General features: G+C 37.5%; 6 protein-coding genes across 11 annotated transcripts; 4 read left to right on the forward strand and 2 right to left on the reverse strand.

Moving 5' to 3' along the window:
- Nucleotides 1-13,596: 13,596 nt before the first annotated feature.
- LOC115412386 (activin receptor type-1) lies at nt 13,597-44,167 on the reverse strand. Of its 2 annotated transcripts, none has more exons than XM_030124884.1 (12): nt 43,833-44,167; nt 30,273-30,346; nt 29,510-29,764; nt 28,450-28,722; nt 26,270-26,536; nt 23,685-23,890; nt 20,310-20,409; nt 19,416-19,562; nt 17,265-17,540; nt 16,212-16,409; nt 14,801-14,931; nt 13,597-14,676 (listed from the first exon to the last, which is right to left on the reverse strand). In XM_030124884.1, exons 2-12 carry the CDS (start codon nt 30,337-30,339, stop codon nt 14,542-14,544), a joined length of 2,055 nt encoding a protein of 684 aa, XP_029980744.1. In that variant the 5' UTR covers nt 30,340-30,346; nt 43,833-44,167; the 3' UTR covers nt 13,597-14,541. The 2 variants fall into 2 exon arrangements, with proteins under 2 accessions (XP_029980744.1, XP_029980743.1); XM_030124883.1 differs by lacking the exon at nt 43,833-44,167 and adding an exon at nt 41,618-41,622.
- A 5,044-nt stretch (nt 44,168-49,211) lies between these two features.
- Nucleotides 49,212-63,742, forward strand: LOC115412462 (uncharacterized protein C7orf57 homolog). The gene is made up of 8 exons (XM_030124991.1): nt 49,212-49,275; nt 49,478-49,524; nt 49,695-49,856; nt 51,433-51,529; nt 51,707-51,824; nt 53,001-53,080; nt 61,983-62,083; nt 63,445-63,742. The coding sequence occupies exons 1-8, from the start codon at nt 49,262-49,264 to the stop codon at nt 63,450-63,452; spliced, it is 627 nt and encodes a 208-aa protein (XP_029980851.1). The 5' UTR covers nt 49,212-49,261; the 3' UTR covers nt 63,453-63,742.
- Nucleotides 63,743-64,271: 529 nt separating this feature from the next.
- Nucleotides 64,272-66,945, forward strand: upp2 (uridine phosphorylase 2). The gene is made up of 7 exons (XM_030124990.1): nt 64,272-64,327; nt 64,419-64,533; nt 64,627-64,785; nt 64,879-64,993; nt 65,897-66,106; nt 66,208-66,354; nt 66,649-66,945. The coding sequence occupies exons 1-7, from the start codon at nt 64,272-64,274 to the stop codon at nt 66,789-66,791; spliced, it is 945 nt and encodes a 314-aa protein (XP_029980850.1). The 3' UTR covers nt 66,792-66,945.
- A 756-nt stretch (nt 66,946-67,701) lies between these two features.
- LOC115412463 (coiled-coil domain-containing protein 148-like) lies at nt 67,702-108,004 on the reverse strand. The gene is made up of 14 exons (XM_030124992.1): nt 107,908-108,004; nt 107,376-107,497; nt 104,837-104,940; nt 102,938-103,029; nt 102,688-102,839; nt 97,950-98,045; nt 97,628-97,809; nt 95,846-95,984; nt 92,430-92,636; nt 77,522-77,662; nt 74,484-74,602; nt 71,238-71,355; nt 70,334-70,468; nt 67,702-68,142 (listed from the first exon to the last, which is right to left on the reverse strand). The coding sequence occupies exons 1-14, from the start codon at nt 107,960-107,962 to the stop codon at nt 67,999-68,001; spliced, it is 1,806 nt and encodes a 601-aa protein (XP_029980852.1). The 5' UTR covers nt 107,963-108,004; the 3' UTR covers nt 67,702-67,998.
- Nucleotides 108,005-108,986: 982 nt separating this feature from the next.
- pkp4 (plakophilin 4) lies at nt 108,987-200,714 on the forward strand. Of its 5 annotated transcripts, none has more exons than XM_030124870.1 (23): nt 108,987-109,154; nt 132,993-133,126; nt 149,449-149,561; nt 155,765-155,799; nt 162,058-162,189; nt 162,577-162,776; nt 163,302-163,881; nt 164,729-164,755; nt 170,343-170,513; nt 173,975-174,185; nt 175,668-175,800; nt 176,478-176,691; nt 186,505-186,688; nt 187,372-187,489; nt 188,366-188,557; nt 188,755-188,928; nt 189,204-189,354; nt 190,823-191,015; nt 191,466-191,550; nt 193,052-193,169; nt 193,267-193,407; nt 194,191-194,255; nt 199,597-200,714. In XM_030124870.1, the coding sequence occupies exons 2-23, from the start codon at nt 132,998-133,000 to the stop codon at nt 199,840-199,842; spliced, it is 3,612 nt and encodes a 1,203-aa protein (XP_029980730.1). In that variant the 5' UTR covers nt 108,987-109,154; nt 132,993-132,997; the 3' UTR covers nt 199,843-200,714. The 5 variants fall into 5 exon arrangements, with proteins under 5 accessions (XP_029980730.1, XP_029980728.1, XP_029980729.1 ...); XM_030124868.1 differs by lacking the exon at nt 108,987-109,154 and adding an exon at nt 130,549-130,688; XM_030124869.1 differs by lacking the exon at nt 108,987-109,154 and adding an exon at nt 130,549-130,688 and having other exon boundaries at nt 162,058-162,183.
- A 3,828-nt stretch (nt 200,715-204,542) lies between these two features.
- Nucleotides 204,543-213,552, forward strand: dap1b (death associated protein 1b). The gene is made up of 5 exons (XM_030125487.1): nt 204,543-204,699; nt 206,031-206,127; nt 210,458-210,521; nt 210,603-211,176; nt 213,073-213,552. Exons 1-4 carry the CDS (start codon nt 204,630-204,632, stop codon nt 210,717-210,719), a joined length of 348 nt encoding a protein of 115 aa, XP_029981347.1. The 5' UTR covers nt 204,543-204,629; the 3' UTR covers nt 210,720-211,176; nt 213,073-213,552.
- Nucleotides 213,553-222,714: the final 9,162 nt, after the last annotated feature.

Below are 222,714 nucleotides of genomic sequence, written 5' to 3' on the forward strand. Positions count from 1 at the left end.
TGAATGATAAACTGAGGCAGAATATTGTTAAAATTGCACTTGTTTTTCTTAAGACAATTGAAGTTGTTCATATTATTCAGATTTTTAAGGAAACTTTGTAGATGTAAACCTGATCATAATATCATAATATAATTTTGTGTGTGTGTGTGCATCCATTTAACTACTGCAGCTCCGGGGAAGAAAAAAATAACATTCCTCCTCCTCTCAGTCCGGTGGATATTAGAATTACATAAGTATTATAATAATAATTTTTTTTTTTTAAAAAGGTTAAATGTCAGAGGGGGTCCAGCGGCTCCACACCATGATCACTGCACTACATGTAAAAAGGAAAATAAGTGATTTGATTAAAAATAAAAAACATAAAAAGCACACAAATCTAAACTAGAAAAAAGGAAAGTATGTGCAAACTGGCAATGGGAAAAAAAAAAACATAAAAAGACTTAGTGGGGAAAAAAAAAAAAAAAACATAAAAAGACTTAGTGGGGAAAAAAAACAGGAAAAAAAATGAGTGGGGAAAAAAACAGACCAGAAAAAAAGTTAGTAGGGGGAAAACCAGGAAAAAAAATAGTGGGGAAAAAAATACCAGGAAAAAAATTAGTGGGGAAAAAAAGACCAGAAAAAAATTTTGTAGGGGGAAAAACAGGAAAAAAAATTAGTGGGGAAAAATGCCAGGAAAAAATTTAGTGGGATAAAAAATACCAGAAAAAATTTTAGTGGGGAAAAAAATACCAGGAAAAAAAAGTGGGGAAAAATACCAGGAAAAAAATCATTGGGGAAAAAATACCAGGAAAAAAATTTAGTGGGGAAAAAATAACAGAAAAAGAATTTTGTGGGCAAATATACAGGGGGAAAAATTTAGTGGGCAAAAATACCAGAAAAAGAAAATTAGTGGGTAAAAATACCAGGAAAAAAATTTAGTGGGAAAAAATACCAGGAAAAACATTTAGTGGGAAAAAAACAGGAAAAAATTCGGTGGGGAAAAAATACTGAGAAAAAAATTTACTGTGGAAAAAATACTAGGAAAAATTTGGTGGTGAAAAAAATACCAAGAAAAACAAGTAGAGGGAAAAAAAAATTCCAGGAAAAATTTTAGTGGGAAAAAAATACCAGGAAAAAAAATTGTGAAAAAAAAACACCAGGAAAACTTTTAGTGGGGAAAAAATACCAGGAAAAAAAATTTAGTGGGAAATATTATTCAGATTTTTAAGGAATCTTCGTAGATGTAAACCTGATCATAATATAATTTTCCTTTTTTCAGTGTTATTATTTTACTGCTCTGGCCCACTGGAGATCAAACTGGGGTGAATGTGGAACTGAACTAAAATGAGTTTGACGCCCCTGCTCTAAAACATAGAGAAAAGTTTGGAGTTGACATTATTTATAGGTTAAGGTGTTATTATTTTACTGGTTTGACCCACTATCTGGGGGTATGTGGCCCCTGAACTTGTGGGCAAATATACAGGGGGAAAAATTTAGTGGGCAAAAATACCAGAAAAAGAAAATTAGTGGGTAAAAATACCAGGAAAAAAATTTAGTGGGAAAAAATACCAGGAAAAAAATTTAGTGGGAAAAAAAACAGGAAAAAATTCGGTGGGGAAAAAATACTGAGAAAAAAATTTACTGTGGAAAAAATACTAGGAAAAATTTGGTGGTGAAAAAAATACCAAGAAAAACAAGTAGAGGGAAAAAAAAATTCCAGGAAAAATTTTAGTGGGAAAAAAATACCAGGAAAAAAAATTGTGAAAAAAAAAACACCAGGAAAACTTTTAGTGGGGAAAAAATACCAGGAAAAAAATTTAGTGGGAAATATTATTCAGATTTTTAAGGAATCTTCGTAGATGTAAACCTGATCATAATATAATTTTCCTTTTTTCAGTGTTATTATTTTACTGCTCTGGCCCACTGGAGATCAAACTGGGGTGAATGTGGAACTGAACTAAAATGAGTTTGACGCCCCTGCTCTAAAACATAGAGAAAAGTTTGGAGTTGACATTATTTATAGGTTAAGGTGTTATTATTTTACTGGTTTGACCCACTATCTGGGGGTATGTGGCCCCTGAACTAAATGAATGTGACCCCCCAGTTCTACACCAGAATGCTGCTGGAGTTGCTGACCTGTGTGCAGAGGTCACTGAGGTCACATGATCTGCAGAATCCAGGACGGGCAGACACCACGGGCAAACCTTCCATCCTCAAACGCAAAAAGTAAACACTGAGAAGTGGACATTAAATGACCGAGTGAGTCTTCGTTCCGTGCAAAGTTCCATCTCAAACAGTTTTACAGCAAGCCATGTGTGACCGGGTCCTGTTTCTGCAGCTTAGGCTCCATGGCAACAACAGGTGCCAGTGTCACCAAGGAGCCGACGCAGACCCACAAACAGATGCACAAACTGGAATCTGTCGTGCATTCACAGCAAAGTCAAGGCGATCAGCGTGTTCAAACACCACGGCTTCCAAAACAACACGGGGACACAGATGTTGATGGGAGTTCTGAAGAAAAAACTGGTTCTGCTGTGGACTCTCCACGCTCAAAACCTCAACCTCTGGTCCTCATGTGACTACTGGAAGGTAAAATGTAAGCTATTTAAAAAATGTTTTACCAATCTCAGGCCAAAGACCGAAAAAAATAATATGTTCAGAAACGCATTATATGGAAAATCATATGAGCAGGGTTCATACACATTTTTTAAGGTCAAATTCAAGCCCTTTTAACCCATAAAGACCCAAACAGCCCCCAAAGACCTAAACCATCTACTGATCTAAACTGTTTAATACCTGTTGATCCACTAATCCTATCAATACATGTCAATAACTGGTGTAAAATACAGTTTGTCATCTTTTCATAGTCATCAGATATGACCCATTTGGACGTTCAGAGGCTCCGTAGTTACCGTGGAAACACCGTCATCTTCTACAACATTGATTCACCAGTAAAACCCATAAAGTTTGAGAAATGACAGTGAAAAACACTGACAGTAAAATAATAACACATTGACCTAGAAATATTGTCGACTCCAAACTTTTCTCTGTGTTTTAGTGTAAAAAAAAAAAAAAGTACAATTATATTATGGAAACTATCCTTTAAAAAATGTGAACAACCAACCTGAAATTTAACCCATAAAGATCCAGTGCTAGTTTTTTTTTCAATATTTAACTTTTCTTATGTGATTTAACACCATTTACCCTAATATACTCTGTGTTTTGCATTTTTAAGTGAAAATCATGCATTTTCCTGTATTTAATTTAGTGAGTATGTAGATGTTCATTGAAGCTCACATTAACCCATGGTATTTTTCCCCACAATTTTTTTCCTGGTATTTTTCCCCACTACAGTTTTTTCTGTTATTTTTTTCCCCACTACATTTTTTTCCTGGTATTTTTTCCCTAATAATTTTTTTTTTCGTGGTATTTTTCCCCACAATTTTTTCCTGGTATTTTTTTCCCCACTTCCTGTTTTTTCCTGTATTTAATTTAGTGATCGTGTAGATGTTCATTGAAGCTCATATTAACCCATAAAGACCCAAACCACAACTGGCAACCAAAAGCATCTACTGATCTGTTGATCCACTAATCCTATTAATACATGTAAATAATTGGTGTAAAATACATTTGTCATCTTTTCATGGTCATCACATATGACACATTTGGACATTCAGAGGGTTCGTAGTTACCATGGAAACACCATCATCTTCTACAACATTGATTCACCAGTAAAACCCATAAAGTTTGAGAAATGACAGTGGATGGACACACTGGGTTTATGTTCAGTTAATGGTAAATTTCCTGAAAAAGTCACATTTTCTTCAGTTTTCTCTGTTTTTGATGTGATAACCCTCAACTTTAATCTGACCTTGTATGAACGTCTACACTATATTGCCAAAAGTATTCACTCACCCATCCAAATAATCAGAATCAGGTGCTCCAGTCACTTCCATGGCCACAGGTGTATAAAATCCAGCACCTAGGCATGCAGACTGTTTTTACAAACATTTATGAAAGAATGGGTCGCTCTCAGGAGCTCAGTGAATTCCAGCGTGGAACTGTGATAGGATGCCACCTGTGCAACAAATCCAGTTGTGAAATTTCCTCGCTCCTAAATATTCCACAGTCACCTGTCAGCTGTATTATAAGAAAGTGGAAGTGTTTGGGAACGACAGCAACTCAGCCACGAAGTGGTAGGCCACGTAAACTGACGGAGCAGTGGATGCTGAGGCGCATAGTGCGAAGAGGTGGCCAACCTTCTGCAGAGTCAATCGCTACAGACCTCCAAACTTCATGTGGCCTTCAGATTAGCTCTAGAACAGTGCGCAGAGAGCTTCATGGAATGGGTTTCCATGGCCAAGCAGCTGCATCCAAGCCATACATCACTAAGTGCAATGCAAAGCGCCGGATGCAGTGGTGTAAAGCACGCCGCCACTGGACTCTAGAGCAGTGGAGGCGCCTTCTCTGGAGTGACCAATCGCGCTTCTCCATCTGCCAATCTGATGGACGGGTCTGGGTTTGGCGGTCACCAGGAGAACGATACTTGTGGGACCGCATTGTGCCAAGTGTAAAGTTTGGTGGAGGGGGGATTATGGTGTGGGGTTGTTTTTCAGGAGCTGGGCTTGGCCCCTTAGTTCCAGTGAAAGGAACTGGGAATGCTTCAGCATACCAAGACAATTCCATGCTCCCAACTTTGTGGGAACAGTTTGGAGCTGGCCCCTTCCTCTTCCAACATGACTGTGCACCAGTGCACAAAGCAAGGTCCATAAAGACATGGATGACAGATTCTGGTGTGGATGAACTGGACTGGCCTGCACAGAGTCCTGACCTCAACCCCATAGAACACCTTTGGGATGAATTAGAGCGGAGACTGAGAGCCAGGCCTTCTGTCCAACATCAGTGTGTGACCTCACAAATGTGCTTCTGGAAGAATGGTCAAAAATTCTCATGAACACACTCCTAAACCTTGTGGACAGCCTTCCCAGAAGAGTTGAAGCTGTTATAGCTGCAAAGGGTGGACCCACGTCATATTGAACCCCATAGACTAGGAATGGGATGGCACTGAAATTCATATGTGAGTCAAGGCAGGTGAGCACATACTTTTGGCAGTATAGTGTATATAATTAGTTAATTAAATGCATGAAAATACCTGATTTTCACTGAAAAAACACAAAATACAGAAGATAATATTACAATAAATGGTGATAAATCACTTAAGGAAGGTTAAATATAGAGAAAAATTAATTTGGGAACTGCCACTAATGGGTTAAGGTCATTTTCATTTTTTTTCGAGCCCAGCACCTTATCACTGGGGTATAATACATATCTACAGAAATACATATACTCATGATTACTTTTTTCACTTTTTATCACAATGATGTACATTTTATTATGCTATAAACATCTAAAAGGATGTTTTTTAATGGCAAAAACTTTAGAAATTAAAGGAGCACACAAAGTTTTAATCCCAAAAAAAGGGATGCCACTTTGTGTTCTTGAGGTGGTGTCACACTGAGACAAAAATTAAGATAAAAATTTACCTGGAATCGACCTGAGAACACCTGGTAATTTTCTTTTTTGACATAAAGTTTTATTTTTCAAAATTGATCACCTTTCTGTAAGTAGCTCTGGCTTGGCCATCTAACTTGGTAAAGTTAGTATTAAAAATAAATAAATTAAAAATAAATACATAAATTATAAATAAACCACATCACAGAGTTATAATTGCAACCACGTTCAAGCACTTAAACTAAAATTCAAGCACTTTTCAGACCTGGAAAACACAACATTGAAATTCAGGCATTTTCAAGGATTTCAAGCACCTGCACAAACCCTGTATGAGTCAAGGCTGGTACTTTTGTTTTTAGCCACTTTGCCTAAATTTCATTTATAACTGCACAAATAACTGGTAACTTATGTGAAACTGTCCATTATAAGAAGAAGAGGAGGAGGAGGAGGAGGAGGAGGAGGAGGAGGAGGAGGAGGAGGAGGAGAAGAACAGGAATCATCATGTTGTTCATTTTCATGGGTGAAAAAGCCACAGACTCATTAGTTGCACTTTTTTAAATATTAAGTATGGATGCATTTCTTTGTCATACGTTGCCGTGCAGTAAATATATTCGGGTTTTGAGCTGTTAATAAGATGGTTATGCATTATTTATGACTCCTTTGCTTTGCTTATACACTGCCCGGCCAAAAAAAAAAAGTTGCCCATGCGATATTTGACTGCACCACCTTTGGTTTGGATTACAGGAGGTATTCACTGTGATGTCTTTTTTGCCACATAATGAAATGCTAATATAGTGTCACAATAAGGTTCATCATACTTTTTCCATCCATAGTTACATTGATTTTTGATTAGTGACGATGGAGAATCGGACCGCTGCATCAAGTCTTCATCACATCCCAAATTAGAGTGTGAACTTTATGGTGGCTAATCCATGTGTGAAAATGATGTCTCATTCTCCCTGAACTGTTCTGTCATAAGCCTGATGATCCTGATACTGTCCAATCTTTTTGACATTAAAGACATGAGAAGCTACTTCCTGCAGTTAGAGTTAAATAAACAGCCTAGACAAAAAAAAAAGGAACTGCCTGGATTTATCTAAGCAGATAGTTCAGATCCTTTCATGGGTAAATACTGCAGTGGTGCCAGAAGCAACAAGCCCCGCCCCTCACAGGTATTGTACAGGGTGGGGAAGCAAAATTTACAATGAACATTTAGTTGTTTTTTCTCAACAGGCACTACATCAATCGTTTTGAAACCAAACATATATTGATGTCATAATCATACCTAACACTATTATCCATACCTTTTCAGAAACTTTTGCCCAAATGAGTAATCAGGAAAGCAAACGTCAAAGAGTGTGTGATTTGCTGAATGCACTCGTCACACCAAAGGAGATTTCAAAAAAAGTTGGAGTGTCCATAAAGACTGTTTATAATGGAAAGAAGAGAATGACTATGAGCAAAACTATTACGAGAAAGTCTGGAAGATACTATTAAAGAAGAATGGGAGAAGTTGTCACCCGAATATTTGAGGAACACTCGCACAAGTTTCAGTAAGCGTGTGAAGGCAGTTATTGAGAAAGAAGGAGGACACATAGAATAAAAAGATTTTCTATTATGTCAATTTTCTTGTGGCAAATAAATTCTCATGACTTTCAATAAACTAATTGGTCATACACTGTCTTTCAATCCCTGCTTCAAAATATTGTAAATTTTGCTTCCCCACCCTGTAGCTTATTTTGGCATCGATCCAGCTGATGTCATCATGTCTATGCATGTGCTGATGTCTGTATATCAGTTGCCTCTATATATGTGGCAAGTTTGACGTAAATTGAAACAAAATTGATGTTTTTGTAGACATTTGAAATTTTGCCCATTATAAGTAAATGGGAGGAGTAAAAAGATTTTAACAATTCGTTTAAAAAAATTTGAACTTTGACCTACTTTTCCCAAAATGTAACCACATCTATTCTGGGTCACTGGCAATCTATAAACCCAATTTGGTCTGAATTCAACCAATAGTTTTGCTGCTACAGACATGTGAAATTTTGCCAATTATAAATAAATGGAAAAAAAAAAAAAGTTTAAAAATTCATTTAAAAAATTGAACTTTGACCTACTTTTCTATTTAGATCTATTCTGGGTCACTGGCAATCTATAAACTAAATCTGGCATGAATTCAACTGGTAGTTTTGCTGTTAGAGTGTTAACAAACAAACAAGCAAACAAACAAACAAACAAACAAACAAGTGGTGACAAGCACAACAAACCCCACCCCTCACACGTATTGTAGCTTATTTCGGTATCAGTCCAGCTGATGTCATCATGTCTATGCATGTGCTGATGTCAACATATCAGTTGCCTCTATATACATGCCAAGTTTGAAGTAAATTGAAACAAAATTGATGTTTTTGTAGACATTTGAAATGTTGCCCATTATAAGTAAAAGAGGGAAAAAATATTTTAAAAATATATAACATTTTTTACTTTGACCTACTTTTCCCAAAATGTAACCAGATCTATTCTGGGTCACTGGCAGTCTATAAACCCAATTTGGTAGGAATTCAACCAATAGTTTTGCTGCTACAGACATTTGAAATTTTGCCCATTATAAGTAAATGGGGGAAAAAAAAAAAAAAAAATTAAAATTTATTCAAAAAAAAAAAAAAAAAAGTTACTTTGACCTACTGTTCCCAAAATGTAATCAGATCTATTCTGGGTCACTGACAATATACAAACCCAATCTGGTATGAATTCAACCAATAGTTTTGCTGCTAGAGTGTTAACAAACAAACTAAAGAAAAGTGGTGCCAGGCACAACAAACCCCGCCCCTCGCATTTATTGTAGCTTATTTTGGCATCGATCCAACTGATGTCAATATATCAGTTGCGTCTGTAAATGTGCCAAGTTTGAAGTAAACTGAAACTAAATTGATGTTTTCATAGACATTTTAAATTGTGCCCATTATAAGTAAATGAGGAAAAAAAAAATGATTTAAAAAATTCATAAAAAATGTGAACTTTGACCTACTTTTCCCAAAATGTAACCACATCTATTCTGGGTCACTTGCAATCTATAAACCCAATTTGGTATGAATTCAACCAATAGTTTTGCTGCTAGAGTGTTAACAATCAAACAAACAAACCGAACCAAAACAACAGCCCTTGCCTCCCCTTTGGGGGGCGGGGTCATGACGTTTTGGCTCTAACAGCTTATTTAACTCTAACTGCAGGAAGTAGCTTCTCATGTCTTTAATGTCAAAAAGATTGGACAGTATCAGGATCATCAGGCTTATGACAGAACAGTTCAGGGAGAATGAGACATCATTTTCACACATGGATTAGCCACCATAAAGTTCACACTCTAATTTGGGATGTGATGAAGACTTGATGCAGCGGTCCGATTCTCCGTCATCACTCATCAAAAATTAATGCAACTACAGATGGAAAAAATATGATGAACCTTATTGTGACACTATATTTGCATTATGTGGCAAAAAAAGACTTCACAGTGAATGTCTCCTGTAATCCAAACCAAAGGTGGTGCAGTCAAATAATGTATGTGCGACTTATTTTTTGGCCAGGCAGCGTATGTTATAATGTACATACAGTCATGAAAAATATTATTAGACCATCAAAAGTCATCAAAAACAATGGTTATGTAATCAAGTACTAACTCCTGTGTGTATCATGTGACTGAAACAGACAGAAAACATGGAATGCCTAAAAGCACTGTTTTTGTCAGTACAATGCCATAGATATTAATGTAAGAACGGAAGTGGTTTTGGTTACTATTTGAATAGAGTTTTTATTCTTTTAAGCTTAAAGTTTTTATCTGTTTTATCTGCTTATCTGTTTTTGTTTTGTTTCTCTCATGCCTATACTTTTTATTGCTTCTGCTGTAATGCTTTTAATGTTTTATGTAAAGCACTTTGAATTGTCTTGTGCATGAAATGTGCTATAGAAATAAACCTGCCTTGCCTTACTATCAAGAAAACATGGAATATGACCAGATATCAGCTCTGAAATTAAACTCTTATGAGCTATTTTTGTTGTTATCATTATATTTGTCCAAACAAATGTACCTTCAGTTGTACCAGGCATTAAAATGAACAAGAAATTGAAGAAAACAAGGGATGGTTTAATAATTTTTTCTGCGACTGTATAGTGTCTGAAAAAAGACAAACTGACTTTTCAACTGGTTTGGGTCAAACCACATGAGCTTGTTCTGCAGGATAAATCAAATTGCACTTAATATTAACAAAGACAAAATAAATAAATAAATCAGTGTGACAGCTGCTGACATATGCGAGCGGGTCGTCTCGACAGTCAGACGTCCGTTGTCGTGTCTCTATCATCTGGCCTGTTACTCTTTCAGCATATTAATCAGTCTGTGAACTATCATGCACCCAGTTTGTGTGGAATTTCTGCCAAAATATCTGCTGTGTGGCCGTTTCAGTTTACAGTCGGCAGGGGAATCGCCTGAGCCTTTGGCCTTTTCCTGATAAATAAAAATGATTTTGTTGCATTAGGAGTCCCGATGTGTTTTTTAGAGCACGGAAACCTATTATTTAGAACATACAGAACACAGAGGAAATAAAGCAGGGGCAGAAAATAATCTAACATCTGTAAACGACAGCAGAGTGGTTAAAACAGGAGGGGAAACGGGCTGAGATTTGACACCAGTGGTGGTACTGAATTAAAAAAGTCATGATTAGAATGACTGGACCTTTAACCCTTTCATGCATGAATTATGAGACCCTTAATCAAGAGTTTTTTCCTGAGTGTTTTTATTCTTCTGTAATTCATTTCTCAGACAGGGGTAGTTGTTTGTTTACCTGCTTTACTAGTTTGTCTGATAAATGAATTATCTACAAAAATTCTTTGTGGAAGACAGTATGTACATTTTTAATGCTACTAATCTGAAGTTCTGTCACATTTTAACATGCAAATACCAGTCATTACTCACTTCAAGGAGATAATATGCAAAAAAAAAAAAAAAAAGGTGGTTTTTGACTCATTTTTGGGTGGTTTTGGGGTCATTTTGGAGTGATTTTTAGGTGGTTTTTGGGTAATTTTTGGGTGATTTTTAGGTGGGTTTTTAGGTGGTTTTTGGGTAATTTTTAGGTGGGTCTTTATGGGGTTTTTGGGTGGTTTTTTGTGTGTTTTTTGGGTAATTTTTGGGTGATTTTTAGGTGGGTTTTTTTGGGTGATTTTTAGGTGGTTTTTAGGTGGTTTTTGGGTAATTTCTGGGTGGTTTTGGGGGGATTTTTAGGTGGTTTTTGGGTAATTTTTGGGTGGTTTTTGGATGATTTTTAGGTGGTTTTTGGGTAATTTTTGGGTGGTTTTTGAGTAATTTTTAAGTGGTTTTAGGTTCATTTTTGGGTGATTTTTAGGTGTTTTTTCATGATTTTTAGGTGGTGTTTACATGGTTTTTAGGTGTTTTTTGGGTAATTTTTGGGTGGTTTTTAGGTGGTTTTTGAGTAATTTTTAAGTGGTTTTAGGTTCATTTTTGGGTGATTTTTAGGTGTTTTTTCATGATTTTTAGGTGGTGTTTACATGGTTTTTAGGTGTTTTTTGGGTAATTTTTGGGTGGTTTTTAGGTGGTTTTTGAGTAATTTTTAGGTGGTTTTGGGGTCATTTTTGGGTGATTTTTAGGTGGGTTTTACGTGGTTTTTAGGTGGTTTTTCGGTAATTTTTGGGTGGTTTTGGGGGGATTTTTAGGTGGTTTTTGGGTAATTTTTGGGTGGTTTTTGGATGATTTTTAGGTGGTTTTTGGGTCATTTTTGAGTGGTTTTTGAGGAATTTTTAAGTGGTTTTAGGTTCATTTTTGGGTGATTTTTAGGTGTTTTTTCATGATTTTTAGGTGGTGTTTATGTGGTTTTTAGGTGTTTTTTGGGTAATTTTTGGGTGGTTTTTAGGTGGTTTTTGAGTAATTTTTAGGTGGTTTTGGGGTCATTTTTGGGTGATTTTTAGGTGGGTTTTACGTGGTTTTTAGGTAATTTTTGGGTGAGTTTTAGGTGGTTTTTAGATAATTTTTGGGTGGTTTTGGGTAATTTTTAGGTGGTTTTTTGATGATTTTTAGGTGGTTTTAGGGTAATTTTTGGGTGATTTTTAGGTGGTTTTTAGGTAATTTTGGGGTGATTTTTAGGTGGTTTTTAGGTAATTTTTGGGTGATTTTAAGGTGTTTTTTAGGTAATTTTTGGGTGGTTATGGGGGGATTTTTTTAGGTGGTTTTGGGGGGATTTTTTAGGTGGTTTTTGGGTAATTTTTAGGTGGTTTTTGGATGATTTTTAGGTGGTTTTTGGGTAATTTTTGGGTGGTTTTTGAGTAATTTTTAGGTGGTTTTGGGGTCATTTTTGGGTGATTTTTAGGTGGGTTTTTTTGCATGATTTTTAGGTGGTGTTTAGGTGTTTTTTGGGTGGTTTTTGAGTAATTTTTAGGCGGTTTTGGGGTCATTTTTGGGTGATTTTTAGGTGGTTTTTGAATAATTTTTAGTTGGTTTTAGGGTAATTTTTGGGTGAATTTGGTGATTTTTGAGCAGCAACTTATCATTTCTACATGTAAACAAAAAAATGACAACTTTAAAAAAAAACAAAAAAACAAAACCCTGTTAATTACAGACTTATAACAATAACAAGCACTTGATTTACACTTAAACATGTTACTCTAGATCAGGTTTATCTAGAACAGTAAAGTTACAGTAATGGTATGAATTGCAGTGTATGGGATGGTGCATAACCTTCCACTGTGTTGGCTGATATGGAACTAAAACAACAAAGCCCATGAATATATAAGAGAACAGCTGGAGAAGAACTGTCCACTGGAGTGACCACTATGCATGAAAGGGTTAAAATGCTGAATTATTAAGAGTTTCACCCTAGGTCATGACTGTAATAATACTGTAGATCTGTGTGAGCTCAGTGATAATCTGATAGTGTTTCAGGACAAATGACACAGTAAAACATTTCTATTGAATTCCTATTTGATATAAATGCAATGAAATTTAAGCTTGTTTTAACATTGAATTTTTTTTTTTTGGCTTTCTAGTACCTCGACATCTGTTTTCCAAGATTTCTGGAGACATTCACGTAACATCATGTACCTTTGTGAGTCTTGGTATAACAGGGTTTCTGCAGGTGTCAGCAAATCTAATTTAATGCTTTTTAATGCCACTTTAAATAAATTTAATGCCCACGTCCAGCTGCAGATAGTTTTATATATAGTTTTATGACAGTTTACCGTCCACAGGCTTTAACCAGGTTCCAATCACTTCTGCTGAAACTTGCATCTTCCCATTTTTCTGACATTTGCTAATATTCCCTCTGCTCTTTCACCACAGCATGAGCACGCTCACAGCATGTTGCATTCCAAGCTTCCAGTGTTGTGACTTTGTGTATCAGACATAAACAATAGCCAATTAAAGGGTTCAGCCTGTCAATCATCACACTATACTTCTGATCAAAATTATTAAATGTTTATATAATCAAAATAAATCGTGAACAATGTTTTTTTCCATCAAGTTTATTTAATTTTTTAATGCCTCTGGATTTTGAATTTAAGGCTTTTTAATGCCATTTAAGGCCTTAATTTTCACAAAATCTATACGACTTAATGCTTTTAATGACCCGCAGAAACCCTGTATAAACCTTCTATATGAAATAGATAAGGATGCCTTATATAGTTTGTTTTTATGACTGCTATGTAACCTGATTTTACATTAGTACTGGGTCTACTTCCTTTTTTACATTAATTTTCTTTTTCTACATATTTTTGTAATACTGTACGCGAGGATTCATTTTTTTTGACCTTATACGCATTATGAAAAAAAGCAATTCCTTTTTTCCTAAAACCATTTCCTCCATTTGCATTTTTGCAACATGATTGATCACATGATGTAACACCAGGGGATTTTGGGTATTTAAGATGCTTTCTCTGCTCGAAAAATTACAGGAGGAATAAATCTTTGCACGGAAGCTGCACTGGCATGTTGGTTTTTTTCGTGTTCTACTTCTGTAATGACACTGTCACAAAAATAAATCCCAAAGATCAGCCGTGTGCTCAGTAACACACAGTTTAAAAAAAAAATAGCATCAAGACAAATGAGACAGATAAAACACATTTTTCTATTTAATTAATAGAAATCACTATTTGATATAAAATGTTAAAGAAATTAAAAAAAGGCAGAAGTTTGACTTCATTTACTTGACAATGCACGCATTAAGACAACAATGCACGCGTTAAGACAGTTTACAGGCTTTACAGGCTTTACTTACAGGCCTCTGGAGGAATAGAGTTCAGCGTTACTTAGCAGATATTTTATTTGTTCTTTTAGCATTTGTCTCCGTAAAGCTGAAGAAACAAAAACATAGACCCGGTACATAATTCAATGTAAAATGCACGGTGATATACAAAAGGTTTGCCACAAAGTATCTCAGGAAAAGAACAGTGACACTGACGCAGCTGCACGACTAAATGTTACAGGATCGACGGAATCCCAAGAAACGCCCGACAGCTGTTGTAAACAGAGGTACATGAGACGCAGTCAAAGTAAAACACAGCACTCCTCCTTCTTTAGTGGAGTACTCGGAGTAAATTGGCAAGCTTCTTTTTCCTATGTTCACTATAATGCAAATGAACAATGTAGTATAATTAAAGAGATAAATTGCTAAACGTAACATGTTCGGACAGTTTTACGACTAAAAATGTGTCAAACTAAATCTGCAGCGCTAACAAAAGCAAGCCTACTCAAATGCCCAGGTAACAGCTTCTTCCTTAAAGAGCGTTGCTAACAGTCCAGCTCCTATGTAATAAGATGAAAAGAGATTCTCCTTTTTTTCTAAGACTATCTGCAGTCTCAGAAATGCCCAGTAAGCCATCTTTGGATGCCAAAATGTTTCCCGCCACGTGTTTTAAAATAAATACAGGTCTGTGCCGCTATAAGGGCACTTGACCCATCGAGTCTTTTGTCCTCAGGTTTTCCTAAATGCTCCACCCTCTGGATGTCCTCAAAGGCCTTTAGTAAACATCTGCCTGTTCTTCTTCAGACACTCAAATGTCCGTTTTGATTTTGTCCAGAGAGTTGTCGATCTTTGTGAGAGTCTTTTTGATGCGTAATGCTGTTAATCTGGCTGATGGGTTCTGGTACCAGCACTCCTTCATGAGTTTGGCCATGGAGGTTAAAGTCTGGAAATGAATCCGAAAAATAAAACATCGGTGTCAGTCGAAAACACATATACTCATTAAAACATCTTAAAGCAGAGGCGTTTTGGCTTGAATTAAAATGATCGACCATTTCAGCTGTACTCACAGGATCTGAGAACCATCTGTTTGGGATGTTGGGCCTTTGCTGGTCGACACACACTACCTTCTTCATATCCTCGAAGCTCGGGTCGCTCGGAACCACATCATGGAAAGGCGGCTTGTAGTCTTCTACGATGCCTAAAAACAGAACAGAATAAATGATTTTAATTATATCGATTTTATGTTTCCTTTATTTATCCAGGAGGGCTACATTTATATATAAAACATTAAAGAGATAAACATAAAAAAGACAGATATATTGAAAACAGAGTAAATATTCTCTGAGTTTATCATGCAGAGATGGATAAAAATGCGATGGTTTTTCTTTCACTTCCTTTCAAGTGCAGAAATGATGACGCAAGTTTAGTCTGAACTGGAGATCAATAAACTAAATGTTTCCATAAATGCACTTCTCCACTATAAAGTAATAAAAGTGTTTGCTAGTAGGGTTTATTTCACTTTAGATGTGTCAGGATATGGTGTAGATCAGACAGTGAATCTGACTCTTAATTCAACAGCAAATTTACAGCCACATTAGTGTTGATTATGAAGAAAAACAAGTAAATGAACAACTGGTTTCATCGCCTAAAAAATACTCATTTTATTAAGGAAATGTACAGCAAATGAACCTGACAGATGACCTGGTTTGTATACTGACAGTCAATAGAAACTTTGAGGTAGAAATGTCTGCATATTTCTACTTGTAGGGGGGTTGTAATTATTCATTGTGGATTTATTGATGACTTAGTGCTCGTGTAGTTGAGATAATGATGAGTTGTCATGTCGTCACGGTTCATTGCACATGGGTTGGTCTCTTTGCAAAAGTGGACCAAATACACATTGAGCAATACTCAGTGGGTATCTGCACAATTTGAGGATTGGTTTTGAAGGCCTATATAAAGGCCCAAAAAAGGCCACCATTGTTAGTTCAGTGAACGGCATCATGCCGCATCTATCACATGAACAACGTCTCCGGACTCTGGGTATGGTGGAGGCCGGTTTGAGCTACAGTGATACAGCCAGGCCTATGTATGGGCTGTTCCCAACCCACAATCAGAAACCTGGTTGAACGCCACAACACCACAGGCTCTGTTGACCATAGACCGCCTGCATCGAAGCAAATGGAGGCCATACCCGGTATTGACTGTTGTGACTTTGTGTTTGGCAGGTGCCATTTTCTTTTAAGTTTTTTGTTTTGAAATTATTGTTGAAACTTTAGATTTTTGTTTCTGTATGCCAATATCCTAAACAAATGATTTATATGAAAAAAAATCCAGTTTAGGGTTTCAAAATAAAAATTATGTAAAAAAATATGGTCTCAAAAGTTTTCATTGACTGCGAGTGTATAAATGACAGAAATAAAAGATACAGAGGAGTCGTGTCTGTATAAGGTTGATGTGGGTTAACCGGGGACCCACCGTTGCTGACTGTTCTCCTGGCGATTTCCCACAGGACGAGACCCAGGGCCCAGATGTCCACTCTCTTGTAGGACTCGAAGCAGTCCATCTGAATAGAGTCATCAAGAACTTCTGGAGCCATGTAGCGCTTCGTGCCCACTTTAGGGTTGTTCCCCACGTCTAACTCGTTGGTGTCTTGGAAATGCATGACAGCCAGACCTAGCATAAAATCAGAGACGCACATTAAGTTTCCTGTTTCAAACGAGCATAATGAGGAAGATGGCCTGTCCTGGAGTCGACCGTTTAATATCGGACATGTTCCTCATTCATGATAAACAGTGCTGTTTGTCTATACAGGATGTTCTCCTAAATAGGAACAACTCAATTGGGAAATAAACAACTGATAACATGTTTGTCAGGACGGTGAAACACGTCACCTGGAGCTGAACTTAATACACCACAACCCTGTAAACATTAGAGCCTGTTGCCTGGTTAGGGCTTGTACCTGAATTAGATTTTATTCAAGCATGTGTAAATGGAACACTGGTATATTAGACAAAGTGGTCCGAGTGGTTCCAAATGTATTTTTGGTTAAGGCCTGTTAGAAGTATTAAAGAGCGGTTAAGCAGAAAGAAGCAGCTGGGCAACATTTACTGTTTCATTAAGCCTTAATATTATATTAAGCCTTTAGTTGTTTTCAAGTTGGTCAAAATCTTCTCTTGTTCTAGTTCTTTATTAAAACTTCAGGTCACGATGTTCCAAACAGAAATATGTAAATAATGCACTCCCTTCAGTTTCATCAGATGGATATATTTTATGTTTTGTGCATAATTTTCCCCAAATTCAGGCTGCCATATTTCGATATGAGCCCTCTACTTGAATTTATAAAACATTTCTGTGTGTCTGAACCATAATTGGCTGCACGGCACGACTGAAATGTAATCACAGATTCCTTGGCTGGCCGCTGCTTAAAAAGGGACTGATTTGCATTAGACTGGAACAAGCTAGAATCCCCTAAATACAAACAGAAACTCCAGCCATTAAATGTGTATTTTTATGCATTTGTATACTCACCGAGGTCAGCGATGCAGCACTGTCCGTTCTTTTTAACCAGGATATTTTTGCTCTTAAGGTCTCGATGGGCGATGGCTGGTTTGCCCTGAGTGCCAAAGATCTCCACGTGGAGATGAACCAGGCCGCTAGCAATGGAGAGGGCCATGCGGAGGCAGCTGGATGCATCAAGGGTGGTGAGCTGAAGGTAGTCGTATAAGGAGCCCATCTCGTGGAAGTGAGTGATCAGCCACAGCTGAGTACTGGAGTTCCTCGAAGTCATGTCTGACGCTATGAAACCTACATGGAGAAAAATACATTTAAAGTATTTGTTTAATTTTTACAATAAGACCCAAATCACGCTGAACAAATAAACATTTTAGCGCATAAAGAAAACAGCACCAGCAATTTTAGTCTAGTCTTATGGTGCGTCCTCTCAGCTTATCGACCACAACTCCGTTAAATAGGCCATATGCTGTATGTATACATGTGTATAAGAATTGTGGAGGTGCTGGGGGTCTCAGCTGCCTTTTTAAGTTGGTGGTTGTTTTGTTTTTTGTTTTCCTTTTTGTCTTTTTTTTTTCCTTTAAGTAAATGACTGAAAATATGATAAAACCAATTAAAGCTTAAATGACTATATATATATATATATATATATATATATATATATATGTATATGCCATACGCAAGTGCTGTCATATTACAATAAATAATAATGATGCATTGATTAAAAAGAATGTAGGGAGCTTCATGTTTTTTTTCTAAAATGTGTTTTTGTTTGTAACTTACATATTTCCAGTGTCTCTCAGTTGTACATAAAGTTCAACCAGGACAGAAATGTATATGTGTGGTCATGCTTTGCAGGAAAAAATATGAATATTCTAAAACCTATACAGGATCATCTGGACAGAGAAAAGGATAAACGACCATGAAAGCCTCTGGGACATTCTGAAAGTGTAGAATATAGCATAAGAATATTTAAGAAAACATCCAGTCAGTCGACCCAAGAGAGTTAAAGATGTATTGAATCCAAATGGAGGTCACATTAATTACTGACTTTAACTGCAGAAGCGGTTTAGTTCTTATCTTTTTTCTTTGTGTGTGTGTGTGTGTGTCAATACTGTGCACATATTTCCTGTATATTTCTTGTTAGAAATAAAGATAAACCCATTAAAACCCTGCAAAAACAACAAAGGTAAAGACTGCTTAAGATGTCCACACAGTACTGTATGTAGTATGTGCAGGCACTTATATTTTTTTTCCAACTATAGTGTGATGATGAAACCTTGCTCCAGCTCTCCACACTCTTCTCATCTTTATTGAATTTGTTGGATTCAGTTACTTCAGTGATCTTGTATTCATGTTGCTACATGTTAACTCTGTCCAATATGTATTTATGCGTTTAACTAAACCATTTGGGGTTTGTTACTTCTACTCTACTCTTTCTACTCTTTTTCTTTGCATTGTCTGTTGTAGCTTTATTTTCTCTTCCTCTCTGTAATTCTCTGTAAATTCCATTTCATTTAGTCAGCTTTTCTGCATTTTAAATCATAACAAAATGATATCAAACAAGTGGTGCCAGGCACAACAAACCCCACCCCTCGCACATATTGTAGCTTATTTTGGCATCGATCCAGCCGATGTCATCATCTTTATGCATGTGGTGATGTCAGCATATCAATTGCCTCTATATTTGTGCCAAGTCTGAAGTAAATAGAAACAAAATTGATGTTTTTATAGACATTTGAAATTTTGCCCATTATAAGTAAATGAGAGAAGAAAAAAAAATTGGAAAAATTCATAAAAATTTTTTAACCTTGACCTACTTTACCCACAATGTAATCACATCTATTCTGGGTCACTGGCAGTCTATAAACCCAATTTGGTACAAATTCAACCAATAGTTTTGCTGTTATAGACATGTGAAATTTCACCCATTATAAGTAAATGGGAAAAAAAGATTTTAAAAATTCATTAAAAATTTGAACTTTGACCTACTGTTCCCAAAATATAATGAGATCTATTCTGGGTCACTGGCAATCTATAAACCCAATCTGGTATGAATTCAACCAATAGTTTTGCTGCTAGAGTGTTAAAAACAAACAAACAAACCAAACCAAAAACAATACCCCTTGCCTCTGCTTCAGGAGGCGGGGTAATAAACACACCACATACCTAAGATGTTCTCATGTCTCAGGAGTACTGTGTTGTAGATCTCTGTCTCTCTGAACCAGGACTTCTCATCACGGGAGGAAAATATTTTGACAGCAACACTTTCTCCTTGCCATTGACCCCTCCACACTTCACCGTATCGGCCTTTACCTGGTGGAGAGAAGCAAGAGAGAAATGACCACAACAGTTCACACCGGTGGCTCCTTTCACTATGAAAACGGAGGCTGGTTAGAATCTGTAGAATCTGTCAACTAGAAATATAACAAAATTAAAACATGACATTTTCAAGATGAGCTTCTTAACATTCAACACTGACAGCTGTGTCAAAGTGCCTGTCAGTATAAAAGCATGTTTGCTGTAAGTCGTCATTTTTCACTGACACTTAACATACAACAGATCTCAGAAAAAAACAAAACAAAACTGTGCAATCTTTAGAACTCTCGAGACTTGAATGCTGAAACTGTGGAGCATTCCTTTGGCTCATTTTCAAGATATATTCAGAGCAAAAGCCTCTTTTGCAATCTGGATATCTGTTTCAAAATGCTGTTTTATAAGTGCAAAAACATGCAGAAAGATCCCTTCTTGCAAATGAGGGCAGAAAAATATGTCTATGTATGAGCTGAAGTCTAGCTTGAGCCTTAGCACACACCCAGGCATATCTTACTCTGAAATGCATATATATCTGTTTTGTGATCATACAAATATTGCTGCGCTGGGGCTTAAACTGAGCTGTGACTGCTTTTTAACACTAAACTTCAGTGCAGTTTTTGTCGTCGCCTTCTGTGTTAACTATCCCGCTGTGTTGCGACAGAGTCTGCATTGAAATGAATGAGGAGGCTGGGTTTTTTGAGGCGGTGCTCTGGTGAATATGAAAACAGCCTTTAACAGGACACTTACCCACGCACTCATTGAGTGTGATTTGTCGAGCAACAGTTCTCTGAACAAGGAACGGCAGTCCTGAGCCGCTTCCTGAAGTGCAAGAATGATCCAGCAGATCCTGGAAAAGGGAGCAACAGATACAAAGAGTGAGGGGCTTGTATATTTGCAAGTGAGCTGTGTGAATGGAGCCATTTTCAAAGGAATCCTATAGCTGCAGCATGAAAATGATGAAATAAGAAGCATCTGGGACACCAATGGAGGCCATACGAGCTGTCTCCCTTTGATGTGGCACCCACAAGGAATGGCGGGGGCAAGCTGTGTGCACCGTGATATTGTGCCTTTGTGGTTGTGTGTCTGTACTGGAGGTGTAGGTTGCCCCCTGCTGAGTAAACAACACAATTGCCACCCCCTCCCTGGTGACTGGTGTGGGCGCTGGAGATTTTATCTAATCCCAGGGCTAGACTCCAAAACAGGCGCAATGCTGCTAAGCCCTTTATTTTTATCTCTGTTATAAGACATGCAGCGTCCCGTTGCTGACACAGGAGGGCAGTGCACTGCAACACAGTCGGCAGCTACAGAGAAAAACAAACCGCTGAGCTGGGAGGGGAGCATGAGGGTTGGAAACAACAGACAAGAGTGATGCCTCAGATAAACAGATGCATAATGGAGGAGCTGCCTGAAAGACAATTTGGAATCACAACATAGAAAGGCAAGGGGCCATAAAATGAATGATGAGTTATTCTGCAGAGAGTTTAAATCCCTCTCTTTGGTACGGGAGGATTGTTTTATGAAGGTAGATTTGGGCCAGGCAGCAGAAGGCAATCAGAGTGCGGCAATATCATTATAATCAGAGCCGACTTTTGGGCAGCAGGCTGCAGAGGGGTAAGCACATGTGTTGCAGGCCGATTTGCTTTTTCAAAGCCACACCACTGTTCCTAATAACCTTTCTCATGGTGCTGCCAAACACTTTTTAATTATGCTGAAACAAACATTCTGTGGCTCCATATCTGGGTGTTTCATTGCCAAGTGAATTTATATGGACTTTGAAAATAGCTTGAAAGAGATCCAAAATCAGCTATTTCTCTCTCACTTATTAACACACTCACACATACCAGTTGGGCATGTCATTTTCAAGCCCCGTGATTATAGATAAATGTGATAATCTAGGATATTAAGTGATTAGAAATGTTTACAAAAGGATTTAACTACACATGTGAAATACAGAAAATGTATGTTAATCTTATCTGCGGATGTTCAAGAATCACAAACTGGATGGGAAGTATTTTTGAGAGCACAAGCCAGACTGTGTGGAGTTTCTGACGAACATGATTACACAGTGTGCGAGCCAGTGAATGTGCTGGGTTGTCTTTGAGACTAAACCCCAACCACAGGACTCCACCTAAACTCTGGATCAGTTTAGCCGGCCTCAAACACAAACCGCTCTGCACAAAACTTAGAGGCCATGGTTGAGTGGACAGAAGATTAATAAAGAAGAGAAAAAAAATGATTGTTTTGGTTTTTATAAGCTGCTACGCATTATACCAACATAAACCATCACTGGCTGGTAGTAACTCAGTTATTTTATCTTCTGCTACTGAGAAAGAAAATGCCTCCATGTTGTCTTCAGCAGTTTTATCCCATGTTTATTCATAAACATTTAAAGCTACTGGTCTTGGATAAAAACTCTTATTACAGTGCTCCACCATGACAACCTTAATCACCCCTTGAGAAAAAAAGAAACAACGCTTATACCAATTATCAGGTTTCCAACATATTGCAGCTTGAGGTAAATGTGTGCAGAATAGAAGGGGAAGTTTCTCTAATCCCCTAAAGTGTTCCTCAGCTGAATCCCTTAAGTTAATGAAACACATCATTTTGGAAGGGGTTTTCCATTTCTGTCGTTAGTGCACACATCAGCACTAGAGCATGGCATTAAAAGCCCCATCTGTGACCCAGGTGTAGAGGGAAGAGTCACCCTGACACCTGAAATCAAATTTTACGCTTCTAAAAGAACTGCATTTTTCAAAGTAGTTGAAAATCGACTATAATTGGACATTAAAACTCTCAGCAGTAAATATGAAGTACTTAAAAAGTTTAACTTCTCCGCTGGTTCTGGTCAAAGCCATTTAATATTACATAATCAGTTACTGAGACATCAGCTGATTTGTAATTTCTTATATAACACAGTAAGACACACAGTGCATATTTTGAATACTTTAGGATAATAAAGCCAAATATAATCACATATTCATTCATTCCATCCATTTCTTAAATAGCTATTATTCAAAGTAAAGACACAGCTGTGGATATTGTTTAGTTTATTGTTGAACTTTTTACTGATATTCCAAGTAACATCAGAAAATCATCTTTTTGAAGCTCCCTCCCTATGCAAGATACACTATTCAGCACGAGGCCTTCCACAAGTACCACATAATCCTCTTACCATAATTATTTGAGATGATTTTGCTTATTTTATATAATGGTGATAATTGCCTCCATTCAGAAGTATGAAAACAGTTGGAGAAGGTGCAAGTGTTTACAATCATCTTGTGTTTTATTCTTTTCCTGTTCACCAAGAACTACTGCTACAGTTTTTACATTTCTGCGATGGGCAATGGGCGGGGTTTGAACACATTTTTCAAGGTCAAATTCAAGCACTTTTAAGGGTCATTTTTGAATTTTCCCAGTACAGCACTTTATCGCTGGGGTAAAATACATATGTACAGGAATACATGTACTTATGATTATTTCTTTCACTTTTCTCACAATGATGTAGAATGTACTATGCTATAACCATCTAAAAAAATATGTTTCATAATAGCAAAAAGTTTAGAAATTAAAAGAGAACACAAAGTTTTATCCATAAATAGGGACACCACTTGGCGTTCTTCAGGCACACTCGCACTGAGCCAAAGATAAAAATGTACCTGGAGTCAACCTGAGAGCACCCACTAATTTTCCTTTTTGACATTATGTTTTAGTTTTCAAAATGTATCACCTCTCTGTAAGTCATGTTTGCTTGCCATCTAGCCTGGCAGAGTTAATGTTAAAAAATAAATAAATAAATCACATCACAGAGTTATAATTACAAGCACTTTCAAGCACTTAAACTAAAACTCAAGCACTTTTCAGACCTTGAAAACACAACATTGAATTCAAGTATTTTCAAGGATTTCAAGCACCCATACAAACTCTAAATGGGTGTGTTTTGGTTAGTTTGATACATAAAAAGGCAAACAAATACAATGGCTCTTTGTCTTATAGTGTATGCGTATAATTAAACAATTATCAGACAGTGGTGGTATAAAGTTAACAGAGGGGACAGTAATAACTTTAACTGTGAGGACAATTAGTCATCACCTCTAATTTCAATATTGTGACAGTTCTACTCACCGCCAGAGTGCTCTCCCCCACATTGGATGCTATAAGGCCATCAATAGTTCCATACTCAGCATCCCTTGAGGTTAATCTTTCCATCTGGTTGTGGTGAATGCATCTAAACACCAGGATGGCGATGACAGAGAGGATGATCAGGAAGATGACGGGTGCCACGATGACTATCGCCAGTGTGGTCACGTTGTAGTTGGAGTGCTCATCAGCTGGAAAAAGCACCGAAAATATACTGTGAGGTTTTTTTTTTCCTCTCAAGTAAAACAACACGGTCCTTATTTTTAGTATCTTTTAGAACACAAAACAAGTATTTTTTTTTAAAGGTTAAATGGTGATTTCATGCCCGGAGGATGATTACAGCATCAACTTCAACTTGTGATTCAAACAGTGATTCAAGCTTGTTCTATTAGCCATGTTTCCATACAACTGTAAAGTGGAAAAAAAAAATAAAAAAATACAGCAACATGTTTGGAACAAATAAACTAGGCTGTGTAGTGTCATCAGGTGGCATTACAGGCTGATTTACTCATGTGGAAGTGGAGGGTTTAGAGCTGTTTTCTATCTAGGAGTGAACTACAAGGCTACTCCATCTTCTCTACAAGTGGAAACAGCTTAAATGTTTGCTACACCCGAAAAATTTAGGAGCATTAAAAGAAGTATATTAAATATTTCTACATTAAAAGATCCCAGGATCTAAAAGTATGTGTTTAGGGAAACAATATGACAATATGTGAAAGATGTGGAGGTATTGCATTACAAGGATATGGACTGAATGCATTAACAGCCATGGGCCAATGTGCTACAGTGAAAGTTTATGACCACTAGAGGGAGTAATGAGTCATTCTGCAGGTCTGCCATTGTGAGGAAAACTAACACACACATGCCGAGTTGAAAATGTGAACTGCAAGGGACAACTTTCAGACTGAAAAGATGTGATTAAAATAGAAGGAAATAGAAAATATGAATAGAAGCATGGCCACTTTTCTCCACTGGACGCAGCCCTAAAATGATAAAGGTATGACATTATTATGTGATGTTATTTTTTTTTTGATAAGTTGAGCATTTACTGATCCACGGCTCAGACTAAACTGAGATAGACCTGACCTTGTTTGGACAATCTTCAGTGCAGCTACTGACAACACAAACTAGAAAATGGATTTGATTTGTGGTTTTACAGTGGCTGTTTTCTGTCTGAGAACAGAGCTAAGAGCAAATAATGTGAACAGCATGTGAGGATTGTAAGACTGCAGCGTTATTTTCACCGACTAAGGTTTGGTTGAAGGAGGAAACTTGATGTGACCATAATACAGATGTGTGTGTTAACAATAAGCATTACATTTTATTCACTGAACGATACAATTTGTGGAAATGTAGCGTTAATTCATTGGTAGTTTTCGTAGCTGTAAGTGCGTTCTGGTACATGACTTGCCCCTCCTGTTGAGAGTTTAGAATATCAAAACTACATAGAGCCTCTTTAACACATTCATAAAAAACATCTCATGCAAGAAACATCAACCTTTTCTAATGTAACACCTGAAAATTTGCATGAAAATACTAAATAGAACACAGTTAAGCGGGAAAAACATGTCTTTTCCTGTGACTGGACCACACATACCGTGGCCAGGTCTTACCCAAATCACAGGTCTGTAGCACCATGCAGACTTTCTTTCAAATCCCCCCCAAAAAATAAATGAAGGGCATCAAGGGAGGGGGTGCACACACAGACACACAGAGTAGATCTCATCAAGTCAGCAGAGGCCGGCCTGAAGAACTGACCACTATTCACACTTTCCAAACATTCCAAGGGAAAGACTGCACAGCTCTGCCTGCAGCACAGACAATGTTCCCCTTTTCTAAACTTGCATAATGAAGTCTTTCTCCCAAATACACATAACTGGCAACACATTCTTGGAACTCACTCTGCTTGAACAAAACGCATAAGTGAAGATACATTGAGACAGATAAAAAGAGTGGAACTTTGCAGATCAGGCAGTTTTGGAATATTTTAATTTTAGTCACTTCGTTATGTGAAATATTAGGTTTAATGAGGTTAGCACAAATAATAACCATCTCCAGATAATATCAAAGTCCAATATTATAGAAATATTTACCCATAAAGTAAACAACTACTATCAGGGGAAACGAGGGGAAAAAAGGGCAACAACAACCCTGTGTATAGATGCTTCTCCTTCATTCCCAGGTGGCTTCACCCTCTAGGCTCTTGTCAGACAGCTCTGACAGCCTCTGAGAGGACAGAAAGGAAGTGGACCATGACTAAATAATATTCAAAACCTCCCTGTGGTTGCCCGCTGTCTCCCCCATTTCTATTTCATAAGGTGCCAGGAGTGTGACCACACTGACCTGAAGCTCGGGCCAACAGAAACCATCCAGAACAGCTGGGGCAGAAAATTTCACAGCCGACAGTGTAGCCCAGTCAGTAGAAAATGTTCAAGAGGAATGAATGCGTGTTGCTTTGCGGAAATTAGTTTGTTAACTTGGCTACCAGACATCACGATTACATTCTGAATCACCTTTACAGACTTTGAGGCGTGTACATGTAATGCATTGTGGGTAGTGGAGTTCTGTACCTTTGACAGGCAGCTGCACGGTGCTGTTCATGTTACAGAGGTGCCCGTGGCAGCACTCCACAATCTGGTCTCTGGAAGGCGGAGTCTTGCAGGTCATCGTGCTCTGTTCGTAGACCTTAAAACAGCCTTTCTGATACACCAGGGAGCCACCGGTGACTGTCAAAGAAGAGAAGCACTGGTGGCCCTTACAGCGATTCCCCGTTTCACATGGGCTGCCCTCGCACACACATTCGTGCTCTTCTCTGACCAGAGGCTTCACTCCCTCCTCTGCAAAACAAAATAAAAAAAAGTGACTTGGATGACAAATCTGGGGTTTTAATGAGTTCAATTTATGACTTTTTGAGGCTGTAATGGACACAATTTAAGAGCTATGCGACGTCCAAATGGGCAGTACAAAGGCTGGATATCAGTTTTCCTTATGTGAATATATTGTATATACAATCTAAAAAAGTGCCAGCTGGCTTTTTAAAGATAGAGTTTAAACAGAAAGCTTGGAAATCATCAAAGGAGTATGCACTGTGTTACGGCAAAACCTTATAGAAACGAAGGTCTCATCAACACATTTTATTCCACTAATCATGAAAAAAAAAAAAGTGTTGAGATTCACATCTGATTTGGCGATTGACCAGTTGACCCAGTCGTAGTTGATCAGCGACAGTTCCAAATGCATTAAAACGTTACTAGCTACGTATAATAGTGGAATGACTGGCATTCAGCTTTCTGTATCCAGTTCTCAGCTGTGACCAGAGTGAAGCAGACCGATGGTCATGTTTGTCTGTGGCTGTGTCAGCCGTGGCATCTTTCCTGACAGTGATGTGGATATCATTTTGTGATCTTCTTAAACAAAGGGACCAGATGCTACTCGAGGATGACTGGAAAGGATTGTCAGCTCATATGATGAGTTTGAAATTTCAGGTCAGACGTCAAGCTGTATTTTGCATTGAGCATAAAACCACTGAAACAGAACAGACCCAAAAGTTTGACATTTTAAAGATTTTCATCCTGGCTAATGCGCCTAAACCCCGATTTGAATATATCTGGTCTAGGACAGTCTTTATCTGCAGAATACACAGGTTGCATTTTATCCTCTGAGTCTAAAACAATAATGGGTGATGGCGAGTGTTTGCTGGTGGCTTTTTACAGCTACTTTCTAACTTCTCATCCAAGGCTGATATAGAGCCTAGACATCTGACAGTGGAATTTTAGTATTGATATAATAACTATAACTTGGAACAAGAAAAGCAGATAAGTGATTGATCAGATGACATCAATCCTGCCTGTACTATCAAATATTTTGACACTGAAAACACGTTTTGCAGAAACCAGATAACTGTTGAAGTGAGCATCTAAACTAATGTGATAAATGTCATAATGTCATAATAATACATTGTTTTATAAATAAATCTGAATCCCTGAACATTAAATTCTAAGTAATTAAGCAGTAAATGCATAACTGAACATTACATAAAAAAATTAAAAAGGTGCCATTTTTTATTTTTATTTATTTTTTAACGAGCCGTTATTGCTCAAAGTCTGTATTTCATTGAGCCATCAGCTACGATTAGCTACTACTACCAATACTATCATGTAAAACCATCAAATTAATCATCCAAAACTAATCGGTTTACTTCTACTTTATACATCTTAAGCCTTTATAAGGTCCAGTGGACTTCAGACTCATTATTCAACACACTTAAACTAAGCACTCAAATGTTCGTCATATCACATATTGCATAACATTAACAGAAATAATTTTAATTTATTATTTTTAGAAGCTGGTGTTTTTTTGATTAGAGGGTATACTGCATTAGGCCACACAGCACTGGGGTGAACTGTAACTCAGCTGCAAGAAAGACAGTTTTTTACTTTTACAAAGTTCCACTAACTTCATGTTCTACTCACTTGTCAAGATCTTTCAAACATATCAAACACCTACATTTCAGATTATAAGGATTTTAGATTTTTCAATGGCCTACATTTAGTCAGTAAATAAGTAAACAAAAGACGACACCATTCTGAAAAATCTATTAGCACAATTAATGATTTCTGTGGTATTTTAAAAAAGCAGAATATGAACAAAATTGGTATGAATTACAGATCTAAAGAGCAACTTCTGCCTGATCTTATTCAACATAAGGTCTATACTGAACGGCAGCCAAAAGAAATGTGTACAAAGTCACCTTTTCCTGGAGCTTGCACAGTGACGTTCATGTTACACAGATGGCCCTGGCAGCACTTGACAACATGGGCCGATGAGGGTGGCATGGCACAGGTGGCTCTGCCCTCCTCGTCGTCCCTCAGGCAGCCCTTCTGTTGGACAGCCACCCCATCAATCATCTTGAGAGAGGAGAAACACTGCTGGCCTGTACAGCGATGGTCACGCTCACACACTCCGCCCTCGCACACACACTCCTGGTCTCTTAGGACTGGTCTGCCAGCAGACAGTTCTACATCTGATAAGGGGAGATATGGGTAAATCCATTACAGCAATACCATTAGTGTCCATTAAATTAAATGGCATTCACTTAGATTAGAAAACATGCAAGATGAACATGAGAGTGAAACAGATATTCACTGTTGGCTAAAAGTAAGCAATATTACACGTACCAAGAGTTGTGTCTAATGTGACACTTAACAACAGAGTAGGGTTTACTACAAATAGATTAGATAATCTTATGTACAGGCTTTGCTTTCATTAGTTATACACTGATAAGTATGGGAATTGCGGATGGGAGAACAAGTAGAATATATTACCACAGCGTTTTTTCCAAATTGATCTTTACAGATATTTATCACAACATATGATTTAATGTTACCAGTTTCGTTAATTAAAAAAAACTTTATTATTTTATGTTATATTTTCACAGAACCATTTTTTCATTATGTCACTGAACGAGAAATGAAGCCTAAGTATTTAAACACCTTCAGAGACATTCAAAAATAGTGTTATGTTAGCGGTTTCAATGTGCACCTGAATGCACCATGAACTAATTACTATTACTAAAAGACTATTTAAGTGTGGCCATGGCCTTCAGTGGAAAAAAGATACATTTTATCCTTCTTTCAAGATTGCTTTATCACCTAGATACAACTGGAATTGATAACCGGTCTATAGAAAACCACTACTGTAATGTTTTCTCATAGTGGTACATGACTTAAAAAAGTGTTTCTTCATCCCTGACCTGTCATAAACTTTACAAAACTATGTGACTCTCACTCTCTGCAATCCAAACTGCTCACCTTTTACCGGAGGCTGCAAAGAAATGTTCATGTTGCACAAATCGCTGTTGCAGCACTCCACTACCAGCTCAGAAGTTGGAGGGTTTCTGCACCGCAAGGACTCCTCCTCATTGCCCACAATGCAGCCCTTCTGAAGGACTGATGTCCCGTTCAGCGTGGAGAGTGAAGCAAAGCACTGCTGACCGAAACACCTGTCCCCTGTGCTGCAAGACGATCCATCACACACACATTCAGTGTTTCTCACACTGCCATCACCTACAAATGGAAAAAAAAACAGTTGGTAAAAGGTCAGTTAGAAATAAATGAAGCGAAAAAATAGCCCTAAAGAGTTTGTGACATTAGTCTATGCATTCAGAATACAAGTATAGCAGCATTCACATCTGCATTAGCTGAATTTCACATGACACTGCAGTTGTTTAAAATAAAGGTGACAGCAGTTTATAGGGAGACAGCCTGGGGAGGGGGGGCAGGAGGTAAAGAAATTGTGTGAATTTTCAGCTATCTGACTTGGGGTGGGGTTGAAAGATTAGGGGTACATGAACATGGGTCACACCTTTCAGCTAGGGTACACAGAAGACCTCAGATGACAATGCATGACTTGCAGCAATTTTGTTCTTTTGCAATAACTAGATTATAGTAGTATGAAAGAGCTGCAGTCTTTATGTATGTTTTACATGTGCATTAACAGTCTTCCTTTAGGTCCATATTGAAGGTGCGTTATGTGGACAGTGTGCTAAAAATCCAAGGAGAGACTGAAACTTACCTTCCAAGCTACAGCAAGGAACGACAAGGCTGATCAAAACCAAAAGAAACATGCCCGGAGCCTTCATTTTAGACCTAGTAGGTGGAAAGAAAAAAAGAAAAACAAAATCAGGTCTGCACTGCAGTAAACTAAGCCTGGGTATTTCAGATTCATACGTGAGATCAAAACTGAATTTACCACCAAAAAAATGTCAAGTCCTATATTGATGTTTGAGACATAACCTTTGACATAACTAAAGCATGGGATACGTTCCAGCGAGACTGCAGACAGAGTTACAGGCAGATAACGTCAGGATTTGCTGTTGATCTAAGAGTATTAGTGAGAGCAATTTTATAGAAGGAAACCTTTTCTTGTTTTCAGAAAAAGAGTCAACACCAAGTTTAAAATGCTCAAGTAAAGTGGGTCTCATGCCTTCCTGTTGTCCTGGCAACAAGGCATTGAGTGGCAAGCAATGGGGAGACTGGTGCTCTCCTATTGGCTGCTTTTTGTGCGTGCGCGAGGGGTGTGTGTTGATGTCTGTGCGAGGCTCTGTATGTGTGTGTGTGTGTGTGTTACAGGGACAGGCTGCTTGGCAGTGAGAGGAGAGGAGCAGACAGACGTGAGAGGAGGAGGAGGAGGAGGAAGAAGAGAGGAGCACAGCAGGGGGAACGAGTGTGGGTGCCCAAATACTATCGTTTAGAGACCTAGAGACACTTTAATCCTTCAATATTTAATGCGTCTGTGCTGGGGACGTCCACATAGAGCACGTAGTTATGTTTGTTTGTTTTCCACAGTGGCAGATTTTGACAGACCACCAGTTTAACCCACACTGTAAACTCAAGGGGAAAAGAAAAAAAAAATCCCCCCAGACTACCCATTTTATAAAGATGATATGTGAGTTTTGTGCAGACATCATAGCCCGGAGCATGCCCCGTTTGTGCCACACTAAACACCGGGGCCGTTATCTTGGCAGCATGTGTGTGTACGCCTGAGTGCATCTGTGCCACTGATAAATACCCCAGTGCACCCCCCCACCCCATCCCCTCAAAGCCATTGTGCCCGTCTCCCAGACATAAATGATTAAGCACGTAATGTTAGCATTAGCCCAACGGCGGCGTCTGCATGGGCCGCTCACACACAGACCACATGCTGCTCCTTTAATCAGAGCACAAAATAGCGGCTGCCACACAGAGATAATCAGGAGCTCTGTCTGCTCCTTTTGGGCCAGGGGAGCTACAGTGGGTGCAAAGAGTAGGCAGGAGGGTGGGTGGGGGGTTGAGGAGGCAAGGGAGGTATAACCAGGGGGCAACCGGGGGACAGTGGGTCAGAGAAGGGCAGAGAATGGGGCCAATATGTGAGAGACATGTGGGCCGTGGTGGGCTGCGAGAGCCAGGGTTGCTAAAGGGAGGGAAGTGGGACAAGGAGGTGTCTGGTGTCAGAGCCCTGGGGAGACGGAGCAGATGCTATAAAAGAAGTGGACGCATCCACCGTGACGTCACCCACTGGTTTGTGGACAGCTGATTTGAAGGCTCAAGTTGGGGGGCACCTGGGCTCTTTGGCAATAGAAGCGACCATATTTGGACAATGGGGTGGAGCTCAGGAAGGAAAGTAATGCCAACACCACCTCGCGAAGGAAAAGCTAAAACCTGCTACTTTCTATATATCGAAATATACAAGAGATAGACCTATTCATTGGCACAGATAGGATGTACAGGGGTTGGACAAAATAATGGAAACACCTTCACCTCAAGATGATAATGCCCCAATCCATACAGCTAGAATTGTTAAAGAATGGCATGAGGAACATTCTAATGAAGTTGAGCATCTCGTATGGCCGGCACAGTCCCCAGACCTTATTGAGCATTGGACATTATTGAGCATTTATGGTCAGTTTTAGAGATTCAAGTAAGACGTCGATTTCCACCGCCATCGTCTCTAAAAGAGTTGGAGGGTATTCTAAATGAAGAATGGCTTAAAATTCCTTTGGAAACAATTCACAAGTTGTATGAATCAATACGTCGGAGAACTGAGGCTGTAACTGCCGCAAAAGGCGGACCTACACCATATTAAATTATATTTTGTTGATTTTTTAAGGTGTTTCCATTATTTTGTCCAACCCCTGTACATGGTTTTGGCACAAGAAATAACGGCTGAAAAGATAAACAGCACCTACATTTTAATTACTGTGATGTTCAGTTCTGTACTTATTAACCCTTTCATGCATGAATTATGAGAGCCTTAATTAAGTTTTTTTTTTTTTTTTCTGAGTGTTTTTATTCCTCTAGGCATTAAAAAGAAAAATGCGACTGACATTTTTTATGAACCTATTTTTCATGGAGTTGCAAAAATATCCATTCAGCTGGACACCACGCATTTAATTTTTGAAGCACAGAAACGTATTTACTGATATATTGTGTGAAAACTATGAAATAAAAACATTTTTAATGCAGCTAATCTGATGTTTTCTCACATTTTAACATACACTAATGCAGGTCAATTCTCACTTCATGGAGATAATATGCAAAAAAGAAACCATTTTGTTTAAAAAAAAAAAAAAAAAAACCTGTTAATTACAGTCTAATAACAAGAACAAGCACTTGATTTACTCCCAAACATGTTAGTGCAGATCAGGTTTATCAAGAACAGCAAAGTTACTGTAATGGTATGAATTGCAGTGTATGGGATGATGCATAAGTGTCCACTGTGTTGGCTGATATGGAACTAAAACAACAAAATCCATGAATATACAAGAGAACAGCTGTAGAATAACTGTCCACTGTGGTGACCACTATGCTTGAAACGGTTAAATACTCTTGACCTTCAGTGACTGATATGATTTAGTATTTATAACCATGACTCAGATATCCAGTTCAACATTTATCCAGTTCCTTAAAGTCAAATTTCATTTCAGACATTCAGACAACATTCTTGGGAGAAGATGTGTAATATAGTAATATCTGCCAACTAATCACCTATCATGTTTTAATCTTTTCTAAACTATTATCAATCTCTAAACTAAGGAGATTAATATGAAAGTAATGTCACCTTCACCATGCTATATAAAAGTGCACTAATTTGCCAGCTATAATGCTGTGCACTGAAAACTACTATAAACTAATGCAGCAGTAATGCTACCAATTAAGTTACTGTGATTATACACCAATAAGCTTTATGAAACATTTGTATACCCATTTTGTGACAGTGTACATGGTTAGCGACACCGCGAATCAAGTAGAGCTGTCGGTCAGGAAAAATTACACTTAATTTGACAAATAAAATGTCTGTCTCAGTGCACTGATGAATCACAGATGTCATTGAAAGTATGAGCAACAGGCGTCAAATCATTAGTCCTAAAATCTCATTAGCAGAGCAAGGACTACCAGGACACCTAATACAGGGTCGGAAGGAAGCAGATGGGATCAGAGTAAGTCCTACAAAAAAATCCTTGACTTCGAGATGGAATTTGACACTTTTGAGTCAACTGGGGCCAGGGTCTAGCATCGGTCCACGGTAAAGCACTTCAGATCACTTCCGCATTGGCTTCAGTTTCAAGTCCATGGTTGTTGCCCCTTGGGAGACAGTGAGAAGATGGGCGCCATGCTTGGAGTCGGCCCGCAAAGAAGCCAAAGGGCCGGAAGAAATGAAACAAACAGACACGCAGAGGAGTAAAAAGACACTCGTCTGGAGCACAGCACTGCCGAGTACAAGAGCCAAGAAAAAGTGATTTAGTTATCCTGATAATGACTCATATATCACTCATGTACAGAGACAACAAAGAGCACAATATCCTGACTTGCACAGTGCTGACAGATCAATAACTCATCTCAATTAACTAAGCAGAGCATGCCATGAGTCGCCACTTAATGGCCGCAATTTGCGTAGGTAAATGATTTGCTGCATTTTTGTTTACATTTACAGCTGAGAGACCCTCGACGGGGCCCTGAAATGATCTCCATTCCCTTCTCCCACGCACACACTTTCTGTCTTAAGTAAGCTATGCAAAGCATCGGCTCTAAGCAGCCAAGCAGTCGGGTATGCTGGTCTCCAACATGTGTGTGCATGAATGTGTTTGCACAAATGCAAGATATACTGTGTGTAATTTTATCTACACAGTTTACTTTGTATAGGGGCGGTAAATAGAAGCTTCTCTTCTTCTGTTCACACATAAGGAATGCATGGGTACGTGGTAGCTTACAGTATATCAAGCTGTCTAATAGCTTTGTGTATGACTACACAGCCAGAACTAGTCCTGATACTGGAAACCTCTGAAGGGATTCTTAGGAAGGAGAGAGGCAGGGCTAGCATCTGCAGAACCGATTGCGATCTGAGCAGACAACTTTATGGTGCTGTGTGTGTGTGTGTTGCACCCTTCTATCTCTGCGTATTGAATTCTCTGGCAGTGTTCTGCAGTGTGTGTTCACAGAGCTGACATCCTGCCAAGGGTGTGCTCTCATTTCTCCCCTCTATCTGTCTCAACCCCCCATCTTTCCTTTTATTCCCTCTGCTTATATCTTCTGATGTGGTGTTACAACAGTAAACCAGCTTCAGTACCACACAGTAATAATGACTAAAGACATACTTCTTACCTTCTTTCCGAAACAATGAGTAAAGTGTTTATTTTAAAACCCATTATGAGTGTCTTTGCTTTAACTCTACTTATTTCCCTTCTCCTCAGTGTAACATGTCAGACACACTAGTTGTTATTGGGTTGAACTCTGAGCCAATATAAAGCCTTGGTCGAGTAACATGATACTGATGATTATTAACCAAGGAAACCAACAACCAGTATCTGCCACTGAAAAATTAAAATACCAACGTCAAATTTTAGTATGACTTTAGAACTACTTATAATTTTACACTAACGAGACTTTTTCGTGAACTGTATGGCATCCCCAGTTTAAAGGCTATCTGCCTCATTAAGGAGTCAATAATAATACAATATAATGTTATTATACTGTATAAGTATTAGAGTGCTTTTAAGGTCCTATATGGATGATTCGTGAGGGCTTGTATGCTTACAGGAAGTTTGTATTAGTCTGTTTTGTGTCAGGAGCAGGACATTTTTTAATATTAGCTATTTTACCAAGATGACAACTATCACCAAATCAATGGTAATAGTTCAATGGGCAGATTTACATCCACATGTTTCACAAATTATTAAACTGAATTTTGAGAAAACTGCCAAAATAAAACACAAGTTTAACACCAGTTATAGTACTTCATTCAATAACATACTACCTTGAGCTGTTGACTGAACAGACGATTTGGACAAGAACCTGAAGCTAGGTTTAGCTTTTGCTTCCTGAACAAAACAACAGGGGATCACAAAATGTATCCATCCTTTTACATAAATTGCCAAAGCCTTTGTTGAACTCTTCATTCTACTACCTTTTCATTGCTCTTCATAGAAATTTTTTATTAGCTTCTTCTTTGATTCAGTTAATGCTGCAGTCTCCTTACCTGTCCATGCATGCAATTAGTCACTGTATCCGTCTCCATTGCACTTATTTACATTTACCTTTTATTGATACACAAACTTCTCCACCTCTCCCAGGCAATGTGTCAGATTTCAGTATTTCAACTTGGGCTTTTTGTTGCACAAATTGACAATACAAATCAAAAACAGCTTGGCTCCAAAAGTAGCTTCCATTAGCTTAGCAATATAGTCAGCTAACACCACAAACCAGCATAAGACAGATTACTTCACCTAAATAAAGAGGCACGCACAAATCTTCCATTTTTAACCTTTAATACATAAGGGGCAATTCTACATGATGTGTACTATTACTGCTGCATATGCTTCAGTACAGCCAATTTCTGTACTTTTACCCCCTACAAGATTTTATACAAATAACTACATTAACTCAGCCTTTTTATTTACACGTTTTCTGCTACTGCTGGCGATTTAAATCATGGAAAAAGTGCTTCCTAAGTGTGAAAGCTCTGAGTCCAAAACAAGGCCACTCATGTGTGGATGACCCAAGAGAAAAAGCTGGGACAGACTCGGCCCAGTGAGGAGCATCTGAGGGTGACTCCTGCAGAGAGTTGCTGGAGAGACTTGAAAGTGATCTTCTATCAGTGCTCCCATTTTATGACGCCATGTTTTCCTCCCAGACTCTTTCCAGTGATCCCACTCCAGAGGGCTATCTTGATAAGCACTTCTCTAAGAAGTTGAGCAGAGCTTAAAGTGATTAGATGGAGATGATTAAACATGCCACTCAAATGCAGCGATTGGTAGAATTGTATACAAAAAACGGAAACTGAAATCTAAGCATTTACTCTGATTTCAATACACGTTACATTTCCTTTTAAAGACATCTTCAAATGTCACAGTAAAGCTAGCCTAATATTTTATTACCATTTGATATTTTAAGTGACATTTTAAAGCTCTCAACAGCAAACAACTCAGGGTAGCCTAGTCAGATAGTTTATTATTTTGGTCTGTTTTGCATTCAGGTCAGAGTGAAGGGGAGAATGACAAAACACTACTTTGTCTGATGAGCATGGTGTATCACTGAGGTTGAGGAGGGAGGAGGCTGGAAGCCCTGCAGGAGCTGCTGAGTCATCATGCTGGCAAAGAGGGAGACGAGAGGTGGAATCTGTGTCTGAGCTGGCAGGCTGGCACAGTTACCATGGCACAAATAGCCCGGGCACCGAGGAAACTGCAGCAAACTGCGGGGCGGTGAGGGAAGAAACAGGCAGAGACTGGGGCAATGCAGAGCCTGCTGTTTGTGTCCCTGTCCCCGTCCCCAACCCAGACCCAGACAGCCAAAGTGCCAGCATGCCATCAGGGACACACAGATGGTTCGCTCATAGGTGGATGTGGGTGTAATGCAGACCTGAGGGCGAAAGTCGTCCTCTTTGCAGCAGCCCACATTCATATTCACACTACAGCTCAGCAGATCCACACATTCACCTCAGACTAAAAGCCCTTCACTGCCTACAGTCAAATATAACACTCTGGATGACTAAGACTTAACTAAAAGAACCCAAAGTTTTTTTGGTAGGTTATGGGGGATACACACAAACACAAAGCATTGCTAACAAAATAAGCAGAATGCGAAATGACAATTAACGTCACCTTAAAAAGCCAAGGCACAGTATCAATTTAATCATCAGTTTTGAGATCGAGCTGCCTCTTTAGTGCACGTAAACCACACTGATTTCTCCCTCAGTTCACTTTGTAGAAAGGAATCATGGTTGAATTTCAGAAGTCATTAGCATCAGTTATGCTGGCACATACCAAACTCAGATTGTGTCATCTCTAAAATACCTTGAAGCATATTAATTTAGGACAGATCTGATGAGCCCTGTCATCCAGTGAGAGCCCTGTAAAGTAGTCATCATTTGGCTTAAGGCCCATACACACTGTGATATCAGCAATCTTGTAGGTTCATTGAAAGTCATAGTGAAAGATGGGTCTAATAAAAATTTGGTCAGGCTCTAAGATATCAATTTTGTCAGATTATATGCTATCCTCAGTGAGTTGCTGGGCTGTGATATTGATAGAGAGACTAGGACTTTTTTACCTGTTGAAATACAGGCCATAAAAGGTAAGATATGAGTAACGAGAACTTAGTCCTTAAAGGTGCGGGAAACTTTTATGATCAATTTTTAATCAAATCTGTAAAACTTCAGTCAAGGCCTAAGTATCATGAATCTGTAAGTCTTTCTGTGATTACTCACCTGAATCTCTTTCATTACAGTGAACAATTTCAAAGTGCCATCCACCATAAACAAACCATGTGTTTACAATCAGAGCCGGGAGGTAACTCAGGCATCTTTGGAATTTTGTCGCGACGTGCATTGTGGGAAACAGAGGCTCGCGCAGGCAACTGACAGCAGCAGCTGCTACAGACACGACGCGGAAACGGCAGGAGCTCCCTTCCCTCTATGCATATTCCTCCAGCCATTTCTGCATTTCAGATGTTTCTGCGTCGTGTTTGTTTCATCCATATAATACCATATGGTTGTGCTGCCGCTGCAGGCGGCTGCATGAACCTCCCTTCCCACAATGCACGTCGTGACAAAATTCTGAAAATGCCTAAGTTACCTCCCAGCTCTGTTTGTAAACACATGGTTTGTTAAGGGTGGATGGCACTTCGAAATTGTTCACCGTAATGCAAGAGATTCAGGTGAGTAATCACAGAAAGACTTACAGATTCGTGATACTTAGGCTGTGACTGGGGTTTTATAGATATTATGAAAAATTGGTCAGGAAAGTCTCTCGCACCTTTAATTTTAAGCACAGCATTTTAATGTAGGCTGTGTTTAAACACCAAAGCTCTAACTACACAGTGAACACATCTCAGTGTGAAGGAGAAAGATGACAACATAAGATTCCCCCGCATTTCCTCAAAATGATAATTTGCGACAGCAAACAATGGCAAAGGGAACACAGAAGTCAACAAGATGTCACCCACGTTTACAGAATCTGCAGGTCGCTGTATCAGCAGATATTAGGACAGATATTGTGCTGAATTATGTTAAATATTCTGACAAGTCCCTTCTAGTGATGATGACTATAGCTACTGAGCATTCATCTAAGTTTCACATCAGTCCAAGTAGACTTCAACCTATGTGTGCACCGCATCAGACAAGAACTAATCTGAGCTGCCTCAAATACAAAATACAGCTCTTTAAGCGATGAAATATACTTGAAGCATTTTGGCCTTTTCACTAATGGGGTCAGGTAAGACCCAGCAGGGCGTGGAGTCAGAAAATAATAAGGCATTATGTTGGCACCAGTATGGAAATGTACGCATCACAGTTTTGTGGCCTAGTCTGAAATAACAGAGCAAAGCAGGCTGACCTATACTATTTGATATCCAGTTGCATACACTTGGGTTGCTGACTGGAAAGAAAAGCTCATTAACCTTTGGAAACACACCTCTCTGGCCAAGGGCCTCATCAAATGAGAGATGAAAGCAGGACATGTGTGGCCCCCCTGGAAAAGCCTGTGGAATCCACAGTGCCCCATCAGGTTGAGGCCTCCATCTCTCAGGGCCCTATCACAGCAGCCACCTCCTTTCACAATGTGAGGAAAGTAATCAAATGCAAATGCCCCCCTGCTTATGTTTAATTCTCCCTCCCATGCTCACTGTAGTAGGCAACTGCATAGCAGGATTTTGCTCCTTGGATACAGTGCAGCCCAGAGTGTGCACACACAAAGCTGTTACATGACTTTAGGGAACTCTGAATTCACTTAGTTATTTCCTGGAGACCAATAACCACAGCATGCCTTACCTAAACCTTTAATTTAATCTTAACTAACCGTAACATTAAAAGGTTGTGCCTTAATGTGCACACAGATGTATTTCCACACACAATCTCAAAAAAATGTTGTTCAAATTCCAAAACAAAGATGTTAGAGTTGTTTTCAGGCAAGACACAGGACAGGAGTGGCACTCTCTTTGACCCTGACAAGATTTTATTGTGGCGTTCAGTCTCATGAGACAGAACTTGCAAAGTTTTACAGCACTGCGAAGACACTTGACAAGTGTCCTACGCAATGGTCACCATAGCAATTAGACATTCATTTTAACAGAGCCATCAAAACATTAGAAACGGCCAATTCAAACACTTGTCTTTATAGTGCCCCACAATGTTTGCCAATAGAGGAATGCACAAACACCCTCCCTCCACACGGCCATCTCACAAAGTTCACTGCTCTGGGGTGATAGTTTTCTCGAAAGGACACCTTGATTTGTATCACAGTACACCTTTTCAACATGTATTCTTCCTTGTGAAACCAAAATCTAGGAAAAAAGACCAACAAACAGTATGAGCAGACAGAAATTTAGTGATTCATTTGGTGGTCCGACTGGCTGAGACTGAGTGACAGGAGTCAGGGGGAGCAAACATGATAGCTTTCCCTGTGTGACCCACCGCCATCAACCAAACCATTCACCGCTGTGATGATAATCACTCAGCAAACAGCTCGCCACCAAACAATGAATGCATAACAGCCCTGCTCTCTTTAGCACGACTGACGTGGGCTGTTACATCCTGCTGACAACTGACTCTTTATGGTTCAGAGTTTCCTGAGTTTTCTCGAGAGGATAAACTTCTAAAGAAGTAGGACCAGCAGTAAAGGTTTCTAACAAACCGTCAAGGGTTAGTGAATGTCAGTGAGATAATTCACTGTTTCTCTTTTTAATCAAATCTGTCTGGTGGTTCATGGTTCACTCCATTTAACAACATTACTTTTAAGGATGATTCTGCTTGATTCTTCTAATTTCAGTCACGCTGCCTTGCTCTCCCTGCATCTCACAACCACTACAAGGCCAAAACTTCCCAAAAGTTCTGCTCAGTTTGAACACTGAAGCTACAAGAATCTGAACTACCACCATAACTGAAATATTTTACTTTACAACCTCGCTACAGTGAAGAGGGATGAAATGCACATTTTCAATTCAGAGACAAAATGCTTTTATCAAATGTGAGCCCGAGACTGGGCCTGGGAATGAGATCAGAAAGGGGCAGCATCTGAAACAAAGCCATAACTTTCCCCCTAACAGCTGAGCGATAAGACAAGAGCAGTGAACCGAGTGAAGGGCTCATAAAATGTGTATTGCAGACTGTCTCCAGTGCAGTCTGGGGTTAGTGTGGAGAGAGAAGACGAGGAGCCACGAGCACTGCAGATCTATGTGCGTGTGCATCTGTGCAGACAGCGGCGTCTCGTCTCCCCTTCCCTCTGTCTCCACTGGTCCTCATCCACATTTGAACACAGAAGAGGGGAAATCAATAAGTCTGTGCCGAGCCACCCGACAAAGACAAGAGCAAGCTTGCAAACTGCAAACAGTAAAAGAAGACTAAAATTCTGGCAAGTCTTTTATCTCATTCCCTTTTTCCTCCCTCTTAACTTCCCGTGTCCTGCTGAGACTGCAGTGCCCGCAAGTCCCAGACAGCTCCTCTCATCGTGATATGTTTGGGCTACATAAGGCGGATGATTATTAAAAGGCTCAAGGATTTTTTGACTAAAAATAACACTGCAGACAGAGGGCCCCTTTCTAAAACGCTGGACATGAACATAGACAGACGCAAATTCAACCCACATGCTGTGTTCTTCTGAAGCCTGCTGCATCATCCGAGGTCTGTTGCTAGTCAAACTTTATACATACACTCAAACGTAATGTAGTGCATACACATGGTCAAAAGATGCTGGATTCATATAACGTTAGTCAACCTGAAGCCTTGTCCAGCCCTTTTTCTATCCATCAGACACCTCCTTAAACCCGCATTTACACACACATACACACACACACACACACACACACACACACACACACACACACACACACACACAGACAGTATCTCACTCTCCACCCCCTCCCCCTTTCTTCCCTGACTCGAGAGCCACCTACATGGAAGAGCAATGAGCCTCAGACTCTTGCTCAGACTTGAAGCAGTCTATCTTGGTCTCATAACTGCAGCCCTCTTGTTAATGACAGACTGTGTAACCTGATTCCACACACACACACACACACACACACACATATATGCATATGCACACACATCCCACCCCCCAACACTCTGCTAGGGTTTTTGGAGCTAGTGCTGTTCCCTTTCCCTCCACTTGCACATTGTTCCAACACAAACTGCCAGCTGCTTCTGACAGCCAAATTACTGTGCACAGAGAAATGATTGCTATCGGAGGTTTATCCCCCCGCTCCGTAACCCCCCTCACCTCATGCTTTCTGAAATACTCAGACGTCTGTGGGAAAATTATACACTTTATGGCCATCAGAAAGAACAGCTACAGCAGTGTTCTGATGGAGAGGCCAAGAAATCTGCTGCCAAACAGGGAGGAAATGTGGAAAAGGAAACCTGAATAACAAAATCAAGTTCAGATGAGTTTGTGATCTGTAAATGCCATCACATTTCTTAGGGCGAAGAGAATCCAAATTAAGCAAGCCCTTTTTAATTTTAAAGCAAGACATTGGTTGAGGGATGGGTTACAACAGATAGTGTTAAACAATGACACCGCCCTAAAACCAAACAATAACATTGTTGTTGAGCAGAGGAGAGGGCTAATCACAAAGCCACTGAGAGCGACCACAATCTGACTGGTGCCCTTTGCATTCAGAATCCCCCAAGATCCCCTGCTGCTAAACCATATCTCAGCCCAGACTGACTGACGTCCTCTTATCTGGCCACTATCAGGAAGACTCCGGTATGCAACTAAGTAAAAAGCACCCACAAAGAAGCTCAGTGACTGGTCAGCGATGGGGTGACGTGCTTCAGATTACTGAACAAACCAGACAGCCACTTAGTGCTACCACTAACCATGACCTACAGTCTTAGCCATGAATAGTAAATACATATGCCTGCTAAAAAACAAGAAATCCTTTATATTACGCACAGCTATGTACCTATAATTCACTCTGAAAGCCTAGAGTTCATCTTTATAGTAAATCAATTCTAATTAAGCAGTCTCTGGTGCTTTATTTTCCATGTATCTGTTTGACTGTCTGATGGTCAAGCATACATTACAGTACAGTAAAAAAAAAAATGTTAATGTAGGAGGCTGTGGTCTCAATCAAACAGGCTACAGCAGCAAAAGACTATAGAGTACAGTCTGAGCTGTTAAGTGAAGAGAACCCTGATTAATATGTGGGAATATAATTTGGTGGGAGCCAAGATTTGGAACAATGTCTGGTTGATTCTGAGGAAGAACACTTGAGTGCGAGACATTCCCATTCGCACGTCTTTTAATCGGCACAATTATCTCTTAACGTTTTCAGCAAGCATTTACACCTCAGTAATGAAGTTTGCACCCTCTCATCAGCAGCTCCACTGGCTTTTACATTTGATTGCCCCTGGAATCTTATCACACTCCATTTCCTGTCTGGCTCCACACCTGAAAAAAAAGAATGTCAACAAACACTTGTGCATCTTGTCTTGGGAGCATTTAAAGCATCTCCTTGTCAGAACTAGTAATAAAGGTACACCCTCAGATTACTGCAAACCCTGATGTGTGTTCAACACTGTTTTTCAGGGGCCTCTCCTCCTCTTCCTCCATCCCCACAACTGCAAAGCTGCAATTGTCATGCAAAAAAATGCTCAGCATGGGATGATGAGACACACGATCAAGCAGGAACGACCCTCCTAGACTGTTTGCCTGATGGAAAAAAAAAAAAAAAAACTCCTGTGAAGTCAGAACTAGTTGTAATGTTGTGAACATGATGGGATGGCGAAATTAAAATTACAGCCACGAAAAGTCGCAGTGGTACACCCAAAGACTTTTATTTTCCAGTCCTCTGGCCTAAAGCTTTTTCTTTTAATCACGTTTCTGTGAGGCGTTCAGGCAAAAAAAGAAATCACAATTATTTCGATATGGTCTTGAAAGAGCCTACGCTGGAGACGGAAAATACATTATATGTGGCTGGAATGATTAAAAAAAAAAAAAAAAAAAAACAGGCCGAGATTTACGAAGGAAAGCTCAGAGGGAGACTGGATTTGATTCTTTTTTCAGAAAATCAGCAAAGTTCTGCCCACGTCCACGAAAATGTCCACATTCAACACTTAACGGGGACTACACGCCTGTTGGTGTTCATTTTACGACAGGGTTAAACTTACCTTGTTGGTTATTTTTTTCTCGAAGTGCTTTATGAGGATATGGGTCGAACTACTCTGCCATCTCCCGAGAATTCACCGACAAAACCCGATTTGTTTTCCAAACTCTGAAAAAGACCCTACATGACGCCAACATTATCGTCCGACTGTCGCGCGCTTGGGAAAAAAAAAAAGTACCAAATTCACTCGTTTTTCATCCTCAAGGCAGAAAAAAAATGAAGATACATTGTGTTGCGTTGTGTACTAGCACACCTTAGCGCTGCCTGGGCTTCTCAACTCACACTCCGGCGACGGCGCTATGAAGGCAAAAAGCCAGGATTTGAGGAGGAAGTTACCAACGTAAACTCACCAGGATTAACCACGTTAAGGCACGTAGACGCACGCGCACACTTCCGGTATGACGTTTCAAAATAATCACATAGAGCAGGGGTGTCAAACTCATTTTAGTTCAGGGGCCACATTTAGCTAAATTTGATCTGAAGTGGGCCTAGCTAGTAAAATAATAACATAATAATATATAAATAATCTCAACTCCAAACTTTCCTTTATGTGTTGGTGTGAAAAAAGTAAGATTACATTATTAAAATGTTTACATCTACAAACTATCCTTCAAAACCATGTCAATAACATGAACAAACTGAATAAATAAGTGCAATTTTAACAATATTATGCTTCAGTTTATTATTTAACCCTCCGGTATCCAGGTGCGCCTTTTAGGTACACTTTGCACTTCCTGTTAAAAAACTTCATATTATTTTTCACAATTTAAATAAGGTTAGAATTCAAAAGTTGTTCATTTTTGCATTATCTTTAAATTTCTGGTCACCAACTAAAATGTGCACATTGTAAACAGAAGAAAATTACAAGACTAGCATCTGTCTCCCAAGTGTGCCTAAAACGCACTATTTCCTCCATTTGATATGTATGATTAGGGCTGACCTTGATTTACAAAAATAAAATCAAATTAGAGCAGAAAAATAAATCAATATATACCATATTTAATAGTTTGAGTTATAGGTGTGCCTTTTACGCACACTTGGGGACAGATGCTAGTATTTTTGAACATTTGACCTAGCGCCAAAAATAATAATGCAAATTAACCGATGTTGGAGTTAATCATTGACATATGCCAGGCTGCAAAAATCAAATAATATGTGATCCAATTTTTATGTAGTATATTGAAAAGATTTTTTTTGTGTGTGTGTTTTTTGCATCCAAAAAATGATTTGTTTACTTTACAAACACGGCATTTAAAGGGTTAAAAAATGTGACAATTATTGAGTATTTGGTATTTTTATTTACGGCTCAAGTTGATGAAACAGAAAAAAGTCTAAAAGAATTAAAAACAAACTGTATGAAAAAAAATTTTTGACATTATTCCACAAGTGTGCCAAAAAGGCACACTTGGTGCTTAGTTAGGGCCTTGCTGGATGGGATACCCGAGGGTTAAAGACATAATATTGTTAAAATTGCACTTACTTCTCTTAAGATATTTCAGGTTGTTCATATTTGTTCAGGTTATTCACATTTTTTGCGAAATTATACTTTGTTTTAGTGTAAATACATGAAAATGTTTACATTTACAACGAGAAAAATTTGGAGTTATGAGTATTTATAGGTTATTACCATAGTATTTTAGTGATTCAACCCACTTTAGAGCATATTGGTCTGAGAGGGAAAAACTGAACTAAAACTATTGTTAATATCTTAGTGTAATTTTGCGTTTCGCACATTCATCCAAAGGGCCAGACTAAACCCTATGGTGGGCTGGATTTGGCCCCCGGGGAGCATGTTTGACACCTGTGACATAGAGGTTACTACTCATTAAATAAAATATGAAAAGGTGCAAAACAAAAGTAGCTTTTTGTCAGCTGAATAAAAGAGATTCTGATGAACTTTGCTGATCTACAGGGGCAAATTCACAATTTTAATTAGCTTTATAAAAAAAGACAGAGATTAAACAGAATGAATAAACAACCAATCAGCAGTTAATGTTGTACACTCTGATGGCAGTGGGCGTTTCACTACACATTTTAATTTTACTCCAATATGTACAAAAATATGGCAACATTTTGAACACAAAAGTAAAAAAAACAATAATTATCATCATCATAAGCTGTTGCCCATAAAGTTGGAATAATTTTGTTTTTAGACACAGTCCTATTTTCATACCTATTTCTACACATCACTAATCACCTTTGACCACGGGTGCCCAAACCTGGTCCTCGAGAGCTACTATCATGCATGTTTTAGATGTTTCCCTCCTCCAGCACACCTGATGGTCATTATCAGGCTTCTGCAGAGATTAATGATAGGCTTATCATTTGAATTAAGTGTGTTGGAAAAGGGATACATCTAAAACATGCAGGATAGTAACTCTCGAGGACCAGGTTTGGGCACCCCTGCCTTTGACCAAGTTACTCTTTATCTATCAAGAAGAAATCACATTTTCACAATCAGTTCATGAGGTAAAAAATATTTGATTACAACTTTATGGGCAACAGTGTGACAATAGTAATACTACAAATAAAAATAAAATAATTAAAAAATAAGAAATAGATTAGATCACTGAGATTAGACCAAAAATGTGTTTTAAAAAACAATGTACACTGAAAATAATAATAATAATAATAATAATAATAATAATAATAATAATAATAATAATAATAATAATAATAATAATAATAATAATTTTGTACATCTCCAACTTCTTACTCTATGACAGCATTGCCATCATTTAATGGCAAGAATTGTGTAATAATGAAATCATTCCCAAGATTAAATTATGCTATATGTTGTTTGCATTTGTATTTTCCAAAACACAGTTGTTGTTGTTATTATTATTATTATTATTATTATTATTGTTATTATTGTTGTTGTTGTTGTTGTTGTTGTATTTTAAACATAGACCCCCCTAATCTTCTGCACATATTTTAATTTTATAATTGTTTTATTCTTGACAACTACTATATTCTTCAACGGCACATAGTTGCTCTTATTCTGAAGGTATAACATGCATTTCCTGTCATATAATGTTTTCTGCCTGACTTGACGAGGCTCCATAATTAAAGGACCATTACCATTAATTTGTTCCCAATGAAGGCGATGAAGGCTTCACGCTGTCATATTATAAGCAAAACAAAACAAAACAAAAAAAAAAATAATAATAATAATAATAATAAAAATCAGTGAACATATGAGGCTTTTTACTGTAGAATAGTAATTGTATTTTTTTTTTAACCTTTGTATGGCAGGCTAATCATTCCTAAAAAGGTTTACATTCCTTTTTCTACAACTTCTCCATTGTCAAAATATGGTTAAAAATTACATATCAGGGATGCACCAATTGAAAAATTATTGACTGGAATTTTAAGAAATTACTTTTACAATACTGATGGTACTTACTTTTTTCCCTGTTTTTATGCTCTTTTTATGAATTTATTTCTTATTTATCCCCCTAGACTTTCAAATATTGATTATATATATATATATATATAATTGTACTATTACTAAGGTCTTTATCACATTATAGGCCTATTTGAATGAGAATAGATTCAAACTGTATTTATTTGTAGTTTGCATACATTTTTATTCATATCAAATACATTCTATTGTATGATTGACATCTTGGACAGTTTGGATCATCCTCTTCGCCACAGTCTAACCAAACAGAGAAGCAGTCACAGTAGGATGACTCACATCACGATGACGGAGGAGTGAACATTACAGAAGATCCTTCATTCCACAGCCATCAGACTGTACATACAACACCTAAGTCAAAAGACGACAAATCTGAATAGAGACGGAATATTTAGAGGTCATTTACTCATTTTCATTTTTTATTTTCCCTAGCCAAGGGACACTAAAAGTACATCTAAATATAAAATTATATATATGTATTAAAATATACATTTAACCCATATGGGCCCAGTGTGACTTTTGTGGCCATTCCCAAATGAATTATTCTCTCAATTTAACCTTTCCAAAGTGATTTATCACCATTTATTACACAACTGTCCTCTGAATTTTGCATTTTTTCCAGTGAAAATCATCTTTTTTCCTGTGTTTAATTGATTGATCATGTAGCTCACAGGTGTCAAACATGCGGCCCGGGGGCCAAATCCGACCTGCCAAACAGTCCTGTTCGGCCCTCGGGATGAATTTGTGAAATGTAAAAATTACACTAAGATATTAACAATCCTTTTAGTTCAGGTTCCACTTTCAGACCAATTCAATTTCAAGTGGCTAGGACCAGTAAAATACTATCATAATAACATAGAAATAATGACAACTTCAAATGTTTCTCTTTGTAAATGTAAATATTTTCATGTATTTACACTAAAACAAAGTATGATTTTGCAAAAAAATATGAATAACCTGAAATGTCTTAAGAGTAGGAAGTACAATTTTAACAAGATTCTGCCTGTTACTAAATGTTGTGTGTATTTGTAGATCCACTGTGATCTGTAAGTTATAATAAACATGTGTAAATGATAAACTGAAGCAGAATAGTGTTAAAATTGCACTTATTTTTTCAGTTTGTTCATGTTATTGATATCTTGTGAAAGGGTAGTTTGTAAACCTTTTCATAATGTAAATTTACTTTTTTCGCTCTAAGACATAGAGAAAAGTTTGGAGTTGACATTATTTATATATTATTATGTTAATATTTCACTGGTTCGGCCCACTTCAGATCAAATTTAGCTGATTCTGGCCCGTGAACTAAAATGAGTTTGACACCCCTGATGTAGATGTTCATAAAAGCTCAGGATAAACTCAAAGGTTATTGCATCAAAACAGAAAAAAAACTTAAGAAAAGATGACGTTTTCAATGAAATATGTCATTAACTGAACATAAACCCAGTGTGTCCATCCACTGTCTTTGATCCAACTCCATGGGTTTTACTGGTGAATCACTGTTGTAGAAGATGACAGTGTTTCCATGGTAACTATGGAGCCTCTGAACATCCAAATGGGTCATATCTGATGACCATGAAAAGATGAATAACTGTATTTTACACCAATTATGTGAAAAATGATTAGATTAGTGGATCACCAGTTTAGATCAGTAGATGCTTTTGGTGGACGGTGGGCGTTTGGGTCTTTATGGGTTAAAACAGTATATATGTACAATAATTTTAGGGTTTTACACTCAGTTCACATACAAAATAAAAGTGATAAAAGTTGATTAAAGTGCTGATGGTAATTTAGATTCAAGAAAAAGTATAGGCTTTCACAATAACGGCTAGTGTGAGTGCAAGTCCACACAGAAACTAATCTACCGAATAGCTAATATAACTTATTAACCAACCAACTAGGTGGAGCAGCTGTTCTCCTGGGGAATGAAGCAACGCCGTTTCCATGGTAACGACGTCACAACTTCCAAACAGAGTCGGCGCTCCGAACCCTGCAGCCTCTCACTCTGCTGTAAAATGAGTAATTCTGAGTAAGTAAGACTACTTTTCACGCTACATAACCGCGATTAATCGAAGCTAAGTTCATGATCTGTTCTAATTTACGCCTTTTGGTTTCGTATTTGTGTCAGAACTGAGTTGAACCTTTAGTTTTGTTGGCGCTAATGTCTCGATCATAACCGCTATAGTGGGAGAGGTTGACGTTACATCGGATTTTGTTTTTCTTTCCTGTAGACAATCGTCAGTTCTCACCGATAATGAACCTCTTACGACAAAACCTGGTAAGTATAGTTGTTCACCATGCATTCCCACTGGTTTCTTGGAGCAGCCTGTGTTTTCATGATCAGGAGGGATGCTCTGCAGGATCAGGATGGGGGGATGTGATGTAGGAGCTCATGTAAAGTACAGTTTACAGCTTTTTGTCTTTTATTTTTCACTTTTATTGTTACAGATATAAAGATAGAGCCTAAAATTATCAATGGCCACATCTCCCAGATACCAGGACTGTCCCCTGTGGTGTCCCCCTCTGATGAGAGGGTCAAAGGTCGAAGAGTCGGAGTCCTAGACAGTGACTCTGAGTATGTCAAACTTGCAAAACAAGGCGGACATAAGGGTAGAGCCATCCTGTTACTATACACAGTACACACACACACACACACACACACACACAGTAAGCCCGGATAAGTTGAGTTTACTTTCAAAATTTGAGAAAAGTTGCCTCAAAAAAATAAGTAATGATAAATTAACTTTATAAGTACATTTAACTTAAAGTCTTTTGTAATATCAACTGCTTTGCATAGTTATTACACAAATAATTAAGTTCAGTGCACTAAATTCCAAGTTGATTTAACAAAAAAATACTAAAAGATTTTTAATATAAATTTGGAAAAAATTATGTGCACCTTAAATAACTCTGTCAATAAATTTAACAAAATACGGGAGTCTGTTTTCCAATTAGTGAATATGTTACCTGGCCTGGAACTGTAAATATATTTGAGTTGTTTATATTGTGATTGACCTGATTGATTGATTGACTGATTCTTTCTTTCTTTCTTTCTTTCTTTCTTTCTTTCTTTCTTTCTTTCTTTCTTTCTTTCTTTCTTTCTTTCTTTCTTTCTTTCTTTCTTTCTTTCTTTCTTTCTTTCTTTCTTTCTTTCTTTCTTTCTTTCTTTCTTTCTTTCTTTCCTTAAATGTACCAGAATTGCGAAATCTTGACTGTCTTGTTATGCATGTTTTGTTTGAATTACCTTTTTTTTTTTTAATGGGTTCTGCTTGTTTATCATGTGCTGTGTCAATCTTTGTATTATGAACTCATTACTTGAAATTATAAGTGTTATATTTGTTAAATTTTGAAAAGTTCTATAAATGTTGAAAAGCTCTATAAAGTTAATATATATATATATATATATATATATATATATATATATATATATATATATATATATATATATATACATATATTAAAAGATTTTAAGTCAAATGTACATAAAAAGTTCATTAATCATTACTTGGTTTTTTAAAGAACATTTAACTTAAAATCTTTTGTAATATCAACTGCTTTGCACAGTTATTACACAAATAATTAAGTTTAGTGCACTAAATTCCAAGTTGATTTAACTAAAAATATTAAAAGATTTTTAATATAAAGTTGGAAAAAAAATAGGTGCACCCTAAATAACTCTGTCAACAAATTTAACAAACTATGGGACCCTGTTTTACAATTAGTGAATTTGTTACCTGGCCTGGAACTGTAAATATATTTCAGTTGTTTATATTGTGATTGACCTGATTATTTATTTATTTATTTATTTACTTTCCTTAAATGTACCAGAATTGTGAAATCTTGACTGTCTTTTTTTTTTTTTTAATGGGTTCTGTTTGTTTATCATGTGCTGTGTCAATCTTTGTATTATGAACTCATTACTTGAAATTATAAATGTTAAATTTGTTAAATTTTGAAAAGTTGTATAAATGTTGAAAAGCTCTATAAAGTTAAAAAATGTATATATTAAAAGATTTTAAGTTAAATATACCCTAAAAAGTTCATTAATCATTACTCAGTTTTTTTCAAGGCAAGCAGTTTTCTCAATTTTTTAACGTAAACTCAACTTATCTGGCCTTACAGTGCACATCTGTACCAGTTGCATGCATTTATTTTGGTCTGTTTTTTTTTTCTTATTTTCGTTCAGGACTTTTGTGGCACGATGAATCCGTTACCTCCAAACCTATCTCCTATAAACCTCCAGCCTGGTTCTGTACGGCTTCAGAAGACATAAATAACCCAAGGTAACTTTTCTATCACTTATTTATCATAATGCAAACACCTGTGTGCTCCTACTACGCTCATATTTTCTCATCTCTTTAAAACCACTCACTACCTTTTTAACTTCTGCAACATTCATTTCCATTGTTATTATTTGCATTAAGTTAGTTTTCACAGCCTACATTCTGTTTTTCCAACAGTCTAATTAACAGTGAAGAGAAGAAAACCCCTCGAGCTTTTCAACGGCAAGAGCCCCCCTTTGGGAGTGATAATATGTCTGCTTGGGAGAGGGGTGGTAGCAGCAATGGCAAAGAGAAGGTAAACAAAACTGCCAAAGTCATGATGTTGTCAAGTATTTTAGCCACATTAACAACTTACTCCATTTAACCCTTTCATGCATAGTGGTCACTACAGTGGACAGTCGTTCAAAGGTGTTCTCTTGTATATTCATGGATTTTGTTGTTTCAGTTCCATATCAGCCAACACAGTGGACACTTCTCCATCATCACATACACTGCAATTCATACCATTACTGTAACTTTGCTGTTCTGGATAAACTTGATCTGCAGTAACATGTTTGAGTGTAAAAAAAAAAAACCTCTGCTAATTGTTATTAGACTGTAATTAACAGGGTTTTTTTTTTTTGTTGTTGTTGTTGCTTTTTTAAACAAAATGTTGTTGTTTTTTTCTCCATATTTTCTCCATGAAGTGAGTAATAACTAGTATTAGAGTGTGTTAAAATGTGAGAAAACATCAGATTAGCAGCATTAAACATGTTTTTATTTCATAGTTTTCACACAGTATATTAGTAAATACATGTTTTTTTGTTTCTAAAATTAAGCACATGGTATCCAGGTGAGCAGACATTTTTGTAACTCCATGAAAAATACATTCATAAAAAAAAGTCAATCGCATTGTTTTGTTTTTCGTTTTTTTTGTTTTTTTGTTTTTTTTTTTTTTGGGGGGGGGGCATGCCCTAAGAGGAATGAAAATCACTCAGGGAAAAAAATCTTGATTAAGATTCTCATAATTCATGCATGAAAGGGTTAATGTTCTTTATTAAAAAATGATTATGTGGTGATTCTGCAGTTTTAAGTTATTACATGTTTAAGTAGATTTAATTTGTGGTTTGTGTTCATCAAAATCAGAAGATGTAAGGGTGCAAAAATATTTTAATCTCCTGAGACCCAGCAATGCATTTTTGTCCTCTGTAGGGGACACGAGTTTCACAGCTTTACTTAAAAAAAAAAAAAAAGAAAAAAAAAAGAAAAAAGCTGTCCACTGCAGAGGACATTCCATAAAAAATGTATCTGAAAAAACTGTTGCATCATGCTGTTTCCAGTCAAGCCAATTATTTCATGTAAAAAAAAGCCAAACGTTTTACTTACTGGTTAAAGAAATTACTGGAAAAAGTCCAACTGAATTTGTGCGCATAAACACACAACATAACATCAGTACATATGACAACATGTGACTTTGTTTTGCTCCCTGCAGAACAACAATCTCCCTAACAGCGAGATGGAGAAGTTACAGACATCAGACCACTGTCGTGAGACCGGCAAATTCAGGAGGATGTAAGTCCTTTGGGTCACAAGATGGTGCTGTTGTTCTGTTACACACTCACTGAAGTTGGGTCGTAGTCTCAAGATGCCATTTGTGTCAAGACTCAGACAGTAAATTCCCAAAAGAACTGTGTATTTTTAGACAGGTTGTATTTATATTTCTTATATCGGTCATTCTGATATTTTCCTGTTTTTCCTATTTTATATATACTACTATACCATACATACTTGACCTTTAAAATCCCACAGGTCTCTCCATGATTCCATTCACACAAGATCAGAGTATTTTAACACATAAAGACCCAGTGGTACTTTTGTGGCAGTTCTTAAATGAATTTTGTTCTACATTTAACCTTTATGAAGCGATTTATCATCATTTATTATAATATTTGGTTTTTAATTATTGTTTGTATTTATTTTGAATCACAAAAAAACAAAAATAACATGTAAAAAAAGTTTTAAAAAGAAAGAAAGAAAGAAAGAAAGAAAGAAAGAAAGAAAGAAAGAAAGAAAGAAAGAAAGAAAGAAAAACAACCAAAAAGTATAAACTAAAAACTAAAAACATTTGAAAAGAGCAGGATGAAGTACAACTTGTGTAGTCTTGCCCCCTTACCCCATCTTTTTCTACTGATCACAAAATCCCATCTCAGTTCCTCAAAGTACAAATCTTACACATGTCAAAATAAATTGTAAACGATCCTGCACAAAACACAAAAAATATTCCACATATGAAAAATAAACTCTGTTCATTTCATACCAGTGTTTGACAAATCAAAATAAACTCTGTCCATTTCATAACTGCATTTCCTAACAGTGTTTGACATATCAAAATAAACTGCATTCATTTCATAGCCACATTACACATATAGATAGACTTCACTTCAAACATAAGTCGGCAAAAGAAATTCCAGATCCAAAAGGACACTCCAATATATGGAAATAAATCAACCAAAAAAGAAAACAAATATCACACAAATGTGCAGCAGTTTCACTGTGACTCCTCCACAACGCTCAGTGTCTGAAAAGGAACAGGAAGAAGTCGAGCCCACATTGTCCCGCCCCAATTCCACATGAGCTGGTCAGTCAGCCAATGGATACAGTCCATATTATCCTCTGTATTTTGAGTTTTGTTTAGTGTAAATCATGTATTTTCCTATATTTCATTTAAATGTTCATTAAACTTCACGGTAAATTCAAAGGTTATTATATAAAAACAGAGAAAATTGATGAAAAAACAACTTTTTTTTTTTTTTAGCAAAGATATCAATAACTGAACATATCCACTGTCATTGATCCAACTCCATGGGTTTTACTGTTGAATCAATGTTATAGAAGATGACGGTGTTTCCACAGTAACTACAGAGCCTCTGAATGTCCAAATGGGTCATATCTGACGACCATGAAAAGATGACAAAACACTAATTTTACTATCATATTTACATGTATTGATAGGATTTTAGATCAGTAGATGTTTTTGGTCAATGGTGGGCGTTTGGATCTTCATGCGTTAAAAGAAAAATCATTGAAACAAAAGAAAGATTTCCAGTTTTTCCATTAAAATCTGTCTAAAGAGAAAAAGTCAGTGGTCACATCATGTATGTTTCCTGGACTATTTCTTCCCATTCAGTGGCTTTTGGAGTCTAAACCCTAGTTAGTTACTTTTCTACTCCCTGATTATATAATTACCTCCACCAAGGAGGTTATGTTTTTGCCGGCGTTGGTTGGTCTGTTTGTCTGTGTGTCTGTGTGTCTGTGTGTCTGTCTGTGTGTCTGTGTGTCTGTCTGTTTGTCTGTTTGTCTGTCTGTGTGCAAGATAACTCAGAAAGTTATGGACGGATTTGGATGAAAATTTCAGGAAATGTTGATACTGGCACAAGGAACAAATGATTAAATTTTGGTGGTGATCGGGGGCAGGGGGCCCACGGGGGGGCCCACTGATCTGCCTTGGTGGAGGTCTGTGCTCTCCAAGTGCTTTTCTAGTTTGTAATAAGTAACATTTTCTCCAGGCCAGGTGGCACATTTCCTAAGTAAAGCACACTGTAACCAAATCCAACTCTCTGCCGATTAGCAATCTGGTCTCTTGCCACATCTATTCATTGCAAAAGAATTTTAGTGTGCCCCACCCCCCCAAAAAAATAAATAAATAACCTGCAGACATGTTGCCACACATTCTCCAACACTTACTACAGTCATGTTTCGGAGTTCTAACGAATCTTAGATGCAGATGTTCCCTCTGCAAACCACAACCTGAAATGTGACTAAACCTTTGTTGGAGGATATTTTGCAGTAGGATGCTTAATATTATCCAGTGCTTGATTTTATAATCCACTTCTGCAGGAAATTCTTTGCAATTTCAGTTACATGTGCTAAATATGTATAATAATCTACATATTATAATCTAAGCATTTCTATAGAAGATGTTTTCTCCTGGTATAGATTGCAGAGGTATTTTTTTATTTGACTTGATCTGAATCTCTCCATTTTGCATCATATTTATAATCACACCAGCAAACAAGGAAACACAACTCAACAAGTGGTGCCAAGCACAACAAACCCTGCCCCTCGCACATACAGTCGCAGAAAAAATTAATAGACCATCAAAAGTCATCATAAACAATGGTTATACAATCAAGTACTAACTCCTGTGTGTATCATGTGACTAAAACAGACAGAAAAGAAAACATGGAATCTCTAAAAGCACTGTTTTTGTCAGTACAATGCCATAGCTATTGATGTAAGAACTGAAGTGATTTTGGTTATTATCAAGAAAACCATGGAAAATGGATAGATCACAGGTGTGAAACATGCGGCCAGGGGGCCAAATCCGGCCCGCCAAAGGGTCCAGTGTGGCTCTTCGGATGAATTTGTGATATGCAAAAATGACACTGAAGATATTAACAATCAAGAATGTTAAAATCATTTTAGGTCAGTTCAATCTAAAGTGGGTCAGACCAGTAAAATACTATCATAATAGCCTATAAATAATGAAAACCATTTTTTTCTCTTTTGTTTTTGTGTAAAAACAGTAAAATTACACAAATGTTGACATTTACAGACTAGCCTTTTACAAAAAATGTGAATAACCTGAACAAAAATGTCTTAAGTATGTGGAATTTTAACAATATTCTGCCTGTTATTCAATGTTGTGTGTATTTGTAGATCCACTGTGATCTGTAAGTTGTCATTCACATGTATAAATGATAAACTAAGGCGTAATATTGTTAAAACTGCAATTATTTTTCTTAAGAACTTCCAGGTTGTTCATGTTTCTTCATGTTATGTTCAGCTGCAGTTCGTACATGTAAACATTTTCATTAAGGAATTTTACTTTTTTCACTCAAAAACAGAGAAAACATTGGAGTTGACATTATATGTCAGTTCTTATCCTGTGATTTATATTATTTTACTGGTCCGGCCCACTTCAGATCATATTAGGCTGCATGTGGCCCCTGAACTAAAATGAGTTTGACCCCCCTGGCCTAGATATCAGCTCTGAAATTAAACTCTTATGAGCTATTTTTGTTGTTATCATTATATTTGTCCAAACAAATGTACCTTTAGTTGAACCAAGCATTTTAAAATGAACAAGAAACTGAAGAAAACAAGGGTGGTCTAATTATTTTTTCCGTGATGACTTTTGTTATGATTTGGTGCTATATAAATAATATTTGGTTTGATTTGATTTGACTGTATTTGCCCATTATAAGTAAATGGGAAGATTTTAAAAATTCATTAAAAAAAAAAAAAAATTAACTTTGACCTACTGTTCCCAAAATGTAATGAAATCTATTCTGGGTAACTTGCAATCCATAAAGTCAATTTGGTACAAATATAACCAATAGTTTTGCTGTTACAGACATGTGAAATTTCACCCATTATAAATAAATGGGGAAAAAAACATTTTAAAAATTCATAAAAAATGTAAACTCTGACCTACTTTCCCCAAAATGTAATGACATCTATTCTGGGTCACTGGCAATCTATAAACCAAATTTGGTATGAATTCAACAAAAAATTTGCTGCTAGAGAGTTAATAACAAAGAAACAAACACACCGAACCAAAACCGATACCCCTTGCCTCCCCTTTGGTGGATGGGGTAATAATCTTCCTGGATTCATTCAGATAAAAAAAAAAGAAGAAGAAACTATGTTCTTTGGAATAACACAATCTCTACTAATAAATATGCAACAGTTTTTTTAGTTAATAATGCATAGATTTGTTCTTATTGAGTCTGTGCTGTTGTTTTCCGTTTCGACTGTGAATATATGTCAGACTGTTAGCATTTGCACTGCTGACTAATGTCTGAATTTGTAGCCACGTGCACAACAAACAGCTGTCCAGTGTTTGAACAGGTATAAGATGATGTTGTCTGACTTTTGAACATTAAACTTGTAGTTTATGTCTGTGTTTTGACGTTTAAGCTCAGATCTCCACCTGTCAGGGTCAGATGAACCAGCACACCCAGGGCGTTGGGTTCTGGACACTGGTGGACGTTCACCTGTTTGATTTGGCTCACAGCTGGTCTGCGCTGTCTGTTCCCTGCGTTGGGGAAAATGTCAAAAACCTCAAATGACTCAAGGACAGACGATTTAGATTAAAACGAGTCAACAGTTACTTCTGCACTTAGTGTTCCTGGTCTGTCAGAGTGACTACATACAGACAGTGACTTGTGCTTTTGTTCATCTCCTGACCCTTTTTTGGGGGGATATTATCTCTCAGATGTCAGGACAGCTATCGGCAAAACTTGTTTTTCATCATACTGAATAAAATTTATCACATGTTGTCATTGTTTCAGGAGACAAAAATAATATTAGTGTCTTTTACCACTGTTAAGAACATCACTGAGAAATGTGTATAAGCATAAACACTGACTGTAAGAGAACTTGGCTATTTTTTAAATAGACTTGCCTTCTTGAAAGATATGCTCTCATAATAAATAGGACAGAACTTAACACTTTTGTTAAAGCAATAAGTTCAATTATGTATAATACTATGTGCCTTACCAGCCACATTATTTTTTCCTGCCATGCACCGAGGTCATGGAATAATTGCCAAAAAGTTCTTAAACTAAAAACATTCCTATCCATTCAGGATTTTAACCCATAAAGATCCAGTGCTACTTTTGTGGCACTTCCCACATGAATTTTCCTCTAGATGTAACTTTTTTTTTAAATGATTTATTACCATCTTTTATAATATAGGCTAATCCTCTGTATTTTGCTTTTTTTCCCGTAAAAATCATATATTTTCTTGTATTTAATTTCCTGATCATGTACATGTTCATGGAAGCTCAGATTAAAGTTGAGGGCTGTTAAAAAAAAGAAAAAAACTGAAAAAAGTGACTTTTTAAACAAATATATCAATAACTGAACATTACTAGAAAAACACTCAGAGAGTGCAGACCTCCACCAAGGCAGATCAGTGGCCCCACCACCACCACCCCACCCCCGATCACCACCAAAATTTAATCATTTGGTCCTTGTGCCAGTATCAGCATTTCCTGAAATTTTTATCTAAATCCATCCATAACTTTTTGAGTTATCTTGCACACAGACAGACAGACAGACAGACAGACAAACAGACAGACAAACCAACGCTGGCAAAAACATAACCTCCTTGGCGGAGGTAAAAATAAGCATCTACAACCACTGTCAATGATCAAACTCCATAGGTTTTACTGGTGAACTAATTTTGTAGAAGATGACGGTGTTTCCATGGTAACTACAGAGCCTCTGAACATCCAAATGGGTCATATCTGATGACCATGAAAAGATGAGAAACAGCGTTTTACACCAATTATTGACATGGATTGATAATATTAGTGGATCAGAAGTTATTAAACATTTTAGATCAGTAGATGATTTGATCGCCAGTTGCTGTCTGGGTCTTTATGGGTTAAATGGGTTAAAGGAAAGTCAATGTTTTACTTGAAAGGCCATTGCGCTTGAATAACAGTTATTCTGTGTTAATGTTGATTTTGTACGGCTGCTACTTTGACCAGGTCCCCCTTGCAAAAGAGATTTCTGATCTCAGTGGGACTTCCTAGTTAAATAAAGGTAAATAAAACATTTATTAGGTACATCTGTTCAACCACACTTTATTGCAAGTATCTAATCCACCGGTCAAATGGTTGTAACTGAATGCATTTAGTCATGTAAACACAGTCGAGACAATCTTCTGAAGTTCAACCTGAGCATCAGAATGGGGAAGGAAGGTGATTTATGAGTGGTCTGAGTATTTCAGATTTTATGCACTACCATCTCTAGGGTTTACAGAGAATAGTCAGAGGGAGAGAAAATACACAGGGAGCAGAAGTTCTCAGAATGATAATGCCTTGTTGATGCCAGAGGTCAGAGGAGAGTGGTGAGACTGGTTTGATAGACAGGAAACAGCAACTCAATTTACCACTTGTTACAGCTGAGGTATGGAGAGGAGAATCAATAAATGCACAACATGTCAGACCTTAAAGCAGATGAGCTACAGCGGCAGCATTTAGACTCACTGGCCACTTTATTAGGTACACCCAGCGTCAATTAAGGTGTACCTAATAAAGCGGCCAGTGTACCTAATAAAGTGGCCACACAGCACCGATTAAGGTGTACCTAATAAAGTGGCCAGTGAAAGTAAATGCACATGTCAGACCTTAAAGCAGATGAGCTACAGCGGCGGCATTTAGACTCACTGGCCACTTCATTAGGTACACTCAGCGTCGATTAAGGTGTACCTAATAAAGTGGCCAGTGTACCTAATAAAGTGACCACGCAGCACCGATTAAGGTGTACCTAATAAAGTGGCCAGTGAAAGTAAATACAGCATATCATCGAAAGTTGAAAGTTTCACGATCAAAATTACCATCAGAGATTTAGAAAGAAAGAGAGAGAGAACAAAATACATGGTAAAAATAAAATGTTAATTACTCAGAAACTACTTATATGCATGCAAAGTTAAGAGGACAAGGACAAACATACTCTGTGCAGAAACAGAACTAAAACTCAAGCTGCAATGATAGCAGCTCCTACAAAAATACAACACAGTTTGTGTTAATTCTAATATTCCTGCATATCATCACTGTCGGGTGGAAACCTGTAAGTCCTTTTTTTTTATTTTGCCATAAAATGATTCTATTGGTCAGCCTTCACATTGGCCTGATGGTTTAATTAATATTTAACCCATGAAAAGTGTTGAAAACGACTTGTGACTACATCCATTCATTTATTTACAACACAGGTGTCAAACATGTGGCCTGGGGGCCAAAACCGGCCCACCAAAGGTTCCAACCCGGCCCACAGGATAAATTTGCAAAGTGCAGAAGATATTAACAGTCAAGGGCGTCGAACTCGAAAATAACAGCCTAATAATCTAGAAATTAGGACTCCAAATTTCCTTCTTGGTTTAATGTGAAAAAAAAAAATGACATTATGCCTTTAAAGAATGGCAACACCATTTTTTCCTCGTTGATTTATTGCAAAGAACATTAAATTCTGATATCCTTTAACAATAAAACATCAATAACCTGAACAAATATGAACAACCTGAAATGTCTAAAGAAAAATAAGTGATATTTAAACAATATTCTGCGTTCTTTTGCCTTGGTAGATCTGATCTGTAATGCACATGTAGAAATCATAAGTTGAGGCATAATATTGATCAAATTTCTCTTATTATTTCTTCTTATTTTCCTTCAGAAATTTCAGTTTTTTCAGGTTATTCACATCATTTTTGTTTGGAAAGTTTGTAAAATGTAAATGTTTTTCATTATTTAATGCTATTTTTTGCATTAAAAAATTTTGGATTTGTCATTATGTATAGGTTTTTATGCCATTATTTTACTGGTCCAGCCCACTGGAGATCAAATTGGGCAAGGCAAGTTTATTTGTATAGCACATTTCAGCAACAAGGCAATTCAAGGTACTTCACACAGGACACTGAAATACAACGACAGGGAAAAAGAAACACATGTAAAACATTATAAAAGAAACATGTAAAAGGTGATTAAAAACAGCAAGTAAGAAACAACACATAAAATCTAAAAATATAAAAACACACATGTATTAAAGCAAGAGTTGCAGTGCAGAGTTTCGGAAGAGAATATGAAATTTATAAAGTAAAGTCTTTTAGTCAAAGGCAGCAGTGAACAGGTGAGCCTTTAACCTGGACTTAAAAGAACTCAGACTCTCAGCAGACCTGATATTTTCTGGTAGTTTGTTCCAGATATACGGAGCATAGAAACTGAACGCTGATTCTCCATGTTCAGTTCTGAATGTTTAGGGCTGAATGTGGCCCCTGAAAGAAAATGAGTTTGACACCCCTGATTTAGAACATACATCGTTTTCCCAGTTTCCCAGTATGAGGTTTCCGCCCGACAGCGATAATATACAGGAATATTAGAATTAACACAAACTGTGTTTTGTATTTTTGCAGTAGCTGCTATCATTGCAGCTCAAGTTTTAGTTCTGTTTCTGCACTGAGTATGTTTGTCCTTGTCCTCTTAACTCTTTTCATGCATATAAGTAGTTTCTGAGTAATTAACATTTTATTTCTACTATGTTTTTTTTCTCTCTCTCTTTCTTTCTAAATCTCTGATGATAATTTCAATCATGAAACTTTCAATATGAATCTGTCAATCTATGATACTGTTTACTGTTATGTCACTGGAATATAGAGTTAAATATTATATTTGGTTGAAGGGGGATGATTTTGCAATTTCATGAGAAAACATGAGGAAGCCAATTGTTGACTCTGTGAGCTTGAAGTTTGTTTTAGAACACTTTGTTGGAAGGATTAAGGTTCACACTGAGTGGTTTAACTGTTTGCGCTGGTTAAACATAACTTCCATACAAAAACAACGTTTATAATTCCGGTAAAGATTTAGCAAAAAGCATAGAAACATCTTAACTTTGTATTTTCTTCCAGAGTTTTTGACAAGAAACCTGCTCCTGTGGACATGTCCAAGCTGCTGAGGTTCGGTTATGCAGAACAAGACGACAAACACACATCCACCGCTGATGTGTCCAGTACGTAGCTTTGTGTTTCCTACAGCAGTTTGATTTCTAATCTTCCAGGTCATCATAAATCATGTCCTTCATTGATTTTTCATTACACTCTCAAAATTCACCTCAAGAGTATTAAAAGGAAATGAAGCCAAGCTGTTGAGTGGTGTATCGATTTTAGGTGACTCAATATGTGGATGTATATAACGAGATGATGGCCACAAAATATGAGGAGCGAATATGTTACTGATCTATTCTGCGTCTTGACAATGAAAATTATGTGTGCCTAATAAAGTGGCCATCCAGCACCATTTAAGGTGAACCTAATAAAGTGGCCAGTGAAAGTAAATGCAGCATATCGTCACCGTTAGGCAGAAATCTGTAAGTTAATTGTTTATCTTTTTCTTTTTTTTTTTGGCCGTAAAACAATCCTAATGGTCAGCCTTCATACTGGCCTGACAGTTTTAGAAATATTTAACCAGTGAAAAGTGTTGAAAACGGCTTGTGACTATACTGTAAAAAATGAGTGTAGAATTAACACCAAAAAGTTGTAAAATTGCAACATAAAAAAACTGGAAGTGACAATACAATGCAAAGTTCTTTATTTGAAAAAATTTTTGTGTTAACGATTAAATCAAATATAGCTGTAGTTTTTACAGGAAGAGTATGTGAACAAAACCAGATTTGTATGTAGGAATTATGTATTTCTATTGTTTTATTGTTGAAATAATGGCATATTTGCTTTTTTGCTTTTTAGTAAAAAAAAGTTATAAAAAAGTAAACCTTTAACAATGTAACATTTTAAATTTGTAGATTAATGGGTTGGTAGAGCGGTTCGTTCAATAACCAAAGGGTTGGTGGTTCGAATCCTGGCTCTGACTGTCCATATGTCAGAGTGTCCATGGAAGACACTGAAGCTTAAATTGCTCCCAGTAGGACCTGGTGGTTTTGGAAAGCCCTTTGGACACCATGAAGGTGTACAAAATGTGCTAAATAAATATGGTCCATTTAAATCCAGAGTTAAATCTACATGTTTAAAATGTTAAATCTACATGTTACTCCGTAAATATGTTTACAGTTGGATGTGTTTTTTACAGTATTGTTCTGGTAACCACAGCTGCCAGTTTTTTGCTGTAAAAACAACAGGATTTTTTTAACAGTGTACATCTCTTCACTCCATTCATTTATTTAGAATATACATAGTTTTAATGAGATGATGGCCACAAAATATGAAGAGTGACTATGTCACTGATTTATTCTGCGTCTCGACAATGAAAATGCTGAACAATTCACAATTCTTAAGAATGATACATCAGCAAGCGATTAAATAAATAAATTCCTTGTTTTTTTGTTGACTGATGTTGGCTTTGCTTGTTCTATTTCAGCGGATTAGAAGACTGGGAAATGGAGCCAGGTGTACAAACTGAAATTCTTAGAACGGCGTCTGACGTTTTCAGCGATTTTCTTTACCCATTCATGCTGAGCACATCGACCCTGTTGTGTTATCAAGTCAAATACGCTACAGTACCATAGACAAGTGAAGCTGCTTCCCTGAATTAAAGCCGGGATATTTTATTTATTGCTAGAGATCCACTGTTAACTGCATTCTGCACTGTAAATGAAGAGACGCTGGTTATGTCTTATGTTTTTTTTTTGCTTTTTTTGTGACTGTATCTCTTCAAAAGGTGGCTCTCCGGATGGAAGTGTGATGGTGCAAATAAATGAAAGTGACTCAAAGTTTTTCATCAGTGGTTTTTCTTTTATCTTACAGTGCGGTGGTCTGTCATGACACACCAGCTAGAGGTTATCTCCGTGTCATTGGAAACAGCTGTACAGTATGTCATAATACATGACTCAGATTAGTTATTGTTCAGATGAACTGCAGCTCCAGGTTTACTCATTACAGGAGTCTACGTCACATGGCTTGTTTTGATTGCTTTAGATATGGTTTTCTTTTAGCGGGTACACTTGACACGTTGTTCATTCATCCTGACGTGACCGACGCTGCTCTGTTTATTTATTATTTTTTTTCTTTCGTGAGAGCAAAAGACAGACAGTACTCCTCTCTTTGGAACCAATGAGAAGCGAGGTCAGAGGTCAACACGATATAAGCTCTGCTGTAAGACACATCGCTTAGTCGAACAACTGAAACAAGCGTTTGGAACTTTTGTAACGAATCAGCTTTTTAAAGACTTGATTTTCTATAGCAGCCATGGCTCCTATTCTACTAAACTGTATGGGAAATGACAGAAATACTGAGTACATCAAGTAAGTAAAAAGCTAATTCTTTTGGGTCACATATACTGTACTTATGGTTTTTTAATCAGTGCATTAACATCCTGCTTTTAATCCTTCTTAGAGAACAAGTCCAGGTGAAAAACCCCTACTTGGATACCATGGAGGAGGACATTCTATATCACTTCAGCTTGAGTACCAAGACTCACAACCTCCCAGAAATGTTTGGAGATATTAAGGTTTGTGAAATAAGACGAGATTAAATCAAATGGATTAGTGGGCCATAAATCCAGAAACCTAATTCAACGGTCTTTCTTCTGTGTTTTCTTTAGTTTGTGTGCGTTGGCGGCAGTGCAAATCGTATGAAGGCTTTTGCACAGTTCATGCACAATGAACTGGAACTGCCCGGAAACCCAGAGGACATTAGAGATATCTGTGAAGGAACCGACCGCTACTGTATGTTCAAAGTGGGACCAGTGCTCTCTATAAGTGTAAGCGTTCAATCATGATATTTATGTGTTTTTCTAACCCAGGCTTTGGTTATTTCGCATTTCGATAATTTCCATTCATTGTGTGCGTTGCAGCATGGTATGGGCGTCCCTTCCATCTCCATCATGCTGCATGAGCTCATTAAACTGCTGCACCACGCACAGTGTCGTGACGTGGTCCTCTTCCGCCTTGGAACATCCGGTGGAGTGGGTAAGAACATTAATATTATTCTTTTTTTTTTTTTATTCAAATGTTTATTGTGAACAGTCTTATAAGATATACAAGACATCAACTATACAAAGTACACTGTTCTCTTTTTTTTTTTAAAGAAGAGAAAAGAAAGGGGTATCAATAATGATCATTAAAAGGAGGAGAGAAAGAGAGAGAGTGAAAAAAAGGGCAGTATAAGTAAATTTAAAAAGTATGTAAAAATGGATGGTAACAATTATATTAACAAGCCTGTACATTTGGCCAACCACACTTTCAGGAAACAAGACAAAAAACAGAAAAAAAAAGGGGGATGCATAAATACATTTATATGTCTATACACAAACCAAGGCATCATTCATAGTCATAATACAAAGAGAGAAGACGAAAGGAAAAAAAAAAAAAAAAAGAGCCTAACAGTGCACATGTACATTTAATATTAAGATATTCAGGTACAAAAGGCAACCATGAACATAAGAGTAGCACAGAAAAAAAAAAAAAAATCCTTGAGGGGAGAGAGTTAGTACCATCTTCTGTGTTCAGTCAAAGTCAGGTTTGCTAAGGTTAAATATGTAATCCAAGGCGCCCAACATTTTATAAATTTCTCTTGTTCGAGCCGTAAAGAAAATGTGAGTTTTTCCATCACAAAAGTTTCGTGGATCACGGTTATCCAGTTTTTGAGTGTAGAAGCTTCAGTAGACATCCATCTCTCGCTTTCTTACTTGCTAAACAATACTGTAGGACATTAAATATATATTTGCGAGACGAACCCAAAACATCTGGTCTCAAGCCCAAATATACAGTTTCAAATTTGAATAGGAAAACATTAATAATATTCTAATGTTTTTAGGAGAAACTTTAAGGCCTTTAAGTCATGTTTAAATCCGTACTTGGTGTCGTCTCCAGGTCTGGCTCCAGGGACTGTGGTAGTCACGGATAAGGCAGTGGACTACTCCTTCCAGCCCCAGTTTGAGCAGGTGGTTCTGGGTAAAGTCATCACCAGGAGTACTGAGCTGGATGAGGGAGTGGCCAGTGAGCTCCTACAGTGCTCCTCTGAACTTCCAAATCTGCCAGCGGTGATCGGAAACACAATGTGCACCCATGATTTCTACGAAGGTATCAAAAAAAACCAGCATCTAAACCTCACATTTGTCATTCACTTAGACTTACTTTACATAGATCCATGTCCTGACAAATCCTGGGTTTGGTCCACATAGGTCAGGGCCGCCTTGACGGGGCTCTGTGCTCCTTCTCTCATGAAGAAAAGCTGGAGTATCTGAGGAAAGCTTACGAGGCCGGAGTGAGGAACATTGAAATGGAGTCCACTGTTTTTGCCGCTATGTGCCGAGTCTGTGGCCTTAAAGGTATTATTTATCACACAATGCATTACGTAACCTTCTGTCCCTGATACACCTGCATCACCTATTTTTCTATCTATTCTTGTATTTTATTCCTTTATTTTGTTTTTATTTATTCTTCTGTACAGCACTTTGGTCCACTGCGGTTGTTTTCAAGTGCTTTACAAATAAAGTTGGATTGGATATAATGCTTAGATAATAAACTAACAAAATAACCCAAGAACAAGCTCCATCTACTATACAGAATAAGCTTTTGAATGAGCTTTATTAAACAACTGGTGATTTTTTTTGTCTCTGCAGCGGCTGTGATTTGCGTTACATTGCTGAACCGCTTTGACGGAGACCAGATCACTGCTCCTCATGATGTTCTGGTTGAGTACCAGCAAAGACCTCAAGTCCTCGTGTCCCACTTCATTAAGAAACGTCTGGGACAGATCGTCTAAGACCCCCTACCGCTCCCACCACAACCTCAACCTCCCTAAATAACTGTGGATATGTATATATATATACTGTACTTACCATGTCGATATGTGTATTAGAGAGTTATTTAAAACATTTTTCAGATTTGTATGATTTCTTTGATCAGAGTAAACTATTATGTAGCATATATACTGTATATTAAAGTATTGTATATTGTAATATTTAACACTTCAGTGCTTGTGTGTTGTAAAGGTAATTGTCAAAATAAAGTTTTCTGTATGTTTCTATACATTTTTGCTTTCTGAATATCTGATGGTCTGACTGTTTGTCTGCATTGAGGAGATAATGAACCTCTATATTCTGACTGTAATCCAAGCTGACATCTTCAAATAATTATCATTTCGGTTTAATGATGTTTCCAGTTGCAGAAGTGTGGGACTTATATGTCAGATGTACAACTTGTGTATGCCTTCTTGTTTTTATAGTTTTTACTTTTGTGATGAGAAAGATATTATTTCTTTCCACTTGCTTGTTGCAATGTATTTTAGTGATAAATGTGCTGTTACATACAAATAAACATAAATTACATTAAGTATCTGCTTATAGAAGCTTGTTTATGTAAATGCAAACACAAGAACAGTAATATAAACAGGCAATAAATAAGAAAATATGCAAAGAGGTAATTTCGGTTGACATATGCGTTCATTAAATCTGATACTGTGCTTGTTATGAGGTTCTGTGTGTGTTATGAGTTTGAAACTAACAATAAAGGTTAATAATTGTAAATACAGTATCACTTTTATCACTTTGTGCTTTATACTGTTTTGTGTCAAACAGTAAAAACTGTCCAACTGTGATTATTACATATTCAGGTCAGGATCATTTATATGCAGAGAAAAAAAAAAGATAACAACATTATACTTCATGTTTTTATCACAGAGTAGACAACAAATACTGTATTTATTTGTTATTAGTCAATTACATTACTGCTTTCTTTAAAAATAGAGCTGTGTGCAATGGCTGTGTGTTATGAAACTGCCCTTAAGCATCTGTTGGTACACCAGAGTGAACTTAGGAGTTCCCATCAGAGGAGTTACTTATTAACAAATACATTACTTAAGAATTACACTTGCTTCAGAGTTTTTGGTTGTTTTTTACAATGCACATAAATGCTCCACAGGAGGCTTGAAGTAAACTGTTAACATAAAATGTAATGTTAGGTGAACATAATCAGAATTTAAGTATGGATTTGGTATCTCGCCGTGGAGACTTAGGGGGTTTAATAACAGACAGAACCTCTTTGGCGTACTGGCTCTGGTGTAAACCGGCTTCCCGCAGAGCCTGCTCAACCCGAACTCTGGGATCAGACACAATCTGGGAAACAAATGCAGAAAATTCCACTGTAAATAATACATTTGCAAGTGCACACACTCCAGATTATCATTGTTTATTTTTTTTACAAGACTAACGTCTACTCCTTCCAGGTTTGGTATTTGAGGAGGACATTTACATAGACAATCATCAGACATGGCCTGTGTTACACAACAACCCAGGACTGACTTTTCTACAGATATGACCAAACATCAAACACACACCCAAGCACATCAGGACACCAACCTGTGAGATCAAGGCTATGGGTAAAGGTCTCTAAAACAAGAACAAACAATATTTGACCAGCCAACCCACTTGCATAATTCCTTTCTGTCAAATGTCACTGGTCACTCTCACATAAGTTAGATAAGAGGTTGAGGAGGCCTCGTAGGTCCATAATATGTAGAGCAGGGGTGTCAAATATACGTGGGCCAAAACAGGCCAGACAAAAGGGTCCAATCCAGTATGAGGGAGGAATTTGTGAAATGCATTAATTACACTGAAGATATTAACAGTCAAAGGTGTCGAAGTCATTTTAGTTCAGGAACACATACTGCCCAATTCAACCTCAAGTGGATCAGACCAGTAACGTACTGTCACTAGCACGATGAACTGTGAGGATCCACGGGTTCTAGATGTGGTAGGACTGATGCTGTTGTGGATTTGTGCATGCTGTAGCGCACAGGTGTCAAACATGCGGCCCGGGGGCCAAATCCGGCCCGCCAAAGGGTCTGGTCCGGCCCTTGGGATGAATTTGTTAAATGCAAAAATTACACTGAAGATATTAACAATCCTTCTAGTTCAGGTTCCACATTCAGACCAATTCAATCTCAAGTGGGTCAAACCAGTAAAAGGCTTTCATAATAACATATAAATAATGACAACTCCAAATTTTCCCTTTGTAAATGTAAATATTTTCATGTATTTACACTAAAACAAAGTATAATTTCGCAAAAAGTGTGAATAACCTGAACAAATATGAACAACCTGAAATGTCTTAAGAGAAGTAAGTACAATTTTAACAATGTTCTGCCTGTTACTAAATGTTTTGTGTGTTTGTAGATCCACTGTGATCTGTAAGTTATAATATACGTGTGTAAATGATAAACTGAGGCAGAATATTGTTAAAATACACTTATTTTTTCAGTTTGTTCATTGTCATTCATACTGTTTGAAAAGAGAGTTTGTAGATGTAAACCTTTTCCTAATGTAAATTTACTTTTTTCACTCTTAAACATAGAGAAAAATTTGGTGTTGACATTATTTGTATATTGTTATTTTATTGGTTCAGCCCACTTCAGATCAAATTTGGCTGAATGTGGCCCCTGAACTAGAATGAGTTTGACACCCCTGCTGTAGCGCATTTGTCCAGCGGTCACCACCAAAGCGTTCTGGCCATAGCAACATGACTGTAAGGCTACTGTATTCCAAAATTACTAATATCTCCAAAAATATTGATCCTATCAACTTCACATTTTCGCTACTGTCTTCTGTGACCAAAAATACATTAATATGCCAAACTGCAGCAGTCAGCTCTTTCTGGATTTTGTGTGATTTCCAAGACACACACCCACACACATGCATGCACACAGAGGCCACTTGGCTTTTATAATACAGAATAATAATAATAATAATCTATAAATAATAACAACTCCAATTTTTTCTCTTTGTTGTAGTGTCAAAAAAATCACATGAAAATATTTGCATTTGCAATCTATTCTTTCACAAAAAAAAATGCGACCAACATGAAATGTCTGAAGAGCACTTTTAACAATATTCTGCCTATTCCTAAATGTTTTGTGTCTTTGTAGATTCACTGTGATCTGTATGTTGTTATGCACATGTGTAAATGATCAGCTGAGACATAACATTATTAAAATTGTGATAATTCTTCTTAAGGAATTTTAGGTTGTTTGTGGTTTTCCATGTTATTCACATTTTTTAAAGGATACTTTGTCAATGTAAACATTTTCATAATATAATTTTACTTTTTTTACTCTAAGACATATAGAAAAGTTTGGAGTTGTTATTATTTATAGGTTATTATTTTACTGGTTTGGCCCATTTGAGATCATTTTTGGCTGTATTTGATACACATAGGAAGAGGGTCGTAGCCAAATGACCATACATGATGATCAGCAGTGTTTTTGTAATCAAACAAACATATTGAAGGCTTGTAGATATTAAACCTCACCTGTGTGTCAGTGTATGTGTTTATACTGTACAGAGGCTTTTGGAGATCCAAATCTTCCATATTCACATGTCGACTCCTCCAAGCCTCGGTGTCTGCCATCACCCTCTGTGGGTCAGCATCCACCACCACCTTAACCTACAACCAAGGTTGTTATCGTTAACGAAAACTAACGAAATGACGAAAACTAGAATTGTAAAAACATTTTCGTTAACTGAAATAAATAAAACTATAATTAAAAGAAGAAAAAAAAACATAATTAACTGAAACTGTATTGTGTGTTTACAAAACTAAAACGTATAAAAATTAAGGATAAAATTCCCTTCGTTTTCATCTTTGTCAATGTTGGACTGATATGAAATTGATTTATTTCCCTCAAGCAATTTTATCTGCTGGCACCATATGATATTTAACAGTCCGTCACTTGTGGTTTCCAGTCGTCTTCTGGTCCCCACTCTACCTGGAAACATGGAGACTAAAGTTGGGAGAAAGCAGCAGAGTCCTGTCTGGGATTTATTTGAATACGACAGAGAAGAAGAGAAAAATATTTTTAAAAAAATAAAACTAAATTAAAACTAAACAATTAGAAAAAAGCGAAAACTAATAAAAACTAGCAAACTTGCTCTAAAAACTAATTAAAACTAACTGAATTGGAGGAAAAAAAGTCAAAATTAAATAAAACTAAACTATAATGAAACATCCAAAACTATTAGAACCTTGCCTACAATAACAGAAAAATAGTTCATACAGTGATAAAACATAACTTTTAGCTTTTCGCTTATTGCCAAAAGGTGGCAGTGATAGCCTTTGCTCATAATTTTGGATCTTCTCTTCCCTCATGGGTCATTTCAGACTGACAGAGCAAATCGGTGTGTCTGATTGAGTTAAGAGCAATTAACCGATCCACCTGGTTTCTGAGCGCTTCCAGACGTTTCTGTCTCTCTTCTTCATCTCTCTGACGCTCGACCTCTCGCGCCTCTCTCTCCTCCCTGCGTCGCTGTAACATCTCTGCCCGAAACATCACCCTAGGGGGAGCAGAGAAGGTGAGGAGGCATCACACCTTAACAGCCCCTCTCTTCCTCTGCCATGACCAGCATTACCTATCGCTCCACACACAGCGGGCCTTCAGGCTTCGGAGGGATTTATGGAGCTTTTATGGAGAGTGTAGCTCTTCTGCCATCATCTGTTTTTTTTTTATTATTATTATCTCCTCTGCAGCCCCTCATGATACCTGCCCCCATCCCCGCCGGAGTTCATTCCCACGGCCAGTGTCAGCACCATTATGCTGATAATGATAGCGGCCTGTGTGAGTGTGTTCCGGCGTATCACACCACAGAGAACCTGCACCGTGTCCAAGTGCACAAAATAGGTCAAGAAGAAGATGTCAATTACGGAGGCTCAGACAATACTAATGTTCTAATAAATGACTTTTTGTTCAGTTCATGATGTAACCTTAAGTTGCCTCGTTTTCTAAATGCACCAGAACGTTGCAATACAAATAAGTTATGTTTTGTGTGATTGCTGTTGTTGTTTACTTTGTTGTGGATTCATTTGTGTTGCCTTCAAGGATTTATGTATGTATGTACTTATGTATGTATTTACCTTTGTGGTATGTCAATATGGGTGTGTATGTGTGTGTATGTGAGGATAATAAGTGAGGTTAATTATTCACAAAAGATCCAAGGGACTGGATTTTTCATATATTCTGCTGATAGGAAGCTAAAGGATAGACTGTTGTGTGGAGAAGGGGTGGGATTAAATAAGTTACACTTCCTCCCACTCCTTTTCAAATGTGCAAATGAAGTCATACTTTGTTTTCATATACAGGGTGACCCAAAAAAATGGGAATTTTTGAAGTGCGTATTGGCAGACATGAGCAAGTGGCAGCACTGCGAGACAGTGACCTTGAGCAACTAAACACACCCCCATTTTAGTTACCATGGATCAGTGGAACGGGCAACAGCGTGCGTTAGCCATAAAAATGTTTTATAAAAACAGTGATTTTTCTTGTGGGGCTATCTCAAGAGTAAAGTGTACACGACTCGACCAAGAACTCTGGATGAGTTAAAACAGAGAATTCAGGATGAAATTCACAGTATCCCAGCTGAGATGTTGCAGCGGTCCATGAGGAATCTCAACAGCAGATTTCAAGAATGCATTCGTACAGGAGGGCGCCATCTACAGGAAGTAATTTTTAAAAAATGAAAATTCCATCATTGTTTCTTAAATGGCATGTTTTAAGGTTTCAATTACTATGAATAAAATATTTTTCTTCCATCACTCTTGGTTTTATTGGATTGTTAAAAAGTTCCCGTTTTTTTGAGTCACCCTGTTTAGCTTGGGTTTTTTTCTGTGATTCTTACTACCTGTTTTATTTCGAAGGACGAAATAAGATTACTTTGTTTTGTCACATATTCGAAATAAACTAAACCAAGCCAATATTGTACCTGTCTTTTAAAGCTAAATTGAAAACGTATCTATTTAAGGAAGGTTATAATTGTTGATGATTTGATATTTTAAAAATCTGTCCATTTCTGCTGCAGCGGTCTGAGATTCTCTGAATGAAAAGTGCATTATAAATAAAGTCTATTATTATTATTATTATTTTTATTATTATTATTAACTGTAATTTTAAGTCATCTAGAGCTTAACAGCCACCAGCAACTAAAAGCATCTGCTGATATAAAATGTTTCATAACTTTTGCACCACTAATCTCATCAATACGCTTAAATAACTCAGGTAAAATGCAGTTTCTCAGCTTTTCAGCAGCATTGCGCATGACTTATTTGAACATTCAGAGGCTCAGAATCAGAATTTCCTTTTTTCGTCATGTATCTTCAAATAATACAAGGAATTTTACTTTGTTTTTTAAAAACTATGCTCCCTCTGCACAACGCAGTAAAGTAAAACACCATAGTGAACATGGAAACTGTCATCTTCTGCAACACTGATTCATTAATAAAACCCCTGCAGTTTAGAAAAGACAGTGGTTGTAGATATTTATCTTTGATATATTAAGTTAATGATATATTTTGCAGAAAAAGTCCCTTTTTTCAGTTTTCTCTGTTCTGATATAGTGAATGAATGCAGAATATACTCTGAGGTTTTATGAACATCTACATGATCAAGTAACTGAATACAGGAAAATACCTGATTTTCTTTTTTTCTAACTTATATTTTATTAATTTTAAAAGAACAGCAACAAAATGAAAACATGACAACATGAACATGTGTGGGTAGCACAGTCTTACCAATTATTTTGCTTATATAATGTCCATTTTTTCCCTCTTTTTGTTCATTTGTGGTTCTTTTAAGTCTCAATCTGTGTTAGTTTTTCCATTAGAAATATGTCCTCGATCGTAGTTACCCATTGATCCTTTGATGGCACGTTCATCTTCCCCCATTTCCTTGTTATACTTTTTTTTTTGCAGCTATCAACATCACCTTTACCAAATGTTTATCGTATTCACGTATAGTGCCACCACCAAAGTTGCACAAATAAAGAATTTCAGGTTTCTTTAGAATTGTGTACCCTAATACTTGACATAAGACATTGTAGATCATTTCCCAATATTCTGAAAGTTTTGAACATTTCCAGAAAACATGAGAATGGTCAACATCCATCTCCCCGTATTCTCTCCGACATTCCTGATCCCTCTGTAACTGTTTACTTTTAAACTTGGGTGTAATAAAAAAATCTTACAAGGTTTTTCCACACAAATTCCCTCCATGTCCGAGAGCTGGCAGTTGTATGATGTAATTTTCACATGTTTAGCCAATCTATATCATCAATTTCTACGTCAAATTCTCTTTCCCATTTTACTTTTACATAGTAAGTTGTTTGCTTATCAAGATTTATTAAGGCTTTATATAATGCTGAGATTATCTTAATATTGCTGTCTTTATATGCTAGGAAAATACTTGATTTTCACTGAAAAAATGCAAAATGCAGTGTATAATATTACACTAAATGGACACAAATCACTTAGGAAAGGTCAAATGTAGAGAAAAAATGATTTGGAAGTCGCCATAAATATAGTTCTACATCTTTAATTTAATGAATATGATTGGATGTACTGTACTTGCTAACAGAAAAATGTGCTCCAAAACGGTTCAGTGTTACATCTGAACGTCCCATGATGCAACACTCACCTGTCCTTATCCCGCCTCGCCTGTTTTTCCATGATGCTCCTCAGTTTAGCGAGTCTCTCCTGATCCCTCTGCTCCGTCTCCTCCCTCCTCTTCTTCTGCTTTAAATAAAACTGCCTCACCTGGGGGAAATCAATTTACAAAGAACAACAACAACAAAAAAGTTAACAACAGCGAGAACACTAGCCCCTATACTCGCACTAATTTGACTGCAGCCGAACTCTTAAGGATCCTCGTGTCCTATTGACTGAGACAGAGCAGGAATCAGATAAGTGTAAATAGAGAGAATGAGCTGATATTTCAATGTCTGACAGCCCATTGTACTAAATTATATGGAATCCAATGCAAGCTAAATGCTCTCATTAATCAGAGTGTCTCACGTTGCCCATGCTCTCCTAGCAGACCCCTGAGGAGAGAGTTAATTAAACAGTCAGACACGTTTCGCTATTGTTGCACCTGCGAGGACAGTAACTACAATGAATAATCAAAATACCCGTGTAATTGTACCACTGCGCTTTCAGTTTGATCTCTAATTTAGAAACAGCAGCCAAAACTCTTTAGCAACTTTAAGCAGAGTCTTTGTGCGTTTTTGCATTTGGACACTGTATTTTTGTACCAAAGTGTCACAATTATCCATATAGTCCTTCACAAACACGTTAAAAACTTAAAACAAGAGTGTATATACATGCAAAAGTGGTTTACAAACGTTCCAGTGAGCACGCATATGCATTTCTCAGTTTCTGTATTAAGACGCAATCTCCATTTATGTGAAGTACGTACAGCAGTAAATACAAAAATTAACTAACCCTAACCCCTAACCCTACTAACCCTAACCCACTACTACAACTACTACTACTACCACCACCACTACTACTACTACTACTACTACTACTACCACCGCTACTACTACTACTACTACTACTACTACTATTACTACGACTACTACTACTTCTACCACTACTACTACTACCACTACCACTACTACTACCACCACTACTACTACTACTACTACTACTACTACGACTACCACCACCACCACTACTACTACTAATACTACTACTACTACTACTACTACTACGACTACTACTACGACTACTTCTACCACTACTACTACTACCACTACCACCACTACTACTACTACTTCTACCACTACTACTACTACCACTACCACTACTACTACCACCACTACTACTACTACTACTACTACTACTACGACTACCACCACCACTACTACTACTACTACTACTACTACGACTACCACCACCACTACTACTACTACTACTACTACTACTACGACTACCACCACCACTACTACTACTACTACTACTACTACGACTACTACTACGACTACCACCACCACCACTACTACTACTACTACCACCACTACTACTACTACTACTACTACTACTACTACTACTACTACTACTACTACTACGACTACCACCACCACCACTACTACTACTACTACCACTACTACTACTACTACTACTACTACTATGACTACTACTACGACTACCACCACCACCACCACCACTACTACTACTACTACTACTACTACTACTTCTACCACTACTACTACTACCACTACCACTACTACTACCACCACTACTACTACTACTACTACTACTACTACTACTACTACGACTACCACCACCACTACTACTACTACGACTACTACTACGACTACCACCACCACCACTACTACTACTACTACTACTTCTACCACTACTACTACTACCACTACTACTACTACTACCACCACTACTACTACTACTTCTACCACTACTACTACTACCGCTACTACTACCACCACTACTACTACTACTACTACTACGACTACCACCACCACTACTACTACTACTACTACTACTACTACTACTACTACTACTACGACTACCACCACCACCACTACTACTACTACTACCACCACTACTACTACTACTACTACTACTACTACTACTACTACGACTACCACCACCACTACTACTACTACTACTACCACTACTACTACTACTATGACTACTACTACGACTACCACCACCACCACTACTACTACTACTACCACCACTACTACTACTACTACTACTACTACTACTACTACTACGACTACCACCACCACTACTACTACTACTACTACCACTACTACTACTACTACTATGACTACTACTACGACTACCACCACCACCACCACTACTACTACTACTACCACCACCACCACCACTACTACTACTACTACTACTACAAACACTACTACTACCACTACTACTACTACTACTACTACTACAACCACCGCTACTACTACTACTAGGTTAGAGCTGCAGAGCACGTCTGTGACTGCTGTCTGCCCTGCATCCAAGACCTGTACACCAGCAGGTGCAGGAAAAAAGTCCAAAGCATCATGGATGATACCATCCACCCTGCACATGGATTTTTTAGCCTTCTCCCATCAGGCAGGAGACTACAGCACATCCAAGCCCAGACCACCAGACTCCAAAACTGTTTTTATCCAGAGGCAGTTAGAATGATGAACTCCAGCTGAACTTTGAGCCCAGAAAGCACTTTTAAATTGGCACTTTACTGCTGTGCACTTTATAAATAAAACTTTTTTTTAAGTTATTTATAAGTAATTTTTAGGGGGGGGTGTTATTGTTATTGTTATTGCTATTTTTTTATATCAGTATTTTATTATTTTTATTACTTTATCAGTAACTTACACTATTTTTACTAAATGCTGCTGACAGTCGGGGACCTGAGTACAATATTTTGTTTCTGTGTATTTTTACATGCTGAAATGACAAATAAACTTGTATCTGAATCTAAATACTACTACTACTACTACTACTACTACTACTACCACTACTACTACTATTACAAATACTACTACTTATAATAATAATAATAATAATAATAATAATAATAATAATAATAATAATGTCCAAATTCAGGTTCTGTCTGTTATAAAGAACATTTATATGTATATCACGCGCTGCAGGAGGGAACCAGTCTATTCATTGTGATAGCTGTGATGAAGATGTGCTTACTTTTTCCTTCTGCTGTGACCTGACAGCCTCCTCCCTCTCCCGTTCCCTCCTCAGCCTCGCTTCTTCTGCCTCCTGTCGTCTCACAGCTATAGCTGCTTCCAGCTTTGCCACCTCCTCCTGCTGGGCCCGCCACTGCTGCAGCTACGTACACACACAACCACGAAACACATGCAAATGCACACCAGGGAGAAACAAAAAGCAGGTTATTGTCCATCAGCAGCTGTCTTGAAATAAAAAACACCCAAAACACTCCAGCTGAGTGCGACCGCCATGGTGCCAAGACGTGGCAGGAACTTTTGAAAAGGTGTCAAGGCTTCCTTTCACACTTTGCGTTAGATCACCTCAGGACATGTCTAGGCAATGAATGATAAAGACAAGGCTTTTATTTGAACCCTGTGGGATCGTGAGGACAGAACCATATCTATGTAGCAGCTCATGTCAGGTGTTAAACACACAAGAAAAACACACTGTACCAGTAGAAGCAGCTCCAGACATATATGTAAATTCCACACATCTATGAATAAAAACAGTTTGATATGCCTTCCTGTTACTGTCTGACTGAAGTCACCCGACAAGACATCTGGAAATAGACCATCTGAATATTCACACACACACATGTAGGAACACACGACTTCAGCATGTTCTATGGAGTGAGTGAGTGACAGGTTCGTTGTGCAGCAGCCTCCCTGCGGCATGCCGGGTATTTAAAGTGTTGCATTCCGGCCGGGAAAAAAGATTCACAGATCTGTCAGTGGAGAGCTTAGGGATCCCCCTGGGAATTAACTGCAAATTAGCATGGCTTCACACACATTAGCAACAGTGGTATCATGAAGTCAGTCATACTTGATGTGTGCATAGAAAAAAGGAGCAGCTGTGCATGTGTGTGTGTGTGTGTGTGTGTGTGTGTGTGTGTGTGTGACAGAGGATTTAGAAGAAATCCAACCTCTAATCCAGTCCTGTTTGATGGTTTTAAAGTTAGAGATGCAACAGGAATATTTTTAAGGAATCAATGTGCTCTGATATGCAGACATTGATCAGACTTTGTTGTCAATATTTATGTTACTGTGTGGTATGAATAGTTAAACACTCTCCTTAGTACTGCCTTTAGGCCAAATGTCTAAAATAAACCATGGGATTTGTCTCAACAAATTCCATCTCCAGTCTCAACAGGAGAAATGCTATTACAGTACATGATTGTTTAATACTTGTGGTTAATTTTCCTCTTTATTGCTTAATGTGTCCTGCGGTAATCAAGTGTTACATTTTATATAAATAATGTACAGTACATGTGGCAGGATGCCAAGACTGAGATTTTCTCCCATTTACTGAAGATAAAAAAAAGGGTTCAATCCATTTTAAATCAGCCACAGTGAAGTCATTCTGTTGGCCTTGAGGTCTAGATTTTCCTGGTGTTAGGGGACCTTTACTTACTGCCCCCTCTGCTCTCTCCCCCCACTCACTTCCTGCCACATCTCCTCTGTCATACAGCAGAAAAAACAGCCTATTTAAATAGTAGAAAAATACAGTTTCCAGAAAGAAATGTCCCATAACTTCACTAGTCAGTGCATAATTGAATCTCTTTAACCCAGGGGTGTCAAACTCATTTTAGTTCAGGGGCCACATTCAGCCTAATTTGATCTCAAGCGGGCCAAACCATTAAAATAATAGCATAAAAACCTATAAATAATGACAACTCCAAGTTTTTCTCTTCATTTTTCGTCCAATAAAAAACATTAAATTATGAAAATATTTACATTTACAAACTATCTTTTCACAAAAAAGATGTGAATAATCACAAAAAATGTTAATTTCTTAAGAAAAATCAAATAAATTTTAACAATATTATGCCTCAACTAATCACTTGTACATGTGCATTACACACAATGTTACACAAACATAATATTGTTGAAATTTTGAAGTTTGGAATGTGTAACTAAAATAAGAATGTCTACAATATTATGTATCAACTTATTAACACAACTCACAAATCAAACATTTAGTAACAGACAGAATATTGTTAAAATTGTACTTAATTTTCAGGTTGGTCACATTTTATTGAAAGGGTTATTAGACTATGATTTCACTTTAGATCACATTGGGCTAAAACCAGTTCAACACCCTTGACTGTTAATCTCTTCAGTGTAATTTTTGCACTCCATAAAATCATGCCGCAGGCCAGATTGGACCCTTTGGCAGGCCGGTTTTGGCCCCCAGGCTGAATGTTTGACACCTATGCTTTAACCCATAAAGACCCAAAAAGCCACCAACGACCTAAACCATCTGCTGATTTAAAACGTTTAATACCTGTTGCTCCACTAATCCTATCAATACATGTAAATAATTGGTGTAAAATACACTTATTACTCTTTTCATGGTCATCAGATATGACCAATTTGGATGATCAGAGGCTCTATAGTTACCGTGGAAACACCGTCATCTTCTACAACATTGATTCACCAGTAAAACCCATGGAAGTTGGATCAATGACAGTGGATGGACACACTTATTTTTATGTTTGGTTAATGATATTTTTGCTGAAAAAGTCATGTTTTTTTAAAATTAGTTTTTCTCTGTTTTGATCTAATAACTTTTGAATTTACTCTGAGCTTTAATGAACATATACATGCTCAGTGAATTAAATATAGGAAAATACATGTTTTATGCTGAAAAAACTTCACATAAAGAAGATACTATTACAATAAATTATAATAAATTGCTTAAGAAAGGTTAAATGTAGAGAAAAATTCATTTGGGAACTGCACTGCAAAAATCAAAATCTTACCAAGCGTATTTTTCTCATTTCTAGTCAAAACATCTCATCACACTTAAAATAAGACATAACTGAAAAATAGAGAAAAATTTGTTTGGGAACTGCACTGCAAAAATCTAAATCTTACCAAGTGTATTTTTCTCATTTCTAGTCAAAATATCACATTACACTTAAAATAAGACATCATCACCTAAAGAGTGACTTTTCAGTGAGGTATAAGACCTTATTTTTAGACAATAGATCTTGAAAATCTTATTTCAAGAAATTTTACCGAGATAATTTTCACTTGTTCCATTGGCAGATTTTTTTGCTTGAATTATGCAAAAAAAAAAAAAAAAAAAAAATTGAAATAAGCAAAAAATCTGCCAATGGAACAAGTGAAAATTATCTTGGCAAGATTTCTTGAAATAAAATTTTCAAGATCTATTGTCTAAAAATAAGTTCTTATACCTCACTGAAAAGTCACTCTTTAGGTGATGATGTCTTATTTTAAGTGTAATGTGATATTTTGACTAGAAATGAGAAAAATACACTTGGTAAGATTTAGATTTTTGCAGTGCAGTTCCCAAATGAATTTTTCTCTACATTTAACCTTTCTTAAGCAATTCATCATCATTTATTGTAATATTATCTTCTTTATTTGAAGGTTTTTCAGCATAAACCATGTATTTTCCTATATTTAATTCACTGAGCATGTATATGTTCATTAAAGCTCAGAGTAAATTCAAAAGTTATTAGATCAAAACAGAGAAAAATTAATTGTAAAAAAAAAAAAAAATTTCCAGTGTGCCACATAAGTACCACTGGGTCTTTATGGGTTAAATGTATAAACATAAGTAGAAACGGTCATGAGTTGCTACTGTTCTGTTTGGTAATTAGCTAAAAAGGCCTCGTACTTATTAAATTAATTTAGTAATTCAGCTGCAGTCTATGTTGTACTTAACCACTTACTTACCAGTACTAATTGCCCTTTATCTACTGGGTAAATACCTAACTAGGGATGGTAAAAGTAAAGAAAATATTTCGTATAGAGTACAGACGAGTGAATCATCCACGGTCTGGCCTAAGATAACATACCTGCATATTTCTTGCCTATAACCTTGACACTCAAGTTGAATAAACAAACAGGTGTGTGAACTCCTAATGCCTTTTTTTTTTAGAATATATAAACCAACACCTAATAAGACACACCATGACCATACAAAACAGTCTAAAGTTCAGTCATAAAAACACATAATCTCAAAGGTCATTTAAGGTCATAGAATATACATTTACCACTTCGTCCTCTGTGAGAACCGTGAGAGCTATAGCTGAGCGTATATTGGGATGTCTTTCTTGTTATGACGGGATGAAAAGGCTTTTTGAGGAGCACAAAGAGAATAAAATGGTCATTATGTACAGTCTACAGTAATTTGTCATTGGGATCTCATTTTCTGTGGATTCAAAAAGGAAATGGGACGCCATCCCTTTTGGCAGTGCAGAAAGAAAAAAAAAAAGACTACAGAGATGTCAGAATAACAAAAGAATGACAGCCTTTTTATCTTCACGCTGCAGCCTGCTCAAAGCTTTTGTTAATATAACTGCACAGTCTAAATGATGTCTTTTGTCAGGGACTGTTACAGCAGTTATCGCAGGTTTCTGTTGCAGGTCAGACTTTAGTCGTGTAACAGATAAATGAAAGATTAGGAATAAACTAATGCAAAAAACACACAGACTTTGCTGCTAAATCAAGCTGCAATATAGAAAGAGTGAGGTGTATTTATGAGAACAGTACCACTTCTCCATATGTGGTATCCTCTCTTGAGTGACATTAATGACATATTACATTTATACACATTTTGAAGGGGCAAAACTGGTGTCCATTAATAGCTAAGAAAAATGAAACCATGTAATTATCTTTTTACAGCAAGGTTTTGATGAATTTTCCTCATGCATCGATCATTTTACAGTAGGAAAAAACAGATATGAGCGATGAATTCTACATTTATCTGCCTTTAAACCACGCACCGCTTCCATATCCACCTCCATCTGGTTTCTGCTATGTCCATCCTGCCCCCAAAGGGATGAAAAGTTCCATATATTGGCACTGACACTCAGTAACAGGGGATCAGCTAATACACAGCATCTAGAGAATACACCGATTACCGCAGGAAGGGCGTACAGATTGTCTGAGCGAAAGTTAATCTGTAACTGCGCTGGGTAAATTTGCAGAATACTCCAGAGATCAGACAGTGAAAAATAAGCTCTAGCAATAAAGGAGAATTTCGTGTCTTATGAAAATCTTTCTTCTCTTGGATGTCGCGCTGCCTGTTGGTACGCTCATCCTTTTTCCCACCTGAGCATGTTGTAACAATCTGCCATGCCCCCCCCCAGGCTGTATTTACTTGTGTGGAAAACACAATCACTCATCAAAGATGCCTGGGAGTGAGATATAAGTGGGAGGAAAATGAAAGCAAGGACAGAATAAAAGGCTGAAATGAACAGTAAAACCAAGAACAAAGGCGGCTAATTACAGCAGCCAGAGGAGAACTGAACAAACAGCTGATGGTAGAGGAGAAGAGTCTGCCTTTCAGTGATAAATACCACTGAAACAAGTCAGATCGAATGCATGAAATGTTAACTCTATCATCCACTTCGCTTTATTCAATACACTGATTCCACCTGGTGTTGTATATGGTCACATGTGTCACACCTGGAGCTCCTTCTTATGTAAGTGGTTGATGGAGAAGAAGCACAGAAGTACTTTATATTCAATTGTCTAACCAAGGACACCAGACACAGTAGCTATAAAAAAAAGTATTCATGTATTTTCCTCCTCTTACTGCTTAACACAGGGGTGTCAAATTCATTTTCTTTCAGGGGCCACATTCAGCTCAATTTGATCTCCAGTGGGCCGGACCAGTAAAATAATAACAGAATAACCTATAAATAATGACAACTCCAAATTTTTAATGTCCAAAAAATAACATTACATTATGAAAACATTTACATTTTAGAAAACTATCCAAACAAAAAAAGATGTGAATAACCTGAAAAAACTGAAATTTCTGAAGAAAAAAAAGAAGAAAAAATAATAATAAGAAGAAAAATTTGATCAATATTCTGCCTCAACTTATGATTTCTACATGTGCATTACAGATCAGATCTACCAAGACACAAAACAGGCAAAATATTGTTAAAATTGCACTTATTTTTCTTTAGACATTGCAGGTTGTTCATATTGGTTCAGGTTATTGATGTTTTATTATTAAAGGATATCAAAATTTAATGTTCTTTGCAGTAAATCAAAGAGAAAAAATTGGTGTTGCCATTATTTATAGGCATGATGTCATATTATTTTTTTCTCATTAAACCAAGAGGAACATTTGGAGTCATTATTTCTAGGTTATTATGCTATTATTTTCGAGTTTGACGCCCTTGACTGTTAATATCTTCTGCACTTTGTAAATTCATCCCGCGGGCCGGATTGGAGCCTTTGGTGGGCCTTTTTTGGCCCCCGGGCCGCATGTTTGACACCTGTGGCTTAACACATAAAGACCCAAACAGCCACTGGCAACCAAAATCATCTACTGATCTAAAATGTGTAATAACCTCAGAGCCACTAAACCTACAATCATGGAAAAAATGAATAAAACCACCCTTGTTTTTTTTCAATTTCTTGTTTATTTTAATGCCTGGTACAACTAAAGCTGCATTTGTTTCCACAAATATAAGGATAACAACAAAAAATAGCTCATAAGAGTCTAATTTCAGAGCTGATATCTAGCTGTTTTCCGTATTTTCTTGATAATAACCAAAATCATTTAAGTATTTATATCAATATCTATGGCATTGTACTGCCAAAACAGTGCTTTTAGACATTGCATGTTTTCTTTTCTGTCTGTTTTAGTCACATGATACACACAGGAGTTAGTACGTGATTGCATAACCATTGTTTTTGATGACTTTTGATAAGATAAGAATAATTTTTTCTGCCACTGTATTAATACATGTAAATAACTGGTGTAAAATGCAGTTTATCATCTTTTCATGGTCATCAGATATGACCCATTTGGACGTTGAGAGGTTCTGTAGTGAACGTGGAAACTCTGTCATCTTCTACAACATTGATTCACCAGTAAAACCAGTGGAGTTTGATAAATGACAGTGGATGGAGACACTTGTATGTACATTCAGTTATTGATATCTTTGCTGAAAAAGTCCCTTTTTCATCAGTTTTCTCTGTTTTGGATATAATAAACCTCAACTTTAAACTGAACTTTTTTTTTTTTTAATATCTACATGATCAGTAAATTAAATAAAGGAAAATACATGATTTTCATTGAAAACCTGTAAAATACAGAGGATAATATAATACATGGTGATAAATCACTTAACCCATAAAGACCCAGTGCTACTTTTGTGACTTTTCTCTCTATTTAACCTTTCTTAAGGGATTAATCACTATTCATTATAATGTTATCCTCTGTATTTTGTGTTTCTTCAAAAAAAATCTGGTATTTTCCCATATTTAATTTACTAATCATGTAAATGTTTATAGAAGCTTAGATTAAAGTTAACTGTCATAATAGTACAAACAGAGAAAAATTAAGAAAAAGTTACTTTTTCAGCAAATATATCATGAACTGAACATAAAACAAGTGTGTTCATCCACTGTCATTGATCCAACTCCATGGGTTTTACTGGTGAATCAATGTTGTAGAAGATGACAGAGTTTCCACGGCAACCATGGAGCTTCTGAATGTCCAAATGGGTCATATCTGATGATGATGAAAAGATGAAAAACTGTATTTTACACCAATTATTTACATGGATTGATAGGATTAATGGATCAGAAGTTATTAAACATCGTTTATCGTTAGATCATTTTGGTCACCAGTGGTTATTTGGGGTTTTATAGGTTAAGAAAGAGCTCGTAAGGAGAAAAAATAATTTGGGAAGTGCCATAAAAGTAGCACTGGGTCTTTATGGGTTAGATAAATGGAATCATGGTTGGTATAATTTGTATTTTTAAATGTCAAAATGAATTCCAAATTCTACAAATTAATGTAAATTAATTAAAAACATACACAGCCTGGCAAAAAAAGTCCCCACCTTGATTTGACAAAGCAAATAGTTCTGATTGTTGTACTGGATAATCACTGCAGAGATTAATGTTTCAGCTACAACAACTTCTTTAACCCTAAGTGATGCAGTCAGTAGTTTCTCATAACTTAGGCAACCATCAGTTTTTTGAAAATTGGACAATTTATAGAATCTTTGGGCTCATCAGAAAGAGTAAGTATGAGACATCATTCCCAGTCCAGACTTGAACCCCATCGAGAATCCTTGGAATACGCTGAAGAAGACTTTACGCATTGATCCAGTTCTCCCATCATCAATATCATAAGATCTTGGTGAAAAAATAATGCAACTATGGAGGTAAAAATGTTTATTGTGACACAGTTTAAGCATTTAAACTATAACTAAAGGTGGTTCAACAAAATACTGCATGTGGGACTTTTTGTTGTATTGGCCAGGCAATATATAATGAAAAATAAGTCACTACATAAAGTCTGCATTTAATCGATGCTCCTTTGACTTCAATCCCAGCATTTACCGTAGTCTGTATGGATAGGTCTCACTCCACTTTTGCTCCATTCTTCTTTGCAGATTTGTTCAAGCTCTGTCAGGCTGCACAGAGATGGATAGACGTGAACAACCTTTTTCAAGTCCCGCTAAATTCTCTATCTAAGTCAGATAAGATTGTCCTTCAGAATTTTCCTCTATTTTTGCTGCATTCATTGTCACCTCTACCTTTAAAAGCCTTCCTGGGCCTTTAGGGGATTCATGTCAAAAAAGCAAAATTACATTGACCATGATTCCATTTATATAAGGGGAAAACATCTAAGGGGGTGAATACTTTTTACAGGCACAGTGTGTGTGTGTGTGTGTGTGTGTGTGTGTGTGTGTGTGTGTGTGAGTGTTCACCATCACGGTTCTGATGCTTTAAGTCTGTTTTCAGTTGGACTTTTTTCTCTATTCTTTTATTTTTGTTGACATATTGGAAAGTTTGATCATTTAATAACCCTGACTGCATACTACTTATTGTGAGATGTGACAGGCCAAAGACATTGGAACCCACTGGTTTAAACTTCAACAAAGTGTTGTCCAGCCCCACAAAGGGGAGGCAAGGGGTATTGTTTTTGATTCGGTTTGTTTGTTTGTTTGTTAACACTCTAGCAGCAAAAGTATTAGTTGAATTCATACCAAATTGAGTTTATAGATTGCCAGTGACCAAGAATAGATCTGATTACATGTTGGAACACTTAGTCAAAGTTAAATTTTTTTTATGAATTTTTAAAATCTTTTTTTTCCCCATTTATTTATAATGGGCGACATTTCAAATGTCTGTAGCAGCAAAACTCTTGGTTGAATTCATACCAAATTGGGTTTATAGATTGCTAGTGATTCAGAATAGATGTGATTACATTTTGGGAAAAGTAGATCCAAGTTTAAATATTTTTATGAATTTTTAAAATCTTTTTTTTTTTTCCATTTATTTATAATAGGCAAAATTTTACATATCTGTAGCAGCAAAACTATTGGAGGAACTCGTATCAAATTGGGTTTATAAATTGCCAGTGACCCAGAATAGATGTGGCTACATTTTGGGAAAAGTAGGTCAAAGTTCAAATTTTTTATGCATCCATCCATCCATTCTCTTCCGCTTATCCGGGGCCGGGTCGCGGGGGTAACAGTCTAAGCAGGGATGCCCAGACTTCCCTCTCCCCAGACACCTTTTTTTTTTTTTTTTTTTTTTTTTTTTTTTTTAATTACCTTTGCCAAGGACAGTGGAGGTTATGTTTTCATCAAGGTTTGTCTGTCTGTCCGTCTGTTAGCAAGATAACTCAAAAAGTTATGGAAGGATTTTGATGACATTTTCAGGAAATGCTGATACTGGCACAAGGAACAAATTATTAAGTTTTGGTGGTGATCGGTGACCTGCCTTGGCAGAGGTCTGCGCTCTCCGAATGCTTTTCTAGTTCATTCTTTTTTTTTTCCCATTTACTCATAATGGGTGAAATTTCAAATAACTATAAAAACATCAATTTAGTTTCAGTTTATTTCAAACTTGGCACATACTGTATATAGAGGCAATTGATATGCTGACATCAGCACACACATAGACATTATCACATCAACTGGATTCATGCCAAAATAAACTACAACACATACGAGGGGCGGGGTTTGTTGTGGCTGGCACTACTTGCTATTAAAGACGTTAAATAAGTGTGACCAAGAACGAAAATATAGTAGAGTGGAAATATAAAGGAGCATCAAATGAGCTATGAAGAAAACACAAGTACTTATAAACTGTGGTCCTAAAACGTAAGCAAGATTTGATGTGGTCTGCAGCACTACCCTTTCCAAAAAGAAAAAAAAAAACAAGAAAATGAAAAAAAAAACAAAACAAGCAGGGATACAGGCTTACTCTAATCAATTACACTGGGTTTCTACCCACACATCCCTCAGAGGAGATCTGAGTGGGCTGGCAACACACTGCTGTGCTCCTAATGAGGTCAGACCACCAAAGATCACTCAATATTTTCACTCAAATGAGACGTCAGAGGTAGATACAAGATGAGAATTTTTTTTAGCGTTGGTAAATATCATCTATTCTAGGATGTACAAAGGAAAATACACACTGAGCAACAGGTAACCGTGCCTGTGAATGAGGACTGTTTGTCTTTATAAACAACCTGGCTGCTACTCCGCAAGTCATTTTAGTCTAAGTCATATTCTAATATACTCATTAAACTGAAATAAAAAATGTAGTGTGTCGAAAAGGAGTCGATCTCAAGAGAAGTGAATGAGTCACCGCAGAGTCAGGAGAGTAGCTTGGGTCAGAGGGAGCAGCTGCAGAAAATAAAGTGTTAGAGAAGCAGATGCAACGGGAGGAGAATCCATCATGTCTCGCCGCTGTGTCGCTGTGCTAGCATGATAAAGGCAGTGGGAAGAAAAATTGGATGCAAACAGGCGTCCATCTGAGCCTCTACACACAAGCCCAAAATGTGCAAAGAGATTGCACAAACAAAAACATGAATAGAGAAAAGTCCGAGAAGTAAAAAGGTCTCTGTTTGATTTTTTTTTTTTTATATTTATTTTTTATTACCGTGACGAGCCAGAGCGACAAAAGTTATTTCATTGTTCCAGTGCAGGTTTACTGAAATTACCTAAAGTGAAAGGCTGATGTTGAGCTGTTGTCATGAAGAGAACATTTTAGCTGTGAAACTGTGTCTGTGTGTGTGAATATTTTTTCTATTGGGTTGCAGATGTATCAACTGAATGGATTCTGTGAAATATATCATGATCATTGCCCGTGAATTTGCCTCTGTCTTTTTTTAAAATCAGCTACAATTGCACGAGAAAGTGAAAGACTGTACAATCTAAAATAATCCACTGCATTTTTAAAAGCTTGAAAAGTAAACAGAACAGGACATTTTTTTTGTGTTTAAAAGGAAATATGCATGCTGTGATGATTTATTTTGTCAGACAGACTGAAAAACACCTGCGAGCTGTTTGCGGTTTCACGAAATGAGTGAATGAGTGCAACAAAAATAAAACAGCTGTGGCAAATCACTGGTGGGTTTATTCTTTTCATGGATATAAATGGCAAAGACGAGAAATGAAAACTACTAAGGGAAAGGTTACAGAGCGAATATGTGAAATAATGTCTATTGTATAAGGCAAACACTGCGCCCCCTCACTGAGAAAAACAATCTCTTGTCGTTTTTTATTATTATGTTTGCAATATCCCATTAAGGAACCCAAGAAAAGATTCCACAATCCTTTTCATGTATCGATTAATGTGTGTGTTTAAAGCTATGACTGCACATTACAAACTCTCAGAATCTTCTGATTTGTAAAAGCTAGGCTCAAAAGATTTAATTTGAGCCTGAGGTTGGAAAAGGTTGGAAATGACAGATTGTTGAACGATAAAAAAGGAAGCAAGAATGATTGAACTCAAGCACATTGTGAAGTAAAACCAAGGTCCTGTAATATAATAATTCAAAACACCATCATTTTGCTGGTGTATAAAAAATATAAAGTATAAAAAGTCCCTTCAGTAGAACAAAAAGCTGCATAAAAATAACCTTACATCAACACAGTGTAATAATATATTAAGAAAAACTTAACCACCTTTTTCTTAGAGTGAAGCAAACATACTTTAAAAAAGATACAAAAAATTATCATAAAAATATACGTACACTAAAATATAACAAAAATCTACTATAGTTTTATCAAGTACCACTCAAGACTACTTCTCGGGGAAGTTCTACAAAAAAAAAATCTACAAAATTATCCAAAGAATATACTTAGGTTATTATCTTTTTCGTTTATTTGATATGGAGAATACACAGTTTTTTAGCAGGACCAGAGTTTGTGACGAGCTCATTTTTTACATCTGTAGTTCCCAGACAGGAGACTACAGATGTAATAATATATCTGGAGACTAAAAAACAATGACAAGACAATATATAAACATTAATCACAAATACTCAAGCGACTTCAACAAAAAAAGAGTCGCTGAGAGGCTGAGGTCGGGGCTTTCCTTTGTCTGACAAACTTAACGGAGAAAAATCACTGCAATACGAAAAATAAGTTTAACTTTTTACTAATGACAAAAGAACAATCAACTCATGATACTGTGCACAAACTCATAATTAAAGTGATCACAATGATCAAAGAAAATAGCAGTCAACAAAAAATACGGCATCCCCGTTCACCTCCCCCTCCATCTACACAGGTGAGCGAGTGCCTATATTAACAACTCCGCCCATATCTGTGTGACCTACTTATTCCCTCATCAACCTGATCACACAAAACCCTAAAATAATATCAGAAACAATAACAAATCCCAATATTTCAACCATCATACCTCCACAAAATACATCTAAATTCATTTATGGCTCCTACAAATACGATTAAAAAAGACAATTACATTAAAAACCAGATTTCAACTGACTATTTCAACTGACTATTTATATTTATGCGTGATGAGAACATGCGTGATGAGAACATGATTTCTCTAAAGAATAATGTTAGCCTCATAGCATAATTTCCTCACATTTTTGGCCAAATTGTGATATCTGTGTAACTTTGTTCTCCTGATACTACTGTTCATTTTGCATCATTGGCTATGTCCTGAAAAAAAGAAATATGACTCAGACAATTATGCTATGAGGTTAACGATAATTTTCTATATATTAACAAGTGGTGCCAGGCACAACAAACCCCGCCCCTGACACATATTGTATCTTATTTTGGCATGGATCCAGCTGATGTCATCATGTCTTTGTGTGTGCTGATGTCAGCATATCAACTGCCTCTATATACGTGTCAAGTTTGTAGTAAATTGAAAGAAAATTGATGTTCTTAGAGACATTTGAAATTCCGTCCATTATAAGTGAAGGGGAGGGAAAAAAACGATTTTAAAAATTAATAAAAAATGTGAATTTTGACCTACTTTTCACAAAATGTAATGAGATCTATTCTGGGTCACTGGCAATCTATAAACCCAATTTAGTATGAATTCAACCAGTAGTTCTGATGCTAGAGTGTTAACACCAAACAAACAAAACCAGAAACAATACCCCTTGCCTCCCCTTCAAGGGGGCAGGGTAATTACACAAGTACTGAATGTGTAAAGTTCTGTGAATATTGTGGAATGTATGTTCGTAAATCAAAATACACTACATGAATTTCCAGTGTGTTAATAATTGAATTAAGTGCACTTGTCTTGGAGTTGCGTATCTCTGTACATTACACTGTCTTATTATCTAATCTGCCACAGGACAAATTGGAAAGCAGAGCAAATTCAATTTGTCCGTACTGCATTAACAGCACATGGACTTGTTCACACGAATAACTTGTTTGTTGTGTAAATGTGAACTAGCACCCCTCGGAGACGGCAACATCATGTTTGCAAGACCATCCTTATTAGCTTGTTTGCATTCACAGTCGATCCCAAGTGGCAACTAAAGCAGGAGATGCTGTCAGGCAGACTGGCAGAATATGGAGCCTCGTCAGCACATATACTGTGTGCACGGCGGCCGGCGCTGGCAGTCATGCACTGCTGCCTGTCTGCTCCCTCCCACATCTCTCACAAATATTACATTTACACATGTTCTCTGAATAAAGGGATATCATGCCAAATATCCTGGAAACCACTTTAGTGCTGTCCATTCCAATGGTAGATGTGAGTCAGTATAAGGATTAGAAAAGTCGACAGAGTTCATGCTGGCTGAGCACTGCAGAACAACGATCACGAATAATAATAAAGTTATGGATCCACTTCCTGAGAGGACTGAAAATGAGTTAGAGCTGAGTTACAGAGTAAGATATATTCAGATCCTTTATTAAAGTTAATGCACTAATACTGCAGCACAAGTAAAGTCCTGTGTTCAAAACTCTACTTTAGCAAAAGTATGTGAGTGTACCTGATATTTTTGAATACAAACTTCTAATTTCTTTTTATACTTTTTGGTAGTTTTACTCACAAAAATGCATCATATTCTATAACATCATTACACTTTCTGTGAGAAACACATTTTATTAAGTAGCAGCTTTTATTGAGCTCAGAAAATGTGCCTGTTATCAGCTTTGTAGCAATGTTTTTCCACCTAATCCAGTGAGTTTTTTCAAGTGTTTATTAAGCTTAAGAAGGTAGGAAATTGTCTCAACCTTTAAATCACCACTTTATCAACATTCAACCATTAAACATTCAGAATCAACACAGTTGCAGATAAGTGGGTTTAGCTGGAAAGTAAGGGAATGAAAAACTGAAATCTAAAAAGTAAGGAAAGCTCTCAGAAAATATGGTGGGGTAAAATAAGTAATATTTGCCTCTGAGATATGGAGAAAAATGAATAACATTTAAATACTGAAATAAAGTCCAAGTACCTCAAAGTTGTATTCGTATTACCATAATAGTATTTCAGTATAGTTATTCAGTAGCTACATTCCACCACTGCAGGTGCTAAACTGTAACATAATCTCATAAGTTTCTGACTATTTTTGTGTCATGTGATAAGTAACTGTTAAAGTGTGATACTGCCTGGACAGGAATGTTTGTGTATTCTGTGACTCACTGACCTTCGTTCTGAGTTGAGAACAGATGTCCTGCTGGTGCTGCCGGTCTCTGTGGAGCTCCAGCTCCTCCTGGTGGGTATGCTTTGCCTCCTCCAGGGTGACCAAGGCTCTGGCCAGAAGCTCTTCGTGATCCCGCTGCCACTGCTGGGTCAACGCACTGAGCTGTGTTTGAGTGAAGTGCTGCCAGTCCCACAGGCGTTCATGCTCCATCTGGAAGTATAACATTGACACAGATCTCATTTGCACATTCAGTGACACAAAAGTATTAGTATCATCTTACTGGTCATTGGTAAGATAAGAAAAATGGAAGGACGATGAATATGAATAAGGTGCTAATGTCCAAATGGCTAACAGAGAAGGTATTACACAAAACACCACACTACACTGGTGACATGCAAACACAAATCCACAAACAGCACAACATGACATACTGTCTAATGGTAGCCGCACTTCAGGGTAGTCTGTGTCAGATCTACCTCTGCTGGTGTATCAAATGGTCCCTCTCTCCTGGCTGTGAAATGTCCTGAAGGAAAACAGTTCCTTTCTGTGTGAGGGCTGCCTATAGCTATTCATCATTGTGTCAGCTCTCACAGAGGCTGCATCACTTGGCTGCTTCATTGGAACAGAGGGAATGATATTCATCTATGGGCTAATAGCGGCTAACTGACGGTGGGAAGGCATTAGACGGCTGACTGGTTTTATTGAAAATGAGTGAGCTGACAGACCTGCCAACGGAACAGAAGTGCCAGAGGCAGTCAAGCAAAGCCTATTTATTAATGCACAACTTTAGAACATGAGGAAGATCCACCCTTTGTTCGTCACTTTCTCCCATCTCCTCCTTATACTCGCCTTTCATGTGCTGTTGGAGGTGACAGAGAGTGATGTGTACATACATGCTTGGCATGCAGCGCATGTTTGTGCACAGATATGTATGCCCCCAACACGTTTCACATATATATGTGGTACCATCCACTGCACTGTGTCTGCAGTGCACACTTAAAGTGGCAAGACACTGGATTCAGCTGCTGCATCCACATTCTACTGCAGAATGATGTCTCCATGAGAACTGAAATGAACAAAGCGGGGGCAATGGTTCCTCGGACAAAGTAAAAAAAAAAAAGCTAAAACAAAAACAAAACAACATGTATTAGTTTTGCTATTATTGCTGTGTAATATTATGCTGACACTCTTATGAAATCTTGCTGATACTCTGCTGACCTTTGACTGTTTATGAGCACGTCAAAGATGTACTAGACAATAAAGAGCCCAGTCCAGTAGAGGGAGATCTTCACTCTCAACTACACTACCTCTACTTGACAGTAAATTCATTCATTCATCAATTTTCTGAACTGCTTAGCCCTCGAGAGGGTTGTGGGGACAGTGAATACATTCATCTAAAAGAAGACATCTGCATACTTCAGCATACTGCATTGCACATCATTACTCTGCAAGTATGTGAGTGGACATGAATTTGAGACTCCAGGTCATGGTCAAAGGCACTCCAGCAAAAACCTATTTCATTCACATAGATATGAATTAAAGCTGCAGGATAGGAATCATGGAAAAACATTTAAAAAAAAAAACTACCAGAATTCATAAAACACTCTCTCCTTTCAGTCCAAACTAGAAGCACTCGGAGAACACAGACCTCCACCAAGGCAGATCAGTGGCCCCCCCACCCCCGATCACCACCAAAATTTAATCATTTGTTCCTTGTGCCAGTATCAACATTTCCTGAAATTTTCATCCAAATCCGTCCATAACTTTTTGAGTTATCTTTCACACAGACAGACAGACAGACAGACAGACAGACAGACAGACAGACAGACGAACAGACAGACAAACCAACACTGACAAAAACATAACCTCCTTGGCGGAGGTAATAAAAAGACTGAAAATATAAATACAGATAACCTGACACTATTTCTTGCTGCTTTTATAAGAGAAGAAGTAAAGCAGTATAGTCAGTTCTGATTGAATCTGAATAGTTATCAGTAATTCTGGCTGAGAATGACATATTTAATTCCTCTCAAATCATGTAAATTACAATATGCTGAAAGATAATTATGAGCAACATTACTCACTCAATATTTTCCTACAAGATCAGTGAAAGAAACTGTGATAATAGTGACAGAAAAGCAAAACTATTGCTTGTTTCTTCCCATAAATGATAAAAAAAAAAGTAAAAAACCGTGTGCGCTGCAAGTGCTTGAGGAGAACATAGGAGATGATGTATCACCTGGGCTGTTAAACTGTTACACCACACAAACCCTTAAACTGCAGTAATATGTCACATCTGCTTTCTGGCTATGAAACATCGCTTTTTTTGCCTTCCATTGGAATTTTAAGAAGAAAAACACAAAATAAGACCAACCTCCTAAAATGAATGCAAATGGAACTGGATAATAGGTGAGTAAAGTATTAAGGCTCAAACAGGACCGGCCTTCAATGCTCTTAGCTGAGGAAAACACCAAAGGAAAAGCCTCAAGCCAGGACTCCATAGAAACAATTATGTGATTAAAGCACTAACTATAGAAATCGCAATTGACACATGTGTCTGAAAAGAGGAGTGGGAATTATCGTTCCCACAACAAATAACCGTCCAACGCGGGCTGCTGCCAAACAGACAAGAATGATATTTTTTCAGCCAAATATTCACTGTCACAGAGCTCAGTGGAACTAGGTGGATGTCATTTCAGTTAACTGAAAGATAACTGGTGTCTCACTTGTTGGTAATCAAATAAAAATACGAGGAATAATAATGATAAACCTATTATATGTTATATGATTTTTTTCATATATTCACATTAGAATAGCATTTATAAACTTGATCCCTGAGATTTCTGATCCATCCTCTGTGCCAAAGCCTATTTAACTATGTTTAATAGCTGAAGTAAGGGAATTCAGCACTGATGGCCCTGTTTCTGATATAAAGTAAAAAAAAAAAAAAAAGTGCCTTGAAAGGCTGGGTAGTGGCACATTTCTCCTTTTCTGTGTTCCCAAAGGCTAAACGATCACAGCTCTAAACGCAGCACCCAGCTGGAACTGATATGAGGACAGGTCTCTGGATGCGGATGAGGGAGAAAAGAAGGGCTGGCGGTTGTCATGGTGATGCTAGGTGGTGGTGTGAGCAAGTTGTCCACAGTGGGTGACATGGCACATCCTGCAGCGTGCTGAGTGGATCATTGTCCAAGCTTATCTGTATTTCTGCTCGGTTCAAGGTGCTGGGCTGCATTGATCAGGGAGCTTGAGACGCACACTGCAGGGATGCAGCAGATTGAGGAAGGCAGTTCCATCTTTAAAGAAATGTATGTGTTTCGATGTACAGTAAACAAGTAATGTGTGTGTCCGAGTAGAAAGACGAAAAGAGCCGTTTCACTTTCTTAAAAATAACAGACTTTGAAGTAGAACACACTGACCAGCTCTTGTCTAGTTCTCTCAGGGAAGAGTCTTTGCAGCATGTCCATGCAGAGGGCTCTGTTGTCAGTTACGTCACTGGTATATTGAGATAATATAAACTGGAACTGTGAGTGGTCATCTGCACACCAGCCACAGAATCTACAACAGATGGACATCCCAGAAAATCAGTGGTCATAATGCTTAAAAGAAAATCCTGCAACATTAGTACTTTTTTTTTAAAATTTCACTTTGCTAAATTAACTGAGGAAACACGTTAGAATAAAAGAGCATATCAGTCAATAAATCAGTCACTCACTTAATCAATCGATGAACTGACCTCAAGAGTGTGCCTGTGCCTATGCATAATATATGAGTTGGCTGATTTATTTGTGTCCTTATGGTTTTGTTGAGTTAAAATTTAACAGTATTCTTTTTGAGGGCTAACATTCACTGTAAGACCGGATAAGTTGAGTTTACTTAAAAAATTTGAGAAAACTGGTTGCCTTAAAAAAATTTAAGTAATGAGTACTGAAAATTTGAGTGTATTAAACTTAAAAGCTTGATTTGAATGGAACTGCTATTTTAAGTACAACACACTAAATGCCAAGATAATTTAACCTAAAATTTGTTGCAATGTGAATTGCTTTGTATAATCATTAGACTTAATATCATCAGTTCATTTCACTCAATTCCAAGTTGATTTAAATTAAAATCTTTTGCAATATAAACTGGTTTGTATAATTATTCAATTTAATATATTGTAGCGTGGACGGAAGTTGGACAGGAAGTTAGCTCAATGTAATTTGCCAGTACAGGAAGTACTTTTAATATGGCAAGGCTTTAAAATTTATTAAACAGACAATTGTTATTGATGAACAGGAAAGCCATTATTTAGCCTATGGTTCTCATTCATGGTGCAGCTCTACAAAAATACAAAAACAAACACAAAAAGGTCAATAAACATTGCCATACACACATTAAGTCAAAATTAACACTAACACCACAACCCCACTGAACCCCTGTACATAAAAATAAAACATTTTCAACAACTTGCCCTATACCCACAATGTAATGCGAAGATAAAAAGGTGTGGTCATGACTAAAACTGAGTGATTTAAATCCATTCAACTTAAACTTTTTCATACTTTTGACTATATCTACAAATTAGTAGAATATACTTAACATTTTTAGTAATGTAATAAAACTTAAATCATTTAAGTACATTGTAATTGAAGCATTTTTGTAAATACAAAGTCTGGGCTTACAGTGTTTGTGGTTTTATCAGTTTTGGGTTAATACTAAAGTCAATCTGATTGAAAAGGAGAAACCCCCAATAAAATTCTACCTGGTTTGCACAGTCTCACTATATAACTATAGAACAGGAAATAAAACAAGTTAAAGTCAAATCATTTATTTCAAGGTGTGCCACTTGACATTTTCAATTGCATTCAGTCTTACCTTTAGTGAAAATGTCATGAAACTCATATAAAAAAGTACACATTAAGAAACCTAACACAGAAGGGTTTTTTTTTGTTTTTTTTTAATGAACTGCCTGTCTTGCCAATTGGTATTTGTCACAGACCCATAATATTCTATCTATGCTATGCAGATAATTTAATCATTATGATATTATGCTTTGTTACACCACAATTCTGCAAATATATTTATGTAAATGGACAAATGCAATACAAGCTTGATTCTATCAAAACTGAGGAAGCTACAGTGTTTCAGTCATGGTTATAATCGTTGCAGAGCTCTTTTCATTCAGTCATGAGTACATATTTAAAACGTTGAAAGCCTACCTGTCTGTTTTATTCAGTTTCTCTTGGAGACTCTGCAGCCTGCTTCGATATGTTTCTGACAGTGAGCAGAAGGCCTCAATTAAGGAGGATTTTAGTTCTGGGTAAGGGCAATCAGAATCCAAAATCTCCTTTGGAGCCTTTTCTGTGATCACCACAGTGTCGGAGGTAGTAGGGAAAATTTTCTACAAGACAGTCATTTTTTACATCAATAAAATTAATTTGCTTCATAATGTACAGCTATATATATATATATGATGAAATAACATTTGCTAATCTGTCAATGAATAAAAAGGATATGTTTAAACAACAACAAGAAACTTACCTCCAGTTCAAGGGCCATGATTTCTTCCTCCAAAGCAACATATTCTGAATTAAGTTTTCTAATTATGTCCTCTTGTTGGTCCTTCACAAAGTTTATCTAGTGGTTTAAAGATGAAACTATGATAATAAATGTGTGTTTCGCATCATAGAATATCAAACAAGCCCCGCCCCTCACACGTATTATAGTTTATTCTGGCATGGATCTGGCTGATGTCATCATGTCTATGCATGTGCTGATGTCAGCATATCAATTGCCTCTATCTATGTGCCAGGTTTGAAGTAAATTGAAACAAAATTGATGTTTTTATAGACATTTGAAATTTTGCCCATCATAACTAAATGGGAGAAGAAAAAAAAATTTAAAAATTCATTAAAAAAATTAAACTGACCTACTTTTCCAAACATGTAATCAGATCTATTCTGGTTCACTGGCAATCTATTAACCCAATATGGTATGAATTGAAGCAATAGTTTTGCAACTAGAGTGTAAACAATCAAAAAAACAAACAAGTGGTGCCAGGCACAACAAACCCCACCCCTCACACATATTGTAACTTATTTTGGCATCGATCCAACTGATGCCATCATGTCTATGTGTGTACTGATGTCAGCATATCAATTGCCTCTATATGTGCCAAGTATGAAGTAAACTGAAACAAAACTGATGTTTTTAAAGACATTTGAAATTTCGCCCATTATAAGATTGAAAAAAATGCAAAAAAATTCATAAAAAATTTGAACTTTGACCTATTTTTCTCAAAATGTAACCACATCTATTCTGGGTCACTGGCAATGTATAAACCCAATTTGATACGAATTCCATCAGTAGTTTTGCTGCTACAGATATGTAAAATTTTGCCCATTGTAAGTAAATGGAAAAAAAAGAAAATTAAAAATTCATAACAAAAAATTTAAACTTGGACCTACTTTTCCAAAAATGTAATCACATCTATTCTGAATCACTAGCAATCTATAAACCAAATTTGGTATGAATTCAACCAATAGTTTTGCTGCTACAGATATTTGAAATTTTGTCCACTATAAGCAAATGAAAAAAAAAAAAAAAAAAAAAAAAGATTTTAAAATTTCATAAAAAATTTGAACTTTGTCCTACTTTTCCCAAAATGTAATGAGATCTATTCTTGGTCACTGGCAATCTATAACCCAATTTGGTATGAATTCGACAAATAGTTTTGCTGCTAGAGTGTTAACAAACAAACAAACAAACTGAGCTAAAAACAATACCCCTTGCCTCTCCTTTTCATAAGAATTACAAGGAACTACTGTCTTTTACAAACTGCTGTACATATTATTGTTCAGACAGTGACTCCGTGGTAAATATCAGTGTGTATAAGCCAAGAAATAAAGCCATTCTTGAGTATATGCACGACCTCAGGTGGAACTGCATAAGAAACCAACACTTAACTATGATGAATATAGTCACATGGGCTGTGGGGTACTTTAGAAAACTGCTTTTATATAACATGGTCAATGGCAACATCCATAAATGCTAAACTTAACTGAGTTATGCAAAGTGGAAGCCTTATATCAGTTCTTTGCAGAAACACTGCTGAATCTCTGGGTTCAAGCTCATCCCTGCTGTCAGGTTCTAGATGATGAAGATGAAAAAGAACATCTAGACTATTATCAGTGAAAGACACACCCCCATACCCTCACACACTAGCCAACATCTGTGAAGGTATGGGGGTGCATTAGTGCCCATGTGACTGACCTAAATAGAATATATCTAAAAGCACAATGATTCCAAAGGGAACCATTAGAATTTTAGAGACACATGTGCCATCTTTTCCCCAAAAAGTCAGTGGTTATTTCACCAAGACAATGTCAAGACTCATTCTGCCTGAGTTACAGCAGTGTGGCTTCATATTCACGGAGTGTTGAGCAGCTGAAGTCTTGATATCTTTACATCCCAAATGATTAAAAAAGGGAATAAAAAGAAAATGTGATGCATTCATGTGCACAGTGGTAAGCATGAGTTTGTCTCAACTTTTGAGTGTGTTGCAGGCATGAAAATCTAAATGTTTATATTTACAAATTATGATTAAGTTGATTACGTGAATATATTGAAAATCTTTGTATTCTGCCCGTTAAAGAAAGGTTAAAACAAATCAGATCACAGATTTTAGTTTTAATTGCAATGTTAGAAAATAGCCCAACCTTTCTGGAAATGGAATTTGCAGCTGAATTTTAAATACAGTTGCGGAAAAAATGATTAGACCACCCTTGTTTTCTTCAATTTCTTGTTCAATGAAATTGAAGTTGCCTGGTACAACTAAAGGTACATTTGTTTGGACAAATATAATGATAACAACAAAAATACCTCATAAGAGTTTAATTTCAGAGCTGATATCTATCTATTTTCCATGGTTTTCTTGATAATGACCAAAATCACTTCAGTTCTTACATCAATAGATGTGGCACTGTTCTGGCAAAAACAGTGCTTTTAGGTATTCCATGCTTTCTTTTCTGTCTGTTTTAGTCACATGACACACACAGGAGTTGGTACTTGATTGCATAACCATTGTTTATGGTGACTTTTGATGGTCTAATCATTTTTTCCATGACTGGGCAAAGTCAAGGGAAGGTTAACATCTGGTCAAAAAAATTAGACTACAATAATCTACACCAAATTTATATTCTTGGGTAGGCAATTACTTATATTTTCAGGAAAATGTATTTTCAAAGGAGAATAAAATTGTGAAAAAAATTTTATGAGTTTGAATGTTTGGAAAGTGATCAAGTTTTTTGTCGTCATTCTGGGTTCATTTTATAAACTCTCATAAAATTTTTTTTTTTTACTCCACATAGATTGATATTTGACTATTACATTATTTATGTCATATTCTAAGCACACAGTTTTTAAAATTAATAACTGGATATATCTATGCAAAATACATTTGAATATAATGTTAATATTACTTGCATGTTGTAAAAAAAAAAAAAAAAAAAAATATATATATATATATATATATATATATATATATATATATATATATGTATATATGTATATATGTATATATGTATAAAATAAAAATGTATATGATATTGATAATTGAAATAAAAAATGTTTAATTTGATATTTACTTTTGTTGTCCATCCGTGATGCTGCCATTTGTCAAAACTCTTGCTATTTAGGTATGATAAAATATTTTTTCCTCTAACCAATTATTAGGTTGTAAAATAGATAGTATAAGGTATACACTGAATACATTTTAGAATGAAAATATCATAGGAACTTCACTTTTGAGAACTTTGTAATTCTTGCTACGTTATTTTTTTGTCCATCCGTGATGCAGTAGTTTTTCATATTTTTCATTTAAAAATATTTGAAACTATATTTTGCCCTTTGAGTATGTTTAAGATGGCATTTAGACCTTTCCAGGTATGTGTAATATTTGTCTTAAACTTGTCTGGTTCAAAAGTTATGAATCAAAAAGTAGTGGGCTGTCCATCTGTGACGCCCTTGACCTTGGCCGACAGTATTTCAGTTCTTTGTACAGGATAAAGAGACAGCAAACCAATAACTGCAACAAGCCTTGGTACATCATAAAATCTTGGGATACAGTGCTATCATATGGGTACTCTGTCCATATAGCCATCTCTGCCATGTAGCTGTTTTGAATACACAATGATTGACTTAATTTGCAGACCGATCCCATGGGCCCAGAGGGGATTTATGCATGTTAAAGATGAGGACACCTCCTGTTAATATCAATTTGCTAAAGGAGCCGTGATGGTACGCCTCTTGGTACAACAGGAGGGCATGATATTGCTTTGCATATATTCCCCTTGAGAAGTTGGAATGGAACAAGGGTTAATTCACCTTATTAAGGAATAGAGACTTACAGAGCACAGATATTTTAATAATTTACTATGACATGAGTTGCCGTAAACTTTTATTGTACCCCTGAAAGTATTTTGTAATGTACATATACAATACTCAGGTCAGCAAGAAATTGATATCTAATTACTGTATTTAATTACTGTCCCTCTTTGATTTGTTGTACGGAAAACAAAAGCAATGGAAAGTGGAAAAAAAGAGATACAGAAATGGAGGAAAAGATGAAAAGGAGAGGCATCATGGGTGAGTGTGGGGGGGGGTTGTCTGTTGTGCCCGTAGAGTTGGTGAGTAGGAGCTGTGAGGCAGCAAGAGAAGAGGGGGTCATGGGAAAGAAACAAGCATGAGTGAGCCACACAGATGAGACAAAATGGTTGGCAGACAGCTCACTCCGAGTGTAGTCTGTCTTTAAAGACCCCTGCTTACTTCTTAATCTCACCATTCAACTCCAGAGTTTGCAAAAAGTCTTTGAGAGTCAAAGGGATCTTAGGTACTGTGGATATCTAATAAACAAGGTAGTGAAAGCAAAATTGTGTGCAAGGTTAGCTTTATGTCAGTTAGAATGACATGTTGTTTATTTCACATCCTGTTATATGTGCAGGACACGCTGTTCTGGACAAGCAACAATCACTGTCAAAGGCTTTGAATGTACTGTGAAATGGTTTGCCAACAGGCAGAATGCTAAGTTGCAAGGCTGTATTCTCGAAAGCTGAGCCATTTTCTTTTTCAAACAAGCTGTAACGAAATACAATATGTACCTTTTTTCTAAAGATGTAGTAGATTCAGAGATGCTTCCCAAGAGCAAAGGTCTGTTAACATTCGTAAACATTACTGATTTCCTGTAGGGGTGACTATATTTCATATCAAACAGACGCGGTACCTGTTGTATTACTTGATCCCAATTTGATGGATGGTCAGTGAGCGGTTGATGTTGAACTTCACCCAGTCTGAGGCACAAATCATCCCTGAGCTGATGAACAGGCTCTACTGTGGCAGTCCTAAATGCCTCCTGCTCTCGCTCTAGGAAAAACTCTTAACCCCAGAACATACAGTCATACAAAAACACTTTATAATTTTGTCTTATACACACGCTAAAATGTGGTGTTTTGTCATCATAAGGTGCAGTTTACCATAGTCTTGAAGTGAGAAGATGGCAGTGTCTGTTCGACCGTTTGGCGTGATTTCCTCTAAAAAATCAAATACATCCTTCTCAGCCTTCTTCCTATTACACAATAAAGAGAGAAGTTATGTTACATTACATTAGCTACTACTACTACTACTGTTAAAGATTTGGAATTAATTGTTAGAGCACCTGTAATTTTCTGTGGAATTTCTATATAACAGCCTTTCAACATGACCCTTAAAGATTCTGTTCTTAGAATATTCATGGTTTCAAAATTGCTTTTCAACATCAGATAGGACTTTTTACCATCATTACTTTTATTGAGAAAATTTGTTTTTTGTTGTCATTCATTTGAAAGTATCTTATCTCTTTATTACATTTGTAAAGCAATTGTTAAATCTGCATTTTGACAGATTATAGCTTCCCAATTGCACAGAAGAATAAACAGATTACTTTATAATTCACACTTTTTTGACAACAAATATTGACTTTTCACTACTTTATCACAGTGGGACAACACCTATTTCCAAAGGTAAAATATAAAAAGTAGTGCTGTCAAATGATTAAAATCTTTAATCAGATTAATCACAGGGTTGCTGTGGATTAATCACAATTAAATATCATTAATTCTTAATCTATTCTAGTCGTGTTTCATTGTGCATGAGCAAAGAGACTCAAGAAAGAGGGAATATATATGCACTTAATGTGTTTGTTGCAAGCTGGATGACGCATTAGCCGAAGTGCTAGCAGAATCCCAGACTAACATGTGCTGCGCATTAATGTGATATTTTAAGATGGAAGTGTTTCAGGTAAAAGAAAACTACTTCCTACAGAGTGTGCATAATATTTTATGTTGGTCGACTGTTCTGTCTTGGGGTTATTTTGTACTTATATTTCCATCCAGAGGACCAACATGGTGTTTAGTGTCTTCCATCTTTATGGGTTGGTTCTGCTGCCTGTCACTACCGGATGAACTGCCCATTTGTGCATGCATGACGGATTAATCATGATGATGGATTAATCCACCCTAACGTGTTAATTTTGACAGCTCTAATAAAAAAAAGAAACTACCACTAAAAGGTCACATTTATTCACATTCATTTTGGAAACATAGGGCTGCTAAGTGTTAAGCTCTAGTCTTCCACTGTCTATCTCTAAGTCATCTATGGACTTTTCTCATATCTTTGTGACAATAGTGGGATGTAAACTTGATACTGTGGGGAACATTGTTCTAACCAGTCTGTTGCGGGTGCTACAGTAATTGTTCATTTGTCGATAACCGGCATGCATAACAAAATAACTGAGTGTAAATGAAGTGTAACCTCACATACATACCGTCTTATTTCCAATTTGATGGTGACTTTGCAATCCTAAGGTAATTTAACTGCATGTGAGTGTAGCAAGCAGTGGCACATCTTTATGACTAGGCTCATTACTGAGGCTGACGCTTGTGTACATCATTAACCTTGGGTGGCTCAGACACAGTCATTACGCAGCCAAACACACTGCACCCCAGAGCTAGTGCTGCCCTTCTCACTTCACAAGGCATGACAACGCAGGGGCCCCAGTGCCACGCTTCTCCCACAGTACACAAAAGACACATTCTCTACATTCAGTATACGCTTTGTCTCAACACAGTATAAACCACCTCTGTTTCTGTCCCCCCCGCCACAATAATTCAGTGTCATCACTGATAGAAAATCACTCTAAAATCTTCTTGTTAAATTCTGTAAGGGCTTGTTTGCCCCCTGTTTTCGTCTTTGGGCCCGACTTTTGTTTTTGCCTTCGTCTCTACAGTCAGGGTTCTCTCTGGGCTCAATGGAGCTTAAGTGGAACGGTTGTGTGGTGTAATAGCAGATTCAAAAACTGCAGCAGATAATGACAGGGAGTAATAGGGGGCTCTTACTCAGCCTTGTGCAGCCTGGGGCACTCTCTGCTCCACACCTGTCTGTGCTGCCGTAATATGGAGCTTTCCTTGGTTGCTTTGGCTGCACACAAACTCTTTTGAACCTATAAGACAATATATAACACAATAAACAACTTCTCTTGAACTGGAATATAGCATCCATGAAAAAGAGATCTCTGGAGTGTTTGCTTTTAAAATGCACTCTAACCATGACATTTATTTCCTTTTTTAAATAACAAAATTTATCTTTAATGCATCAATTACGCGGACCCTTTTAAAGGATTCAGAAAACATAGCAGCAACACAATGATTATGATGGAAGAGGTGTTTGCTATTGTATACTTAAGCAAAGTAGCTGCCCACATCTGAACACATCAGGTTAAGTTCTGCTACACACACCTATTGAGTCTTTTTGTGCATTTCTTTTTAAAATTCTGACTGTGTGTTTCTCATAAACTCAGGTAATTTAACTGGAATGGTGCCAGTGCTAGAACAAGAAAGTAAAATAAACAGGAGCAAATTAAAATAATCAAGCAGAACACGCGTGACACGCATGGGGCATGTTATTAGGAGAGGGGGGGGGGGTAGAAATCTTAATCGACTCTCACTTGTTTTCCTTTTTAATCATGAGGGAACAAGGACCTCCTTCACAACACATAGTGCAGCGATTCAATGTCTTTTATTTGTGTTTTTATACACAGGCCACTGGTTCAGATAATTGTACAAAAGAAACCTGACATGACTCAAACATGGGTACAAACTATTTCATATCAACAGAAAATAAAGCATGTGCTTTTGATATTGTAGCTGAAATGTTAATACGTACATTAAACTAAACTGTATAATATTGGGTTTTCACACTTTATTCAAAGCTGTTAATATTCATTCAGAGTGGCTGCTCAATAACCTGCTAGAACTACAAGAACTGTGCCTGGAGCCAAACTTAGTCTGACTTATTTCTAGTCTTATTAAGGTTCATTATATAATATTTTATACAGGCAATTACCTTAAACCACTGAACATCCAGACTGTTTTCCATTCCCATTTAGGATTAAAAACATTTTCTAGGAATAGTTCTAGGAATATACTGAAATGTATGTGTAAAATACTTCCCCACAATGTTGTACTTGTATTTGAAGTTGCAGTGTACATTATTTATCTGGCATGCTTTACATGAAGGTTGACATCAATATGACTTCATTCATTCATTCATTTTCTGAACCCGCTTTATCCTCACTAGGGTCACGGGATCAATATGACTTCAGATCAATTTAAAACATCTGGTCTATTCATATGGGCTGTTTTGAAGACATACAACATCTGTATGTTGATGCAGGGTGGAACTGTTATGAAATGATGTAAATGATTAAATTACAGTATTAAAGCAATGAAAAGCTTTTCACAAAAAGAGAATCGTAAGGTCAAAAAAAGTTCAATTTTTACACAGACCTGAGAGGGATTGTTGTATTTGTTTGTATTTTTCCTTAAATTTGTTTTTAACAGAATCTCAGAATCAGTATTTATCAATTATGCTCTTATTCATTCATTTGGTGAATATGTATAATCAACGCGAGAAAAAAAGCTTGTCCACTTCAATTTAGCGCTGCATTCAACTTACTTTCCAGATTCAGGGTTTATTGTTTGGTGAAGCACAGGGTAACCACTCAGTGTAAGTATTCACTGATCCAGTACATTTATTTGGTCCAGATACACCCTTTTGGCCTGATTTCTACAGCAATGCCAAAATCTAGTTTTAGTATCTTCAGCACAATATTCTGCTGCTTCTTTCCAGTTAAGGAAAAAATGATCCTGTGTTCAAGGCGACTCACAGTCATTTATTTAACCTCCATCACACCATCAATGGTACATGTTCAGAAAAACGTCCTTCCTTGCAGTGTGGTGACTGAATGAGAACATAGTCTGTCTTATCAGGTTGTGCAGAAGACAGGGTTGTAAAGGGCCATGGGCAACTATAATGATACTAAAGGCTCCTTCTACAGTTTACCAATTACAGCACTGCAGGCCTAAATACCTAATCTCCATGGCTCCTAGCATGAACTTTTTACCATGCTCATAGTAAAAAGACTACCAGCTTCAAACAATTTTAGAGTAAACCTTGGGTAGTTCAATGAATATTCATGAAAGCGGCAATGCTATTGTGTATGGTAGTGATATTACAGCTCTATTTGATGTTGGACAAACTATAAAGGTAATGCTGTGTGTGGTTTATGTGGAATGAAATCACTTTACAGTATGCTGCTGTGTAGAAAAGAAAGAAAAATAAATAGCGCTGTTTATTGCGATTGGAGACATGCTGTTTTAACACCTCACATTAAAGTCAGGTTTCTGTCAGTTCAAGCAGCTTCTGTTGTGGGTAATGAAGCCAGTTTGCTCACTGAAAACACTATGTCGTAGTATTGGAGCCCATTCTTTTTCATTTGCAGTTAAATCTGAGTCTTTAAATAGGACAAGAATCGATTTCATAATTAGCTTTGCTGTTTCAAATATGGGCATGATATTGATAATGAACAAAATTTACCTTTTGTCCGATTAGATTAGACTCCAGTCGTTTGGCATCAACAATGGCTTGTAATCTTTCATATTCAGCCGGTTTGTACTTTGAGCTGCCAAGACCATTTTTCATTCGCAGCGTCAGTTTTTCTGCATGGATGAAAGCAAATGATATGGCTGAATTAGGATCATTGGCATTGTTGAAAATCCCATCATTCCTGATGTTTGAAGCAAACTCTTTATGCTGACTTCAGCAAAGGAAGAGAGAGAAGCAAATTTAGAGAAATAACCCAAGTTGAGGCCTAATGGATTGTACTGGTTAGTCAGAAATGTCTGCAGAGAGGGGAGAGAGCAAAGTGACTGTGCAGGGCAGTTTCTGGTGGCTCAGCTGTGACTCAGGCAGACAGGTGAATAAACACCAGTGATGCTGTCTCTGACAAAACCATCAAACACTTGACAGCACCTAGAGAAATCAACTTCAGGTCAAATGTCTTAAACAGATCAATAGGTCACTGTGTCAAAAGTCAGCAGTATTGCAGACCCAGTTCCTGCTGACTTACCCACATCTTCTGCGCTGTAGTTTGTGTTAAACATATGAAGATCTCTCCCACTCATCACTGTAGACCTCTACATGCATGCACCTTGAAATTTATGAGTCCCCCTGCAAAGGACAAAAATAATCAATGCCTGTAAAAGAAAACAGGTTTTTAGGTTAATCAATTATTTAACTGAACACAGCTGATCATAGTTGGCATGTTCTAAAGATAAACACAAATATGCAGAAATGTATTCAATGTAGACTGACTTTTATTGCTCCAATGCACATAAAAGCTTGTTCTCTTTAAAAAAAACAAAACTGACTGTAGGTTATTGATCTGAAACAATCCGTCAATAATCAATTTCAGTCTACAATACAAACATTAAGTTAAAAATAACACGGGGCAAAACAAAATTAAACACAGATTTTAGAAAGGCACCCACATTGATCAGGTGACAGTGAAGGTCATTGCATATTATCCGCATCATACTATGGATAGAGGCATTTTAATAATTTTCTTTTCATTTATCACCTTTCTGTATATTTATTCTTTCTTATTCATGTTTCTGCATGTGTGAAAATCAGTATAATGTATAATAAGATACCTACACTTTATTGAACCCGACGTCTTGCTGAATCTTAAATCAGAATCACCACATGTGTTGTGAGCAGGCTAGGCTACTTTTTACACATTCTGTCTGTCTGCATTTGGTAGTGTGAACGTGCAATGGCAAAGTTGGGGCTGACAACTTAAGTTCCTGTTCTTCAAGTCAGACAAATGACAAGATAACAAACGTACTATTAAAACAGAATATGAACAATGGCAAGTTTTACATAAGTTCATAAGTGTGAAATATCCAACTATAATCAAGTCATTGCTGAAAAGTAACAATTTCTCCGAACGTTAGCTTACCTTGTGGTATAGCACTGTACAGTTGACAAAATTTGTAACCAAGGAAACTGCCGTCTCTTTCTGTGATTGGTTCATTCACCACCGCTAACCTCCTCGGTAACGCCCTCCTCTCTCCTCTGAGCCAATCAGGAGTGCTCGTAGCTTTCCCACATTCCGACTGACGTCATGTACGCTCGCATTGCCTGGGACTGCTGGTGGAAGCAGAGGCAGCGGAGGGTCTTCTTCTCCTCGACTATGGAGGCGAGTTTCACTCTTCCACATACATGGAACTAAACGACGGGACCTATCGATGAAGTTAAATGTTCAAATGTAGATCCGAGCCGGGGCTGAGCCAGCGCAACAACAGTCCTCCCAAGGTAATTGACTGTTATTTTTACTCTTTCATTGAGTGCAGAATAATTAGGGTAAAACGTTTTGGGGGAAAAAAATGAAAGCATCTGTGCGCGAGACATGAGGGTATGGTCTGCTTCGTAAACTCAGAAAGTCTGTGGGGAAAAAAGTGAGCTTTTTTTTTTTTTTTCATGTGAATCCCCAGCTGAAGGCAGTCTTCTTCACAGCGGGGTGAATCTAATACTAAGCTAATCTTTTTCTTGTGACCGATTCATCGCAGACAACGCGCACCTTTGAGAGACCTTCACGCGCTGCCTTCGGTCTCGAGCTTTAACCGTAGAGATGAAAACTTAGCAAGCTAGCAAGAAACAGTTGATTTACCCCAGACCGGCTTAAGTTTTTCACCTGGCAAAATACTGACTTTACTTTATTAGTGTAATTGAAAGCGTGCTGCTAAGTGGTAAAGGAAAAGGCAGGTGAGCTTTGAGTGTGGGAATCTCTGGAATGCGAGGTCGCCGAGGGGCGGAGAGCCAGACTCTATGCTCCCACAAGATAAGCTTACCTTTTACTCACACATTCAGCGGCTGCATTCAAACTACGCCATATTTAATGACCTTAATCTGCATTTTAAGTAGGGGCGTTTCTTTTTTTTTTGTATATATGTGAACCTTGCCTGTACATTGCTCCGGCTTTGCAATCTCCAGCTCCAACCCTTACCTTGAAAGATAAGACAGATTCACCGTAAATTCCCCGGAGGCAGTTGATCTGATCTGGGAGGTTTGGTTGAAGAATGAGTCAAACGACCTGAATCACGTTGTGTTATAATTTATTGTCTTCACTCTTGTTAAGCTTTCATAAATATCACTCACTCCAAATATGATGGTAAAACCTTGCTTAGATTTGATAAACATCATGACTGGTATACATCCTCGAGCCCTCTGCTCACCAATAATTCATTCGAGTAATAATAATACATGTCTGTATAAACTGACACTAAGATCCCTGTGTGAATATGCCTTTCCAAGGAGAGCAAGGAATTTGCCATGCAAATTTAATTCCTCAATGTCATGTTTAAGTCTGCTTAAAACCCAGGGGGTGCAGTGAAATATGACTGAAGCAGTTATTAATTTTGTTTTTCTGTATATTAGTAAAGATGACAATTCCTTTTACACCACAAATAACCTGGGTGTCCATGGAGTATCCATGACGTAAAAGAAGAGATTTGAAAACAATAGCATGATGCACCAATTGTTTTGTGTGGTGAACATGAACCAGAAAGGTAAGGTACAAGTCAGTGTTATTCTTACAGTATATAACAGTTAGTACTGACACATTTGGTAAACAGATGCATGCACTGTTGTTGTGGTGAAGTCTGTTTAATATAAAGAGAAACTTTACTTGTTTATAACCCAGGGAGCACAGTGAAATATGACTGAAGAAGCAGTTATTAATATGTTTTTTCTGTATATCACTAAAGGTGACATTTCCTCTTCTTGTAACTTGAAAGATGCTTGAAGGAGTGCTTCATTTTTATGCTGCTGACATGCATGTGCAACAGTATCTTTACCTGCATCAGTCTTCTACTACATAACCATGCTTTTACTCTAAGCAGTCATCAGTTGTAGTGCTTGTGACATATGTAATCATATGTGAACTCTCCCTCACACTCATTCACTCGATCACACACAGACAAACAAGAGTAATCTCTAGGTTACTCCCCCCGTGATTCACATTACCACACAAGACACGGAGTGCGACATAGCTGACAGCCTCTGAGCTCTGTTGATTGAAGCTGCAACACTGATATGTTGGTTTATGGGAGGGAATATTTTTTGACCAGCCTTTGCTTTTGTTGTTACAGTGACACTTGTCTTTGGAGCAAGGAGAGAGGGTTTTTGTTTTCTGTTCTTGCAGGTCAGACATGCAGACAACTGGTTGTCAGTTTGATTAGCCATGCTTCTTGTTGTTGTTCTTCACTGTTGCAGTACAAGTGATTACTGGTGATTAGAGGTTGACTGATAGTAGATTTTTAAAGCCCCATGCAATAATGGTCATTTAGAGGAGGAGGAAAACAGTGGATAACAGTTGAACTGAGTGTCTAAGTCAAAGTAAAACACTGTGAAATAAACAGAGCTGAATAATTGAACATCAAACTCTAACAAAGCCAACTTCTGAAAATACTGATAGTTTAAAAAATGTCCTATCATATCAATTGGCCTGTCTCTAATGCTGATACATGTTTGAAACTTTTTGTGCCGATTATGTGGGCAAAAAGTGTTTGCATGACAAATAACCTTGTGCCTCTATACACAAAACCACCATGCAAAAGACCTTCTATGTATCTATGTGTGTGATTGTTTGACCCAGTCTTCATGCTGAGTTGTTTTTAATGGGAACTGACAACAGTTGAATAGTTAAGCACTCTTTGGCGGGCCTGGCCTCCTTGTATTTTTTTCATCCTCTGCTTCTGGCCCAACATCAAGGCCTAAGCCCTCACCCCTATGTTACATGTCAGATTAGCTTTTCTTCTATGATCAAACGTTCTCACTTTTTTTTAAGAAAGTGAAAGTATTTCCAGCCTCACAGCTTATATGACTGAAAACACAGTACTCCAGTTATTTTCCTTGTGTCTAGACATGTATGTGTGTTTTATAGGTAAAGTGCAGAAATATCAGCCTCTTCCCACAGCCAGTCAAGAGAAGGTCAGTTTCCCTTGTGCACTATTCAATCAGTCAAGTGCTTTTACAAGTAGATCTTATACTGAGTGGCAGTCAGTGCTTGTGTTTTATTCATTCAGCTGAGTTTATATTTCCTCTGAATTTTGTGTATTTATGAGGTGAGTGCAGAATTCACAGTTGCAGATAAAGATGCACATTGCTGAAAATATTAACTGACTGACAGTGTAGAAAATGGTATAGTATGCTTTGAGTATACTTAGTTATTTCACTTATTGAATAAATTAGATGACAATTCAAATGATAGTCATTTATTCTCATTAATTAAAAAAAGTGCACGGCAGTTATATCTAAGATCATTTTACACTCACGTTGTAATCATGGATTTGCATTATGGCCCACTTCTTTTATAGATATGCTTTCCTATCATGTTAATTAAAGACTCATATTGCATGCAGCGTGTTCAGTCTTGCAGTTGCTTGTGTGAATAAGCCTTGGCTTGTGCTGCCACTGGCTGATTGTTGATCTAACTGAATATGTAGATAGATTCCTGAAAGAGCCCCAGATTTCATGCTTTTGTTGGATCCTGGACAGCTAAAGATAATAAAGAACACAAAGCATGTCAGCGCTTCTAGAGATTAGGAGTACAATAGATTTTTGTCCAGTAAAACAGCCCTCCATAGGCCTGACATGCTGAGTCTGAAAGACAGCCCCGCGCCAGTGTTGCCTGTGTGGACAGACAGCAGTGAAGGGACAGAGCTTTTCCACTGTTGTTGGTTCCACAAGTAGCCTTACTACTATAGCCTGCCTTGAAGCTCATTGCTCAAACAATCTGTCCATCCGAGCCAATCTGGCTTCAGATTTACCTCAACAGGGCACATAATACCTTGTTGAATATTTCACAGTGGTTCTCACATTATCACCTCAGGCGAAAGTTCTCTCTTTGCTGATAAAAGAAGTGGTACAGGACTTCTGTCCCAGTGAAGTGCATGGCTTACGAAGTACTAAAATCACACTGCACCTACTGAAAATACATTGGATTGAAAGTGAAATTGTAGAATCTCTTAGGATTATTTCAACAATGGTGGGTCCTATACTGGTTGCTGCCTTTATGCTTCTCTGTGAAGACACAGAATATCTACATTTTGTATGATTCAGTAGAAAATCATGTATATATTTAAAGTTCTTGAAGATTAGCTAATACCCTGTCCACACTAATGTGGATTTTATGAAAAACAAATAATTTTCTCTATGTTTGGTCCTCTCATCCATATCTAAACCTTGTTTTTAGATCAATAAAACTGTAAAAGTGTGATTTTTGTATGTTAGTTTGTGGTTATTCGTGATGTAAAAGAAGAGATTAGAAAATAATGGCATCATATACCAACATGTGCTTGCCTGTTGTTGTTTTGTGTAATGAACATGCGCCTGAAAGTGTTTACAGTGGGTTGCAGGTAGGACCAAGATATTTTGAAAAACGAAGGTCATATGGGCATAATTGAAAAATAATGGTGGGAGGAAAATACCAGTTTAGAACAATATCCATATTAGTGAGGAAAAGGGCATCCATCACCACAAAAGGGTGTGTCATGCAAGAAAACCAATAAAACAAATGGATTGGTCAAAGATGTCACATTAACATTTACAAAGTCACCTCACACACTCTAACAGGCAAGAAAACGTTCCACTTCTAAAAGTTTTGTGTGAGTTTTTGAGCCACGCTAGGGCAAGGAGATTAAACGATAATATACACTATGTATCGCAATATAACCTTTCCCCGATAGAATTATGAGTTATGCTCGATACAATTTCGATAGAATTCATTCGTCTATGTTTTGACAGACATAAGAACAGCCAATCATAATTATGTAGTGCTGCACCGAACCAATCACGCTAGAACCACAGCAAGTTAGTTTGACGCACGCAACACAGGCATAAGAGCAGCCGCAGCACACAAGCTAATGTTTGAGCTGCAGCGGGAGGTAATGCTAGTTATGTCAGTTAAGGAACACACCCCCACATGTACAGTGGGGCAAAAAAGTATTTAGTCAGCCACTGATTTTGCAAGTTCTACTACGTAGAAAGATGGGAGAGGTCTGTAATTTTCATCAGAGGTACACTTCAACTATGAGAAACAAAATGAGAAAAAAAAAATCCAGGAAATCACATTGTAGGATTTTTAAAGAATTTATTTGTAAATTATGGTGGAAAATAAGTATTTGGTCACCCACAAACAAGCAAGATTTCTGGCTCTCACAGACCTGTACCTTCTTCTTTAAGAAGCTCTTCTGTCCTCCACTCGTTACCTGTATTAATGGCACCTGTTTGAACTCATTATCTGTATAAAAGACACCTGTCCACAACCTCAAACAGTCACACTCCAAACTCAACCATGGCCAAGACCAAAGAGCTGTCGAAGGACACCAGGAAGAAAATTGTAGACCTGCACCAGGCTGGGAAGAGTGAATCTACAATAGGCAAGCAGGTTGGTGTGAATAAATCAACTGTGGGAGCAATTGTAAGAAAATGGAAGACATACAAGACCATTGATAATCTCCCTCGATCTGGGGCCCCACGCAAGATCTCATCCCGTGGGGTCAAAGTGATCATGAGAACGGTGAGCAAAAATCCCAGAACTACACGGAGGGACCTGATGAATGACCTGCAGAGAGCTGGGCCCAAAGTAACAAAGGCTACCATCAGTAACACACTACGCTGAGAGGGACTCAAATCCTGCAGCACCAGGCATGTCCCCCTGCTTAAGCCAGTACATGTCCAGGTCCGTCTGAAGTTTGCTAGAAGTTTCTGTTTATGGATGTTAAGTTTATGGATGATCCAGAAGAGGACTGGGAGAATATCATGTGGTCAGATGAAACCAAAATAGAACTTTTTGGTAAAAACTCAACTCATCGTGTTTGGAGGAAGAAGAATGCTGAGTTGCATCCCAAGAACACCATACCTACTGCAAAGCATGGGGGTGGAAACCTCATGCTTTGGGGCTGTTTTTCTGCAAAGGGGACAGGATGACTGATCCTTGTTAAGGGAAGAATGAATGGGCCATGTATCGTGAGATTTTAAGCCAAAACCTCCTTCCATCAGTAAGAGCATTGAAGATGGAATGTGGCTGAGTCTTCCAGCATGACAATGATCCCAAACACACCGCTCGGGCAATGAAGGAGTGGCTCCGTAAAAAGCATTTCAAGGTCCTGGAGTGGCCTAGCCAGTCTCCAGACCTCAACCCCATAGAAAATTTGTGGAAGGAGTTGAAAGTCTGTGTTGCCCAGCGACAGCCCCAAAACATCACTGCTCTAGAGGAGATCTGCATGGAGGAATGGGCCAAAATACCAGCTACAGTGTGTGCAAACCTGGTGAAGACTTACAGGAAACATTTGACCTCTGTCGTTGCCAACAAAGGTTATGTTACAAAGTATTGAGTTGAACTTTTGTTATTGACCAAATACTTATGTTCCACCATAATTTACAAATAAAATCTTTAAAAATTGTACAATGTGATTTCCTGGATTTTTTTCTCATTTTGTCTCTCATAGTTGAAGTGTACCTCTGATGAAAATTACAGACCTCTCTCATCTTTCTAAGTAGGAGAACTTGCAAAATCAGTGGCTGACTAAATATTTTTTTTGCCCCACTATATACCCCCGGGATTGTTTCGTAAGGATAGCCTGTTTTGTTTGTGTTCTCTTTTAAAACTTGAAAGCTTTTCTCTGCTGGTCAGACTTTTAGGTTAGTTTTAAATATATGTACCTGTTTTATTTATCTGAAACAGTTGTATAATGTTCTTCAGCACATCTGTCATGTTCAACCTCTGACAAAAAATAAATCGTATTTAAATCAAAAATAGCCTTCTGATGGTTTCACAACTAACTTATGAATAACAGAAAATTTAAGCTTGACAAAAATAGTGATTTGATTTATATCGTGATACATATCGATATCATGTGATACGAAAAAAATATCGTGATATGATTTTTTTTCTATATCGCCCAGCCCTAAGCCACACAGTTCCAAAGCCTGATGAGCTTTAAATAAAAGGCTGTAGATGAGCCTGTTTATTTGCATGTAGAGCAGAGACATGATCTGATCACAAGTGATGACTTGAGACAAATTTGGCCATACTTCAATTGCCAGGTGTGAACAGATATGCTTAGAACTGTCCACACCTGATTGAATCACACAGGACACAAGTCTCAAAGGGTCAGAGTGATTTATTTATCTTGTGATGTTTTTACTGTTTGAATGAGTTTTTTCCTTATCTGTCATGAGGGTCTAAGGGTGGAGGTCATTTTATGCTGTACAGATGGTAGACCCAAGGCAAATTTGGAATATCTGGTATTGGGTCATAGAAAAGCATTGACTTGACATGACTTCATATTACTCATTTTGTCCAAAGAACAGTCCAGAACATTAAAATTGTCCTTCATATCCTTCTTTTTCTGATGGTCAAAATATTGACTTTTCCACACTGGACTCGTTGCTTATATAGGTCATATAGGCTACAACCATAAACCTAATGCTTCAGAATGTGCTTAGTTTAGACTGTTTTTAAAGTTCAGATAGCTTCTTTGTGGGATCAGGTGTCATCCTAAGCTGGTGTGTGTACGTATGCATGGCTGCTGGATTTAGTCAGGAGGTGAAGGCATCTCCCCAATGTCAGGTTACATTCTAGTGACCACAAGCGGTCCTGTTCCCAGGCTACAACTGAAAACTGAAACGATCTGTAGGATTGTCTGCTTCACCTGCTTCCATAAAAGTCGGCAAAAGAGCAGCAGTATTCACTTCTTAAATGTCAAGGCATTTGAAATAATGCTACAAAGTGCGTAAAATGAACTCTGAAAAAGGGAGTTGTTGACATTGGAAATGAACAAATACAGTTCAAGCACATGACATTTAAAAGTGGCATTTTATAGATCCTACGCAATGCATTGGTGTAAGAGTAGAGATATGTGCATTATCAAAGCTTACACTGTATCTTTCCTTTATCTCTCAGATGGGGACAACTTCAAAGCTGACAAACCTGTAGCCTTAAGGCAAACACACGCTGATTGATCCATGTTAAAAGAAACACTCTTCTTGAAGTGTTTTTTACTCGGTAGCACAAACCTTCGTTAGCAAACTGATGTTAAGAAACCGAGAATTTCCTTATGTCTAGAGAGAGGATGTTTTTTTTTTTTTTTTTTTTGCTGTTCTCTGCTGCGCTAGTAATTAACAAACCCATCCAATCTATTAAAGGGCTCATTTTCATCTTAGGAAAACCTCTGGCACCTCAAGTGCACTCTCCCCTGCATGCATCAGCAACCCTGAACAGCACCAGGCCTTCTTATTTTTAGCATGCACATTCACTCACAGATGTTAACACATCATTTAAGATTTCCTGTTGTTGCCTAAATAAACCCCAGCCTCTTGAAAAAAACATTACAGTACAATGCAGTGGAAGAAGCACATCTTTTGTGGCTTACAGGTCAAGAAATAGGCTAGCATTTTGTTTTCTCATACACTGGATATAAGACAATATTTATTGAAACATTGTAGTAGCAATGCCTCAAATGTATCTCTGCAGAACTGCGAAGTCCCACACTTCCTCCATGAATCATTCCAGAGTACAACTAAGAGGAAATTTATTTTACTAACTTGCGGGGTGTGATTTATATTTTCAATTAAATCCCTTTGATAGATTATCCATATGGTGCCGTCTCACAGAAACTCCACGTCCTCCTCAGTATGCAGTATGACATTGCAGTCGGAGATATTTGCCTTTCTCTTTGTAGGAGAAAGTCCCGGGAAAATTCATGCTGCTATACTCTAGAAGTTTGGATATCCAATATAGTGCTCACTCACCTGTAATAAATCATTATTTTTTTAAGGCTGGCAGGTGCTGCTTGGCTAACCTGACATTTTCTTATGAACTCTTTAATTCTGAGTGTCTCTCCAATGGTTGAGGTACAGGAATTGATTTTGCACTTCAGTAATATCAATTATTACTTGGTTCCCTAAGGATTATTCAGTTATCAGGTATGTTATTTCAATGCACAAGCCTTTTCCTTTCACCTGATTTTCTTGTTTAAAGCAGTGCAGTAGATGATAATCATCTCCCCCCAAAATGTCTTTGACTGAAGCATATTTGCGTTTGGTTGTTGAGGACTGAGAAAAAAATATGCTGCAAAGAATCATGCTTTCTGCCATCTCAGAATGAACCACCTACTTGAGGCAAATGGAATAATAATCAGTGTGCAGAAATGCAGTAATTGTTACACTGCACTTTATTTTCTAAAGAATTTCCTTTCGTATTTCTGAAGATTATTCTGCTGAAAAGCTGCAACTACTCTGCACATAATTAATTCCTTTCCTTACCTACAAGTGAAAACTGCTGGAAGAAATTGTGTAGGCTTCATGTAAACTGTGGGACATTTTTAGTATTGAGTGGGCACTGTCTTATTGACAGAAATTGCTATTGAATGATGAGAGATATTTAATGAGGAGGCTCAAGGTCACCATTCGGAAACACCTAGGGACCCATCTACCATAATAGAGGTGGACATCATGCTAATAATACTTCTGCTTTGGAGTTTGTTTGTGCAGGTATCAGTCGGAACTCTCACATCTGAATGGATAATAATGTATTGTTCTCAGAGAACTGAGTAGGGAGTGCCGATACAAATCATCACTCAGGAAATGTATAATTAGGCTTATCTCTGGTTTCATAATACTTCACAGGAACTAGACTTTCCTTTCCTGCTCAGTTTTTCCAAGTTCATGAGAGTTCAAATGTTAGTATTGCTGCACAGTGAAACAGTCATATCCCATCTTTCAGTGTCAATATCTTCACATCCAACAACAGCCTTTTAATGCACTGAAAGACTTCACTTTTGACCAGAGTGTGCATTTTACAGATATAGTCGGGGTCTCTTCTATCACTATAAAAGAAGCATTGCTTTGTGTCAGTATAAAGTGATTACCTTTATATACTAAAGCAGAAATACGATTATGGTGTCCAGAAGAGAGCTCTGAGTGCTGTCAGAGATGTATTTCTCACCCTGTTCGAGTAATTGTAAATTGAACTGAATGTAACAATAACAAGATAAAAACATAACAGCCTTGATTATGTTTGATTGGTTCTTTGTCAATGTTAAACCCTGATTGTCAGTCTGTAATCATTAATTTTATGTGGGAGTAGCTGTTTGTTTGTACTGTCTGACTTTGCTTTAGATGAGGATAGAGGAAGAGCGGTTAATGATATATTTGTTTATGCACTGATGTTGAGACGTGAAATTACAGTCATCCCAAGATATAATGTTGAATGGATTTTCAAAGTGCATATTCAGAGGACCAACGATTTTAGATGGATCATAAAACACCTTAGAGATGAATGTGTTGAAAAGCAGAGCAACAGGTTGGCCTTTTTTTCCTCCTCCCTGTCTTGTTGGCTGTAGGTTTTATAAGCATCTGTATGAACCAATTCATGCCATTATTTAAATGTCAAATCCAAAGTGCACATTTAGAAGTTTTATTTAAATTGGCCAGCACTTGCCACCAATTTCAATATTTGTTTTTGTATTATATTCATGAATTCTATTAGTATTTTAATGGTCATTAATTTGGAAAACATTTTCAGCAGTTTTATTTGTTTGGGACAGAAATGTGCAAAAGTCTTACACCACCATTAAAGGGGTCATATTTTGCTAAACCCACTTTTATTAGTCTGTATTTGGGGACCCTAATAGTTCATAAAGTTTGAATTTGAACCCTCCAGGTACTGCAAAGCTATATTTACAGGGTGTCCCATAAGTCTCCATACATAGGAAAAATAAACGTTTCTTTTTTTTTTTTTTCTTTCTATATTCTTTTTTTTTTTTTTTTTTTAACGTTTTTAACCTTTCTTGACATAAACCATTTTTATTTATATAATATGCTCTATATGACTGCCATTTTGTCGGAAACACATTTCAATGTGTGTCCTCCACTGCTGAAGAACTATAAAGAAGAAATATAAAGAAATACATGTTAGAACCATGGAATGTATTATGTCTCCTATGTATGGAGACTTATGGGACACCCTGTATATTCATTCCAGCAAGAACCTAGTGGATTTCTGCAACCCGTTTTAATTCCTTCTTAATTTGTTACATTTTATAACTAGTTATGTCATGACATTTGCACATATAAGGTCAAGATGTCTGATGAACATTTCTCCGAGTACATCATAATTGTTTGTCAGCAGCACTTGTAGTCCATACTGAAAATATGTCCAAACTTTGAGCCAATTACCTAAAATGTTCAGTTGTTGGTTGTATTAACAAACTCAAGTGGCTGAAGGGGACAGAGTGCACAGTCAACAACCTGGAAGGGGTGGGGTCATGTGCATTTAAAGGGCCAGCGCTCAAAATGACCTTTCTGGTGTCATTACTCAAAAGTAGGGTTGAAAATGGACCTGTGGAGTTGAATTAATGAAGAATTCAGACCCAAGCATAGCATTTACAGTTTATGTAGACCACAGGGAAATATTTTAAAATGCATAATTCCATTTAAAGAAGCTAAATATTCACTCGTTTAAGTTGGGTTTTTTTTTAGCAAATTATAATGACCATACATATGTGTGTCTCAGACTCTTTATCAAGACAAAACTGGAATACAGGGATAATATATTAAAAATACTCAAAAAGCCCAATTTCCACAGACCATATTGTCCAGTATGTAGTGTGGCCACTATTTGCACTTAACATGTTAGACAATATGAGATTTAATGTACAAATCTTTCAGTATTTTACTCCAGGTTTCATTCAACACATGTCAAACATTGCATATATTGTTTTGATGACACTTTGTCTTGGGAACAGAGGTCACACTAAATCCAGACTTTACTTAACTATTAAAAGGTGCAGAAAACAAACACCGGCTGTAAAAAGGGTCTTTCTCTATTTGTAGATGGGGCGGATTCCATTGGTTTCGATTTGCAGCTTCACAGGTAGATGTCACATAGTATTACACATTGAGCTTTTAATACATACGTCGGTGATTATTAATACATAGTAAGTTATTTTTCATACGTTTACGAATACACACATTAATGTACTATATCTCAGAGCCAGGCGGATTCATGACAATTAATGTTAAAGTCATTACTCCTTTATTTCAGAATTTATAACAATAAACCTACAAAAAAAGCCATTTTTATGAGGAAACAGTCAACTAAGCAAAATGACTCCAATTCATAGCTCCATGATTGATTGCAGCAAGAGATGGACTGTCCCCAGAAAACTAATCAGTCTTAATATTTAGTTGCTGAGTGGGTTCAGTGATTCACCTCAGAGACACCTTGCATTGTTAAAGCCAGAACACTGCCAGTAGCAGGACATTTGTTATGCTAATTTGGCTTTTCAGTTTTTCCTATTTGGATGAGCTTGGTATTTCTGTCAAATCTCGCTCTCTGAGTCCTGTATTACATAAAATCTAAACACAGTCACTTTGACAGCCATCTAGTATGCACAACAGTGGGAAGAACTACACAGCACAGTACCGAAAAAGTAAACTTATTGTAAGGTAACTGCTCTTAACCATGGTCTTTGCATAATTAAAGTATCCTACAGATAATTGTACTTACATTGGTCATTATTATTTGTCATATATTAATACATGAATTAAAGATATAAGGGGATTATTTATGATCTAATTACAGACATTGAATATAATATTCATATTTATATTTTTATTTTATTCTGTACAACACGTTAGCATGTTCTCCCCAAGTCTGTGGAGGTTATTTCCAGGAGCTCAGGCTTGCTCCCACCCCAAAGACATGAACTAATAGGTTACATGGTCAGCCTAAATCACCCATAGGTGCGAATGTGTGAGTGAATGGTTTGGTGTCTCCATATACCAGCCCTGTGATGAAGTGTCAACACATCTAGGGTGTACCCCACCTGTTGCCTGTTGAGCTCCAGCAGCTCTGGGACCGTTGTACGGATTAGCAGGTTGGGAAATGAGTGAATGAATCAATTTCTCTGTTACCTTAAAATTACAGCTGCAACATTAATTGATCAATTGCCGAGTACTAAATTATTCAACAGGTATTTAGATAATGATGTTTTTTTTTAAGGATAGAATGTTCAAAATTCACACATTCCATTCTCTTAATTTTGAACATTTTTATTTCCTGCTCTGTGACAGCAAACTGAATATCTTTGGGTTGTGAACAGACAAGATGTTTGAGATCACACCAGCTTTTGGGAAGTTGCTTTTCCCACCCATCTCTAATGTTTTATGGATCAAACAATTAATTAATCAAAAAGAGTACCAGCATATTAATCAATGCTAAAAAATAATAATTACAGCACTACATAGAATGAGCTATTTAGAGAACAAGTTGACATTCTCAGAGCCCACCGTGTTGCTCCCTGTGGACTTCCTGTTGTTTCTCTTTTGTGCATTTTATTGCATGTTACATCCATCATTAAGGTGCATTACCTACTAGGTATGAGTGAGGAGCAGTGTTAATGTCCCCTCTAGCAAAAAGCCCAGAATGGACAAAACAAACGCGGTGTAACAAGGGACTAATGTGTTTTGGTGAGGGTGGGGGTATATTTAGTTAGTTGCAATGTGCAACTTTACTTTTAGAAGTCAGTAAATATCAACACTAAAGTTGAATAACAAGTAACAAGTCTTTTGTTGATCATCTAATACCACTATGCTGATTAGCATTGTGCTTTAAATTCTCTATTTGTCTCTTGCTTCATCTGTTGCATTCTTGTCATTTTTGCTTCGTGAATATACCTCTCTGGAGATATAGCCAGCTCTATGCTTTAACTCCTTCTAGGGAATTATTGCATCTGCAGTTGTTGTGTTTGTATTGTAATTGCATGCGGAAATGCATTAGGGTGTTAAATGTATTCGTCTAACAATGTGTGACAGGATAAAGCACGTCTGTCTAGCACAAACGCTGATTGTATTTAAGGGATTTACATTCAATCAGAATAATTTATGCCCCTGTCTGTCACAACATATTACTGGTGGGGACATGTTGAAAACAGCTGGCGTGATTACAGTTGAGCCTCTACGCTCCCCATTAGCTGTAGTATTGTAGTGAGGAAATGATGTGGAGGGTGAATGATTACTGTAGGAAGTTGTTCACGGAAAGTTAGCCTTGTGCGCTTACAGCTCCACAGTGCAAACACAGATTATTTGGTCTGCAGTCATCCTCTTCGAGTAAACATCTCTGGCAAGATAAAGTGGAGCAAAGGGAGTATGCACAAAGTCTGCGGCACTTGCACACCCTGTTATATGCATACGTAAACTGAATGATTCCTGCCTTAACTCAGGTCCGTGCCCTGCCCTGTGGACACACATGCTCAGATAGGCCTCAGGATATTGCGACATTTGTCGGCTGAGGTTCAAGGTGTGATGTAGGCATGGGTGCAGCTTCTGAATGATTATTTTCATTCCCTAGTCAGATGAGATGCTGCCACGCTACTGTCTCTGTTCGATATAAAGTCACAGTCTCACCTTGTTCTGAATCAACAGAGAAACAGGTATGTTCATTTTTAAAGACATACTACATCAGTGTCCTGTTGCTTATTCAGGATAATGATTAATAGACTCATTGTGTGTTCATGTGTGACTGTTTCTGCTGTGAAAAGCAGACATTCCTTTGCTGTGGGTGTGTCAATTTAAGCAAAACATTTTCAGCTGTTGAGAGCAGCAAAAAGTCAAACAGCTAGGGATCTAATTATAAGTTTTTGTGTTTTGCTGCTGGCAAGTCCATCATGTCGGATCCTTACTGAGATTTCGTCATCTCTCTCAAAAGAATGTTCCACTCTGAAACCCACTGTGAGGTCACAGAAAGTAAATATGTTATGTACATTTTTAAATGACAGGTCTCCTGAGTGAGGCCATTTTGGTCTTACATGTGACTAAAAATCTGTCAAATACTACTAAAAACTTTCATTGGTTATGCTGGTGTGTCTGGCATTTAGTTGGTCTTTCTTCCCTTTCTGCACCTGATTGGCTTTAAAATGTGATTATTCCTTTTTGGTCTGCCATGGATGTAGTTTGATGCATGTGTTTATAATTGAAACTGTGTTCTGTACTCCACCTCCAGAACCTTAAAACATCCCAATAATTCAAACTAGAGAAATTTAGTTTTTCCTTAAAAAAAATGCTGTGATCCATGTGACATCTGTCTGGCAGTGAATGGTACAAAACGGACTTAGTATTACTGGGAGAAGTAACCTCTTAAGCACCTGTCAGCCCTGTCACTGAGCCAACATCTTACTTGACTCCAAAACAGAGCTTAGCACATACAAAAAGTCTAAAATATTAGGCTTTTGCTAATGTCATTGACATGATAAAAAGGGTAACTCTTTGGCTTATATTTATAGCAGTGTTGAAACGTAAAGCCCAATGTCTCCAAAAATGTCTGTATCATGACAGGTGAGTGACTGGCAGAATCACCCTTGTCCCCTCAGCATTTCAGCTCCAGACAGGAACACTGCATATTTTTAATAAAGGTAGAGCACAGTAGAGTGGACATGTAATGTCTCTTCATAAAATTATTTAACTCTGAAGTTAGAAACTCTGTCACAGCTGCTGTTTGTCTGCAATGACAGTAATTTATTAGGTGCATCTAAATTATAGGCTCAGTGCAACCAATGTGTAAAGTTATCTCAGAGCCCTGGTTAATGTTAATAATCATTGATAAGCTGTTGTGACATACAGTGAACTGACAGACCATTTTCACATTAGTATTAACCACACTGTCCAACAACCTTAGAGCAATTATTTGTGTCAAGACTTCATTCAGTCACCACTTCATAACCAAGTGTTGAGCATAATACTGTACGCAGTTGGACATTTCAGAAATAGATTCAAAATTCAGCGACTTGCTATAAAAATAATGCAGATGTTGTGAGTGTTGTTCTACCTCTTTCTTCATTCTCAGGATTCATTGGAGCTGAAATATGTTATTGTTTGTCTTGGTGGATTGGATTATGATGTATTTTCCTGGATGGTAGCCTAAATGTTTTACTCAAAAAATTCAATACGTTGTTTAAAAGAAGCAATTAAGCATTGTTGGTCTTTAGGGAACTACTGTATGTTGTAGCTGGTCAGATATTACAAATAGAAGTTTATTTCTTTGTCCAAAGTGTGCACATGATGCATAATACTGCTCAGTCACCCTAGATGAGTTGTAAGCAATCACATGCCACAGAGCACTCAGAGCATGTGAGTTTTCATTAAAAACACACCAGATTTCACTCAACTGTTCCCCATGGCCAGGTTACCATCATTCTAATCAGTGATGTACCTAATTTGATATTTGGTTTGGATTAAAACCTTGTGATAGATAACGCAGTAACTGTGTCACCTTATGGTTGATTTTGACAGAGAGATAAGATATAGGTGAGGCTTACAGATTCTTGGATGTTGCATCTTACTGTTACTACTACTGGAATTTTGTGATTTCACTTGATGTATTTGCCAAAGTTTGACACTGTGGACATAAGAGGCCATTTATCACTTCCTGTGAAAGAATGGCAGTTGATAGTTGGTGGACTGGATTTCAAGTAGCTTTCAGCTCCATTTGTGTTGTAAATTCCCTAGCTCTTTCAGCTCAGCCAGCCAGAGAAATCAGCATGTGAAATGCTCTCTCACAAAGACTCCAAGCAAATTGAAATTCAGCTAATGTGTAATTATTTCTCAACTCATCTCCATTTTGACTCTGTTGAAAGTCTGTCAACTGGGGCCTATACTATGATGCAAGTTCATTATGCTCAGGATAACTTTTACTTCACTGGCTTCACTAAACCTAGCAAATGTAATCACAACCTTGGTTGTCATCTGGTCAGGAACTCCGGTTTTCCAAATCTAGCGGTGAATGTTTTGTGAATGTAACACAGAGACAAACATAGATTGGTCTAGAACACCATCTATCTCAGAAATAACATGACCCTAAAATATTAACACTACGAGCAAGACAAGTGCTGCAGTCAAAGGCGGGAAGCTATCAAAAAATTTTAAATAAAGTCATCAATATCCCCATCTGATCCTGAAAGGTACAAGTGGATTGGATTGTAATAACAATTAGGGCTGCAGCTATCAAATGTTTTAGTATTTGAGTATTCTACTGAAAATTCCTTCGATTAATCGGGTAATTGAATAAAACTTTTTTTTGCTTGGTTAAAGAGCAATTATAAATACACAAGAGGAAATAAGGTATTTCACTTAATAATGAAGGACCAATTGGTTTCCTTTTTTTTTGATAATTAACAGTTTTATTTGTTGCATTCATATTGTGCGTACGCAATGTGGATCTATACTACAAAATACAAAATGTATTTTCTTGACTAGAAACATTTCCAGAGAGGCAATTGCAAATACAAATAAAAATAAATAAAATTTAATTACTTTCAACTTAGTATTTCTTGTAAGTATCAAAAATATAAGGCATTAATAGATTTTTTTAAACATTGCCTTTTTGATGTGCAACTTAACTGTGGCAGCTATAAGTTTCAGAATTTACAATTTAGACATAACAGGAATGTGTTGTGGCATAAAAGAGGCAAGAACATTTGAACGAGAACTTGGAACGAGTCCATGCATGAACAGTTTTACACATTTCTGCTATATTCAGGAGAATCAAGCCAATGGCCACCCCATCTTATCTGTCTCTCTCACCTTATCTGTCCTCCCCCCCCCCCCCCCCCCCCCGACACACACACACACACACACGTCCAGTTAATTGATGATTCGCTTCATTTTAGCAAAAAATTGTTGGATTTTGCAAAAATTCGGCTGTGAGAGAAAGCTTTGAGCAAGCCGTGCATCATTTTGGCTGTGCTTTTGGGAAATTAACCGTGCAAATCATGGATGCACGGCTCGCTGCCTAAATCTATGCTTGTTACAATTGTAATAAACTAGCCACACATTCGACAGTAGCCATAATTAACAGAAACCTAGCCCTCCACAGGGCTAACGTTGTGTTAGTAAGGTACATTAACGTTAATCTCATGGATTTGCCCTGCGTGAATTTTATTTTATCTTGGATCCTCCGTTCCATTCTGGGTGTCTTCGGAGAAGATGCTACATCGGAGATGTGCTGTTGTGGTATGGAAGGGCTGTGTTACAACGGGTACATGTCACAGCATTCACCTTGCTGTTCAGTCTGAAACGCTTCCACACTTTTGACATTTTCTGTCTTTTTTTATTGTGTTTTTTTGTTTTTCGTCATCATTGTTGTATTCACTCGCCTCTTCCATCTTCCCGCAACTTCAACCGAACACTACCGCGTCCTCCGTCATCTTCCTTTGCGTGAGTGACATAAACACGTTGTGCCACATTAAGTAGTCCATGTGAAATGCCGTGCTTTGAGCTGTACAATTAAATAAGCAATTCCCCGAGGCAGAGAAAATTCCTCGATCATTTTTTGTAATCGAGGCACTCGAATTACTAGAGGAATCATTTCACCTCTAATAACAATTCTACATTCCTTTAAATTAATATGATTTGTAGATTTATTATTGTAAAAGACAATTTTTGGCCTTTTCTTTCAGCTGGTCACTAGGCAGTCGTGTTACATTGTCATCTCGAACATAAAGTGCTCTGGAGCAGGTTAGGTGTGCAGCAGTGTACCATGGTGAAAATTGAACCACCATCATTACAATGAAACGAATGTAACAACATTCCATCTGAATGTCAAAATCATCCACAGACAAGCTTTTAGTCTGACACAAATGACAGGGGATGTCAGTGCCAGTGCAACCAATCTACTGCAATGCCTGATTCAAGTGCATGTGATAGGAAAGTAAAGCATTAAATAAACATGCATGAAATTTCTGTCATGAAATTAAACCATGATGATGAATTATGTATTATATTTTTTAAAATTACTTTTAAAATAACTTGTATTCCCATTACATGCCCCAACACAAGTTTATCCTGCCCTGCCCTGGATTTGACCCTAAAATACAGTCCCGTGAAGTCATTCACTCTCATGAATACAAATCTTCCTCCTGTTGACTGACAAACAATGAGGTTTTTGACTATCAGGAACATTGTGCACAGTCCCATGACAGCTGCTCATATGTAAAGAAATAAATTGGGATAAAGTGCACTTACATGCACTTATGAGACCTGGTTTATAACTGGTTATTACAACTTAAGTAGTTTCTCAGCCATTGTTGTATCTAACCAACTTTTACATTTGTATTTTAGCACAAGGCAAAGTGGTGGTGTTCTGTGATGATGGTAGAGATTATAGTAGAGGTTGCAAACCCTCACCCACTCAGATCATGTCCACCTTGCTGAATAATTCCACTGTGTTGTGAATACACTCAAAGAAACTAAAGGCTATAAATCAATCCCTGATCCTTGAATCATAATCCCAGGATTTTGTTCTTATAATAATTTTGAAGTTACTTGGGGTGATGTGGATGTGATTTCAGTGCCAGTACTGCCCGTTCTAGTATCAGACTGAGGAGGAACAAGTCTTATGTAAAAAATTAATGAATGATGAATGTAAATACTGTATCTGAAGTTACTGAGGTCATTAATGATGTACTGATATGCTTTTATTTTTGGATTGTCTTGTAGATCAGTGAGAAATTGATCAGGTTGATAGAGGTTGTTAAACAGCATGTGGAAATGTCATAGTGCCCAATAATAAGAAATCTGTTAAGAAATTCAAGAATTTGGATCCAGACCCATGCTCAGACAACCTTTTAGAACAGGGGTTCCCAAAGTGGGGTACACATACCCCCAGGGGTACTTGGAGGAAGCCCAGGGGTTACTTGAAATTTTTTGGGAACGATACATTAAATAAGTCATCATGTACGAGGGCCGTTCAATAAGTTCATGGCCTCACCCAGAACAGAACAACACAGACTGATAATTTATATTTTATTTTTCAACATAATCTCCATTTACAGCAATGCACTTGGTCCATCGATGTTCAAGCATCACTATCCCATCACGAAAGAATGTAACATCCTGTATTATAACAACCAGCATTTCTGGGTGAGGCCATGAACTTATTGAACAGCCCTCGTACTGAATACAAAATAAATAATGAGAATTAATGCTGAAATATAAAACACAATAAATACATTCATATAATAGTTTAGTTGTCAATCATCTTGTTTAAGCTTTGGCAACATTTTAAGAACATTTCTATTTTATTTTTTTCAAAATGAGTTTATTTGAGTAGCTAAGTAATTATTTTTTTGTTGATGAAAGGTTCATTTATTAATTAATGGCCAATATATTTATTTTTCTTATCAATGAAAGAGGGCACTTTTCAGTTTATATTTTGCACACAAAATTTACTTTAAAAAATTGTTATTTTTTATGTACTACAGTTAAATATGTTTTTTGTTTACAAAGTTTTGAAAATATAAACAGACACCTTTGGCACAGGAACAAATTTTGCCTAATTTTTTTTTTTTCAATCAAAAATGCTGAAGCGAGAGTTGAGGGTAGGCCTACTTGGCTAAAAAAGTATATTTCAGGGGGTACTCCACCGTTAAAAGTTTGAGAACTACTGTTCTAAAACAATCAAGATCTAGAACTGAGTTAAATGCACCCTCAAATGTGCTGAAGGTTTGGAGTTGCCGGTTCATACAGACAGATGAGGTCAAAATTCCCATTGATGATTTCTCACTTTCAGTCAAAATGCTTTTACCGCAAAAAACCGACTGCAGGCTCAGAATTATGTTGAAAAAAGCTATAAATAGCCAGAGAAATGTGCTTACTGACCAGATATACTGTATGTAAACACAGATTTTAGTACATAATTGTGTTGAGCCATGTGAGTGTGTTTTTCGATTTCCTTCTTTAACTTGATTTCCCCTTGCACATGGTTTCTTGTGTGTATGTAAACACAGTCTATGCGAGTCTGATATTAGATTTGTGGTTGTAGTGCACCCTGGAGAAAGGCAATACAGAGCACAGGTGGCTTTCTGAGGGATCATGGAACTGATGAATACATATTTCTTAGGGTGAAAGTTTGTGAAAAGGTTGTGTTGAGACTGAGACTCTAAATCTGTTTATGCACTCTTTAGTCCAGTATGCCATCTGAATAGTGTTGCATGGTCCCGTACATTTCCTTTTCCTCCCTTGTGCCATAAAGTACATTTAACTTGGGAGACACAGAGTCATGGAAAGAGGGCTTGTGTAAGCAGCTTCAAGGAGTGGCCGGAGCCTGAGGTCAGTAGAACAAACCACGTGATCCAGTGAATCAGGGTGGGGTCAGACTTTAAGACTTTTCTTGGCAGACTTAGCAACATTGAGGCTAATAGTGTTTTAAGGGGGGAGGTTGGAGTAGAGTGAATAGCTGTTAAAGCAGATGCTTTTGTTTTATGTTGAACACAGAGTCTTTTAGCATTATATTCTCAAAACATTGGCCTGGCCTGAGGTTTTGTAATGTAGTGTAAACAAAGTGTTTGTTTTCTGCTTCGTCAAGGGCAATAACCATAATGGTAATAGTAAGATGTTAGTTTGCCTCTTAAAATGAGGTCATCATTTTACTCTGTGGGAACTTCCTGAGGTAATAAGCTAATGACAGCCTTGAGAGCTCTACAGATTGGTCTTGCCTCTTCAGTTTTTCACCTGCTTCTCAGCCTTGTGGTTGCTCTTCTGACTGTCGAAGGGCTTGACATACCAAAGTTTTAACCAGCAGGAAGTTCAGTGAGGTTATTTTTCCCCTCAGCATTTGGAGGGAATATAAAGTGCAATGTTGAAGAACCAGTCAGCCGTGTGTCTATAAGACTGTGGTAGGTTGGCAGCAGAGTTGTTGCCTTCACTCCTATCTTGAAGTTGTAAAGTGTTCCAAGCTTTAAACTCAGTGAAATCATCCAGGACCAGCTCTAATGGGGAATTTCAGAGGTAGGAATTTCAGATACAAATCACAGTTTTTCTTTACTTAATGGTGCTTTAGATAAGGCAAATTTTCCTTTTTTTTTCATGTTATTTTTTTCTGATCCTTTCTCCTACACTGTGCTTAGGTTGCACTTTCCTACATCCAAGTTTAAGCTGCTCAAAGGTACTCATTTGGAGAGATTATACATTTTGACTTTGATGACGGTGTGGAGAATTAGTCTTTTTTTTTGTTTCTAGTAAGATGTCTCCTTGTATGAGTCTGTTGAATATATTAAATATTGAAATAGTCAGGTTATGGAAAGGTCAAGTGTAATAAGGACTGCTTTACATTTAATTTATGGTGATTAAAATGATAATTGTTATGACATTGTAAAACATTTATAGCTGCACACCTCCCTTTGTTCTCATGTGAGTTGATACTGATAGAAAACAGCAGAGAGGCTTTTGTCCACCCTGACCGGGTTGGCAACTTCTGTCAGTTTTAAAAGTTGCACTCAGAGGAGAAAAACACAGATAGGACTGTCTGTGTTTGACGTGAGGGAGGAGGAGTTCTGTCAAAACGAAACAGCTCTCCCCTTTTCCTGTTGTTGCATTTTCAGGAATAAAAGGCCAATGCCCTTGATTTGAACGCTGTAGCGGAGGTGGGAGGGAATGAGGCAGAGTGTTGCAATACTATGAATGAGCTTGAAAGGAATTTGGGAGACTGTCAGAGGGATAGGTGGAATATCCTGTGCGGACTAAGATACATTGTTGTAGTAAAACCTTATCTGTCATTCAACACCCGGGCTGGCACGTGACTCTGTTTTGCTCAGACACCTTGAAATGCTCTCGCTGTCTTGGTGACAGACTCCCAGAATACCTCAGGGTCACATTTATGGGGGACCTCCTACATACTTTAGGCCCTTCTCCCCCTCCTCTGGCTTTTAGGCTAGCCAAAAACTTTTAGGCTCTCACTGTAAACAATCCAACCAGCTCACACAAACTGGCTGTCAGCCCGAGCTAAATGATCCCTCTGTTGTCTGTTTATGGATGGGTGTGTGCACACTGATTTTTTTCAAGTCAGACTGTCCATTTTCCATGACTTTATATGAATGTTCAACCCTTAGAAATGATGTGTGTTGGAGCAAAATTGACTCATTCAGTGAAGCAACAATGAAGTATACCAGGGCCTCCAGTCACCTTCTCGTTGCCATAATGGATAATCATAATAGCTACTTTCACTGAGATTATAATGTAAAGCTATATTGTTAGCTGCAGGACTGTTTATTTAATGACAATATAGTTATTGCATGGTAGTTCTATCAGCCAGTACTGCCCCTCAAACTCACATTGGAATAAGTTTCCAGTTCACTGTAGACTACAACATCCTGGTAGTTGGGCTACTTAAAGTAAATCATGGGGTTTAAATATATGTGGAAAAAACAAGAGGTGAAATGTTGCTTTATATTCGTAACTTGGAGATGACAGCAGCAGTGGATCTTGAAGGCAGTAAAAGTCACAGTAAAATTCCCATTTCCCTAAAGTCACAAAGCTCCTGTGTTATTAGGCCTCTTGCTTTTGTATGCTGCCGCTGCAGCCCTGTGCTGGGAGGCACCTATCACAGTTGTTAACTTGCCCCTGTCTGGCTCAACAGGCCCCCATCAAGGATCCACCTTTGAGCACCTCAGTGTTCCCTTGACACACTCCCTGTCAACAGATATAATGAGACCATAACTATTCATTCTGCGTTCTCATTTCAGTCCTGGACGAGAGGCCAGAAAAGGAGCAAAAGAGGCAGTAGCAACTTATCCCTTCCATCAGGCGTCTGTCTTTTTATTTTTATCCCCCCCAATGACCTGCCAGTGTTCATTGGATAACAGCCACCCCAGCACCAAATACACAAGGCATTTAACACATTTGTTTGGGCTGGCCGTGCCATTCTTTGTTTGTATCTGAATTTTTATGTCACTGTATTACATACACAAATCATTATTTAACTACTATGTTGTCTCGAGGCCATATGGCATTGATTTGCACTGTCATAGACAGTGAAACATTGACAGTCTTTTTTTTCTTCAAGCCATATGGCATGTGTGGGCGTGTTTGTGTATTGCTGGTGGTAGCGGGTGGCCGCTGATAGTTGCTTTCCAGCATCATTCTCCTGTGTGTCCTGGCGAGGTGTTAACTTAAGTGAATATTTATCAGTTGAGCGTGTTTTCGAATGCATGTACACAGTCGCTACATGGTTATGAGATTGTATTTTCAACACAGAGCCTACAGTGACCAGATCAATGTGTATGTGTGTGTGTGCGTGTTTGTTCCTGCACACAGGAGGAATGCCAGCTCCTGAGCAGAGCCCAGTGACGGAGGAGGGGTTTGTGCTGACCATCCGCAACGGTTCAACTGGACATAACATGGAGGCTGAAAACACCGCCAACAACATCCTGGCCTCTGTCAAAGAACAGGTAGCCTATTTTTCCCTTTTCCTTTCATACTATCACATGATTTTTATTACTGGTCTGACATAATTCCTGTGGTGGGTCTTTATGAACTATTTATTTACAGTGACATTAGGATGCTTCATTGTGTGAGGACCCATTCATTGGCACATTGTACCCAAAAAATAGAAATGATTTGTGTGAGCTGAATAGATGGATAGAAAGAACAGAATGTCACACAGGCTGTTGTTACTATAATCACATCACTTACTTCAGAAAAATGAAAGCGGAAAGTAATTTGTCTGTGTGTGGGATGATGAAAAGTTTTTTTTTAGCAAAGTTTTCTAGAGAAAATTTGAGGCTTACTCTTGTCTTGTGGAGAAATTGGAATGGAATAAGCTCGACTCGCAGCTATTGGTGGTTTATTGTGTTGTACAGTCATGGTCTGGCTTGTATCAGCGGACAACAGGAAGATAATATTCAGCAGACTTTCTGAGCCTGTAGAGGGTTATGACCTCTGACTCAGTTCATCTATGCATGTCACTCTGTGATTCATCTAAACACACTTTTCTTTGGCTTCTTTCCAGCCCTCTATATTCCTGAGGTTCCAGACCACTGGGCTGAAGAGATTTTGCTAATTATTAATAACATTATGTGATAATTCTTACACATTTTTTTAGCAAAGAGAAGAGAAAATTTAAATGTGTTCTTGGGTATTTATTTATTTATTAGTCTCACTGAGGCTTTAGATAAGAAAGTGGTTATTGTTTACATGAAGAAGGAAGGAAAGAAGGAAGGAAGGAGGGAGCACCTGTCGATGTCACTTCCTTCCCTACTCCTCAGTGGCTCGTCCGGTTAGAGCAGATATCCATGCAGGCGAGCAGGAACAGCGAGTAGCTTGCTTAAGCTTTTCCTTTCACAGTGACTGGCTAGGCACATGCCTCAGAGGGAATTCCTGCTTAAAAGACTCAAGACTGCAAAATTATCGGTCTGCTCAGTGTTTAACAGAGTCTGAGAAGCAAATAATAGGGTGAGCAAGGGTAAAAAGATGCAGGAGGTCAGAGACGAGGCTGCTGTGCGCGTTTTTTTTCTCCCCCCTTGTGCTTTTGCGTGAGGCTTTCCTGTGATTGTTAAGAGGCAGACCTTCGAGGGATCTACTGTTGGGATAAATATGCAAGTCTGCTGTGCTGTAGTTGCGGTTGGGACTAGGGCTGGGGCGTAGCATTACTCCGTGTTTGGTAAGTGTTTACTCTGTTGCGCTACAGTCTTTCCTTAAAACCTTCTTTTGTCAGTTTTTGCTGCCTTTTCATTGGCTGACTTTCCCCCATCCTATTGTCTTACGCTGTACTTTTTGTGTAACTTTTCCTTTCTCTCTCATTCCAACTTCTTGTGTCTGTCACTCCTGTAGTTCCAGCTGCACAGGCTATGCCCAGATGCCCAAACAAGGACAGCTTCACCAACATATTTTGATTACATTCTTGCTGTGTGTTCATTTGCTTGGAGTCATGTCTTCTCTTTTTCCTCCCACACAGACTTCTAACAACCCCTTGTCTTCTTGCCATTAGTTTAAGGATTTGATTCTTTTTCTCTATAATTCTTTGATATTAAAGTGCCATCTTTGCTTTGTGCTTCTTTAATAGCACTGCCACACCATGACTTATCCATAATGGCTTATTACAGACCCCATTTAAGCCTTGAAATTCCACTGTTTTTCTTGCTACACTTTACGCCTTGTTTCATTAAAGCACATGTTATGTTTCAAATTTGACTCCACCTCAAATGTAAAAATGCATTACAATTTATAATTAACTTTACAAATTGCTCCTCTTCATTATTTATTATCTAGTTACATTTTAATTTAACCGAAGGGGATGTTTCGTGGATTATGAGACCTACTTTTTTTTATCTTTTATCGTAAGTGTAATTGAAGCTTTGGGAGGCTGTGGCACTCCTCCACATAGATTCTTCTTCGTTTGGATTTATGAAGCTCCTGTCAGTGTATTTGGGAATGTTTACTAAAACAGCTTTTGAAGTTCAAGCTTTGTAAGCTTTTTCGTTACTGTTATTAAAATGAGGTGGTATAATCATCAGCTCTTTTGCATTTCCTTGTAGTTTATAGTAAATAGGCTCATCCGTTTCAAATGTTGTCATGCGTCACTGCCTTCATACTTTCATGTGTTCTGTACATTGGAAAGAGCGTTTCTCAATCAATCCACCAGAGGACGCTGCTCTTAATTACCATACTGGCCGAATACCACGAAGAAGAGTAAAGGCTTTTGAAAAGAAGAAAGTCAATAATAACAAATATAGCGACAACAGAAGAGGTTTTCCTAATGTAGATACTAATGTTGATATTGAGAAGGTTAGTTGGAAGTAGAAGGGCTGCGCTCAGCGTCCGGCTTGAGTTGGGCTCTGCGTCTGGCTCTAACCAATGACAGTAGAATTCCATAAGTCATTCATCTTGCAAAGTTCTAATACAAACATGAGTTGTCTGGAAATGTCATTTGAAAATGACAAATGAGCCGTACTGCGGTACATGTTCGTACCGAACCGTGAAGGGCGTACCGTTTGGTACAAATACTGTTGCACCCCTAATAGAAACACACCTACATAATCATTTAAATAAAATGTACAACAAATTAGGTGCTTTTCCCCTAAGTTCTCTTAATTTAAAGAGGGTCTGTGGATGGAATTAAACAGCACTGACTTTCACTAATAACACAAGACCACAGGAAAAATATAATGTGGCAGAATAACATTCATTGTTTCAATAAAATTTAGAGACAAGGAACATTCAAGCTGCTCTGGAAACTCCTGTTGACGCAATACTTTTGTAAAAGCAGGAGAAAAATTATACACATACATGTAGGTGTGAGGCTATTGAAAAGCAGCATCACATGAAAACACTAATGCCTCACAGACACACTGACTTGAAGATTGCTGTTTGCACATTGAATGCACACCTCTCTTTTAGTTGACAGCTGTGTGTAGAACAGCGCAGTGCTGACATTGACAGGCACAATTTTATTAAGAATAAATTTGCAATCCACTTTAACTTTACAAATGTATATTATGCATTGTTGGATGTTGCCAGAAAAATTGCACAGTGTAGTTGTAAACAAAGCAGGAAAACTGTGTGTACTGTTGATTTAAAAATAGCATAATAATAACATAATTGTATATTTATTACTCACATGTCTCCATTGACTTTAATGGATATCAACATCATTATATGGGATTGGTTGAAATAACAGATGGGTTAGTTATGAAACACTGATATATTCAGAATCATGCATTTTAGCAAGGAAAGCTTTTATGCTGTCTGCACACTCATTGTAGCTAACCTTCTCAATGACAAATTACATTTTTGAGAAGAGCTCCTTGAGTTGTCTAGGTCTGCTTAAGTTGTAGTCATTTGGGTTATACAAAAAGTAGAAGTACAGCATTTATTATTCTGATGGAACCATTCATTCAAGGGTCTTTTACTCACTTGGCCTGTAGTATATTTTATTAAATGCTGCATTGTCTCACTGCTATCTATGCTCATGTTGAACTCAATACATCACTGCCTGATTAGGTAAGCCTCTCTAGAGAGCTTGACTATTTTAGATTAATACATTTTCACATCACAGTCGGCTTCTGTGTCTATTTTATTCTGACTTTATGAATTCAACCAGAGTGTGAATTTCCACTAATTCCATAAGAGTAAATAATGTTCATAAATGGATTTCCATACATAGGAAGTGCAGTAAAAGCTGAAATGTGCAGTAATCTGTGTAATCACTGATCAGTCAAGTTTCTTGTATCTCCTATTTTTCCAAGTTACTTGTCTCTTTGTGCTATTAAGTTGCTCAGCTTTGAATTAGGCTATGAAAATTTACAACACGTTACTAAAAGAAAATGCAAATTACTCTGTGTTTGCAATAGCTGCTGTTATGTAAATATTGAGGCCATGTTACCGCAAGATTACGTTATCACAGGGCCATTTATAAAGGTTAAGATACACTCAAAACAAACAAGAACAAAACAGTATCAGTAACATTAACTTTAATCTTTTGTTGCTTAATAAATATTATTTATCTGCTTCTATTCATTCTTTTCATTCTATCCATAGGTGGAAATATAACATACAGTGCAGGAAAGTGAAAACATGTCCTCACTGTAATGTAGTAACTCTCTAGTAGGTGGACCCAGTACCATATCCAAACTCGTTAAGAACAAGTCAAATGTAATTTTCAAACCAATATATCTGAGGCCTTAGGATGCCTTTTTGAGGAGGTCAGTGGGATCAGGCATCAGTGAATGTGAAATCAGGGTCATGTTATTATCAAGAGCCTAGTTTTGTTTTTATACTCGTGTTGTGGATACATTTTTTCGTAGACAAAACTATGTAACATAACTCTGCAGTCCAATTAGTCCTTGCCATTCAAGGAGCTGTTCAGTATTTTTTAGTGTACAGATAGTTATTGCTTGCCCTTTGAAACTCTGTTTTGGTGTGCTCCTTTTACTCCTCTATTACAAGCCTCTGCCCTCAGAGTAATGCTGTTATTAGCTGTGCCTGGACATGCCTATATCTACCACAGAGACCGGCAAAAAGGCCTCTCAGGCACGCCGTACTATGGTGTTACAACACACCACCTCCCTAAAAACACCACAGCGGAATTTTCCCACTTTGTTGGAGTCCATTACACATGAAAAATCTGCCTCCTGCTTCTCACTGGCAAACTGTACACTCTGTGACCCTTTTTCGTCTGAATCAGCCGTATACACACACAGGCAAACTATAGTGTTATTTGGAAAGCTCGTGGGCTGACCTTGCTTTGAGTGCTAAGTCTCCAGCTTCCTCTTAAAGGCTTGATGAGCTGGATGAAATATTAGCCACTTGAGATGCATATGCAGTCCCCTATCTTGTTTTAATGAAGGCACAGTCATTTTTGTTTAAGTGACCCAGCTTAAGGAGTTAATAGTTGGGGTCGGGGTAAGGCTTCAAGGTGGTGTATTTGCTTTTATGCCTTTCCATGGCATAAGAGTGACAGAGGGGTTGAATTCTCTCTGTAGGCAATAGCGTCTGCTCCACCTCCATAGGCGAAATAAGAACTCTAATTACAATCGACTAGTGATTTTCTCCGCTCCTCAGGGTCTTATCTGCCTTCCTCTCCCTAGTGCTGCTGCTGTGACACAGGCAAGGAGAAATCTAGAGGCATAAGCATTCTGGCCTCGATTATAGTCATAAAAATGGAAGCCTGGCTCCGAGCAATTACCCCATGGGGGAGCAGAGCAAGTATGAGACAGATTCTCAGAGAGGAAGGGAAACAGGTGAAGGAGAGTGCTGAGATATACGGAGGGAAGACAAAATGCTTGCGTATATAGAGGCAGGGCTCAGAAGGTGGTGAGTGAAGGGAAAAGGACAAAAGTGAGAGTGTGAGCATGATGAAAAGAGGCAGAGTCGGAGGGGCTGTCACCTGTGAATGGTACTCTAAAGCACTGTGGCAGGAGGCTGTCAACGCCGAAGAAAACAGAGAAGAGGAAGAGGAGATAATCTCCTCCCAATGTGACATGATGCCAGAGGAGTGGTGTGTGTCTGGCCTGGCACAGTGCTGTCGGTTTGAACCCAGCCCTGGGAGATCTCCCCCCCACCTAGTCTGTTAATACTCATCACCGTCACTGTCATCATCATCGTCATTATCACTGTAATCATTGCCACTGTCAACAGCAAACCCTATGGGAAGCAGGAGTCGTACTCAGGAATGCGGAGTCCCAGTAAACAGTACTGGGCTGTCCTTGGAACAGCATGAGTCCACAGGAGAAGTTTAGGATGTTGACTGGGTGACTTAGCCACAAGATTTAGGTCTGTAAATCATCCACTGCCCAAGCATCACTTCGATGACTTCCACTAAATGACTGATCTTGAAGTAATCAGACAAGTCATTGCGTTCTTTGTTCACTACAGCAGCCTTCAGATTGACAGTCTGTAGATTGCTTACTCTCCTTATTGCAGCCCAGAGCAATGTTCTTTTTGTCTGACACTACGCTATTGATCTCTCTCTGGAATTGTATGTTCACAGGTTTCCATGAATTGCAATGGCTGTATGATTGCACCACCGCAGTATTTTAGCTTTTTGTTCAATAGAGAAGATGCAGCATGATTTTGTGCACATTTACTGGCTCTGCTCTTTATGCTCAACTTATGCCAATGTTTTGCTTGTAGTACCATGGTAAATTCAGCATTTAGATTTGATAAGATGATGAGATGCCAGTCACTTGTCTCTGTACAGAACTAGCGTAAAAAGGGCACCTCGTGATTTAGTAAACTCCCCCCTCCCTTATCTCTGTACTTCATATGGATTTACTAACGTTATCACTCGTATATGATGTCAAGGCTCTGCATAAGAAACATAACTAACAAAAATACCCCTTGCTGCATGCTGTCATGCATGTCATCTGTCGCATCATCTGACACGATTTTGCTTTTCCAGTGGATTGGAGCTTGTTCTTTTGCAAATGCATTTCCATGCTGTTTAATAACATGAGACTCTTGAATTTGCACCCAAAATGCTGTCAAAACAGTCATATATAATTACCAACACACCTCTCTTAATTCTCAGCCAAGAAGGCGGCAGACAAAAGGCAACCAGAAACATTCCCAAAAAAAAGCCAATTCACTGAGATGCAGCAGATTGACACAGGACTAATACTATTATCTGATGACCTCCATTGGGCAAGAAATCAGAGGTGATTTGCAGCGATATTTAAATTTTTTTACCTTGCAAATTATCGACATGGCAGATTCACCCAGGGAGAATATTACAGACAAACCAATTATTACAAATTACTGGAGTTCACTGCACAAATAGAGGTTTAGATTATAACCACATCATGTAGATCCAGAAGTACTTTGCAGACATGGTGCACGACACTGATCAGGCATCTAATGTTGCTTCTGAAACCAGCTTTTAAACATCAGTATGAACAAATTGTGTCTCTGCTTCATAGATCCCTACATTTTAAATGGCTGCTGCTTCCACTTGAACTACTAATGACGCACTAATTATTCTTTTAAAGTTTAATCCTGTGCGTCATGATGAGATTGCTAATGAGGCAGAAATGCAAAGGGATTTGCTTTCTCGATTTCGACCGAAGTAAGAAAAAAATATACCATCACTCCGTCGGGTAAAACATGTTTTGTTTTGTTTTGTTGCTCGAAAAACCTCTACAAGTCACACCTCACCAACAAGGGCTAGGAATAAGACAATGAAGAGATGACTGCATGGCTGGAAAGTTGGTCAAAGATGAAATCATTGTAGAACCTGCTGAGATACAATTTTTGCGGGATCAGTTCATCAACAAAGACATAATTTTCCTTTCACACTCCTACCCATACAGTTTCTCCTCTATTTCTTTGTGAGGCTTTGTTTAGTTGTCAATGTCTTCTGTGGCACTGGCAAGTAATGGGTGCTTTCTTACACTTGCTAGATGACAGCTACTTTAATAGCTCTCAACATGCACATGACAGATTTCTTTCATGGAATTTTAATTATCAACCCTGATTGATACTTCCATTTATGTACAAATATAGGGAAGAATATAGGGAAGAAGGAATTTCTCATGAGGGCTTACTCATTTGTGTCAGACAGTATGTGAATTGCCACCAACTTAAAACATTAAATTTGGAATATCAAATCTGGTGCCTACTTTTAGATGTTGGATTTCCCTAAAAAGTTGATCAGCTATTAGGACCGACCTCCAGCCAGAAAATTAAGTTGTATCTTATGATATCTGTGTGAAACATGTTGTCATTAAAACCTAAGCAATTATCCATTGTATATGGGTTTTAACTAGCATGTAATTTGATTTAACCTTGGCAGAAAGTAACAAATCTACATTGAAAACAAGATAATCCTGTTTTGACCTTAAATCCCATGTTTGCTGCGTCAATTTTCTTCTAATAGACCAAGTTAGACATGCATTTTAGTTTGTCTGCAAGTTTCTTCTTGTAATCCTCATTCCATTGTGAACTTCCATTATCTCAGAATGAATGATGTTTCGCATTTCTGATTATGGCCTCTTGTCACATTATCAGCTTATACAGTATAAAGCAGCTGTGGGTGCTAAAGCAATTTTCTCCCTGTGATTCACCTATAGCTTTGACTGCAGCTGTACACTCTCTCACCTCAGCATAGCACTTGAACATTTTTTAATTCTTTCTCTATCCAGCGCAGTTATTATAATTCTGCTATAGTGGCCTGATGCTGCAGCCACATTCCCAAAACTACATTTATTAAACAAGGTGACTTTGTGGCAGTTTGAGCTTTAAAACACACTGCGTGGTTCCTCCAGGTCTGGTCACACAGCTTGTTCTGAAGGCCTGTTCTCTCAGCTCACACCTCGGCCTGCTTTTTTGCCCCTGCTGCTGCAGAAATCCTTTAACCTCTGCTGTCATTCTCCCACTGTGCAGCAGTGTTGGGATCTCGCTGGAATGCGTCTGCCAGACTGCAGCGAGGGTGCAGAGCTGTCAAGCCTCATTGCCACTTAATGAACAAACATATTTCTGGTGGATTCTCAGCTTTGGTTAAGAGGAAAAGCCATCTGCACCAGTTATGCAAAATGAATCAGAACATCACAAATGAACATGCAGCCTTTTCTTTCCGGGTCCATTTCCATCAGAAGACCATAGCAAAAATTCTCTTTTTCAACACCCTACGACAGACTCTCATGGGGTGTGCTGGAGGTAGCAAGAATGGCGACACAGATAAGATCTCTACTCTTAATTAAAAGGAGGATTTCAACGTTTAATACAACGGATTAAGCAAAGGCCTCTCTGACTTATTTATCACAGCTATTATTCTGTATGAGGGAAGTTGCTGAGTCACCAGGGACATTTCAGCATAATTTTTCACACAAAGCATAACATTATCCTGATTTATTATGCTATATATGGTATGTGGCATGTGTGAATTAAGTGAATCTTTGTTTGGCTTAGTTTATGTGAAATGGAGACAATAACTAGGTTTGTATCAAGGTTAAACATAACATTACATGAATATTTTTAACTTAAAGTACACACTAGCTAAAAATGTGAATATATACCTGTGAAGAACCACATTGATTGTGATGGAGGTATAAATAATATTTCTGATACATTCTTTATATTGACTGACTTTAGACTGTCCACAGTGTTTGTTCAACTAAGAACATTTGTAAAATGGTGTTTGTGTCTTGTGCATATGGCATGAAAACTTCCTTCTAAATAAAGTTTATATCCCCTCATACTAACACAAGAATTAATGTGACATTAAAAAAAAACATCTGCCACAATCATACCTGCCCAGCAAAGCACCGGATATGCATTAAAAGGCATTGATTAATGTATTTAATGGTCCCCCTTGAATCAAATGTTGTAAGCAAAAATACACTCCAGGTTTAATACAGTATACAGTATGTGCTGACACATCATTTTCAGATTATTTTCTGTGCTTGTCCAATCGAGTAAACTTTTAAAATTGTTAAACAAAATTTTGAGAATGTTTTATCGTTTGATGAGTAAAAAGTGTTTGGAATTCATAGTTTTGCCTTATATGTGTTCATGCACCTTTTTTCATTAACCTGCATACAGTAGATCCTCTAATTATGCTGTGACTTTTCAAAAAAGTGAGTGTATGTATCACTTTCTCCACTATTTAATGTCGGTTTTTATGAGCGTGTAAGCCTCCCTTATCTATGGTGAACTATAGTCTATGTGCTGAACCAGCAGCTGGCAGAAGCCACTTTAAGCATTTCAGATAGGTCTTGTATTGTCAGCACCCATAAAGATGACATGGGAGTATGCATACTGGTAGCATAGTCTGCTGCCATGTGTCATCTGTTTCTTTTGGATCTGTCTGAGGACACAAGGGGACAGGATCTGATTCAGCTCTGGGACCACAGACAGATCAGGCTCGGCAGGCTCATTGTAAGAGAAAATAAAGGTATTGCAAGCCTTGTTGGTACAGGAAAGCCAGCCACCCATTGTCCTCTCCTTCCACACCATTCTAACAAGGCTGGCACATACCCTTAAATAAGCATAGGCCTTGTTAAATGGTCATTACTGCTGTGCTCATCCTGACTTGGTGGATCGTTACACGGAATAGAGGCGAAGCATTGAAAATGCAGTGAATTATACAGGGCACTGACTACTGCCTCTCCTTAGCTAAATGAGTCTCACATATGAGCCACAGTTCTTGTCTGTTGTATCGGACTATGGCCAACCTCCTGTGCTATGACAAGCTAATTATGAATACATTGAATCCATATTCATCATACACAATATAATAGCCTTAATGAGTCGTGCAGATTAAAAAAGGCTTTTGGAATGTGCATCCTTTAAAAGCCTTTTCTTTCTGTGGAAAGCCTAAGGATGTGGTAGTAAGGAAGTGTCATTATCATCCTCAGTGCCACCTGAGAGGGACACAATAGTACAGTGCTGCTCATCTTGCCAGAAATAAACTTCATTAGTACTGTGCCAGCTCTGGGCATTGGTCTGGCTTCATCCACTATCATTCTAGAATGGGAAGAAATCGATCTGGGTTGTTTTATTAGTTTATGTTTCTTAAATCAAACATTAATTTTAGGGGCGGCGCAAAGTGTAGGGTGCTGTGACAGTGTCTTTTCTGAATGATATTGAGGGAGAAATTGTGCTATGGAAAAATTGCTGGTGGGAAAGCAAGTGCGGTATTAAAATGACTAAACGGCCATGTAAAGAGATGTATGTCTTTGACACTTTCAGTATGCAGCTGCTAGCTCGAAGTTGTTTTCTTTAAAAGCAGTGAGAGGAATTTTTGAGATCCAGGACGCACAGATTGTGAGAGGAGATAGTTGCCCAATGGCAGGTTTATTGAGTACATCCTGTGAGTCAGACTATTGGTCTTTAAAGACTGGCTGTATAATCAGCAAGAGTGGGCTACTAGAATTATGCAAGCTTACTATGAATGTATTTTTAGCCAGTAATTGTACTGATATCAGTTTAAATAAACAATGAGTGTATTATATGCTAAAATTTCAAAATACTCTAATAAACTCCATAGCAGCTCTCTAAGCACAAGTTGCTGGTGTTGTAGTGACATGTGGCATTGGTAATAATATTTTCTTTGTTAGTTATTAAAAGGGATGAAAAATAAGGGACACAGCTGAATCTGTTATGCATAACTACAGCAGTGGCAGTATTAGTTAGTTCCTGATCCAGAAATAAATGTATTTACACTGGGTGACATTTTTTTTTTAATAAAACTTGCTCACTAATGGAGCATAAAAGGTGGCTCTTTATAACAATTAGGGGATGTAATGTATACCTCCTTCAAATCAGTTGGCATTCATCAAGTTAAAATAAGCTCTTTATGACATGTTTGGTGGTATGAGCAAGCCGTACAAAACATAAGAAAGATTTAGGACATGAATATGAAAATGAGTGTGAAAAACAGAGCTCCAGCCAGTTTGTCAAGGTGTAAAAATGGCCTGAAGGAGTGATCTCCATCTAAGAAGCTTGGGAATGCCTGTGCTTCTCCTGATGTAAAGCAAGCGTGCAGATTGAATGCCTGACGACTATAGGCTTGTAGCAGCTCTGACTATCAGTAGTGACAGAGACCTCTGTGCCTTATGGCTTAGCAGATGTCCTCTCTGCTGCGCTTGATCCAAGAATGTGGACACTAATCAGTGGGATGTGTAAATTATTAAGAAAGGCACTTGTGTTTTAGTTCTCTCTTGTTTGCATTTAACACGCTATATAAAGAGTGCAGTGTAGGAAGAAGAACCTACTGAACTCAGTAACCCATCACACAAACAAACAAGCAAACAAAACAATTGGATTATTAGCTTAAAATAAAGAAGGCACAGGAATGGTGGGTAGTGAGCTCCACAGAAGCAGGATGTCTTTGATACCAGTCAGACAGTAAACAAAAGGTTCTGGTCTGCATCTCACCATGGAGTTGATCCTCCCCATGAGCATGTGCTTCATATTCATACATGGTACTGTTGTGTCTTGTTGGAATTTTGTCTTTAAGATGCATGTGTGGATGAGCGACCATGCATATGTGTGTGTTGATACCCTTTTGGATCACATTTTCAAGCAGACAATGGCCAAATTCTCATAGATAACCACTTTGAAAATAAACCACATTTAAATACATGAATACTCAAAGTGTCCTTTCTTTCCATCCTTTTTGTCTGTGTGTGTCCATGTGTATTATTACTTTCGCATTGCATTCTATCTGTTTCACACTGGTGGCAGACTCTCAGACTGGAGTGATTCCAGATTAGTTTAAAGTGGCAGTGAGACTGTTTGAGTCATCGTCCTGTCTCTCTCCTTCCCTCTCTATGCGTACATGTTTGGATCGCACTTCAGTGTTTTCCCTCTCAACTGGTTAACCTCAGCTCTCATATCTAGTTTCCACTGTAATGTCATCTTATTACCACAGTGCTCTGAATGCATACAGGCCTCAGGCTTCTTGTCTGTGTTAAGACAAAGAGTTGTAATTCTTTTTCACTATTTTGAGAAACAATCCCCACTTACTAGGGTGCAGTCCTGGGTTGTAGCAAGATAACTGAATGTTTTGATAATGATCTTCAAGGACTATGTGCATTTCTTTTTTAATCCAATGCACAAGAGGCCAACAGTGTATAGCCTATCTGAGGATTAATTGCTAAACAATGTTTCCAAGCAGATGTTTTTTTTTTATTGTAAGCTGTGTCAAAAGCCTCTTTCCATTGACAAAGTCCATGCACCTAGAGTCAAAACATTAGTATGGTGTGTTTTGACCATCTGTGGTGAGCTGTATCTGTCCCTCTTATAAGGGAAAGCACAAATAGAAAGACGGATGATTGGTTGGAATGAAGGATTGAAATTGCCAATTTTCCTGTGACCAAATCTCTCAGTAGGGGTTACGTGTCACACATAGGATTGATGGCTCATTTCTTCTAAGTAAATCAGTGTTGTGGCCACTCTATCTCTTTCCTCCCTCTCCGTTTATGTGCGGGTGTCTGTTGGTATCAGGAGTAAGCAGATATTGGGATGATCCCCGCTATTTCCTGGGGAGTCTGCCTCGGAACACTGGTCTGTGCTGGGTGATAAAATGATTACGGTAACTACGTAAAGGAAGACAGTCTTCTGTAATTTTTGTACGAGGAGGATTATGCAGTTTGGTAAGTGCCACCTCAAAAAGCTAACAGCATAGAGGATTTGAATGCCAAAATTAAAACAATTTGTGGACACTGAATAAATGATAATAGCAGTGACAAAAACTAGTTCCATCACTTTGCAAATCTAAGATGTAACCTATGACTGATCTAAATTTACTCTCTAAGAAAAACAAGCATATCTTATACCAAAAATGGAAAATATTTATCATGATGTCTTTTTCCCATCTAACTGAACAGTTTTTCACAAGCCATGGTATTATTTTGACATGTTGTAGCTTAAGGGTTTTATTGAAAGGAAAAGAAAAAGTATTCTTTTATAGGCTTAGCCAGAATCTGTGTGATTTGGAGGTTAATTTGAGTTCTGCTTTTCCCTGTCATATGTTCAAACAGCATACGACAGCCCGACTTGAACAGTTTGGGAGACTGTTACTGTGAAACACACCTCACATCTTTCTGCTCATGATGTCTGCCTGCTGTTTTACATGAAGAGCTTTCAGGTGGTAAAGCCCTTGGAGGTCTTTGTTGTGAAGAAGCTAAGGGAAACACATTGTCTTTAAAACAGAGCAATGCTTTACTGGTGCTGATTATTAAAGTTGATCCATACAACAAAATAAGACGCATTATGACCTGTGTCGCAACTTTTTGCTTTTCACTCTTACAGACTCATTGAATGCACAATTCTATGCGTATACTTGTTCAATATTGTGATGGTTTTGTGGAGCTGAGTGGTATCTGGGGCTTCATCTGATTTGCAAAATATGTTAATGCATGAGCCATGTATCCAGGGCTCCATCTGAAAGGTCAAACGTGCACATGCTGAGTGTGAGTTGGTGGTTCCTGTTAATTATATAGGCCTACATTTTGGTGACCCACCATCGTCTATGTTCTTCCGCTGTAGTATATATAGTAGACTGAATTTCCTCAAATAAACACCAGGAGTCAATTACAATAATAGCCTGTGTCACTGTTGATGCGAACAAATAAAAGCTGGTTCTCAATTACAGACTGGGGAGAAAATAATATAGATAAACTTCTTGTGCCAATCATGTAATGTGCTGCCAGTTAAGTAAATTATAAACACTTAAGGAAAATTGGCATTTGTAGAAAAAGGCATTGCAGCACTTCTAGCATCCCAAACATGAGCAGATCAAAACAAGGTTTCAAACTCCATACAGTTATTTTTATTCATTAAACAGAGGAAATTAAAAGTGATAGCCTGTCTCTAATACAGGCCTCCTTGAAATAAAGGCTAGATACCTTCTGCAACTGAGGTAAATAAAAGCCTGACCTACTGTTTGAAGAAATATGTTTGTCTCACTTTGGAACAGCAAGTCTGCTTGTATTTCAAACACACAGAGCCTTCATTTTGAGCACAGAGTAGGGCATCGCTTAATTTTTATACTGTCTTTGGCTCACACATACTCATATTCAATCAATCAATCAAATTTTATTTATATAGCACTTTTCATACAACGAAAAGGCTATTCAGCTTTTTACTGGGGGCTTATGGCTTAGTAATAATAGAACATAGGACTACTTTACATGGTGAAATAAGTTAAGTTAATATTATTAACAATGTACTGATACAAAAACTGTAACATCTCCAATATAATCACTTCACACAGCGACTGAACTTTAACTTGTTTTAAGTCTACTATTATGATACTAAAGCACATTACACAAACTCTGGGAAAGTCCTTTAGTGCTGATAGGCTATAAAAAAATTACTGTAAACAAGCAACCATACAACACTCTTACTAATACCTGACGGAATATTAGATACGATACAACTCTGTTAGAACACAGCAAATTTATGGTGTGTAAATAAATGTTGTTGTTTTTTTTTGTTATTCATTTCAGTTCACCTTGTCTTATGCTTCTTGAAGCTCAATATAAATATGGTTATTATGCAATGATATTGAAAATACAATATATTGGTCAGCATTTGAGAATTGATCAGTTTCATCATAAACACAGCCAAGAGATGTACTTGTAGCTGTAGCTGCTCATATCCTGCATATCCCAGGTGTGCGAAAAAAAAAAAAAAAAAAAAGACTGAACACGTTACCCTCCTTCACGCTTCCTTTCACTGCTGTCAAGTTTATATTCTACAACTAAAGTAAAGGAGCAGGGAGAACCAGAGGATATAAAGCAATGGTTTGGGGGAGGGGTGAGTAGAGCATGTCTGCAGTGTGAAGGGAAATTTCAGTGCCCCCCCAGGGAACTATTGGAGAGTAGGTGTGAAAAGTAGGCTGGTTCATGTGCCTAAAGAGTGGCCACATTTCCTCAAACAGGTCAGAAAAAAGCTCAGTGTGTGTATGTGTGTGTACTGTATATACTGTGTGCCTGTGTCTATGCATCTAGTTTTATTTTACTTAACTCAGTATTGAATGTTAGCTTGGATGCATCTAGAGTATAGTCACATAGATTGCGTGTAAGGAGATGATCCTACCATCTGTACTTTACACAAAGGTAAGAGAGACCTATCAACAAATATACAAGTGTTGAGAAAAGGGACAAGCACTCTTTGTGCTGGAAAGACTGCAATGTGCACAAGTGAGAGAGAGTAAAAAGCTATTTTGAAGGTAGGCAGATGAGTGTGCATGTGTCTATATAATAATTTTGTGTGCACAAAAGGGCCTGTGTGTGTCTTATGAGTGTCGTGATGCAAGCTTGGAGCTAGAGAGCTGTGCAAGTAATGGCCTCACTCAGGGAAGATAATTAGTCAAATGCTGATTTCTACACGACTCCCATAGAAACTGTGCCACCAAGGCTAAATATCACCCACTGAAGTGCTGCTTATCTCTCTGTGTGGGCCGAAAAAATGGGAGTACCATATAGACTGAGTGTGTGTTTTTGTGTGTACTTACACACAAGGTTGCATGAGGGGATGCTCATAGTCTCTATTTTTAAGCTGCTTGAGAGGAAACATTTCCTTTTCAAATTAACTTGCATTGCAGTGCCTTAAGCTTGTTTTTTGTTCTTAGTGCGATCATTAACCAACATGCCACGGTGGAGGAGTGCTATTAGAGCAAGCCATCACAATTGACAACCTGCTCCCTTTATATTGACTTCACATTTGAGATATCTGCCAGCAGAGTTATGTAAAGCGCATTCTGATGGATTGTACTGTGGCTTTCAAATTCCTTCATTTTGTTTTTCGTGTGTTTGTTCATACACAGGAGCTCCAGTTTGAGCGGCTAACCAGGGAGCTGGAAGTGGAGAGGCAGATTGTGGCAAATCAGCTGGAAAGATGCAGACTTGGGGCCGAGTCACCAGGCGCTGGTAGCAGCAGGTAATGAGAAGATGCACACAAACACACAACGCGACACATGGCATTTTTATCCCTCGCGGTAGTGTCCATATTCCATAAGGTAACCTTATGGCATAGTGATGGATCAACCCAGTGTGCACAAATATGATTGGACTGTAAATTAAGGAACAGTTTTCCATCCTGTCCCTAAAACAGGGTGGATAAACAAAAATACACAATGACTCAAATGTTATACAAATTCATTAATTTGCAAAATAAAACATCTAGGATTTATGGTCAATTGATTCACCCTAGTCTTTAGTCATACAAAAATAAAATCCACCTTTTTGTAGGGAAGTATTCAGCCTTTGTTTTTAGTGACAGCACATGGGCTTGCTTCTAAGTGTGCATGACATCAGAGTGTTGTTTGCTCAGTGAAGCAACGCTGTCAGTGGAAGAGCTTGCAAGTTTGCTTCGAGAACTCATTCCCACTTCATCAGCTGAGACACTCAGCTGCCTGATCACCTCACCTCAGTGACCACATGCTCTGTCTGCTATTCTGTCAGCTCGGCCTCACTCAACTCATTCATACAACTCAATACTGTGTGCAAAATCTCAGTGAGCTCCACTGGCCCTACATCTGTTAAAAGGATTGGTGGCATTCTTAAGATCACATGGCTTAGTGGTTTTTCTTGTAAAGATAAAAAATGTACAGAAGGGCTTTAAAATTCAGTGCAGGTGTTCAGTAGATATAATATGCTATAATGTCACTTAATATAACTGTAACACAAAGAGATCAATTAACCTATCATGGGCCCAAAGATAAACTGTATATAAACTTCTAGCTTAGTCTCATTATAAAAAGTTCCTATGTTATTTAGTATGTTGAAAGGTTGTGTGCATTTTTCTGTAACATTTATTCATTTACAGCTTCACTTAATCAGTGTGTAATATGTGGCCCATCTTTGAGGTCTGGTTAAAATTCAATTCCTTAAAGTGGCAAGGGAAATTACCACAGAGGTTAATAGACTGTGACATTTAAGAGATTGCTTAATGGTCAGATTTCTACAAACGCTGTTCATATGAGGAGTCTTTGTTGCTTTTACTTTTTTGTTTTGATTAAGGCTACTATGAATGAAGAATGAATTCCATTTTAATGATTAACCAACCAAAACACTTGTATTAAATTATTTGTTGCATATATACTGTAAGTCCTAGTGGAAAATTTCTGATTATATAGCATTGCGGGTAAAAGCGTATGATAAGACTGTGAAGTAGACAATGAATCATGGTTACATTTAAGCGTGTCTCGGAAGTGAACACAAATATTATTCTGGGGCTGTGGATCTATATAAGCAGTCTGTTTTTTCTGTTGACAGTGATAAGGTGGTCCAGTTAGGTGGTTAACTAGTGAAGCATTTATTATTCATTTGCAGTCAAAAATATCTTAATGTAAAGTGCCATTTTTTTCCACACCAAGGAGCTGGCTGCTGCTAAAAATTATGGAATGCTGGGAAATGGTGTTGTAGTTCTATGATGGCTCAGAGTCTACATGTCTTTTTGTTAGCAGAGATTCATAGCTACAGAAATTGATGTTGTGTTTACAAATATTAAACTTCCATATGTTCACTTGATATTTTTATGCTTGCCTGAGCTACACTCAGTCTCAAATGGACTTTGATATAGCTGATATATCTGGATAGATGGCACTTGGACTAAATAGGAGGCCATAATGGCTGTGATCTTTTCTGGCACTGTAATAATCGGTCCTTTACATGAAGCATTCTTCCTCTCCAGCTGGCATATCAGCAAAAAACACCTACCTCCTACTTAGAAGATTGCAGTCCTCAGCAGTACTAGTGTCCATTTGTCCTTTTTTTGTATTTGAAATCGTTGTGGTATGAAGCCATTTCAAGTGCACTGAAAATATACAAAGCCAGGCTGTCTAATGTCATTTTAAAGAAGTACTCTACATTATACACCAGTCTATGCCTTGTTGTTGATAGAACCTGCTGTTGTGGTGTCATGTAGTCAATTGCTTCTAATTAGAAACATTTAACAAGCTGTTGCACCCGAACATTTGTATTTGGACAGATTTAGCTCATGCACCTACTGTAGATGTGTTATGACCCAATAAACAACACCAGGTTTCCCATAGTTGTGATGTTTTAGTAATTAGTTTACACAGGAGTTGGTGCTTTTTAAAGTCTGTGACCCTCACCCTAACCCTAACCCTGTTTGTTCAACTGATTGGTCATGATCCTAAAAAAAAAAAAAACAAATGCATTGCCATCTCATGCCATCTATTTTCTTCAACATACAGTAGGCTGGCTGTTGTCACAGTAAAATAAAGATTTCACTAAATGATGACAGGCTGAGTTTGCATTGTCGATCAAAGACAAGATGTCGAGATGCAAATATGACCCATAGTCTATTAAATATAGATTTACAAGTGCTAACAACTAGGGCTGCAACTAACAATGATTTTAATGATTGATTAATCTGTAGATTATTTTAATAACTAATCGATTCATCAGATAAATACAAAAGACTCAATTTTCAAAGACTGATATTTAACCCAAAGTAATATAGACTACAGACAAGTCTCTAAGGATCACATACCCTCAATAGCTTCAGGTATAGTTAGTGAGCACTAGCCTGCTGCCTACACTTGTTATAGCTAGAGACTAGCAAGATATAGTCTTCAACCAGTTCCAGTTATAGGCTATCAAAGTAGCGTTGTATATATTAGGTCCAGTCAATGATAGGTAATGTTAGTTTGGTGGCCTGATAAACAGAGATGGATGAAACCGTTATAATTATGGCAATAGTGTCTAACTAGTTAACAGGCTAAAGTAATCACGAGATGTAGGCTATCATAAGCTAGGTTTACATTATGTTCCCGGTGGCCACGGCAGCCCCATTTGCCCGAAACATACTGCGCCATGGGATTTTGGCTATTTTTTTCTTCACGTTCAAGTTTTGTTACTAAACGGCGCACTACGTTTGTTCCAAATGGGGCTGATTGGCATCCGAAACCTAAGCCATGCTCCTCTGTGTTCTCCTCTGTTACACTACACAGCATACGGGCATGCCTCAATACTAACAGGCTCTGGACCCAACAAATTGACTGCCGAATTCGTTACCAACTCTTTTAAGAATCGATTCATTGTTGCAGCACTACTGATAACTGAAATGTAATTTAAAATCCTAAAGGCTTCAACAAGTGTGTTTGAAAACACATTATTCAGGCTTGACTTTTTGTGTATAAACATGTTTAAACAGTTAAAATGAGAGATTTATTCATATCAACACCACATACAATTGTAATGCGCTGTTTATCATTAGAGTAATATGCTATTAATGTAGAGATAAAAATGTGTGTAATTTCTGAAAGAAAGGAAGCTTATTATAGCATAGCTAATGTTTGTAGCAGCCACAGTATCAGCCCCTTTTATAAAACCATGGGAAGATGTGAGTCCCAAGATGAGACTAGTTGAGAATTACTTTGGTAAAGTAATGGATGTGCAGCAACTTTTCTCACTGGGGAAGCAGCGACTATTCAGCACTTTCATAAGTAAAGAAAACATGCAACACCGTTTTCACCCTCTTTCAATCCCACAGAAGGACAAATGAAACGGCTGCCACTGGATATTTGTGTGTGAATAGAGATTAGCTTTAGTCATTGGGGACACGCTGCTTGGCTTAATAGCTCAGCAGGTCAACGGTAGACGTGAGGGAGGACACAATGAAGGATTCTGGTGGGAGTCATTACCCCTTGCCCCAGAGCTGACCACCCCCTCCATGTGTCTCTACACACATATACAGTATATATGGTGGTGGCTGTCAAACTTGACCTGTGGCAAAACCGTTAAAAGATGCGACCTCCCATCCTGCCAGTGTCTCACTAGCCAACGGGGCTAATAAAATAAAGTGTCCTGTCAGAGTCAAGCCTGTAGTTTATCAGCATCAGCAGCACTCAGGGTGCATCATCGTTGTGGTAGCTATTCTTCTACTCCATTTGTCACAGTTCATTGGAGCACAACTCACCCAACTTCCTCTTTTTAATTGGCTGTGTGCTCATTAAAAATCTGAGAGTTGTGTTTCTTAAAGCTCACTGACTTTCACCTTTACATAGATGGAAGAAAACAGCAGTTACAACATTACGTGCTTGATAGCAATGGTGGGGAAATGGAGCATATGAAGAAAAAGGGGATATAACACCAGTAACACTGCTCTGAGGGCCCCTACGTGTGCCCCCTGTCTGTTGTAATAAACTGCCTTGAAAAATAGTCCCTGAGAGAATGAAATGCTTTCCCTTTGGTCAAATTAGCATCAAATGGCTCTATACCCTCTGTTATTCATGTTTGTTTATACCAGTGCTTCCCAGATTTTTTTGGCTCGTGACCCCATTTTAACATCAGAAATTTCTGGCAACCCCAGACATTCAAAACAGAGACTTTTTTTTAATTAAAATTCATTTGTTTTTGATCATGTAATAGTTTGCTGTATTATGTTGCAAATAAATGTTAATTGTAGATAACATTTAGGCTATATAATGTATATAATGCACCTTTTTGGTGTCTGTTTCTCTTTGAGATGTCTTAGCAGGGCCAGGCGGGTGAAGCAATCTTTCCATTCTCTGTTCGGTCCGGTTTTCTGACTGCAACTGTGTCTGGGCAGGTTGAAGTGTAGTAATGCACGCAGTCACATGATCAGGTCAATCAAGATATGCCCCCTCAGATATTAAATCCTGCATTTTGTTTGAACTTGATTTTTATTACGAAAAGTGTGTGGTGTTTTAATTATGATGAAATATATATTGAATCATTAGAAAATATTTTTTATTAGTATTTTTTTATTTTATATTTGATCAATTACTAGAAATTTCAGTCGACCCCATTTGAATTCCAGGCCACCCCACATGGGGTCGCAACCCCAAGGTTGAAAAACACTGGTTTATACCAAGGCTTGGACCGTAATCATTTGAGTGTTTTTGCAGTTGTATGATTACATTTTTATTCATTAAAAAAATCTTTGGTTAGATTTTATTTTGGTTGGACTTTTTGCTTTTTTATGTATAGTATGAATCTCTTATAAAAATGACAAGTTGTTACACTTTTCTCTTTTTTTTTTTTTGGTAATCATTTCCTATCAAGTCGTGTTAAGTTCACATTCACTTGGAACTGAAATACACAAGTTTGTTAACTGGTTATTTTGCCATTTGTTTGCTTCAACCGTAATATTAAAGTCATACTTGAAGTAAATACCTGCTCAGTCATAAATATAACCTACACTGAATGTGTTGATTTATAGCTTCAGTGTTATGGTTTCACTCGCTGATAGCTTTACAGCGGTATTAGATGACATATTGCAAGATCAGGCCACATTATGCTCTAATCATGTTCCCCACATCAACTACAGAGCAGCAATGGCAGCTCCACCTCATCATAAAACTCTGGCTGCACACAAAGGTTTAGTGATAAAGAGAAGATCACTAACAGAACTAAATGGAAACTATTGTACATGTTTCTTACATCCACAGATCCTGTTCCAAGTAATTTCAAGGGTTCAAAAGGACGATTAAAGATCAGTGATGGCATTTAGATGGCTTAAAAAATTCATATAGGATTTTTTTTTTTTTTTTCAAATTAATTTTGTGGTTAAGTAGGTGGCTTGGTCATGTCCCCCTGCTGTGAGCATATAATTTGACACGATATAGACTCCAGTTATTAACCACTTCCATTTGTTAGTAGATACATTTTCCTGTTTTTGCTGCTAGATTTTGTCTCTTGTGTTGCATTTTTGGCTTGCATCAGGGTGGATTCCGTTTTTGTATGTTTTGGCTTTGCTTACTTATCAAAGCCGTAGGTTAAAACAAGTTCCAGTCTCACATCTAGACTTTAGCTTTTGTCAGTGCTGAGGGTTCCTCAAGCAAAACACTAGCTGTCACCAAGGTTCACCTTTAGGCCTTGATAAACTCAGCTGACAGAAATGGACTAAGTATCAAAGTCTGCTCTAAGTGTTGTCTAAACCTCTAGCTTTTTTTTTATCTCCAACACAGTGATTACTGTCTGTGACCCTGTCCTGATAGGCACAAGTAAAGAATATAGGAGACCTTGAGGTGTCTTCTTCCAGATAATTTCACTCATGTCATTCACCATGGTGTGTGTGTTTTGTTTTTTGTTTTTTGGTCAATATACTATGTTCACTTTTTTAATCTCTTGTTTCCATTCCCCCTACAGCTCATCTGAAAAGTCCCTGCCTTGGAGAGCTCCAGGTATGTCAACTGTAGCACTAGAATGATTGCATGTCATTCCACTGTCTTATCTGTCATCTTTTATGTCTTATATATGTGTGTGTTCCACCTCTTTGTCATTGATGCTCGTAGTATCACCATGTAGACCTGAAATAACCTGAGAATAATGCTGAAGTGCCGTTTTGGTGATGTATGTCACTGTGAGCCAATGACAACAGGCCAAGAATGGTACCATGGGGGAGACTGGCAACATATTTGATGAGTTGGATTATTTCTAACTTTGGTTTTGATGCTATTAAGAAGGAAAAAGGCATTAATTATAGAGCCACTGTGAATAGGTCATTAGTGCCACCTTCTTTTTTATTTTATTTTATTTTATTAATTAATTAATTAATTAATATTATATTTTTGATTTTTTTTCAAGAACAGAGTTACAGTTACAAACTGACAAGACAAAATCAAATCAAGGAAAAAAATCACTATCCACAAGGTGGCACAGTAAAAATGAAATGAACTCACAATGACAGGACAAAAGAAAGTGGAAAAATAAACACAATTAAATAAATGAAATCAAAAATAGTAATAGTAATAAATGATTAAATAAAATACATATGCAATAATCAAAGATACAGAGAGAGACAAAGAGTAGCAGCACTACTCATAGATCATGCCAAGCCAAGCTCAAATACAGGGAAATTAGTCAACCTGTTGTGCTGGTAGATTTTCCGTATAAATTAAAAATGGTCACCATATTTTGTAAAAAGTCTTACAATTTTTTTTGCATCCAATAACTTATTTTATCTAGGGGCACACAGCTATTGGTTTCACAAAGCCACATTTTAATTGGAAGAGTGGTGTCTGATTTCCACTTTATTGCGGTACATTTCTTAACAATTATCACAAGGATTTCTGTAAGTTTCTTAGCATAATTTGTCACAAGATTGGAATTAGTGAAATTCCCTAGAAAACAAATTTCAGGGTCCATTGGAAATATAACCGGGGGGATATTAGATAGAGTTTCACATCCCCCCCCCGCCAAACCCCCTGCAGTTTATAGCACTGCCAGGTAGAATGAAGGAATGTCCCTTCCTCCGTGCCACATCTAAAACAAAGAGATGATATATTGGAGTTCTATTTATGTTATTTTTGCAGGGTAATAAACAGCTGATACAGGAAATTGAATTGTATCAGTCTATACCTAGCATTTAAAGCAGAGGTGTCTTCCATGCTATCTGTGCCCACATTCAGAGCTCTTATTTGTTGAATAAAAAACATATTTGTCTCCCCACCAGGCAGCTGTGCCATAGTTGTATTTAAGGAGTTACACTAACAAGACCATCTGAGGATTCTGTCATGAAGTTTAACAGCATAGCATGCCTGCATTTGCTACAGTTAGCAGTAATTCATATTGAATAATCGGTCAGTCTGCTAACTTGATAATTAGTTTACATAGCTGTAATCAGGGCTTTTATAAATTTTACAACTTTGTCATTACTATTGTCAGGCACAACTGTATATATTAACTTTTATAAAGTAGCTGAAAATACTTGAAAAAGTATTTACTCCTTAAAAGCAACATGGTAACAGCTATGTTGCGCATATTGACGCTTCAGAAGTACAGTTCACAAACCAATGAGTGACATTACTCACTCATTGTTTATTTACAGTCTATGGTCCTGTTTGTTGTTACACCTCAAGCTAACACTTTTCTCCTATAATTACCATTTAGTTAATTTCAGATTTTATCAGCAGTGTGAATTGCTAGTGTATGGCTAGATGGATGGAGTTAAAGATCATCACAGAGGTTGTCTGATTTAGGGCTGCACTATACTGGAAAAAACTGACATAGTGATTTTTTTTTTTTTTTAACCTTGCAATATATATTGTGATATGAAAAAATCCTCAGGAGGATATAATAGCTGTGTGATGCTGATGTAAATGGTCAAACAAATTAGTTGTTTCCTCTCGTTGTGGCAACAGGTGCAAGGCGCTGTTAACACAGATCAAGTGTTTCAATATTATCCTTCTTGTAGCCAAAATAATTCCAGATACCTAACGTTGCTTTTCTTTTTGGGACCAAGTCTTCATTTCCAGTGATTTTCTCTTGTTAGTTGCTCATATTTCAATGTTGTTATCAGCGACTCACTCCATGTGCAGGGGTGTGGTCTGCTTCAGCAAACTGATTAAGAACAATTGTGATTGGTGGATGGCTGCGTGCAGTGTGTGTCAGGTACCCTTGAAATGAGATGAAAACACATTGAGTTCATTTGCCTCCTACATTGCAGGACCTGTGATGTGACTATTGTGCACACGTACATCGCAATGACGATGCTCAAATGAAATATTGTGCAGCTCTAGTCTGATTGATACGAGACCAACAGTTTTCATAAAATGGTTGGATTTTCAGAGAATGGAGCCACCTCTTCCTTTGGACTCCTTTCAAAGAGAACAACCTTTGGTCTCCCTTCACAGACCCCAAAGCCCCGATGTGTTTACATCCAAAAATTGGAATCTTTCACCTCTAGTCAGAATAACTTTACTGTGGATGCAGTGAAATACTAGAATTGAGTGCCTTATTTTGGTTATGTCCTTCCATTTTTCTAAAATGTGCTTTTCTGTGCAGAAGTTAACATACACTCAGATAGTTCTTATTCTTGGGTTTCCACATGAATACCCATCTGTTTTCATGTGTATGTGGTTATAAAGTCCACATGAACCGATAGTGGGAAAGACAGTTCTGTTCAGTGTCAAAGTAATAAGCTTCTGGCACATCAGTGAGACTTTCATTTAATATTGGCTGTAAATAGCATGTGTATGTGGATATTTTTCTATTGGCTGAGCCATTTGTGTGTGTGTATGTGTGTGTGTGTGTTCAGACATGTTTTACTTCTCCTCTATAATGATTGTTAACATGTGACTTTTTGACCAAGCTTTCAGTAATAGAGAGCCTCAGGCATAGTCTTGTTCTAATATTTATCTAAGCTTTTTCTGCCTACTCAGACACAACACCACCATTGACAGACAGCAGAAGGATTAATATCAGACCTCTTTGGTGTCTGTTTGGTTATCCAGCATCCTTGAAAGATCTTCAGTCGAGAACAGATAATGAATTGAATTTACTAATGTATTTCATGGCTTATTAATTGCATAGAGGAATTCCTGCAATGGTCATTAATCTTTTATTGTCAGCCCTGTCAAAAGAGCCTATGGGGGTTATAGTTGTACATATGCACTGGGAATATTAATACTACAGTGTTCTCATTTGTTGGCTGCTCTTCGTTTCCTTGCTGAATGTATTTCATTAGGAGTTGGGAACTAATCACAATTGCAAGTTTGCTTTGTATTGATTTCTCATTGTTCTGTTGATGATAAATGATGTGGTTACGTACTATTTTCAGTTCAAATATGTGGCACAGAGAGTAATGGGCCAGAATTGTCTGTGAGGCTTATTGGCCTGATGAGCCGCTGTATATGTCTGCACTGCCTGAGAGTTTAGGATAGATGGGTTACTGTGGAAACGAGCCTTTTAGCCTCAGGAAATGTCAATGCAGTCACACCTCATGTCCACGGAGAGCGGAGGACACACCTAAAATGAGTCTCTGTTCATCTGTATCTATCCCTTTTGTCTCTTGTTGTTAAGGTACTTATTCACATCTCAGTGTCTCTTTTCCCACTCTGTCTCTCTAACACCATTGCAAACATGCACATTTTCAATACCACCGAGCAGGAATTTTGTATTGTGAGTTTATTTTTATTCAGTCATCACTTAATGTGATACATATAAACACTATATACAGTATAAACATAGTCAGCAGTTTATGTATTAAGTAGTGACTGAATAGTCTCAAGCAGAAATAAAATGCTTCTTTATGCCTACCTGCATTCTTATCAATATAAGTTTAGCTCACCCTCCATAAATAAGAGAAACTGAAAAGAAAAACCATGCAAACCCTTAAAAATAGATATATAAACCTTTCTTTTGAAAACCAAAAGTGAGTTACACGTTTTTAAGTGTATGTTGTGATTGTACCATACATAATATGACTTTAACAATAGAAGTATATTCCATTCCTTTCCAATCTCATTTCTTGTTCCTTGGGTAATAACATAATAATAGTTGTTTAATAAATTCATGATAATATAGTAGTAGGTTAAGATTGAATCATGGTTAATGCACATTATTTACCACATGTTTCCAGGCAACAAGTAATAGCAGTAAACATATCACTTTTGAAACATAAGGGAAGGTTTTTTTCAGCATTATAAAAGGGGAATCATGTTTTTGCATTAGAAGCATCATTTTACCTTTAAATTTCCTTCCATAACTCTACACGGCCTGCTATATAAGGAAGTATAAGTGAATAGCGAATTATGTACAAGACATCATATAATACACCCCTAGATTTGCACATGACTACCATTGACTTTTCCCCCCTGATATAATCAATATGTTGTTTCCTTGTTAGTTTGTGATCAATCAGAGCCCCTAGGATTTTTCTCTTTCAGTTTCAACATCCCATATTTTAATTTAACATCCCATCAATTTCCCAATAACCTTGAATAGCATATTTTAATTCTAATAGACAATTTATTGGAATCGGGTTAAGTTTAGAGGATTTTTCACTCCCTCTCATACTTACTATTATCAGGGCATGGAAGCTTTACAAGTCAGTGGTAACTGTTGTGTATTGTTCTCAAAACAACACAATCTGAAAATGTTTTCAAACGGCTACAAGGTGCCTACACAACAAGCACTAGAGGTTATGAAAGCAGTGACAAAGACTGACATTCAGCTGCCTCTTCCTTGGCACATGAGAAAGAAGTACTGTCCAGCGTAGTCATGCGATGTCTGAAAACAGTCATGAAATGACATTTTAGTACTGACTTAAATTTTAGTGCCAAGAAACACCAGCCATGCACCAGCCGTGCGTGGATGTTTCATTTCAGCATTAGAAAAAGGGAACTGTCTCTCCTTCTTGCTCTCTTTCTTTCTTTTGCTTCCTTTCTGGCTTTTTGGCATCTCATTTATCAAACAGGGTCAAAGCCCAGTATAAAAACCCTGTGGTGTGAAACGACACTGAGTGCCAGACACAGAAGTCTCTGGAAGGAGACAAAAGAGTTTTTGAGTCGTGTCAATACTTGGGCTTGACAAACTTTTAAATGCTTATTGGTCCTTTAGAGCTGCATTATTATTGGACTTTAAAAGACATTATCCCCACAACATTCACCTTGAGACACCCGCATGAAAACTTAAAAGATTCTCTTTGTGAAGAAAGCAACTCTTATCTTAGTCTCAGGCTACATTAGATGGTGTGTTTAATATTGAAAATTTTTCATTTTATGATAACATTGAAATAACAGGACAAAGAAAAGGTAGAAGACACCTGCTGCTGACAGACTCTGCTGAAACATGACACATTTGAAAAAGAAGAGGTTGTGAACAGGTTATTTGATGAGGGCTGACCTTGTACAAGTCTTAGTTTAGGTATCATTCAAAACAAGTGAGGGCCACTTTTCTTTGCATGAGCCCTGCAGTGTGCATTCATACAGTTTGGCTCAATCTTCCTGAATCTGACTTGAGTCATTTGTAAATAGGGAACGCTCTTAGATGATCAGAGGTGGCAACATAAGATGCCAGGTTGTCAAACACACTAGGCCTCTGTGTCAACAGGTTTATGCAACAGGTCAGTGGGAGCAGCAAAGCGGCTTCTTCACGGGGTACTACTCTTGTTCACACACCAGCTAGAAAGGCAGCTTTCAACAGAGCCTGGCTGCCAGTGTTTGACTCACTGTTCCCCTCTGCTTGCTGCTTATTGTTTCTAGTGACTGCAGAGTAACCCAGTGACACTGGTCATGCTTAAATAGATTGTGATTATGGGGGAGTTTTGTCTGCAGGGACATTAGAGGGCTAATTCCAGTTCCTGTTTGCCACAGTGGTTGATGTCATGCATGAAGAAAGTGGAATGTAGGGAAATGTTATGAGCAGTGAAAACTGCTTAGGGCATGACTGTACACACATTTACCATCACTGTGATGTGAAACACCACCCCGTTTTGCTTGTCCAAATTAGCAGGGCAGTAAAACTTAATGACTCCCAACTGTACACAAGCACAAAATTAATGTTGCAGAAAATATCATTTGTTATTGTTTCCCCTAAACTCCAAAAATTACTACTTTTAATGACTATTTAAATCTTTCCACTCCGAGAAAAACACTCTTAATTGTTTGAGACCTGAAGCTCTTCTCTCTCTTACTCCCTGCTCTGCTCCACCTTCCCAGATGCCTCCACCTCAGGCGACACCAAGTCTCGGATGACTGACAGCTCCCAGTCGCCCAGCTACCGCATCAGGACTGAGTCAGAGCAGGTGTCTCTGTACTCCCCAGAGCAGTCTTCTCCCCATGAAAGTGAGGGTCTGTTATTGCCTTCTCTCTTTCTACTGTACACCTCTTTCCTGTAACTCAAATCTTCTTTTCTTGCCTACAAACAGTTTCACCAGCAGTTTCTCTACCTCAGAACATCTATTCAGTATTAGAGCTTTTGTCTTTATCTAGCACATCACTTATACAACGAATTCCACATCACAGCTTACAAAAGACTGTATGATGTAGCATAGCCAGCTGAATCACAGAGCAATAGAATAGTTATCCCCCCTGCTGTGCCGTTTGTCATTAGATGCTGTCTAAGTGAAGGTCATCTCTATTATGAAACCATTTATGTTGAGTCTGTCTCCTGTCCTCTCATCCTCCTCTGTCCTCTCTTTCTACTGTACATTTCATTTTGGTCCTTTTTTCTTTCAGGGTCTGCAGGGAATTCACGTAGCTCGACTCAGATGAACTCATACTCAGACAGTGGCTACCAGGATGCCAGCAGTGGCTACCTCAGCAGCCAGAACCTGGGCAAGGCTGAGCTTAGGATGCAGCACTCCTTCCCTGGCGCCGGTACTGGCACAGGCACCCTAGTCAGGAATGCCAGGGCAGAAGGCCAGACTTCAGCCCAGGTATCACCACTAAATACATGTACAACTCATTGTTGTCAAGTGGCAAAAAAAAAAACAAACATTTTTTTGCGAATGAATTATTTTAACAATTTTTTTTTTTTTTTTCATAATCAAGTCATTGTAGTGGACACAGTTACTCATGAATGTTAACTGGATTACAAACTGTTGAGCATTTTTAATTTACATTTACATTCATATTTTTCCTGTGAAGAGAGCAGTGTTGTCGTGCTTTAAGGCACACAAGGTACAGAGTACACTAAGCACTGCAGTGTAATCATGCTTCCTACAGCGTTGTACACACAGACCACTGAGAAACCAAATGGCACTGTCAAACAGGGGTGGGGGCGCACGGAAAAGGAATGAAAAAAAAAAGCACTGCCTGGAGAAATTCATGTCCTGTTATGAATTGGCTTATGTAATGGTATGTTATCATGACATAGTCCACAGCAGTAGTTGATTATTTTCCTCTGTGAGATCTTGTAAAACAAATGCAAGCAGCCATGTTGTTGTCCTCCTGACCTGCAGGTTCCAGCAGTCACAACGGCAGTCCCTGGCCGTGCTATGCGGAGGGTAAGCTCAGTGCCTTCTCGCTCACACTCGCCAGCCTATGCCAGCGGTATGTCACCCTCCCGCGGCTCCCTGCGTACCTCAGTTGGCAGTGCCTACGGCTCACCCATTGTAACTGAACCCAAACCCCTCTCCAGCATCTTCTCTACAACCCTGCCCTCTACCCAGCGCACTAGTACCACCTGCGGTGGCAGTGGCTCACCCTACTCTACCCAGAAAAACTCCCCGGCTGCACTGCGACGCATGGGCTCTACAAACTCACGATCAGGCACTGCCAGTCGTACCACCTCACCTTATCAGGCTTCTGCAGGGTCATCATCAGGGCGCATGGGCTCTCCTCTGACAATGGTGGACAACATCAACCCCCCACTGACAAAGCAGCCGACTCACTCATCGTCTCCGGTTAGGGCTAGTATGACAGCTGTGCCCCAGCACTACAGCTCCACGCTGCCTCGCTCCATGCTCCACAGCACTGACCCCTACGGACCCCAGAGTTATGACATTTACGAGAGGATGACGCGACCTGACAGCCTCACAGGTGCTCGCATGCACACACAAACACGCACAGTCTTATTTAGAGGAGCCTCACAACCTGCTCAAACCCTCACAGACTCTCAGATCAATACATAATGACTTGGGCTGATTTTCAATCTTTGTATTTTTTTTTCTGTATAGCTTCTAAATAAGAAAAAAATTCCAGGCAGTCCTATGGATAGTAGTACATTTTGTGTAAAGCAAGAGGAAATGGCATTTGGAAAGCATTTTAAATGGCGTAATTGTGTAATTCAGGTTATAGATTATAGTATTTGTGTAGTAAAGTATGATATTTGAATTTGCACTGCATTCAGACTGTTGTTGTTTTGGCTCAATTGCAGTTACTATTTACCAGAACAATTACTGACTACGGAACCCAGCTTTTGTAACTTGTCTTGTATCTGACCTTTTAGAAGAGCAGACTTAAAGAAGAACTTGTTGGACAGATATCTTCCTCAAGTTAGTGCTCTCCATTTCAACCCCCCTGTTAGATTATTTGCTGTACAAAGAATGTACGATTCACAGATAGTAAACATCACAGTTATTACACAGCACAGACATCATATATATATATATATATATATATATATATATATATATATATATATATACACACACACACACACACGCACGCACACACATGCACGCACACACAAGGTTTCCTGTATAGGAGAGAGGGAAAAAGTTACCATTTCAATCTGCTGGAAGCAGAATTCCATCAAAATATGTGGTGGCATTTCAGTTTTCCTTAATAAGGAAACAGGAATACTTACTCAGCAGATCACTGTTATTGTTGCAAGGTTAGTAGACTGTTTTCTGCTTGACTTCATGCTGCCCGGGGATATCCTCAGATGCCCTAGTTGACGATGACGTTCAAGGTGAACATTTCTCTTGTATTACATCAGTTTTCCATCTTTCACTGTGTATTGTGATGCATGTAGGTGATGCATGTTCACATAAGTGTTACCATTTTAACAATTTAATTCGCACATCGCTGTGATAGCAAATACTGACAGTTAGTGCTAGGATTTAAAAGCAACCACCGTAGTCTAGTTTTGGCCTTCAATCCACCATGCTGCTGGCTCTTTTCAGGTAATTGAAGAGTTTTATAGTGTTTCCTGTTCTTGTTGGACCAGACAGCCAGCAACAGATCGCTTTTCTCATCATCAGAGCACAGAAACTTAAGCCATTGTACAAATCAGGGACTCTTTGCCATTATTTTGTCATTTTATGGTATGCATTGAATGTATGGTAACTGTTCTCATTGGGTTTAATGGTGATAATGTACCTGGTAATGTATCTGTCAGCTGATATGCAATGCACTTGACTTCTTCTAAAGCTTTTTCTTGCCTTTTTCTGGATGTATTTTTGTTTCCTTGTCTGTGTGTGTTAGGGTTTTTTCTTAAATCTTATATCCACTCTTTTACTCTCCTCATTTTATTTCCTTCCTCCCCACCCACCTAACTGCCCTCCCTGCACTGTCATTTGCAGGAAATCATTGTTTCCCTGTGCTGCTGAAAAAGGGAAAATGAAGACAAATTGTCCCTAATAATGTGATCATTACGCTCACTGTCCATTTTAGAACACAGTGAGACAAAGAGCATGAGGGAAAAGTGCCATATCTGCATGTGTGACTTCTAAACCTGAAAGCCAAGCTACCATAGTTTTATTAATAGTATACTCTATTTTTACATTTAGTCTTACTTTGATTTGTAATAATTTTCTGGTAATCATGTTAGGTCTTCTCGGCTTTGTTTGCAGAGGGGTTTTGAAAATTATTTTTGTTGAGGAAAGCAGTCAGCTGCATCCATTTAAGTGTTTGTTTCTCCAGAGCGAGCACGCGCCAAGCCGCCACCGCCCTCCATCTAGCCTCTGCCAAGTGTAATCTGTTAAAGCCACGGTGAGAGGGCTGAGGGGGAGAATTAAATGACTATAACGCACCAGGAATGTGGGCCATTCATCCTCAATAGACAGCAGTATGTTATTTCTCCCTGACAATTTGCAGATGCTTTCTGAAGTGACTGCAGTCCTTTCTGTCAAGGGAGCAGAATAAAGAAGGCAGACGGATTAGTCTCTTCTAAGGTTGTTTGAATGTTACTACTTTCAGGAATCAAGCTGCTGAGAGGCAGAGATATGCATGAAGGCTCTCAGGCCACAGAGATTCTGTCCCTCTTGGCCCAGTAGTGCAAAAAAGACCTGTTCATGAGGCCAGCCTTTACATGCAATGAGAACTCTCTGATGGGTTTAGACGGCCTCATTAACCCTTCTTTTCATTTTTCGATTCTTCCTTCCTCTCCCACTCCTACAATCGCTTTTGCTCCTGTCTTTCCTCTACCACTTCTCTCGTCATACCTCACACCCCTTAAACATTTGAACAAGAGAAGCCCAACTGATTTCCTGCCAAACTGCTGCTAGTGGCTATTGTATGCACTGCTACAGATTGCAGGGCTTCCTGGGCGATTGAGTGTGCAACTACAGCTCAAAGCAACAGCATTATTCTGCTTTACTTTGTACCCAGCAAACAACATGTCTGCCATTTCTCACAAATCATAACTTTGTGTTTTCTGTCAGGCAAGCCCTGGTGTAATACATTTGTGTGCAAATGTGTATGTAATATATTTAGCAGCTACACTGGTTTGTTTAACACTGAGCCACAGGAGAGCACACTTAAAGGTGAAAAAGGGAGAGAGAAGTGCCTAAAACCCTGTAGGTTGCCCTAAAAGCATTGCATTAAGTGGCTTATTGCTTTTATTTAAAGGTTATTGGAACTGGTACTTTAAAATGTCTGATGAAATATATAAATAATTACTCTTTCTTGATCAAGCAGTAATTTAACAGGCAACACAGAGTCTGCTAGCAGCTGTGGAGTGGAGCTCCCTTTAAGCCCTGGAATTAAATCATATGGAGCTTACTGATAGGCTGCTTTTTTCCCTCTAAATATACACCAATACACACATCATCTGTCAGATAATACAAATATCAAAAGGGTAAATAATAATAGTAATACTGTTATTTATGTAGCACCTTTTAAAAACAGGATTACTGTGCTTTACAGAATTTATTTCTTTTATTTAACTTTTATTTAACCAGGTAAGTTAGTTGAGAACTGATTCTCATTTTCATTGATGACCTGGACATATAGAGACAAACAACCAATCACTCTCACATTCACATCTATGGGCAATTTAGATTAACCAATTAACCTACTTTCTACTGTCTTTGGATGATGGGAGGAAGCCGGAGTACCTGAAGAGAACCCACACAAACATGGGGAGAACATGCAAACTCCACACAGAAAGGTTCCTGGTGTTGGAATAGAACCCAGGACCTTCTTGCTGTGAGAACACAGTGCTATCCACTGCAACACTGTGCTGCCAGAAAACCCCCATACGACAAATAAAAGCAAACTAAAAACCATACAAACTAAAATTATGAGTCATAAAGTCACAAAATAAATTAAAAAAAAAAAAAAATTACAACAGATTTATACTTGTTTCCATATTCAACCGTTTGACAACAAAGTCTCACTATATTCACTGTTAAATCATTTGTTTATGTATAAATGCACTCATCCCTCACAGACTCATAAATAATTCCGTGCTGAAGTAAAGGGATGGTCCATCAATTGAATCTTTAAAAAAAGCTTTTACATCTAACTGGGCTTTAGAGATGTGTTTATAACTCCTTTTCAGTACAGTCTGCTTTCATTTATTTAGTAGAGTTTGATTGTTGGATAAAAAAGCATCTGTAGCTAAAGTCTTGATATAAGGCCTGATGCCATCTTTACTGAAATGCCATCAGTGCTGCATAATTCCAAAATACCTGAACACCAGGAAAAAAGGCAAGTGCCAGCCAAGTGTGACCCAGACTGCATCCATCTGTTTCATAAACAGTAGTCATTAATAAATTATATGAGGAGAAATCAGCAGGGTCCTCGGTGAGCTGCCTTGTGTTTTTCAGAGCTTAGCTTTTTCCCTGAAAGTGTGAGGTCATCTTCAGCCTGACCCACTGTCTTCATCTAAAAATCTTCACTCGTCTTGCCCCCAGAGGCTCACAGTCCCAGTGGAGGCAATCATGTTTATTTATTAATTTCCTCTGTCACAAACTGTGACAAGAGCCCCTCATTTAGCTTGTTCTGCATGGTAGGATTGGTTGTTTGCAGCAGTCTCTGCCTGAGCTCATGCAGTTGGAGAGGACCCAGGTGACATTTGGCAGCTCGTGAAATGTGCATTGAGCAGTTATTTGCCAACTGTACACTGGGCCGTTGGGGTTTACAGTTTGTGAGCTTCACTGATGTGAGATTTCACATGAGAAACACCAACATTGACATGCATTTCCAGACACCACTGAAAATGTAAGGTTTCAAACAAAACTTCACATTTTCTTGTTTGAAAGGAAAGCAAACCTGCAATCTTTGTGTATTCACTGTGTCCTTTCCATGTTTGTGAATCCAGAAAACCTTCAATCTTTTTTTCATATGTATTGTCTTTGTCATCTTTGTGTACTGATTTCTACTACGGTTTTTCAGCTTTGAATGACAACACATGGCAATATCCATTTGTGGTGTTTTCAAATGGTAGAAATGTATGACATTTGCATTGTGAACCATTATTCATCTCCTGTACTGCACTTTCAATCAAATGTGGTATTATGTATCCTGTCTTGAAAGTCAACATGATCCACATACCTTTTTATTCTGTGATTTATTTGTCTTTTTTAATTAGATTTTCTTTTATGTTTTTTCTCATATTGGAACCCAGTGAATTGCCATAGACTTTAGGGAATATGCAGATCTTTAAGAAACATGTTTCCATTAGTGTCTTGTAACCTGCCACCAAACACTGATGAATAATGTCTTCTCAGGCCCTGTCCAGACGGAGACAGTTTCAGTAGTATTCGCAAAAGTTTTGTATCGGATAGGTGATTCGTCAACACACAAGCAGTGTTTTCAGTCACTGAAACCGCAACTTTTTGAAACCAGGTCCCAGAGTGGATAACTCTGAAATCGCAGGTTTCACGTCTTCATCTGTACGACCAAACCACAACTTTTATAACACGAAGTCATAGCCCCGCCTCTCTAACCTTTCACCCTGGAAGCAAGACACCACTTCAGAACAACAACAATGACGGACTACAGAGTAGTGCTCGTGCTACAACAGCTATTGAGCTTATTGGAAATACTGAGTCAAAATCTTCAGCTATTTTTTCATTACAATGAGCAACAAACAACCATAGCTAACAATATTCACTACATGCTCTTGGATCTACTATGGAGAGGGGCAACCAGGAGGAAATTTTGGATCAGACCCGGTAGAACCAAGTAAGCTTCATGCGCATGCTCCTCGTCTTCTTCTCCGTTTTTTCCAAGGGCATTACAATGCCACATACAGGCCTGGCATCAGTACTACATTGTTTTCAGTCATTTTCAGTGGTTTTGTGTAGACAGTTATTTTCTGAAACAACTTCGTGTTTGCAGAGCACTTTTTTGAGAACGACAAAGAAAAAGATCAGATAGGAAAAGATGCGGTTTCATGTGGACATAGCCTCAGTCTTCACTACCAGTTTGTGGAGTTATCCTGTGGAACAATCAAGCAGAATGAATTAGACTTTGTGCTTTTTGGTACAATCTTTTGGCTTTGTTTTCTACATTTTTGAAATTAACTCTTCAGGAAAAAAGGTGTTTGTTTTTCTTTTGTAGCATTTTTTATAGTTATAGTTTAAAACCACTGTTTTTCTTGCATCCCAGCACAAAATCCTAGTAGTATGGCCCTGAATACTCCTGTTGAGCAAAGGCAGAACTGAGCTGAAACCGGGGTGTCACTGTTATTACCTTTACAGTTGTAAAATTACCAGAAATGTCGGAAAGTTTCCACATCTGAGGTTATCCTCCTGTTAAGCACAAGCACAGATATCTGCAGTATGTGTCCTGGAAACACATTTGTGGAGAGGTTGAGGGATGTCATAGCTGTGGGTCTTTCTCATATGGCATCACTCAGAGCAACAGATTGTGCTGCTGACTCATTCTATTATTAGTGTTTCACATCTGGAATCTGAGTCAGACGGGACTTGCTACTTACCGTCTCCATAGCCTGTTGTTATAGTGACCAGTGGGTTTTAATTGGAGCGCTTGAATGTGCTTCTTTCTCTTCATGGTGTGTCTTCATGGCGATTTTTATCAGTTTTCTTTTATTGTGTTACCTACCATTGCCTACCATTGATGCACTTTTCTCCATATTTCTGCCATCTGTTATTAAAAACACATCACAAGCTGATTGTCATCACATTCCCCCATATTTATATTAATTAGTGAGCAGCATTAAATATTATTTGACATTAACTGTAACAACTTGACTGGATAAATTGCTGTGAACTGACAGACTTCTGCTTTTACACTGCTTAAAGCTTTGATGCTTCAGTTACAAGAATGACTTTGTAATCACCAGGCCTTTCTGCCACCCTCTGCAGGAATACGGAGCTCATATGCCAGTCAACACAGCCAACTGGGCCAAGACTTGAGGTCAGCCATGTCCCCAGACCGACATATTGCACCAATTTACGAGGATCGGACGTTCCAGGGCCCGTTGTACAGAAGTCCCAGTCACACCCAGCAGAGTACACTCTACAGGAGTGCCTCAGGTCAGTTTCTATTGTCATATTTTTTGAGTATTTTAAGATATCGGAAATGTCAAAAACCTCCATTTCACAGAAAATAGGGGAGAAAGGTTGCACTTGCTTGATGTGATATTTACTTTTTTCTAAAAAGGATAATGCACTTAATGGAAGACTAAAACCAGTTTTATGAAAATTACTAAGTTGAGCCCCTTCCAACATATCCCATGGGACTTTAATTCATATCACTGGAAAGAGATAAATCATTTTTGATCCCATCAGTTATCCATGCTATGCTGATGAAGATAATTTAACTAGTCATGAAAGTTGTAGTTTGTTGAAAAGCTGCAATTGTAAGGTCTAAGGACCAATGCAAAAGTATCTTAAAGTTAATACTACAGCTGATGGCCACTTGGGTTGGCTCCAAAAAGCCCTGGCTCCCATAGACTTACATTTAGCCTCTCACTTAAAATAATATGCAAATTTTTTCATTTTGGTCTCACGTATTTTACTTGGGCACTCTAAAAAGTGATCTGATAGTTTATGTTTAAATTTGCCCTTCATTGATCAGATCTCAGGTCAAATAGTAGCTGTGATGTCTGCTATGTTAGGCTTTGATTGACAGGTCTGTTTTACCGCTCACTCGCCTGCTGAGTTGGATTTGTATTGTTTCGGTTTATTAAATAAAATACATTTTTTCTGACAGACAGTTCCACTATGGTTGTGGTTAATAGGTTCCACTAACAACACAGTAAAATTTCTGTGTTACATAATATTTGATGAAGTTTATAGTTTTACAGTGTCAGTAACTTAGCATTTAGTATTAGTGTAAGTATTGCTACCTCTGGCTCTTAAAAGCCAACATGGCAATGGCTAAATCACAAACTACTGACTTCTGTAGGTCAGAAACCAATGGATGTCTTTAGTGAACATTTAACTAATGTAACTGATATGGAAGCTGCTTGTGCTTCTAGAGGCTTAAACAAAGTGTGTCTTTTTCTTTCTTCCATGAGGTTTTCTGGCAGTTGGCAACTGGCAACAATTGGTGTACTTTTTATTGCATGGCCTTTACTTCTACTTTATATATTGTGGCCATGATAACATTGACCATAACATTGAACATCTCCTATACTGCTTCATTCCACCACCTAATTTTCAATTTTGTCCAAAAGTGGACAGAAATTGACAATTTTATGGAACCATGGAACCAGCCAGTGATATAACACTCTTCATGAATATCTCTGACACACACATCCATTCCTGTGTATTTTCTTATTTGCCTCTCATTTACCGGAACACAATCTACAGTTGTTGTGTTCCTGTAATTATCACAAACAGCTAGCTAAAATCTGAACAGACAATATGATATTATATTATATGGGAGCTAGAAAGAGATAAAAGGCTCATTAGGGGTTACATAATAAGAACATGTCTTCCCCTGTACTGTAAGCAGAACCACAACACAGTGTTGCTAAAAAATTCTGTTTTCAAGCCTGTGTTATATCTAATTAATGGTACTGTTTCATGTTTCCCTTTATTTTCTCTTTCCCATCTCCTGCTGTGTGTGTGTGGTTGTAGAGTCACGTAGGTCAAAGTAAACATGCAAGCACATGCTAAAATGTTTTATGCAGAGACATCTTTACAAGAGCACATTAGGTTTTTTTTATCCAGTGCATATTTTAACTTTGTCTACAAATCTTGACTCTGGTGTATTGTATTCCTTGGGGAACGCCATTTATCTATCCATCTGCCCTTCAGCGCTACATATGTGGTGTCCTCCTTTCGTGTTTTTCCCTTCCTACTTTTCTTTCTCTCTATCATTCTCTTCTTCCCATCTTCCCGCCACTGTCAAGCAGAAGGGGTGAGACGTGAGTTAATAGGCAGGTACTGATATGTCATCCTGCCACAAAAGAGTCCATTACTGGTGTGTCAAACTAAGAATGAGTAGAAGGATGAAGGGGCCAGGGGACAGCTTGGTTACCCACATCCACAGCCTGCTCTCTTCGCTTTCTCCTTATGTCGCCATTCTCTCATTATCACTCATGCCTCGAATACACATGCTTAGTTAGCAGTGACACACACACACTATTCAGCCCTCTCTTTGGTGCACCGGAGATCATCTTAGACCGATAAGTCCTGTAATAAATGCTATTGATGCTGTGAAGAAGCCCTGCAATAATATGTTTGCCAGCTATATTGAGGAAATACAAGTGGGGGCGGAGCTGGGGGAGGTTGTTCAATATGGAGTCTTTGTAAGAACTACCTCATTTAAAAAATCCAATTTGATCCCATAGCATTCTTTGTTATCTTGTGAAATGAAATTTCAGAGGACAGTTTCCCCCCTTTGGGCTGTCCATGCATTTTTGTCTTTTCTGGAAGGTTGCACTTAGGTTTTTGTGCGAGTGGGAGCAAAATCTTTATGCTAAATAGAAATATTGATCCTTCACTGTAAAGATGAGAAATCTAATCTTTATAGTTGTATTGAAAGTGCAAAGCTACACTGTGTAGCTTTCAGTTTTTCTTCCCTTGTCTCTGTGTCTGCAAGGTTACGTTTCAGAGATAACCACACTGCACCATGTTATGCTGCTGTCCAACATAGAAGTTCAGTGATGTGAGAAATTGTGTTTTTGGAGCAGCCCCACAAGTTGACGTCTTGGTTTCTGGTAGGAGGGGATTTGTTGCACGCACATGCCCAGTCCTGTTGGACGGCTGATAGAGATCAAACCAGCACAGCAGTCACGCTGCCACATATCACGTGGCTCCGGTGAGAAAGAGGGCTAGATCCAGCCAGTTTGTTTATGCAGTTCTGTGTTCGTGACCCATTGTGTTTAAAAGCTTGGTCATAGTATCACTTGAAGCAAATGAAAAGAAAGATGACTAAAGAAAGATGCTGTGAGGCTTAGTATCGGACCAGGTCTGGAAGGATGACTTTTCCGCATGCATGTGTTTGTGTTTCTTTTCCTCCTCTAGTTTATCTCTGACTGTTCTTGGAGGTGGTCATGATTTACCAGTGCCTCTCTGTTGTGTTTGGCAAAATTAGCCTAGGAATACAGTGGCGCAAAGGAGCAAGGAAGCGGCGAGGAAAAGATTTGTGGATCATCGAGCAGGTTGAGACCTCCTGTCCTCTTTGAAAACCAACAGGATCCCTCTGGCTAAGCACAATCTTATAAAAACAAAACAAGAACCAAGCAGGCCTTTAAAGAAGAGGAACTGTGTTTTGTGGAACCATGGGAGCTGTGTTTTATCCTCGTCATTAATTGGTTCCAGATTTGAGAATTTGCTGAGTATGTCAGAACAGCTGCATGTTTGGATTTCCAGCCTTTTTTTGAAGTTGTAAGCCGGTGTGCCAAGCTTAGAGTAAAGTGGAAAAGCTCTGCTGCTAATCTCTCACTAACCTGGATGTTTCGGCTCGCACATACACTTTTCATGGTTAAAATTTGTGTTCAGGGTTTTTTTTTTTTTGTTTTTTTTTTTTTTATTTACTACAGGTGTTGGTAGCCTCCAGCGGACATCCAGCCAGCGCAGTGCCATGACCTACCAAAGAAACAACTATGCTCTTAACACAACAGCGACCTATGCGGATCCCTACCGTTCAGCACAGTACCGGCCCTCTGATTCAAACTACAGTCGTCAGGGTGTTGTCATGGATGACGGAGCCACTCGTTCACCCTCTATAGACAGCATCCAGAAGGACCCAAGGTAGGCACCACTTACATTTTAGCTGTTTGTGTTTCTAAATGTCTTGATGTACTAGATGAAGTCAGTGGTTAACAGGCAGCATAGTGTACCACAGACGACTCATTCAGAGGGACTGCTATGCTTACAAGGCATCCCTGTTCTGCTGGGTCAACACCGGTGTCCTCTTACTGTTTAAACAGAGAGCCCCCTGGGTAGTCACCCACAGCTCTAGCCATTAAGCTGCTTCTAATATGCCTGAGTACTTAACAATAGATTCTCACATACACTAGACTGCTGCGTCTGCTCTTGTCCTAAAAACATGTGTGAGCGAAGTGAGTGTGTTGACCTCTGCAGTAAACTCCTGACCCTGCACATTGGGGGCTTTGTTTGCCTTCATGTATGTTGTTGTAGTGCAGCTACTTCTGGGCAAGTACAACAGCCATGATCCAGGTCTATTCTGGAGTTGGCTCGAGGATAATGTCTAGAAACCTGTATTTTTACTATTAGTTACATTAAAGGTAGGGTAGGAGGTGTTTTCCTGGAGCATTTTTACTATATTGCTTAAAATCCCCTTCACACCCTGATTGCAACCAATTAATTAAATGCTCTAACATAAAAATAAAAACTTTAGTCACCTGTGGAACGAACAGGACTGAAAAAACACCATCCAATCATTTTAGCCTGCCCATCGAAATGATTGAATGGTGATTTGTCTGTCATATTCAACTGCCATTTGTCCCTCCTCCCTCTGCGAGTACAATCCGGTACTCTGGAGGCGTGGCTTTGGGGGAAGTCTGAATTGTGTATTTTCAAAATGTAGCTTGCTCGAATCGTTTTTCCAGGATCTCCTACCCTACCTTTAATCCGCAGTATATTTTTTTTAGCTTTGGCTCTCTGCTCTTTGATACCATCAAGATTAAATAAAGAACTGTATCATAGGGCTGTGTATTTTCAAGAATCTGACAAGTATCATGATACAGAGGTTCCAGTTCAATGTGTGACAATACTGCATGCAAAGTCATATAATGGGATTTTAAATTTTTTCTTATTTAAGAAAACTGTCATAATATGGAAAACATGCGACTGTGTACATAAAATCAGAGACATTTGCATTTATTAGTGTTCATGTAACACCCAACATCATAGCACTACTTTTTATGTTTTTGAGAATGTATAATGCAATTGTAGATAAGGAATGAAACTTTTTTATTAACTTACAAGTAAAAGCAAAGTGCATAAGTATGCATTTTCTAAATGTTGGAAAGAGTTTACTTTAAAAGAAGTTTTAGCTCTCTTAGTGCACAGCATAAAATAAAGCAGTTATCCAATTGCGTCCAGAGTAGGATGTTATATATGACCGGATGTGAGTTTAATTTCCCGGGTTTATCAGTGCACCCTGGGGTACTTTAGAGATTCATTTAAGGAAGTATGGCCTGTAGTTTTCAAGTGAGCAAATAGTTTCTAACCCTAAATCATCCTTTATACCCCAACCTGTGTTTCTAGGGAATTTGCATGGCGTGACCCAGAGCTAACTGAGGTGATCCACATGCTGCAGCACCATTTTCCATCGGTGCAGGCCAACGCAGCAGCCTACCTGCAGCACTTGTGCTTTGGTGATAATAGAATCAAGACTGAGGTAGGCATTCAGCAGTCAGCATCTTTATTTAACCACCTGACCACAATTTCAAACAGCTAGCAACATCGTACATTGCAGCCGTGTGTTGCTTGTACCAGTAGAATTTCTGGAATTTCACACACAGACGTTCAAAGACAAATTTACTTCTCAGTTATGCTACAAGCAAATTATCAGATCCAGCCAAAATCCAGTCAAGTCCTCTATGCATAAAGGTCAGGTTGTCTCTTTTCCTAATGCTTAGTGCATTTTGACGATACATGTTTAGAACACAGAAAACAGCATAGAAATCGTTGTTATTGCCATTGAAAAATTGTATTTTCACATTCTGACTCGCAAGATATCAAAAAACTGTTCATGCTGTACAGTGAAAAGCAGTATGCTTATTTTGAGGAATCCATTTTTCCGTTCATTTTTTGCTCCAGATGAAAATGTAAATGAACTCTTTCAAAATATCATCTCCTGCGGTTAAGGCTTTTACTTTGGTCATAGATTAGCATTGCGTTTCCAAATAATTTTTATCTGGTATGAATAAATTTCCTGTGCACAGATTCTCTTGTCACATGAATAAATGTATGATTTTACTTTGCTGTGCTCTCACTTAAAAAAAATGCTTTTTGTGGTCATTTTTTTCCTCTACCTGATAATGGTATTATCATATCTTTTAATACTGTCCAAAGGTGTGTCGACTTGGAGGAATTAAACACCTGGTGGATCTACTAGACCACAAAGTCCTTGAGGTCCAGAGGAACTCATGTGGAGCCTTGAGGAACCTAGTTTATGGAAAAACAGTGGATGACAACAAAATCGCTGTGAGGAACGCAGGGGGCATCCCAGCTCTGCTTCGCCTGCTGCGAAAGACTGTCGACGCAGAAATCCGTGAGCTTGTGACAGGTGAGTCTGAATGTGCAAAGGTTTTTTCCAAAGCGACTTACAAGGGGAGAAGACAACATGGATAAACGTCTGGTAACCTTATGTAATGTGCTACCAGTCAAGTGCAATGTTCACTTCTGCAAGGTTAATTGAATACATTAGACCAGATATTTAGCACAGTTCAAATTAGTGTTGTTCACTGAAGCGGGAAAACTGACCCAAGACACTGGTGTGAATCAAGGGAGAATTACATAGTCAACAAACACATATAACCAGATTTTCAAAATGTCTTTGCATTTTGGTTTTTGTAGTTTTTTCTGACAGTCTACTTTTTTGTGATACACTCTGTATAATGCAGCTATTTTCAACAAGTCTAGATCACTCACCAAAAGTGTTATGTCCAGTCTTAGTCACTGCAGGTGTGTGTCTTTAGTGAAAAATACACAGGAGTACGGCATTTACATAATAAAAGCTCTGTTAAGCAGTGAATGGTTTCCATCCATTGAAACGCTGGAGGGTTTTCATTTTGTAACGGTTGAGGAAGTGTTGCATTTATAGAAAAGCACATGGCAGCACTTTTAACTTTTCAAACATTATATATTAAATAGGACCATTTCAGTCTATTAAACAGTGAAAATTAGAAGTAAAAACCAGTGTCTAATACAAACTTCCTTCTAATAAAGACTCGGTACCTTATGCAGCTGAGGTAAAAGCCACTATTTGAGGAAATGCAGTATACATAACATATAGCAAATATTTAATGTATGTGCATTACGGCAAGTCCATATACTATAATATAGAGCTAAAGGAAAGCAAATGGATTTTTAAGCTGCAAAGATGCCAATGCACAGCACCATCCAGTCCTCCTATTCAAATAAATGCATTATCCATTTTGTCCATCTAGCAATTTATGAATCATTTCTCAGTCTTTGCAGAAAAGTTGGTCTTTTCATCTCCTGAATGTCTTTAATAATTTCAAGCCAATTATCCACTCTAGGTGGGTCAGCCTGTAACCATTTATGAATAATTGCCTTTTTTACTGCTGCAGTAAATATTTCTTAACAGTATCTATCATTTCCTGTTATTTCTTCTGGCAGATCGCCCAAATAAAGGGCTGCACATGTCAGTGAGATCTGCACCTCCAGAATATTATTATACATAATTTCCCAGAATGTTTTAATTTTTAGGCATGACCAAAAAATATGAGTGGTTCGCGCTGGTATGTCTTCAGCTCCTCCACCATATATGGCAAGATAATGTTTTATGTGAATTTTGGTCTAATGAAAGAAGTGAACAAGTTTTCCAACAAAATTCAATTAGCAGAACATGAGATTGTGCTCTGCATTATAATAAAATCTTATTTTTCCAGCTGGTAAGAAAAAGTAAGATTTCTCTCCAGTTACCTATCATTATTTTGATGATCAGTTCTGCTGTTACTTCTGACACATTTTTTTTTTTACCATCAATCACTAAAATATTAGAGGATGATAAAAAAAAAAAACCCTGTAGTTTGCACTTTTCCAGCCAATGCTAAAAAATGTAAGGATATTTTAATTTAAAATTATACAAGTTATAAACCTTAATTCCACCTCATTGAATGTCATTCCACATTTTTCTCCTTCCTTGCTGTTCTGTGTCTTGTCTTTTTTATTATTGAATCACATTAAAGAAAACAGGTTTTTTTTTTCATCCTGAGGTTAGAACAGGTCTTTACACAGCTTGAGCTGGTGATGAACACTTTGAAGTTCCTAAAACTGCTTTTTCCATTACATATATCATGTCTAAAAGCTGAAGCCAGATTTCTACAGGATTCATATTCTTTTATTACACAGTCGGCAGAGAGATTTAGTTCCTCTGTCTGAAAATGACTTTCCTTTCCTCCTCTCCGCATCGGATTGTGGGCAGATCAGTCGTATTTGTGCGTTGTGTGAACACTGCAAACAGGGTATAAATCTACGCTGTTTAGAATCAGGGCGGAGCAGTACAGAAATGAGCAAGCCAAGACATTTGGCTCCCAGGTGGCTGAGTCAGCTGGTTTCTGCCTGGCTTCAGCCCCCAGTCTTACATGGACTCGGGTTACAGCCCAGCAGTCCCTCGAGGAAAACAATGGAGCTGAAGCATGTACACAAAGCAGCGCTGCAACTTTCAGTTTGTAGTGTTTATTGACAGAGCACAGATTATTCTTCGGTGTCTTGTTTCAATTAAGTGTATGTTTGCTATAGCTTAACACATGCCAAGGAAAAATCATGAGAGGATTTTTTCTTAATTAAAGCATCTGTTTACTATAGCTTAGCGCATCAAGTAGATGGAGTGCTTCATTTGTTTTGTCGAAACACAATGCATTTTCCCTTTACCATGTTTTTAATAGTACTGTAATACATTTCATAGTATTTTGTAATAAAGTCAAACAGATTCTAACAGATTCATATTGAATGAGCTGAAGTTTTACAGCGGTCTGTTTTCGAAGAGCCTTGTTAAAAGACCAGCAATAGTCAAACACGCTAGAAATAAAAGCACAAATAAGTTTTTCCAGGTCTGCTTTTTGACTGTTTTTATTTTATTGGAAGTTGACAGAGAGTGGATTTTAAAGGCGGATATAAAAACAATTATTTAGAGCAGAAAAAACAGACCGACAGCATTCCCACTCCTCATTGAAAATGCAATATGTTTGTCTGAGATTATGTTTAGCTCTTTATTTTTGTTTATTTCGCCAGAAACTGGGGAACTGTTGAAGCAGGCATCTAAGTCAGAGTAATAAACACCTAAATAAAGACATCTGAATCTGTGAATAACAAATTCAAAGCAATTAATCAATACACATGAAAATTAAAATTCAACTAATTGTAAAAAATCAAGGTTGGGGTGAATTTTTACCCTGTAAGCTATTACAGTATTTTCTCTGAAAGTCATTACTTCTAGTTTTGAGGCAAGACAGTAGCCATCAGCCATAATTGGTGCCAACGCCTGCCAATACTGACTGTAGACATAAATTAAAGGAATCGTCTGTGATGCCATTGATTTATTGATTAATGAACTGCCAGTGAGTGGAGTTGAGGAAGAGCGAGGAATGAAACCAAACTTATTGAAAACACTGATCACATCAACTAACAGTGTCATGAATGCGACCAAGTGATTTCAGATACTTAATAAATATTAACACATGCAACTGTATTTGGTAGCAGTAACATTAAACCTATGTACAAATACACAAATGACAGCTACCTGAGCTAATTGACAAGCTAGCTGACTGACCATATAAGGCTAATATTGGCTAATGCAGCAAAGATTCATATGTTATTGTAATGAAAATCTAAAGAATCCTCTGATAGCTTAACTCCTCCAACAAAACCATGGCAAAGATGCCTGTCAGGAAAGAAATAGCTTTTATTCAATAAACAAGACCTTCGAATGTCCAACTCAGCAGCTGAGCTAATGCTGGTAAAGCCCCCCCAGCACAGGAGACACCGACAGCACTGACCTGTCAATCACAGCAGCCACTCCTGATAATTACACATAACTTTTAGCCTTAATATAATCTATGTAACCCTAATAGAGAAACTATAGAGACCAAAACCATTTTATGTACTGTGATCTATAAGTCTTTATTCCGTCTAAGTAGTTTAGCTTAATTGAGTTCTGTAATAACCATTGTAATATGTAATGATTTATCATAAAATGCAGAGAAACATATTATCTATTGATTTAAATCTCTTACTACTGTTGAGCTTAACCAAGTACAATTTTGTTGCACTTTGTTGAGTTATTCCCTAATGCAGTGATTTTACATAATGCCATGGTTTTTACAGGAGTGGTAAGATGTAATTAAGCACATAACATGAACTTCTGTCAGCGTTTAAGTCATTTAAGTGCAATCAGAGAAACACAGAGGGTAAATTGCCTTGAGACCTCTAACATCTCTGTCCTTACTGCCTCCCCTTATTCAGTTTCTGCAGATTGTACAGTAGGCGCATGTTGCCCAATCAGCGCCATCACCTTTTATGTGAGCTCTGCTTTAATTCCCCCCCTCTCATCCACTAGTTGGAGGTCCTGCTGTGGCTAATTGCTAGCATAGGCCCTGGGATGGGGAGCAATTAGAAAAGGTCAGTACTGCAGCCTCACCTCCGGTTAATTACGGCTGAGGAGAACCATCCACATAAAAAGCTTTCAGATGAGTGACAAGAGCATCCCTCACCAAGTCTTTCATGTTGAGGAGACAGAAATCATTCACTGTTTCCTCACCAAAGAGCCTTCCTTTAAAGTGTAAAGCTTGTTTTTTTAGTACAATAGAAGTGTGGAGGCCAGCCATTTGTCAGAACCTGAGAAGCTCCGGGGCTCCCACTGTGTCAGCGTCTCCTTCTTAACGGCACTGGGAGGTCCAGGTGCCAGCTATGCTTCATTAATGCTACGTAAAAGACCAGCCGCCCTCTACAGCAGGTCAGGGGTCATGTCACGGGGACATACGAAATGATCTCAGCACTCCTAACCTGCCTTGTCTTCCAGCAGCTGTTGTGGTTATTGTCGTGTCCTGAGATCAAAAGGCCTGAGTCGTACAACTCTGTTATTAGCTCTAACACTGGGGACACATGACAGGAACACACACATGCACTCATACACTCATATACACACAAGAAGTAATGTTTTGTCAATACATGTGAGGTATGTCTTTCATCTCTGGCAGAATTAAGTATGTGTTTCATCTTAAATTCATTGTGTTTGATTTTGAGTCATGCTCTGAGCACAGTTGAGTGTAATTCTTTGGTAGCACAGATAAAGATTTTCATTCACTGGCAGGAATCACTTGTTTGGAACATCATTGATTACACTCAGTGGCATACGAGTGCCTCGTCTATTGTTGGAAATGACTTTCAATCTTGCGTACTTAGTTGGTAAACAAAGTCCCTGTGTCTCCTTGCATTTAAAATGGTGCTTGTTCCAGTTTTTACTCAGTGTCTTCCTACTGTGTTATTATCACCTGTATTTTCCCTGCAGGTACACAGTGTACAGTGTTTGTTTCTCTGCTGGAATTTTCGCTACAACTTAAATAGCAGTTGAATACTAGTCCCAAAATATCTGCTCATGTCACGTTGTTTTTCTGGCCTGCTCAGCGTAGAATAGCTAGATATTTTTTGATATTGTCAACAATCAAACATACAGTTCCGGAAAAAATTAAGAGACCACTGCAATTTCCTCTGAAATAAAGCATGTTTGCATGTATGACAGCCATTCCATTCCTGTGTCTATTGAATTCCAACACAAGCACACTTTATTCTACTTAATAAACACCTGATCCATGTCTTATTGAAGGAGAAGTATAAAAACCACTACTGCGGTCATCACTATCTTCTTGCAATAGGCAAAAACAGTGCTATTAGTACCGCAAAAGTAATTGGAATCCAAAAATAACTATTGAAAACTGCTGGACTTCTGCTCCGACAATGTTCCCAAACTCTGAGGACTGGTTTTTCTATCAGAATAATGCTCCTGGCCTCAGCAAGGTCAATAAGGGTGTGGATGACGGACCGCCAGATGAAGACCCTGTCATGGCCAGCCCAATCTCCAGACCTGAACCCACTTTGAAAACTTCTGGAGGAACATGGATGGTCACAAGCCATCGAACATTGCTAAACTTCTTGAATTTCTATGGCAGCATAAAGTCATCCAACAGCCAAGACACGTGAAAGCTGTCACTGAAAACCAGGGTTATTCCACCAAATACTGGTGTCTGAACTTTTCCCAAGTTACAACATTAGTATTGTGTTGTTTAAAAATGAATATGAACTTGTTTTCTTTGCATTATTTGAGGTCTGAAAACACCAGCAGTTTTTGTTATTTTGACCATGTGTCGTGTCCTGCAAATACATGCTCTAGATAACAATATTTTTATTTGAAATTTGGGAGAAATGTTGTCGGTAGTTTAGAGAATAAAACAAAAATGCTTATTTTACTCAAACACATACCTATAAATGTTAAAATTAGAGAAAGTGGTAATTCTTGAGTGGTCTCTTATTTTTTTCCTGAGCTGTATTTTGGAACAGGGAAAATGTAGAATAGACATAGAATCATGTTGCAGTGTCTACATTCCATGCAAGGTCCTCAAAACAACAAAGTGGATTTACTTCAAAGGTCTGTTTTATGCTGGTTGTTTACTGCATTGACAAGTTTCCAGTCCAATTCCCAATAATGGACAGGTTAATAAATCAGGCATGTGTGTGGTTACCGCTCCTGACGTAATTGATGACACTCTGGCCTGTGTTTAAGTAGTGGTATCCTACATCCAGCATACTATGTATAAAATTAGCAACAAATACGTACGCTATAACACTATTATTATACCTACTTTTGTGAATCAGACAATATTTATGTTAAGGTATAAGTCTGATCATAGTATTTTCAAATATGTGGGATATGCTGATATTATTCTGGCTTTAGGAGTATTGTTTGGGAATGTATACAACACATTCAATCTGTGTCTTAACTGGGGTCTTTCAACAGTTTGTGATGTATACCATCTTGTTTACAGTAATTTCCGTGCAACGTCTTACACTAACTAGTGCTTTGCAAGGCTAGACAAGAAATGCATCCCCATAAGAAAATCCAGCATTTCTGGAGATAAATACCTGCTTTTGAAAATTATGAAAAAAAATTGGATATCAACAGGTTTTTGATATGTGGAAATATTGCAGCTTTTCATAAAGGTGGTTGAAGGAAGAAGGGAGGCTGTGTTTATGCAATTGAGCAAGTCTGCTGCTGGTAGAAGATATGTTTTGATGGAGGAAAAATAAAGGGCACAAGTGGCACCACCCACAAAATTGCACTTTTGTGTATTTTTGTATCCGGAGGAGAGATGCACAATACATTTCACTACACGTTATACAATGTATGATTATGTATGTGATGAATAAAGCTCATCTGATCATTTGATTTTCATAAATAATATGTTGGGAAGGATGAGTTAGTGTACAGTTTTCCTATGCATCTCTAGCTTGGTTTCCATTACAGTTCTCCGCAATATCAAAGTGATATTTGTACAATTTCAACAAAGTATAATTACTACTTGTAGGTGTTTCCATTGAAGAGTGTTTGGCTTCTGATGCGTGATTCTAATAAAGTCCCTTCTACCCGTCTCACAATATGTCCTAGTTCTTGCAGAGAGGGGGGGGTGTGCCTGATCGTCCCAAGGCAAAGTGCATATTTATGGCAGCGGCCACGCATAATGGATTTCTGGGAGAGAATTGTACAGAATTCACCAACGAGTTGTGGATCCAGAGCTTCTGAATGACCCAGAAAACATTTCATGAACTGTTATGTTATTGAACCTCTCGTGGCACTGATCTTGTCATGCCCGTGACTAGTGAAAATGCGCACAATGTGTTTCCATTACACTTTTGCGCAATACTTCTATTTAGAAATGTCTCAAAAACCACCTCATGAGAGCGTAAAAACTTTTTTGCTATCTTTGACAGTTTATGCAACATTTCTGTTTCCATTTCCAGTTTTCTATTGCGCAATTTACATTTTGCACATTTCTGAGGGCAATAGAAACCCAGTTATACACCCTCTGCCCATCTCCACTCTGTGTCTATGCAAATAAAACAGAAATGGCAAAAAAAAGTAAATTATTGAAAACCAAAAGAGTGAACTGATCAGAAATCCCACCTCTGTATTGAACTGATGATTCACTGGTGTCAACGGTCAGTCATAAACCACCCCCTGCCTCCAGCAATGATTCATTACGCAAACTTGGTCAAACAGCCCCTGGTAAACCAGATGCTCCACGAAGCCCTGGGAAATGGTGAGCAATAGATACTTAATGATGACCCAATGGGGATGACCTTCTGCTGTAGATCAAGTGTGTCATAGTGCATAGTCTACAGTCACTTCCTTCTAGTCAGTTAGTCAGTTGACTCATGATCTTCTGACATTGATTACCTTCAGGCAAAAGAAAAGTCCAACTTGTTTTCAGTTCACTTGGCTCTTTATCAGGGTGAAGCATTGATTGACAGATGTTAAGGACACTTTGTTTTTTCTTTCTTTACTCTTTGCTTCATTTTCTCTCCATTGTCTATCTCCTCCTCCTCTGCACTCCATTGAGTTTATCTGTGGACTATTGGCCCTGGTGTCAGAATATTGTTTACCTTGGGTCAATGTTTTTTACCCAGGCCAAGGCATCAGGGAACATGCCACCGAGCAGAGAACAAGGTTTTGAACCGTTTATACGCACACATACACATACAGGTCTGCTCTGTTCGACTGACAGATGTGACTTATGGGTATTGCTGCTAGTGTTTCTCTGCTGACAGCGTTGTCAGTCACACCTCTGTGGATTCGCCTGTTGATCTCTCTTGCATGCTGCAGCCTCCACAGGGCCAGTCACAGGTCCCGCAGGGAGTGTTAGGTTCAGCAAATTGATATAAAATGTGTGTGAGGAACCTGTAGGTGTGGAATAATGGTAATAAAAGGGCTGGCGATGTTGGTCAGCAGGCTTGAGAATTTAGGTGTTATCGCTGCATTAGTACTGGCACTGCATAACAATCCTCGTGTGCCCAGGAATCCCGTGAGAAAGGCAAACATAGGCCTTAATATACTTGAGAAAGGAGCAGTCACTCCAGAAGTATTTGATTTCAATGCATCTCACTGTCTGAGAATAGCAGAGACATTAGTCCACCTAATGATAGGGTTTCTGTATGCAGCCCTACACATATTGCTGGAAAGCCCAGATAAGAAGCATATGCAGCATTTTAACTGTAGAGAGCTGCAGAATCGGAAGAAAACTGGAAATTTCAAGTTTTTAAAGCACTTTGATACTTTGTCAATAAAGATGATGAGTGAAATAGGCACTAGTTATCTGCCTGAGTAGCTTTTTTCCCAGTCATGTAGCTGAATGAGGAAAAGAAGTCAGATAGGCTTGTAGCATTTTTATCTCCCACAAAGAAGTGTGTTTCCATTAAATGTACAGATACAATGACAGAGAGCAATAACCGTTACAATAACTCGCTCCAGTCTTGTACTATATTCTACAAACAAATGTTAGAAAGCTGGAGTAAAAACAGCTTCAAATTAGACACATCGCTATGACGAGTCCTGCAGAAATCTCACTCTGACCACCAGCACTCATGTACTTTAAATTCCAAAAGAGCAAAATGTTTTGTTTTCATAGTCGCAGTGCTCCTGAGCATTAGCTGCCTTTTTAGCCCCGTGTCTTACAGTACCTTCTAGCTTGTGCAGCACTACACTCCTCCAAGGTTACCGGTGCCCTGCAGGAGTCGGCCTGTGCCTTAGTATAAGCCTAGCAGCAAGAGCCATCTAATTAGAAGAACATGCTACATGCTGGCTAATCCTTGACAGATGCAGCATCAAAGGCTGCCAGGACTGTGCATAATTATCAGCGGTTACCAAACGTATATTTGAATTGGGTGAAATGATATTATAATTTCTCAAGACTTTACATTATTTATATTTCATTTCAAATGATTGAGCCAATGCCATATGGATCTCCGCCCCATCTTTTTTTTTCATTTCAAGCTAATAATCTCCACCCTGAGGATATTCTGCTTAGATGAAATTGGATGTGAAAGTCTGATGCCTTATACTAGGGCAATGGCTTTATTTAAGAATAAGGGAGTATTTTCTCTTCTTTTCATCTCTGTGTTTCACCTCTACTTGTTTGTATGTGTATGTTTGTGTCTGCATCCGTACATACTGAGCTATTAAAAGCCCAAGTTGTTGGTCTCTGTGTTAGGATACCCTAACTCCCCATGACAGCTGACAAAACTGGAGGTTTGCGTGCCTTTGTTTTCTCACTGTCTGCATGTTTGTGTGCGCATTTCTCCACAGGAGTGCTGTGGAATCTGTCATCATGTGATGCTGTCAAGATGACAATCATTCGGGACGCCTTAACGACTCTGACCAACACTGTGATCATCCCTCACTCTGGATGGAGCAGCTCCTCCTTCGATGACGACCACAAACTGAAGTTTCACTCCTCACTGGTGCTGAGGAACACCACAGGCTGCCTGAGGTAACCCACCTGATGAACACACTTGGCACTACCACCCCACTGTGGACAACTGAAGCTATTGCATCTAGTGTGGCTCATGGCCCTCCCCCTTTTTAAGCAGCAATGTGAATTTAGTCAATGAGCACTGGAATGTCCTGCCCTTTAGCACATGTCCTGAAAAGAATGGAGACAAAAGACAAATTACATTCATAAATCCTACATGATAGTTTTAATATACAACACCAGACTAAACCAATGTAAAGGCTGGGCATGTTTGACCCGCTTCATTTCTGTGTCTAAGCCATTTCACTGTCACTTCATAAACAACTACAATCAAAGGTGATGAAATATCCCAAGCTTCTCTCCTCGGGCTCTGTCCTCTGAAGACTTTTGCTGGATGTGGAGACCATCTTTTAATTAGTGACAGCCAATTGCACTGAGTGTGTGTGTTTAATGCATAGACGATAACATTGTGTGTGTTTATGCGGTCTAAGTTATTTACTCAATAATGTGCCGTAATGACTTCAGTCAGACCACACACAGTCTTCATACATTATGGATGGTCTGTGGGGATCGTTAAACCCACATTACACACGGCATGAGACGCACACAGCTGTCATTTTGTGTATTTGCATGTGTCCACTTGTTTGCTGAGTAAAGTCCTAAATCAAACACTTAGTTTGTGTTGTGTGTGTGCTTTGAAGGAACCTGAGTTCAGCTGGTGAGGAGGCCAGAAAACAGATGCGCACTTGTGAGGGCTTAGTTGACTCATTACTCTACGTCATCAAAGCATGTGTTAACACCTCTGACTTTGACAGCAAGGTATGTATGAAGATAACACACACATACATGTCTTTTTATCTTTGTGAGTCATCCTAGTGACATAATGCATTCCTTATCCCTTTACCATCTGAACTGAATGCCTAAACCTAAACCTAAATCCATTCCTCAGCCTCCAAACTGTTGTGAGAACTGTCCATAAATGTCCTCACAATGCCAAAATACCCTCTCAAACATAGATAAAATCCTTCAATTTCTCCTCACAAGTGTACAAATACACATGCACACACAGAGTTAGCTAAGAGGAAAACATGCTGCCATATGATAAGAGGCTCTGGGGAAATCCTCCTTACCCTGCTTAAATCATTTTATTGCCTGTGTCTAAATGATGCTCAGAGAAGCTGACAGCATGGAGCAACTGTTTCATGTGCCTCACTACCCAAGGCACAAACCAATTAAATTACGATGATAGACATTCAGAGGGTGGCTTATCGACCTAGTATACTGTATATTTACATGTTGCTTTGGTACCAGTGGAGATAAAATCAATCTCCCAGCCATACTTTTATGCTCTGTAAAACTACTTGAAGAGTCAAGTGGCTCATTTGTAATGTGAAATTCTATCCCTTGGGACCAGGCCCCTCACTTTTGTCAAACGTATATGCTCATTGACATTCTGTACAGAGCTCAAACAGCATGGGATTAAATCCATTTGCTGAGGTCCAGATATTCGTTCTAACTAGAGGCCCTTGGGTTCCATAACTAATTGATTTGAAACACACTGAAGAGCACACATTGGCTGTAGATGCAGTAGTGTGCTGCACGGAGTTTATTATATTGTAGCTTTTGTCATGGTGATTTAGGAAGCTGCCGCTATGACTCCCCACCCAAACTCGTGTCTCTTCTGCCTGTTAATAGATCGTGGAGAACTGTATTTGCACTCTAAGAAACCTGTCATATCGTCTGGAGCTGGAGATGCCACCGTCCCGACTGTTGGGAGGACACGAGCTGGACGGCTTACTGGGTTGTGAGTCACCCAGTAAAGAAGTGGATTCCAGCTGCTGGGGCCGCAAGAAGAAGAAGAAAAAAAAGAGTTCACTGGAAGACACAGTGAGTGTGGTGTTTTAAATAGAAATTGTCAAAACAGTCTCTCTTAATTCCATTCATAAAGTATCATGCAAAGTAATTTTTTTAAACCAAATTTACAACATAAATCCTACACAGTCTGAACATTTTTGTGTTTGTTAGGAACTTAAAAAAAAAGATTAAAAACACTGTTTGACTGAACATTGTGATTGTTTGTTCAGTGGGATGGTGTGGGACCTATTCCGGGCTTCTCAAAGTCTCCCAAGGGGGCAGAGATGCTGTGGCACCCAGCGGTGGTTAAGCCTTACCTTACACTGTTGGCTGAGAGCTCAAATCCCGCTACTCTGGAGGGCGCTGCTGGGTCCCTTCAGAACCTTTCAGCTGGCAACTGGAAGGTACAGTACCAGTGTCTTTGTATGTGTACTCACATGAGTGCACACTGTCATTCCTCATCTGTATACACTTTTAGATGTAATATCCACCCAGACAAGGCATTGGATGAACCAGTTTAAACATTTTTAGCAGCTGATCTCCCCTGCATCGCTCAGACTGATGTCAGTTCTTACTTTAGGCATCGCATACTAATGTGCTCAGCTCAGGTTAGTCCATCTAGCATGTAGACCTTTCTGCAGTTTTAATGTCTTTTTGTTGTGTGCTTTTGTGCATCCAGTTTGCAGCTTATATTCGTGCAGCAGTACGCAAGGAGAAAGGACTGCCCATCCTGGTGGAGCTCCTGCGGATGGATAATGACCGGGTGGTGTGTTCAGTTGCCACCGCCCTGAGAAACATGGCACTGGATGTTAGGAACAAGGAGCTCATAGGTGAGGAGTCCCACTGTGGAACAATTCACTTCACAGAGTGTAATAGTACAATATAATAATATACAAACATAGATATACCAAGTAATGTGCTCACCATGATTGTACTTAGTCTAACAGTGTGAATTCTATGCATATATTATGTACTTGAGATGTGATGCACACACACACACACACACAAACACACACACACACACATTTTTTATATGTAAAATAACATGCACATAATTTATTAATGGGCATTCAGCTCTTATTTAATGAGTTATAAAAGTTTTAATTCACATGTCATGACGTCATATTCCACTGGAAGACAAAACAAGGCTTTTTTCACTGTTTGCCAATAATTTTTACCAGGTTGTTTAGCAAAAACACTGGATGATTGTTGCTCAGTTGGTTGCAGTAACAAACAAGGAGACAAGGCAGGATTGTGCTTCTGCAAGAATCCAACTCCAGAAAGAAAACCCAGAAATGCTGTCTTAATGTACCTCAAATATTGCTGCTTACTGCCTTACAATGACCCTAATGACCCATAGATCAGAATTAGGTAGCTAGCTAAAGTTGGTTATATGCGATCCCATTTGTTTTGAGGAATTTCCCATCCATTTCTAAAACATGATTGTACTATCCAGATAAAAAAGCGTAGCTATCAAAACTTTTGCATGCTTTCATTCTGACTGCAGCGTAAGAGGATAGATTCAACACAGATGTACTCTATGTGAACATGATCATAATGAAGCTGGGACAGATGGAAGGGCCTGCGTTGCAGTTCTTTGTGTTGATTGTTATGTGACAGTGTTTGTGTGACTGGAAAATTATGAATATGGAGGTATTAAGAGCAATTAAGAATGAACACAAAAGCATGTGGATGTTTGGCTGTACATTAAAATGTGCATCCAGTATAGTATTCCTACTGACAATATGAACACTGTTAAACAAATGCAGAAAAACACAGGGCATTTTGTTTTAACTACTGTTTATTTTTTCGTGTCATCACATTCTACACCATTTTGTTCCATAAAACAGCCTCATTTAATGAACAGCTAATTTTTTATGGGCTCGCTGTGTGAAATTAATGAGAGTCCCAGCCAGGTAGGAGCGACGCCTGTGGGAAGAGGCAGAGGAGATGCAGTGTGTTTAAGGTGCTTGTGCTGTATGTAGGTGGAGCTGAAGGAGAGATAGGGGAGCAGTCCTGTTTTTAACACCAGGATGCACACACCTCAACGCCCTTGTAATGGTAACACAGTGTCATTTTGGAAAAACGCTTACCTCACTGCGGTTTGAAGCAAAATACCTATATATCATGCACAACCCAGAAAGTTTATAATGTAGTTTAGTTTCATCTATTTATACATTATGTAACATGTTAATGTGTGTGCATGCCCGATTCCCCTCTTCTGTGTGCATAAGCCTCTACCCACAGGTTTGTCAATATGCAGTGGCTGCACATCTCGCATTCTCTCCTCCTTCTTAGGGAAATATGCAATGAGGGACCTGGTCAACCGTCTCCCTGGGGGAAACACCACCCTGCTGTCAGATGAAACCGTGGCAGCCATCTGTTGCACCCTGCACGAGGTCACCAGCAAAAACATGGAGAACGCCAAAGCCCTGGCTGACACGGGCGGCATCGAGAAACTGGTCAACATCACCAAGGGCAGAGGAGACAGGTGTGTTACAGCAGCATGTATCTGTCTGAGCTATATTTGTACTCACCGATACAAACCTGCCTCACTAACATGCACACACCTGAGATTCTATTACACACAAACATTGATCCACCATATGCACCCCGACAGCGGCCAGTTGGCATTTTTATACACTTTATTCCACACCGGTGCTGACACACAAACGTTTAAATACTGGAGGAAGAAGCAGCCATGGCCACAGGGAAGGTGGTTTTGTGTGCATTGAGGTCTTACGTCCCTATGGAACCGTGGAACAGCAGCTATTTCTAGCCAACTATATATCCAGTAATGTTCTAGGTTAACACACACTGGGGCACAGTATTCCCTCCATCATTCTACCCTTTAATATTTACAGAGTGGTTTTAAGTAGGGATAAAGAGACACAGGAATGTTCACAAAAATATGTGGGTTTTTTTCTGTTTTTTTGTTTAGGTACTCTATGAAGGTGGTTAAAGCAGCTGCTCAGGTACTGAACACACTGTGGCAGTACCGGGATCTACGGACCATCTACAAGAAAGTAAGAATAATGGAAATAATACCATCACTCAATATTTGATACTTAAGTAGAGCCCATAACAGCTCACTCAGTTCATGTCATGGACTTTAGAAAAAAACTGATATGAAAACTTTTTCTAAGTTCATGAGACGCTGCAAAATCCTAAACCTCTTCTCCAGATATTTCTTTTGACCCTCTGAGCTAAATTTTATTGTTGGCATGTCTATTGTATTTTCATCAGTTTCATATTTTTCACCATATGCACTGAACAATTGTTAAACATCCAGTTTACCCAAAAGATAACACGTATTCATCCAAATAGTTACTCAAAAGAAATGAAAAATGAAAAAAGTTTTAGCTTTCAAATTTACTGAGCTCAATGAAAAACAGACTCAAATCACATAAAGACCAAAAACTTTGTCAACATTCTGGAGGAGAGAAGTCAACATGCAGGTGGAATAAACTAAAACATTACAGCCAGTGAAAAGTATGAAAAATGTGCCATTTTTAAAACTAATGATTTAATACTGATAGACAGGGTTCTCGCGGGGTCTTAAAAACTATTAAAAGTCTTGAATTTACAAATTTGCATTTAATACCTTAAAAATGTCTTTAAAAGGTGTTAAATTAGATATGCTAGGTCTTAAGTTATGTTGCCATAATTTTGTTGGCCGTATTGTGTTTAAATGTGTCTGTAAAATGCAAAGAAAGCTGCAAAGAAAGTAACATTCATCGTCTCAGTTCCACCTGTTCTAACCCAACAATTTATATTGAAATTAGGAACCAGTTATCACTACCTTTGCAGCCCCCCAGTGAGAAATGACTTGGAACGGTTGGAATCAAGGCGTTGGAGTAAATAAATATATTTTCCCAAATTCTAGGAGTCACAAATTTTTGCCAGTATGACCATGAAACAGGCATTAAATTCTGTTCTAAGTACTCTTAAAAAGTCTTAAATTTAACTTACAGAAACCTGTAGGATCCCTGGATAGAATAATACAGCATCTTTTGTTTTATATATATTAGCATTGAATATTAATGTTTTCATAAATAACCTATATTGTCAAAAAATGGGTTTTCAAGCTCTGATGGTCTTCTGGTATCCTGTTGACATGATGGAATTATAGTAACACAAGGCAAGGCAGTGAAAACAAGTTGTATTTTTAGATAGAGTTTTTAAAGTTTAATTATTCAGGTACACAATAATACATTTTATTCATGTGACTCAGCAACAGTTTATTTTAACATGAATACATGTTGGAAGTTATCAGGGCTTAAATATCTGAGTCATGGCGTTACTGCAGAAATAGTCACAAGGTTCCTGTTGTCTTCCTGTAATACTAGTCCAAACATGTTTTCATCTTCAGTGAAGAGAAAGACATGTGGTTCATCACGTACATTTTTCAAATGTTTCTGCTCTGACCAAACAAATATTTTTAAGAACACCACAGCAGAGTTCCACCATATTCAGCAGAGTTCTAGTTTTTAAAACCAGTTCATCCTCAATGTGCTTCTTTTACAGGACGGCTGGAACCAAAACCATTTCCTCACCCCAGTGTCAACACTCGAACGGGATCGGTTCAAGTCCCAGCCAACCCTCCCCACCAGCACCATACAGATGTCCCCGGTCAACCATCCCAGTAGGTCCAGTTACAGACCCCACCAGCCCAAAATACGCACACCCAGTGAAAGGAGAAAACCTCTGGAATGTAATGTTTTTTTCTTTTCTCTTCACAGCTGCCAGTGCCACGTCGTCTCCTGCCATGTTGGGCATCAAAGAGCATAGAGACACTATCAGAGATTACCAGAGAGCACAGTCAACTATGCAATTTTATAATTACCAAGGGGACAACAGTGTACATAAAAACCAGTATACAGGTACTTGAACTGTGCTCACTGTCCACAGCTCCTCCTTAAATCATATTCAAACCATGTCACTATCTGCAGCAGACTGTAATAACAGACTAGCCTCCAGCCGTCTCTTAGAAGGGCATTATCTATTTTATCCCTCACAACGCTCCAAGCAGATTCCATAACCTGTCTCCTGTCCCAGCCAAGACAGGCCTCTGTTATCGTCTGTACCAAAGCCTGGCAACCCTCAGACAGTCAGTCACTCAGAATAATTCATGGTGCTTCAGAGCTCTTTTTGAAGATGGGCTGCACAGCCGTAAAGTGGACCAGCCAGTAAGTGGCGGACACTCTACAATGGTGCTATTGTTAGTCGACCCGAGCCTGAGCAGGCAGAGGGGGCAGTGAGTGGGTACCCAGACATACTACAACCAGACGAGAGCTCTCCCCAGCCTACGCCTCTGGTGGGAGCACAGGGAGGGCAGAGTAAACAAAATGAGCCGCAGCCTCAACAGTCCATGCATTACAGAGCAAAATGAAAATTGAGTTTCAAGATTCCACTGGTTGAATAAAGTGCCAAGAAAAATACCCATCCCATGGGCTATGTAAACAACAGAGCAGCAGTGGCCAACTCTATTATTTTGGTGTTATTCCTCTCTCCAGCACAGCATGACACTTCTTGATCCTGCACTGTCTAAATACAGACATTTGCCCTTTGGGGATGTGCAAACGTTTCACTGATATGGAGTATATTTCCTGTGTGACCCACAATATCATTTATAGAAACAAATGTCTCCTTTTCATGTTTTTCAGGGTCTGGAAAACCATCTCCATATTACTACTCATCACCCACAAGAGAAGAGCCCAGAAGAACACAGGTGAATAATCATTTTTATGCTTTCTTTTACACAATTTAAAATTACTTTTTATTTACTATTCCAAGTTAATTGATGTAAACAGATGAAGGCTGAGTGTTTACATCTGTGTTCTATTTGCAAAAGTGAATACATTGTTTAGTGTGTGGTCATAAATGTAGACTCACCTTAAATAAGACTTGTCTGCACAGTGAACCCATCACTTTTCACAAAGCTGGCCATGTTTTCTGATGTTCCTACAGGAGCTAGTAACAAACTTTGTTTTACTCTATTTTTTTCCATTTTATAGCAAGTGGCACTGGACTGTGTTTGTGTGTAGACCAGAATTATTATCTCCTTGACAAAAGAGCACTAACTGGACAAACAAAACGTATAGATGGCTTTTTAATTTTTAGAAGCCACTGAGTTGATGCAATCTGGAATTTCACTCTTAAGATTCTATAGTCGAATATCACAGATCACAGATTTGTCTCTAATCCCCCCATTTAAAGAAATCTTCACATGCTGCATCAGTTTGTAGTTTGCATTATAACGCTGTTAGCTTAGCTCTGTTTTAGACAGAAAACAGACAGTAAAACCACAAATCAGCTCCATGGTTTGTATGGTTTGTGTTGTCAGTAGCTGCACTAAAGATCTGTTTGAAATCATGCAAACAAGGTCAGAACTGTCAGTTTATTCTGAACCGTGAATCAGCAAATGGTGAACTTAGCAGAGACAATAACATCACATAATAACTTTATACCTTCGTACACTTCATAATCAAATTTACTCGTGTAGAAGAAACTTTGGCAGAACTTAATAGTTCTTTATTCTAAATACTCTAATGATAATTTTAGGTTGTTTTTTTTTTATATTTAAAAGTAGGAGTACTACATATAGACCCCTTAAATTGAAGAATAACAACTAAACTGAGGTTTACACAGCTTTCAAGTATCTTAATTATGAGCTAGTTAAAGGTAAGGTAACATTTGCTCATATGAAGGTTCTGTTCTGCCGAGCCAGTCATTTGTTGATGTTGACAGATTGAGTGTAAATGTACATTTCTTCCTCTGTTTAATACTATAGTGTCTGTTGAACCAGGGTTTCTTGTATACTCACAGTCAATAAAAACTTTGAGACCATATTTTTCAACATAATTTTTATTTTGAAACCTTAAACTGGAATTTTTTCATATGAATCATTTGTTTAGGATATTGGTATAAAGAAACAAAAATCTAAAGTTTCAAGAATAATTTCAAAACAAAAAACTTAACAAAAGAAAATGGCACCTGCCAAACACAAAGTCATAACAGTAGTGGTCCTGGTCGGGAGTTGTCGCTCTCTCTCGCCCTGGACGCGGTCTATCATCAACAGAGCCTGTGGTGTTGTGGCGTTCAACCAGGTTTCTGATTGTGGGTTGGGAACAGCCCATACATACGCCTGGCTGTATCACTGTAGCTCCAACAGGCCTCCACCATACCCAGTGCCCAGAGACGTTGTTCATGTGATAGACATGGCATGATGCCGTTCACTGGACTAACAATGGTGGCCTTTTTTGGGCCTTTGTATAGGCCTTCAAAGCCAATCCTCAAATTGTGCAGATACCCACTGAGTATTGCTCAATGGTGTATTTGGTCCACTTTTGCAAAAAGACCAACCCATGTGCAATGAACTGTGACAACATGACAACTCATCATTATCTTAACTACCCGAGCACTAAGTCATCAATAAATCCACATTGAATAATTACAACCCCCCTACAAGTAGAAATAGGCATACATTTCTACCTCAAAGTTTCTATTGACTGTCAGTATAGTTGGTGCAGTCCAGCCATCAGAGTGTGCAGGTGTGATCTCACCCACAGAAAGTGTTTTCATTTAGGAAGTGTTTGATAGTTCTGCTCCATGGCCCTTGTTTGAGATGCCTCCACCACACTGTATAAACCTGGCGAGGACGAGCAGCTCTTCCACACCACTCCACTAATACAAAGAGACTGACACGTATTCCTCCGTGGAGAAATTGCGACGCTGGGAATGACCCAGCACATCAGCTATTGTCTGAGCGAAAGTGGATGTGACTGCTGGGATTGGGACGGTCTGGGTGCGTCTCAGGCACCTGTCACTGTGGGACACATTCATGCATGCCCACTCAGATAACGGCCACAGAGAGAAGGAGGCAGGAGAGGAGACAAAGACCGGACTCGCATGTCCTTCATCTCATCACATTTAGAAAAGTTAATGTAATGCGGACAGTCATTAACTCATTTATTTCACACAAACCAATCCCATCTATCTTCAGGATTTCAACCGTTTACCCTCAGGGGGGGTTTGTGTTGCAGTTGTGGTCAGTGACGTGAGGCCAGAGGATGATTTATTCGCTCCCTACATGTTCGAAGTACATTTCACCAAAACTGCTTAGGTGTTGGTTTGTGTCTTTAAAAAAAAGCAGCCCTTTTTTTCTATAGTGATACAACCATCAGCATTTTGTTTCTCATGCACAATCACAAAACCACTTTTTTCTTTTCTTTTTTTTTTTTTTACCAAGCTCGTGAGTATTGCCTCTTTATTTTTAGCCACAAGGGGACGCAAGAATAAACATGAATGCCATTTGACTTTCCGGAACATAACTAGAAAAATCTTCAGTATTTTTTTTACCGGGATTCATCACTTTTATCAGTCTACATCAGTTCTATCTATATAAATATAAATTGGTGCGTTTTGTTATTTGTTTGTCATCTGCATTGTCCATCATGATGTCGGTTATCATTTCATTTCCAGAGCAGAATGACAAAACCATTTGTTATTTTTATAGAAAACTGTCTTAATGGCAATTTATCAGATTCCTGTAGGACTTGTCAATGCCATTATGCATTGTGTGGATCTCCTGTATTACTTTTCTGAGTGATTTAACCATAATTCATAGCAAAAGAGGGGATGTACTGTACAAATGGTTTAAATATGGTTGTCCTGTTTGCACAAAATGGACATACAAAACTGGATCTGACTCATTACTGTTGTGGTTATTTACTCTACTTTTATAGTTGTTTGTGTTTTCAATCATAATGTCTGCACAGGCTTTACATTATGTTTGCACTTTTCCTCACTTCACATTTAGCCAAACTATAACAGTAATGAAACATGTTGAGTTTAATAAATGTAAAACAAAACATTATAAAGCAGAAAAGACATAATAGATGATAGTTTTCTTTCCTTTTATCAGTGGCCATTGACCCGTTTTTTCACTACACATGACGTCAGTTCAGTGTGAAGCTTTAGTGATTAGACTAAAGATGGAAATGAGATCAGTGTAGACAAATGAGTTGCGACTATGAAGATCCACGAAACATGTTTGTTCGACCTTTCACATGGACTTCAGTGAAAATCAATGCATGCAAATGGAACTTTCATGTTTTGTTTTCCAGTTATTCAAAGCACTTTCTATTTACTTATTTTTTGTTTTTACTTTGTTTGATACTTCATTTAAAAGTAAAAAACAAAAACATTGTATAGACTTATACAAAACACTAGGATACAGTAGATGTGCATTTACTTGCAGAGATGCTCCCCTTTTCCTCAGTTTGTCTATTATTTGTCACCTGTTTTTCTCTAACTCCACTTGCTGTCTTCATACACTGTCAAACCCACTCCATCACCACTCTCTACCTCATTTGTTGAGCAGAGGACCGGTAAACCTTGAACAGTTTGCTAATGAACAATATGCAAGAAATGTCCAATATTTTACTAAACTGCTGAATCTGCTACTACTATTTATGATACAGACTAAAAAGTACTTTCCCTTTGGCAAAGTAGCAGCATTACTGTAGTTTTAATTAGATTTTGATTTTATATCAGCCTTTTAGTATTATTTTTTTATCATTTGAGTTTTAATCTTAGTGCATAAAAAGTTTTAGATTTGACTAGTGATGTTTAGTGTTGGTTTTCTGGGTATTAAAGCTGACTGAAAGAGCCAAATAAAGGTCACATTAGGATTATGTATTTTCTCTCACCTTTGCTGTTTACGATCATAACTTGGTTTAAATGAATGAAGCTTCAGTTATCGGCTATTCCATTGTTTTGTGTTACATCGAAATGATTCCCACTAGAAACAAATGGCTCAGCAAAGGCCTTACAGGTTTTAACACTTACTACCCCTTTTGGGGGGTAAGGGGTGTTGTTTTTGGTTGGTTGGTTGGTTGGTTGGTTGGTTGGTTGGTTTGTTTGTTAACACTCTAGCAGCAAAACTATTGGTTGAATTCATACCAAATTGGGTTATAGATTGCCAGTGACCCAGAACAGACGTACTTACATTTGGGGAAAAGTTGGTCAAAGTTCCAATATTTTATGAATTTTTAAAATCTTTTTTTTTTCCCCATTTACTTTTAATGGGCGAAATTTCACATGTCTGTTGCAAGATTCTAATAGTTTTGGATTTTTCATTATAGTTTAGTTTTATTTAGTTTGGACTTTTTTTCTCTTATTCAGTTAGTTTTAATTAGTTTTTAGAGCAGGTTTGCTAGTTTATATTAATTTTTGTTATTTTCTAAATGCTTAGTTTTAGGGGTTTTTTTTTATATCTTTTCTCTTCTTCTCTGTCGTATTCAAATAAATCCCAGACAGGACTCTGCTGCTTTCTCCCAACTTTAGTCTCCATGTCTCCAGGTAGAGTGGGGACAAAAAGACGGCTCTAAACGACAAGTGACGAGACGTGATGGACCGTTAACTGTCATATGGTGCCAACAGCTAAAATTGCTTGAGGGAAATAAATCGATTTCATATCAATCCGACATTGACAAAGATGAAAACGAAGGGAATTTTATCCATAATTTTTATACATTTTAGTTAGTTTTGTAAACACACAATACAGTTTCAGTTAGTCATCGTTTTTTTCTTTTAATTATAGTTTTTATTTATTTCGGTTAACGAAAATGTTTTTACAATTCTAGTTTTCGTCATTTCGTTAGTTTTCGTTAACAATAATAACCTTGGTTGGTTTGTTTGTTTGTTAACACTCTAGCAGCAAAACTATTGGTTGAATTCATACCAAATTGGGTTTACAGATTGCCAGTGACCCAGAATAGATGTGGTTACATTTTGGGAAAAGTAGGTGAAAGTTAAAAATGTATGACATTTTTAAATCTTTTTTTTCTCCCATTTACTTACAATGGGCAAAATTTCAAATTTCTATAAAGACATCAGTTTTGTTTCAATTTACTTGAAACTTGGCACATATTTAGAAATATGATCAAATAAAAATAATACAATAAGATACAGTATGTGTGTGTGTGTGTGTGTGTGTGTGTGAGGGAGGGGGTTTGTTGAGCCTGGCACCACCTGTTCATGGATTCCATCTGTTTGTTTCTTTGCAGCCTATGTATTATACAGAGGATCCAGGCAGGAGAAACTACGATACCTACAGAATGTATCTCCAACATCCACACGGCTATGATGACCCGTACTTGGAGGAGGTCATCACCTACCCGCCCACAGTGGACTACAGCTCCCAGACTCACGGACTGAAAACCACCACCAACTATGTGGACTTCTACGCAAGCACACGGAGGCCTTCGTACCGGGCGGAGCAGTACCCCGGCTCCCCCGACTCCTGGGTATAGGCGTAGAGAAGCTGCCCCCCACCCCACCCCCTGTGTTTCAGTCAAAAAAAAAAAAAAAACAACTAATTCTCATTTTGGGGATGCAGAACAAACGCTCGTCCAAACTGGGAGGCAAGCAGCCCAGAGGAGGAGAAAACTGCGAAACATTTTCATGAACTTGGCTTTAGAAGTGTGTTTGTTTTAACTTGGATGTGTGCGTTTGTGTTTGTACGAAGGGGAGTTCAACTGAGCGACAGCAGATGGAAAGATGGGATGTGTGCCAAAGAAGGAAATCAAGGAATGTTTTTTTTTTTTTTTGTTTTTTTTGTTTTTTTTTTCTAAATTATTTTCCATTTAGTAGAGAAAGGTGGAATCGCGCCGGGGGTTGGTTGAGGGACGATACCAGACACTATTGTGTGAAACGTGCGTCCTGCTCTCGTCTAGATGTTAGTTTTATTTCCTTTATAAAACTCGTAGCTGTTAGAGCATGGTGAAGGTGTGAGTCATGTCAGCGAGGGTCCGCGGGAAGAGTCGAGATGGGAAATGTGTATGTGCTGAAGCCAAATGGATCATGAACTCATATCTGTAAAAAGAACAAAAAAACTTCAAACAGTAAACTAATAATGTTAGATTGTACAGGGGGATCCAGTTGTATCTGTACTTAATGTTGAAGCTGTGTAATGCCATGGAGTCTTGTACATTTCTCTCATTTTAATGTAAATATAGAAAAAGCAACATGTTACACCTGGTTTACACTCATCAGCACTGGTTAAAAGATGAACTCGTGCCATGTTAAATCTCTATAGATATATAAATATGAAGAAATTATGTGGAAAAGATGGCATTATAACACAACCATGCGGAAATAATAAAAGGTCAGTTTTGTTTTTTAATCACTTTGTGTAATTGAATCTTTTTTTTTTACAGTTAGTCTAATGAACTTTTGACCTGAAGTCCAGCAATAACCAAAGGACTCAAACACTTAACCCTTTGTAAGGCATAGGGATGTAACGATTACCGGTATAACGATAAACCGCGATAAAATTGCCAACAGTTAGTATTACCGTTTAAATTCTAATTATCATGATAACCGTGTTTGATCACCGCACTTTTAGGGGAGAAAACGCCTATGTAAAGATCTGCTTTTATGTCAAATATTTGAGTATAGTTTTAATTTATTACAACTTTAATTGTATATGCCTAATATTTGGAACTAATATTCACTTTTAAAGTCTTTGAAAAGGTTCGTTAAACATCTGTGTGTTATTTATGCAATAAATTATATACATTTTTCAAATCGGATTTAAATTTTTTTTGTGTTTTTTGGCCTTTTATGTTTTCAAAGTAGGTTAAAGTGAAAAAATAATAGACAGCTGATATAAATGAAGTTGTGCTGAAAAAAAATATCCCAAACATGGGTATAGTAAACATTTGTTTATATAGTATATAAAGGCAAAATCAAAAGGACTGAAAAATGGACAAAATAGACTCAGACCACTAAGGGTTAATATTTGAATGTTTCTGCCAAGAGAAAGTACATTGTGCCAATTATTTTTATTTATTTATTTATTTTCAAAATCCAACTTGGTTAAATTATTTCAGTGTGTGTATTAGTACTTTTTGAGCACAATTTCAACAATACTGCGATAATAATGATAATCCCAAATAATTTTGGTTGCAATAACCGTGATATGAACTTTTCATATCGTTACATCCCTAACAGGGCACTTGTTGAAATACTCTGAAATTCAAAAGTTCAACCTTTGTATGTTATTGGACATCATCATCTCCCTCCTCTTGCTGTAAAACATCCGAGCAGCACTTGCTAAAACGTAAACACATTCAATAAAACAACTGTTACAGGGTCATAAACTGATAGAAGTTACTCATATTCACTATTTACAGCTTCAAAATATCAATAAAATCTATCTGCATCACTGTAAAGTTTTATAAAACCAACATATTTCTGGACGTCACTGAGGAACGGGATTGGCCCCATATTTAATGTTTGCAGAAATTACCAAAAATAGTCACTTGCCTGATAAAGGGTGAATAAATATATCATGTCAATAGTTCAGGCTCTGGTCGACATAAAACTACACATCCAGATTGTATGAAAGGAATCAGTTCAACATCAACAATGACTCTTTAATTTTAGGCTTTTATAGCAAAATATTCAAGCTTAAATGGAACCAGAGTAGAAGGAAAGTCCAAAACAAGTGGTGCCAGGCACGATAAACCCCACCCACTCGTATGTATTTCACCCATTATAAGTGAATAGGAAGATTTAACTTTGACCCACCTTTTCCAAAATATAATCACATCTATTCTGGGTCACTGTCAGTCTGTAAACCCAGTTTGGTATGAACTGAACCAATAGTTTTGTTGTTAAAGTATTAACAAACAAACCAAACCAGAAACAATACCACTTGGCCCCCCTTCAGGAGGGGGGGGAGGGGGGGGAGGGGTAATAACAAACCAACACACAATATGTAGTAACAAGTGGTGCCAGGCACAACAAACCCCGCCCCTTGCACGTATTGTAGCTTATTTTGGCATCGATCAACTCTTTTATCCATATTCAATATTTGTTAAATATAAAAATAATATATGTGCCAAGTCTGAAGTAAATTGAAACAAAATTGATGTTTTTATAGACATTCGACTTTTCACTCATTATAAGAAAATGGGGAAAAAAAAGATGAAAAAATTTTACAAAAAATTTCCAAAACAAGCGATCACTTAGATATTTAGCAGAATGATGTCTGAAATCAATCTCTATATCGCTGCAATGTTTTAAGTAAATGGAGTTAAAATTGATGTTTTTATAGTCCATTATAAGTAAATGGGAAAAAAAGAATTGAAAAATTCATTAAAAAAAATGTAATTTTGACCTACTTTTCCCAAAATGTCATGAGATCTATTCTGGGTCACTGGCAATCTATAAACCAAATTTGGTATGAATTCAACCAATAGTTTTGCTGCTAGAGTGTTAACAAACAAACAAACAAACAAAGAAACAAACAAATCAAGTCACAAACAATACCCCTCTGTGCTCTGTTGGATGGATTCAGTATAAACATCTCAAAGCTGAAACAGGCATTTTTTTTCCTACGTGCTCATACTTAGAGTTCAAACCTACACCTGCAGGTCTGTCTGTTCTGTTTCTTCACACATCAGATATTACATCGAAGCTGAAATAATCTGACTGGTGTCCTAAAACTCTGGGAGTACTTTCAGTCCAGTACCTGCTGCTGCTGAAAAGCTGAACCTGCATTTTACTGGAATTATTTCAGTGCACTGGTAGAATTAGTGGTTCGACAGTAATTCAACATGTCAGATCAGTAGATGCATAATGTTCAGATGAAGGTCCTGAATGCAGATCTACTGTTCTCAGTCTGCACATGCTGTTTGGCCGCTGCTACAGCAGGAGGCGCTGTACGCCGCAGGTGTGTTCATTATAAACCACATCTGCTTTAGACACAAGAAGCACCAGGGCTTTGATTCAAACAAGTGGGATGTGGTTTTAATGAAATGTGACTGACTGGACCTGGACAGAAAAAGAAAAAACACAGAAAAGTATTTTATTTTAATCTTTAAATATTCAATGAAATAAAAAGTATTGTGTTTCTTTTCTTTTTTCCCCCAACACATTTAAGTATAAACAGATGAACCATCCTTAAAAACAGACTCATGTTCAAGTATTTTATTGCAAATTATTTACTTCTGTTTCTTTCTTTCTTTCTTTCTTTCTTTCTTTCTTTCTTTCTTTCTTTCTTTCTTTCTTTCTTTCTATCTATCTATCTATCTATCTATCTATCTATCTATCTATCTATCTATCTATCTATCTATCTATCTATCTATCTATCTGTCTGTCTGTCTGTCTGTCTGTCTGTCTATGACAGCAATAATAATAATAATAATAATAATAATAATAATAATAATAATAATAATAATAATAATAATAATAATAATATAGATGATGATAATAATAATAATAATAATAATAATAATTCAATAGTAGTATTAATAGTAATAATAAAATAAAATATGAATAATAATAGTAGTAGTAATCATAATATTAATAATAATAACAATAATAAAATATAATATAGATGATGATGATGATGATGATGATGATAATAATAATAATAACAATACTAATTCAATAGTAGTAATAATAGTAATAATAAAATAAAATATGAATAATAATAGTAGTAGTAATAATAATAATAATAATAATAATAATAATAATAACAATAATAAAATATAATATAGATGATGATGATGATAATGATGATGATAATAATAATAATAATAATAATAATAATAATAATAATAATAATAATAATAATAATAAATATTTATCCCAATTAAATAAGGAATAAATGTAATTTTGCATGTATTTAAAGTGACTTTTTGTGTTTTTTTGCTAAATGCATATTAAAAAACCATTTAAAAACCTGGATTTTTTTTTCTTTCATTCTTGATAAAATCCTCGCCATGAGACATAAAAAAAAAAAAAAGAAAAATGACACAAACGCCTTAAACGGACCTGAGGGTTAATCAGAGTGTTTCCAGTGTGTGTGTGTGTGTGTGTGTGTGTGTGTGTGTGTGTGTGTGTGTGTGTGTTTTTCGTGGGTAAAAGCCCCTGGTGGGTGAACACATGCCAGGAGGGGGCGGGGCTCTGGCTTCTTCCTGTCTCCACGCAGGACGTCATCCGTGTTGGGCATAAAAACAATCTGAGTGAGTGGGCGTTCGGTCGGAGCAGATCTGCGGCTGCATTCTCCAGCACAAGTTTAGGAAAAATGGTGCAACAAGTCTCCAAAGCTGCAGGGAAGGCCACCTATGTCCTGAAAGGCGGACATCCTCCTGCAGGTAAAATTCCAAACTCCCACTTCCACGATCTGCTGTGGTTTTGTTTTGGTTTTGTTTGTTTTTTTTACTGTTCGACAAAGTTGCAGATTTTGACGCATCAGCGACTCCCGTGCAGCTTTTTACGCGTTTATTTGCGCTTTTTCTTCAAATTCTGCGTATTCTGCTGTGCATGTGGGATCACTAGAATAGTTCTTTTTGCTCGGAAGTTTGCACCACGGATTCACCCACTTGAGTTGTTTTTTTGTGTGGGTTCAGTTAAAGTCACACTGTGTTCTCATTGGCAGCCTCTCAAAGGATTTTCCACGCATTGCAGTTGGAGTCGTGCAACAATGCAAATGTGTTCATACTGAGCAAACTCTGCTTTCTTATGCATGGTGGGTTTAAGGGGTTTAATATTCAGACAAAAGCTTTGAACCAGGAGCAAAAACAAAAAAAACAAAACAAAAAAAAAAAAATCAAGCTCTGAACCAGGAGCAAAAAAAAAAAAACAAACCCAAACCAAAAAAAAAAAAAAAAAAAAAAAAAAAAACAAGCTCTGAACCAGGAGCTAAAAAAAACAAGCTCTGAACCAGGAGAAGAAGAAGAAGAAGTAAAAAACAAGTCTGAACCAGGAGCAAAAAAAACCCCACACCAAAAAAAAAAAAAAAAAAAAAAAAAGAAACAAAACAAGCTCTGAACCAGTAGCAAAAAAACCCAAACAAACAAAAAAAACAAGTTCTGAACCAGGAGCAAAAATAACCCCACACCAACCAGGAGAAGAAGAAGAAGAAAAAAAAACCAAGTCTGAACCAGGAGCAAAAAAAAAAAAAAAAAAAAAACAAGCTCTGAACCAGGAGCAAAAAAAAAAACAAAAACCCCAAACCAAAAAAAAAAAAAAAAAAAAAAAAAGAAACAAAACAAGTTCTGAACCAGGAGCAAAAAAAAACCAAACAAACAAAAAAAACAAGTTCTGAACCAGGAGCAAAAATAACCCCACACCAACCAGGAGAAGAAGAAGAAGAAAAAAAAACCAAGTCTGAACCAGGAGCAAAAAACAAAAAAAACAAGCTCTGAACCAGGAGCAAAAAAAAAAAAAAAAAAAAAAAAACAAGTTCTGAACCAGGAGCAAAAATAACCCCACACCAAAAAAAAAAAAAGAAACAAAACAAGTTCTGAACCAGGAGCAAAAAAACCCAAAATAAAATAAAACAAAAAAAAATCTCTGAACCAGGAGCAAAATCAGGTCACAGCTGCAGACTCTCAGACCTAAACATCCCAGTCTTTCTGTATATTTGAATGTTGCACATCCCTAATGCAGTTGAATGAATTCCAGTAAATGTTTGTGTCGACAGTGAAAGCTGGAGGGAAACGTGTGGCCAAGAAAAGTCTGGAGGAAAACACCAGCCATGGGACTGCAGAGAAGGAGACCAAGAGGTCTGACAAACTGAGGTGGGTCATCTGAATCTGCACGGAAACCTAAAAGACACACAAGTTCACCCTGAAAGGCAACTTCCAAAGGATTATTTTTACTACATTTATCTTTTTTTTTTTTTTTTTCACTTTCATTTTATTGAAATTTTATAACCACACAGTCACAAAAGACAAACTTTGCTTGAGTAGCAACACTGAAATCCACATAATTCAGTCCTTCTACCGTTCCAGGTTCTGTAATCAGTCCATTTGTCCATTTTTGTCCATTTGTCCATTTGTGTCCATTTGTCCTTCTTGTAGTCACAGTTTTACGAGTTATCTTTTCCATTGTTTGCATTCCTTCAATAATTGTGATCCATTAGTCCTTTGTTGGTGGTTCTGTCTTTCCCCAGTTTCTTTTAATAGCTTTTTTGCAAAGCCACTAAAAGTATCTTAACCAAGTATTTATCATTTCCAATACACTTTTATCAGACAAGTTACACAAATGCAGCTACATTTATCCTTTAGCGACTGATTTATCATCATTTAGTGTATTATTATTGTCTGCATTTTGGATTTTTCCGTTAAAATCTGCTGTTATCTTATGTTTAATTCACTGATCTTGTAGATGTTCATTGAAGCTCAGAGTAAATTCAAATTCAAAGGTTATTACATCATAACAGAAGAATTTCAGCAAAATATATCATTAACTGAACATATGAACAAGCAAAAACCACTGTCATTTTTCACACTACAGTCATGGGCCAAAGTTTTGGGACCGACATAAGTTTTGTTTTGGATAAATGTGCTGACCAAGTTAATGAATGAATGAATGAATGAATAAATAAATCCATGTGTTTCTGGGCTACATTGAAGAACAATTACAGGCATTATATAGGTTTCATAGACTTATGTTGACAAATGAATCACATTTAAAGGAGTGATATTTAGCTTTTTTAAATGGAATTATGAATTTTAACCTTTTCATGCATGAATTATGAGAACCTTAGTCAATATTTTTTTCTTAAGTGATTTTATTCTTGTTTAGGCGTGAAAAAAACAATGCAATTGAAATATTTTTATGAACCTATTTTTCATGGAGTTACAAAAATGTCCACTCAGTTGGACACCATGTGTTTAATTTTTGAAGCAAAGAAACATGTATTTAAAACACATCATCAGAAAGTGATACACTGTGTGAAAATTATGAAATAAAGACATTTTTAATGCTGTTAATCTGATATTTTGTCATATTTTAACATACTGTACTAGTTATTACTCACTTCATGGAGATAATTTGCAAAAAAAAAAAAATGTTTAAGAAAACTGTTAATTACAGGCTAATAACAATTAGCAATTGATTTACACTAAAACCTGTTACTGCAGATCAGGTTTACCAAGAACAGCAGTAACAGTATTAATTGTAGTGTTTGTGATGATGCATAAGCGTCCACTGTGTTGGCTGATATGGAACTAAAACAAGAAAACCCATGAATATACAAGAGAACAGCTGGAGAAGAACTGTCCACTGGAGTTACCAGTATGCATGAAAGGGTTAAAACATTTCCCTGTGGTCTGCATAAACTGTAAATGCTATGCTTGGGTCTAAATTCTTCATTAATTCAACTCCACAGGTCCATCTTTAACCCTATTTCTGATTAATGACACCAGAAAGGTTGTTTTGAGCGCTGGCCCTTTAAATGCACGAGTCACTTCAGGCCCCGCCCCCTCCAGGTTGTTGGCTGTGCTGTTCTGTCCCATTCAACCAACAACTGAACATTTTAGGAAATCAGCTCGAAGTTTGGACATATTTTCAGTTTTTACTACAACTGCTGCTGCTGACGAACAATTACGTCGTACTCGGAGAAATATTCGTCAGAAGTCTTGACCTTATATGTGCAAATGTCGTGATGTAACTAGTTATAGATGTAAAAAATTAAGCAGGAATTGAAACAGGTTGTAGAAATCCACTCGATTTTTGCTCAAATGAATATAAAAATAGTTTTGCAGCACCTGGAGGGTTCAAATTCAAACTTTTTGAACTATTAGGGTCCCCAAATACACAAAAAAATGAACCAAAGACTAATAAAAGTGGGTTTAGCAAAATATGAGCCCTTTAAGTAAAGAATCCATTTGCATTATTCATAAAACATGGGTTTTACTGGTGAATCAATGTTGCAGAAGATGATGTGTCTAAATGGGTCATAAAGCTGAGAAACTGTATTTTTACTAATTTTTCATATGTATTAATAGAATTAATGGTTCAAAACTTATTAAACATTTTGGATCAGTAAATGCTTTGGTTGACGGTGACTGTTTAGGTTCTTAATGAGCTGTTTTCATTGATGTACTTATTTAAATGGAATGTTGGGGAGGAAAATCTGTTCAACATAGCTTAAATACTATTTTTGTATACTCGTGTGTCTCCTGTTTTCTACTTCCTTCTCCTCTTCTGTCCCTCTTCCTTCCTTCCTTCTATTTTTCGTTGTTTTCTTATGTTTCTCGGGCCTGTGCGACCTTCACTGCAGTTGATTTGTGCAGCGAACACCAGAATCCAACCAATAATGTGCATCTGTGTATCAGTAACATTAGTGGTTCTAAAGCTGTTAAACATTTTATATCAGTGGATGCCTTTGTTTGCTGTGGCTGCGTAGGTCTTTGAGGGTTCAACTTATCGTAAAAACATAAAAACAAGCATCTACAACCGCTGTCATTTGTCAAACACTGGTGAATCAATGTTGTAGAAGATGGCGGTGTTTGTAAATTCACGACGGAGGCTCTGAACGTCCAGATGGTTATAACTGAGGACGATGAAAAGATGACAAACTGTATTTTAACTGAATTATTTACACGTATTGATCGGATTAGTGGCTCAGAAGTAGATCAGTGGATGCTTTTGGTCGATGAGGTGTTTGAGGGTTAGCCCTTTATAAGGTACTCAGAGAAGTACTCTGACTACTCTATTGGAGGACATAACAAACTTTATTACTTTTGTGACTATTTTCAAAATCTTTTATTATTATGTAGAAAAGTTACCATATTTGGTTCCTTACCCATAAGTGGCAAAAATAAATAAATAAATCCAAGAAGTATATATAAAAAGATTAGGGCTGTCAAAGTTAATGCATTAACACAGATTAATCCATCATCATGATTAATCTGTTTTTTTTAATAAACATTTATTTATTATTTTTCATTCATACAAAACTTTAAACATCATGAACATCTTGAACATGGCAGAGAAAAAATAAATACATAAATAACTAAATGAATAAATGAAAATAAATATATATAAATAAAGCAAAATAAATACATAAAATGAAAATAAATAAAATAAATCTCAAAAAGATGTGACAAACATTAATCTGACAGCATTATATAGAAACAGCTGATTAAATAACATAATAAATAAAACTTAGGTATAGAGTTGAAATAATACTATACATGTACATTCCCACATCAAACAAAATGTCCCAATTTGTCACTTACTCACTACCCCTTCATTATCACCACTCTTAATTAAATCCAAAAACATCTTCCAAATGTTATAAAATTCCGAAGTTCTCTTTTTAACCGTATATGTCACTTTCTCGAGAGCCAAAGTTGAGGTTAAATTATTTAACCAGGAGTCAAAAGAGGGGCGACCAATATTTTTTGATTAATCTGATTTTAAAAATTAACACCATTAACCCATCTGCAGCACAGAATGACTCTGAACGTCTCTGCCAATGCATCTGCATGCAAACTATCCAAACAAAAAAGATGTGAATAACCTGAAAAAACAGAAATTTATGAAGAAAAATAAGAAGAAATAATAGTTGTTTTTTTTTTTAAAAAGTGATCAATATTATGCCTCAACTTATGATTTATACATGTGCATTTCAGACCAGATCTACCAAGGCACAAAACGGGGAGCATATCGTTAAAAATGCACTTATTTTTCTTTAGATATTTCAGGTGGTTCCTATTTGTTCAGGTTATTGATGTTTTATTATTAAACGGTATCAGAATTTAATGTTCTTTGCAGTAAATCAAAGAGAAAAAATTGGTGTTGCCATTATTTACAGGCATGATGTCATATTACTTTTTTCACATTAAACCAAGAAGAAAATTTGGAGTCATTATTTCTAGGTTATTATGCTGTTATTTTTGAGTTTGACGCCCTTGACTGTTAATATCTTCTGCACTTTGTAAATTCATGCCATGGGCCGGATTGGAACCATTGGAGGGCCGGTTTTGGCCCCCGGGCCGCATGTTTGACACCTGCAGCTTAGACAAACTCACACTGGTGGACCTCTAGGTGTAAGACTGGAGGTTTATTACCATCATGTGTGGACATTCTTCTCTGAACTGTGTGATTTTCCTGCAGGTCCTTTACCGCCTCCAGCAGGATTCAACCAGCCAGTGTCCTCCTGGCAGGAACTCTGGACAAGGTAAACAGTTAGTTAGTGGAACATCTGAAGTTTAACACAGACTTGTGGGTAATAACCCCCCCCCCCCATGTGTCTCCACAGCTCAGCCATGACTTTCCAGAGACGCCGGTGAGCGTGAGACACAGCAGGGTCCGTCCTGCCGTGGAGAAAATCCACTCCCCTCGACCTCACTGCATCCAACAGCCCAAGAAGTACTGAAAACACATCTGACACCACCCTGTTCAGTCGACTGTGAAAGACAAACAGGAAGTGGAAGCCACACCACACCAGGCGTTGTCTGAAGAGTCGGTGTCGATAGGACGCTTTCGTTTTGCTTTTTTTTTTTTTTTTGTATTTCTAGAAAAGAAGATGCACTCCTTCAGACAGTGATGATACTATGCACGAAGTTAATGATGCTCTTCTAGTGTTGATAGAGAAATGTAGGACAACAAGTGGCATTATGTGGGTCTGAGTATGTGTAAAAGGGAGGGTTTGGGGTGTGGATGGTGGAGATTTTGACTATTTAATGCCTGGCACTTAAAGTTTAATAAAAAGGAACGGCATTGCATCAATAGATCACTGCTTTTTTTTTTTTTTTTTTTGCATATTTCCTGTTGGGCTGCTTTGGCCACAAGGGGGCAGCAAATACATGTTAAACCCATGGAGTAGATCAGAGGTGTCAAACTCATTTTTGTTCAGGGGCCACATACAGCCTAATATGATCTCAAGTGGGCCGCAGCAGTAAAATAATAACAGTGACAAAACTAAAATTAAATCATGTCAATGTTTACATCTATAAAGTTTCCTTAAAAATCTGAATAACATGGGCAACTTGAAATGTCTTAAGAAAAATGGGTGCAATTTTAACAATATTCTGCCTCAGTTTGTCATTTACATGTGTGCATTACAACCAAGGTTATTATCGTTAACGAAATGACAAAAACTAGAATTGTAAAAACATTTTCGTTAAATGAAATAAATAAAAACTATAATTAAAAGAAAAAAACGATAACTAACTGAAACTGTATTGTGTGCGTACAAAACTAAAACGTATAAAAATTCTGGATAAAAATTGCCTTTGTTTTCATCTTTGTCAACATCAGATTGATACAAAATTGATTTATTTCTTTCAAGCAATTTTAGCTGTTGGCACCATACGATATTTAACGGTCCGTCACTTCTCATCACTTGTGGTTTCCAGTCGTCTTCTGGTCCCCACTCTACCTGGAAACATGAAGACTAAAGTTGGGAGAAAGCAGCAGAGTCCTGCCTGGGATTTATTTGAATACGGTGGCAAAGATGATAAAAGATATGAAAAAACTAAACTAAAACTAAGCATTTAGAAAATAAGGAAAACAAATAAAAACTAGCAAACCTGCTCTAAACACTAACTAAAACTAAGTGAATTAGAGGGGAAAAAAAAGGTCAAAACTAAATAAAACTAAACTATAATGAAAAATCCAAAACTATTAGAACCTTGATTACAACTTACTTTACAATTACAAAAACACAAAATATTTACTAACAGGCAAAATATTGGTAAAATTGCACTTATTTCTCTTAAGACATTTCAGATTGTTCATATTTATTCAGGTTATTCACATTTTTTGAAACAGGAAAGTTTATCGATGTAAACATTTTCATGTAATTTTACCTTTTTTGTCCACTTCAACAACGAGAAAATTTGCGGTTGTCATTATTTATAGGTTACTACGATAGTATTTTACTGGATTGACCCACTTGGTTGACAGGTTTACTCATAACTACAAGATATATGATACAATGGTTCACATGTTGCATATGTCAGTGCATTATACTATATTTACTGTTTGTCTGTATGTGGCAAGGTTATTATCGTTAACGAAAACTAACGAAATGACAAAAACTAGAATTGTAAAAACATTTTCGTTAACTGAAATAAATAAAAACTATAATTAAAAGAAAAAACAATAACTAACTGAAACTGTATTTTGTGTTTACAAAACTAACTAAAACGTATAAAAATTATGGATAAAATTCCCTTCGTTTTCGTCTTATTCAATGTCGGATTGATACGAAATTAATTTATTTCCCTCAAGCAATTTTAGCTGTTGGCACCGTACGATATTTAATGGTCCGTCACTTCTCGTCACTTGTGGTTTCCAGTCGTCTTCTGGTCCCCACTCTACCTGGAAACATGGAGACTAAAGATGGGAGAAAGCAGCAGAGTCCTGTCTGGGATTTATTTGAATATGACAGAGAAGAAGAGAAAAGATATTAAAAAAAAAATAAAACTAAGCATTTAGAAAATAACAAAAACTAATAAAAACTAGCAAACCTGCTCTAAAAACTAATTAAAACTAACTGAATTAGAGAAAAAAAAGTCAAAACTAAATAAAACTAAACTATAATGAAAAATCCAAAACTATTAGAACCTTGGTATGTGGAACCTAAATTAAAATGATTCTGACACCATTGATTGTTAATATATTCAGTGTAATTTTTCTATTTTACAAATTCATCCTAGGGGCCAGATTGGACCCTTTGGCGGGCCGGTTTTGGCCCCCAGGCCACATGTTTGACACCTGTGGAGTAGATGATAAAATGCAGCTCATAAATATATCCTGGAATTTAGTGTTAATGAGCTGGAAGGACAGACCGAGATGGACGGATGGACGGACACGTGGGTTCTAAACACAGTCCTGCTTCCCACTTGACATTCTTCAGAGTGTTTACGTTAAGGCTTTGGTTTTACTACATGTGCCCCTGTGGTGTTAGTGTTAGAGGGTAAACTCTGATGGGTGGCTCAAACACAACCAGGACACGTCGTCTAAGGTGAGGGTGAAGTTTAAAGCATTGTGGGTAGTTTCCAGATCCTGCGTCTTGGAATTTCTCGTGATAATTAAATGGATCATGTGTAATAAGATCATCATGACTCTCTAACGTCACATATTTCCTGTTTAATTCTGATTTTTATGAGCAAAAAAATGAAATGCTTTGTATAACATGTAGTTCCAAAAACAAAACGAATGAATTAAACAATACATGGATAAATAAAACACTTTTACCAACACTTCTTCTCGTGTTTTGTTGTCTGTGAACAGCCGAAATGTTATTTAATTTAATATTATTTATGGTTTATGTGATGGGGACAGACATGTATAGATAAACTGAGCCTCATTTATGTATCGTAGTGTTTGTAGTTGGTGCTAATTTACAACCAGAATGCCTTTTACAAAATTAAAAAAGCAAAATATCAATTATGAAGTGAGTACAGCAAAATATTGTAAATAAAAAGTGATCATAACAGGACACAAGAAAGGTTAGAGTTGAAGCCAGAAGTTTAAATACACTATAAAAAGATAAAACTTTTATTTCCCATTCACTATTTGATATTAAATCAGACTAAACTTTTCCTGTTTTAGGTCAATTAGTTTTCCTAAAATAATATCTATTTACTAATAACAGAATTATGACAGAGTTTTTTTTGTTTTTTTTTTTTAATCAGTTTTTAATGATAAAAAAAATACTTGCTTCTTAAACTTTCACTTTGCTGTAATGTGGATTTTTGTAGATTTGCTTTTTTCATCCTTTGTGGAGGTGATGTACTGTTAAATAATCCTTCAAAAGATGTAATTATAGTCTGTTCCACTGATTTCACAGACAGATACAGAGCCGAGGGTTAGGTTTTGGGGAATTCTCATTTCTATTCATATCAGTAATTATTCTGATAAATGTCAACTCATTATTTATGTAAAGACTTTTTTTCGGTCCTGAGTGAAAACTGTGAATCCATGCGGTTATTTGTGGTTCATAATGTTTCAATTGTCAGAAGATGAAAATCCTAACAGCAATGGAAAATTCCTAAATTAAACTATGTAAAATTAAAATTGAAAGAATGTTAAATAGTATGTAAACAACAAAACATGAAACATTTTGTGTTTTATTTAACTGTGAACAAAACAAAGACAAATACAGACACATTTTTTTTTACCTTAAATAAAAATGTTGCCGTAATCACAGTTGATGTCCAAGGAAAACTATCATTATATGTGACACAAAAAAACAAAACCGTTACAAGTGGTTCCAGGTACAACAAACCCCGCCCCTCACAGGTATTATAGCTTATTTTGGCATCGATCCAGCTGATGTCATCATGTCTATGCATGTGCTGAAGTCAGCATATCAATTGCCTCTATATATGTGCCAAGTTTGAAGTAAATTGAAACAAAATTGATGTTTTAATAGACTTGTGAAATTTTGCCCATTATAAGTAAATGGGGAAAAAAAGATTTTAAAAATTCATTACAAATTTGAATTTTGACCTACTTTTCCCAAAATATAATCACATCTATTCTGGGTCACTGGTAATCTATAAACCCAATTTGGTCTGAATTCAACCAATAGTTTTGCTGCTATAAACATGTGAAATTTCGCCCATTATAAGTAAATGGGAAAAAAAAAGATTTTAAATATTCATAAAAAATGTGAACTTTGACCTACTTTTCCCAAATTGTAGTGAGATCTATTCTGGGCCACTGGCAATCTATAAACCCAATCTGGTATGAATTAACAAACAAACAAACAAACAAACCAAACCAAAAAAAAAAAAAAAAAAAAAACACCCTTTGCCTCTCCTTCAGGGGGGCGGGGTAAAAACTAAATCAGGGGTCTCAAACATGCGGCCTGGGGGCCAAATGCGACCTGCCAAAGGTTCCAATCCAGCCCCTGGGATGAATTTGCAAAGTGCAAAAATTCCACAGTCAAGGCTGTGGAACTCATTTTCATTCAGGTTCCACATACAGACCAATATGATCTACAGTCAAATAATAACAGCAGAATAACCTACAAAAAAGAATGACTCCATATTTTCATCTCGGTTTGTTGTGAAAAATACAGTATTACATTATGTCTATAAATAATGACAACTTCAAATTTTTGTCTTGTTTTTAGTGCAAAAAATAACATTAAATTATGAAAATATTTCCATTTACAAACTATCCTGCAACAATAAAATGTGAATAACCTGAACAAATATGAACAACCTGAAATGTCTAAAGAAAATTAAGCACAATTTTAACTATTTTCTGCCTGTTACTCTGTGTTTAGTCTCTTTGTAGATCCAGTCTATAATGCACATGTATAAATGATAAGTTGGGGCATAATATTGTTAAAATTGCACTTATTTTTCTTAATAAATTTCAGTTGTTTTTTTTTTTTTAAGGTTAATCACATCTTTTTTGTTTGAATAGTTTATAAAAGTAAATATTATCATACTTCTGTGGGGGGGTTTTGCACTAAAACAGAGACAAAAATTTGCATTTGTCATTATTTATAGGTTATTATGCTATTATTTTACTGGTCCAGCCCACTGGAGATCAAATCGGACTAAATGTGGCCCTTGAAAGAAAATTAGTTTGACACCCCTGAAATAAATCATTGAGAGTTTTGTTTAAGTGAGCAGTAAAAGTTGGGACTCCTGCAGGAATTATTACTCCCAGTTGTCAATTTATGTTTTTATTTATTTATTTATTTTCTGAATTTCTTTAATCTCTAGAAGTGTTTTTTCCCAGTAAAGTTAAGTGGTAAAATGCCAGTAGTAGGGAAAAAAAAGCAGAAGAATAATTCTGTTTCAGATCTGTATGTGTTCATATGTGGGGCGTCTCTCGCTTGCATCAGTTCACAAACAATATCTGCTTGTTTGTTCGCCTGAAAAGTACTTGATGATAGCCTTGTAAACACAATGTGCTGACCTTAAATCCTGTGTGATGCTCATGCTGTTCACACATGCCTCTGATACCATCTGTGAGTCCGGTTCAGAGGCCTCTCCAGCTCTGTTTGAGGAGCGGAGCAGTTGGTGGTCCTCTGACTTTGCAGACATAGTGTTTTTCACTGCCAGTGTCTGCCCATTCCCAGCCATCTGAGGAGCCTCGCTGACCCCCTGACGCCCACCGCACTGCTGAGAAAACACCACACCAACTGAGGAACGACTCACACAGAGGACGGGGATGACCTGCAGGATGTGGCTCTGAGTCACAAAAAGAAACAGGCTTTTATCAACACCAGTACTGTGTTCATTATGGAGTAATTACACTGCGGATACAGAGGAAACTACACACACATGCTCATGATATTCATATTGTCGCCTCATGGGGGCGCTGTAGACTGAGGTGGAACAAGACCACAACGTTACAACACACAAAACCTAAATGAACTGGGCTGCACAGATGCTTTTTGAATTTAGATTAGAATTTAACCCATAAAGACCCAGTGCTACTTTCCAAACAATTTTTCTCTAGATTTAACCTCCCTTAACCCAAAAAGACCCAAACATCCACCGTCAACCAAAACAATCTACTGATCTAAACTGTTTAAAACTTGTTATAACACTAATTCTATCAATACATGTAAATAATTGGTGTAAAATGCAGTTATTCGTCTTTTCATGGTCATCAGATATGACCCATTTGGACGTTCAGAGGCTCCATAGTTACCGTGGAAACACTGTCATCTTCTACAACATTGATTCACCAGTAAAACCCATGGAGTTGGATCAATGACAGTGGATGGACACACTGGGTTTATTTATGTTCAGTTAATGATATATTTTACTGAAAAAGACACTTTTTCATCTGTTTTTTTCTGTTTTGATATAATAACCTTTGACTTTATTCTGAGCTTTCATGAACATCTACATCAGGGTTGTTAAAAACCCATTTTCTTTCAGGGGCCACATTCAGCCCAATTTGATCTCCAGTGGGCCGGACCAGTCAAATAATAGCATGATAGTCTTTAAATAATGACAACGCCAAATTTTTTAGTGCAAAAAATAACATTAAATGATGAAACTATTTCTATCCAAAACAAAAAAGATGTGAATAACTGGAAAAAAACTGACATTTCTGAAGAAAAATAAGTACAATTTGATCAATATTATGCCTCAACTTATGATTTATACATGTGCATTACAGATCAGATCTACCAAGGCACAAAACAGGCAGAATATTGTTAAAAATGCACTTATTTTTCTTTAGACATTTCAGGTTGTTCATATTTGTTCAGGTTATTGACATTTTATTATTAAAGAATATCACAATTTAATGTTCTTTGCAATAAATCAAAGAGAAAAAACTGGTGGTGCCATTATTTACAGGCATAATGTCATATTATTTTTTTCACATTAAACCAAGAAGAACATTTGGAATCATTATTTCTAGGTTATTATGCTGTTATTTTGGAGTTTGATGCTCTTGACTGTTAATATCTTCAGGGTAATTTTTGCATTTTGCACTTTGTAAATTCATCCCGCAGTCCAGATTGGAACCTTTGATGGGCCGGTTTTGGACCTCGGGCCGCATGTTTGACACCTGTGATCTACATGATCATAGAAAAATAGATGATTTTCACTGGAAAAAAGGCAAAATTGAGAGGATAATATTGAAATAAATAGTGATAAATCACTTAGGAAAGGCTAGAGAGAAAAAAGCCACAAAAGTCATACTAAGTCCTTATGGGTTAAGTGATTTATCATCATTTATTATAATATAAAAGAATTATAATATAATATAATATAATATAATATAATATAATATAATATAATATAATATAATATAATATAATATAATATAATATAATATAAACGACAAATTTCCCCACGGGGACCAATATATTAAATCTAATCTAATCTAATATTATCTTCTGTATTTTGTTTTTTCAGTGTAAATCGTGTATTTTCTTATATTTAATTTACTGATCATGTAGATGTTCATTAAAGCTCAGATTACAGTTGAAGATTATACCAAAAAACAGAAAATTTAAGAAAAAGTGACTTTTTCAGACAAATATATCAATAACTTCACATAAACCAGGTGTCTCCATCCACAGCCATTTGTCAAACTTCATGGGTTTTATTGGTGAATCATTGTTGTAGAAGATGATGGTGTTTCCACGGTAACTACAGAGCCTCTGAGTGTCCAAATGTTTCATATCTGATGACCATGAAAAGATGACAAACTGCATTTTACACCAACTATTACATGTATTGATAGAATTAGTGGCTCAACAGGTATTAAACAGTTTAGACCAGTAGATGGTTTTGGTCGCTGATAGCTGTTTGGCTCTAAATGGGCTTTAATCACAGTTTATTATAAAGTGGAATATGATTGAATTTCATTGCAGTTCCTGTTAAAAACAATCTACTTTGTGGTTAAGGTTCTTTTACTTTCTAATGTCTACAGCTTTGAAAAACAACAAAATATCATGCTGAAAGTCATTAAAATGAGAGCTGCTCCCCCTTCTTCACTGTAAAACCCAGAATTTCTGTATTTATAAATCATTTTCCATTTCAGGGGTTTGTCTATTGGAACAGTAATTACCAAAGTTTTTCAGCTCAAGTCCCAAAAGTTCAATATTAAATCTCCTCAGGACCCAAATTTACCAAATTCCATCATGAATGACATCTTTTTATGTCGCTTTTTGCTTGTTGCTTCCTTTGCGCCACTTTTTCCTCATTATTTTACACTGTTTTTTATCTTATGTTTTGTTTTGTCTCATTTTTGTCTTTTATGATTCCAGTCTCTGTGTTACATTTCACATGGCTTCTACAAGGTCAACCTTCATAAACACTCTCATTCTTATCTCAAGAAGAAAAATACGTTCACATATCATATTAACCCTTTCATGCATAGTGGTCACTACAGTGGACAGTTGTTCTACAGCTGTTCTCTTGTATATTCATGGATTTGTTGTTTTACTTTCATATCAGCCAACAAAGTGGATGCTTATGCACCATCCCACACATTACAATTCATCCCATTACTTTAACTTTCCTGTTCTTGGTAAACCTGATCTGCAGTAACATATCTGAGTGTAAATCAATTGCTAATTGTTATTAGACTGTAATTAACAATTTTTTTAAAAAACAAAAACATGTTGTTTTTTTTGCATATTATCTGAGTGTGTAATAGCTAGTATTATAGTATGTTAAAATGTGAGAAAATATCAGACTAGCAGAATTAAAAATGTTTTTATTTAATAGTTTTCACACAGTATGTCACTTCAAAAATGAAACACATGGTGTCCAGCTGAGTGGACATTTTTGTAACTTCATAAAAAATAGGTTCATAAAAAAAAATTTCAAGCAATTTTTTTTTCATGCTTAAGGAGGAATAAAAATAGTCAGAAAAAAAATCTCATAATTCATGCATGAAAGGGTTATTCTTATCTATTTTGCTCTAGATTTGGTAAAAACAAACAAACAAACAAACAAAAAAAAGGTTGCATTTGGGAAAGGCAGATGTTTCTCTCAGTGAATGTGCTGTGATTTCTGTCGAATTGCTCTTGTAAAAATTACCCGCTGAATAGATGTTTTCCACAGGTGACATTTTGTCTTGTCGCGGCAGAAAATGCGTTCCACACAGGTGCATCAGCTCTGGGGTCTTCGTTTCCACATGCAGTCTTACTTTCTGGGACATGAAACTTACTAGGATCGCTTGTATATCAGCTGGGAAAGATCCATCACAATCTGTTAAAAGATATTTGGGATGTTGCAGATCCTGGTAGAACCACAGAGAAGGAACATGAAGCCAGATTTGGAGCGGAAAGGGCTTCAAAAATACACATGATTACATAATAAACTGTTATTTTGACAGAGTAAAGGATAAATGAACTGGAAGCGAAGTGTACCAAGGGTAAAAGTACTCCTTATAAACAATGGCTCCTTCTAGAGTCATAAATTATGAATGTAAAGCAGCATCTTAATGTAGTTTCCAGCCCGGATGGTGCTATATTATTTTATATACCCTTGGATGTTTTATGCATCTTATTTTATGCATGTAATTTTATGACGTACTTTGCCTATATTTGTGTATAATCAATGCACAACATAGAAAATATCTGCACACAAGATTTGCATATCCTACAACCAGTGAGTGAAAGCAATCCACTGTAATCGGTTTCGAGTAAATGTTATAGGTTTAAGATTTTATGGCCCACAAAACAAATGCATCAAGGTTTACTGCTGATTGTAGATCAGACTATATGGAGCCAGGTTATTAAAACATAAAAAAAACGAAAACAAAAACAGAATTTAATAAATAATTATCTATAAAACACACACAAAAAAACCCTTCGAGTGTATTTCTTAACTTCTAACATGAATTTTTCATTCAATTCACATTTTAACCTCATTATAAGCTTATTTTTGTGTTTTGATGCAATTAAATGAATGTTTATCTATATGATGCTCATTACTCAGCAGAATTATTAGATTAAATTGATTGGTTGCTTTTACATTAGACTTAATTAGGTTTTTTTTGTGACTAAATGTAAAAATGTTCAAGTTTTCATCATTTAAGTTTTAACATTTCAGCTTTATTATTAGCTTATTTTTGCGTTTTGATGCAATTAAATGAATGTTTATCTATATGATGCTCATTACTCAGCAGAATTATTAGATTAAATTGATTGGTTGCTTTTACATTAGACTTAATTTGTTATTTTTTTGTGACTAAATGTAAAAAGTTCAAGTTTTCATCATTTAAGTTTTAACATTTCACCTTTATTATTAGCTTATTTTTGCGTTTTGATGCAATTAAATGAATGTTTATCTATATGATGCTCATTATTCAGCAGAATTATTAGGTTGAATTAATTGGTTGCTTTGAAATTAGACTTAATATATTTTTTTATGGTGACTAAATGTAAAAAAGTTCATGTTTTTTCATCGTTTAAGTTTTTAACATCAGCATTTTAACCTTATTAGTTACTAATTGTTGTGTTTCTGTACTGTTTGTAGGATTCTAAAGCTTGAGCGTGTAATGAGCTACAAAAATACTAGAATATAAACTTCTTCTCTCTTCTTCCAGAAGTTTGTACATAGTTATTTTCTTCTTTTTTCAGTAACTTTAAGCATAAAGTTCTTTACTACATCAGAACAACTTATACATTCATAATAATAAGAACATTTTCTTTGACTGTTCAACCTTTTCTTACAATGAGAAATTATTATGTATATGGACCTAGCAAGATGTAAGGCTTGTTGTAATACTCCATACTTTGGTGTTTTGCATGTATTCACTATAATTAGGGACCGAGCCGAAAGGTAAGGCCCTCTCACACAGTGAGAGGCCTTGTTATTTATTATTACTGTTTCTACTGAGTGTTACATATATAATATTTATTGCTTTAATATTACAATCCTTATGCCTCCGTAACCCTGCAAATTTCCCTGTTGTGGGACTAATAAAAGATGTTCTTTTCTTTTTTTCTTTCAGCAGTTTCCAGAAATGGAGGGATTTTCAGTAATAGATTACCATGGCTGGATTACATTTTGTATATATATAAAAGAGTCCATATTCTTTATATTCAGGGTGTGTCTGAGGGCCACATAAAGCCCAATATGACCTGAAGTGGGCCAGATCAGTAAAATAATAACATAATAATAATAATAATAATAATAATAATAATAATAATAATAATAATAATAATAATAATATCAATTAAAAATTTATAAGCCTAATTTATATGTTTTAGAGTGAAAAAAGTACAATTACATTATAAAAATGTTTACATCTACAAACTATCCTTTAAAAAAATGTGAAAAACATGAACAACCATAAACAAAATGAAATTTATTAAGAAAAAAGTGCAATTTTAACAATTTATGCCATTATTGGGCCTCAGCTTCTCATTTTCACATGTTCATTACAACTTACAGATCATTGCAGATCTACAAATAGGCAGAATATTAGTACATTTACACTTAATTCTCTTAAGACATTTCAGGTTGTTCATATTTTTTCAGGTTATTCACATTTTTTTGTAAAAGGCTAGTCTGTAAATGTAAACATGTTTGTGTAATTTTACTTTTTTTTTTACACTAAAACAAAGAGAAAAAAATGTGGTTTTCATAATTTATAGTTTATTATGATATTATTGTACTGGTCTGACCCACTTTAGATCGAACTGACCTAAAATTATTTTAACATCCTTAATGGTTCACCCTTTCATGCACAGTGGTCACCACAGTGGACAGCTGTTCAAAAGTGTTCTCTTATATGGATTTTGTTGTTTTAGTTCCATATCAGCCAACACAGCGGACGCTTATGTACCATCCCATACGGTGTAATTCATACCATTACTGTAAATTTGCTGTTTTAGATAAACCTGATCTGCAGTAACATGCTTGATTGTAAAAAACAAACAAACAAAGAAACACAAAAAAACCCAAACTAAT

The sequence above is a fragment of the Sphaeramia orbicularis genome, chromosome 21, assembly GCF_902148855.1.
Source record: "Sphaeramia orbicularis chromosome 21, fSphaOr1.1, whole genome shotgun sequence".
NCBI classification, from domain to species: Eukaryota; Metazoa; Chordata; class Actinopteri; order Kurtiformes; family Apogonidae; genus Sphaeramia; species Sphaeramia orbicularis.

Excerpts from the sequence above, each read along its gene's own strand:
- LOC115412386 (XM_030124883.1), bottom strand. Across the intron at positions 29,765-30,272 it reads TCCTTGCTGTAGCTTGGAAG|GTGATGGCAGTGTGAGAAAC; the intron begins GTAAGTTTCAGT and ends TTCCATTTGTAG. Across the intron at positions 28,723-29,509 it reads TTTGCAGCCTCCGGTAAAAG|ATGTAGAACTGTCTGCTGGC; the intron begins GTGAGCAGTTTG and ends TCCCCTTATCAG.
- LOC115412462 (XM_030124991.1), top strand. Across the intron at positions 49,857-51,432 it reads AAAACAAGGCGGACATAAGG|GACTTTTGTGGCACGATGAA; the intron begins GTAGAGCCATCC and ends ATTTTCGTTCAG. Across the intron at positions 53,081-61,982 it reads ACCGGCAAATTCAGGAGGAT|AGTTTTTGACAAGAAACCTG; the intron begins GTAAGTCCTTTG and ends ATTTTCTTCCAG.
- upp2 (XM_030124990.1), top strand. The coding sequence starts at position 64,272 with ATGGCTCCTATTCTACTAAACTGTATGGGAAATGACAGAAATACTGAG. Across the intron at positions 64,328-64,418 it reads AGAAATACTGAGTACATCAA|AGAACAAGTCCAGGTGAAAA; the intron begins GTAAGTAAAAAG and ends AATCCTTCTTAG. Across the intron at positions 64,994-65,896 it reads TGGAACATCCGGTGGAGTGG|GTCTGGCTCCAGGGACTGTG; the intron begins GTAAGAACATTA and ends TGTCGTCTCCAG.
- LOC115412463 (XM_030124992.1), bottom strand. The coding sequence starts at position 107,962 with ATGAGTGGGAGAGATCTTCATATGTTTAACACAAACTACAGCGCAGAA. Across the intron at positions 98,046-102,687 it reads GGGATCAAGTAATACAACAG|ATAAACTTTGTGAAGGACCA; the intron begins GTACCGCGTCTG and ends TTAAACCACTAG. Across the intron at positions 95,985-97,627 it reads AAACTGAATAAAACAGACAG|ATTCTGTGGCTGGTGTGCAG; the intron begins GTAGGCTTTCAA and ends CATCTGTTGTAG.
- pkp4 (XM_030124868.1), top strand. Across the intron at positions 175,801-176,477 it reads ATAATAGAATCAAGACTGAG|GTGTGTCGACTTGGAGGAAT; the intron begins GTAGGCATTCAG and ends TACTGTCCAAAG. Across the intron at positions 191,551-193,051 it reads TACGGACCATCTACAAGAAA|GACGGCTGGAACCAAAACCA; the intron begins GTAAGAATAATG and ends CTTCTTTTACAG.
- dap1b (XM_030125487.1), top strand. The coding sequence starts at position 204,630 with ATGGTGCAACAAGTCTCCAAAGCTGCAGGGAAGGCCACCTATGTCCTG. Across the intron at positions 204,700-206,030 it reads AGGCGGACATCCTCCTGCAG|TGAAAGCTGGAGGGAAACGT; the intron begins GTAAAATTCCAA and ends TTGTGTCGACAG. Across the intron at positions 210,522-210,602 it reads TGGCAGGAACTCTGGACAAG|CTCAGCCATGACTTTCCAGA; the intron begins GTAAACAGTTAG and ends GTGTCTCCACAG.